At 43.7% G+C, this 279994-nt stretch overlaps 1 protein-coding gene across 2 annotated transcripts; it reads right to left on the reverse strand.

Annotated features, from left to right (window-relative positions):
- Positions 1 to 15364: 15364 nt before the first annotated feature.
- ARHGAP18 (Rho GTPase activating protein 18) lies at positions 15365 to 230076 on the reverse strand. 2 transcript variants are annotated; one of them, XM_073575797.1, is made up of 15 exons: positions 229915 to 230076; positions 93526 to 93722; positions 93096 to 93331; positions 91322 to 91397; positions 67616 to 67764; positions 64949 to 65114; positions 60731 to 60822; positions 56150 to 56227; positions 53089 to 53248; positions 51476 to 51558; positions 48209 to 48415; positions 43548 to 43679; positions 29338 to 29447; positions 21200 to 21261; positions 15365 to 17452 (listed from the first exon to the last, which is right to left on the reverse strand). In XM_073575797.1, the coding sequence occupies exons 1-15, from the start codon at positions 229956 to 229958 to the stop codon at positions 17358 to 17360; spliced, it is 1887 nt and encodes a 628-aa protein (XP_073431898.1). In that variant the 5' UTR covers positions 229959 to 230076; the 3' UTR covers positions 15365 to 17357. The 2 variants fall into 2 exon arrangements, with proteins under 2 accessions (XP_073431898.1, XP_073431897.1); XM_073575796.1 differs by lacking the exon at positions 229915 to 230076 and adding an exon at positions 154796 to 155136.
- Between the last annotated feature and the right edge of the window lie 49918 nt (positions 230077 to 279994).

Here is a 279994-nt window from a genome sequence, read left to right on the forward strand (position 1 = left end):
TTCAAGATGTCTAGCAGTTACTTTGACAACAGCAGCTCACTGCTTTATGCCTTATGCACACAGAGGGGAGAGCGAGAGAGAGAGAGAGAGAGAGAGAGAGAGGGTGGTGGCAGGCGGGAGAGACAGAAGGTAGGGAGAGGGAAAGAGAGAGAGAGGAAAGGGGAGGGGATAGAGAGAGGCAAGGGGAGGCATCACTGACCACAAAATCATACACTCTACAGGGCAGAGTGAGGACCCCACTGTCCATAAGAGCTTAAACTCTGGAAAACTTCTGGGCCATACAAACTGTGCTGAGCTGGGAACTCTTGATCTGTGATGGTCTAGGTACTGACCATTCCTATACAAGGTATGATAATCTGTCAGATGTAATAGCTGCAGGATATCAAAGGGAGGCCTTTGCATCAATGCAAAATGATATAAGCTCATTCTCTGATGTTTCAGCAATATTGGAAATTGTGTCCCTGTAAATCAAATCTCAGAATATTTGAATTTGTGTAAAACTGTGAATTTCAGAAAATTTGACTGAAACCCAATCCACTCATCTCTACTAGCATAGTAATCATCGTTTATACATTACAAAACAAAGAGAAAAAGAAACATGCCATGAACACAGGGTTCACCAAAAATAGTAAATATTTTTATTGAACCATTCAACAAAGACTTGTTAAAAACAACTAAAAAGTCAAAAATGACATATAAATGGCAACATTAATCCACAATAGGGCTAATTAACCCATGCATCTCAATATCCAAATGGAAAATAGTGTGGAACAACTGGTGAAATGATAAAATACCTTTCCTAACAAGAGTGGTATACGATAGCACTACATTCAAAGAGGTGCACCCACTTGTAGTAAAAGCAAAAGATTACAATATATTCATACACATAAAATACATATGATTAAAAAACCGAATTACTAGATGCATTATTGAATATAATATATCCATTATTCAATGCAAATAACATTGCACAGTTAATCATGGATGTCCATAGCCTGAAAAGGAGAAGGGTGAGGGGTGTGAAGTTCTACAGAGTATAGTGTGTGAGACAGAGGTAAATACAAGTGAAGAGAATGCTGGATGATTGAGGATATCTGTCTAAACGAAAAAAGGAAAAAGTAAATAGGCTGAGTGATTACCTGGATGGTCTTCAGTTCAAGTGCGGGGCACACACTGACGCATGTTTTGGGCCTCGCCCACCCCATCAAATGCATCTGCTGCTTCTTCCTCATTCATCACCATGGCAAGTGTTCTCAGACAAGTTTCTGGCCACAGAACCACCACAAATTTACCTGCTACAGTTGGGGCAAGTGACAGCCTATCAACTGTTAAAGAAGTAGACATACCTACTGTTTTTGACAGATCTCAGACACCAAGCATTTCCCATCTTTCTCAACCCACCATAACATCTCCTCCTGCACCTCATTCACAGTCCAGCAGTTTGTCATGTTGACCCTACTCCAGTCTCTCTCAGCCCAGCAGCCAGCCCTCGGTCCCGCAGTTGTGATCACATAAAAGATGGTTTACTCATACACATGCCTTAGCTAATAGCTTGAACTTCACCATCTCAAATCTTTTCATCACAGAAATGCTGATTTTTAATCTGGTGAATACAGACGCTTTCTGAAAGCTGATGCCCGTCACAGTCCCCCAGTGCCAGTTGCCCCGTCACCATTACTTCTTTAAGAAAGCTGTGTCTGCACTACCCTGTTGAAGAAATCATCACCTGTTTCCTGAAAAAATCAATGTCTGCCAGGCTGCATTTCACCACTGACACCTGGATGAGCAAACATGACCAGGGGCATTATATCTTGTTAACTTAGCACAGGGTGACTCTGGTGGCTGTGGAGAAGGGGCTGCTCCACAAGTCTGGAGACTAGAGATGAGCGACTTTGCCTTTTTTCGGGTCGAGTTGGTGTTGGATGAAACCCAACTTTCGCAAAAGTCGGGTCGAACGAAATCGGCCGACTATAGGGAAAAGTCGGAGGCCGACTGAAACACGAAACCCAATGCAAGTCAATCGGGAAGCAAAGTCGGCAGGGAGGTGAAGACAGCAAACACACCTACAGTGCCCATTTCAATTCCAAAAACATCAATTCTTATAACTGAAGCTTGTCAACCTTAATTTACTTCCTAATGATAGTTACGCATTGAAAACTGGTTGTTATTTGGCTAAAGTTGTTGGGGGTTGGGTTGGCTCCAGGTTTTCGTGTGCCCTGGGCCAAAGACTGTCAGTGTGCCCCTTTCACACATACCACAACTCATGATGCTTCGATACGCCACAGAAATATAGGTATAGTACAATGACACATACTTCCCTGCTTACATGACATGACCACAAGGACAGGTGCCAACATGGCTCTCATCATTCTCCCCTGCTCTGCCAGCGATCGGCACAAGCAGGGGAGAAAGAGGAGAGCAGTGTTCAGCACCCGGCGCCGGTGAACAGCGCTTACTGTAATGCTTCTTCCCCGGCGCCGATACGTGTCACATGGATGACATCCATGTGTGTTATGTGTATGCATGTGTGCTGGATGTTTTGTGTTCCGTGCTGACATTAAAAAAGCAGACATCTCAGCATGTTTTGCCCATGGACACACGGTCCATGGAAACACACCGGAATGTGCACAGACACATTCACCTGAACAGGCAAATAGCACTCCGTTCCACCCGAATCTCTCCGCATAGCTGCCCAATCTTATAAAATTTTGTGACTCACCCATGGTGTCAATATGATCACTGCACCTCTAGATAAATTCATTGAGAGTTGTAGTTCATAAAATAGGGTCACTTATGGCAGGTTCTGCTGTTTTGACACCTCATGGACTCTGCCAGCAGGTCATGGAACCAGCAAACCATAACAGTAAAATCTGGCGCTCCTTCCATTCTGAGCTCTGCCATGTGCCCAAATAGTGGTAAGAGGCATCAGCGTACTCAGTACAAATTGCACAATAACTCTTAGGGTCCAATTTCTTCTACTACGCTTGGGAAAATAAAAAAATTGTTGAAAAAAATATGATTTTTTATTTTTACAGCTCTACGTTATAAAATTCTGTGAAGCACTTGGGGGTTCAAAGTGCTCACCACACATCCAGATAAGTTCCTTAGGTGGTCTAGTTTACAAAATGGTGTCACTTGTGGGGGGTTTCCACTGTTTAGGCACATCAGGGGCTCTCCAAACCCAAAATGGCATTCGATCTTAATAGCAGCCAATTTTGCGTTGAAAAAGTCAAACGGCGCTCCTTCCCTTCCAAGCTCTGCCATGTGCCCAAACAGTGGTTTGCCCCCACATATGGGGTATAGGCTTACTCAGGACAAATTGCACAACAACTTTTGGGGTCCAATGTCTCCTGTTACCCTTGGGAAAATAAAAAATTGGAAATGAAGTAAATTTTTTGTGAAAAAGTCAAATATTCATTTTTTTAAAACATTCCAAAAATTCCTGTGAAGCACCTGAAGGGTTAATAAACTTCTTGAATGTGGTTTTGAGCCCCTCCAGGGGTGCAGTTTTTACAATGGTGTCACTTTAGGGTATTTTCTATCATATAGATTCCTTAAAGTGACTTCAAATTTGATGTGGACAATAAAAAAAAATGGTTTTGTGAAAATGAAAAATCGCTGTTTAACTTTTAACTCTTCCTAGCAAAAAAAAATTGGTTCCAAAATAGTGGTGATTTAAAGTAAACATGTGGGAAATGTTACATATTAAGTATTTTATCTATACACATACACACACACACAGCTCTGGCAAAAATTTAAGAGACCACTGAAAAATTTTCAGTTTGTCTCATTTTTCTCTTATAGGTATATTTTTGAGTAAAATGAAAATTGCTCTTTTACTCTATAAGCTACTGACATGTCTTTGAATATCCAAGCAATACATTTTGTATTTCTTTTTCTAAAAATGAGAAATGGTCAATATTAAATGAAAGAACCAGTGCTTTCAGACCTCAAGTAATGCTAAGAAAACAAGTTCATAATCATTTAGAAACAATAATACTAATGCTTTAACTCAGGAAGAGTTTAGAAATCAATATTTTGTGGAATAACCATGAATTTTAATCACAGCTTTCATGTGTCTTGGCATGCTTTCCACCAGTCTTTCACACTGCTCCTGGTGCAAAAATTAAAGCATCTCTTTGTTTGATAGCTTGTGACTATCCATCATCCTCTTGATTACATTCCATAGGTTTTCAATGGGGTTCAGGTTTGGAGATTGGGTTGGCAATGACAGAGTTTTGATGTGGTGGTCTCTTAATTTTTGCCAGAGCTGTATATATATATATATATATATATATATATATATATATATATATATATATATATATATAACCTGTTGAAGCGTATTGAGCGCGAAACAGCTGTTGTCCGTCTTCCAGCACATTGCTCCCGTGCCTATGCCGATGCCTTGTGTATGTGAAATAAAGTGATTTGATTCACATGAACGGTGAGTGCCATCCTATTTTTTCTCTCTCTTCACAATGAAATGTTCTGTTTTTTCAACATGGGATTGAGCACCCATTCCAAGTGGGATTAAGGTGTTTTTTTTTATTAATGTGAAAAATATATGTGCAGACATCCAGGGTATTTTTCCACCACACAACGGTGCCGGATATCTATTTTCTCAATTTGTGGACAATATATATATATATATATATATATATATATATATATATATATACACACACACACACACACACACACACTACCGTTCATAAGTTTAGGGTCACATAGAAATTTCCTTATTTTTGAAAGAAAAGCACTTTTTTTCCAACTAAGCGAACATTAAATGATTAAGAAATGAACTCTATACATTGTTAATATGGTAAATGACTATTCTAGCTGCATACGTCTGGTTTGTGATGCAATATCTTCATAACAACCATCACTCCAGTGTTCTTATGGTACTTTGTGTTTGCTGTGTAAGAAGGCTAATGGATGGTTAGAATACCCTTGAAAACCCTTGTGCAAGTATGTTAGCACAGCTGAAAACAGTTTGGCTGATTAGAGAAGCTATAAACCTGACCTTCCTTTGAGCTAGTTGAGAATCTGGAGCATTACATTTGTTGGTTCCATTAAACTCTCAAAATGGCCAGAAAAAAAGAACTTTCACGTGAAACTCGACAGTCTATTCTTGTTCTTAGAAATGAAGGCTATTCCATGCGAGAAATTGTCAAGAAACTGAAGATTTCCTACAACGGTGTGTACTACTCCCTTCAGAGGAGAGCACAAACAGGTTCTAACCAGAGTAGAAAGAGAAGTGAGAGGCCCCACTGCACAACTGAGCAACAAGGTATGTACATTAGAGTCTGTAGTTCGATAAATAGATGCCTCACAGGTCCTCAACTGGCAGCTTAATTAACTAGTACACACAGAACGCCAGTGTCAATGTCTACAGTGAAGAGGCGACTCCAGGATGCCGACCTTCAGGGCAGAGTAGCAAAGAAAAAGTCATATCTAGGACTGGCTAATAAAAGGAAAATATTAATATGGGCAAAAGAACACAGACACTGGACAGAGGAAGATTGGTAAAAAGTGTTATGGACAGACAAATCCAAGTTTGAGGAGTTTGGATCACACAGAAGAACATTTGTGAGACGCAGAACAACTGAAAAGATGCTGGAAGAGTGCCTGATGCCATCTGTTAAGCATGGAGGAGGTAATGTGATGGTCTGGGGTTGCTTTGGTGCTGGTAAATTTGGAGATTTGTACAAGGTAAAAGGGATTTTGAATTAGGAAGGCTATCACTCCATTTTGCAACTCCATGCCATACCCACCTTTCGTGTCTACCTTTTTCCTCATAGATTGTAAGCTTGCGAGCAGGGCCCTCATTCCTCTTGGTATCTGTTATGATCTATGTGATTATTGTAATGCTGTAATGTTTATCGTCTATACATGTCCCCTCTGAAATGTAAAGTGCTGCGGAATATGTTGGCGCTATAGAAATAAAATTATTATTATTGCCCTGTGGACAGCACTTTATTGGAGCCAATTTCATCCTACAACAGAACAATGACCCAAAGCACACCTCCAAATTATGCAAGAACTATTTAGGGAAGAAGCAAGCAGCTGGTATTCTATCTGTTATGGAGTGGCCAGCGCAGTCACCAGATCTCAACCCCATTGAGCTTTTGTGGGAGCAGCATGATCGTATGGTAAGCAAAAAGTGTCCACCAAGCCAAACCAACTTGTGGGAGGGGCTTTTGAAAGCATGGGGTGAAACTCCTCCACATTACCTCAGCAAATTAACTGCTAGAATGCCAAAGGTCTGCAATGCTGTAATTGCTGCAAAGGGAGCATTCTTTGACGAAAGCAAAGTTTAAAGGAGAAAATTATTATCTAATATATAAAGCTCAATGTGGGTGTGTATGTATGTATGTCCAGGATTGGTGTCCCCACCGTCGCAGCTATAGCCACAAAATGTGTCACAGTCACATGTCTGGACCCCGAGAGCATCATAGGCTATGTTGTGAGGCAAAATTTTAACGCCGCACGTTCCAATTCACCAAACAGTTTTACTCCTAACTACATAATGGGGAAAAAGTGTATGTATGTATTGGCATCTGCACCGTCGTAGCTACAGACACAAAATTTGGCAGTGTCACACATCTGGACCCCAAGAGCGTCATAGGCTATGTTGTGAGGTGAAATTTTATCCCCGCGTGTTCCAATTCACCAAACAATTTTGCCCCTATCTACATAATGGGGAAAAAGTGAAAGGAAAAGTGTTGGAGGCAAATTGACAGCTGCCAGATATGAACAAGAGGGACTTAAAGAGAGATGGCGCCAAAGAGTATATACCGTACAGTTGCTAAGGTGGGGCCCTGACATGGGATAGTCACCACACATGGGATTATGAACACACACACAAAATGCGCCACACACTACCACGTGCTTCAACTCATATACCACCTTCAGCACACATTTCACCACACATACACCAACCTCGCCACATAAAAGTTGAAACACAAAAGTCAGCACTCAAAACTCGCCATGCTGTCCCAGAGCTGTTTAAAAGATGAAAAATGAGCTGTGATTGGTCGCTATCAGCAACAGTTTTCTTTGTAGACAGTTGTGGTAACTGAGGCCTATTATTCTTATCATTTCTATGGCGTTATCGTCCTTCTGTAAAGCTGGAAAAAACACAATTTATTACCGTGCCAACACAGACAACCCTCTGACACAGACTGCAGGGGGAGCCCAGTATCACACAGGATAGGATTATATTCACCGCTCAGCAGTCAGTATCACACAAGATAGGATTAGATACACAGCTCAGCAGTCAGTATCACAGAGGATAGGATTAGATACACGGCTCAGCAGTCAGTATCACACAGGATAGGATTAGATGCACGGTTTTTATGTGCAATATAATCATTATAATTTGTTATAACTAACCACAGTTGGTTACTATGCCCAGGCAACGACGGGCTCTTCAGCTAATTTAAAATATTTTTTTTTTTTTTTTAACCTTGTCAATAAGTGGACTAGATTTTAAATTCATGTGGCAACTCATTTGATTAATAAAAGTCTTACTTTTCATGGAAAATACAAAATTGTCTGGGTGACCCCAAACTTTTGAACAGTAGTGTAGCAGCATGATCTTCTTGCAGGCTGCACACGGGGAAGGTACATGCCTTCTGCTCATGGTGTACCTTCATCATGTTCACATAGGCCTTCCGCCTTCCCCGGACATGGTCCAGAGTGACCAGGCACATGTCATTATGGCATTGAGTTGCTAGTGCACAAGATATGGGCCCTTCCAGGCCGCCTGAAGCTTGTTTTGAGGTAAGAGGATCAGTACTCACACCTTTTGACCCACCTGGTAGATTTTATCACAAGCTTTCTGGTCGTATCATCGATTCTGGTTGGCCGTGGCTTGAGTCATATTATTGTGCACCAGCTGCACCAAGTCCTGTATCTTGTCACGGAAGCACACAACATACTCGATGACCAACACTCCAGAGGTAGCTAATTCTCCTTACCTGACCTCTTTCACCTGAGCCACGGACCCCTGCACACATCACTAGTACAGAAGCTCAAAGGGAGAGAACCCCGTTGAGGCCTGTGGAACCTCCTGGTAGACAATAACAGGTTTGGGGGTACTGCTCCTAGTCGTGCCTGTGATAGTTGACCAACATCTTAAACATCTGCTACAGGGTGCCATTGAACCATTCGCTCAGTCTGTTGGTGGTATTGTCTGGCAACCAGCTGTTGCAGCTGCAATGTAATGGGTCCCACAGTCAGTGATCACTTCCTGAGAAAAACCCACTCAGAAAAAAATCTCCAGCAAGCCGGTGGCCACCTTGTCAGCCTGAATGGACAACAAGGCTACAGCTTCCAGGTTCTGGGTGGCATAGGCTACTACAGCCAGTAGGTAGCATTTCCCAGAGCTGCTGGGAGTGGCCATTGGGCTAACAAAATCCACAGCAACCCTCCTGAAAGGCTCTCCAATAATGGGCAAAGTTACCACTGGAGCTTTAGGGCACCATCCTGCCTTCCCCACCCTCTGACATGTATCACATGAATGGCAGAAGGCAACCACATCAGCCCCATCCTTGGCCAATAGAAATATGGGGCTATCCTGGTTTTTGTCTTACTCATCCTTGGATGTCCGGCCATGAGAATCTCATGCGCAATCCGCAAAAATTCCATCGAATGGATAGGGTACCACCAACTGTCGGTCCCTAGGCCTTACCTCCGATGAACCCTGCTGGACCATTACCCGGTTCAGCCATCATTGGTGCCAGACCACACACTCAAGATCTGAGTCCAATGGAGGCTGTGCTCTCCTTGAGAGCTTTCAGGCTGTAGTCAAATTACAATGTCACTTGAAACCCCTGACTGGATGTGTCCAGAATAAACTAGACTGCAATGTCTTCTGTCAGTTCCCTGGGACCTGTCTACTGGCCTCAGCTTTACCCAGCAGTCACTTGGTCGGAGAGGGGGGAACAGTCAAATCCCTGAGGTTCCCATGTGGTCCATGTGTGTAACAACGGCCATGGCAACTGTGAGTAATGCCTGCTTCTCCTCTGCTTCCAACCAAATCACCTGTCCCGACTAAGTAACCTGTCACACTGACATCCCGGTCATGGAGGAACCCTTCAATGAGGTCTTACCTGGGAGCCCTACATCTCCTGGGACAGCCCTGCCCCCAACTCCATGCTCCCCATCCACATCTGTCTTCCCCTTGTCTTTCCCCTATGTGACAACCTCACAGGACAACTGTTTCCAGCATGCCAGCTTGCCACACTCTAAGTCATTTGTACAGGTTACTTGATTGATTACCCTGGAGATGAGAGGGACACAGTAAATTACCCACCCTCACTTCCCCATCAGTAGGTATGTTAATCACATTGACATGAACAGGGGTGAACATTACGTTGTCTGGAGCATCAGGCCTTGTGGGTTCAGTGGGCACATATTGGAACACTAATTGTCCCAAATCTGTCCCAAGCAAAACACTGGTGGGAATAAACAAACTTACTCCCACCTCCAGCACTCCCCCTCCCAGAGACCTAGTCGACATACATCTTGGCATCAAGCAGTGCAGGTTCAACGCCTCCAATCCTGGAGACAGCAAGGTTTTTCCTGGGTACCAAATCCTTTGGGAACACAAGCTCAGGTCGCACAAGTCATCTCCCATAGTCCCATCACCTTGTTGACAGGCTTAAGGTTGATAAGGGACCTCCCACCACCCTCACACAAAACAGTGGGCGGTTTCTGGGATGGGCCTTTCTGGCACTGGGGAAACTTCACTGACATGTCTCAGCTGTCTACAGAGATGACAGCAAGGGTTCCCAGAGATGACAGTTGGGGACTGGAGAGGGACACATGGGCAAGGTCCCCCTTGGGCTTAGTGGCAAGGATAGCAGGCACTGCATTCGTCTTACTCCCTTTTCCAGCTGGCAGGTTTCTTTGTCTCTGGAGTCCTGTTGTTGGATTACTCACCGGCAAGGGTCACTGTTGAAGAGGCCCCCTTTGGCTTCCAGTCAAGGAGATACTGCTGGAGAGGTCCTCCAGACAGTTCTATAAAAACTGCTAAGTCACAATGAGCTTCTTCAGCTGCTGGATGCTGGTAAGGTACAATCCCATAGTCGATTGGTCGACTGCTCTCAGTAAAGCCCGCATCTGATCAGCCCAGACGTCTGCAGGAGGCTGCTGCATATTCTGAAGCTTCTGGTACATTTCAGGGGTCAAATAGTACAGCCAGACCAGAGCCTGCTTGATTTTCTCATATCTCAGGGTGGTTTCGCTGGACAGGTAGACAAAGATTTCCAAGGCATTACCCCTAAGGTGAGGGGTTAAGAACCAGACTCACTTGTCCTCTGGCAGATGGTACTGATGGCAAATTTTTTCAAATACCAGCAAGAAAGTGTCCAAATTCCCTCCTTTGCCCAGAATGGGAAAGTCCTCCACCGGTAGTTTTGGGACAAGGATTTCAGAGGACTCACGACTGGCTGGGGTCTGCAGCTGTAGTTTGAGCTGAAGCATTTGTCCCTGGTGCTCACGCTCCTGATTAGGTTCTGCTGCTGTAATGAGGGTCTCTTAGGAGGCATTGTCTCCTTCCTTGAGTCTGGCCAGGGCAGCTTGCAGGAGTATATCTGAGCCTGACTGGGTGCGGGACAGGCAGGTAGTGAGCGACCCATTAGGGGACTGACCATGGGCAACTGGCTCCTTGGGGAGCCTGGGCTGTACTCCCCTCTCAGCTTGAGTAACAGTCTTCCACCTCCTCCCCACTGTCTATAGCATTGGCCATCTCCCTGACTCTGCCCCTGATGCCACTGGTCATCCTTGCATTCTTTGGTCACTGACAGAAAGCTGCAATCTGATGCACCCGCACACCTTACAGTATTTGCACATGGACTGTCTAGTGTTGAGCTGTTCTTAAGACCCCAGCAGCTAAAAGCTACTGCTGGTAGTCTTTAGCATCTTGGAGTATGGTTCTCACACTCACACACTTATCTTGATCCCACCGGGCTACCACCAAATGTGATGAACCAGCACTCCACCTGACATCACTATTACAACAACTGGATGGCGTAATGCGGTCTCCCTACTTTCACCAATGTGACTTTCCTCACCCCCTGGGGACATATAAGTTCAGCTTGGTACAGTTTTAAACAGACACCCCCTGTCCACATGGACCACGCAGTCACAGACGTGACACCCCACTTGCTCCTGATATGTCACTTTCATTAGTACCAGTGAAACAGAGCGCTGACAGCCCGTTAGGACAGCCACCAGTTCCTTTTTTAGTGATAAGGCTTGTCCATCAATGGAATTTTATCCCTGGTAGCATAAAAATTTAAGATGAGAAACAGACATGTGGATCAAGATATAAATTTAACCTTGGGCTTCTTTTATATTTAATTGCCAAGGGCACACTATGCATATAGTGGTAGGACAGAAGATATTGACAGAACATGTGGGTCAGTTACAAATAGATGAAATGCCTGGCTTTTGGGTGAGTTGCCACAACAGAGACTTGTGGCCCTCTCTGCTTCTTGACTACTCTCCACATGATATGCGGTCACAACCTGCCACAAAAAATACAATAGGCCCTGCTTTACACAAGCATTTAACCCCTTTGGGTCACTCCCCTCCTGCCCCTCTAGGCTGAACCTAAAATCCTGCCCTTACCTCTGGCAGTTAAAATCTCCATGTACAGCTAGTATGTATAGCATCGCCATAACTCCTTATGGAATTATGTTTCTAGAATGTTCTTTGACAGCTACAGCTTTTGGCAGCTGCAGCTTTTGTCCTGCTCTGTGCTGAGTCAAGGTGTGAGATCTTTCACTCAAAGCCTTTGGAGGCTTGGCCCTCCTGTGAGATGGCTGCTCACTGAAGAGGGTTCTAGGTGTTCCCCTTCAGTGTGCAGCTGTAGCAGGTTTTATAATCCCATTCCACATAGGATACAAATGATTGACATTAAATTATCTCTCTAATATTCTTCACAGCCGCATTTGTAATAAAACAGAAATAAACCAAAAAACTTACACAATTGATATTGTCGCATTTTGAACCACCCGCTCTATAAAACTGGCACATCATTTAAAAAAGATATAAATGAAAATGTCAATCTATTCTGCAAAGAACAAGCTCTAATTTGGCAGACTCCGCAACAAAAGAAAAAAAGATACAGCTGTCAGAATATGACAATGCAAAAACAAATTCGTTTTTGTAAAATATTGTTTGTAGTATGTAAAAATAGCAAGGCATAAAAAATATAAATCTGTTATTGCTGTAATTGTACTGACTTGTGAGACAAATCATTTGTGTCACTTTTACAGAACGGTGAATGACACAAAAATGTTTAAAAAAAAAAACACGGAATTGCTGGTTTTTGTGCATTGTGTGTTCGAAAAGTCTGAGTAAAATCAATCAAAAACGTTACATACCCCAAAAGAGTACAACAAAAATCTGCAACTCGTCCAGCAAAAAATAAGCCCTCATACAGCTTTGTTCAGCAAAGAGTAAAAAAGTTACAGCTTTCAGAATATGGCGCCGAAAAAAATAACTTTTTATAAACAAGCATTTTTATTGAGTGATAGCAGCAGAAAAAGAAACAAATCTGATATCGCTGTAATTGCAATGACCTGAAGAATAAAAGTCATTAAATTACGCAGCAAATACAAAAATTACATTTTTAACACTAAAATATAATATTCACCTTGTCTCAATCTTATAAAATTCTGTGAGGCACCTATGGGTCCAAAATACACACTACACCCCCTAGATGTGTTACTTATGCATTTAAGTTTCCAATATGTGGTCACCTGGTTGGGTTTCTGCTGTTCTAGCACCTCAGGGGTTAAGCTAATGGCGTGTACAATCTATTCAAACAGAATCTGTATTTTAAAAGCCATGAAGGGCTTCTTCCCATTTGATCCCTGTGGCATCCTCAAACAGTAGTGTACAATCACAAATGGGGTACTGCCACATTTTGAAAAAAATTCATAAAAAAGCATGTGGTCTAATTTCTCCCATTACTCCTAGTGTAAATTACACATTTGTTGCTACAACAGTATTTTAGTGGAAAAAAAAAAAAAATTCAGGAGGAATTGTGTGTCAAATTATGGAGTAAAAAATTATGGGGCTAAAAGTGAATTTTTGTAGGGAAAATTGAATTTTTTCACAGCTCTACATTTTAAACTTATGTGAAGCATCTGGGGGTTCAAGGTGCTCATGAAACATCCAGTTACATTCCTTGAGGGGTCTAGTTTCCAAAATCGGGTCATTGTGGGGGGTTTCCACTGTTTAGGCACATCAGGGGCTCGCCAAATGCGACATATCATCAGTCCTCAATTCCTGCTATTTTTGCATTGAAAAAGTCAAACAGTGCTCCTTCTCCTCTGAGTCCAGCCAAACAAAAGGTTTTATATATATTTTATATATGGGGTGCTCAGGAGAAATTACACAACAAATTTTGGGGTCCATTTTCTACTGTTAGCCTTGTGAAAAAAAAAAAAAGTAAAAATGTTCATTTTTTCCTTCCACGTTGCTTTAGTTTCTGTGAAGCACCTGAAGGTTTAATAAACTTCTTGAATGTGGATTTGAGGACTTTGAAAGGTACAGTTTTTAGAATGGTGTCACTTCAAAAGTGATGTGGTGCCTAAAAAAATGGTTTTGTAAATTTTGCTGGAAAAATGAGAAATTGCTGAATATTTAACCCTTCTAACTTCCTAACAAAAAAAATGATGCTTCAAAAATTTTGCAGATGTAAAGTAGACATATTAGAAATATTTATTAACTATTTTATGCTACATAACTCTCTGGTTTAAGGTCATAAGAATAAAAGTTTGAAAATTGTGAAATTTTCAAAATATTCCCATAGTTTCACAAATAAATGCAAATTATATTGAAAAATTTTTTCTACTATCATGAAGTTCAATATGTCATGGAAAAAACAATATCAGAATCACTGGGATGTGTTAAAGTGTATCAGAGCTATTAACACCTAAAATGGCAATGGTTAGATTTAAAAAATTTGGCCTGGTCATTAATGTTAAAATTGTCTATTATTTAACCCCTCAGTTATTTAGTCGCTCCCCCATAAAAAGAAGAAAAGAAGCGCAATGGGAAGAGTAAGGCCTGTTTCACACTTCCGTTTTCAGGCGTCAGTCACAATCTGTCAAAGTGTTGAAAAAACGGATCTGTTGCAGATTTCGAACAACTGATGCACCGGATCCTTTTTTTTTTTTTTTGGACGGATCCGTTGAAGCAGTAGTTGGTGGAATTTTAAAGCGATAGATTCTGGAGAGATAGATAGAAAGATAGACACAGACGGGGACGGATCCGTCGCCCATAGGAGTCCATTCTACCAGACAACGGACGCCGAAGGATCCGACCCCGTCCGCCATTTTGACACAGACAAAAAACCTTCCTAAGGACTTATTTTTTTTTTACAGACGGACCCAAATTTTATGATGGATCCGCCGCACAACGGATGGCCATCCATCCCAATCCGCCGCCAATACAAGTCTATGGGAAAAAACGGATCTGCCAGGCAAATGTCAGATCCGTTTTTTTACCCAAACGGCGGATTGTGACTGACGCCTGCAAACGGAAGTGTGAAACAGGCCTAAGGATTCTTTTACACTTGCCGTGGTTTTGCGGCCCGTTTTTGCGTCCAATAGATTTCTATGGGGCCGCAAAAACGGGCCGCAAAAAATCATAGGAGCGTCGTACGGCTGTGAGGGCCATATTTATGGCCATGAAAAAATATCAAGCCGCAAAAACAATGGAAGCTTGCCCAGTGTGTTGATTTTCTGGTACACTGTGAACACCGTATTTACGGAAAGTCGTATTTTTACTAGGACACTCCCATGTATTTCATGTTTAATCACTTTGCTGAAGTTTATCACTCCATACCTGCAGAGACACAAGACAACTTTATTTTTCTACCAACTTTTCAAAAGCTATTCCAAATCAGAAAAACGGCGATCCGAGAATATTTTTGAGGCCCGTTTTTGCGGAATACGGTGAAAATTACGGCAATATGGACCACAACAGCAAGTGTAAAAGAAGCCTTACTGCTACAAACGAAAGTCTTTCACCTGACAATTCCGGTGTTTCAAATTTATGAAAAGGAAAGGCAAGGACTGAATTTTAGTATTTTGGGGCTGGAGTTTCAAGATTCAACTACAACACATTATTGCAACGTCTTGTCAAAATCCTTGAAAGACTACAATTCACATCACAGTCACTGGGGTGGTCACAAATGTTTATGCAGTAAGCCGATCATCTCAAGCCATTCATCTATGGATTTGTCAAGCCAAACGTAAAGAGAAGAAAGAATACATCGTAGACTGAAATACGGGACAGGACAGAAATTTAAAAAAAAAAAAATACGACCATCCTGTGTTGTGATAGCTTTTTTATTTTTCATATTTACACTGTTCCTGTAAATTCCAGTACCGCATCATGTTAGCAGATTTTAACAAAGTTGCTCATTTCATATAGCAATATTACGGAAACACTTAAAATGCCAGTGTAGAAACAAATACAGAAAACATTTCTTTAGATACTGTATTTGTATATGGTATGATAAAATAATAAATATAATGTAACACAATTTACCCGTTCTTACTTTTTTCCACTGTTGGATAGTGGTTTAGTTTGATTACATTCAATCATACTATCCGCAGAATAGCTTCACTTTGCTTTTCTATATTCACACATAATTATATGAACATAACCATTGATGCATCTGCATGTTCAGATTTTTGGTACAGACCGAACGAATACATGTTATACAGGTTTGTAGTTTACTTTACGATAAAAGTTTTAATCTAGACAACACAATCATTAACTACATATATGGACAAATCGTAAGGATGTCCTCGGAGATTAGGCTGCCCTTACAGTGGGCAGTTTTGGAGATTAGTCTGCCAATTATGATTAGTAATTCCTAACTCTAATGTGCTGCTACATTTTAGAAAAAAATAGCTTAAATGATGGGTCATGGTCTTAATGTGTGGGAATTGAGAAAAGATGTTTCTTGTGCAACTCCACTATCTTTTTCTTAGACCATTTCCCTATAAATTAACAGGTTTCTCCATATTTATATGATTTTGGACTGAGTCCGAAGCATAACCATATCCATATTCGAGTGTCAAAGGGTTATTCCTATTAAGAAGTTATATAGCCAAAGTATAATTAATAACTAGCTGACACTCTGGGTTTCTCCTTTGGGTTTGCCTACTTTTTCCGAAAATATGGCTCAGAAATGCCTAGTCAGAATGGAGAAGTCTACGAAACTGCCAGAGATAACCAAGCGTTGTTCTCTGTTCTGATGGGGGATTTTAGAGTCCCATATTCTAATCTTTGTGGGTTTCCACAGTGGAACACCTATAATTCTTCAGATGGAAATAACCCTTTAAGACTGTTGATATTGATGGTTGGAGTTATAACTAAATCATGCTGTGCACAGTTAGACGTGACATATGACAGTATACTATACAGTAGATACTCTTAGAAGAATATTTGCATCATACAAAATAAACGCTAAAGCTATGCTATTGCTATTAAAAGTGTTCTCCACTCTTTAGACATTGTTAGACATTGATGGCCTACCCTAAGGAAAGTTCATCAATATCATTCCAGCAAAAAACTGATTTAAGATTACATTTATTGCATCAAGGAGAAGAATATTTATGTAATCATTTTACAAATTTTATTGCTGTTGGGGCCAAAATCAATGATAAAGTCAGATTTCTTAACCCTCCTAAATTAGTCTAGTACAGCTTCCAGTCATGGTCCTCCTAAGAAGACCCGTCAAAGAATTTAGCAGTGCATGAATAATGTGTATACATACATTTACATATAGGTCAGGGCTTATGTGAAAAGAAATGAAGTTAAAAATCTATTTGAAAAAAGTTACATTAACTATGCAGAAGTTCACAAAGTCAACTCACACAGTTTCTTCATGGTCCTTTTAAAAATACTGTATATAATTATATGTACAGGTATAACAAAAATATCATCTATACAAAAAAGAAAAATATAGTCCTGCTACAATAATTCCTTCATGAACTTATACAAAGGCAAAAAGAGTTCTGGGAAACTGGACCTTCAAAACAATGGAGTTTTGCATTGATAAAATACTTTTAACACAATGGCTTTCATGAGTAATAGGGCATCATTACTCCTGAAAGATGACTGTCTACCAGAAAATGAGGAGCCAAGCTAACGTAATGATCTGCATTACTGTTAAATGAACAGAACAGGTCATTACTGGTGGCGAAGTGTCTCTCAGCCATAAATATTGTGGCTGCTGTAGCCCAGCAATGAATCTTTTCATATATACCATTTCACGCTTGTTTTGTATATTATGCCATTTTATGCCTGGAAGGTCATTCTTTGGGTTTTAGTTTTATAACCCATTCAGCATGCGGATTGAGTACTAACAGATCTTTCATGGACGTTGCATCTTCAAGGCATCGCTCCCCTATAATGATAAACAGAATTGGTTATAACATTTTTAGAAAACTAGAAGTGGCATATCAAAAGGTTAAATTTTAGAAAGAAGACTGTCCAGTTCTATAGTTTCTTTGAATATGATGCTGGTCAGATATATGCAGCTCTGATATCCTTTTCCCAAAAGGGTTATGATTATACTGGTAAATGGAGGTAGACACTCCTCAACATTAAATTTACAACATCAAGAAGGAAAAGGCATAGAAGTATGAAAATCACAGGATTGATAGACATGTTAATATAAATTATGAAAAAAATGGAAACAAATTTTTCAAAACCTCAATTTATTCAGTATAAGCATCAAGCACTAATAAACAGGCAATCTCTGCACGTGTTGCGGCTGATAAACCGCTGCGAGAAGTGCAGCTAAGCATAGTATTTGAGCACACTAACGTGCTCGGATAATACCTTATCCAGGTATACTTGCTCATCAACACGAAGCACATGAATTTCTGTGCTTGCCAGCTTGGCATACTATCAATGAGTTTAATAATGGCCACACTGTACATAATTGAGCATGCAGATCATCAAGGTCCACTGCTGGCAGCTCCCTTAACATTTGCTGACCAATGACATCCCAGATGTGATCATCGGTAGTGATTGGCGAACTCCTGGTGGGTTCAGCCAAACAGTTAAAAAGAAGTTCTGTTATGATACTAGAGCAGTAAACAAACCTGAACACGGACCCCCTTCACTTGAATGGGGGGCCTGAACATCAGTAACATAGCGGCAAACAATGCCTCTGATCAGCGGTAAAATCATTACCTCTTGTCAGAGAGCAGTTCCCACACCGTCAAATGACAAGTTGAGCCCGCAGCTGGAGTCTACTAATCCGATCAGCCTACACCAACTGCCATTAATAACAGTGAGAGCAGGTGGTGGCTGATGGGTGTAGTCATCAACTGGTGCCTGCACTCTAAAAAAAATTAAAAAAAAAAAAACATGGCGTGGATTTCCCTGTATTTTTTGATAACCAGCCAGGAACTCCCAGCTGTCAGCTTTAGCAAGGTCGATCAAAAACATAGGGATCCTCATGCTGTTTTAATTATTTAAATATATAAAAAATGGTGTGGGGACCCCCCATTTTTTGACAGCCAGCTAAGCTAAAACATACACTTAGGGGCTGGTATTCTCAGGCTGGAAAGGGGCCATGAATATTGCCTACCTTTAGCCAATATTAGCAGCCCACAGCTGCCCAGAAAAAGCACATCTAATAGATGTGCCAATTCTGGCATGTTTTCTGGCTCTTCCTACTTGCTCTGTGGCGGTTGCTAGTGGGATTCATATTTGTGGGATTGATAATACTGTACCTTTGTATTGTCCAGTGACATAAAGCCCACGGTTTAGTAATGGCGAGGCATTTATAAGACAACTCTAAATTACTAATCCTATAGTTGTATTGTATAGTTGTATTGGAAATAAACACACTGCCAGAATAAAATCTTTTATTTGAAATGAAAAAAAACAAACACCGTTATACTCAAACGCTCATTCCACTGAAGCCATGGTCTCCTTTACTTTGATGCTTGTATTTTTTCCCTCCGTTGCAGTGCATTATGGTAGGTTTTGCAAAGCATTGTGGTTAGTTCAGCCTCCATTTCCCTCCAGTTCTCCATCTTCCTTCTGCCTGCATTCAGGAAGCATCTCATTTCTCTTCTCCCCTTGTGATAGTATCGATGGTATGTATTTATGCTTCCAGTATCTAATTCCTGTCTCATGTTAGCCTGGTTAATTAGTTCTTCCCCTGGTTAGCTATTAGTGCAGATGTTGATTTATAATGTATTATGTATATATGAATTCCTGATGTACCCTGCATTGACTAAGTGTATATATATGTTCTGCTTGTAGTTTCACCGCGCATCAATATACCATCACATTCAATAAAGCACAGATTCAACTACAGTCTCTTTATTGGACCCTGGTATAGCGGTTTAGCTGCCTGTATAGCTACATGAATTCTGCTTCATTTAGTGAGGACAGAACATCACTCACATGTTCGTTATTCTGTCCCATGCTGTAATCCATGACTAGGAAAAACAGTTTTCATCCTGGACGGTGCAAAGATGTGACCATTCAGCCTGAGAGCCACTGAGGAATGATCTCAGCTTCTGTGACTAGCGGTGACATCATCAACTTTACTGCAGGTTAGGCTGCATTCCCTGCCAGGCCCCTAAACAATGGTGACCTCTGTGAGATCACCGCTAGCACATAAAGAAAAAGTATCAGGGTGCAGCTTTGAGTTCAACGAAGTTCACTGGGAGAAGGTGAACTCACTGCTACCTCATGAGACTTTTTCCTCACTGTGCTAGCGGGGATCTCACCAAGGTTACAGTTGTTCAGGTGCCCGGTTAGGAATGCAGCCTCAGTAACCTGCAAGAATGTCAATGACATCACCACTTGTCACTGATGCTGCGTTCACAGCAGCTCATTGCTCAGTGATTCTAATTCTGGACAGTCGCATCTTGGCACCGTCCAGGTTGCAAGTTGTTTATCCCCAGACATGGATTACGGCGTGGGACAGAACGATGAACAGGTGAGTACAACTGTTTGCTATTTTTAAACAGAAAAGTCAAAAAGTTTGTTTTGCCCATTTTAAATAAAAAAATGTATTCTGGCTGTGTGTTTAATTACAATACAACTATAGGGTTAATAATGGACAGGCGTCTACCAAGGTGACATTAGCCCCGCAAATATGAACTCCCCTTGCCACCGCCAAAGGGCAAGTGAGAACAGCTGGGCAAAGCACCTAAACTGGAACATCTAATAGATGCACCTTTTCTGGGTGGCTGTGGGCTGCAATTTTTAGGCTGAGGGAAGCCAATATACATGGTCCTTTACGAGCCTGACAATTCCAGCCCCCAGTTGTCTGCTTTAGCTTGGCTGGTTGTTATAAATGGGGGAACCACACACTTTTTAGTTATTTATTTGAAAAATTAAAAAAAAAATGCATGGAAACCCCTGTATTTTTGATAACCACCCTTGCTAAAACTGACAACTGAGAGTTGCGACACTGCAGCTATCAGTTTTGCCTTACTGGTTATCAAAAATGCAGGGGAATGCATGCAGTTTTCTTAAAATTAGTTATTTAGAGCGCAGGCCCCGGTTGATAAATAATCCCATCAATTGCCGCCTGCTCTCACTGTTATTAGCGGCAGCAGGCATAGGCTGATGGGAGTAGTAATCCCATCAGCTGACCCCAGTGACCAGAGGTAAACTTTTTACCTCCAATCACAGCTGTGGACTCATGCTGTTATCTGACAGTGTGGGAACCGTGGTACTCTGACAAGTGGTATTAATCTTATGGATTAGAGCCGCCATCTACATGACAGCGCGAAAAACACCTGGTGTTTGGGGTGCCTAATCCAAACAGTAACATGGACTTCCTTTCATGTTTGGGGTCTGTGCCCAAACAGTATGTGTTCGGCATCTATACTCATTGGGAGACAAGTTTGGAGATGCTACAGTGCATCGTAGCACATTTAGACCACACAGGCTACTCACAGTAATACAAGCTACACGTGGCTTCATGTTATGTTGAAAAATGGGGAAATGGTGATACGTATAGAACAACAAAACTATGGCAGGTATTACCACATATAGCCACCAAATATAGATTGGTATGCAATAATTATGCACAACATCATCATAACATACTTCATTATGAACAGAAGTCTTGCGGAGGAAAGAGGGAGATTGGGCACGATGAACACTCACTTACCGATATTTCCTCCAATTTCATATAAACTAACTTCTTCTTTCCTTATATTTGTTGATGTGCCACTGTCAATATAAAGAGTACAATTCACATCTTAACAAAATTGCAGAACAAATCTACATTTAAAATATTGCTTATATTTTGTGTTCAATATCTTAAGAGTATTTCACCAGAAATTAAAGAAAACAATTAAAGAAGCACTCCGATCACAATTTTTATCCCATTAATATATTGTAGTCATCATGTTATATAGCACTGTGTACTTACAATTGCTCATTTTGCCTTTATACCCAGCTAATTCTATGGTTTTCTCTGATCTATGAAGAAACAGGAAGAATCTGGACCTAGCATTTTTCATTCCTCTCTCTAACTCCTGACCTATCTCCCTTCTCCTCCCTCCTGCCATAGATTTTTGCAGTGACTCATGTGTCATACAGGGAAAATTGACCTCCTGTTTCTACATAGAGCTTAGAAAGATTCAGCTAGCCAGTTTTTAATCACATAATGTCACAGAACTAATGGAAATGAGAATAATTAGGTGAGTAGAAGGGTAAAATGAGCAATTGTAAGTACACAGTGCTATATAATATGATGATATATTGCAATATATTGAAACGATCAAAATTTTGATGGAGTGCACCTTTAACAAAGGATCAAAATCTTGCCGTGTTTAGTGATCGACAATCACAGTGTTTTAATATACACCATGCATAAAGTGCAGTCAAAAATGAATTTTAAGCTTTACTAAATCTAAATAAAAGGTTTCAAACCCTATCTTTTTATATAGCTGACTTTATGGTTGTATATTAGCATTTATTATATTATTTGGCATTGGAGTCCACATAGTTCAAGTTATACAACTGATTGTGCCACTTGCTTGGCTGCTTGGAGTAGTTTTGATAAAGTCAGTTTTATTTGCTGCAGCTCTACTGGTCCCCTCAGTGATGAGCTCTGCATAACCCCACCCATACCAATGAATGACAGCTTGCTGTCTACACTTTGCATAGCCAGATGGCGGTCAATCATTGGTGGGGTTGAGAACAACAGAGCTCATGAATATTGAGGACTACATGGCAGGCTTTCATCACTGAGAGGACCAGTACAACTGCAGCAGATAAAACGTGTTTTTTTTCTAGGTTTTCAAAACTACCATAAGAAGACCACTAATATAAACAGAATTGCAGCCCATACTTTATGCTGATGATATATGGGCAGTATACACCATGTATAACATCAGGATTAAATTTGGCCACATCCAAACCACATCTCTCCAAAACAGGAAAGAGCTGTGTTGAAAGAAATCTGTAGCTTGGAAACCAATTAGAAGAATTGACAAAACAGTAAAGGGACATTTTTGGCAACTATACAATTAGTTACTATAGTCAAAATGATATTCTAATGACTCCTCTCAGATATAAGGATATAATTTGAATTCCATACAAGGACAATCCAGTGATTAAATTTTATTTATTTTTTTATATTCCTCTAAAAGCGCTATATAGGGCACATTTTGTTATAGACAACATGACTGGTCCTCTATCATGGATACAGAGCAATTAAAAAGTTATAGGTGAAAGGGCTCCATGATGACCCAAGGGGACTTTTGGTATGAAAGAATGACAAAATGGTAAAAGGATAGAAAAAAAATATTAGAGCAGCACTCTGCCAGAATCAGAGACCACACGCAGCTGTTGGCAAGTTAAATGTCGCTGTCAATCTCTGACACTGGCATTTAACACGCACTGGCCGGAAGCGCATCATAAGACCCATAAATCAGCGGCCACGTCACATGATCATGGGGCGCCTATGGACTGTCATGACATCCGGGTGGCTGGTGTTCATGATTTATGCTACACATAGCAGGGCTGAAGCCCTACTTTGTCCAGCAGAGGCGATTGAATGAGCGCCTCTCATGTCTCCAGTAAACAGTGGGAAAAAAAATACATTTTAAAAAACATTAAAAAATCATAAAAGTTTAAAATCACCCCCCTTTGGCTAAATTCAAAAGAAAGCAAAAAAAAAAAAAAAAACACATTTTGTAACATTGAGTTCAAAAATGTCCAATTTATCAAAATATAAAGTAAATTAATCTGATTGTAAATGGGTAGCGAAAAAAAAAATAAACGCCAGAATTACATTTTTTTTGGTCACCGCAACATTGCAATAAAATGCAAAAACAAGAGGTCAAAACATCGTATCTACCCCAAAATGGTATCAGTGAAAATGTCTGCTCAGGGTGGAAAAATAAGCCCTCACCAACCTCAGGTCAGTTGTTAACAAATAAAAAAAAAAAAAAAAAAACATTTGTGGAATTGCACTTTATTTTTGCAATTTCCTTGAACTTGAACCCCCCCCCCCCGGGTTCAAGTACACTATATGGTAAAATCAGTGATGTCATTCAAAAGTACAACTTGTCCTGAAAAAAACACGCCCTAATATGGCTGTATTGGTGGAACAGTAAAAAAGTTATGGCTCTGGAAAGAGATTAAAAAAAATAAATAAAACGCAAAAGCGGAAAATCGCTAGGAGCTGAAGTGGTTAAAATTACAGGCTCAAGTCTGCAGTGGCACTTCTCCTAGGTTGTTAAGTCAACACTATGAGAATTTATATTTTTGTTCTCAAGGAACTTAACTACAATGATCAAGTATGGTCAATATGTGATGATCTGAAGGTTTTCTTTGATCCTTTGGCAGCAAGGAGGATACACGAAATGCCAATGCTTTTTGTTTGAATGGGAAAGGTGGGATAAGACTCATCACTGGATCCAAAAAAGTTGTCCAACGAGAACATCTTTGCAACTTGAATTTATGAACATAGTTATGGAAAGTTTATTTAATCCCACTAAAGTTCTCCTGCCACTACTCCACATTAACCCCTTCACGACCTTTGACGCCACGTAGGCGTCATGAAAAGTCATGCCAGAACGACCCATGACGCCTATGTGGCGTCATGACTTTAAAGACCCCCTGCAGGTCGGGTGACCGGGGTCACTGAAAGGTCACCCGACCCGCAGATACAGGGGGCTTTGTTCTTCACCACAGGGGGCATGGCTTCGCCCCCACGTGGCTACGATCGCTCTGATTGGCTGTTTCACTTTTAACAGCCAATCAGAGCGATAGTAATATTTCATCAATGAAAATTGATGAAATATTACAATCCAGCCATGGCCGATGCTGCTGTAGCATCGGACATGGCTGGAAACACCGATTCCACCCCCCCACCGGCGATCGCCCCCCCCCCGCAACTGAATGACAGCGGCGATCTGCCGCCGCTGTCATCATCTGCCCCCCTCCCATTCCCTCTGCTTCCCGCCAGCTTCTGATAACCCCCTCACCCCATCTCACCTCCCCCGGCACCTTCTAAGTCCCCCTGTCGCTCCCGGTGTCCGGCTGGTCCGGTTCATGGGCGCCGCCATCTTGAAAATGGCAGGCGCATGCGCAGTGCGCCCGCCCGAATCTGCCGGCTGCAGATTCCATTCTTTCATTTTGATCACTCTCACAGTGATCAAAATGAAAGAAAAAGTAAATAAACCTCCCGATTATCACCCCCATAGGTAGGCACAACTAATAAAGTAAAGAAAATATTTTTATTTTTCCATTAGGGTTAGGGTTAGGGTTGAAAAGAGGGTTAGGGTTAGGGTTGAAAAGAGGGTTATGGTTAGGGTTGAAAAGAGGGTTAGGGTTGGAATTAGGGTTAGGGTTGGAATTAGGGTTAGGGTTGGAATTAGGGTTAGGGTTGGAATTAGGGTTAGGGTTGGAATTAGGGTTAGGGTTGGAATTAGGGTTAGGGTTGGAATTAGGGTTAGGGTTGGAATTAGGGTTAGGGTTGGAATTAGGGTTAGGGTTGGAATTAGGGTTAGGCTTGTGGTTAGGGATGTGTTAGGGTTAGGGCTGTGGTTAGGGGTGTGTTGGGGTTAGGGTTGGAGTTAGAATTGAGGGGTTTCCACTGTTTAGGCACATTAGGGGGTCTCCAAACGCGACATGGTGCAACCATTGATTCCAGCCAATTTTGCATTCAAAAAGTCAAACGGTGCACCCTCCCTTCCAAGCCCTGACATGTGCCCAAACAGTGGTTTACCCCAACATATGGGGTATCAGCGTACTCAGGAAAAATTGCACAACAACTTTTGGGGACTAATTTCCCGTGTTACCCTTGGGAAAATAAAAAATTGGGGGCTAAAAAATTATTTGTGGAAAAAAATTATTTTTTCATTTTCACGTCTCTGCATTATAAACTTCTGTGAAGCACTTGGGGGTTCAAAGTGCTCACAACACATCTTACATACGTTCCTTGGAAGGTCTAGTTTCCAAAATGGGGTCACTTGTGGGGGGTTTCCACTGTTTAGGCACATCAGGGGCTCTGCAAACGTAATTACGACCGCAGACTATTCCATCAAAGTCTGCATTTCAAAACGTCACTACTTCCATTCCGAGCCCTGACGTGTGCCCAAACAATGGTTCCCCCCCACATATGGGGTACCAGCATACTCAGGACAAACTGGACAACAACCTTTGGGGTCCAATTTCTCCTGTTACCCTTGGGAAAATAAAAAAATTGCGAGCTAAAAAATCATTTTTTTGAGGAAATTTTTTTTTTTTTTTTTTCATGGCTCTGCGTTATAATCTTCTGTGAAGCACTTGGGGGTTCAGTGTGCTCACTACACATCTAGGCAACTTCCTTATGGGGTATAGTTTCCAAAATGGGGTCACTTGTGGGGGGTTTCAACAGTTTAGGTACATCAAGGGCTCTGCAAATGTAACATGACGCCCGCAGACCATTCCATCAAAGTCAGCATTTCAAAATGTCACTACTTCCCTTCCGAGCCCTGACGTGTGCCCAAACAGTGGTTCACCCCCACATATGGGGTATCAGCGTACTCAGGACAAATTGTACAACAACGTTTGGGGTCCAATTCATCCTGTTACTGTTGTGAAAAAAAATTTCGGGCTAAAAATCTTTTTTTTTTTGAGGAAAAAAAATGATTTTTTATTTTCACGGCTCTGCGTTATAAACTTCTGTGAAGCACTTGGGGGTTCAAGGTGCTCACCACACATCTAGATAAGTTCCTTGGGGGGTCTAGTTTCCAAAATGAGGTCACATGCCGGGGGTTTCTACTGTTTAGGCACACAGGGGCTCTGCAAATGTAACATGACACCCTCAGACCATGCCATCAAAGTCAGCATTTCAAAATGTCACTACTTCCCTGCTGAGCCCCGACGTGTGCCCAAACAGTGGTTCCCCCCACATATGGGGTACCAGTGTACTCAGGACTAACTGTACAACAACTTTTGGGGTCCAATTTATCCTGGTACCCCTGTGAAAATAAAAAATTGCGGACTAAAAATATTTTTTTTAAGAAAAAAAAATATTTTTTATTTTCACGGCTCTGCGTTATAAACTTCTGTGAAGCACCTGGGGGTTCAAAGTGCTCACTATGCATCTAGATAAGTTCCTTAGGGGGTCTAGTTTCCATACTGGGGTCATTTGTGGGGGGAGTTCCAAAGTTTAGGCACACAGGGGCTCTCCAAACACGACATGGTGTCTGCTAACGATTGGAGCTAATTTTCATTTCAAAAAGTCAAATGGCACTCCTTCCCTTCTGAGCCCTGCCGTGCGCCCAAACAGTGGTTCCCCCCCACATATGGGGTACCAGCGTACTCAGGACAAACTGGACAACAACTTTTGTGGTCCAATATCTCCTGTTACCCTTGTGAAAATAAAAAAATAGCGTGCTAAAAAATCTTTTTTGAGGAAAAAAAATGATTTTTTATTTTCACTGCTCTACGTTATAAACTTTTGTGAAGCACTTGGGAGTTCAAAGTGCTCCCTACACATCTAGATAAGTTCCTTAAGGGGTCTAGTTTCCAAAATGGTGTCACTTGTGGGGGAGCTCCAATGTTTAGGTACACAGGGGCTCTCCAAACGCGACATGGTGTCCGATAACGATTGGAGCGAATTTTCCATTCAAAAAGTCAAATAGCGCTCCTTCACTTACGGACGCTGCCATGCGCCCAAAGAGTGGTTTATGACCACATATAAGGTATCTGTGCACTCAGGAGAAATTGCCCAACACATTTTAGGATCCATTTTATCCTGTTGCCCATGTGAAAATGAAAAAACTGAGACCAAAAGAAAATTTTTGTGAAAAAAAAGTAGTTTTTTTTTTACCGATCAATTTGTGAAGCACTTGGGGGGTTCAAAGTGATCACTATGCATGTAGATAAGTTCCTTGGGGGGTCTAGTTTCCAAAATGGGGTCACTTGGGGGGAATCTCCAGTGCTTAGGCGCACAGGGACTCGCCAAACGCAACATGGCAAGCGCTAAATATTCCAGCATATTTTCCATTCAAAAAGTCAAATGTGCTCCTTCCCTTCCGAGCCCTGCCGTGCGCCCAAACAGTGGTTTATGACCACATATGAGGTATCAGTGTACTCAGGAGAAATTGCCCAACAAATTTTAGGATCCATTTTATCCTGTAGCCCATGTGAAAATGAAAAAAATTAATGATAAAAGAAAATTTGTGGTGCAAAAAATAAAATGTCCATTTTTTCCTTCCACGTTGCTTTAGTTCCTGTGAAGCACCTGAAGGGTTAATAATCTCCTAGAATATAGTTTTGAGTAGCTTGAGGGGTGCAGTTTTTAGAATGGTGTCACTTTTGGGTATTTTCTGCCATATAGACCCCTCAAAGTGACTTCAAATGTGAGGTGGTCCCTAAAAAAAATGGTTTTGTAAATATTGTTGTAAAAATGAGAAATCGCTGGTCAACTTTTAACCCTTATAACTTCCTAACAAAAAAAAAAATGTTTCCAAAATTGTGCTGATGTAAAGTAGACATGTGGGAAATGTTATTTAGTAACTATTTTGTGTCACATCGCTCTCTGGTTTAACAGAATAAAAATTCAAAATTTGAAAATTGCGAAATTTTCAAAATTTTCGCCAAATTTCTGTTTTTTTCACAAATAAACGCAAAAATTATCGACCTAAGTTTACCACTAACATGAAGCCCAATATGTCACGAAAAAACAATCTCAGAATCACTAAGATGCGTTGAAGTGTTCCAGAGTTATTACCTCATAAAGGGACACTGGTCAGAATTGCAAAAAATGGCTAGGTCATTAAGGTCAAAATAGGCTGGGTCATGAAGGGGTTAAGCTTGGACTGCAGCAGTTTGTGAAAGCTCTCCTGATAGAAGGACAGACTTTTAAGTACCTGTGTACAAAGTTTAAGGGACTGTCAGAGGAAAAACTGAAAGAAAGAATTTTTGTGGGTACGGATATTTGAAAACTCATGAAGGACGATGAAAGCTGTTGAAAAAAGGGCTTTGGATTCTTTTAAAGAAGTCATGAAAAAATATCTAGATAATGACAAAGATCCAAAATTTAAGTCCATCGTGCAGAACATGCTGAAATGTTTAAAAGCTTTGGGTTGTCATTTTTTACATTTCATTTGGACTACCTTCCTGAAAACCTAGGTGCTGTTTACAAAGAGCAAGGAGAAAGATTTCATCAGGGTATCAAGGAGTTGGAACGTCGATAGATGGATCGTCAACATTATGGGAAACTACTGCTGGATGCTTCACAGAGAAGATCCTTAAGCCTTTTATAAAAGAAAAGGTCTCAACAGAAGATTTGAAGAGAAAAGGAAAAGGCGCATTTATTAATTAATTTCCAATAAGGTTGCGGAATGAATTCTCAATAAAGTTTTATATATAATATTGTGTACATTTTTGGCTACAATATTTTTCTTGTTCATCTCACTTGTGTGTAAATTTACTCCCGTTTTATACAAAATTCATACATGATTATAAAAATAATGTTTTTTAAATCAGGGGATAAGAAAACCTAAGAATCAGTCATAAGATTTCAAACAATTTTCATAAACCCAAATTTTGCATATCTGTACTATTCATAAAAGATGATATTTTACTTGACATTTCTATGCACGCGAATAGTCTTCTACAACAGGACGCTAAAGATTTTAAACATATACACTACCATTACTGTTACAGGAACGCAACGTCTTGGCATTCATGCTGAGTTTTAAGGGATCAGTAATTAAGAAGGGAGACTTGCTGGAAGTTGTAATCCATTTAAGTTATTTATTTCAATAATATAAAAGTAGTAAAAAAAACACAACATACCTTTCCTGATTAAGAAACCGGGCTAGGATGTCGCCAGCTTTTAAGTCTTCTGTTAGCTGTATCGCCATTGAAACCTTGGAAAACTGAGGTGCTTGTACTCGTATGAATCCCTGGGGATTAGTCATTTATAATTAGAGAAATAAAAAGGAATAAAAGTCTAGATTTATTCATACAGCAGTACATCACTAAGACAAAACAATTTCTGGGAACCCAAGCAGCTGGTTGGATTTACTACATTAACTTAAAAAGAACCTGTAAGGCCTAAAAACTATTTAAAACCAGTAATATGAAAGCACATTTCACATATTCTGTATTTCAATCAAGCATTTAAACTGAAAGAGCAATGCTGCCATTGCTTAAAATGAAGTGTCTATCTGAAGCGTCACAAATGCTAATATGGGGGACTAGTTCCAAATGCTGACTCTTCCCGTAGACTAGATCTACCAATGATCTTCAAATCGTGCCTCATTAGGAGTGATTGGCATCCTAACCAATTCAGGCACATTGTGCACTTGCAAGATATCTGGCATTCATACCCAGATGGGGACTGCATCGATGATGTTAGTCATGCTCAGGGAAGAACAAAGCTAGACCAGTCCGGGGAAAGAAACCAGTCCGGGGAAAGAAACCAGTCCGGGGAAAGAAACCAGTCCGGGGAAAGAAACCAGTCCGGGGAAAGAAACCAGTCCGGGGAAAGAAACCAGTCCGGGGAAAGAAACCAGTCCGGGGAAAGAAACCAGTCCGGGGAAAGAAACCAGTCCGGGGAAAGAAACCAGTCCGGGGAAAGAAACCAGTCCGGGGAAAGAAACCAGTCCGGGGAAAGAAACCAGTCCGGGGAAAGAAACCAGTCCGGGGAAAGAAACCAGTCCGGGGAAAGAAACCAAATAGTCCTGCCTCATTAGCATAAGTGAAACCTCACATTAAAATGTCATTTTAAATAATATCAGCATTATTGTGCCACTTCAAAAGACTTCCTCAGAATAAAGGATTTCTCCTATATACACCGATGAAAGTGGTTTTCAATAGTTTTGTGACCAGACAAGTTTTTAATTCAGAATACCTATTAAAGGAGATCTGTCAGGAGGTTTTTGCCATTTAATCTGAGAGCAGCATAATGTGGAGCCAGAGAAACAGATTGATTACACGGATGTGTCACTCGCTCAGCAGATTTTAGTAGTTTCCATATAATCAGTGTTTTATCAGCTGGAGATTGTCACTAGAGTACCACGTGTCACATACAAGACCTTCAGGCTAATCTGTGTTAGCCCGCCTCACCACTGATTAGTAGCATGCTGGCAATGAACAGTTTACACAGTAAGCTGCCAAACATTGGTGTCGGTGAGGTTATAAACTGCTATGTATTATGACCACTGCTGCATCTACAGCAGTGAAAACAGTGATTCTAGCAAAACTGCACCAAACAGTCCTGTAAGTGATATATTGCTGGAATCAAGCTCTCTGTCCCTATATCATGCTGCTCTTAGTTTCTATAGCAAAAAACTGGTGACAAATTCCCTTTAACAAGCACAGATTGATTATATACACTGGATACAAAAAGCCTTCACACCCCTGTTAAAAATGCCAGATTTTTGTCAAGGTACATTATTATATCAGAACTTTTTCCAACTTTAATGTCACCTACAATCTGTACAATTCTATTTAAAAGAAAATCTTTTTTGGAGGAAAAAGAACTAAGAATTTGGTTGCAGAACTTTGCACACCCTTAAACTGATACTTTGTTGGGGTACCCTTTGAATTTATGACAACATTTAGTCTTCTTGGATAGTAGCCTATCAGCATGGCACATCTATAATTGGCAATCTTTGTCCACTCTGTTTTGCAGTAGCGCTCCAAATCAGTCAGATTACCAATATCTGTATTTTTCATTTTATAAAAGACGCACCCCCAAATTTGGTGAAGAAAAAGAGAATTTTTATTTTATGTTAAATGGAAGTGTGTTTTATAATGCCAGTGTCCGTCTTTCAAATCATATATATGTCCCTCATCTTGGTATCTATATAACCCCCATCCTGGCACATGGCCCCCCTGTGCTTCTGGTATATTACCTCCTTGTGCTGGCACATAGACCCCCAATCCCATCCTCGATATGGCCCCTCGGTCACTATATGCCCCCCTGCTGGCACTCACATGCCCCCCTCTCTATATGCCCCCCTGCTGGCATGCACATGGCCCCCCATCCCTATATTCCCCCTGCTGGCATGCACACAGGCCCCCCTTCCCTATATTGCCCCCTGCTGGCATGCACACGCCCCCCCGCCCCTGTATTCCCCCCTTGCTGGCAAGCACATGATAAAATAAACACTTGCCTCAACTTCCGATGATGGCTCCATGCTCCCAGCTCCCCCGCAGCTCTTCCTTTGTCTGTGCAGACATCCTCACCAGACCGCATTCATCTTTTCACTATTGCCATTTCCTCTCTGCGAGGGCATGCGCCAAGAGCTGCTCATACAGGCACTTCATCGTAGCTTCAGGACCTTCCGTCACGTGACTGCAGTGCACACTGGGAGTCATGTGACCGCAGGTCCTAGTGGTCACGCGATGGAAGGTCCTGAAGCTACAGTACGATGAAGTGCCTGTATGAGCAGCTCTTGGCGCGTGCCCTCGCAGAGGGGGAATGGGAATAGTGAAAGAATGAATGTGGTCTGGTGAGGATGTTGGCACAGACACGAAGAGCCACGGGGGAGCTGGGAGCATGGAGCCATCATCTGAAGGTGAGTATAGTGACAGAGCGGGGGGGAGAGTGCAGGCACATGCAATATGCGCAGCTCCCCTGTCTACCAGCTCAGCGTGGCTTCAGCACAGAGGTGATGGACAGCGGGTGCAGTGAATATTACATGAGCCTAATGAGCGGAAGCATGTGACCTCCCACTGTCTCTGCAGCATGCAGCCAGCCCACTGACGCCATGCCAGAGCCGCCCCCTAATCTACAGCACACAGACTCAGATTATAAGACAAACCCCCCACTTTCCCTAAAAATTTGGGGGAACAAAAGTGCGTCTTATAATCCGAAAAATACAGTAACTATTCTATGCAGCCATATTTAGGCCACCAACAGATTTTTAATTCTATTCTGGTCTGGGTTCTGTTTGGCCCATTTCAAAACTTGGATCTTGTTCTGGAAATGCCATTCTTTTATCAATTTGGAGGTATGCTTAAAGTCATTGTCACAACATTCCTCTTCAAATTCAGCATTTTAGCAGAGGCCTGAAGGTTTTCTTAAAAAATTTACTTATACAGCTCTGGCAAAAATTAAGATACCTCTGCAAAATTTTCAGTTTGTCTGATTTTTCTCTTTATAGATATACTGTATTTTTGAGTAAAATGTAAATTGCTTTTATTCTTTAAACTACTGACAACAGGTCTTTGAATTTCCAAGGACTAAATTTTGTATTTAGAAAATGAGAAATGGTCAAAATAACAAAAAAATGCAGTACGTGCAGACCTCAAATGCTAAGAAAACAAGTTCATAATTATTTAGAAACAACAATACTAATGTTTTAACTCAAGGAGAGTTCAGAAATCAATATTTTGTGGAATAACCATGATTTTTAATCACAGCTTTCATGTGTCTTGGCATGCTTTCCACCAGTCTTTCACACTGCTTCTGGGTGACCTTATGCCACTCCTGGTACAAAAATGTAAGTAGGTCGTCTTTGTTTGATGGCTTGTGACTATCCATCTTCCTCTTGATTACATTCCAGAGGTTTTCAATGGGGTTCAGGTCTGGAGATTGGGCTGGCCATGACAACGATTTGATGTGGTGGTACTTCATGCACAGATTGATTGACCAAGCTGTGTGTCCTGGCACATTGTCCTGCTGGAAAAATCAGTCCTCAGAGTTGTGGAAAATTGCCTGAGCAGAAGGAATCAACTGTTTTCCAGGAAAACCTTGTATGCGGCTTGATTCATGCATCCGTCATAAAGATTAAACTGCCAAATTCCAGCCTTGCTGAAGCATCCCCAGATCATAACCGGTCCTCCACTAAATTTCACAGTGGGTGCAAGACACTGTGGCTTGTATGCCTCTCCAGGTCTCTGTCTAACCATTAGATGACCAGGTGTTGGGCAAAGCTGAAAATTAGACACATCAGAGAAGGTTACCTTACTCCACTCCTCTATGGTCCAATCCTTATGGTCTTTGGCAAACTTCAACATGGCTCTCCTTTGCTTTTCATCGATCAAAGGCTTTTTTCTAGCTTTACAAGACTTGAGCCCTGCCTCTAGGAGCCTGTTACGAACTGTTCTTGCTGTGCACTTCACCCCAGCTGCTATTTGCCATTCCTTTTGTAGGTCACTTGATGTCATTCTGTGGTTGCTGAATGACATTCCAATAAAATGACGGTGATCCCGGTCAGTGGAGAGTTGTTTTCGCCCTCTGCCGATCTGTAGCTTTGTTGTCCACAATGTCTGCTGCTTGACCTTGTTGTAATGGACTATCATCTTAGAAATTTTAAGGATTGTGACAACATGACACTCCCTGTATCACTCTGCTAGTAGAGCCAGAATTGAGCCCTTCTTTTCTTCACTCAAAACTTTTCTTTTCAACTTCTTTGGCATGGTTAAAAGTTATTTTTTCATTCATATTACTTTTGGGATATTACTAACGCTTGCTTTGCCATCCAGCTTGTCCTATTGCAAGAGGACTATGAAAACCACAGCAGGGTTTTTTTTATACTTTCCTTCGTTAAATAATATTTGCAGAGAAGCTGATTTTTATAAACCTGTGCAGTGGTCTCTTAATTTTTGCCAGAGCTGTATATGGAAATGTTCATAATTCCCTCTTCCTTGACCTAAAGCCCCAGTTCATATTGCTGAAAAACAGCTCCAAAGAATAATGCGGCCTTCACTATGCTTTACTGTGGGAATGGTGTTCTTTTGGCAATGTGCAGTGTTGGCTTTGTGTCAAACATACTGTACATTTTGAAATTATGGCCAAAAAGTTCAACCTTCGTCTCAGACCGGAACAAATTTTCTGGCATGCTTTGGCAGACATGATGCATGTGTTGACAAAACATAGCGGGCTTGAATAATTTTCTTTTTAAGAAAAGGCTTTTATCTTGTCACTCTACCCCACAGGACAGACATATTAAGAATATGGGAGATTGTTGTTACATGCAGTATACAATCAGTAACAAAGAAATTCCTGCTGCTCCTTTAATGTTGCTGTAGGCCACTTGGCAGCCTCTCATACTAATTTCGTTATAGTCTTTTCATCAATTTTTAACAATTCTTTATTTTAAATTTTTGTATATATATGAAATAAAGGAAGAGTACAATTATGAGTGGATTTACATAGTTTTGAACACAATGTAACTTTCTGAAGGAAATAACCTAAAAATACACATCAAAACAAAACCAAATAAACAAGAAATGGCAAAATCATGTGATACTAAATCAAATGAGACTCTCTAATTTAAAGACTCAATGCATCATAAGTAGATTGGAAATTAAATTTTATACTTTATAATGGATCTTATATAAAAAAAATTGTGAAATGAAGTGGTCACGGTAGTTTCAAAACTACACCAGGCATGATATCAGGTGATCAAGAGAAACACATAGATAGGTTGGAGGAGATCTCCTAACATTCTACACCCCTCCAAATTTACTTATCCTTGGGGCCCATATCTTTAAAAAAACGAGAATGAGAATGCAGTTCCCAACTGGAGAGTTCCTCAAGTCTACAGATCATACAAATTTCTTCAATCCATTCTCCAACCGAAGGAGGAGTGGATTGCATCTAGTGAACTGCTATTAGGTGTTTAGCTGCCCTGACTAATAATGGTAACAGACCATGTTTTCTTGTTCTATAATTTGCTGAAGGGCAGAACAAAAGCACCTCCAATGCTGTCATGTCTGAAGCCAATATGCCCAATGATTTCAGCATTTATTTACATCTTTCCAAAAGATCGGGACAAAACCAAAATGCTGTATATGAGCCAAGTTTCCTACACGAGTCTTCCATCTCTAATCCTAGGTGGTGCAGGATCTCTGAAGTTCTGTACAATTGGGAAATTATTTTATAGGCGTTTTCCTGCAACAATATACATCTGGAAAAACCATGTGAATTGATAAGGATATTTTGAATATGTTTACTAGAAAGCTTGACATTAAGTTCCTTAATTAAGGCAGGTTTGGAGAGAATACCAAAGGTTATATACATCTACGTAACTAGGGTTTAATAGATAAGGTATCGAACTTATGGGGGCCAACTCAGGGAAACAAGAAGTCGGTGATAAGTTCCGGACTATGTCCCTTCTAGTTTTTAGGGTAGTAAGTATCGTTTCATCTACGTTGGTAAAATTAGGTGGTACACTGCAGGAGCATAGATATCTGTTAGCATCTTTACCCAGTAGAGTTAATTCCAAAATATTATTTTCACCAATCCTATAAATAAAGGTGTACTAATTTCAGCCATCCATGTATGCCTTGTACTAATTTTTAAGATCTGGAATTTTGTGTGCAAGTCTAGCTTTTTTATATTTCCACGTGTTTTGAAAAAATGTCTTTACAAGAAAGAAAGAAAGAAAGAAAGAAAGAAAGAAGGACCTTGGGAGGTTTATTGGAATCATGTTCATTACATAAATACATTTTGGTAGTATGTATGATTTGACTATATTCACTACCTATCCATGAAATATTTGGTAAGTCATAATTTAATACATTTTTTGAAAGACTTGACAAGATGGGGGAAATTTTTGTGAAATAAAGTATTAGGATTATCAGTGATGTATACTCCTAGATATTTGATTTGTCCAATAGGGGAAGGGTGTCATTTCTTTAAGCTTGGAGATATCACTTTGGGGTACAAATTTATCTTAAAGTTGGATAATTCACCAAATTGTCTAAAGATTTCCATTAAACTGGTAAAAGCTTGTAAAGAGTTAGATACCAGTAGCAAATGATTGTCAGCAAATGCTGCCGTCTTGATCTCTAGATGTTCATCTCTGATCCCGTGAATGAATTGATCCTGCCTGATTCTTTGGATAAGTGTTTCCATAACAAAAATAAAGAGAGAAAGGGGAGAGAAGGCAGCCTTGTCTAGTGCCGTTATGTATATCAAACGAGCTCGAGAAAGTCCCAATTACCCTGACCTTAGCTGTAGAAAAGGAATAAAGGGTCATTATATCATCTACTAGGACAGGAGGAAAATCAAATTTTAATAAAATAGCAGCCATAAAGCGCCAACTTATTCTATCAAACGCTTTTTCAGCATCAGTTGATAGAAGGGTGAGCTTCGTGTTGGTTTTAATAGCATATGATATAAATTGTATAATTATTGCAGAGTTATCTTTACATTCCCATCCCTTTACAAGCCAGATTGATCTGGATGAACTAGACTCAGCAGAGCATAGCTTATCCTTCTAGCAAGGAGTTTTGCCCACAGTTTCATATCTGTGTTCAGTAAGGATATAGGGCGATAGTTGCTGCAATGCTTGACATCTTTACCCTCTTTTGTAAATCACTGTGATAAAAGCTTCTAGGGCCTGTTTCGGTGGTGGCTGGCCAGCAAGGAGTTAATTGAATAAGGCCAGCAAGTATGGAAATAGAGTTTTGGTAAATTTTTTTATAATATACTAGCTGAAGAGCCCGGCGCTGCCTGGGCATAGTAACTAACTGTGGTTAGTTATAGCAAAATATAATTATCCTCCATCCCATAGTCCCATGCCCATATACCCATCATACATATTCTCCATCCCATAGTTGAGTGCCCATATACCCATCACACATCCTCCATACCATAGTCCCATGCCCATATACCCATCACACATCCTCCAACCCATAATCCCATGCCCATAAACCCATCATACATATTCGCCATCCCATAGTCCCATGCCCATATACCCATCATACATATCCTTCATCCCATAAACCCGTCATACATATCCTCCATCCCATAGTCCAGTGCCCATATACCCATTATGACATCATCACCATGGCAACCGTTATGACATAACCGTCACCATTGCAACCTATGATGAATCAGCGTCGCCATGGCAACAATTGTGACATCATAATGAAGGGCGGAGCTTGATGCACACACACTTTTTCCCCATTATGTAGATAGGGGCAAAATTGTTTGGTGAATTGGACGGCGCAGGGTTAAAATTTCACCTCACAACATAGCCTAGGATACTCTCCGGGTCCAGACGTGTGACTGTGCCAAATTTTGTGGCTGTAGCTGCGACGGTGCGGATGCCAATCCCGGACATACATACATACATACACGCATACACACACAGACACACACACACACTTGAGCTTTATATATTAGATTATTGGTAGACCATCAGGGCCCAGGGTTCTCCCATTTGGTATTGTCCTCAAGGTATCTAATATGTCTTGAGTGGTAACTTTCAAAGTTAGTTTAATATAAATGTTAGGGTTAAGCTTTGGTAAAGACAAAGAATTAAGGAAATTTATTTATTATTATAGTTTATAAAGTTTGTGGTAATATTGCCTAAAAGCTTCTGCTATCGCTTCTGTACTTGTCATCAATTGTGAGTTGCTTGTTTGTATTTGTTTTATATAATGTTGTCTACATGTTGTTTTTTGTTTTTTTTTTAAAGTAAAGAGGTGAGCTTACTACTTTTTTCATCATGCATGCCTTTGGCGCCATTTTGTGGTAGTAAAAATTGTTTATGCTGTTGCAACAAGGAGCTGGCGGAGGCGCTTGCGCAGTAGCATCTATTGGAATGCAATAGATGCTATTGCTCGGGCGGCGCATTATTTTTGGTGCGGACAGCGCACCAAGCGTTTTTTTTTTTAAACACGGAAATATAAAAGGCACTGACACGTGATAGTGCATAGGCGCCACCATTTTGATGAAGTGAATTTTTTTTTTCAAATGCACACATTAGTATATTCATTATGCAAACTGGGGGCCAGATCACTGAGGGATCAGTGACCTGTCAGTATTCTGCATTATGAATACCTAATCAGAGCAACACATGAATCCCCCCTCCCCACATGCCTCTCCAGAGCACAATCATATCATTAGCTCAAAACTTCAAATAAAGATTAAACAACAACCACAAGACTGACTTCATCAACCAAGGTTTCATTGTAATCAGTATTATGGCGCCGACCTGACACTGTCTGTAGGTTAGACCAGGGTCACACTGCGTTATGGCAGTCTGTTACATGGACTGTGTTTCACCGTGACATAACGTGGTGTAACTCAGTCCGTTAACGCTGCCATTAACCCCCATTATCGGGCACATCACGACACATGCCATACAGCGGCATGTGCCCATGATGTGCCATCATTCAGTGACGGAGCATCGGACGCGGGCTGCAGCGACTGAGGCTCAGTCACCGCTAGCGCAGATGAAGCATCTGCGCTAGCGATATAGCATAACGTGATTGCGTTAAGCTATATAGCGTTAACGCAGCCCGTCAACGCTATGCGTTGAACGGGCTGCCTAACGCAGTATGAACCTGGCCTTACAGGGCACAATCCTGCTGACAGGTTCCCTTTAATCATAATCACTATAAATGTTGGCAGCTGTGCACTGACTACTTTAAGGCTGGTTTCACATTTGCTTTTCAGGGCGCAGCGACGGCCTGCGCACAGCCGCCGCGCCTCCGCCAGTAGCTCCACCTATCGCTGCATGCGTCCCCTATCTTTAACACTGGGGATGCAGGCCGTGCGCAGTATGCGTTTGGCGGCGCATGTCTACTTTTGACGGTGCGCCAAGCGCAACCAAATTGCAACAGGTTGCGTTTGGCGCTGGTCGGTGCACCATCAAAAGAACGCGTGCGCTGCCAAACGCATGCTGCGCACGGCCTGCGTCCCCAGTGATAAAGATAGGGGACGCAGGACGCATGCAGCGTCATGCGCCGATAGGCGGAGCTACCGGCGGAGGCGCGGCATGGGGCGGGGCTTAGCGATGGCCATCGCCGCGTCCTGAAATGCAAATGTGAAACTGGCCTAAAAGTGATTGGCTAATTAACACAACCACATCCCCAATTATATATAAGAGTGTTCACATTTATGCAACCACACTGAGTTTATTTTCATTTCCCCTCTCAAAATGATTTTAGTTTGTTTCTCAATGGATTTGTGCAGATTATGTATGACAGTTCTGAAATGATTTTGAAAGGGGTGGTATTTTAACAGGAGTGTGTAGGTTTTCTATATTCTACTTTACAAGTCAATTGACACTCGTTTACTGGTTTGTGTACATAGGCTGATGAATACTGATGGGAACAGCAGAATGATTAATTCAATCATTCTGTCCCCATCAAGTTATTAACAGCATATTCCCTGTGTACATGGTGTAATGTGCTGCTGATAATATTTTTTTAAAGTAACATAAAAGATCCAATCACCCAACGAACAAGTGTTTTGCATGTTTACAAAGGCCGATAATTGGGGACAAGATTTCTTCCAAAAATTCGTACACGAATCCTCGATCCTTCTAAATGCCCAATACATTACCTATATATATATAAAAATGAATGTATGTGTGTATGTATGTGTATCGGCCACGTCCACTTCACACAGCCCCACCCAATCACTAAGCATCTTTCATTTCACCAGAGCTGTTTATAAGAAGCTGAGCTGTGATTGGTTTCTATGAGCAACAGTTTTCCCACTCCACAACACCTCGGCAGACACTGACCGGGTGGGAGAAATCTAGCATCCCCGGGAACATAAGCTCCCAGCCATTGTCTGGCCCCCAGAAAGGAGCAGAGAGCACATGACAAATGAATCACCCCCTCCCATGCCCATATACCCATCACACATGCTCCATCCCATAATACCATAGGCACAGCTTCCCTCTTAAAGGGATCTCCAATATGGAAGTTAGGGCAAATCTCTCAGGGCTCTGATTCTGAAACCAGACTTCTATTAAAGGGATCCCCAGTATGGAAGTTAGGGCAAATCCTCTCTGCGCTCTCTGGTTCTGACCCCAGGACCTTATTAAAGGGATCCCCGGGATGGAAGTTAGGGCCATTCCACTCTGCGCTCTGGTTCTGACCCCAGGCTTACAGGATTCTGTGGCATATTAGGGGGTAGTAGTCTGGTGGCTCTGACAGGAAGATGTGAGATATTAGTGGTAATAGTCCGGTAGCTCTGGCTCACAGGATGATGTGGGATATTAGGGGTAGTAGTCTGGTGGCTCTGGCTGATGGGATGATGTGGGATATTACGGGTAGTTGTCTGGTGGCTCTCATGGGATGATGTGGGATATTAGGGGTAGTAGTAGGGTGGCTCTGATGGGATGATGTGGGATATTAGGGGTAGTAGTAGGGTGGCTCTGATGGGATGATGTGGGATATTAGGGGTAGTAGTAGGGTGGCTATGGCTGATGGGATGATGTGGGATATTAGGGGTAGTAGTCGGGTGGCTATGGCTGACGGGATGATGTGGGATATTAGGGGTAGTAGTTCGGTAGCTCAGGCTGACGGGATGATGTGGGATATTAGGGGCAGTAGTCGTGTGGCTCTGATGGGATGATGTGGGATATTATAGGTAGTAGTCTGGTGGCTCTGGCTGATGGGATGATGTGGGATATCAGTGAATGTGATTATGCAGAGTGGGTGAGGCTATACCCTCAGGGTGTGTGTATATATATATATATATATATATATATATATATATATACACACATACATACATACCCCCATCAGTATATTGATGAGCTGTCATGTAGATGGAGACATGGAAACCTGGATGATGCTACAGCCGAGAGGATGCATACCTATGCTAGGATTATATAGATGATAGAGATGGGAGAAAAAATTTGCAGGACTCCATCCATCAGCCGGGTCAGTTATCCATCGGCGGCCATGTCAGTAATCTGTGACTGTTGGACAGGATGCCTGTGAATCTCCTTACCTCCCAGCATCCTCTGTTCGTATTTTGATTAGCCGAGCTTTTGTGAGGTCCTTTTGCAGCATGATGCACATGTAGAAGTTGTGGAGCTGATGATCTGCTCCCTAACAATCTAGGGGGTTAAATGTATTTTATATTCATACATGTTGTCAAGAGTAACAACCACTGGGGATGCAGTCTAGCCTAGGCAGGGTTAACTGTAATGGCCGGCCCAATTTAGGGAAGGGGAACAGAGTACCTACCAAGTTCAGGAAATGACAGTACTGTAAAGTGACAGCATCAGTCACATGTATTGGACTGCTAGGGACAATGTGGGTATAATAATAAGGGAAATGGATTGCTAAAAATACCCTTTTGTGTGATTCCGTCTACCTGCTTTGGGAACCTAGAGATGGATGTTGGGGCCCTTGGGCACACTGAGCTTGTGAAGCTACAAGGAGAGCTGGGTGAGACTGGGACTCAGATTCTATGAAACAGGAGGTGTTGCAATTTGGGTGCACGGCTAGTGGTGAAGACTTTGTAGTGATAGTGAAGATAGCAAGAGGGACACTCTACCTGCAGAATATCGAAAACTAGGGCAGAAGTTGTGTCCGGTACCTGTGAGAAAGCCGACAACCCATTGGAACTTATTCTATATGCCTGTTTGTAAAGACTCCCAACTGTCCAGTAACCGTTTGATTGTTTTTATAAAACCTGTGTCCCCTGAATTGATTGCTGCCAAGGTTCCAGAAGAGGAAAGCCTGGAGAGCCAAAGGAGGCCTGCAGGCCAGAAGTAAGTGTGATGCACTCCGGGACAGAGACACATGTTGTCTGTAGAGTGCCAGAGTGAGATTATCAACAAGCCCACGACTACTTGTTTGGGCACGTTACATACTCACGATGTTGCACCTGTCTGCCTAATGAAAAGAAGAGCCCAAGAGGTAAGGAGAGTCTCAAGCCTCACATTCAGCAGTCACAGATAACGGACCTGGCCAATGGATCAGAGCTCTGCAAATTAATTCTCCCATCTTTAGAATCCAGTAGTTTGCTACCTAGTATTTGCTTACAACTATTTGATTTTGTTGTATACTTTATAGCAGCCCCCTTTATTCTTCACTTGGAAGTACTGGACTCTTCTATTTCCAGAATGTACTAATTTACTGTTGTACTTTATCATGAATGTATTAATTTAAGAATAGTAGCCAAAGCAACTACAGATCTATGTAACACTGAATATACATTATCCAATTATTGTACTTATAGCTACTCATGCACTTGTGGTTTACTAAACGATTTCATATACAGTACATAATATCACTTTGGAGATTGAGTGCACGCTACTATTTTGTAGCTTTTTTAGACAAGTAATGTTGTTATTCTATTGAATGGTAGCATGTAAAACCTTTTCCCTTATCACATAAATTAATATGATAATTATCTCCAGGGGCAGACACAGAAAGAACAGGGCTCCTGTGCAAAACCAACATGGGCCCCTTGCAATACAATAGCTCATCATAATGCACAATTCCACCTGCTTTAGAGATGGAAGTGAACCCCTTAACCTCTTGGGTCCTTCTGTGGCTACACAGTTACAACTATGGCATTTCTGCCCTTGTTTATTTCCATTTTTATACGTATTATTGTGCGTTTTATTTGTCTGTGTAATTATAACTAAAGCTGTACTTTTTACTGTTTGAGTACAGTCAATTTGAAGTTTGTCACAAAATTAAAATTGTTAGAAAGATATATTAGAATCTATTACATCGAACAAAGAGTACAGTCTCTGAAAATAAGCAACCCAATAAAAGGCAAGTCAAATTTAAAGTTTCCCACTACAGACATTTTTAAAGCGCAGCATATGTTCGGGTTTAATGCCCTGCATAGAAATTAATTCTCCCATCTTTAAAATAAGTAATCAAACAATTACAGTAATAGAAATTATCATGCTAAAAAACCCAAAAGAACATATAGTTCATAGAATATATAGTTAAAGCCAATGTGTCGTGCAAAGTTCTAAATTCTTCCACTAGAGGGCACATGACTAAAGTAAGTAACAAGATTCCAACAGCAGCCCGCTACAATCTCCAGCTTTTCGAATGCCCAGTCTAAAACATTAGTGTTAAACTGAGACTGATTAAGCCATAGCATACTTTTCATGTGGCATATTGCAGCAATGGAAGTCATACAGCGGGGTCCATTGGTGCAGGACCCATGTCCAAGCCCGAACGAAGACACACTTTGCAGGAATCCGTATTCGCTGGCTAGGACAGCAATTATTAGAAAGTCACTGTATGATAAAGGGTTAATTTTAGCTTGCAGAACAATATATACTGAAAAAAAACCTCCCCGTGCAGTCAAGACTTACATCTGCACTCCTTTCAGTCTTCTCGGGCTTCTCTCTGTCGTATGCCATTCTTTTCAGAAGTCGCTTCATAGCCCTTTCTTTAGTTTTCTTCTGGTTTTGGTGCCTTACTTGTGCAACGAGAAATGTTGGGATCTGCAAAAAAAAAAATAAATAAATAAATAATAAAACTTTAAACCATCATGATCTATATGCGTGTATATTATTTGCACACACATATATTGATATCACTACAGCCAACTCAGAGTCAGTGATCCACTGACCAGTTTATATGGGAAATGCTGCAAAAGCTGTTTAAAAAAAAAAATCAATGAAATGGTACAAATTCTAAAACTGACTGGCACCAAGTGTCACCAAGGTGTAAAATGTCTTTTAAGAAGCCCACATTATCCATTAGGGCTTGTGCACATAACCTATGACATATAGGTCTGTAATACAGCTAATGGATTCTTCATCTCGAAGTGGTGCCACATCTCTAGAATATTCCATTACATTATTATAGGTCTGACCTTTGGGATCCCTGCAAACTCTGAGACTAGAAGGTATCACAGGACCGGTGTGGAGCAGCACCCCCATTACTGTGTTTTGTTACCTTTATACTAGCCCCAGCCAACGAAACTCTGCAGGAAACTGCATCGATGGCCCACTCAATTGGGGGCATGGACCAGTGTGCAAGGAGAAACTTCAGGGTAACAGAGTGCTACACTAGCTTTATGTCCCCTCCATCTTCAGGATTATTGGGGGTCTCAGAAGTCAGACCTCAAGAATCATGAACTAATGGCATCCCCTTAAAAAGTTACATAGTTATATAGGTTGAAAAGAGACTTTCTCCACTAATTGAGCCGTGAAAAAAAAATATATATTTTCCCCACAAAAATGTTATGTCATCTCCAATTTTTTATATTCACAAGGGTAACAGGAGAAATTGCACCATACAGTTTGTTGTGCAATTTCTCCTGAGTATGCAGATACCCCATTTGTAGGGGAATACTACTTTTGAGGCACAGTGCAAAGCTCAGAAGGGAAGGAGCGCCATACTATAGTGCAGATTTTACGGTTATGGTTTGCAGGTGCCGTGACACACTGGGAGAGCCCAAGTTGCCAGAACTATAGAAACACCCATAAGTGAGACCATTGTTACAAACTACATCTCTAAAAATTCATATAGATGTGCAGTGATCATACTGACATCATGGGTGTGTCACAGAATTTTAAAACATCGGGCATTGAAAAAAAATAAACAATTTTACCACAAAAAAATTGTTTTAGCCCCAGATTTTACGTTTTCACACAAGAAGTGGGTAAAAATGGCACCTTAATTTGTTCCACAATTTCTACTGACCGTGGCAATGCTCCATACGTGGCTGTACAGTTCTACTTAGCCATATGGAGAGATTCAGGAGGGACGGAGCGCTATTTGCCTCCTGTAGCGCAGATTTTACTAGAGTAGTCTGTAGACCCCATATACAGAGCTCCTAGGTGCTAGAAGAGTAGAATCCCTTCATCATTTGACTCCATCTTGGAAATTATACCCCTTTGGAAATTTATTTACAGGTGTAGTGATAATTTTGACTACATGGGTGTTTTCCAGAAACAAGCCGCAATGAATGTTGCCAAATGAAAATTGCAAACTGCCCATGTACTGACCGGTTCCTGATGTAGACATGCACCAATAAGTTAGGCAGGATCTCATCACTACAGAAATGCCAAACATGTGGACGCTATATGTGTTTTATGCACACCGGGGATCAGAAGGGAGGGGGGCATTTGGATTTGGGAGCTCAGAATTTGATGAATTTTATTTTGAGGGGCAAGGAGCCATTAAGCTTTTCCGGAACCTTTGTGCTACCAGTAATGTAAAAGCCTCCTATATTTCCGTTAGCAGATGACCAGTGTGCGGACTTGCTTTTTTGGTGGATTGAGTTGAACCTTTTTTAGGAACATTTTACATAATGTTTGGGATCACATATATCCGGCGCTCTATGCTGAGCACTTACTTTGGAGTTTCCATCTAAATCTCTTAGTGACGTGTCAGATGAAACCCCCAAGGGATCCATTCACTATAAATGAGGCAACAGAGTTACTCTGGACTCCATCTGGCCTCTGTTCTGTGGTTTCCTTTCCAGAGGTACAGAAAACTCTGGTTGACCGTGCTTTTACACCCGCTTAAAAAGATGGACACCGCTGGATCACAGGTCAGACTGCATCCACAGTGCCTCCATCTGCCTCATTATAGGGAAATCTTCTGCCAGAGGGTCTCTCTGAATCACGCATTTAAGATATCTACACGAAAACCCTAATGTAAGCGCTCTGCATAGGATAAATATGTGCAGAGCCTTACCGCGATCTTTGGGAAGCAGAATGAACAAATCAACTGCAGTTCTAGAATTGGTTTTATTTATTTTTTACGCCATTTCTCATGCGGTGTAAGTGATTAGACAACTTTGTTCCCTCTATTCCGATTTTTGGGAGGCAAATTTAAAAAAAAAAAAACACAAAAAAAAAAAACCTAAAATGCTTTTTTTATATAATGCCGCTAACTGTGTGGTAAAAGTGAAAAGACAGCTTTAATCTTCTGATCAGTATGATTTTCATAATAACAAGTTTCATAGAAAAAAATTGTTTTTCCATGGCCTTTTTCTGAGAGTTATAGCTTTTTTGTTTCTCTGCTCGCTGACGGAGCTGTACTGTGACTCGTTTTTTGCAGCACAAGATGACATTTTCAGCTATACCATGGTTTACATTCATCCTTTTGATTGCATTTTTATTCCACTTTTTTTTGTAGTGTAGTGCAGCGGTGTTGGTCCAGCATGATAGACAGGCAGTAACCACAGTAAAGTTCCAAAACAAAAGTCCTTAATGTTCAAGAGTACTCAAAAAGTAGAAAACAAAAGAATATCAACCGGATCACAGCCGGGAAACAAGATAGTCCATCAGATTGCAGCCAGACCACCTCTGAGACCGGTTGCCGTGGGTGACTGAACCGTTGTGTACGCCAGACCTTTCAGCTACCTCAGCTGTTTGGCTCCACTGGCCTATGTTGCCTCACACAGGTAGAGGTCTGCAGAGTCTTCTGCTCTGCAAGCTTGCCAGACCAAACTAACACTGACCCTGACACACCCAAACCCTTTACTGCAGGATTTTTAACTGGAATCTGTGGCCGTGGGCCACATAAAAAACCCGGGCCGGGAATAAAATGGACTGCACCACTACCATCGGTAGTCTGTTTCAAAACACAAAAGCCCAGAGCAGGTTTTCCCTAAATCTGCATTGGACAACCAGCATGTCCAAGACCCATACTCACTTTTATTCTGCATTGCAACGACAGCTACGCCTGTGACTGCAATACACTCCCTTGGCCTCAATACGCTTGCGTGCACATCTTGGGGGAACACACAGTGCCCCCTACATGTGACACAGGTCACTGTCTCACAGCAGGTATGATGAAAAAGCATTTTTTGCCACTTTTTATGGTTTTCACTGAATGGGTTAACTGTGTTAATACGTGCACTTTTTTACTTTATTTTTGTCTTTATTGTTTTTTTTGTCTTAATTTTGAGATTTCTTATAAAAAATTTTTACAATTGTTTCAAACTTTTTTTCACTTTGTCACCTCTTTGATGAGAGAACGCTGCTGGCATGGTCTAACAGGCCACCCTAGCTGGCAGATCAGGTAGTTATTATTTGTTCGGACCCCATGATCACATTACGGGAGTGCCGATTGGGCGAGAGAGGAAACTCCCTCTCCTAGCTTTCTAAATACTGCGATCACTACTGAATGTGACATTTAGAAGGTTAAATGGTTGGCGAGCCATGCGGGCACCGCTCTTAGCTGTGCAGCTGGGCCTTGGCTATAATTTAAGTAGTGCTCCAGGCAGCGATCGTGCAGGCAAATATTCTGTGCCCTCACGATCAACAGGACATACTAGTACATCCAATGTCGGGAAGGGGTTAAAGGGAATCAGCTAGTAGATTTTTGCTGCATGGTGTTGTAGAGACCCCGATAACAACAATGTATCACATACAGTACTTTACTGGATGCTGCAGTTTTGATATAAAAGTGTTTTATCTGCTGCAGATTTAGCAGTTCTTTGAACGCTGAGCTCTGTATAACCCCGCCCACACCAATGATTGCCAGTTTTCTGCCTTTGAGCTGTGTATACAGAAAGCTGTTAATCAGAAGTGAGGGTGTGGTTGGACTATCTAGCAGCCTAATAAGTAGTCCTCTAGTGATTATCTCCTGCTGATAAAACAATGATTTTATAAAATCTACACTAAGCAGACCAGTAAATGATATATCGCTGGAATCAGGGTCTCTGCCCCTACATTATGTTGCTCTCAGTTTAAATAGCAAAAACTTGGTGACAGAGTCCCTTCAATATAGTAATTTATTTAATTGATAAATGATGTCTTGCAAAACTAACAAAAGTATCTTTATCTGGAGCTCAGAGCTATAACGCACTAAATTTACATAAACGGTCAAACATCAATACATTTTTAGCTTAACCAACCACAGACGGATGAGATTTTCATAATTTGCAGGATCACTAGGACAGGTCTAAAAGGTCATATTAAGGCAGCCACAATTATGACTGCACAGCCCTCCATAACCAGTTAACCAATATACCGTGTAATACAGCTCGATCCGATCTTCTATTACATACCGTCCACAGTAGCTTTTGGTACTTGATCAAGAAAAGCATAACAGAAGCTGTCTGGGCTGCACTGGTAACAGCGTCTTGATCCGGAGCTTTTAATGGAGAAGTGTGGAGGGTAAAGAGATTTGGTGCCATTATCATAGCTACGTTCTTCAGAGTCATTTTATTTTGTTCTCTGTGATCAACGATCCTTTGAAGGAATTCAAGTAGAACCTGAAACAAAAAGGAAAAATACTTTACATCCAGACAAGGAAAGAAGTGAGGAGACTCTCTGGTCCAAATAAACTGTGCGGGAGGGAATGGCAGGAAGTATTTCCATTTGTTTCAGCAGAATAATCTGAGCAGGTGAGTTGGGGAAGGTAACGTTTGATCAGAAACTTTGTGAGAGTTCCTAAGGGCCTCCAGGAACGGGAAGCGTCAGTCATGTCTTGAGGGCTATGGGTCCGAGAAGATACAAGTCAGTGATGCTGGGGGCACATACAGTAGAAGAGGTAACCACAGGCCCTTCATTTACGTGGTGCCTGAAAAGCGGGCTGAAGTTCCGGAACGCAGAAAGGTGCAGCTACAGTGTTATTTTAAGCTGGCAAGATTGAAAGTCCCTAACTCTGTGAAAAGTCTCATCAACTGTGCCGCTGAGGATGACGGCTGGAAACAGGTCAGTGTTATGTCGCTTAAAGAACAATAATAATTCCTGTTATCTGCTGTGTGATTTTACAACACTTAGTAAAGACGAGTTTGAGTTTATGGACTGGTTCTCCATTCTCTGGGAATCTTGGCCACGCATCGTGTGGAGCTCCAGAGGAGTGGTGGAGTGTCTACAATAACAGCATCAAACACGCCCGAGTCAAGCTACATTTTTCTGTAGCGTGCCGGGGAGCAGAAACAGAGTCCCTTGGCAATGGCTACCACTCTGGGCACGTTTACAATTCATCGCTGGAATCAAGGTCTCTGTCCCTACATAATGCTGCTCTCAGATGGGGCAGCAAAAATCTGGTGCCAAATTACATTTAAACTACAATTTGGTTCTATGTTAAGCTATGTTCTGCTCATTAGATCCACAGTAGGTAAATACATCATTGTAAATACACACCTGTACTTTGTATCTCCCCCACCTCATTGTAGATTATAAGCTCTCACGAGCAGGGTCGCCTTACTTTACTTAAATTACTGTATTGTTAACGTTACTTATGACTTGTGTTTTGAAACTTTTAAACTGTAAAGTGCTGCGGAATATGTTGGCGCTATATAAATATTATTATTATTATTATTATTATTATTAGGTGTTACATCTCTTAAATGAATACTAAGATTCCGTAATAGTAATAATAATTTTATTTCTACAGCTCCAACATATTCCGCAGCACTTTGCATTTTTGAGGGGACTTGTACAGACAATAAAAAAAGCAGGTTGTAAGGTTTCACCTTGTGGAGAGTGAAAAGCCAGGTGTGGCATGCCAGTATGAGGAGACTTAAAACACCTTGCATGCTCCTCTGGAAAATAAAATATGAAAGGCTACTTTCACACTTGTGTTGCTTATAGCTGTGTCGGGCAGCACACGGCCGCCGCTAGGCTCCTCCCATGGTCGCGCCTCCTACTGTTAGCTCCGCCTATGGGTGCATGACGCTGCATGCAACCTGCGTACCCTATCTTTAGCATTGGGTACGCAGGTATACGTTTGCAGGCACATGCGTCCTTTTGATGGTGCGCCGAGTGCACCAAAATGCAACACGGTGCGTTTGGCGCACGTCGGAGCATCGTCAAAAGGACGCATGCGCCGGCAAACGCATACCTACGCACGGCCTGCGTACCCAATGCTAAAGATAGGGTACACAGGTCACATGCAGCATCATGCACCCATAGGAGGAGCTAACAGGAGGTGCGGCCGTGGGCGGAGCTTAGCGGCGGCCTTGCGCTGCCCGACGCAGCTCCAAGCAACACAAGTGTGAAAGTAGCCTAAACTGTCTCTTCAGAGAGAAAAAGGATGTGAACTCTAGTGCCACCTATTGGAAGTAGCGATCCTTCAAGGCTTCTTAACCCCTTCATGACCTGAGGTATTTTCAATTTTGCGGTTTCATTTTATGCTCTCCTTCCCAGAGTCATAACTTTTTCATTTTTCTGTCAATATGGCCATGTGAGGGCTTGTTTTTTGCTGGACAAGTTGTACTTTTGAACACCACCATTGGTTTTAACATGTCATGTAGTGGAAAATGGGGAAAAAAATTGCAAAAAAACTGCAATCCCACTGTTTTTTTTATGTTCTGTTCATTAAATGCTAAAACTGACCTGCCATTATGATTCTACAGGTCATTAAGAGTTCATAAACACCAAAAAAAAATAAATGGTGCCATTATCCAAGACCTGCAGCGTCTCCAGTTTTTGTAATCTCGGGTTGGGTGAGGGCTTATTTCTTGCTAACGTTTTTATTGATACCAAACTGGTGTCGATACGATCTTTTGATCGCCCATCTTTGTATTTTATTGCAATGTAGCGGCGACCAAAAAAATGTGATTCTGAAGTTTCAAATTTTTTTTATCGTTACGCCATTTAGCAATCAGGTTAATCCTTTTTATTTAATGATAGATCGGGAGATTCTGAATGCGGCGATACTAAATATATGTATGTTTGATTTTTTTGTTTTATTTTGAATGGGGAGAAGGGGAGGGTGATTTGAACTTTTATATCTTTTTAAAAACCTTTTTTTTTTTTTTTTTTTTGCACACTTCCATAGGAGACTAGAAAGCTGCAGTTGTCTGGCCGCCTCTGTTACACGCCTGTGTTTAGCAGAAATGCTCACTTGCTATTGCTCATAGCAATCCGGCTATAACAACCATAGAGGTCTGCTGGAGACCTCTGATTGTCAAGCCAGCCCTTTGGTGGCCCACAATCACTTAACAGTGTCACTGATGGCCAGGATTTCTGACACGCTTATGGTAAGGTCGAGTTAAATGCCGCTGTCACATTCACACAGGTTAACAGCTGCGGGTGGATCGCAATACCACCCGCGCCTGTTAGAGGTACATGTCAGCTGTTCAAAACAACTGACGTGCTGAGAAAGATGTGGGCTTAGCGCCTGAGCAAACATCAAAGGGAGGGATTCCGATGTGGGTGTACTATTACGCCCAACGTCGTAAAAGGGATTAAAGGCTCAATATGACTTGTATGGTTGCTAATTCCAATAGGTGGCATTGGAGCTCTAGTCCTCTTCCTCTGAAGAGACAATTTGAACATTCAATTGTGAAATTACTGTGTATATTGCGGAGAAAAAAACTGACCTTTAGAGTATCACGGTGTACATCAGGCAGGAGAATGACCAGGAGATTCAGAGCTTGTAGACGATGTCTTTTACTTCGAAGATCTAAAGTAGAAAACATGTAAAGCTTAAAGTGTAAGTAAACTGTGGTACATCATTCTACTGTCATTACAGATCAGTGGGGGTCTGATTGCCGAGACCCCATCCGATTGCTCAAAAAACTGCTCCAAAGTACACAGCTCAGAGGCCAAAGTGTTTACCGCCTGCCTGAGTGTGCAGACAGAGCACAGAATACAGAGCCACAGACTTTCTATTAAAGTTGTGTCATAATACACTATATTAATATAGTTTTACAAAACTGTTTATTAGTTAAGTATAATCCAAGGAGATCCTTGAACCATAAACAAGCAATTCCAACATGGATACCCTTATCACCCATGTATAATTAGAGAGATATTGCACTTGACTTTTACTAAGCTGCTATCCTTATTCTTGGCTATCAGCAAATTGCCAGTCCAGCTTCAAAGAGATTCGCAGACCTCTGCTTTATAGCCTAGCAATCATTAGTCCATATGGATATTCACATCACCCCAGTATAGGTAAATGCAACATGTCACAAAGTAAAGATCATGTACACGTGTCGATATGCGAGAAGGAATGCTCATTAGAACGCTTGCACATTCATTGGCTTGTATAAACAAGCTTGCAATCACTTAGTTAATAAATGAACTTATTTTTAGAGCATCGTTAATTTCATAGTGGTGTACACGTGAAGGGTACAGACATAAATAATCAACAGACTGGTACAGCGGAGGACCCTTCCCTCACTGGCTTACAGTCTACAAAGCGCCTCTATTCGTTGGGCAAGGTATAACTTCCCAATCAATGCTGTCACTGCTACCAACCCGAGAATTAAGAACCAATGTGCATGGGGCGGTAGTCTATCATGTGCAACGCTGCTCTATTCATTCCTATAGGAGTGCCGAAGACCAGCAAATAACAGCGCTTGGCTATCTAAGAATTAATCGTCCACCACTCCATTCACACAGGTGTCTGGAGAACCCCTGGTTCTCAAGATCACTGGGGGTCCCAATGGCCGGACCCGACTAGTGTTTTGGCATATCTCCTATGATATGGGTAAGGAATAACTGCCGAATTTGAGAATACCCCTTGAAGGTTCTTTTACACCTGCAGACCGTGGCCATTAAGAGATTAAATCACCCAACGAACAAGCATTTTGTAGGTCAAAATCTACTAGACTTGTTTGGCTGACACCAAGGAACTAGAGCACTTAATTCTGATAAAGACTCAATCTGTTATCATATGTTTAATAGTGTAAGTAATCATAAAAGCCCAAGACACAGCGTGTAAATGAACTTATTCTCTAGTAATGATGTAATCAATGTCACCATGTCATGCACAGCAATAAATGGCAAAACTAGCATTCTGGAGGTCAGCGCCAGCGTTCAGTGGCTTCATTATAGTCAGAATAGAAGTCCTTTCATACAATACTTCTATTTAATATGCGGGACATAATTCCTCTACATAAAATGACGACTGCGCCAGCCATGTCATCTCCCAAGCAGCTGAACCGGTCAGGCACCATATTTAGTCAAACTATAAAAATTATCTTACGCTGCACAGAATGGAAAGCTTTCATGTATTCCACCGTCAGCAGTGGCAGAGGGAGCTCTCGGATGAGAAACTTTAGGAGGCTGGCTGCGTCGTGCTGCTTCACTGTATCCCAGTTGAATGTTCCCTCATTAAACTTGGCTTCTAATTCTAAACATAGAGACTGCAAAACAATCATAGGTTATTATTTCAATATTTATAAGTATTCTGCATTTTAGGTTTTTAACTGCAGTGCAAATATTTAGGAAGCTGTGGTTTGCACAATTTCCTGCAGAATATTGTGGGTTTTAAAGAGGAAGCTCCGTTCAGATCTAAAAGATTATACTTAAACCTCTACCCCCTGGGTGATGCTTATCTGCTATTTATAGGTTTGTATTGGCAGCTTTCTTCCTTGCTTTGGGCAAATGTATGATCATTGACTGCAGCTTCCAGCTGTACATGTAATAAAAAATATCCTGAGCCCATCTCCCGCACATGCTCAGGCTGCTGCTTATCGCTGCTGCCTTATTTATCAGATTGCAGCTCTGTTTAATCTGATTAGATTTGATGGACAAGTATGATAAGAATTTATATGTGCTGTATAAATCCCCATCAGTAACCCTTTTATCGGCGTTGTTTCATGTTCTAGTTCATGTTCCCCAGTCCTCAGCCTATCTGTAGGCTGGAGACAGTGCGCTCCCGCTCTATTGATCGTTAAAACCAGTGATATCTTTGTACTAATGGTCCGTAAGGTACAAGTAGAGGAACCTAGGCTGCGACAGCACTGGATTAACGCAGGTGCATTAAAGCTGGTCAGATAAAGAGCTAACGCTGCTCTCCAACATTTGGCCAACTTCAGATCAGTGCTTTTGCCTCTGCTGCTACACATCAGTAGTGGTTAGAAACCTAGGAAACGAGCAGTAACCAAACATCACTCCACTCTTTAGGACGGAGAGAATCTTTAATAAGGACAATGTAAACTTGCTTGCTTTTACAAGCACTTTGCAATTATGCCCATTAAGAAGATGAGAAGAAGACTTCAATGTAAAGAGGCACTCTTCAAATCTAAAGCGGTAGCGCAAATCTTCCAAGTCAATGACCTGTATAAGCGTGCGGCTTATAGATTGTAAGCCTCACTGGGTACAGTGAAGATAATGTTCTGGGAGGTTACATCACACAGCAGTGTAAAGCTTCATGCTGTAACAGCAAGCCTGAGAAGAGGGGCGTGGAGGGGGCATGGCTTTTAGTAGTAACAGCCAGCCCCCTGATAATGTCTCCTTCAGTGCAGGACTACTAGCAGGGATCAGGCCATGCCCCTTACATAGGACTTCAGACATTATTGGGGGCTGGAGTGACAGTAGCTGCTCTGTACTGTTCATCCCTCCTGTCTAGGGCATTACAGCAGTGTGCAGCTACATGATGATAGCCAGTCTACTAACAATAGCCATTTAACTGTAGATTACAGGGTGTGTGGCCACAGCTCCTCTTTTTTGGGACTGATTGCAACTCACAGCAGAGAGCTCTACACACTGTGTGACATTGTCCCAGAGTGGAGGGGTGAGCAGTGAGGAGCAGCTCCTGTCAAACTGAATTACAAATGTTCTAAAGATAATAGAACTGCACCTTCCATCCCATTTTTATAGTTTATAAGGGTAGGGGCAGTACAATTTTATTTCTCTCTCTGGAATACCCCTTTAAATGTGTCAAATTCATCAAGGTACCAGTATCTCCTAATAAATTTGTTGCATACTAATCCAGAAATCTTTCTTGCTACGAAGTAGAAAACCAAAGCTTGATAAATTCTGCCCATAGCTTGAATGTCCAGTTTTTCTGCCAATGTGGCTACTAAGAGTAGGAACCTGAAGCTTTCATATGCTGTCCCATTTAAGGCGCCACACCCGGCTCAATACTTTTTATTATACTGTGAAAAGAGACACATTTCTGAACACGTAGTAACCAACAAAATTACACACATTGTAAAAAAGCAAATAATGGTTTGCTACATCTATACAGGGCTAAATTAAAAAAGTAAAAGTCTATTCAGGTAGTTCAGCAGGTCAGATTTCCTGTTAGTACTGTTCCACAACTATGGTGTATATAATATCCTATAACATGCTTTATCTGTTTAACATTAATGAAAAAGAACTACATAGTATGTAATTACAGCTGAAAATCTACTGTATTCCACAACAAGAAAAAACCCGAGCTGAATACAATAGACATAACATAATGCATAGACACAATAATGTAATAATCTTTGGCAATTGTACATTTTCTGCGCTGCATTTTTTATACTCCTGTCTCATACAAACTGAATGAATCAAACAATTTTGCAAGGTGTCCATATAGTTTTTTGCACACAGTTCCAGTACAGAACTTTGTGTCTCTATGTTTATAGAATGCTTAGGTGCGCTAACATTAAGTAAGCAAGTTGGATACTGTAAAAAAAAAAAGGAACATGTCAGCAGGATTTCACTCCTCAAATTATGCACATGAAGCTCTTCCAAAGACTAGTCCAGATATACCTCGCTATGGCCAGCCCATTCCTTCATTAGTGAGAAACTGACATTTGTATTCATATGCAAATGATCCTTTATATCTGAAGCATCTGTCACTCCAGATCAAGGCCCTTCCTAGAACTGCCTCCTCCAGCTTGATTAACAACCTCTGTGCTGTATGACTTCATGCACAAGAGTTCTCAGTCAAGGAGGAGGCGGCGCAGGGCAGGTAATAGAGCTGGAGTGACAGAAGCTTCAGATCCTCAGCCTCATTAGTATATCAATTCAAGCACCAATTTCACAGTAACGTAGAAACAGATTGGCCATATAAAGGTATTACTGGACTTGTGTTTAAAAGAGCCATAAGAGCATATATGGTAAATAGTTTGGGTATAAAATCCTGCTGACAGATGAGGTTCCCGAAGATTGGACTTTAACCAATCACAAACTGATAGCATTTGCAAAGGTTTGAGAATGAAACCTCCTATTTATGAGGGAGGATCATGTGTGTAACCTACATAAAACTATTTAGTAAAATAAAGAAAAACATATTGGCATATGGAAACATAGGAATATATGAAAGTTACTTTAATCCGCGAAACCACTCCAGGTATCCTTAGAACGCCTTCTGTTTCCAGGCCTCCTTTCTCTATTTGTTCAATCAGCTACAAAAGAAAAAAAAATCATTATAGTTGTGAGAAATGATAAACTTTTATTTTAGCATTAAGCAATTTGATGGCTTATAAACAGGGCCACCATGAGGGAATTACAGCCCTTAGTGGCTTATGGGGTCCCCCTCCTCACCGGACCACAAAGCCAGGATTCGGCAGTTCGCTGAGTAACTAAATGTGCGTTCCCGGACTCGCGTTCATATAAGGAGGTGACCGAGGTCGTCACATGCCTCCCCTCTTTGGAAACTGTTCTCATGGATTATGTGCAGTACCTTGTTGTTTACCAATGTTAATGTGTTCCAGCAATGTTGCTGTATTGTGCATGTACTGTTCATAAGCTTAGGGATAGAATAGAAGGTAGTATAGGACAATAGTGGGATTAGAATAGAAGTGGCATACTAGAGATAAAGAATAGGTGTATTAGCTTAGGTTTAGTCAGCACAGGGGTTTTCCCAGACAAGGAGTTTACAGTGTAGTATAGTGCAGAACAGTGGGGATATAGTGCAGGCAATTCCTGGTTAGTGAGCAGAGCCCGGGCAACCTTGCCCAGGGCAAGAGTGAAAGCAGATATAGGAGTGAGTAGAGACAGTCTGACAGCCATGGGAATAGAGTTGCTTCGGCAAGAAGGGGCCCCAGGCTGAGTGTCGTGCAGGCTGTCACCAGCTTAAACAGAACCGTTCTGAGGAGGATCTGAAGCTTACGGCAGGGACTAGGTGAAGCGGAGATGGCGAGCCTGTTGCCCTTTAGTTCAAAGCCGGACTAGGGGAATGGCAGAGAGCTGGTGGGCCTAAAGGCACAGATGGGACAGAGATTGTTCAACGAGACAGAGATTGCCAGAAACGAGGCAGGGATTGCCAGAAATGAGGCAGGGATTGCCAGAAAGACAGAGGTTGCCGAGAAAGCAGGGAAAGGTTGAGAAATGTCACTCTGTACACACTATGCCGCTTTTGTGATGGATACCCCACTGCTCAGCAAAGATGAACTGTTTAGAAAAGACATGGTCTCTGGAATGGTTTGTGGAGCTTGTGGATACGGAGACGGACTGACAGAAGCTGAGGGGACTGATAGTATATGTGAGAGTACTGTTGCGCACGCTGCACATACAGCAGAAGGGACATTATATTTCATCTGTGGGGCACCAGGGTGTGGGAACTATACAGTCTGTTGCCACAACTACCACCCTGGCTGTCTTATATTCAGTTGAAATCTATTCCCGTGCAGGACCCGCCAGCCAATCAGAGACCGGCAGCTGACGTTGGCGCAAACATTGCCGGTATACGACACACTGTCATGCGCCAGGGCATCCACTCCTAAATTGGTTGAAAAAGAGGAAGACGCTGGACCGCAGCCAGATAAGGATACACGGGGCTGGATGGAAATACATGGGGCCAGGAATGAGACATGTTCCTATAGGAAGGTGCTAGGATGTGGGAGATTATTACTGTTGGGACTAATTAAGGGATATTATGACTGCTGTGATGCATTTTTATTTTTATATTTTGCAGATACTGCTTTCAATGGGGGTCATGGAACTGTTTTTTCTTCATCTGGTGAAGTGTAGAAGTTGTGCTGTTGATAACTTATTTTCTGCAGAAACAAGTCCTGGCTGGAAGAAGTGATGGTGGTCTGCAGTGAATGAAGAAGCAAAGAGAAGATGAATATATTCAACTAGAGATATCACTGGTAAGTCAGTGCGTTACGTATACACTTACACTATATAGTATACACAGAGCTCCTGTGAATATCATCACCGGTGATCACTATTACCAGTACAGTGACACTGTATACTACGTAAAAAGCTCCTGTGTGTAATGTCCCTGGTGGTCACTGTATTTATTACCTAATTGCTGACACTATTTACAGAGCTCCTGTGTATAATGTCACTGGTGAGTCAGTGTGTTACCTGTACACCGACACTATACATGTACAGAGCTTCTGTGTAATATGGCACTTATGGTAATATTAGTTTTGAGGTTTTTTTATCAGTATTATACTATTCAGTTACTATATGGTGGCAATATGTTGTCTGGTCATGGGTGTGGCAGTGTTTGTTCCCTGTATGTGGTATTATTCGCTCACTATGTGGTGGTAATATGTGGTCTGGCCATGGTGTGATGGTATTTGACCTTTGTATCTGGTGGTAATATGTGGTCTGGCCATGGTATGACGGCATTTGTTCCTTGCATGTGGTATTATTGGTCATTTTAAAAAATTTATGCAACACATTCCCTAACTGAAAAATAAATAAAAATATACATAAAAGAGTATTGGGTATTTTAAAGGGAACCTGTTTGTAGGAATTGCACAGAAACCTACAGACACTGTCAGATTGGCGCCATTATACTGATTAAAATGATACCTTAATTTATTAAATCAGTCTTGTGGTTGTTGTTTAACTGAAAACTGCAAATTCAGATTAATGAGATTCTCGTGCTTTGGAGCAACCTGTGGAGAGGTCCTGTGGGCAGGGCTTTATGTGGTGCTCTGCTTACATATGCATCAGTAAAGGGTTATGACAGGTCACTGATCCTTCATTAACCTTCCCCTTATTTTACATATGCATATCATTGTGTGGCTACAAAAAAAATAATCATCAAAATGGCGCCTGCGCTGTAGAATGATACAATGGCTACTATGCATATATACATTTATGATTTATTCGTATAGTATTGTGTGTAAAAAAAGTAATCAAAATGGCGTTGGCGCAGTAGGCATCATTTTGATGAAACCCAATTTTTTTTGTACTCAGCAAAATGATGCTGATGCTTGTGCCGTAGCATCTATCGCAAACATTTTCATGAATATTAATTTTTTTTGTAACTACACAATTTGATATGCAGTATGTAAAATAAGGAGCAGGACACTGAAGGATCAGTGATGGATCAGTGACCTGACATAAGCCAATACAGATGAGCAGAAAGCCACATAAAGTCCCGCTCCAAAGCATGAGAATCTCATTAGCAGATGTCATCAACCAAGGTATTAATTTATTCAGTGTAATGGCATCAACCTGACATGGTCTGTAGTTTACTTAGCAAAATCCTGCTGACAGGTTAGATTAGAGTATGGCCCTGCCAAAAAAAGTCTACTTTGCCATGGTGGCGGCTTAAAGAATCTTTTGGCCAAAACAAAAATTGACAGCTATGCATGTGATATGGTGGTCATTGGGACCTGTTAATGTGTGATTGGTGAGGACATGGTGTAGAAGAGATATTTTTCCAAGAGTGGGCAATGGGACTGTGAAAGGTTCGAGGGGTGGAAGCAGAAATGGAGTGAATCCTGGGCGGAGTCTCAAAGGGGCCTCAACATTTTTCCAATATGGGTTCCAGAAATCCCTGGTGGTAGCCCTGTTTATATATAAGTCCTACAACATCCTCATTGCACCATTATTTAACCAGAAGGCGAAAAGGAGATGAATACTTAATGATTAATTGTAATGTTCAGATTATAATACAATTGAACAGTCAAAGAAGAATTATGAAGAAAATGTGCTGCTGATCAGGCGCTTTTTTTTCTTTTTTTTTTTAATTTTTCCTTGGTCATCTGTCTTCAGGAGCATCTGGCAACCTGGCTGGTCTGATAAAACTTGGTTAAAAAGTCCTCTTTATAATACTGTATGCTGTGTATTCTCTAGATGTCTAATTTATTAATTACCATATATACAGTATTGTCAGGGAAGGAAAGAGCAGATAGATGTTCTAATGTGACTATGTTGACCACTGGCAGACACAGACAGATGTGGGCCCCTGTGCAAGAACAATATATGGGCTCCTTTACAGTCCAATTGCTCCTCATAACGCACAATTCCATCTGCTTTGGATGTGCTAGTTGACACCCTGATCGGCTGCACAGGTTGCTACAATAATATATCCACCCCTTATGTTGATATTAGCCAACCAATAACTGAAATTTTGGGCTCAATTTTAACAGCAATTTGTCATGTTGAAAATGGCATCTGATCCTCAGGTAGAATGTTACAGAGCAGGAGAAATTGATCAAATTGATATACATTTTTATGGCAAGTTTCAGTATAACTTGTACGGGTCCCGTTGAAGCGCAGTTAGTGCAAAACGGCAGTCGTCCGTTCATCCTGCACTCCACACTTCTCTGCGACTCAATGTTTTTAAAGATATGAAATAAGTCTTATTACAAAAACGGTGTTTGCCACCCTTTTCTTTTTATCAACAACTTCAAAGTTGTGTTTTTTCCGGTGAGTATCCTGTCCTTGCTGTACAAAGGTGCGGACCCATTGATTAACACAAGCAACCAGAATAGCAACAGGTTGTGCCAGGTTTCTTGTTCTCAATTCATATGAACAAAAGAAAAGTTGATCTTTTCCAGAAAAGCCATTTATTCTGCTCAGCTGTAAATGTCATTGTGTCTGCACATCAGACTGCATTTACAACATGACAAGTTCCCTGTAACAAAATACATCACCATCTTTTTTTTTTTTTTTTTTTACTACAATGAATTAGCAAGGAGCAAAAGAGAACCTACACTTTGAAAGATGAGTGGGACTTTGGTGCCTGGATTTTTCCTCTGATCTAGCTCCAGCAACACGGACAAGGGAACCTGGAAAATGCCAAAATCTAGTAGAAAAAAAAATAGTAAATATGTAACACTAAAACGTTTCTTATAAAATTTTCTTTATATATATATATATATATATATATATATATATATATATATATATATATATATATATATATATATATATATATATATATATATATATATATATATATATATATATCATACACACACACACACACTTACATACACACACACAATTTGACATAAGCTTCCTATTTTTGTTTCGGATATGATGCATTTATGGAAGTGCCGTTGAATTAAGCCTTTATATTGGTATATATTCCCATTCAATGTGTAGGCACCAGTGGGTGCTCTACTTAATAAGCGAATGATGATGTAAATGAAGGTACAGAAACGCCATATATTCCATGAGTACTGAAATAGGTTCTGAGAAAGTAAAGGGATGTCCCTGATGAAGATACAGAGTAGAAAACCCCAAACACTCACTGGGATCTGCCAGCGATATTTAGGTGCAAAGGGTGAAGTGACAGAGCTATTTACTGTGTGTTACTGGGCGTGTGACAGTATTTCAGGCTATGTGCACACGGTGCGGATTCTGCTGCGGATTTGCAGCGTTTCAGGCTCTGCGGGTCCGCAGCAGTTTCTGCTGCGTCGTACAGTACCGTTGTTTTCAATGGTAATCTGAAAAGCGCTGTGCACATGCTGCAGAATTTTCTGCGCGAATTTGCTGTGGGTTCAAATCCGCAGCATGTCAATTCTTTGTGCGGATTCCGCTGCGGTTTCACACCTTCTCCATTGTAGAGGTGTGAAACCACAGGACTAAACCGCAGGTAAACTGCAGGTCTTTTGACCTGAGATTTTACCTGCGGATTTTTAGAAATCCGCGCAGAAAAATCCACAAGACCAAAATCTACGTGTGCACATAGCCTTAATGTTCACTTGATTTAGATAAAATAGATACATAATTATTTTTGTGGACACTTTTGCATTTCATTTGGGGATACTCTTATTTGAGTAGAACAATATTTTTGGCAGCAGGCAGAAAGCTGGCACAGTAAGCCATAGAACAATGCTACTTTTGTGAAGGACAGCATTTTGGGCCACTTCAGGGCTGTGGAGTTTGTGTCCATTTTGGTGGAGTCAGAGATTTGAGTATAAAATGTCTGTTCTGCTCCTGATCTAAGAATCTGGGCTTTTAGCTGAGATGAATCTGTGGTGCACTTTATGTACATGCTCAGTAGTGACCAGTGCTGTGGAGTCATAGCTGAGATGAATCTGTGCTGCCCTTTATGTACATGCTCAGTAGTGACCAGTGCTGTGGGGTCGTAGATGAGATGAATCTGTGCTGCCCTTTATGTACATGCTCAGTAGTGACCAGTGCTGTGGGGTCAGAAGTGACATGAATCTGTGGTGCACTTTATGTACATGCTCAGTAGTGACCAGTGCTGTGGAGTCATAGCTGAGATGAATCTGTGCTGCACTTTATGTACATGCTCAGTAATGACCAGTGCTGTGGAGTCATAGCTGAGATAAATCTGTGCTGCACTTTATGTACATGCTCAGTAGTGACCAGTGCTGTGGAGTCATAGCTGAGATGAATCTGTGCTGCACTTTATGTACATGCTCAGTAGTGACCAGTGCCGTGGAGTCATAGCTGAGATGAATCTGTGCTGCACTTTATGTACATGCTCAGTAGTGACCAGTGCTGTGGAGTCGTAGTGGAGATGAATCTGTGCTGCACTTTATGTACATGCTCAGTAATGACCAGTGCTGTGGAGTCGTAGCTGAGATGAATCTGTGCTGCACTTTATGTACATGCTCAGTAGTGGCCAGTGCTGTGGAGTCGTAGCTGAGATGAATCTGTGGTGCACTTTATGTACATGCTCAGTAGTGACCAGTGCTGTGGAGTCGTAGTGGAGATGAATCTGTGCTGCACTTTATGTACATGCTCAGTAGTGACCAGTGCTGTGGGGTCGGTGGTGAGATGAATCTGTGCTGCACTTTATGTACATGCTCAGTAGTGACCAGTGCTGTGGGGTCGGTGGTGAGATGAATCTGTGCTGCACTTTATGTACATGCTCAGTAGTGACCAGTGCTGTGGAGTCGTAGCTGAGATGAATCTGTGGTGCACTTTATGTACATGCTCAGTAGTGACCAGTGCTGTGGGGTCGGTGGTGAGATGAATCTGTGCTGCACTTTATGTACATGCTCAGTAGTGACCAGTGCTGTGGGGTTGGTGGTGAGATGAATCTGTGCTGCACTTTATGTACATGCTCAGTAGTGACCAGTGCTGTGGGGTCGGTGGTGAGATGAATCTGTGCTGCACTTTATGTACATGCTCAGTAGTGACCAGTGCTGTGGAGTCGTAGCTGAGATGAATCTGTGGTGCACTTTATGTACATGCTCAGTAGTGACCAGTGCTGTGGGGTCGGTGGTGAGATGAATCTGTGCTGCACTTTATGTACATGCTCAGTAGTGACCAGTGCTGTGGAGTCGTAGCTGAGATGAATCTGTGGTGCACTTTATGTACATGCTCAGTAGTGACCAGTGCTGTGGAGTCGTAGCTGAGATGAATCTGTGCTGCCCTTTATGTACATGCTCAGTAGTGACCAGTGCTGTGGAGTCATAGCAGAGATGAATCTGTGGTGCACTTTATGTACATGCTCAGTAGTGGCCAGTGCTGTGGAGTCGTAGCTGAGATGAATCTGTGGTGCACTTTATGTACATGCTCAGTAGTGACCAGTGCTGTGGGGTCGGAGTTGTTGAGTCCAGAATATGTCAGACTTTTTTAGAGGTTTGGCTTATCGACTCCACAGCCCTGCTTAGCACAACCAGAATAGCAAACATTTTATTTAGCAAAAGTACGGTAGTATTAGTTACTGAATGGATGTGTTACTTCAGTAGCTCCACCGCGGTGTTACATGTTACTATATAGTAACAGTGTCTACAGAACTAATGAAAATCAAAAGGCGATTATAATTTTATTGGTTCTTTTTGATCTTCTGCTTTATTATAACTTCGCAATTATGGTTATGATGACCTGAACTGAGCACATTGTGACATTTATTGGCCAATGTGCGCATTCAGACGTCCGTGCAAATCAATCTGAGATCAGACAGGTGATGTAAGGACTGCCCCCTGGTCTCAATGTTATGTCCTGCTACAGATAAGTTACTGCAGAAAGGCTTCTGCTGCAGCCAGTTGTATTGCAGCCAGGAAGAATAAAGCACAGGATATTTTTTACGTTTTTGTGCAGTTACTTTTCTTAGTATTTCCTGAATACATTTGAATTTCATTTGTAGCATTTTTAGTGCCTTGGGCAGTGAAAGCTGTACACATGGCCCAGTCTGTATTTAGAAGACATTTGGCGGCAGGGTTGTGTGGGTTGTTTCCAATTTACTGTATTGCTAAAAATTTTTAATAAAACTATTGAATAAAAATATATCTGATAAAAAGGCCCTGTCAAGGCCCATTCATCTCCAATTTATGCAACATAGCTAGCAAAAAAAAAACATTTTAGTACAAGTAAAGAAAACAGAAATTTTAAAACAACTAAAATGCACAACTGTGCACAAAATGTATTGGGATGGAACACCGTAAGTCACACAAGATGCCACCTTGCTCCGAACTACCTATTACCTAAATCCTCCTATGCAAGCTACTGGATAATGTAAATCCAGCAATATAAATGCAAGTCTTTGAGGAGTTAAAGCAAATTTGCTTGCAAATGCCAATGAAAAGGCACAAAAGGGCTAGGGGTGACCACAGAGGAGAAGCTTTTAACAAAAATAAGAAGTTGCAGGGTCATAAGACCCCATGTGTTTCATCACACTATGTGGCTTCCTCATGGTTACTAAGGCCAAAAAGTATTGCCATCATTCTAATATTTACTCCATTATCTTCTGACATTAGTACTTTCAGCCTTTTTATACTAATAGTGCAGAAATTATTTGGTGAAAGCTTGAATTCCCTGTGGCGGAGAGAGTGCATTATTTGCATTACTGTTCGAAGCAAAACATTTACAGGCTTTGGGACATTGTCGTCACCTGAAGGCGCTAAAGTGTATTAAAGCTTACTCAATCATTGATGTGTGACTCACAAGGGCACATGGTGCTTGTTTGAGGCCAAAGCGTACTATTTATTCTGTCTTTATGTAATTACCTTTAACTTTCATTTTGGCAGCTCGCTGAAGTTTTAATTCTGTGCCCAGAATGTCATACAAGGCAGTAAGCTCGATAAGTGCTAGAGAAGTCACCTTCTTCATATCTTGAGGAGCCAAATCACCAATCTTTGTGATGCCAGTCTTGGCTTTAGGAAGTCTGTAGTTCTGTAACATTTAAAATTCCATTGCGTCATTGAATGTCGAGCAGAAATCATGCACGCACATTTAAAATAAACTATCTTGTGGGCTATTCCCATCTCCTGGATTATGCTCATCTTCAGTGATAGGTATAGTTAGATAGTGCTTGCAAAAACAATAGCAATTGTGGCCGGAGAAGCACATTACTAACAAGCTCTTTTCTACTGAGTTTGTAAGCACTTCTCTAAAGCTAGCCGGGATTGCTGGATAGAGCTATTAGAACCTAATCCCATCCACCTTCAGTACCGCAGCTCTTCTATGCTGCAGAGGTAAAGCGGGCTTATATAGCAGCATTGAGAGCTCACAGTTTGCAACAGTGGTGCAACGATGCTGGTGGTTCAAGTCCTTCATCAAGCAGAAGTTCCCACCCCCAGAATTCAGGAAATCTAGGAGCTGGGTGGCAATGCACTACTGAACTGAGAATATAGGACTATCCCTTTAATGCACTGTACAATATTGCATTCAAAGAAGCCCCTTCCTGACTTCCACCCTTTTAAGCTGCTATATCCTGAGATAAGGGCTGAAGGGCTACATAACACATTTTTTCCCCTTTATAATGGACATCATTTTTCTGAGATATGAGCGAAAAGTTTTATCTAAACTTTCCCTTCAGCCTGATTGGGGGGGCAACAAATTCTTTTCAGGGGGCATGTACTATTTCCACCTCTACCGCAGGACAGTCATGCAGCAAACAGCGTCAAAAAGAGGGAAAATATAGAACAGACCCAGAAAGAAGATCAGACCAGCAGGACCTTGCCGAACATCTTTGTTCATGCATTCATGCAACAGGTGCGAGAGGAGAAGAGCAACAGCAAATTGTCATGGGCGTAGAACTGGCAAAGTACATTTCTGTATTTGGCCAGAATCACAGAATTGAGTATACATCCTTTGAGAAGAATCTTACATCACCCATGTGGCTCAAGGGAAAATTTTGATAAAAATGTTATAAGCTCATACCTAGGAAAAAATAAGGTTGATTACAAAATGGAAAAAAAAACACGTTAGTGTTTAACTATTTAACTGTTAAACTAGATATAGTGACAGCAAGTTTAATAGTTAAAAAAGTCTTGAAAGATCCTCTTTAAATAGCTGAAACCATTAGGTTTCTCTTTCTGAAGGGCACCAAGTTGTAGTAGGAAGACTTATATGCCATGTAATGCTATTCTAAGCTCTTTAAATCGTTGAGATGACTTTTAGTATTGTTTTTTTTTCCCCAATAGGTGGCAGTACAGACCAGGCTCTCTCCCTTTGTGAAGAGTCAATTTTTGCATATTTAATTTTCCATGCGAACTTTGTATGGCCTATAAGTCTCCCTATACAAACTCAATCATTTCCACGAGGAAAAACTTTACTCCATAATACCCCGTTAAAGAGTTAAAGACCTCTCCCTCAGCCAACCAGTATATCTGCTTTGCACCCTAAGATGCGCAGATATCCTGAAACAAGCATTTGCAGATGGGATATAATGCTAAACCAAAATCTCCAAGTCATGTGTCAAGGATGCTAATATTGACTTTTACGATTGCGACTTTAAAAAAAAGTTGCCCTTGAGACCAGTGATGGGCCATCTGAGTCTTTTTGGTGTTCTGGATCACTTGTTTCAGCTCTCAAAATGGATCCTGATTAAATGTGTGTTCATATAATATTTATGGCAAAATCAGACAGTCCCAATGCAGCAGAAACCCTGCCCACCTGTAGGTGGTAAAGATAGAGGATTTTTCAAGGTTTTGACTTTGATTGCACAGTGAGTTGATAAGGTTTCGGTCACAGCAGTCATAAAGTGCAAGTAGCTTTCAGCTCAATGTTTCGGCTATTTCACATACAACCCTTCACTGCTAGAGACCCTGTGCTCTCTTATTCTGTAAAGAAGCAATTTGCATAATTGGTATCTGACAGAAACATACGTTTCTTTTTTGTCCATTTATTCAAAGGAGTACATATTATAAAATTAATACTTCCTACTGAAAAAAAAGCGTAAGGGGAACATCTCTTGTAGATTGTGAGCCCTCGCTGGCAGGGTCCTTTCTCCTTCTGTATCAGTTGTGACTTGTATGGTTTAAGATTACTGTACTTGTTTTTATTAAATTTACCCCTCCTCATATGTAAAGTGCCATGGAATAAAATGGTGCTAGAATAATAAATATTAACAATCTCTCCTTGTTGAGAGTATCAAGCTGGTGTAAGGAGACTTCTAGGCCATGCCGAATCAGATTTCCTGCTTTCCACAACCTGAAACATGTCTGGAAATGGAGTTTCTAATTGTCGCTTCTTATCCCAAATCATATGGCCACGTTAGGCTTGCTCCATCTAATCCGTGGCACTAGAGTTCCAGTCTTCTTCCTCCCTGAGGAATGTATTTGCATATCATTTCCAAAAAGAAAATGGGATAAAGCAATCTAAAGGCGTTTAATAAACTCAGGGTGGAGTACTCACTCTCAGGAGATTGCAGCATATATGAAAGTACTTACTGGTAATAAGGAGTCATCTTCCTGCTCATTCCTGACATTAGGGAACTCCTTGAGGTTTGAAGCCTGCTCAGCGAATGAAATTTCCAGATTGATGGCAGTTTCAGGAGTATCTTTTTTCTCCGCTACCTCTGTAGTTTCATCTTCTAGCTCTAGATGTACAGAAACAGTTAAGGAGAGTTCAGACAAACATTCTAGATCCGATTTTTTAGTCCCCCCAGCCCCAGGAAAGACCATAAGTTTGCTTATAGTTGCCGTTAACGCAGTTCCTAAAAAATTTGATAGCAACTCAGCATGCAATTATATTCTCCCTGTTAAAACAGTGGAAACCCTATTAGGGGAACCCTAGTGTAAGCCACAATAGGTTAACTGGGTCTTTAAAGGAGACAATCGTGTCTGTTGTGTTATGGACCTGGTACAATGTTAACAGCTCAATATAGAAGAGAGGACATAAAACTGCCTATTTTTTGTCCATTTCTAATGGACATATTCTAAAATATAGGCAAGTGAATCAAAAATAAACTTTCACCAGATTACTTAACCCCTTCCTTACCGATGACGGAATAGTACGTCATCAGTAAGGATCCCCTGCTTTGAGGCGGGCTCCGGCGGTGAGCCCACCTCAAAGCCGCGACATGTCAGCTGTTATGAACAGCTGACATGTGCCCACAATAGGCGCGAGTGGAATTGCCGTCCGCCCGCGCCTATTAACTAGTTAAATCCCGCTGTCAAAGCTGACAGCGGGCATTTAAATAGCACTTCCGGCTGCTGGGACGGAAGTGAGCTCATCACCGACCCCCGTCACATGATCGGGGGTTGGCGACACATTGCCTGGACAGCCACAGGTCTCAGAGACCTCTATGGTTGTTCCAGGCAGATGGCGCTCAAAGCACAGCAGTAAGGTTATGTATCCACGTATGCAGAAAAAAAGGCTCCTTCCCGGGAAAAACGCGTGTTTTTGCGTGATTTTTTATGCGTTTTTTACAGGAGCATCCTCCTGCTCATAGAATAGTTAGAAATGTGGATTTTTCCGCGAAATTAATGAGCATGCTGCATTTTTTACCGCAATGCGTTTTTTTCGCGGAAAAAAAATGCATCAATATGCATAAAAAGTGCGGAATTCACTAAAATGAATGGGATGCTTCTTGTAAGCGTTTTTACCGGTAAAAATGCTTAAAAAAATGCAAAAAAAAACACTTACGTGGGTACACAGGCTAAATCTGCTACATATAGGCGATCTGCTCATATGCCCATATGTAGCAGAGCCAATCGTGTTGTGCATGCTTCTAGCCTCCCATGGAGGCTATTGAAGCATGCCAAAAGTTAAAAAAATGTTTAAAAATAAAAAAAAAAACCTAAAAGTTCAAATCACCTCCGTTTCAGCCGAATCAAAACAAAAAAACAAAAAAAAAAAATCACACATTAGGTATCGCCACATTCAGAATCCCCCGTTCCATCAATAAAAAAAGCATTAACCCGATCGCTAAACAGCGTAGCGAGAAAAAAAATTAAAAAATGCCAGAATTACTTTTTTTGGTTTTTGGTCGCCGCAACATTGCATTAAAATGCAATAACGGGCGATCGAAAGAACGTATTTGCACAAAAGTTGTATCATTGAAAACGTCAGCCCGGCACGCAAAAAATAAGCCCTCACCCCACCCCAGATCACGAAAAATTGAGATGCTACGTGTCTCAGAAAATTGCGCTTTTTTTTAAGGCATAAACTTTGGAACTTTTTTTCACCACTTAAATAAATGAGAACATAGACATGTTTGGTGTCCATGAACTCATAATGACCTGGAGAATCATAATGGCAGGTTAGATTTAGCATCTAATGAACTTAGCAAAAAGCCAAGCAAAAAACAAGTGTGGGATTGCACTTTTTTTGCAATTTCCCCTCAATTGGAATTTTTTTCCCTGTTTTCGAGTACACGACATGGTAAAACCAATGGTGTTGTTTAAAAGTACAACTCGTTCTGCAAAAAAGAAGCTCTCACATGGCCATATTGACAGAAAAATAAATAAGTTATGGCTCTGGAAATGGGAGAGAAAAAACGAAAAGCACTCTGGGAGTGAGGGGGTTTAATAAAAATGGTGACTCCCCATAATAGACACCTCTTTGTATGAACCCCCTTCATAAAGACACAGCATAAAGGCCCTTAGGTTTCTGTCCCCCTTCTTCCTATGCAGGTTCATCTCCCATTCCTTCATGTCAGTGGCCCACCCCCACATGCATGCAGCATAGTTTCCTCATCCCACCCTAACTAAGGCACAGCATACAGACCATTAAACATTGTCTTAAAGAGCCATGTTAATGCCCTCCTGTCCGTGACCTCAATTCCTCAAGCAGAATCAGCCTGAAAAAAAATAGCCTATCAGCTAGGCTATTATTGGCACTTGTGCTCTTCAGGGCACATGAAGTGCACCATTAGGCTCCTCTGGGAGGCAATGCTAATTAAGTTGCCTGTATAAAGAGATCAAAAGATGCCATTCTAGGAAATACTTGCATCTCGTGTTTTATTAATTGAGCTCCATTGTTATTCTGATATTGGCACACATGGTCTCTAGATCTAGTAAATGCACTACAATCCTTACTAGTTCTGCAGATCATGATTGCCAGTATGACAATGACTAAGGATCATATTTACTAAAGCAAAAATAAAAATGAAAGGATTTGCACGAGGAGATCGTATATTGGCATTTCCAAGGAGCAGTTATATAGTAATGGAACGGCGAGAGTTTGAACATTATGGTAACTTGAAAGCAGCTATGAACCTACAGATGGTGGTAGCAGGTCGTCAGTAGAGCAGGATAACTGGAAAGATCAACAGCTTACCCAAACAATGCACATCACCAATTTTGTTATCCTTGCCACAAATGATCGAGCTTATGTTTTCACTCATGACATTAGGTGGCATTTTTCAAGCCAAGTCACAAATTTTAAAGGGAGAAGAATTACGGTATGTAGGAAAAATACTCCTCCTCCTCTTTTCTTTAATCCACTCCTACCTATGGCTTCTAAAACCATAAACTGGCATATGTGAAGACCCCTTAAATGTAATATCTGATTTAGAAAACCGTTTTTCAGATTCTAAAATAACTAATTTTGAGCAAATCATAAAGCTCTGTTCAGAGTAGAAAGTAGCAACAATCTATCACTGGGCCTAAGGAACCAAGACATTACATTTATTCAGAAGGACACAAATGCTTCGTATGGACACTTCATCAGTTCCCCCTATAGATTACAGTGGATCAATAGGGATCACAGGCTAAATTTTCTGTTCTTCTGGCTGAATGGAACTAACAAACATAGATGCACAATAAGAAAATCCAGTTGGAGGATGCCAGTTTCTTTCTACACTGCACAGCAAAGAAATTAACCAAAACAGAGGAAATGGCAAAAATGAGTACAGCAATGCTATATGTGATCATAGTACAGTCAATAATAGACAAAGAAAGCATATTGCTTTTGTGGCACCCCTGAGGGTTCAGTCGCCACAGAGGTACTGCACCTCACCCAGAGGTGTGGTATCTCACGACCAGGTAAGATGGGGACACCTGACCACACTCCACACCTGCATCCCACACACACTTTGAACAGCAGAACACCCTCTATGGCCCCTGCTTGGTTCATAAAGAGTGCTGGGAGGTGGGCGGAGCTTAGGAAAAGAGCGGGAGATTTGTAGTCAGTTGGTGAGTTCCCTCAGAGGGAGGGGAAGTGAAAGGACGTGTTTGGAGCAGCTCCTGTCAGGAGGAGCTGCTGGACGGATTGTCTTTGAAGGAAAGCTCCCTGAAGGAAAGAGTGGTTCTTCTAGAGGCACGGGTGGAGAGTGCTCCCCATGGGGCTCATCCCACGCTGATAGCCATCAGGTCGAGGAAGAATCCAGGTCGCAGAAGGGTCTCAGTCCCTAGACTAGTGGAGTGTACATCGTGACTTAACTAGCAAGCTGACAGTTGTGGCTACTTTATGGGCCACAGCAAATTACCACAGTTATCTTCGCCAGAAAGGCAGCCACATAGGATCAAAGAAACGCATGAGCCATGCTATCTGACAGGATCCGCGGCAGCTGGCCTGGTACACTGACTGTGAGAAGCTGAAAGGAAGGAAAGTGGAAAGCAGCATTGTGGAGACGGTCTGGGAAGGTACATACTGACAGGGAGTGTTGGAAGGGTGTACTCATTTGCCTGGGAGTTGACTGGACCCCTCACCAAAAGAACACAGCACTGAGGCAGGCATCTGTACTCCAGTACAGAACTGGGAGAAAAGTCATTGAAGTACATTCAACTGCGTCATCTGTTTCCTCCCTGCGTCATCAACCCGGCACTGCTTCTATTTTCACTCCACATTACATCACCGCCTCTAAAACTACTCTCAAAGGCCCTGGGACTACTGCTCTACCTGTGGAGAGCCATTTTCACCTCAGCTTCGTCATACCAACGGTCTCAGGGGAACGGCATTGCAGCGCTGGTCGCCTCTGACCAGAATACCACAGGTGGCGTCACGAATCACATATAAACTTTATTCTCATTTAATTAAACACCAAATTTACATGACCGCCCGGGGCCACGGACTGGGTCACTGCCACTGTGACAATTCCTATTGAAGTTAACGGGCCCGGTACCAAGTATCCCACGGCCCCTGGGGAGCGTCAATTTCAGGTTACAACATCTTCATTACGCAAAACTTATAGTATGATAATGCAGAATAGACCATCTGGGAAGATGCAGAACTCAGATATGGTCTGTCTTCCACGGTGACATTTTACAATGAGAGTAGTTTGTTGTTTCCTTCAGCACACTCTACAGAACCTCCCATTGATTTACACTCGGGGAATGTTTCCATTTCTACAAAACATTTTCATCTGCTGAGCAAACAGTCACAGTTCATATCACATGCGACTGAGAAAACAGAAATCAAATGTTGTGTTCCAAACACAGGAATACAATATACAACATTGTTCTGGTTTCCTGCCCAAATTAGAGAAAAGCAAAGTATAAAAGAACCGATATAACATAGTCCAGATGATGCTAAACTAAACGTCTCGTTCATTTTTTCACATCAACTGATAGGAATACAACGCCGATATTTCCAAATGCATTCCAACTATTTTTTTATTTTTGTCCTCAAATTCCTAAAGATAATTGAAACAATACGGGTTATAGCTGATGTTTCTATGATGGAGATAAACGCATTTCATATTGAATTGTGTTTCCCAATGTACAGGTAGGATTGAGCCATAAATATATCTATACTGTAGATGAATTGTTTATTTCTCCCCATCAGTCACGCAGTTGTACATGGGGGCTGTAGATGTTTTCAACCCATACCTCTTATCACAAAAGATGATTTTCAGTTTTTTCATGGTATCTTGGTTGTAAAAGTGAGAAAATCGGTGTTCCTTATCTCAGTGCCTCTACACCCCACTGCCCTTGTATCATCTATATCGTCATGACTGCTAAGCTGAGCAATTGTCTGCAGCGGTCACGAGCTGTAGTTGCGAGGTTACGGTTGCCATGCTAAAAAAGATTGGGGACAGCAGCAGAAAAGCAAGTTAGAGGGGCAATGACTGGAATAAGTAATGGTAATTTTCTTATTTTATTGCAAAGGCGTTCTGTGTGTAAAAGTAATGCACTAAAAGAAAAAAAAAAGAGAAATCGGTGTCTATAACTGTCAGGTTTGGGGTAGACCGAAAAAGGGCTAGCTCACACGAGCGTATAACACAGCCGAGTGCTATCTGATCCTTTATCAGATCGCACTCGGACCAGTGTTATACTATGGGGCTCAAATCTGATTATTTTCTCATGTTGATTCAGCATGAGAAAACTATCACAACATGCGGTGAGTGCACATGAGAATCGGACCACGCACAGGTATACAAGTCTATGGGTGTATTTAACACAAATGTCCAAAAAAAAATCAATGGAAAGGACAAAAATCTCATGAGCTAGATAAGACAGAAATGATGGGTTCTCAACAACCACAGAGTATAATCCTTAAAATGTCTCTTTATTGGAAAACATTAAAACTTCAAAAAACAATAAAACACAAAAGGCTGCTGAGTAGTGTTGAGCATTCCGATACCGCAAGTATCGGGTATCGGCCGATATTAGCTGTATCGGAATTCCGATACTTAGTTCCGATACTTTTTTCATATCGAATACCGGAATCGGAAGTTCCCATAATGCTAGGAGCCCGCTCGTTTTGATTCAGCCAATGGGGATCCTCAGAAGTGTGGGCACATCCTGGTAGGCATGTAGGCATGTTAACTACTGGCATGGCTGTGATTGGCTGCAGAAATGATGTCATGATGCACTATAAAAACCGCAGCAGCCGCCATTTCTGGTCACTCTGCTGTGAATTCAGTTAGGGACAGGCTGCTGTTGAAGACTGTGAGGGACAGTTAGAAATAGCGATCATCAAACATATCTGTTGCTCTACCCAGGCTACATAATCCACCACTGTAGCATTTTTGTCGCCCAGCAGCGCTATTTTAATAGCTGTCTGCAAAGGCTGTGTGAGTGCAGACCCACGCTGTGTAGTGTGTCCTGCAGGCACGTCTGCTTGTAGGCCGCCCAGCGTGTGCCTCTGCCTCATACACATTTTTATTTTATTGCTGCTTTTTTTTTCTCCTCTAAAGTGTGCTTCCATACGTATCCATATACGTTGGTTGCAAACACTAAAGGAGTGGACAGCGGAGCCTTTCAGCAGCCTTTCAGTGCTATAGCCCATTTCTCTGCACTGTTTTTGGCTGTCTGATAGGTCTCTCTGTGTGTGAGTGCAGCTCACGTTGCAGTGTGTTCTACAGCCACCGCTAGCTGTAGTCCGCTCAGCGTGCGTCACTGCCTCATACATAGTCCTTTTTTTGCAGCTAATTTATCCAGATTTTTGTTCCTATATTAGTGTGCTTCCATCCGCATCCATTGTCATTGGTTGGTTGCAAACACTATATAGGATTAGATAGAGGAGCCTTTTTGCTGGCTTGTGCCCTTCAGGGCCAGCCAGACTAGTATCACCCTATGTTTTGAAGCGTCATCAATTGCATTGTAGGTTAGCTTCCTGCATTGTAATCGCTCCAAAAAGTTTGTGATACTATAGCTTTCAAACTTTGGTCACATCCTTTTCTTCCCCCCCACCCAATAAAAAAGGAAATAAAGTTCACCAAACACTCCACTTTACAGTTGTGTAGGCCACATTAGATCATATTAAAGTGTAGTACACACACTCTTAGCCAAACTAGTGTTTCTTATACTGGTTAGCAGGTGTTCAGGAATAAGAACACTAAGCCACCCCTTTTTTACTTTTCTGCCTATCTTTATCAGTCTACCAAGATGAAGAAGGCAGGGAGTAAGGCACGTGGTCGTAGCCGTGGAGTTTCAGCAGGGAGAGGATGGGGGGATTCAGCAGGGAGAGGACATGGGGATTCGGTGTCTGCTGCTGCCACCAGTGACCTGACATCCCCTACTTTTACAAGGCAACAGTCCTTCATGCGCAGCTTTGTAGGACCTCGCCGTACCCCACTGCTGCGTGACGAACAAATTGAAGCCGTTGTCGGATGGATGGCATCTAACGCATCCACTTCAATGACTTCCACTTCATCCTCCCAGGGCCAGAGCACTGAAGAGCAGCCATCTGTCTCTTCACCACCTGCCAAATTGCCCAGGCAGTCTGAGAGCCCTGGACAGGAGCCATCTCAATCTTTACTTCTGTTCTCAGAATCTGTTGGCTTCGAAAGAGGTGGCCAGCCAAGCAGCATTCTAGAGCGTGAAGAAGAGGGAGTATGCAGTGATGCGCAACTGCTTTGTCCCTCTGAATCTGAGGAGGCGGGTGGGCCAGTGCCTATTGTCAGCACACCTCAGTGCTCATCTGATGATGATGAGACACAGTTGCCAATTTCTGGTGCGTACGGTGCTGGGAGACAACCCAGGACCAGCCGGTGCTTGAAGAGGGGAGTGGAGATGATGAGGTCCTTGACCCATCATGGCATCAGCCACAGGAAGGTGGTGGGAGCAGCTCTGAGGAAGAGATTCCCTGAACGGCCAAAAGAGGAGGGAGAGGGCGGGGGCAGACTTGGTTGCCTGTAGCCTCCACTTTGGCACCCGTGAGGAGCAATCCTCTTCCAAAACAGAAAACGGGCGCTCCCAGGACTTGCAGTGCGTGGTCTTTTTTTTGACACAGTTGCAGATGACATTTGCTTTGTCAAATGCAAGCTGTGTCATCAGAAAGTTAAACGAGGGAAAAATGTGAGCAACCTCAATACCACAAATATGTGGAAACATGTGCGTACCAAGCACGAGGTGGAGTTACACAGACACACTAAAGATGTAGGCCGACCTTCAGCAGCACCTACCACTAGAGTTGAGCGACTTTTGGTTTTTTAGGGTCGAGTTTCGTTTCGTGAAACCCGACTTTTCCAAAAGTCGGGTCGAGCAAGATCGGACGACTATAGGGAAAAGTCGGGGTCGTCCCGAAACACGAAACCCAATGCAAGTCAATGGGGAATAAAAGTCGGCAGTGAGAGGAGGACAGGAAACACACCTACAGTGCCCATTTGAATGCCAAAAGCATCAATTCTTCTTACTTAAGCTTGGCAACCTTAATTAACTTCATAACACAAGTTACGCACTGAAAAATGGGGGTTATTGGGTTAAAGTTGTGGGGGGGGAGGGCTGGCTCCAGGTTTTCATGTGCCCTGGGCGAAAGAGCGCCCCTTTAACACATACCACAACTCATCATGCTCCGATACGGCAGAGAAATAGCGGTATAGTACTATGAAAAATACTTCACTTTTTACATCTCATGACAAGGCCCATCTATTTCTCCATACAGAATCATTGGTCCCATATAATGTTTGAAACAGTATATGATGAGCTCCACATAATGCTACAGTATATGTTGGTCCCCATGGATGAAGCTCCACTGTCTTATGGGCCCAAATAATGCTCCAAACATAATGGGCCCCATTTCTAATGCTCTAGTGTATAATGGGCCCTGTAAATGCTGCTCCAGTGTCTGATGTCCACCTTTGGAATGTTCCAGTGTATGGTGGGCCCCATCTATCATTCTCCAGAGTATAGTGCTCCCCAAAAATTGCTGTCCCAACATTGAAAACAATCAAATAAGTCTCCTCGCTAGGGAATCCCTGTACTAGTCTGGACTCCTCGTCGTTCCCATCTTCCATCTCACTGCACAGTATTTCAACCTTGCAAGTGCTGTGATCCTGAGCAAGCAGGGGGGGCCCACTCGTTGGCGACGGCACTGGCACAGGGCCCCTGATAGTACGGTGGTGTGTCTGATGGCGGGTGGGCCGAACCTGCACTTTCATCTGCAGCTTCCTCTTTGTCACCGTGTAAGATGGAACTGTATATGGGAAGGGTAACCTGAGTTTCATCAGGGTCAGATTCAGGCCGTGTAGCGTGCGAGGGGAATGTAGTGGTCTGGGTCAATGTACCAGCAGATTCATCGAGCAGTGGCTGGGCATCAGTGAACTTGTGTCGCCCCCAGGAGTACGGTCGCCACAGTGGCATTACCTTCCTCCTAGGGAGTGTGATGTCATGCTTGGGAGCAACGAAGGATCTCTCTAGCAGGTTAACTGATTGGGCGGCGTTATTCCCACGAGTAATGACCCTACAAACAGCGTTCATCAAGGCAAAGTGTTTGTTTTACGTGGGCAGTATGGTTGCAAAGCTGAACCTTAAAGGAATGTCCAGAAGGGCACCACCAGGAGTGGAGCCTACGGTTTAATTCGACTCCACCTGGGAAACCTCAACCATGCCAGCTACAGAAAAGATGCACACATTGCAAGCTTAATTCCGTTAACGAACGAGACTCCGTCATGCCCCGTGGTCCGAGTCCGGCTTACTAGAGGGACACGTGAGGCTCTGGCACATGAGATTGGCCAATAACTGGTGTGTCATGCCCTTACATGTCCGTGGCTGCATGTGCGCTACACTGAAAAGGCCAGCGTTTGTCGCTTACAGGTGCAGATAACCCGCTGAACAACGTTAGTGATGGGGATCACTGATTACAATTATTACCCGCGAACGATGATTTCCCAGTAAGTGCAGGTCAACCGCAGTTCCGGAATTAGGCCTAACCGTCATTCCTAAAAAAATGAAAAACTTACGTGTGTAAACCACAGGTGCTGTAGCTTGCTTAACAGCTCGCCAGCCGTTCTCAGGCCCAGTATGGATTACACGTGATTGCACAAAGGCGAGAAACGGTACCGTATCCCCGGATAACATGTATGGATAGCATAGTGTACACATTCAAAATATATGTCTATACATCAGGAGGCAGGCTCAAACGGTGTCAGGCACAGTATGGATTTGACGGCCCAGACTACACAGCAGAGGAGCAGGGAGAGGTAAAGATTGCAAATGCTGGGGCCCTGCCCAAGCAAGGGGGGCCCACTCGTGGGCATCGGTACTGGCACTGGGCCCCTCATAGTACGGCGGTGTGTCTGACGGCGGGTGCGCACCACCACCGTCAGAGACACTTGATTGCACTATGAGGGACCCTGTGCCAGTGCCCGCGCCCAAGAGTCGGCACACCCACCTGTCCAGGGCAACGGCACTCGCACGGTGTCGTGTGCTAGGTGGTGACCCCGGCCATGGGGGGGGAGGCAGCACAGTTAGGGAGTTTTACAAAGTGGCATATGTTGATGTTGGACATTCAGCTGATGCAAAAGGCGAAATAGGTCAAGTCCCAGGAAGAGGTGGACCAAAGCAAGACATTTTTCTGTCACCCTATGTGTCATCAGGGGAAGGTGGGACAAAATCCTTGGAAACCCATGCATGGTTCATTTTAACGAAGGTTAGATCATCCACATTTTGGGTTGACAGACGGGTCCTTTTTTCTGTCAGGATTGATCCAACTGCACTGAAGACTCTTTCCGATAGCACACTTGCAGCTGGTCAAGCGAGCTCCTGTAAGGCATATTGTGCCAAGTCAGGCCAGGTGTCCAGTTTAGCGGCCCAATAGTCAAAGGGAATGACCTGTGTGGGAGAACATCGATATGGGAGGAAAAGTAGTTTGTAACCATAGTTGACAACTGCTGTCTCCTGTCACTTTCCATCGATGCAGTATTAACAGTTGTGTGAGCGGTACTTGAAAAATCAGTCCACAACATTGTCATGAAACCCCTGTCTCCAACGCCACTTCTGCTGTGTGCACCACGAACACCTCTGCCAAGCTGCCCCCGGCCCGTACGGCTCTTGTGAGAACCATCACCACTGCTGTGTGCTGGGAATGCCTCAAGCAACCGATTTACCAGAGTTGCTTGTTTATTAGCCAATATTAGGTCAAGGTTCTCCTGTGGCATGATGTTTTGTAATTTGCCTTTATAGCGTGGATCCAGGATGCTGGCCAACCAGTAGTCGTCATCGTTCATCATTTTGGCAATGCGGGGGTCCCTTTTTAGGATCTGCAAGGCATAATCTGACATGTGGGCCAATGTTCCCGGTGTCAATGATGCACTGCAAGTGCTGGTTGGAGGAGCACTTTCTGGCAAATCGACATCCCTCCAGTCACGCACAAACCCTGTACCAGACCTTGCCACGCCAACATTTTCACTTGCCCCACGAGATGCATCCTCCTCCCCTAAGTAATCATCCCCATCATCATCATCCTCCTCCTCTTCTTCCTCCACCTCGTCCAGGAGAGGTCCCTGAGCAGACAATGGCTGAATGTCATCAAGGATTCCCTCCTCCTCGTCAACAATTGCTGCAGACGCCTGCTCCTTAAGGTGCGTCAAAGTTTGCATGAGCAGACGCATAAGTGGGATGCTCATGCTTAGGATGGCGTCGTCTGCGCTTACCAGCCGTGTGCATTCCTCAAAACACTGAAGGACTTTACAGAGGTCTTTCAGCTTCGACCACTGCACACCTGTCAACTCCATGTCTGCTCTCAAAGTGCCTGGCCGTGCATCCTCCCACAAATGCATTATGGCTTGCCTCTGCTCGCACAGCCGCTCAACCATGTGCAGGGTGGAGTTCCACCTTGTTGCAATGTCGATAATGAGGCGGTGGTTGGGAAGGTGGAGCAATCGCTGCAGCTTCTGCATACGAATGGAGTGTACAGGCCACCGGCGGATGTGCGCGCACAGTCTTCGCACCTTCTGGAGCAGGGCTGTTAACTCCGGATAATTATTGAGGAAGCACTGCACCACCAGGTTCAAGGTGTGAGCCAAGCAAGGTATGTGGCTGAGTTTTGAAAGGGCTATGGATGCCACAAAATTACGGTTGTTATCACTAACTACCTTGCCTGCCTCAAGATGTACACTGCCCAGCCATGACTCAGTTTGTCGCTTCAATTACTCGGCCAGCACCTCGGCGGTGTGTCTGTCGCCCAAACACATCATCTGCAACACAGCCTGCTGATGCTTTCCACTAGCTGCTCGATAGGGGGACACCTCATGTGCAACAGTGGCAGCTGCAGATGGAGTGCTCGTACGACTGCGCTCTGTGGACGAGCTTTCGCTTCTGGAGGAGGAGGAGGGTCGAACGCCTACAGCCAACTGTTTCCTATACCGTGGGCTAGGCAGCACTGTCCCACCACCGCTGTCCCCTGTGGACCCTGCATCCACCACATTAACCCAGTGCACAGTGATGGACACGTAATGGCCCCTGGCCATGCCGACTGGACCATGCATCAGTTGTGAGGTGCACCATTACACACTGACTGCTTGAGTGCATGGACAATGCGGTCTTTTACATGATGGTGGAGGGCTGGGATGGCTTTGCGAGAGAAGAAGTGGCGACTGGGTAGGTCATAGCGTGGTACTGCATAGGCCATGAGTTCACGGAAAGCTGCGCTTTCCACCAACCGATAGGGCATCATCTCTAACGAGATTAGTTTGGCAATGTGGGCGTTCAAACCCAGTGTACGCGGATGAGAGACTGAGTACTTTCTTGACCTACTCAGTGTCTGGGAGGGTGAGCTGGACTTGAGAGCTGCATATGGTGGAAGTAGCGGTGGACAGGGCGGACTGAGAGAGGGTTGATGATGGTGATGGAGTTGGTGTTCTTTCTGATGGCCTAGAATCAGTCTTTCGTTGATATAACAGTGGGATTCCCTGACTGCTGTGGCCTTGCAACGACACCTCAACATTTGCTGCTGTGCTAACCGGTGGGCTTACAGTGGGGGAAACAATGTAGCATTGCTGACTACCTTCTTTGTGATCAGTTGCACATGTGGTACTTGAGGTTTGGTGTTGTGTCCACGCTTGCAAGTGCATGGTGGTTAAATGTCTAAGCATGCAACTGGTATTCAAATTTTTCAGATTTTTCCCTCGGCTAAAGGTCTTTGCGCACTTCTTACAGATAACCTTGGCCTGATCATGAGGATTTTGTTCAAATAAGTGCCACACTGCACTCTTCCTACTTTGGAAGACATTTTGCGGCCTAGCACGCTGTGATATTTTGACCCTCTGGACAAGCTGTCCAGCAACTCTTGATTTTTGGAACCCGTCTTTGGAGTGTTCCGTGCCTGCCAGATAAAAGCTGTTGCGATGTCGATGTCTGCTGTGAATGCTCCTCATCTGAGCTATTGGAAGCAGCACCCTCTTCCCCCAATGGATGCCAATCTTGGTCAACAACTGGGTCATCCATCACCTCCTCTTCAATGTCATGTGCACCTTCCTCTGTGTCACCGTGTATGGTGGTATAGTGTGCGGGAAAGGGCACCTGAGTCTCATCAGGGTCAGAATCTGGCTCTGTACACTGCGAGGACAATGTAGTGCTCTGAGTGAATGTACCAGCAGAATTATCTATCAGTGGCTGTGCATCAGTGCACTCCATGTCAGATTCATCTTGGCCTGGGTAATTCACCATTTCACTTGATAATCCAGGCATGGTATGTGAAAACAGCTCCATGGAGTAATCAGTAGTATGGCCTGCGTCATCCTTCAATCTTGGTTGGGGTGAAGGACACAAGGAAAGGTGTGGTTCATGAACATGAGCCTCCAATGATGACTCAGTGCTTTTATTTTTTACAACTTCAGAAGAGGAGTCGATAGAGCTGGAGGCTGAGTCAGCAATGTAAGCCAAAACTTTTTCCTGCAGCTCTGGCTTTAAAAGCGGTTTGCCAACTCCTAGAAAACTAAGCCTTCGAGGCCTTGTGGAGCCAGACAATGACGCAGGCTCAACACCTCCTGCATTTGGTCCTATTTTGCTTTTGCCACTACCATCAGATCCACCACCAACACCATCATTACCAGCTGCCAACCCCCGCCCAATTCCACGGCCTCTTCCACCAGCCTTCCTCATTTTTGGTAGAAATGTAGACAAAATCCAACAAAGTATATATAGTAATGTAAAACAAGGTACAAGGTGTCTATAGGACAGGGGAGATTTTGAATTTCTGCTCACACTTTTGGACACTGGACACTTATGGATTGTGTGAGGCCCACTGAATATCAGAGCGCTATGTCACAGGCTCGATGGCACAGGTGTGAAAAAAGTGACTACAGGATCACGGAGACTTTGAATTTCTGCACACATTAGTGGACACTGGACACTTTTGGATTGTGTGAGGCCCACTGAATATCAGAGCGCTATGTCACAGGCTGGATGGCACAGGTGTGAAAAAAGTGACTACAGGATCACGGAGATTTTGAATTTCTGCACACACTTGTGGACACTGGACACTTATGGATTGTGTGAGGCCCACTGAATATCAGAGCGCTATGTCACAGGCTCGATGGCACAGGTGTGAAAAAAGTGACTACAGGATGCTTCACTGTGGCTGTGATATCAGCCATTACACGGTACTGTGTGAGGAGTGTGCACCGCTCTATGGTGTGAAAAAATGCACGCTCAGTACCTCAGCAGGACAAAAAAAAAAAAAAAAAAAAATTGGGATTGCTTTTAAAAAAGCAGTTTGCAGAGCAGTGGGTAAACAGCAATGCAGCCGTCAGGAAGCCTTAGAAGGCAGCCTAACAACCAACACCGCTGATCCACCAAAATATAGCCTCCCCTTGCACTGCACACACAGTGACTGGTGTGTTGTACAGGCAAAATCGCTAGCAGCAAAAGCAGTTTTTTTTTTCTTCTTCCCTGCCTAACGCTCTCCCTACAGAATCAGCAGCAACCTCTCCCTATGCTAAGATCGGCAGAAGTAAGATGGCGGTTGGCGTGCACGCCTTTTATACCCCCTGTGACGCCCACCAAAGCAAGCCAATCACTTGCATGCCCTTCTGAAAGATGGTGGTGACCCCTGCCTATGTCATCACGTTGCCCACAGTGTCCGTGGATCCTGATTGGCTGAAAAAGAGCGCAAAACAAACTTTTGAAACGCGACTTTGGCGTTTCATGAAACCCGACTTTGCCAAAAGTCGGCGACTTATGAAATTTTTCGACCCGTTTCGCTCAACTCTACCTACCACCTCTTCAGCTCGTGTTGGGGCCTCTTCCTCCAGCTCACACACAGCTGGTTCGGCTTCCTCACTGGAACGCCATGGAAGAACCACTGCCACTGTTGTCCAGAGACCCAGTGAAATTCCACCCACTGAACCACGTTCGCAGTCATCAGCACACTCCCAGGCCACTCACCAGCAATCGGTAGCACAGGCATGGGAGAAAGAGCGGCCATACTCGGCAAACCATCCCCGAGCACTGGCTCTGAATGCTGGCATTGCCAAACTACTGGACTTTGAGATGCTGTCATTCAGGCTGGTGGAGACTGACACCTTCCGGAACTTGATGTCATTGGCAGTTCCACAATACAATGTGCCCAGCCGCTTTGATTTCAGCAGGCAAGCCGTCCCTGCCCTGCAAAAGCATGTGGAGGGAAAAATTAAAAATGCGCTACTAAACGCCATCAGTAGCAAGGTCCACCTGACCACCGATGCATGGACCAGTAGCCATGGACAGGAACAATACCTTTCCCTCACTGCCCATTGGGTCAATGTTGTGGAGCCGGGTACAGATCTGGAGAGTGGCTCTGTACGTATTCTGCCAACTTCAAGGATTGCAGGAATGCAGTCTGTACATATTGAGTCCTCCTCCTACTCTAGTTCCTCAGAATCAGCACTGCATGAGCCTGTTAGGCCAGATATGAGCACAGGTGTGGCCAAACGTCAACAGGCCATCCTTAAATTAATTTCTTTGGGGAATCGGAGCCACACAGCACAGGAGCTCTGGAATGCCATCAAGCAGGAGAGCGATGTGTGGTTTGTGCCAGCGAATCTCCAGCCAGGTTTGGTAGTGAGTGACAATGGCCGAAATATAGTGGCAGCTCTGGGCCTAGGCAACCTCACTCACATACCATGTCTGGCACACATGCTCAATTTGGTCGTGCAGAGCTTTCTGAGGGACTATCCGGATCTTGATGCACTGCTGCACAAGGTTCGCCTAGAGTGTGCTCACTTGCGGCGTTCCAGCATGGCAAGATCGCGCATTGCATCTCTGCAACGCCGATTCCGCCTGCCAGAACATCGCATCATATGTGACCTCCCCACCAGGTCGAATTCAACGTTACATATGTTGGAGCAGTTGTGTGAGCAGCAGGCAGCAGTAATGGAGTACCAGCTGCATCAGGCGCAAACAAGTCACACTGTGCGCCGGACATACTTCACCACGACTGAGTGGGCCACTATGAGGGACATCTGCCAAGTTTTGCGTGCCTTCGATGACTCCACGCAGATGGCCAGTGCAGATGATGCACTAGTCAGCATGACTGTCCCCCTTATCTGTCTGCTTCAAAAAACCTTACAAGCACTAAGTGAGGAGGTTTTTGAAGAGGTCGAGGATGAGGAGTCAGAAATGCCATCTGCTTCTGGCAAGTCTGCGCAACGTGCCTCCACACAAAGGCCCAGGCAGGGGACACAGTGAGGAGGATGACGAGGAGTCAATGGAGGAGGAACACATCTCTCCAGAGGAGGGAGGTACACAAGGCTCTAGTAGTCAGTGTGTACAGCGAGGGTGGGGTGATGCTGAGCAGGCTGAGATGCTGCCTCAAATTGGGGACAGCGTTTCCGGTCCAGTTGGCAGTCTGCAGCACATGGTTGATTTCATGCTGCAGTGCTTGTTAAATGACCGCCGCATCGCCAACATTCTCCACATGGCTGATTATTGGGTGTACACCCTCCTAGATCCTCGCTACCGGGACAACTTACAAAGCCTCATACCACAGTTGAACCGGGAGCGAAAAATGCGGGAGTACCAAGAAACACTTGTGCAGGCCATCATGTTCTCCATTCTCCCCGCAAGTGTTGCTGGTAGTGCTTTTCAAAGCAGCCATGTGGGTAGAGGCAGTGGAGGAAGCTCTGCACAAAGAGGTAGCAGAGGCAGTGCCGCAGGACAAGGCAAGGCCAGTATGGCCCAAATGTGGAAAAGTTTTGTGGGACCGCCGCAAACGGCTACACCATCACAGACGGCTCCAGTTAGCAGGAGGCAATGTTTCCGTCATATGGTGACAGACTACTTGTCTTGCCCTGTTAGTGTACTCCCAGACGGCTCTTCCCCGTTCAAGTATTGGGTCTCTAAGCTGGATACATGGCCAGAGCTTAGCCAGTATGGATTGGAGGTGCTGGCTTGCCCTGCTGCCAGTGTATTATCGGAACGTGTCTTTTGTGCTGCAGGTGGTGTGGTAACAGACCGTCGCACGCGACTATCCACCGATAATGTTGACCGGCTTACTTTTCTGAAAATGAACAAGGCCTGGATCTCACCTGAATTTGCCAGTCCTCTTCCAGAATAAATAATTGGCTGGCAACAGGATCCAGGTCTCCTGTTGTGTTCATGTTTCTATGCCCTGAACTTTATTTCCTGGGCTACAGCAATGCCCGTTGTTGCTCAGAAGTGCTGTCCACACAGACAAAACACTCGCTCATGTGTAAGTGGGGTTCGGTAACGTCAGCTGATCCCCTGCTGTGTGTACGGCAAACTCTACTGCTGCCTACAACTTCTGACTACCTCTGATTTAATATGTTCTCTGATTTACCCTCTGTCTCCACTCTGTTTTGAGTATTTCCTCCGGCCTACAACACCGCCTGTTTCTGCTCTCAAGTGCCGTCTGCACAATCCACACTTGTTCCTGTGTTACCTGGGTCCTGTAACATCTGCTCATCTCCAGAGGAGAGTCCGGCAATGTCTCCTGCTTTGTCTACATTCCCACTACTTGTAGTGGAAAAGTGGACAGAGCAGGAGACATTGCCTGACTCACCTCTAGGGAGAAGCTGCTGTTACAGAACCCCAGTAACACAGGAACAAGTGTGGGCTGTGCAGACGGCATTTCAGAGCAGCAACTGGCGTGGTTGGAAGCCAGAGGAAATACTCGAAACAGAGTGAAGACAGAGGCCTAATTGGAGTACGTTGACAGTTAGTAGTAGTCTAGAAACAATCGAAAACTGCCACCAAGTAGGCCTCGGCCTACTACCTTATTTTCCCTGGGCTCCAACACCGCCAGTTGGTGCTCAGAAGTGCTGTCCGCACAGACAAAACACTCGCTCATGTGTAAGTGGGGTTCGGTAACGTCAGCTGATCCTCTGCTGTGTGTATGGCAAAGTGTCCTGCTCCCTCCACAGTCAAACAACCTCAGATTTACACCTGGCTCCAAGTAGGCCTCGGCCTACTACCTGATATTCCCTGGGCTCCGACACCGCCAGTTGGTGCTCAGAAGTGCTGTCCACACAGAAAAAAACAATCGTTCATGTGAAAGTGGGGGTCGGTAACGTCAGCTGATCCCCTGCTGTGTGGAGGGCAAAGTGCTGCTGCCTCCAAATTGTAACTACTTCAGATTTAAACATTCTCTGATTTGGCCTCTGTCTCCACTCTGTCTCTAGTATTTCCCCTGACCTCGAACACCGCCAGTTCCTGCTCACAGTTGCCGTCCGCGCATTCCACACATGTTCCTGTGTTACTGGGGTTCTGTAATGTCAGCAGATCCCACAATGTGTGTCCGACACTGTCTCCTGTGCTGTCCACCTTCCCACTGCAAGAGGTGGGAATGTGGACAGAGCAGGAGACAGTGGCAGACACACATCAGGGGATCTGCTGACATTACAGAACCCCAGTAACACAGGAACACGTGTGGATTGGGCAGACGGCTGCTGTACGCATAAACTGGCGGTGTTGGTGGTCACATGAAATCCTGGAAACAGAGTGGAGACAGATGCCTAATTGGAGCACGTTGACAGTCTGTTGTAGCCTACAAACAATCTAAAACTGCCACCAAGTAGGCCTCGGCCTGCACCCCGATTGTCCCTGGGCTCCAACAACGCTAGTTGGTGCTCGGAAGTGCTGTCCACACAGAAAAACACACTTGTTCATGTGAAAGTGGGGGTCAGTAACATCAGCTGATCCCCTGCTGTGTGGAGGGCAAAGTGTCCTGCTCCCTCCAAAATCAAAATACCTCCGATTTACACCTGGCTCCTAGTAGGCCTCGGCCTTCACCATGATTGTCCCTGGGTTCCAACAACGCCAGTTGGTGCTCAGAAGTGCTGTCCGCACAGACAAAACACTCGCTCATGTGTAAGTGGGGTTCGGTAACGTCAGCTGATCCCCTGCTGTGGGGAGGGCAAACTGCTGCTGCCTCCAAATTCAAACAGCGTCTTATCTTAAACTGCCTCCAAGTAGGCCTCAGCCTACAAAATGACACGTTGACAGTCTGTTGTAGCCTACAAACAATCTAAAACTGCCACCAAGTAGGCCTCGGCCTGCACCATGATTGTCCCTGGGTTCCAACAATGCCAGTTGGTGCTCGGCAGTGTCTTTGGCACGGGTACTCCCTGTTGCCCAGCCTGGTTCCAGCACGCCAGCTGTTTCCGGGTAGTGTCAAGGTCACTATGCCACCAATCCGTTGTCCTGTCGTCTTGCGGCCGGGTTAGCCGACTCTACGGTGCCTGCAATTTAGGTGACTCCTATGTGGGCTGCGGGAAGTGGCACTGAAGGCTGGATCTGTAGTGCCAATGGGACATGGACCCCCTGTAGGACTGTGGGTTTCGGTAACTGCGGTTGGCTTGCGGCATGGCTACTTTGCTTTGGATGGGTACCTTCTGCTACCCACCCGTGTTCCAGCACTGTCAGCTGGTTCTCGCCAGAGCCTTTGGCCTAGGTGCCTCCATCTCGGTATCTGAGGTCCAGCACCGTCAGCTGGTCCTTGGTAGTGCTTTTTAGCACAGGTACCTTCTGCTTAGTAACCGTGGTCCAGCAACGTCAGCTGTTCCTCGGTAGTGCCATTGGCTCTTGTAGCTTTTGCTACCCATCTGGGTTCCAGCACTGTCAGCTGGTTCTCGGTAGTGTCTTTGGCACGGGTACTCCCTGTTGCCCAGCCTGGTTCCAGCACGCCAGCTGTTTCCGGGTAGTGTCGAGGTCACTATGCCACCAATCCGTTGTCCTGTCGTCTTGCGGCCTGGTTAGCCGACTCTACGGTGCCTGCAGTTTAGGTGACTCCTATGTGGGCTGCGGGAACTGGCACTGAAGGCTGGATCCGTAGTGCCAATGGGACATGGACCCCCTCTAGGACTGTGGGTTTCGGTAACTGCGGCCGGCTTGCGGCATGGCTACTTTGCTTTGGATGGGTACCTTCTGCTACCCACCCGGGTTCCAGCACTGTCAGCTGGTTCTCGCCAGAGCCTTTGGCCTAGGTGCCTCCATCTCGGTATCCGAGGTCCAGCACCGTCAGCTGGTCCTTGGTAGTGGTTTCTAGCACAGGTACCTCCTGCATAGTAACCGGGGTCCAGCACCGTCAGCTGTTCCTCAGTAGTGCCATTGGCTATTGTTCCTTCTGCTGCCACTACGGGTTCCAGTACTGTCAGCCGGTTCTCGCCAGTTTCTCAGCCTTCTTGTACCTTCTGCTACATTTCCAAGATCAAGCTTTTTGAAATTGTCTTTGGTAATCCTTATTGATCTCCATGACGACGACCCTGATGACGACGACCCAGAAGACCACACCAAAGCAGACCAGAAATATTACCCTAAATAATAAGACCAAGAGGACAAAGAACATGAAGACAACCACCAAGATACAGAACAAAAGACAGAAGAACAAGAAGCAGAAAAAGCAAAAGCAGAAGAACAGAAAGCAGAAGAACATTAAGCATAAGACTAAAAATCAGCATAGAAGAAATCAAAATTATAAGCAGAAGAAGACTAAGCAGTAAATGGGGGTGCCCCTGGAAAATGCCTGCTGCTGCAGGCCAAACTGAACGCGGACAAATCCTGTTGTAAATCTTTTGTGACAGGCAGAACGTAAGGTGTAATCTTATAACTTTTATAGATAAGTACTACAGGAATGCCTGTCACCATAAGAAAATGAAGAAAAAGAAGAATAGGAAGAAGATGAAGAAATAGCATATGAAAATTAATAGTAGCTGAATAAGAAGAATATGAAGAATGGAAAAAAAAAATTAATGGGAAGAAGGTGAAGAAGAAGAAGATGAATAAGGAGAAGAAAAAGTTGATGAAAAAAATGCTACTGCTGCGGATCATGAAGGATAAAGTGTGGGAGAAGTACAAAAGAAGGTGAAGAGCATGGAAGTTGTGAAACATACATATCTGACAAAATATAAAAAAGTTAACAGTCAATATCTTTTTAACTCCGAACGTCTTGAAAAAAAAAATTGGAATTAATGCTATGCCATGTGATTTGAATAAACCACTATGCCTTTAATGTCTCCTCCACCTCCCACAATACATTCTACATGATTCTTATTTATTTGTTTTCAATTATGTAGAATTAGCCAACAAGGAAATAAAGGGCTTTTTTAAATTCTGATACCGGAAGTCCCATTGACTTGAATGGGACTTCCGGTATCGGAATCGGCGATACCCGATATTTTTTTCGTATCGGGCGATACCATCCGATACGATATTTTGGGGTATCGAACGGTATCGCTCAACACTACTGCTGAGCACAGATGCAGGAACAGACACTCATCAGATAAAGTGCACAACAAAGGATAGCCTCTATACATGTGCTAAGAGGCCTGAATTTAAATTTAGCGGGGGGGTGGGGATTCCCCTAACTGCTCAAATGTAAGTGGCCAATGTGCGGGTAAGAGTACTTCAAAAGGGTAAATAACTATTGAAGTTGTCCCTACTTATCCAGGTGGAGCATGGATGCAGAGAGAATCACTCATTGAGTAAAAGGTACAAGGTGCGATGATATGATTATAGAGTAGGCCTACATCGAAGGACAGTCTAAATGATGAGCAGTAGGGTAAATTACCCAAACCACCATAGTCATGTAGCCAAGATGTAGGGGAAGTACTCACAGATGTAAAGAAAGTAGTGTGGCATGTCACTGCATCCGATATGTCTCTTCCAGTCCGACACGAGCAGCGCACCCCGGCATAACCGTGGCTCAAAGTGGCCTAGCTGTGCCTAACAGAAAGCTATTACAAATGGTATTTATATCGAACCCACGCCACTGCATCTTCAGCTCCTGAAGAAGCGTGTCTGGTGACACGCATTGGGACAATTTCTGTCCGGCCCTGTTCCTTTCTCCACCGCTCTGATATCAAGGATTTTCGAGTATACAGGTCTCCCTTTCCACCAACAGGCTTGTCTCATATTCCACAGGCTGCATTAATCACCTGTAGTCCTTGCTTAGGTGCATGTTATCCTTGGAATTTCTTTACTCTGTGTCATATGTTTACATTACTTAACTGCCTGTTATTTGTTTAAGGGTCTACTTGGCTATTGATATGCAACCATACTCTCACCAGAGGTGCTGTGTATTAGCATTGCCTCATTAAGTATTTTGTTAAGTCATCATGTATTGAAAGGGTTTTGTGAGGCTATATCTGAGGTTTAGTTGGTATCCTTAGAGAAAGGAGGGGCAGGTCCTTGCCTTGTCATAGGCTTAAGGGTACTTCACACATAGCAAGATCGTTAGCGAGATTGCTGAAACGTCACAGGTTTTGTAATGCGCCAGTGATCTCGCTACGTGTGACACATAGCGGCGACCGTCCCCCCGCTGCGATAATTGTGCTCGAATGTCCTAGGCCATTTTTTGATCGTTGCTGTCCTGCTGGCCAGCATGCATCGCTGTGTTTGACGCCATAACAACGACGAGTGACCTTCTTGAAGCATGGCTATTGAGGTCTGAGTCGTCAGAATAGTTGCTGTGTGACAAGGTCCCAACGACCTCCAAGGTCGTTATACGGATCGCCGTATCTTTGCTGCATCGTTGACTAGATCTGCCTGTTTGGCAGCTTACTAGCGACCATGTAGCTACGTACCAGCGATCCTTACCAGGTCGTATCGGTATCGCTAGGGCATCACTATGTGTAACGGGACCCTTACTGTGTTTTGTAGTTTTTAAATATTTGTCGTGGTTGGGTGTTCAAATAAAATTAAATATATTTTTTGCAATTAATCCATTGTGATCCCTGTGTGTATGCATGTCTCCAATCTTCTTTACTACTTGATACATCAGAAATGCATGGCTTCATCTTAAAGATATTTGTACAATACTCAGACGTGTGGGGTTCGGTCGTGTAAGCAAAGTTTATTCATCATTCCAATTGTCATCATACGTGTTTTGGGGCCTTTAATATTGGATATGTCATATTTTTAAAAGTAGCTCCCTGATGCAAGGATTTTCTTTTTCTTAACTGGATCCTGGTCTCCTACAATTCAAAGAACCTTACAAAATTCCTATCTTCCCATTGTTGGTGTACTGTTGCGGCGGTGATCCAAAAAACTATGAAAATCATTTTATCGGGAATCAGAAATATAGGGACGTAAAAATAATCCATTACATACCCTCAGATTTTTCATGGAGCACTTCACTTGCTTCTTGGCTGTTTTCTGCAGATTGAAATCCATTCAAGTCTTCAGCCTAAAATGCACAGCAGAAAGTTATAAATAGATGGAAAAAGAACTACTTTTTTATTGTCAGCAACAGCCATCACAGATTCTTTATAATTATAGATTATTTATGCATTACAATATTAGACAGTATTGAAATGCTCTGGGTTAAAGTTTATGACTTTTCCTAAATAAACCTCAACAACATCTTGTTTCCCGAAGTCATTCTCATGCAAACTGGGAACAAGTCCTCACAAAACAAACACTGAAAATAGTGTTGTGACATTTCTATTCCACAGAAGTCAATACCATGACGGTCCTGTGACATTTAGAAATTAAAAAGTAATTGAAACCAAAGAATTTGCATTAAACTCGCAGCTTCAGTTATATAACACTTTTATACCCCAAGTCATTGTTTGCTCTGTAGCCCTTCTCTAGTGTTAACCTGGTATACCAAAAATTGTATTGTTTCCCTTTAACAACTTCCAGCAACTGTACTTCCAGATTAAATGCGATTTACCGCAATCGGATGATCAATTAAGTCTGATTGGCACAGGAACAGGAGCTGTGCGCCCGTGCCCTGCGCCGCAGGAGCTGCATTTATGCACAGCTAGCTGAGCTTCTGCTGTGCTTTGTTGGGGTCAAGCCTAGAAATGTAACCCCTTAGGTGCTGCTTTGAGTCGGGACAACAGCAAATGAGATTTTTGACAAAGAAAAATAGCTCCTTTGGTCAGCGTATCAGCACCCCTGGCATAATGATTGTGGGGTGCTGATGATTGCTGTGGCAACAATTAGGCCCAACAACAGCCTCCATGTCTGACATAAACGGCAGCCTATCCCGATCCTGCAGGAGACAGAGCCCGACATGCAGCCAGTCATACATAGGTTGTACAGTGCATAATCAATGCAATCAATACTGTGGGAGGCTAGTAAGTTTTTTTTTTTTTTACAAAAAAGTAAATAAAAAAAATAAATCTTATTTATTGAGCATAGTGAATGACTTGGGGGAAAAAAATGTCAATGAATAAATTATCCAAAACTCTTTTCTTATTGCCTTACAAAATATTAAATATAATCTGTTAAAAATAAATCGTTTATATGCCAACATAGTACCAATAAAAGCTATAGCTTGTAATGTAAAAGACAAGCCCTTATACAGAACTGTATTCAGAAAAATAAAAACGTTATGGCAATCACAAAAATTACAACCAAAACAAAGATTTTTTTTTTAACAAAAAGGTGATTTTCTTGTGCAAGAGTAGTAAAAAGAAGAAACAGTAATTGTATCAACATACAGAATAAAGTTAACAAGTCAGTTATACTGCATACTGCACAGTGAACTCTACAAAAGTCATCACAATGACATCAGTGGTGGTCAGACACGCATCACCTCCACCGATCTAGTGAAAACTGCCCCGGCAGCGGCCGGAACTAAGCGATGTATGTGGTTGAACACAGCAGATCTATATCAATCAGGCTTAGGTCCTGCCACTGCAGGAGTGATTTCAGCTGATGGGTGGGGGTGTTAGGAGTCAGACCTCCACCGATCTCCTATTGGTGAGGCCTGGAAAGCTCCCCCAATTAGGCAGCATTTTTACACCACTTCAATGATATCATCCTTCACCTTTACACCATTATAATACGACATATACTGTCAAATGTTGTAAGCACTCTATTGCTGGGAATCATTTACAGTTATGGATATTCAAGCTCGCTCATTTGTACATACTTTGTCCATTGAGCTTGTTGGTTGCTTGAACACATCCCTGACATCAGGAATCTGATGGTGTTTGTTTTTCATCCTCAAGGTCTGACTGAAAGTATCGATTCGTTTCTGGACAGCTGCTGACTGAGTCTTTGTTAGAGTAGATAGGATCACCATGCTGTCCTGGGAGTCGGCTGCACTCTCTCCAAATAAATTGGACAATCCGGCTTCTTTGAGCCATTCCTCCTCCAGCTCGCCCTCTAGAAATGTCAAATGCAAAATAGTCAATAGCTTAAACCAAACAGTAGATAAGCTCATTTTGTTTCGCTTAAATGTATCTTACAAATACAAGATTTTCGTAAAAGATCCTAAAGAAGAGAGGAAGTAAAAGCATGACGACAGTTTATCGAACGACGAGCATGCTGCCATCTTGTTAGCCTTAATAGGTTCTTACCATCAGGCTCTTTAACCACAACACGCTGTTCCTCTTGAGTATTGTCAGAACTCTTTTTAATGTTTTCTATTTCAGTCCAGTATTCATCAAGTGACTGTTCATCTAACGAGTCTTGTGATCCCGAACGGTTAAAAGTCACTTTATCCAGAGCACCGTGCATGTTTCCGTGGTTCATCGTATAATGCCCAGTTTTGCGACTGAAAAACAAGGTTGGCATGTATTTAATTATTGATAGCCAAACCAGGTTAATACTTTAAGGCCACATTCACAAGTGGAGTGTTCAGTCAGTATTTTACCTCAACATTTGTAAGCCAAAACCAGGAGTGGAACAATCAGAGGAAAGTATAACAGAAACGCATCACCACTTCTGGATTTTTCACCCACTCCTGATTTTGGGTTACAGATACTGATGTGAAAAAAAACTGACCAAATACTCAACGTGTGCACATGGCCTAAATGGTAACAATAATGCTCAGGATGTTAAATCAGTGGACGGACTCCATGATAAAAGTCATAATACAACAGACCCCCAATTCTGGTTAGTAGCCCATTCCATTCTAGGTGTTTTTGCAGCTCTATTTATGCTTTTTCAATGCAAATGTTCAGCTGCGTTTTACAGTAACAGCAAAGTATGAGATTTCAGAAATCTCATGCACACACAGTTTTTTTTGTCATCAGGATTTTGTGGTTTGCATTTTATTTTTTTGTTGCCCAATGGTGCATGTCGCTTCTTTCAGCTTTTTTTACTCATTGAAATTAAAGGGGCTGTGAAAAAACGCTGAAAAAAATACACCAAAAACACAGGAATCACGTATTGCTTAGGTTTTTGGGGGCCAAAAACCTGATTCTATAGAATAGAACTTCTTTTTTCAACAGTAAACTTTATCAGCATGCACAAGAGACAAATCTAGCATGCCAAAACCGCAGAAAAAAAACCGTACAAAAATCACAGCAAAAAACGCAAGAAAAACTAGCTTTTTCTGCAGCTTCTTTCCTGACAAGAGATCAGAATTTGCTGCAGAAAAAAAACTGCAGAAAAAAAAACTGCAGAAACAATGCCTAGTGTGAACTTACCCTTAAGCTGGGTTCACATAGTGTTTAGGTGGTGCGTTTAACGCATCCGTTACATAGCGGCATTAACGCTATGTAACGGATGCGTTAACGCACCCATACACTGCTATAGACGAGCGCATTGCTAGCGCATTTCATAATCGACATGCGTTAGCATGTGACGGACCCTTGGACGCGGTCTGCAGCATCCGAAGGTCCGTCACTAATCGTGCCGATGAAGCATCTGCGCTAGCGGGATCACATAATGCTTATGGGAGTAGCGTTAATGCAGTTCATCGTTATGCGTTGAACGAACTGCATTAACGCTATGTGAATCTGGCCTTAGACAGGTTCTTGGAAAGGTCAGCATGTCCAATGGACATCTTCAATAGGTCTCATTCACACTAGAGTGTAAATCGATTGAGTGCAATACAAGAAAAATGTTGGATTTCACTCAGACTACACATGTTATTCAATGAGAAAATGCAGATCTACGTATGGTATATTTTTTTTCTCTGCAGTTTTGCCATGAGAAATATATTGCAGTGTGCTGTGATTTCATTCCGAAAACAGAGTGCGAGGAAAAAAAAAAAATATTAGATGCCAAACAGACCATCAGTATGGTACAATTCTGTAGAATAGAAACTGTAAATGGTTAATAGCTGCATTAAAAAAAACAAAAACGGATTACATAAGGTCTGCATAAATGAGAAAAAAAACGGTAACACTTTTCAGGATGAGAATGGGACCGATTTTTTTATATGCAATATGAATGAACCCTTTTTGCTTATTACGGTGTTGACTCTTAAGAGACCTTGTCTACATGCAGTACCAAATGTGTGTTTTTTTTTGTTTGTTTTTTTTAAACAAGGCAAAAAGGGAGGGGGTATTTGAACCACTGTGTTTTATTTTTTGTCATGTTTTTAAAAAAACTTTTTTATTGTATTTAATAGTCCCCATAGGGGACTTGAAGCTGCTATCGTCTGATGCACTGCTCTGTATAGAGAAAATAACGATCTATAAATGCCAGCAAAACACGCTTTCACAGGATTGTATTGACAGGGTCTGTCACGGCGACCCATTGGCACCCCGCAATCATGTCACTGGTTCAGCAAAGGGCACGTGGAATGTCACGCCCCCGGCCCGTGTTAAATACCGTTGTAAGAGAATGACAGTGAGATTTAACAGGTTAACAGTCGCAGGCAGAGCTCCACTCCACTTGTGGCTATTAGAGGCTCATGGTGGCTGATTAAATCCGCAGTCATGTGCCAAAAACAATGCAGGCTCGGCGGGTGAGCAATGTCTGGGAGCCAGCATTTGACAAATGGGTTAAAGTGCATTTTTTCCCGGTAGCCGTGCTTTCAGTACAGCGGCCGTACAGCCTTTGGAAAGCCATTAACCTGTAATTTAACTCTATAGCTGCAGGGTAATAGCATTTTGGGAATGACCTGATCTCTTTAATATTTAAAAAAAATTACAACTTTTTCTCACTTGCACTTCCACGTTCTATTAATAGCTTTATTTAAGATTAGACTCGCTGTTTATCACGAAAAAAAAGATCTACAGTATAAACACTTAACTGATTAAACATTGCACGTTAATGCATGTAGGCAAAGTTTACAATCTACTGGAAATTGTGCATCTGATAAAGACGTCAGACATGGTACAAATGGGAACTAGATAAAACCACCACGTGCAATTCTCCAGGACATAACCAAATACTGAACATTAGGCAACGTAAACCACCAAATGAGAGCCTGAAATATCTCCAATCAGCTTAGTTAGGGGTTCTGTCAAGGAAGAGAATCCTCTAACTCTTTGGACCCAGATTCATCAAGACTGGCTATCTGCACTCCATCTTGTTCGTGGATATGCAAAAATAAGATGTGCCCATTTCATTTAGAGGACCATGTGCCTGTCATGAATTTAGCGAATCTTTCACCTTTTGTTAACAAGCTTGAGAATTGTACTCAAAGTCATTGACTGGATCACATTTCTGTCTTAACATACGCAACTTTTGTGGTGTAAATGATGATGGATTTGTCGGCTGCATGGAGTCACCCTCCTCCCACTAAGCGCCTTCTCCTTTTCAAAAAGTTGGCTGGACCAGATGTAAAGACGACACAAGTAGTAAAATGTTTGCACAAATTGCTCAAATATTTTTCCACATTTCATACGGCTTCATACCAGTATTCTGGTGAAAACTGGTAATGGATTGGGTCTAGTATGCTTGGTCTTGTTCATGGAAAACATCTCACCTATCACAACTGTTATTAAAGGGAACCTGTCAGTAGGAATGTGCACAGTAACCTACAGACAGTGTCAGGTCGGCACTGTTATACTGATTACAATGATACCTTGGCTGATAAAATCTGTCTTGTGGCCGTTTAATCTTTATTTGTAGTTTTCAGTTAGAGATTCTTGTGCTTCGGGGGGGAATCTTTATGTGGTGCTCTGATTAGGTCTTCATGCTGATGGCTTCTGACAGGTCACTAATCTCTCACTAACCTGCCCCCTATTTTACATACTGATTATATGCATTGGAAAAAAAAAAAAAAAATCACATTCAGAAGTTTTCAAAATTGTCACCAGATTTCTGATATTTTCATAAACACAAGTTATAGCGAACATATTTTGCCACTATCATGAAGCACAATATGTCACGAAAAAATAGTCTCAATCAGTGGGATCCATTTAAGCATTCCAAAGTTACAACTTCATAAAGTGACACTGGTCAGATTTAAAAAAAAACTGAGGCTGGGCCATTAACCTACAGAAAAAGGCCATTAAAGGGGTTAAAAGTCGCGCCCCCCAAATTATTTTAAACTGCTGTCATGAAATATGTTAACTTTTCAGGGTCTACACAGGAAATAAGGCAAAATGTAATGTAATAATGAAAATTGACACATTTACCACTACATTTTTACGGTGGTTTCAATTTTTTGTTTTCACAAGGGGTATTAGGAAAAAATGGACCCTAAAATGAATTATGCAATTTCTCCCGAGTATGATAATATCCTATATTTGGAGAAAAACTGCTGTTTGGGCACATGGCACGGCTTGGAAGAGAGTGCTATTTGCAATCTATTTCAGTCTACATACACATTTTTAATCCATCACAGATTTGTTTAACATTTGGACAGCGTAAATAGAAATTAAATTTTTGCTCAAAAAATGTTATTTAAGCTGCAATTTTTTTTTTTATTTACCCAAGGGTAGTAATAATTGATAATGGACTATGCAATTTCATTGATTTTTCCTGAACATACCAATTGCAAATATGCCAGTTTAAAGGGAATCTGTCACCCCATTTTTCAACTATCAGCTGCCGACACCTCCATCAGGGGCTTATCTACAACATTCTGCAATCTGGATATTTTATATTTGATACCCCCATTCTGCTCATGCTCATAGTGGTTTGTATCTCTACATGTTCATGGTTTGTCCTGTTTACACATCATTAAGGGGTGTTGGATAGTTACCGTATTAGGCAACATATATGTTTTTGTATGTTCTTAATGTTTTGGTTTTATATATCCTTGGGATTCAATAAAGTTTTTGCATTTCTTCAGGTGTGCACACCATTTTTGGTTTTGGACTTTTCTCCTCTGCATGACAAACAATAGTTTCTGGCAACATATAGGGTATTACTATGTTCAGGAAAAATCAATGAAATTGCATGGTCCATTATCAGTTATTATTACCCTTGGGTAAATAAAAAAATTGCAGCTTAAATAACATTTTTTGAGCAAAAATTTAATTTCTATTTACGCTGTCCAAATGTTATACAAATCTGTGATGGATTAAAAATGTATATGTAGACTGAAATAGATTGCAAATAGCACTTCTCTTCCAAGCCGTGCCATGTGCCCAAACAGCAGTTTTTCTCCAAATATAGGATATTATCATACTCGGGAGAAATTGCATAATTCATTTTAGGGTCCATTTTTTCCTAATACCCCTTGTGAAAAAAATTGAAACCAAAGTAAAAATGTAGTGGTAAATGTGTCAATTTTCATTTTTACATTATATTTTGCCTTATTTCCTGTGTAGAGCCTGAAAAGTTAACATTTCATGACAGCAGTTTAAAATAATTTGAGGGGTGCAGCTTTTAACCCCTTAACGGCCATTTTTTTGTAGGTTAATGACTCAGCCTCAGTTTTTTTAAATTTGACCAGTGTCACTTTATGAGGTTGTAACTTTGGAATGCTTCAATGGATCCCACTGATTATGAGAATATTTTTTCGTGACATATTGTACTTCAGGATAGTGCAAAATATGTTCGCTATAACTTGTGTTTATGACAATATCAGAAATCTGGTGACAAATTTTGAAAGTTTCACAATTTTCAAAATTTAAATTCTTATGCCCTTAAACCAGAGATATATGTCACACAAAATAGTTAACAACATTTACCACCTGTCTACTTTACATCAGCACAATTTTTTAAACATAATTGTTTTTAGTTTTAGAAGGGTTAAAAGTTGATTTTTTTCAAGAAAAAATGCTTTTTCCTTTTTCCCCCCTCCACAAAAAAAAAAAAAAAAAAAAATCTAAATTCGACCCAAATTGTTTATTTTCACAAGTGTAACAGGAGAAAATGAACGTCAAAATTGATTGTGTAATTTCTCCCGAGCACGCAGATATCCCATATTTTGGGAAAAACTACTGTTTGGACGCATGCAAGAGATTGGAAGGGAAGGAGCACCCTCTTGACTTCTTGAGCGCAAAAATGGCTGCAATCAAGAGTGAATGCCATGTCATGTTTGTAGATCCCCTGATGTGCCTAAACAGTGAAAAACCCCCACAAGTGACCTCATTTTGGAAACTAGACCCCTCAAAAGTTTTGTTTTAGCCAAAGATTTTATGTTTTCATAAGGGGAAAAGGGGAAAAATAGCATCAATTTTTTTTCCTCACAATTTCTGCGGAACATGGAAATACCCCATATGTAGCTGTATAGTACTACTTAGCCATACAGAGAGACCCGAAAGAGAGGAAGTGCTCTCTGCCTCCTAGAGCACAGGTTTTCCTAGAATAGTTTGCAGACTTCATATACAGAGGCCCTAAGTGCTAGAAGAGCAGAACCCCCCTCAAGTGACCCCATTTTGGAAATTACACCCTGACAAACATGTGGATGTGGGGCATTTGGATTTGGGAGTGCAGATTACAGCGCTCACTGCTGACCACTTATTTTGGGGTTTTCATCTAAATATCTGAATGACATGATTCAGTTGAAACCCCCAAAGGGATCCATTCATTATAATGAGGCAGCAGAGTTGCTCTGGACCAAGTCTGACCTCTGTTTAGCGTTGTGCTTTTCGGAGATACACAAAACTGTAGTCGACGGCATTTTTATGCACATCTACTATGCACAAGTTTATGGAGCGAGGCCGCTTCCACTAGCTAAGAGTATGTGTAACTCATGCATACCCTCTGTTCCCGGATCGGAAACCGGCAAATTCCCGCAGCACAGAGTGCATGCACTGAGGGGATTCATAAGTCTGCAGTCACACAGAGGGACTGCAGACTTACTGATTTGGACCGGACAACCCCTTTAAAGGTCAAAATTGGCTACATCACTACGGCCACAAACATATCTGTATAATGGGCACTAAGTAAAGGGCCATTTAGCACGGTATAATATACACATACATAACCAGTTTTATTAAATAATTCAAATAGTACAGTACATACAAAGTTAAGACATTAAAAGTATCCAAGCATCACTTATTCTGGCTGACTAAATTATTGATAATATAGGAGCTATATTTAGGTGTATTCTCAAGTGGAAATTTATGCAAAAAAATATATATTCCATTCACTTGTACACTTGCATAAAGATTGTTTCTGCAGTTATATGCAAAGACTTCGGCAATTCCCATTCAAATGGATGATACAGTAACAAAAAAGTCTGCAAAAAAAAAAAAAAAAAAGAAGGCAGCCATTCAGTTGTTAAATAGATTTATATCCTAAAGTTCCTTCCGCTTCAATGTGAAAACTTCTGCTTACTTCTAATGTCTGCTGTCACCAGAGTGACCTGCCTGCATGCAATGCTCATTTCATTGTATACCATACTTCCTAAAAGAAAAAGTGAACACTTGTCACAGCGCAAAAAACATACAAAAAAAAAAAGACAGTGTAATAAGGCCTCTTTCACACATCAGTTTTTTGCCATCAGCCGCAATCCGTCGTTTTAAGAAAAAAACGGATCCAGCGACTGATGATGCTGGGTCCATTTTTTTTTCTCATAGACAGGTATTCGCGACGGATGGCCTCACGTTTCGTCCGTCGTTCACTGGATCCGTTGGACATTTTGTGTCCGTCGGGCGGAGATGACTGACAGCAATGGATCCAACGACGTCCGTCGTTGGCTATAATGGAAGCCTATGGGTGCAGAATCCGTCGCTGTCCATCAAATGACGGAATCCAGTGACGGATTCTGTTTTTTTAAACTGAGGATGCTTTAATTATTATTACCAGGTAGGGCAGTCGGGTCCAGCTAAAAAAAGGATCCGTCGCATCTGTTTTTCACAATCTGCAACTGAATCTGTTTTTTTTACAAAACTGCTGAATTGCGACTGATGCCAAAAAACTGATGTGTGAAAGAGGCCTTAGGGATATAAATACAATACATGTCTTATTGATACTTTGTATTCCACTAGTAATAATAATCTTTATATAGCGCTAACACATTCCGCAGCGCTTTACAGTTTGTACACATTATCATCGCTGTCCCCAATGGGGCTCACAATCTAACTTCCCTATCAGTATGTCTTTGGAATGTGGGAGGAAACCGTAGTATCCGGAGGAAACCCACGCAAACACGGGGAGAACATACAAACTCCTTGCAGATGATGTCCTTGGTGGGATTCAAACCCAGGACCCCAGCGCTGCAAGGCTGCAGTGCTAGTAATGTGTAAGTTGCAATACACAAGTACTCAGGGCTAGTATCGGCTGTTTAAATAGTTATATCAGTTTGCCGGCCACTTAGGTAAATGTTACTTACTGAATGTGTCATTCAAGGACGTTTTATCATTAAGAAAATACAGATAAAATATTTCCATCCAAAAAGCGAATACTTTACACGTTCTTTGATAATGATGGAAATGCATCCTGCACAATCCTACAGCTTAAATAGATGGACATGCTTATTCCAACAGCAGGGGGAATAGAAACCGGCCACTTGTGAAAAGGGAGGATGGCAGTTTGCGGAGATCATGTAACATTTATAGGACACACTTGTAGTATTAAAGTTTTATGTAGCCAAGTCCAGGAATAAGGCGGACATACTATGTATTCATCTGTGTGTGTAAACATTATTCTTCAATGGAGTATGTAAAAGAAGAGGATGGACAAGGAAATGACATCAAAACTCTTTTTTTTTTGCTAAATAATATATCTTTATTTAGCTTACAAAAACGCATACAAATCCGCTTGAAAAAACACATGAAAATCCGCATCAAAATGCGCAATGTTTTTACCTGCGTTTTCTGCCAAGAGATGCAGAATCTGCGCAGAAAATTCCACAGGCAAATCCGCAATGTGTGCACATACCCTAAGACTTGATAACGCAACTCCAAGATATGAGTGCATATCCTATCATATGCAAATTGCCTCTTCAGAGAGGAAGAGGACTTGAACTCTATAGTGCCACCTGTTGGTAGTAGTGATCCTACAAGTCACAATCGACCCTTTAACGAGTCTTGTAATATGACTTAGGATAAAAGACAAATCAGAATCTCAATTTGCAGACACGGTATTTCGGGCTATTGGCCCTTGTCAGTGCAAAGTATGAGAACTGATTTGGCTAGGTGAGAGGCTCTGGACTGAAGTCTAAGGAGTAAAGTTTCTCCAGGTGGAGAGTGACATACCAGCTCTGGCTTGTCAAGGTAAGGAGGCTTATTCGCCGCCGTGCAATGCTCCTCTGGGAAAATATGCAAATTGCCTCTTCTGAGAGGAAGAGGACTTGAACTCTATAGCGCCACATCAGTTCTCATACTTTGCACTGACGAGGGCCAAGAGCCCGAAACACCGTGTCTGCAAATTGAGATTTGATTTGGCTTTTATCCTAAGTCATATTACAAGACTGGTTAAAGGGTTGATTGTGACTTGTAGGATTGCCATTACCAACAGGTGGCGCTATAGAGTTCAGTTTCCTCCAGAAACAGGAGGAATAGAAGTTGTGACCACTTTATTCCCACCTAAGACTAGATGACACAGTAGCTACGTGTGTGAGCCGGGACATGATTGTAAGGAGTCCCTGAAGTAGGCTGCAGCTACCTGTCATGTGAGTGGTGTTCTAAGTAACAGCAAGAAAGAGGAACTTGAGTGTAATTCATAACTGCAAGTACTTCAGATTAGCGCTAGTAAGGAGATGTTCAGAAAAGGCTCATACGGAAGGGAGTTCTGGAAGGGTGTGCTCCATCTGCCTGGGAGTGTGCTGAGCCCCTCATCTGAAGGGTACGGCACTGAAGTGGGCACCTGTGTATGCCAGAAACATGAGTAAAGTTTTGGAACTGCATTCAGCTGTGTCTCTGCCTTCTTCCTGCATCAACCTACTCAGCACTGCTATATCTCTGTGCCTAACACTACACCATCTACCTCAACACCTACTACAACTGTCCTGGGACTACAGCTCTGCCTGTGAAGAACTATTACACCTCTGCTGCATCACACCATCTGTCCCAGAGGGTCTGCACTGCAGCTCTGGTCCCCTTCTGACCAGATACCACAGGTGGCATCACAAACTTATATACACAAACTTTATTCCACCTATTTTACATGGACACACACGGCCACGGACTGGGTCACTGTCACCGCGACACATTCCTTTAAGACACCGTCCCAGTACCGAGTAAGAACCCCACTTGCCCTGGGGGTGCTCCACTAATGCCAGGGGAGGTTTGGACCTCTGCAGCTTTTAAGTCAGTAGAGGGTTGGCGATTTTTATGCATTATACACCTTAGTCTTCAGCGACCCCACACTGAATCTTTACATAGTCTGCCACTTTGTGGCTGAGAAGCTGTGGTTCCTAATCACTTCCATTTTTAAATAAACCATACATAACCGATTGAATAATTAGAAATTTCACAAACTGAGTATTTAAAATAGAGCAATCCAATTGTACTACGACTGCATTTCCAGCCACTCTCTAGAGTCCCAGGCTAAGTGCACCATTTGCCAGTAAAGCTTTACAGAATGGGCTGAGGAGAAACACAAGCAAACAGTACTGAGTGAGCTACAATCAATTTTGAGTTGGTTTTGCAGAATTGATATACTGTTTGCTCCCTGCTGATTTTGTATAACTAGACTAGCTGAAGTCTACTGATTCATGCTCCTATTTGCCTTATACAGCTCTGGCAAAAATTAAGAGACTAGTTTTATAAAAATCAACTTCTCTACATGTCTGACAGCCATTTCATTCCTCTGTCAGTTGAATTCCAAACAGAGGACACCTCATTCTACTTAATGTGCTTCTGATTAGGTAATCACCTGAACCAAATCTTATTTAATGAAGGAAAGTATAAAAAACCCTGCTGTGGCGTTCACAATCCTCTTGCAATAAGACAAGATGGATGGCAAAACAAGAGCTAGTAATATCCCAAAAAGTAATAGGAATGGAAAAATAACTTTTCACCATGCCAAAGGAATTAAAAAGAAAAGTCTTGAGTGAGGAAAAGAAGGGCTCAATTCTGGCTTTACTAGCAGGGATACAGTGAGCATCAGGTTGCCTCCATCCTTAAAATGTTCAAGACGGCAGTCCATTACAAGTTCAAGCAGCAGATATTGAGGACAACAAAGTTACAGACCGGCAGATGGAGAAAATGGAAAACGAATCTCCACTGACCGGGATGACCGTCATCTTATTTGAATGTCACTCAGCAACTGCAGGATGACATCAAATGACCTACGAAAGGAATGGCAAATGGCAGCTGGGGTGAAGTGCATGGCAAGAACAGTTTGTAACAGGCTGCTAGAGGCAGGGCTCAAGTCATGTAAAGATAGAAAAAAGCCTTTCATCAATGAGAAACAAAGGAGAGGCAGGCTGAAGTTTACCAAAGACCATAAAGATTGGACCCTAGAGGACTGGCGCAAGGTAATCCTCTCTGATGAGTCTAATTTTCAGCTTTGCCCAACACCTGGTCATCTAATGGTTAGATGGAGACCTGGAGAGGCATACAAGCCAGTGTCTTGCACCCACTGTGAAATTTGGTGGAGGATTGGTGATGGTCTGGGGATGCTTCAGCAAGGCTGGACTTGGGCAGGTTAATCTTTGCGAAGGACGTATGAATCAAGCTGCATACAAGGTTATCCTGGAAAAACAGTTGATTGCTTCTGCTCAGGCAATGTTCCCCAACTCTGAGGACTGTTTTTTTTCCAGCAGGATAATGTGCTATGCCACACAATTAGGTCAATGTACAGTATGTGTGGATGAAGGACCACCACATCAAATCCCTGTCATGGCCAGCCCAATATCCAGACCTGAACCCCACTGAAAACCTCTGGAATTTAAATCAAGAGGAAGATGGATAGTTACAAGCCATCAAACAAAGAACTGCTTAAATTTTTGTACCAGGAGTGGCATAAGGTCACCCAAAAGCAGTGTGAGACTGGTGGAAAGCATGCCAAGACGCAAATATTGATACGATACGAAATATTGATTTCTGAACTCTTCTTGAGTTAAAACATTGGTATTGTTGTTTCTAAATGATTATGAACTTGTTTTCTTAGCATTATTTGAGGTCTGCAAGCACTGCATTTTTTTGTTATTTTGACCATTTCTCATTTTCTGAAAATACGTATAGTGCTTGGAAATTCGAAGATATGTTGTCAGTAGTTTATAGAATAATAGAGCAATATACATTTTACTCAAAAATATATCTATAAAGAGAAAAATCAGATAAACTGAAAATTTTGCAGAGGTCTCTTAAATTTTTGCCAGAGCTGTATATTCCAGCTACTGGTGGAAAATAGAAAGGGGAGAGGAAGCACTTCTGTTACAGGGGCAGCGCTGGATCAGGGGTTTCTTAGAATTAGAAACAAAAGCATCACCTGAAAACTTAATCAGGATGCACACCCTCAACTCAATTTGATAAGAAATGGAACATATTAAAAATCAAATGGTCATATTTTGGTTTCCCCAGCAGCAAATATCAAAGGATAGTTAGGCAGATGCATACAAATTCGGCTGATCCTGTTGATGGCTAATCTTAGCAGATCCTAACTGGTATAGTGAGCTTAAAGAGAACCTGTCATTAGGAACATGCATACTAACCTAAAGGTATGAGCATAAATACGCTGTTCTGATTTAATTGGTACCTTCAGTGTAGAAATCATCAGCCTTGTTGGTTAATTATCATTACAAGTTTTGGTGTAATAAGCTCTTCATGCATCGGGTCATCAATGTGGGTAGGGTCTTCAGCTCTGCCATAGCTACTAAGAAGCCTCTAGCGACTGTACCTTTGTATCTTTTTACATTTTGCACTGGCGCAGCAGTCCTAACCATGATTAGTGTTTGTGCACACTAATCTCATTGTGGGATTCACAAAGATACTACCGCATCGGCGCATGCGCACATTGACCTCCCAGCGGTTTTCAGGATAAATATCACCTCTAGCGATACAGATTGAGATCTCCGCTCATCATTGAGCAGACATCTATATCTGGGAATGCGCCAATGCTGGCACCATTTTTCACAGCGATATTACTGTTTGCAAGTGCAGTCCGTGGTTAGGAAGGTGCCGATGCAAAGTTTAAAACCATAAAAAGATATGGATACCAGAGACAGCGGAGGGGCTGTGGCAGAGCCTAAGACCTTGCCAACAGTCCCACCCTGATGCACGAAGAGCTAACTGCGCCAAAATTTTGAATGCTAATTAACCAGCCAGGCTGTTGGTACTGAAGGTACCTATTAAATCAAATCAGTATAACAGCGCCATTATGCCCATAGCTATACTTTAACATGTATGAAGCAGTTGACAAGTTCTCTTTAACCTCTTAACGACCAGGGTATTTTTTATTTTGAATTTTCATTTTTAGCTCACCTTTTCACAGAGCCATAACTTTTTTATTTTTTGGTTAAAATGGCCGTTTGAGGGCTTGCTTATTGCAGGATGAGTTGTACTTTTAAACAACACCATTGGTTTTACCATGTCATGTAACAGAGCTGGAAAAAAATTCCAAGTGCGGCGAAATTGTAAAAAAAAAAAAAAAAAAAAAAAAAGGGCAATCGCACAAGTTTTTTGTTTGGCTTTTTTACTAGGTTCACTAAATGCTAAATCTGACCTACCGTTATGATTTTCCAGGTCATTATGAGTTCATAGACACCAAACATGTCTAGGCTCTTTTATATCTAAGTGGTGAAAAAAAATTCCAAAGTTTGTAAAAAAAAAAAAAAAAAAAAGTTCCCATTTTCCTAGACCCGTAGCGTCTCCAGTTCTCGGGATCTGGGGCCGGGTGAGAGCTTATTTTGTGTGCCGATCTGATATTTTATTGATACCATTTTGGTGCAGATACGTTCATTTGATTGCCCGTTATCGCATTTTATTGCAGTGTTGCAGAGACCAAAAAAAACTCAATTCTGGCTTTTTCATTTTTTTTCTCACTATGCCGTTTAACGAATCGATTAATTCTTTCTACATATTAATAGATTGGGCGATTCTGAATGCAGTTATACCAAATATGTGTATATTTGATTTTTCTTTGTTTTATTTTGACTGGGGCAAAATGGGGGTGATTTGAACATTTTTTTTAATTTTTTAAGCCATGCGTTATTTATGAGCCCCCTCTAAATTTTTGGCCCAAGGTAAATCTACCAACTTTGATCCACATCTTCTGGCATTCACGTACAAAACCCATAAATGTGTAATTAGGTACAATAAATGTTTTAGCTTTGTCTAAAAACAACTTGACCACAATCTAGTGTGAAATTTTACTATGCTGATAAAAACCACCAGCAGTAAGTCTGTAAAGTATACTTTTACTTTGACAGAAACTCTGATATCATATTTGGCTAAAGCACAACATAGCCACAAAACAAAAAACGGTTTATGACAACTATAAAATTAGGAATGTAATTGTTTATAAACCTCTGTGGTGCAATGCTGTAAAGGTGAGAGATGAAAGAGAGTTAAAGTATAACTATGTAAATTGAAACTACCGCCTGGACTGGTGCAGATTCAAGTACTACATGCTGCATTCTTGCCAGATCTGGGGGGGGTTAACATCTGGCAGGGGCATCCATCACATTAGCACTGCAAGCCAATCAGTGGCCAAGCGGAAGAAGTACTGAGGACACAGTGTTTAGTATGAAGGACCTGCACTTGATTGGGAGGAGAATACCAATTTTTAAATTTGTTTTCACCATCCTGGGCCCATTAATAAGGGCCATAATAATATCCACTAGTGGGCAACTGCTTTTGTCTGGAGAAAAATCATAGCACAACAGATCCAATTTTTCCACGGGAATCAGTTGTGTCAATTTCAAGAGTCATTTTTAAAAGAGGTTGTCACATATGAAAATTGCAAAGTGCTTGTAAAGACAAGCAACTTTGCAATTTAGCCCTTGAGCTGTAGCATGATATGATGGATAAAATGCATGTATTCATTAGATTTTGTATGGAAAAAAAATTCTTAATCAAAATGGTGCCAGCATCCGCACCTGCACCATATCATCATTCAGAAAGTAATAGATGCTACTGCGCAGTTGCCCTGCAAAGTAGCACCCATCAGATCAAATTTCTGACACATAGGCATCTTAAGGTCACTTCAAATATGATGTGGTCCCTAAAAAATTGGTTTTGTACATTTTGTCGGAAAAAGTGTCTACTTTTAACCCTTCATATGCTCAGTAGGAAGAGAGGATTATCCCCGCGCTGCCGCAATAGATAAATTCCAGGAGTAGTTAAAGGATTCAACGTGGTTTATTCAACGTGTTTGAGGTCAAGTTACCCCCTTTGTCAGGACATACCACATGCAATGTACAGAGACCATAAGCTTACAGGGTTTAAATGCACGCTTACATTCAAAAACGGCGCCAATTGATCAGATGACACACAGTGTCAGAGTTCATGGTTACCGCAGGGCTAACATGTCTAAATCAATAGAGAAATACATTGAAAATATCTTTCCTAATCATTAACTCAATTCATTTCCCAGGTTAACAGATCGAAAATGAAAAATTATTTACAGAAAAAAAAGAAAAAAGGAGAAATTAAGCGGATCCTGACCTCCCTCTAAAAAGAAGAAATGGACGAGAACCCTCAGAGCAGGGGCATTCAAACCCAGAGGCAATCACATTAAGTCTAAGCCACCATGTAAATTGATGGATCACCTCAGAGGCATGAATTCTTAGCATTGAATCATCAAGTGTGGCATTCAATAAAAACTATTTTTATTGATAATAAATATTTAAGACTTGAAATGAATTGTGTTCATTACTAATTAATTGAAAAATGTCATGTTAGCAATGAATAAAAAAAAAAATATATATAAATACTAAGAAGAATTCGTAAATGAAAAAAATGAGATTGTTTCTATTCGGGACTATTGTAGCGGGGACCCGCCAGACAACACAAACAAATAGAGCAGGACCGACACCAGATCGAGGTCTCATACAGGAAAAAACACCCCATTATTTTTTGGCAAAAATTACCGAGGTGGATCTAATAAGAGAAAACATTGTAGTCAGCATATCTATAGCTATGAAATAGTTTTTATTGAATGCCACACGTGATGATTCAACGCTAAGAATTCATGCCTCTGAGGAGATCCATCAATTTACATGGTGGCTTAAACTTAATGTGATTGCCCCTGGGTTTGAATGCCCCTGCTCTGTGGGTTCTCATCCATTTCTTCTTTTTTGGGGGAGGTCGGGATCCGCTTAATTTCTCCTTTCTTTTTTTCTATAAATTTTTCATTTTCAATGTATTTCTCTATTACTCTATCGATTTAGAAATGTTAACCATCCGGTAACCATGAACTCTGACACTGCGCGTCATCTGATCAATTGGTGCCATTTTTGAATGTAAGCGTGCATTTAAAACCCTGTAAGCTTATAATATCCGTACATTGCATGTGGTATGTTCTGACGAAGGGGTCACTTGAACCCCGAAATGCGTTGAATCCTTTAACTACTCCTGGAATTTATCTATTGCGGCAGCGCGGGGATAATCCTCTCTTCCTACTGAGCATATGACTGTATCAGATCGTGGATCTGCAGTAGCCGCCATTAATACATGCTTACACCTCATCATCACTAGGTGAGCAATTCTCTTGGTGTGTCATCCTTGTGTAACGTGGGATAAGACCCTATTGCGCTGTGTCTCCCCTTCTTTCTAAAATTAAAAAGTTTGATCACTGCAAAATTTTGTCCACAAATTTCCGTTTTTTCCACAAATAAACTCAAGTCATATTGAAGAACTTTTACCATTATCACAAAATACAATATGTCATGAAAAGAAAGTCTCAGAATCAGTGGGAACCATTGAAGTGTTCAAGAGTTATTACCTCATAAAATCACAGGTCAGAATTGTAAAATTTGAGAAAAAGGAAACGGTCTTAGGAGCGCAGGAAAGAGACTCAGACAAGAGATGGGGTTAAACCACAACGCGTTTCGTAACTTCCACCTGATGAAGACGGATCCTCCGTCGAAACGCGTTGTGGTTTAACCCCATCTCTTGTCTGAGTCTCTCTCCTGCGCTCCTAAGCCCATTTCCATTTTCTCATTGCTCCTATCCTCCATTGGAGGTTTTTGGCTGGAGCTGTGGTGGAGACCTGACATTTTTGTCTGCCCCTGGGTTGCTTCCTAAGCGCTCCTCTATGACCGCTTATCACTGACTCTTAGAATTGTAAAATTTGGCCTTGTGAAGGTGAAAACAGGCTTGGGGGTAATTTCATAATAGAGCAGCGAGATGGGATAGATGTGTCTTCACGGTCTCAACAAAAATATATCAAATAGTGGAAGATAGGTTTTTACAAGCTGATATATGGATTCATTTTTCCACACTGAGCACAAGCATCATGAGGGTTATTCCAAGCAAGGCACGCTTCTTATTAATCTACTGTATATAGCATTTGATATTACCAGACAATGCTAATACATAAGCTCAAACAAAATGCTTGGTGTTCTTAAGGTTTACAGCTCAGTGTAACCTTGGTGGCTTATTTCATACACTCAAAGGAAGCAAGCTCAGACATGCTTCACTGTAAATCCAAATTAGCTGCTGCTGAGGAATGGAAATTAACAGAATATTTAAATATCAACCAAAACAACTTGGATTTCGAGGCAAAAAATACAAAGCATTGCTCTGCTGAAGAGGTTATTATGCCTCTAAAAAGTTTGTAAAACACACAGAATTCTTTAAAATAGTAAAATATACTGCCCTAACGTTCATATTATAATGATACCTCTATTTCCTACCATCATCCTGTATGATGAGGATATATATATAGTTTTCTATTCCCTTTAATTGGAGCTGTTCTGCAGTGCTCAGCAGTGAGTGCTACACATTGAATGGAGGGGTGCTGTTCTAACTCTGTTCAGTGTTTACATCAAGCCACTGCAGATTACAGCTGATCAGTGCAGGTATTGGGTGTCGGACCCACGCCGTTGGGATATTGATTACCCTTCCAAAGGACAAGCCTTCATTTTCATTTACTTTAAAGTAAATTATACAAAAAATATCCATGATGCTCGATTTTAACTGGTTCAACAGGCATACGACTTGGTTGTGATGCTTTAAGGAAAACATTTCAGCAAATGTCCCATTCAAAAATACAAATAGTTAAAAATCTGATCATGGTTTTGAGTTCCAGCACGAGTATTAGAAGGACCTGGTGTTCATGCCACAAATAGCCTTTCCATGACATTTAGACTAATCCCATCGGCCTTGCTAACAATGGGATTTCTCTGGAAGGAGTTATCCTGCACCTTTTCTTGGTACCTAGTATCTATAGGAAAAAAAGACCAACCGAAGATGGAACCCCCAGCAGCTGCATAGTCTTCTTCTATTGTATGCATAAGCAGGTTTTTCCAATATAAGAAAAATTCTCATAATGTGTCTGCCATCCCTAGAATAAGACAACACCTGACATGTACTATTTGGCTTATGTGTACACTCGTCATCAATTTACAATGTTCATGCAGCTAAGCAGTACAAGTTCTTTGAGCTGAGAAAACATGGCATGAACTGTAGAAGAGTCCTTTTCCGATGTATCATATTCTATGGAATGTATTACTGTTTTAACTAAGGTAGATGTAGCTGATACCCAACAGGTGCACAGCACAAAGTACCAAATAAAAGACATGCAAAGTGACATCTAATCTCTTCCCACACAACCAAGACTAAACCGTGGTATGACACCAATATCCATGCTTCATCTTGATGATCTACAAAACGTATGCAGCAGCGATGTAGATAACATAGTTGTACATCACAAGGTTCTCTTGGCAATAAGGACGTGTTTTAAATAAGTGGTTGGTAAAATAAAGGAAACTTGTAAATGTGCCATATGTTTAGTAAGCATAAGTGAATAGGACACTCTTAAAAAGCGGTTGTCCCAGAATAAGAAAACATGGTTTGTAACCTATTATAAGTGTTCACAGATTTTGTGCTGTATCTGAACTCAGCCCCATTCTGTTTTACGGTGTTGAGCTGGAATAGCAAACAAATCATGGATGTGTGGAGCTTTTCTGGAAAAATAATCAGATGTGTTTTTCTAAGGTCTTATTCACACTATTTGTTAAGTATTTTGCACCATTATTTTAAACCAAAATCAGTTGTGGATCCTACAGACAGAAAAATATAATAGAAGATTCACGGCTCTTCTGGGTTTTTGAGCCACTTTTAATTTTAGCTTACAAATATTGGATGAAATACTGACTAAAAATAAGGCCCAATTCTGCATGGCCCTTTAAATGCAAAGTTAGATATTAATCCTCCACGTCCTATCTGCAAATTTATTGACTTATTTAAAACCATTAGTGGAGACATTGGCGTTATTTGTCAAAGAAACTATGGACTTGCTAAGGAGGGTCGATGGGATCTTCATGGAGTCAGATATGCTACTAGTCACTGCTGACATAGAATCCCATTACACCCGCATAAACCACAAAGATGGTCTTAATGCTGTCCGCTTCTTTCTGGGGACTTCCAGCTGCGACAGACGCATTAGTGATTTGGTCACAGAGGAGAAGTCCCGTTCGTTGCCATGGTGAGTGGATGCCTTCATGGCGACATCCAGGTCACCAGAGCTAGGAAACTTATTGATCATGCGAAGTGCATGATCAGCAAGCCGCTCTGAGTGCAGCACTGATAGCTGATAGAAGGGATCAGCTTGCAAAAAAATTATTGTCCCATAGTGGGAAAAAGTAAAAAAAAGTTAGCAAAAAGTAAAAAAAAAGTTAAAATAATTGTAAAAATATATAAAAAAAATAAAAACAAATAAAAAAATCAATATATTCATCACTAAATACTTGAATGCAAAAAACTCTAAACAATTAAAGTACACATATTTGGTATCACCGCGTCAGCAACGATCCGACCTATAAACGTGTCCCTCTAGTTAACTCCTTTAGTGAACACCATTAAAAAAGCAAAAAACAATGCTTTGTCATCTTTCTGCCAAAAAAAAGTGGAACACTTGACCAAAAAGATGGTTATAAATAAACATGGTACCACTGAAAACATCTTGTCCCGCAAAAAACGAGCCGCCATACAGCTCAATCAGCGGAAAAATAAGAAAAGTTATAGCTCTCAGAATAAAGTGATGCAAAATATTTTTTCTATAAAATAGTTTTTATTACATAAAAAAAATCGCCAAAACATAAAAAAAAAAACATGAGGTACCTCTGTAATCTTACTGACCCAAAGAATAAAACTGCCTTATCAATTTAACCACACATGAACGGTATAAACCCACCCCCAAAAAGAAATTCATGAACTGCGGGTTTTTGCTCATTCTGAATAAAAAGCGATTAAAAATACGTAATGTGCCCGAAAATTGTACCAATAAAAACATCAACTCGTCCTGCAAAAAATAAGACCTCAAATGACTCTGTGGGCCAAAATATGGAAAAATTATAGCTCTCAAGATGTGGCGATGCAAAACCTACTTTTTGCAATAAAAAGCGTCTTTTAGCATGTGACAGCAGCCAAACATAAAATCCCGCTATTTGGCCTCTTTCGCACGTCCTGATATTTCCAGTACCAGAGATGTCAGTGTCCATGTGTGTAATACTTTCGGCACACAATATACCAACCTGTCTGTCGTTGTGTCCCACACAGTAATCCATGTCTGGTGGATAATTAGTTTTCAACCTGGACGGTGCCAAGATGTGACCGTCCCAGCTGAAAACCACTGGTGAATGAGCTGCTGGGAATGCAGCACCAGTGACCGGGGGTGACGTCATAGAGGTTACCTTTGGTCACTGGCCTCCGTTCCCAGCCAGGCTGAGTTGCGATCAGATCCCCGCTAGCACAGTGAGTGGAAATTGCAGGCAAAGCAGGGGAGAATGAGAGCAGTGTTCAGCACCCAGCGCTGGGGAACAGCGCTTACTGTAATGCTTCTTCCCCGGCGCCGATGCGTGCCACATGGATGACATCTATGTGTGTTATGTGTATGCACGTGTGCGGGATGTTTTATGGCTCGTGCTGACATTAAAAAATGGACATGTCAACGTGTTTTGCCTGTGGACACATGGTGCATGGAAACACACTGACATGTGCACAGACCCATTCACTTGAATAGGCAAACAGCGCTCCGTTCCACCCGAGTCTCTCTGCATGCCTAAGAAATACTGTACAGCCACATATAGGGTATTGCCATGTTCAGTAGAAATTGTGGGACAAATTTTGTTGCCATTTGTACCCACTTCTTGTTTGAAAATGTAAAATCTTTGGCTAAAACAAGATTTTAGTGGTAAAAATGTAGTTCTTTTGTGTTTACTGCCCAATGGTACAAAATTCTGTTGCACACTCAAGGTGTCAATATGATCACTGCACCTCTAGATAAATTCATTGAGAGATGTACTTCATAAATGGGATTACTTATGGGGGGTGTTTCTGCTGTTTTGGCACATCATGGGCTCTGCCCAGTGGGTCATGGCACCTGCAAACCATAATAGCAGAATCTGGCACGCCTTCCCTTGAGCTCTGCCATGCCCCCAAACAGTGATTTACCCCCCACATATGGGTTATCAGCGTACTGAGGACAATTTTCACAATAACTTTTGGGGTCCAATTTCTTCTGTTACCCTTCGGAAAATAAAAAAACGGGGGTGAAAAGATCATTTTTTGTGAAAGATATGATTTTTTTATTTTTAGGTCTCTGTTATAAACTTCTTTGAAGCACTTGGGGGTTCAAAGTGCTAATCACACATCTAGATAAGTTCCTTAGGGGGTCTAGTTTTCAAAATTGTGTCACTTGTGGGGGGTTTCCACTGTTTAGGCACATCAGAGGCTCTCCAAACGCGACATGGTGTCCGATCTTAATTCCAGCCAATTTTACATTGAAAAGTCAAACGACGCTCCTTCCTTTCTGAGCACTGCCATGCGTCCAAACAGTGTTTTACCCCGACATTTGGGATATCAGCATACTCAGGACAAATTGCACAACTTTTGGGGTCCAATTTCTCCTGTTACCCTTGGTAAAATTAAAAAAAAAAATTGGATCTGAAGTCAATTTTTTGTGAAAAAAAGTAATTTTTTTTTTTTTAAAAACCATTCCAAAAATTCCTGTGAAGAACCTGAAGGGTTGATAAACTTTTTGACTGTTTTTGAGCACCTTCAGGGGTGCAGTTTTTAGAATGGTGTCACTTTTGGGTATTTTCTATCATATAGACCCCTCAAAGAGACTTCAAATGTGATGTGATACCTAAAAAAATGGTGTTAAAATGAGAAATCACTGGTTAACTTTTAACCCTTATAACTTCCTAACAAAAAAAAAATTGGTTCCAAAATTGTGCTAATGTAAAGTAAACATGTGGCAAATGTTACTTTTTAAGTATTTTTTGTGACATCTCTGATTTAGGGGCATGAAAATTCTAATTTGGAAAATTGCAAAAAACTTTCAAAATTTTCCCCAAATTTCATTTTTTTTTTTTTTCCACAAATAAAACGCAAGTTACATCAAAGAAATTTTACCACTATCATGAAGTACAATATGTCCTGAGAAAACATTCTTAGAATCACTGGGATCCATGGAAGCGTTCCAGGTAAAGGGGTTAAGGACAATTTTTATTTACATAAAGGTGGCACAGCCTGTGCAACTGCATACACAACCTGTTCAAGAGTTACTGGGAGCATGGATAATGGGGGGCGCAGGCCATTGAACATGTGCAATGCCGTCTGAAGTACACTAATTATTAATTGGCAAGGTTCTGTGACTGAACTGGAGCAACTCTTGAACCAACTCAATAAAAGTATACTTTTAACATAAAATGGACTTTCAATTGTAACAATCGTGTGATAGATTTTCTAGATATCACCACTGAGGTGGATGAACTGTGTCATTTACAAACATTTGTGTACAGAAAAACAACAGTGAATGCATTACTACATACGGATTCTGCACACAATTCCTCCATGGTTAGGGCTGTCCCAGTTGGTCAGTTCCTCAGAATGAAGTGTATATGCTCCTCTGACAAAGTTTGAAAATCAAGCTAGGGACCCGACAGCTAGGTTTACAGAGAGAGGTTGTAAAAAAAACGTGCATTATCCTTGCATATAAATGAGGCAAGTTTTTCATTCTGCAATTAAACAAGATGACTGATTGACAGTTGAGGTTTATTTCCACCTACAACCAAAATTGGGGGACTATGAAATCTATTTTGGAAAGACAATGGTCTTTGCCAACTACAGATCCTTTGTTGGAGTTCACATCATCCTACTTAATAGATCTCATCATGCAGTCAAAACCCATACAGCAAAATACCATACATTGTGTGCCCTTTTCTTAAAATACAATGTGCTGCTTATATGTTTTGTTTGGTAGAATAGGGCTACATGTAGTTTTTGATTGTTACGAGTACCTTTAATCTGTTCACATGTCTGAGATTCCATAATATAATAGTCTGTGGTGTGTGCATGTACATCCCGCCTGTCTGTGCTCCCGCACTGCTGCCGGTATCTATATGGGTATCTGTGCATGCCTGGAAATCCCAGCAACGCATCCTTGTCTCCATGCATGGTCCCTATTGATTGCCATTGGTGATGAGATCAGTGCGCACAGTGAGATGCGCATGCACCAGATATTTGTGGCTGTTATTGGTCTAGCAAGACCATGTGACCACAGGTTCTGTTGGTTAAAGGGAATCTGTCACCTTTTTTTCCACTAAGTGTCAGCATTGACATCAGGGGCTTATCTACAACATTCTGTAATGCTGCAGATAAGCCCCCGATGTAACCTGAAAGATAAGAAAAACAAGTTAGATAATACTCACCAGACGGGGCAGTCCGGTCCGATGGGTGTCGTGGTCCGGTGCCTCCCATCTTCATACGATGACGTCCTCTTCTTCCCATCCTGTAGTGGCTCCAGTGCAGGGGCACTGCTATGCCCTGTTGAGAATAGTGCAGTGTGCAGGCGCCAGACCTCTCCCGACGCCTGCGCACTGCAGGACTCTGCTCTGCCCTCAACAGGGCAGAGCAGTGCGCCTGCGCCGGAGCCACTACAGGACGGGAAGAGGATGTCATTGTATGAAGATGGGAGGCGTCGTGTTTTTCTTATCTTTCAGGTTACATCGGGGGCTTATCTACAGCATTACAGAATGCTGTAGATAAGCCCCTGATGTCAATGCTGGCAGCTAATAGTGCAAAAAAGGGTGACAGATTCCCTTTAAATAAAAAAGGTCCTATTTATTATCCCCTGAGGAAGCTGAATACATTACAAGCGAAACACTCTTTGAGGTTGTTTTATTCCCAATATCTGTTATAGACAACTTATATCTTATGAAGCTTTTGGGTAATTTGTTATTTAGGTCTTCATTATGACAATACTTGTCAGTATATACTCACTTACTTATGCTGCACTTTAGAATAATTGGATAGCTATGCTCTGCCGTGATGGGACGCAAACCTGCATAATGTAATTATAGTCGGACGCTTATTACTTGTCACTTGTGAATTTTAATTTTTATCTTCAGTTTGTGGTTATGTCATTATATGTGTTTTTACCTATGCTATGTAATAAAGTGTATTTATATTTATGGCAAAAATACTCCTGTGTCCCTGAATTCACTAGGTACTAACACGCAAGGTGTCCAAACTTTTGCATTGGCTCATTTTCCTTTTTGTAAATTTTAAAATGTACCAAGTAAAACAAGAGGGTACAGTAATGCAAAACGCAAGAACTGTAGCAGGAGACTGTGTAGGGAAGGTGACCGGACGGACGGACTAGTCAGAGTGAAGAAGGAAAGGTTTGCACAGTGTAGGTAGGTGTCAGTTATTACAGTGGGGAAACAGCTAGGAAAGTGTAGTGGGCGTGCAGTACCTTGGGTTGACCATTAGATGGCAGGGAGGAGTGTGAGCAAAGGACTTGACAACAGCTTAGGGCTTTAGAAACCGTTGGTCATGGGGGGTGGGGTTACAGTGACAGGGGACCGGGAGAGCTATAAATACTGAGGGAGGGTTACAGAAAGTTCCAGTCCCCAGGGGGAGCTCCAGTGACAGGAGGACTGCTACAGTCTGTGCGCTGTGAGGTGAATCCAGACCAGGGGGACTGAGGAGAGAGAACGTCAGGGGGGTGGTCCTGACAGGAAGAACCGCAGAAGGGACGAGGCACTGGGTGTGAGACACCGTATTTGACACGACGACTGATTAGTGGAAGCGCTGTTGGTTTACAGGCCTAAGGCGGCCACAGTGACGGACCTGTCAGGAGCATCGACGAGTGAGGAGGGGACGGTGTGTGCAGACACGTCCCCAGCATAAAGTACGGTGTGAGAAGCGGCTCTTGAAACGGAGGGCCGTCAAGGGAAAGTGTATTGCTTGGAAGTGCGGTATACTGTGAAGGCTGTCAAGTGGATGGCCAGAGAATAAACTTGGACCTGTTGCACCCAGAATCTGCCTCATCGTGTCTCTGTTTTTATCTCTGCGCGGTAAGAAGAGGGACCACCCCCCCCAGCTCGGCCCACCGACCCTACATTTGGCGTAGTCGGCAGGATCACCGCCGCTAATACATCATCTTCTGCGGCAGGCCTGCCTTAAAGAATGGAAAAGGACTTGGACTACTCTGTTTGGATTACAATTACCTGTGGAATACAAATGGGGAACGCTGTGGCGGATCTGTGTGGCCAGCAGAGGATCCGGGGCGGTACCAGGTACTGTGCAGTATGGCGGTGTTGCTTCAGCGCAGAGGAGAGGTCCGGGTGTTTGCAGTTGTTCAGAATGGACTGGGACCCCCTCCAACGTACCCCAAAAGGAAGCAGTATGTGCCTGGAGATCGACGCTTCCATATATTGGACCCTGACAGGAGGGTGGAGAGGCCTGCCGACGCCTCACCTCACAAAGGGAGTGGCACAGAAGAAAAACTTGGCTGCGGCTGTCTGATGCCATTCGAGTGCTGCCCAACGGAGACTCTGCAGGTGTCGTGGCCTCGGCCGCCTAGAGTGGAAGTGGCGGCAGGGGATGGAGCTGTGCCAGAAGTCGCCCTCAGAGCCACGGGAGAGCAGCGGGATGTTGAGCTGGGGAGCGGAGCCTGAGCGGAGTCAGCGAGAACGGCCGCCACCAATACCAGCAGAGGACTTCTCAGCGGAGCCCCCGAGTTTGGGGGAAAATCCCGCGGGACAGTGGAGCGAGGGACGGAGGCTGCGGGTGAAGCCACGTATTGATGTGATGGAGGCCGCAGCGCCGGGGAAGGTGAGAGTACCCCCGGCACCACCAGTGCCTCTGCCAGCGGCCCTCATCATTCCGCCGCAGCACGCTGCCCCCTGCGCACCGGAAGGCCTGGGTACATCGGGCCCAGTGGTGTATGCAGAGTTGTGCGAGACCCCTGCTCAAGTCCCTGAGGTACCCCGCCTGGAGCCGCCAGTGCGGAAGTCATCCAAAGAAGATGCTGCTGCGTTCCCCCTGCTGATAGCAGCTGCGTCGTTGGAACCGGCCGTTACTCCGGCTCCATTGGAAGTAGTGGATGCGGCCTGTCCTGAGGCCGCGGTTATGCCGCTGCTGAAGTCGACTGCGGCCGACTTAGTGGGCCCTGTGATTCCAGCCTCCGAGGACCCGGTTGTCCCCATTTGCCACCTGGCCCCAGTGGCTGTTGAGCCGCAAAAATCATCGGCCGCCTCTGATCCACGCCCTTCCTCGGTTAAGTCCCGCCCACCGGACTCCAGGGCTCATGCCGGACCCTCTGTTTGGGTCGCAGGAGTTATAGAGAAGAAGAGGGCCAGGGGGCAAGAAGTCTGGAACCTGCTCCATGAGAGGAGAGAGGCTGGCATGGCGGCTGCACGACCCCCGGGACGGCTCGATTATACTAACTTGCAGAAAGGGACACTTCTTGCATCCTGGGAGCTCCACGGTTGTGGGGTCCCTTACTACTGACCACCGAAAGGAGGATTGAACTGTCAAGAGTTCGTTGCACCGTTGTACAAGTCAAAAGGACAGTTCGCGGTCAGATTTAAAAAAAAAAAAAAAAAAAAATGTTTATCTGTGATTTTTATTTCTGTTTTTCTATGTTCCTCTTACAGGATAGTCCATGTTTACTTGTTAGACTGACAGAGCGGGGATACTTAGAAGAGAGGAGTGTTCAGGTCCAAGGAAGGGGGGAGAAAGAAGACATGCAATGTTATGTTGTTATATGTTGGTTTTAAAATGAGCAAAAGAAAATGGAAAAAAAAATTATAAAAATGGGTACTTGTGCTATTATAAAGTTGTTTAATGTATAATATGCCAAAGTAAAATGCAACAGGTCCGGGTAAGGGAAGGTCTGCGGGACCAAAGGAAAGTGTGAGATCCGGTAGGGATCTAAGTGTTGAGGAGGTCTGGGAGACCGGGACGCCGACCATGACATGTTATTGAAAGAAAGGAAAATGAGTTGGAAGACGTGAGAGAGACAGCCGTCCAAGGTCAGGTCTCCAACACCACGGACACCCCTGAAGGAGGAAGGCGGGCGCTGGTAATGATCTGGAAGGTAAGAGACCTCGATCATGGCGTACCGAATAGTGGAAGGTGACAGTAGGGGAGAGTAGGGGAAGGTACTCGCCATAGAGAGAATATGGGTGTACCTAGCCCAATTTGAAAGATGTTGTCATGTGGCGTGCGCGCTGGTGAGTAGCAGTAGGCTGCTCAGAGCATAGTGCTCCCAGTATGGTTTGGCCCCCCGCAGATAGTGGATTTGGCTCAACAGCTGGTCCGACAACAGAATGTAGGTGTAGCTTCAGAACGACGAAGGCAGGGATGACGATTGTCGAGGACGACAATGGATAAAGGAAGGGGGAGTGTAGGGAAGGTGACCGGACGGACGGACTAGTCAGAGTGAAGACGGAAAGGTTTGCACAGTGTAGGTAGGTGTCAGTTATTACAGTGGGGAAACAGCTAGGAAAGTGTAGTGGACGTGCAGTACCTTGGGTTGACCATTAGATGGCAGGGAGGAGTGTGAGCAAAGGACTTGACAACAGCTTAGGGCTTTAGAAACCGTTGGTCATGGGGGGCGTGGTTACAGTGACAGGGGACCGGGAGAGCTATAAATACTGAGGGTGGGTTACAGAAAGTTCCAGTCCCCAGGGGGAGCTCCAGTGACAGGAGGACTGCTACAGTCTGTGCGCTGTGAGGTGAATCCAGACCAGGGGGACTGAGGAGAGAGAACGTCAGGGGGGTGGTCCTGACAGGAAGAACCGCAGAAGGGACGAGGCACTGGGTGTGAGACACCGTATTTGACACGACGACTGATTAGTGGAAGCGCTGTTGGTTTACAGGCCTAAGGCGGCCACAGTGACGGACCTGTCAGGAGCGTCGACGAGTGAGGAGGGGATGGTGTGTGCAGACACGTCCCCAGCATAAAGTACTGTGTGAGAAGCGGCTCTGGAAACGGAGGGCCGTCAAGGGAAAGTGTATTGCTTAGAAGTGCGGTATACTGTGAAGGCTGTCAAGTGGATGGCCAGAGAATAAACTTGGACCTGTTGCACCCAGAATCTGCCTCATCGTGTCTCTGTTTTTATCTCTGCGCGGTAAGAAGAGGGACCACCCCCCCAGCTCGGCCCACCGACCCTACAACTGCTATAGGGTTTCCGCTTATTTTGGCTCTCAGTTCAAAGTCTGAGAACATGTGGAAGGTGAGTAAATCGGCTTCTTTCACTTAGTGTCTGTGCTGTGTGGCGGCCATTGTTGCTGTGGTTTTGTGCCTGTGGATTGGTGTGACCTGGAGTCATGAGGCCTCTCAGCACGAGTGCTGTTGGGAAACAGGTTGCCCACCCTGTTTGTGTACTGTCACCGGGATAGTGGTTTATGCATGGCTCTGCACATTTTCGGCTAGGGACTCAGTGAGAAGTTCACTCTGATGTGGTGGCTGACTTCATCAGAATGTTAAGCTGAGAAACTTATGTTCACTTTCGTAAATGTTTGCCTGGCGGCATTAGATCAATGTTTAATTTGGATGTGCGGGCCATGTCTCTTTTTCTACAGTTCTAGCACATTAAATTTTATCGTCACATACAATATCTGGAAAAATAATAAAATCGCTCAACGGATGGTACGGTATGTATGGCTAGGTTTTTCTTTATGTTTCATGGGTTCACAGAAGTCAAATGAATCCAAGCAATGATAAAAGTGATCTCTTCAATCCCTCTTCAGACGTCCATTTCTCTATGCATACCATTATAGCTTAAGGTGCGATTCACATGTGTGGTTTACTGAACTGTGTGTCCACCAAAAATAAAGGAGATATTTCAGTTTTTGATTGCATTCATGGATCAAAATCACCCATACAAGTTCATGGGTCCGTAAAGTTCAGGTGGCATCTGTATGTTGTCCGTGATTAACATTGAAATGAATAGGAGAAACTGTCATTTTTCATACGTAAAAACCAATAACAAAACACTGATGGTAAGAAACTGATACAATGATGAAAATCCTATCCAAAACACTGATTTACAGCGATCTGTGTTTTTACAATCAAGATTAATCACAGACATCTGAATGAGACCTTATGGTGGGAAAGTCGTGGAAGAAAATCAAAATTGCATTTTGACCGTAACATGTGAACACAACCTAAAGACACAAAATGAGCAAAAATGGATCATGAAAGTCTCATTTGGCACTAATGAGTCTTGCCTACAACTGAAAATGTGTTCATTTCATTGCTGATCATTTTCATTTCACATATAAGGTATAAATGGCTGTTCATTGTTATTTCCGATTAGAACTGTAGGAGTCAGAAAATGTTAGTTGTTGGTTTGTAAAATCTGAAGCATGTAAATGTGTTAGTTTATTTCTGTTCTGACACATCATAGTATTTATTACACTATAACACTGTGCACCAAATTTTCATGCCGTGCCATTATCGTGCACAATTACCCTTTGCCTCACTTTACGGTGTTCACCATCCATGTACAGGGACATCACTGCTTAATATTCCGGTTTTGTTACACCTAAGGCTCATTCAGACGTCAGCTTTTCACAAATAGATCTCGTGCCTATTAAAAGTCTATGGGGCCGGTCACATGTATGGGGAATTCTTGAGGACTGAGCGGTCCACACAAAATCACGGACACTTGCATGGCAGTATTTTGGTCACCATATTGCATTATTAGACACCAGGAGGAAGGATATATCTTTTCTGCAATAGTAGACATGGATATATGGATAAATCTTCTGTGCGGATGGTCAAGAAGATATCCAATGGAGAAGATGGTGTAGAACAAAGAGCAGTATTATTATTCTACCTGTTTCAGAGTTAACGCCTTCATCAGGAAAAAAAACACAATCAAGTTAAATAAAGGAAGTCACAAATTAAAAAAAGAGATACTATTGGAATATGATCACTCCAACAAAAAGAAAACAAAAAAAAAAGGGTAATGAATTGGGGAAATAATGCACAAAAGAGTGGACACAGTGGTTGATCTACAGTGACATACAGATACTCATTGAAAATTTAAAATATATGTTTAACCTTTAACTTACACCTTGAGGTTCTATAATTAGCCACTCTCTCTGTAGAACTGAGCCAGCTGCTCTTTGCCCTCAGTCATGCTTAGAAGAATTGTGAAAACCTTTCAAAATAAACCCACAATGGCTTTTCAGCTGTCATGCAGTGAGTTTTAAGAGCAAAGATCCAACAACTAGTCTGTAAAACATTATACTTCGAGAACACAGTAGACGAGTGTGTGTAATAGCCCTCATAAAAAGAAGTCCGTAAAACACCCTAGAATTTTTCCATTTGAGATTATCAGTTTCTATTTATAAACAAAAACAGGTCAATCCATTCTCCTTTTGATTATCAAGATGAGACTAAAATAGGCATATTCTATATTCTACCAATGGTGCATGTATTGTAGAACAATTATGTGGGAATATAACATACCTGCTTAATTAACCAAAATGTTCTTCATTTGTATAAATACACTAAATGGCCACTTTACTAGAGATATCGGTCTTTTCACAATTGGCGCTACCCTTTATGGAAATGAGACATAACCCCAAGACCAATAAAAAACAAGTGATCGCTTTCAGCATGAACCGACATTAAAATGAGAAAAACACGAAAATTGAGAGATCTTAATTACCTCTGGATAAGTCATGATCTTAAGGGCTAGACTACCTGGATCTCAAAAAACTGCCAAACTTGTGTGATTTTCTCAAGCAATGGTGTGGGGAGGATCATCAAGAATAGTGTGTGAGAAAAACACCCAGTGAAAGAGAATCCTTTCTGTAAACAAGAACTACTCAAACAAATGGGGTTGGGAGGATGTCAAGAGTCATTCTGAAGACTAGTTGGTGTACAGGCAAGTCGATTACAGCTGAATACAACACTGATGCTTTAAGTAATGTGTCAAATGCACAATTTATTGGTCTTTAGCACGGATGAGGAATACGAGCAGACAACTAGCTCTAGTGTTATTGCTGTCTAAAAAGAAAAAGGCAAGACTACAGTGGGAGAAAAAGGTCAAAATTTGGATCACTGCGTTATAGGAATCTGGTTTTCTGGATAGGAAGCTCAAAATTTGGTGCAAATAGAATGATTCAAGGAACCCTTCAAGCTGGTGAAGGTGAATTAATGGTGTTGGGAATGTTTTCTTGGCATACTCTGGGTCCTCTGATAACTGTGGAGTGACATTTGGATGGTAAGACTTACCCCAGCATCATGGAGGTCAAAGTTCATCCTTTCATAGCAGCTAGTTAAGCTTGTACCTTTTCAGTAGTAAAATGCACCTCTGCCACAAAGACCATATAGTCATTGAGTGGTTCCAAGAAAATTACAGCAAATTTTCCTTGCTTACCTAGACCTACACAGCCTCCAGATCTTAAACCTATAGAGAATCTCTACTACGAGGTAGAAAGGGCTGTTTAGAGGAGGTCAGCCCCTCCATCTAATCTGAGGCAACTGCACAAAGCTATGATGTCCTTATGGTCAAATATTCCTAAAGAACTATTTCAACACCAATTTAAATCAAAGCCACAATGAATTGCTGCAACTCTGATGGTGAAACGAGGTCCATTGCACAAGATGGAAGTCTTTTAAAGCATCTATTCAGTGTAGACTGCATTGAAACTTCTCGTTCTAAGTTAGCCATGTATCCAGCAGACAATATTTGTGTCTTCTACTTCATATGATATCTTCATACTTACTTCAGTCACATGATAAAATTACATGTGCAATACATGTACAAAGCAGTGGATCAGCACATTGATGAAGGAGTTACAAAGTTGCATCTCTTGACACCACGAGCTCTGTTATTTGGATGAAGCCAAGATGGCTTGGCATATTGGCCTCATTCAGACATCAATGATTACTCATGGATGCAAAAAAACGGTTGAGTTTAATCAGTGTGTCATATGGAAAAAAATACAAAGTTTCTCCTTTCCTTTGTAATACTGTAATATTTATCATAGACTCTACACGGATGCCATTTGTGTGCTGGCCGTCATTTTCACATACTCATGGATGTGCAAGGGTAATTTTGATCTATGACTTCGGTCAAAAACGGACAGGTCTCCGACTTTTTTTGCAGATGCAAATTGCCTATTCAGAGAGGAAGAGGACTTCTAGTGCCACCTCTTGGATGTATCCTGAAGAAGTGTGTTGTACCTCGAAACGCGTCAAAAGAAAAAAAAAAAAAAAAAAAAAAAAAAAAAAGAATAAAAATGCAGCTCCTTTTATACTAGATCCTCATTCCTCCAGCAGTGCGGAATAATCCACAATTTTTCCTTCTTTACTAGAATCTGGTCTGGCGACCTGTGATCTGCAGCAGCTCATTGCTTGTAAAATGTTGTGTAGTACATAACTATCAGGTTAAGTCCTCGTTACACATAGCGATATTGCTATGTCTGATACTTACCTCCGACCGGCTCCCCCGCTGGTTATCGCTGGTCGCGCGAGAACGTCCTGGATCATTTTTCGTCGGGCGCTTCCTGTGGCGCCGACGAGCGACGCGTGAATGTGGGCGGGAGGACGTCAGGATCGCCGCGTCTGACAGGTAACGACCCCCGACCGCTGCTACGTCGCTGGTGAGATCTGCCTGTGTGGCAGCTCACTAGCGACCACTTAGCGATGCACCAGTGATCCATATCGTTGTTGGGATCGCTGGTGCATCACTAAGTGTAACGGTACCCTTAGCAAATCCTATTCTAAATAATTGCTTTACTACCGGATTAAACCTTATTGCATTTGTTTACTCCCAGCTCTCGCACAATTACCTGTTGGAAGTAGCATCCTTAAAAATAAATAACCCTGTAACAAACCTTGCCATTTGACTTGGGATAAAAGCCAAACCAGAATCTATATTTGCAGACAATTCTAGTCCTCTTTGTCTCTAGAGAGGTAATTTGCCTATTTAGTTTCCTAGAAAAGCATTGCATGGCTTATAAGCCTCCTTACACTGGCATGCCACTCTTCACAATTAGAAAGACTACCCCCTTTTTTTTTGCAGTCACAGTCCACAAAGCAGCAAGGACAAGTGAATAGCACCCTAGCTGAAATAGGTGGGTTTTCTCTCCATCAAAACTGTTTTAGCTGAAAAAGAACAGCATGTTTAAAATGGCCTGATCCCCTTAAGACAAGGATGCTAAGAGAAAATACTGGGAAGGAAGCTGAACACATTTCACCAATCTAGCGAATGCAATAATGTATATTAATGTGTGTTAATATTTCTATGTAGAGCGTCACTTATACCACCATTACTTCTACCCCTCACCATTCACACCTGTGTGAATAATGAAGAATTGTATCCTGACACCCCCGATGTTAATGTCGATGTTAATGTCGTGCACACTTATTCAGTAATTAGCAAAGACTGCTCATTACTGAAGTGTTGTGTCAACACCTTTTCACACAGAGCTAGTGGTGTGTGCACAGTTTATAACCACCGGAGATGATGCAACCTGGGAGGCCTAATGAGGTCTCATCTGTTTACAGTACAATATGAAGTAAGGAGAGCAATCTAAAAATACAAGGATTTCAAAAACACAAAGCAGTGGAAAAAACAACAAGGTGGATATTCTCAGAACACAATGAGGTACTGGAACAGGAAAATCAAGTCTTCTCCACAGCTTTCCATTGTAGATTCTTTACAAAGGCCATACACACTACTGTATTTTCAGTCCGAGTGCGATCCGCCAAAGCATTGAATTACTCTCGCACCAATGTAATTCTATGGCACTGTGCACATGTCATATGAGCGCAGTCCGAGTACCATGGACTGACACAATGGAGAAGATGGAGAAATGTTTTTCTCCATCTTCTCCTCGACAGAGAGGATCTGAGCACACTAGTTCACACTCTGATAAAACCAGTGCTTTGGAGTCGGTAAGCCAAACCTCCGACTCCAACTCATCAATTTCTATGACACAGACTCCAACTCCACCAAAATGGGCTCCGACTCCACAGCCCTGAATAAAACTATGATCAGAGTTTGATTTTCATAATCGGACCGATTTTCTCAGATGACAGAAAATACGCTTGTGTAATCCTTGTCTAATGGTGATCAATAAGTCACTACCTAAGTGATAACCAACCATTAACATGTTGCAGATTTAACACAAAGCATGATTCACAAAGTTATGCAATAAGTGCTCCATTATTAGCATAACATTTTTACAGTCATGAATTTAGCAGGAAAAAGGGGCCGATTCTTCACTTGCATTTTTTCTTTTTTTTTTTTCTTTTATGTACTGCAGAATTCACTGCTGTTTTTTCCTCCAAACTCTTTAAAGGGAATCTGTCACCCGATTTTCGGCCTATGAGCTGCGGCCACCTCCATCAGGGGCTTATCTACAACATTCTGTAGTGCTGTAGATAAACCCCTGATGTAACCTGAGAGAGAAGAAAAACAAGTTAGATTATACTCACTGGGGGGCGGGGGTGTATGCGGTGGGTGTCACGGTCCGGTGCCTCCCATCTTCTCGAGATGACGTCCCCCTCCTTACTTCTGCTGCGGCTCCTGCGCAGGCGTACTTTATCTTCCCTGTTGAGGGCAGAGTAAAGTACTGCAGTGCACAGGCGCCGGGAACGGTCAGAAGGGTCCGGCACCTGCGCACTGCAGTACTCTACTCTGCCCTCAACAGGGCAGATAAAGTACGCCTGCGCAGGAGCCACGGCAGAAGTAAGAAGGAGGACATCATTGCTAGAAGATGGGAGGCACCGGACCGCGACACCCATCGGACCGCCCCCCGGTGAGTATAATCTAACTCGTTTTTTATTATCTTTCAGGTTACATCAGGGGCTTATTTACAGCATTACAGAATGCTGTAGATAAGCCCCTAATGGCTGTGGCTCCATCTTATAGGCCAAAAATGGGGTGACAGATTCCCTTTAAATATGCCTGTGGGATAATGAATTCTGAACAAATTTAATGATTTTTGTTTTTAGGGTTTTACACCTTTTTAAATTCATACATTAGTCTTTAAATCGTACAAAAAAAAAACAAAAAAAAAAAAACAACTAGACAGATTTTTTTACACCACTAGATTTCTGGAGCAGGAGGCAACATGATGACCTCCTAATCTGTCTGCTACAGAGGCCTACTTAAACCATGCCCAGAGCATGGACCTGGACCTGCGCTGTCCAAAACTCTGTGTTGTACATTAGAAGCATAGTGGATGGGATTTCTAGAAATAACATGCCCACTGTGCTTCTATTTCACCCTGCTGCTGCGTAAACTCATTTGCGGTGTTGGTTTACAAGCCGCAACATGTGTCTCTGCTGCATATATTCACCCATAGCCATTCATTAGATGCGGTAAATCCATACGGTTCAATGAACACATGGATATTTAACTGCCCTATTATAACACAGCATTTTGGATGCAGCAAAAATACACTGTGTCCAAAATGCCATTTCCTGATCATGGGGGACATAGCTTTAAAGTGACACGTGTAATTCTTTATACCATAGTCCAATAGAGAGACTATGTAAAAAAGTGAAAAAAATAAATAAAATGTTTAAAAAGTTTCAAAACCCCAACAAAAAAAATTATACCAATAAATAAATGTGTGTAAAGAAAAAAAAAATACACATCACTGCATCTGGAACAATCTGACCTATAAAATCACCACACTATTTAACCCCTTCAGTGAACACCGTAAAAAAAATAAAAGAAAAATGTGGCAAAAACCTTTGCTTTTTAATTACAAAAATTGGAATAAAATGAGATAAAAAAGATGAATGTAAATAAAACTGGCGTAGCTGAAAACGCCATCTTGTCTCACAAAAAAAAAAAAAAAAAAAAAAAAAAACACACAACACAAGTCACCATACAGCTCTATTGGCGGAGAAATAAAGTTATAGCTCTCAGAGCCTAGTGATGCAAAAAAATTACTTTATCTAAAAAAAATTGTTTTTCTTGTGTAAAAGGAGCAAAACAAAAAAATATATAAACTGTGGTATCACTAATCGGACTGACTCAAAGAATAAAACTGCCTTATCACTTTTACCACATGCAGAATGACAAAACTCAAATTACTGAATTGCTGTTTTTTTTCCCATTCTGACTGCCAAAAATTAGACTAGCAAGTGATCAAAAAAATCTCATGTGCCTAAAATTGGTACCAATAAAAGCATCAACTTATCCCGCAAAAAATCAAAGCGCCCACATGACTCCTTCGGCAAGAACATAGTAAAATGATAATAGCAGGAAAATTGTTCATGATGCAAAGAAAAACCCACAAACATCTGCTGACATACTGGACTCTCTAAAAACTAGCGGTGTGCCTGTTTCAAGATGCACAATAAGGAGGCACTTAAGAAAAATGGGCTTGATTCAAACAGTTTTTGACAGAATTCGGGTGTAAAATTCAAACAGCTTTAGAAAATAGTCGCCCAACGTATAGTTGGGCAGAAATTTAGTGACTTAGCAATTTTGCAACTGTCCCAGCCAGCTTTGCCAAAGTTTTTCAAACGTAGGTGTAGCTTTGATCAAAAAGTAGCATAAATAAAAGAATGGAGTCCATTTCTTGTGGTGGCACACAGCAACTGAAGGATGCACCAGATTTATTAAGAAGCACACACATGCTAATGAATTAACTGTATTGACAACTGTTCCCATACATTAGGACCAACACATGTAAGTGACCCATTACTCAAAAGGCATAGGGAATTGGTAACCTCTCATGTAAATAGCAGAGTTTCCACTTGTAATTAATTACTCAATAGAGATTCTACCAAACTCCCTAATGAATAATTCTTTGACGGCAGCTGGAATATGTTTGGACTGCTGGTTTTCAAAAAGGAATGCTAAATTATGATCTTTAGCTATACAGCACCAACATATCCTGTACCTTGCATGCCGATGTCTAGTGACCATGATTTCACAACATCATCTAAATTGAAAGGTGACATGGTGCACACAAACTATATGGGGAGAAGTATTGGGACACACCTCAATTAGTGAATTCAGGTGTGCTATTTAGGCCTATTGCAACAGGTAAATAAAATCCAACCCCTAGCCACACAGTTGGTCTGCTTTTACCAACATTTGTGAAAGAATGACTCATTCTAAAACCTCATACTCATGGTCCTGTAATAGGATGCCATCATTGCTGTGAGCCAGAACCATCAGAAAGAGACTGCAGATGTGGTTTGAAGTCATTTCTCATGGGTGATGAAGTTATGCCAGTGAGCAATGATCACGAGTAACCTCTGCAGTCTCTTTCTCGCGATGACGAGACCAAGACTGCAGAGGTTATGCAAGTCCATTTCTCACAGGCGATGGCGTTACGCTTGTCGATATATGCTACTGGATCAGTGGCATTCGGCTGAAGGTACTTTTTTTTTTTTCTAAGCCAACAATATTATATGCATTATGTAAACTAAGGGGAAGGTCAGTGAGGGATCAGTGACCTGTCAGAAGCCATGCTGTTGAATACCTAATCAGAACACCACAGGCCCACCCCGAAGCATAAGCATATCATTAACTGAAAACTACAAAGATTAAACAACCACAAGAGGGATTTCATAAACCAAGGTATCATTTTAATCAGTGTAATGGTGCTGACCTGACACTGTCTGCAGTTTACTGAGAAAAATCCTGCTGACAGGTTCACTTTAAAGCACATCTGACACCATATTTCGCCAAACGAAATGCCTACACTATTAAATAGAACTCTTGAACCAGATGACTATTGTACTTACTTTGAAACTCCATGTGAGAACTGCTATATAATTCTCCAATTTAAATGTGTGACAAATCTCATAAGTCCATGTGCATTCAGTCTCCACCTTCCCAGTTTGACTGACTGTTGCACCTTGTATTGAGCAGTGTGAGATCTACGCTGTGATGTCAGTGGCAGCAGCAGAGGTGGGGATGGCACTGAAGCACTGTCGGGCTGAGACTGATTTGAAGTTTAATAAAGGCATATGCACACATTCAGACATGGATTCTAAAAGGAAATGCACCAGTGTTATCAGGTATAAGATTCATTTAACAATGTATGAAGCTTGCCGTAAAAAATCTATTGCCAGACTTAGGGTACCGTTACATTTAGCGATGCACCAGCGATCCCGACAACGATATGGATCACTGGTGCATCGCTAATTGGTCACTTGTGAGCTGCCACACAGGCAGATCTCACCAGCAACATAGCAGGGGTCGGTACTTACCTGTCAGATGTGGCGATCCTGATGTCCTCCCGCCCGCGTCCACGCGTCGCTCGTCGGCGCCACAGGAAGCGCCCGACGAGAAATGATCCAGGACGTTCTCGTGCAACCAGCAATAAGCAGCGGGGGAGCCAGTCGGAGGTAAGTATCAGACATAGCAATATCGCTAGCAATATCGCTGCTACGTCACAAAATCGGTGACGTTACAGCGATATTGCTAGCGATATCGCTATGTGTAACGGGGGCTTTATTGTAAGCCTATTTTCCCTTCATTGTCAGTCACACAATTTCCACAACAAATCCACTTGTCATTTCACACTCTACGGGATGGAAATTGTAGGTTTCTTTAGAGTGCACTATATCAATCACTCACTGTTACTCATCAGGGCATATAGGGTTCCATGACAGTTTAGTCATCATACAGAGGAAATGGCTAAATTATGTATTCTATAAAGGGAAGTACATGAGTGGAATCCATTGCTAATATTCATGAGTGGCCATTAGGTTACTCATCAGTGCAGTGTTATAATAGGCACATTGTATGAATAATGGAGTTGGTCAAATTCTCTATCATTATGGAGCAGGGCTCCCATATACAGACACTTGTAAAACACAGAAATTAAGATCTTGTTTTTCAATACATAAAAAGCCAAATTATGTGCAGAATAATTATATAACTGGAGATTTCTTGGTGGTCCTTACTGATACTAATTTTAAGTTATGCTATACTTTGTAATCCAATGTTCTTCATTATTTATTCTGTTTTTTAACCAACTAATAATCTCAATTATGTTTATTCTTCTGTGTTTCTAATTTAGTAATGTATATTCTATGTAATTCTAGATACTAGCCAATATAAATGATTCATGAGCTTATCTCAGGCATTATATAAAAGCCGGGGTCTTGAGCTAATTGTCATTTAAGAGCCACATTAATGGATAGTTGTTTGCCAAACGTCTATATCATGGAAAAGAAAATGTATATTACTTAGGAAGAAGCCATTGTCATATGTCATGAAGTGAATTAGTAATGGTATTCTAGTTTTACACAAAAAATAAAGCCATTTTCTACAAGATTTTTTTGCACAATTAATGAAAGAAAATCTAAAAAACTTTCAAAAACCCTGTGGCTGCCTGGTGGGTCAAAGTCAAAGCTGCTACAAACAGGGACCTGCATTATGCGGACAGATTTGATGCTAAAATTCTGCCTTATTAACAGAATATCTAGATCATAGGGATATCAGAAATTATTTGAAACCTTCTGGTGACTTCAATTATTACTTTTATTACACCAAATTTGTTATTTTTTATCTTGCCAAGGGCTCATTTGGCTATCAATATGAATTTTTATCATACAATTTCTGTCCATGTGCCACACCCGCTAGGGCCGAGGGTACTCGGTCCAAGCCAGTCAGTTCTTCAGGAGAGTTCACAGCAGCAGTGACTCGGTCCGTGGTCCTGGGCGCGCAATAAAATGCAAGCGCTAAAGTTTATAGGGGATTAAGTCGTGACGCCACCCGTGGTGTTTGTCAATATATGGCCGACGTTGCAGTTGAGGTCCTCTGGGGCGGTTGGGGACGCAGCAGAGATGTTACAGCTCTCCATGGGTAAAGTGGGCCCCAGGGCAGTTATAGGATTACTTTGATGATGGTAACTGTTGTAGTGCAGGGCAGGTGATGCAGTAAATAAATCTGAGGACACAGCAGGGTGCAGTCTTAACACTTTACTCACAGTCTTTAGGTTACCATCACCAGCCAGGTGCTGTGTCCTCCAGGTCAGTGGTCCAGCCAGCTCTCAGGTAGTTTGGGTGCACTCCCTTCTTGTGTACCTTCCCAGTCATCTCTCTGTGCTGCCTAACACACAGTGTCCCAAGCCAGCAGTCTCAGGTCCTGTCGGGCAACATCTCCTGGTCCCCTTGACACTATGTGGCTGCCTTTTTAGCAATTGTGTGTGGATTTGGCTGTCGCACATACAGATACTACAGCCTCCGGTTTTCTAGCTTGAGTCCAACAGTCTCTCCACTAGTCTAGGGCCGGTCCCCACTGCGACTTGGCCCCTCCACCCGACTACGGTTGGCATGGATTCGGGTGCCACAGGTGGATTCCTCCCTTCCCATCCTCTAGGACCCCTTCTTTTCACTGGAGCCCCTCTCCGTCACTCCTCTCTTGACACCTGCTCCAACTCACTCCTGCTACCATGACAAAACGCTCCACTACCAACTGTCAGCTTTCTCTCCAGCTGTCCTGCCCTTATCTACTTCCTCCACCCACACCCTCTTCATAGCTCCCCCCCTGGCCTGAAGAGGTGTGGTGTTGGGTGCTAGTGTGTGGGTACCGGGTAGTTCCTCCTCATTACCTGAGAGCGAGGTAACACCTCTGGCTGAGGTGCAGTACCTCTGTGGTGACTGGACCCTCAGGGGTGCCACATACCCCCCTCATTAAAAAAACAGCACATCTGGGGGCTGGAACAGAGTAAAACAGATGTTTAAACATGCAAAAATTTTCTGAAATGCATTTCAACAACTAAAACAGTTAAACAGGTAACTTTTTCTTCCATTTATGGGAGGTACCTTTTACTTGAACGTTGCATATAACTACTAGAAATATAAAATATAGCTTTAATATAAATAAAAAACTTCAAGTTCAACAGGTTTCAGTGAGATCCCGAATCGGGGTGTTGCTCTTATTGTCCTAAGTGCAATATGGGGGAACCCGGCTTAAAACCCCAACAATAGCCCTGGGCGTGGCTACAGGGCACAACTGGTCAACTTGTTGGGCCACTTTTCGGCCATGCCAGACGGTTTTTCTTCTTTGGTCAATTGTAAGGTTTAGGGTGCTAACTATTTACAAGAAAAGTTCTGGCCATTCACTGTCCATGACCACATTGTCTTTAAATTAACGAGACCTAACCATGTTAACTATTTACATTCACATTCTGCCACGTCTCATTTTTTCTTCCAAGGCAGTTCTTTGGACCTGCAATCTCCTGATTGGGGGAAGTTCTTTTTCTTGTATCAGTCTGGGTGACACAAACTGAGCATGTCCGGCAGCCAGAGTTTGAGTTGCCTGCGTCCGTACTGCAACTTTAGTTGAAGCTGGAGGGACTGGTGCAGTGAGCAGGATTGAAGCTGCTGGTCATCTTGCAACCTCTGTATCTACTAGCATTGGGGTAACATGTACTTTTCTCACATTCAGGGTATCCCACCCCCGTTCACCCACATGCTGGGTGAAGGTCACAAAATCCCCCGGATACAGGTCACACTCAGGGTGCCCCTCAAGTAGGTTTGACTCCACTTCTCGACGAGTCACAAACAGTTCTGAGGCCACCCCGGGCTCTGTAATAAACTCCCCAGCCCCTTTTCAAGTCAAAGGAGACTACAGTGCCTTGCCTCTGCGGACCCCGGTCAGTTGGTCTAGCTTTACAGACATGGGCCTTGGCCTTTATATTTCTAGCCTCCATTGCTCTCCACAGGGCTTCACACTCTTGCTCTTCCGCTTCCAGCTTGGTTTCCTGCTGTCGGCAATAGTCCTCCAAACTGAGGGTATCCACCCAGACTTCTCCCACCTGGGCCTCCTCAGGAAACCCCATCAGCTCCATTCCCATGTGTCCCCAATGAAAGACCACCCTCCCATTGTGCACCTTCTGGAGCATGGGTACAAGCTGTAGTGGGACCGCCAGTTTATCCCGGGTGTCTGAGGACAAGTCCCAGGCTAAAACCCTAAACACCTGGCCAGGTTTGATGGCTGGTTTGGGTTTAAAGGGCCCAGCCAGGGTTTCTTCAGCCACCAGAGCAATGTCAGTACCTGCATCTTTTGCCTCTCCAGTGCCGGATTCCTCTTCCTCCTCCTCTGGTTCAGGGATGCTGATCGCGAGGTCGCCCACCGCTCAGACACCTTTTCCAGCAGGGCCTCCCTCCATTTTGATATTGTTGTTATCTGTGTCTTCTGCAGCTGGCAGCTTAGCTCCTTCATCTCCGCTCTAAGGAACTCTGGGTCTACCGCAGGCAGCTGGTCTGGATCCGCCTCCGGTCGGCTGAGGGAGCCCACAGCTTTCACCTCACACCCCAAGTCTCTCCCACCACCGCTCGCCATGATGCTCACCGGGTTCCTTGTCACACACTCACTAATGCTCCTTCCGCCTTCTCTCTTTTGCTGTCGTACACACCAGGAGGTGGAGTCCCCTGGCCGACGCACAAGTCCTTTTTCATTGAAGCCTTTACAATTAGCAGGCATGATTTTCAAACCTTTCGGCAACCCAGCCCACAATGGGAAGCTACACCACTCCCTTTTGCATAGTCTCTGGGCGCAGGAGACCCAGTTTAATGGGTTGGTAGATCCTGTTCATGACACCAAGTTTGCCGGACCAGCTAGGACTAGGGGTATCCAGTAAGGGCCGGTCAGTTCTTCAGGGGAGGTCACAGCAGCAGTGACTCAGTCCGTGGCCCTTGGAGTGCAATAAAATACTAGGGGGAAAGTTTCTAGGGGATTAAGTTGTGACGCCACCTATTGTGTTTGGCGATTCAGGTCCTCTTGGACGGTTGGTGATGCAGCAGAGATGTTACAGCTCTCCATGGGTAGAGCGGGCTCCAGGGCGGTTACAGGGTTAATTTGATGATGGTAACTGTTGTAGTGCAAGGCAGGTGACGCAGTAAATAGATCTGAGGACACAGCAGGGTGCAGTCTTCACACTTTACTCACAGTCTTTAGGTTACAATCACCAGCCGAGTGCTGTGTCCTCCAGGTCAGTGGTCCAGACAGCTCTCACTTTTCCAGGACCCCCTTCTTGTGTCCCCTTCCTATTGCAGGGAACAGGGGCAGGATTCTGGGGCCACCACTACACAACAGAGGGCGCTGTGACACTGATGAAAAGGGGATGATACAGTAATGAAGACCAGAAGATGAGTTTTCTTCCAGACATCACATGCCCCAGAGACTGGAAAAACTCATTAATGTTAATAAAAGAGTATGACAATTTTAACCATTCTATAAACTAGTATGACCATATTAATAGGTTAAATATGTTCAAGGGGTAACAGATTCCTATTAATAGCCTGGGAAGATCCATGATTATGGTCCTCTTCCCAGACTATTAAGACCAGCCCCCAGCTGTTATCTTTTTCTCAGCTGGTTAACAAAAATAAGAGGACTTCAAGCCATGTTTTTCTTATACTTGCAGGTGCTGCTGTAGAAGGGAGGACCAAGCTGCCTAAGTACCGGGTCCAGAACTGCAAGGGTCCCACCTCCTGTTGCTGGAGAGAATGCTATTGCAGCCAGAGCGAGACAGTAACCTGGCTTGAAGGGGGCATGGCCAGGGAAGTAAGCAAAAAGGTGATCTGCGGGAACGGAGAGGGTCTCCCCGCCAGAACGTCGAGTAGGTACGGTTTGCAGCCAAAGCGAGGGGTACGTTAGGTCACAGTGTTCATAGAAGGGGCGGCTGTGTGAAACACTTACTGATATCGGTGGGCGAGCAGGGTAACGTGCGCCAGGCAGAGCATTGCAGCGCGGACATCCGGGTATCAGCTGACACACAGATGAGCACACGCCGAGCAGAGCAGCCATTCAAGTGACGACGGCTGCTCAAAGAGAGACGCGCCGAGAGGAATCTTGTTAAGAGCTCTATCCTTTCGCTCTGCAGTTACATGGACAATGGGCTCAGTGGGCAAAACTGGAGACCGCCCGCTGCCGTCAGAAACAGGACCATGTGTTGGGTAGGGAAGCCTGAAGATGTTAAACCAACCGCCGCCAGCATTCTACTACCCACGGGATCTTCAGAGAGTGACGGGCTGAGGAGCCACGATAAATGAAATGTTTTAAAAAACCTGTCTAGATAAACAACACTTATTCAGTTTAGTTTTTGTACCCCTTTTCCCTATCTCCCTGCAAGGAGTCTATTACTGTTGAATTAAATATAGTTAATCTCTGCTCTGCCGCATTTGTGTTACTGCATCCCAGTACCTGCTTATTACATTGCTCACAAAATTAGAATATGAAAAGTTAATTTATTCCAGTTCTTCAATACAAAAAGTGAAACTCATTATATAGAGTTATTACAAACCGAGTGATCTATTTCAAGTGTTTATTTCTGTTAATTTTGATGATTATGGCTTACAGCCAAAGAAAACCCAAAAGTCATTATCTCAGTAAATTAAAATACTTTATAATGCCTACTGAAATGTATGATCAGTAAACAGACTCAATACTTGGTTGGGGCTTCTTTGTGATCAATTACTGCACCAATGCAGCGTGGCATGGAGGCGATCAACCTGTGGCACTGCTGAGGTGTTACGGAAGGCCAGTTTGCTTTAATAGCAGCCTTCAGCTCATCTGCATTGTTGGGTCTGGCGTCTCATCTTCCTCTTGACAATACCCATAGATTCTCTATGGGGTTAAGGTCAGGCAAGTTTACTGGCCAATCAAGCACAGTGATACTGTTTTGTAAACCAGGTATTGGTACTTTTGACAGTGTGGACAGGTGCCAAGTCCTGCTGGAGAGTTAAATCTCCATCCCCAAAATGCTTGTTGGCAGAAATAAATGAACTTTTTGATGATATTCCAATTTGATGAGAAGTACCTGTACAATTATGGCCTTTTTTCTCAATTTCCTCTAGGCCCTACAAACATTTGTTATACTCTGTCAGGAGAGATTTATGTTATATGGAGCCACTCGATGTTTGCGATTTGTATTAGAGCCGGTCAAGGGTTTTCTAGCACGTTGTGTTAAAGTACAGAATTTGTACAGTAAAAACTGGAAGTCCTTAAAGGGATTGTCCATTACTTTCATATTAATAATCCATCCTTAGAATAGGTAACCAATATCAGATTAGTGGGGAGTGTTGGATGTTGCACCCAAACCCATCAGCTAGAAGCTCCTATCCAATCGAATAGGATTTGAACTGCAGTCCTAATCAAAGGCCAGAAACACAAACAAATACTAGCTTGCTGATGGGTTGCTTGGTGTCAGACCTCCAATGATCAAATATCGATGACCTATTGATAGGTTATCAATATCAAAGTAGTGGACAACACTGACAAATGAGTAAACGTAAGGCAGATACAGCCACGTATTGACACATACACATGGCTTTATATGAAATTCTCTGTGCACTGGTTTGCTCCGCAGCTAAATGCAGCATAGGATTATCATTTACTAAAGATTTTTCCAGTATAAATTTCCGCAGTGACGCTATATGACTGCAGATTGCGGAATATATGCAGGCCAGAAATCCTTTGGACCCAAAGCAGGCGAGTTTGCATAATATGGTTAAGGAGATTTGTAAATCTGCAGCAGCCATTCCGTAGCGGATTAAATATATCCGTAAATAGCAAATTCAATTATCATCTCTATTTTATTCTGCCCTTCCCTAAACAGGTATAAATAGGGCTGTAAAACCACAGATAAATATAAGAGCCATTAATTACTGTTATAGTAATGATTAGGTTTGTTTGGAAAGATAACACTATGCAGAAATACTGGCACAAAGCATACACTTCTGAGGAATAAAAAGTACAGGTTTCCTAGGCCAAAACAGACATTGCATCACTGGGTACCAGCACAGCATACTCTACTGAAGTGCTATATAACTTAAGGGGCCTTTACACATAGCGATATCGCTAAAGCGTCACTGATTTTGTGACGTAGCAGCGATATTGCTAGCGATATCGCTATGTGTGATACTTACCTCCGACCGGCTCCCCTGCTGTCTGTCGCTGATCACGTGAGATTGTGCAGCTCCATTCCTCGTTGGGCGCTTCCTGCTGGCGCCGACAAGCAAGCCATGGAAGCAGGCGGGAGGACGCCAGGATCGCCGCATCTGAAAGGTAAGTAACGACCGCTGCTGCGTCGCTACATCGCTGTGAGATCTGCCTGTTTGGCAGCTCACTAGCGACAATTTAACGATGCACCAGCGATCCTGACTGGGTCGTATCGTTGTCGGGATCACTGGTGCATCGCTAAATGTAAAAGGGCCTTAACTGATTTATCAAGAACCCCATTTACACTGATCTGTCAGATTTTACAATAGGAACTGCAGATATTATCAGATAGATCTATTAGATCTGACAAGGGTGGTGGAATTACTTTGATAACGTGTCAAAATGTCTGTATAATCCACAAATGAGTATTTCAATTTCAGAATAATATAGCCATGCCCATGGAGACATGCATTGCTAAATTAAACCCAGTCACAAATACCCTTAAAATGCTAAACATGAACGAAATCTCATTACGGTGTGTGCTTGCAAAAAGACTAGCAATTATCAAAAAAAGTTATTACTTTTTTTTTTTGCATTTACATTGGTTACTTAAATTATGAACCACAGCCCTTTAACTACCTACATATCCCCTTAGGCCTCATTCATACAAGTATTTTTGATCAGTATTTGTATGCCAAAACCAGGAGTGACTCCAAAACACAGAAGAGGTGTCAAATTTTTAACTGTAGTTTCTCTCTCTAAGGCCGGGATCACACATGCGAGAAACACGGACGAGTCTTGCATGTTAATACCCGGCACTGCCGCAGGCACTCAGGAACGGAGAGTGCGGCTGCAAGCTCCAATCCGATTGCCGGCGGCAGTGCCAGTTATTAACATACGAGACTCGTCCATGTTTCTTGCATATATAATCCCGGTCTAAGTTCCAGTCCTGGCTTTGGCATACAAAGACAGATACAAAATACTGACCAATTACTTATGTGTGAATAAGGGCCCTGTCACACATAGCAATCTCGCTAGCGAGATCGCTGCTGAGTCACAACTTTTGTGACACAACAGCGATCTCACCAGCGAGATCGCTTTGTGTGACAGCGATCAGCGACCGGCCCCCCTGCCGGTATCGCTGATCGCTGCAAAAAACCTCTGGACATTTTTTTCGTCGCTGATCTCCCGCTGGCCAGCACGCATTGCTGCTTGTGACAGGCGGGAGACCAGCGATCAGCTGTAAAATAAAAAAAAAAAAAAAAAAAAATATTGTTTTTATTCTCACCTTCCGGCGTCCCGCGCAGTCTTCCCGCCTCTCTCCATGCTCCTGGTCCCAGTAATCCTTTGCAAGAATGACCGCGAGACTTCATGATCCCGCGAGAATGGACGTCATTGCGGTAATCGCAAAGGATTACTGGGACCGGAGCGTGGAGAGACGCGGGAAGACTTCACGGGATGTCGGAAGGGGAGAATAGCAATATTTTTTATTTTAATTCTATTTTTGACATGAATATGGCATCAGTGCTAACGAACACAGCGATGCCGCGTGCGGCGTTGCTGTGCTAATCGCTGGTGAAGCTGCCTGTTTGACAGCTCACCAGCGATCCCGACACGTTGATATCGTTGTCGGGATCGCTGGTAAGTCGCTATGTGTGACTCCAGCTTTAGGCTTTAGACTCGGCATTTGTTACAAAAATTCAGAAGGTCTAAATCAGCAACTATATCTGAGGTTCTACAGACAAAGGGGTAGGGTAGATTTCCATGATCTATAGTGATTGAAATAAGACAACACTGTATAACCAATTCCCCCACAAGAGTTTAGAAATAAATACCAGTAACTAATTAAAAGGAGTTGTCCACTATTAAACAATGCATACCTTTATTTTTGGGTCCCAGACTACAGCCATCAAGAATAGGTTGGCTAGTAGTGGACAATCACATTTAAGACCTTTAATCCATGTATTATTCCAGCATGACATTTCATGATACAGTGGTAGCCACACATGTCGATTAACCCATATAAGCAAACACCAGGCAAATTCAAGAATATCCAAGCTCCAAAGCAGATGTTGTCATTGGTCCGATTTCAATGCAGGACACCAGTATCAATATGTAGACACAAGAGCAACGTAAGACAATATTGTAATATTTTTCCTTCTCTATTATAGAATTGCCAAAGAACCATTTTAAAAAAAAGGTAATACATCTTTTTAAAGAGAATTGAATGAGACTTGGGGCCAGACTGAGTGTTCACCTAGGATTTCTGGTATAAAACATCTGGTATTGCTGCAATATTTTTTATTAAGTGGAAGGGCTGAAAAAATTTTGAGAACTGGCGTTTTTGCAGTTTTGCATAACTTGGCCAAATTGGGCAAAGCTAGGGTAGGATTGGGAGTAGCAAAGCCCTCCCAGAAAATTCATCAACATTTATACCACTTTGATGGCATAAATTAAACCAGAAATGTATGCCATCCTGACTGGTATACATCTTTGGTGGAGGTGCACATTGAGGGCCGGCAGACCAGGCAGCTGTCTAGGTCCCCCGTGTCTCCAGGGGTCTCCAGCAAGCCCATGAGTAAAAGGGGCCTGGCGCCGCCCCCGCCACATTCAACTTATACGCGTGTGTGGTTGGGGGGGGGGGAGGCTGCATTACACTGCGCATTATCCTTTAGTCTGCTGTTTCAACTGACCCTGGCCAGTTTCACAACGATATACTGTGGGGAAGGTGACTGGACAAACGGACTTGTCAGAAGAAAGAAGGAATAGTTTGTGCACTTTAGACAGACGTTAGTTATGACAGAAGGGAGACATCTGGGAAAAGTGTAGAATGGGTGCAGTACCCTGGTATGATCACAAGATGGCAGGGGGTACTATGAGTACAGGACTTGACAACAGCTTATGGCTCTAGAAACCGTTAGTCATGGGGGCGGGGTTACAGGGAACCGGGAAGGTTATAAATAGGACAGGAGGGTTCCAGAAAGTTCCAGTCCCGGGAGGAGCTCAGAAGGAGAGGAGTCAGTGAGGGAGTACGAACAGTGTGGAGAGCTCAACTAGGGGACTGAGGAGAAAAGGAGTCAGGGGGGTGGCCCCGACACGAAAAACCGCAGAACAGACGAGGACCCAGGGGTACCAAATTGACGACGACCTCTGACCGGTGAAGTGCTGGAGGTAGATAGGCCTGGGGCGGCCCCAGTGACAGAGCCGTGAGAAACGTCACCATGACAGAAGAAAGGTGTGTGTACCCGGGTCTGAATACGAAGAGCTGTGGAAGTGCTGCGATGTATTGCTGAGATCGTCAGGAGGACAGCCAATAAACTTGCACCTGTTGTACCCGAAATCTGCTTCCGTCTCGTGTCTGTGACCTCTGTTCGCGGTAAATAGGGGATCACCCCCCAAGCTGGGCCACCTTCCTACAATACTATGGCCAGATTTTAGCTTCTGCTGGACCACCTGCAGTTCTCTTGAGCAGAGATTACAATAGTGATCAGCCTAGGGCTCCTTTCACATCATGTTTGTGCCCACATTGATTGGTCTTATCAGGGCTTGCTTTCAAACTCTCTGCTGAACAGGATTCAGGCGTATGTGCCGACAGGGCCATTGACAATAATGGTGATAAGAGTCAACTAGTGCTCTGAAAATGCATAATTTTCAGGTGTAAATGCCTACTCAAGGTTGACACTCAAACCTACTAGACTGCATCTGAGTGTCAGTCTAAATTAGGCACATACGCCAGAAAATAATGCATGTCAGAGCATATGTTGAATCTGTCAGCACCATTATGGTCAATAGCCCGGACGGCACATATGCCCGAGTTCCGTTTTGTGGGGGTGGGAGGCGGGTGGTGGGGTTGGATGCAAACCTCGATGGAACCAATGAATATAGGCAAAAAACACAATGCGAAGGGAGCCTACAGGCCAGTTTTACAGACGTGTGAAACAAAGACTATTCTCGGATCCCAGAAACTGGACCAAGTGTCTGGTCTCCTGACTTGAACTAACTTCCCCATTTACATTCTATTCACAAGGCTATTAGCTTAGGAAAATCGGTGGTCACAGCAGGATATTGCAACCTGAATACGGATGTTTGAAACCAGCTTATTAACATAGGGCAAAATTTAAACTTTGGGTGAAAATATTCTTCAGGTGATGTAAGATTAGAATATCTTTAGATAATAAAAGCCTTAACAAACATGGAATAAAAATCACAGAAAAAGCATTCAACATTTTTCCTATCCAGACACAAATGCGAGAAGGTATACGTCTCCCTTTTACCTTGTTGCTAAAAACAAAAAAATGGTTTGAATAAGGCAAATTGGTCGCTAAACTAAGTAAGGATATTCGGTCACTTCCCTCTTTTCATGTTCACAGCTAAATAGTTCTATAAAAAGAAGTACACATGGTTTAGGTGGAAGATACTAGACAAAGGAAGTGTTAGAACATATTCCACTATTTACTTGTTATCACTATACACACGCGAGGCATCACACAACAGGATGAAAGAGATAATGTAACCTAAAAACAATAGCTGAGGCAGCTGGTCATCAGGAATGCTTCGTAGTTTAAAGATAGTTTTAAAGTCTATGGCTTTATATGTGTCAATTGAAAACAAAACTGTTTTCCTACACTCTGTTGTGTTGTTCTGCTATATAATAAACTTGCGCCAAAATAAAATGTAGAATTCTAATGTTCCCCAAAGGACTTGTCATGACACAGCTGTCAGGTGACCCAGGACCAGCAGCTCCTTATCACTAGGGTGCACCCTAGCTCACCCTGTTCCCCAGGATACTACAGATGGAGAAGATGCCGAGGCCTCTGCCCTTGCCTTATCTTCTAAGTTAGCCCTCTGTTAATTCTCTCCCCCCACCCAGGCAAGAGTGGCGCTACTGTGCACAGTAGTACACCAACCCAACAAACAAAGCAACACAGACAAGGGTTAACAGAAAATGCCAGGCATACAAAATATTCACTCACACATAACAGAGGAATGCACCAGGGTGTGAAGGTAGGGGAATAAACCAAAGAATGATAAGGAATTACCATGCATACAAACCAAGCAACAGTCACTAATAACTCTTCTAACTCTCCTTCTCATATGAACTCCTCTCCCACCATTAGCCATGCAGCAAATGCTAGCTCTGACAAGGATTAGTAACAGAGCCAAGATTAATAAAGGGGAAAGGAGTGGCAAACTGAACACAGCTGTGAGTACTGGAATCTCCAACATGGCCGATAATCCCTTGCTCTGCCAGAAGAAATAAACACATTTAAAAAAAAGGAGAAGTGCTTCTTCTCAGTGCTGGAGTAGAAGCAAACAGACCCTGTGGCCTTCTGGCTCCACACTGTCGCAGTAACCCCGAGACAGGACTACTGTGCCCTTTATGAAGAAGACAAAGTGCTAACTAGCCTTTTTTTTTGTTTCTATCGAGTTCAAGAAGGGTCAGACCTCAACCTCTATAAAGACCCATATATATTATATATAGGTTTCTCATGTTATGCTACATCCATACATAAAATTAATATTGATATGACAATATGTAGGGAGATCAGAAAAATGTTGGTTTACACAACTGTATCTAATAACCTGCCCATGGAGAAGTACCATAAACATACGTGTGATATCTGACGTGCTTTAGGAGTATATTCCAGATTGTGTTAGTACTGAGACCTCTTCCTGATCTTCTGCTTCTGGCAAGGTTACCGCTGGAAAATAAAATACTGGTGGATATTGTGCAAATAGAACTTCATACACACAACCATATTTTCAGTCCGAGTACTGGCAGTAGTACAAAAAAAAAAAAAAAAAAGACAGCACTCAGACCAGTGTTGTTCAGGTGACAGTTTTTTTTTTAAATGGACTGAATAAGCGAAAATAAAATGCAGCATGCCCTATTCTCTCGTATTTCCGATGAGACTCGTTAATCAAGTCTTTAGTTGCGCAGAAAAAAATAAAAATTTGATTTCATACAGATCGACCAAATAGCAATCGCCTTTTATTGATACGTTGCGATTATTAACATAGGAAGCAGTTTTTGGTCTTGTAAAATGTATTCCCTACTGGTGTATAAATACAGGTGCATTCGGGTAACAATACATATTAAAAATCATCTATTTTTTTTCTGGATGAAAACAGAACAACGTTTTAGATGCTCATGTGAACTTAGCCTAGGACTCACATCTCCATTCAGAGCATCCACTGCAGGTCCTATCTAAATACTGAAAAAATAAAACAGCACAAAAGCCTCAATTCATCATTTTCTTTACTCCAGTAAAAAGGAATTCAAGACTTTTTTTTTTTTTTTTTTTAAATTGGCACATTTTTTGTTTCATTAGATTCTTTTTGATGATTAATTTTCAACTTTTGAAAACGTTGCAAAAATGTTTTACACAAATTTGTTCTAGTATGCTACAACATCTGGATAGTTTTTTTTTTATCTCAGTTGAAGAATAATGTGTGACGGTTTAAAGGATAACGCAACTTTCTTCTAAAAGCTGTCAAGATATATAGAAAATGGGCACATCCCTTAAATCGGGATCACCTCATGCATATAATAACAATAGAACCAAAACAAAGTAAAAGCATATGCTACGTAGGTACTAGGAACCATACTCTAATGTCTGTCCAAATTGGGACTTTTTAATGGTCTTAATGTATTTGTCTGTGGTGTTTACAATAGAAAATCTTTTTGCATTGTACTATATTGTGGTGATCCCTTGCTTTTGGCGCATATGCTTTTTCTTTGTTTTGATACTTTCTTCTAAAAAGGCACAAAAATGATAGGCAAAAAAAAGCTAAAATTTTTTTAGCAAAATTCATCAGCTTGTGTGCACTATTTTGAAGAACTGAAAAATGTAAATTAGTAACACAAGAAAAAAAAAAAGGTAATTGATGATGAATCGGGATCAAACACTGATGGAGACTGGATGGACGCAGTTTTAGTTAGTAGTGTCTACTAGTGATGAGCGAGCTTGCTCGGATAACGTGTTATCCGAGCATGCTCATGCGCTAATGGAGAGTTTCTTTGGCGTGTTCAAATACCATGTTCGAGTCACCATGGTTGCATGTCCCGCTGCTGTTCGACAGCCGCAATACATGCAGGGATTGACTGTTTGTTAGGACATGCAGCCACGGGGATTCGAACATGGTATTAGAGCATGCCGAAGATACTCTATTAGCACATGAGCATACTTGGATAACACCTTATCCGAGCATGCTCAGTCATCACTAGTGTCAACTAGAGGCTGATGGTCTCCAGTATATGACTGAACCCGAACTTCTCTTTATGGTCTCTTCTCAGTATGGTTGTAGTCATGTGCAACTACAGGGCACTGGAGGCTTTGGACAAATTTCTAGCTGTATGAGGCCGGGTGTTTTTGAAAGAGTCGTTATACTTTTATGTAGGTACAATTTCATTTTTTATATACATTGGCAACTAAAGTGGAATATCAGACGGAAGCACTTATGATCTATCTAGGTAATGATAAATGCAAGATTGGTGGAGGTTTGACCACTGAGCCCCCACTGAATCATCAAAATGTGTGAATAAAAGGAGTAGGAAGGCTTGCAATCTCCCCTTCCTCCCCAGCCATAAAGTCTCAGGTAGGAGAAATTTGATTTGAGTGGCATTTCACTCCATTCATAAGCCCCGATTCATCAACACTGGTGTCATTCATGCAGGACTTGATGATAAAGTGTGCTGGAGTCAGATGATTTCAGTTCATAAAGACACTAAACCATCTTCCTGAATCAGGAGCTTCGAACAAGCTGCATGCACCTCTAAGTTTGCCTTTTCCTAAATCCTACTCCAGACCATGCTCTGGTAAGATTTGTGGGGTAGCTAATGCCATCGCTCACCATGCCGCCGTCCTGCCCCAGCTCCGACCACTTTGCTGGAGTTGGGCAAAAATGGAGGGAACACTAAAAGTCGCAAGATCTTAGTGGGTCGCCCTCACACACCCAGGGCAGCGGGGTACTCTGTACCGGGCCGGTGTCAAGGCGGGAACGTGTCACAGCAGCGGTGACCCGGGCCATGGCCCTGGGCACCCAATATCAATGGCGGTGATGTTGTTAATGGTGTTAAAGTTTGTTAGAATAGTTCGTGACGCCACCCGTGGTGTTTGGCAAGTAAGGTGTTGAGCCAATGCTGCGTGCAGATCCGCTGGGACTGATGGTGTGGTGCAGCAAAGATGGTGTAGCTCCCCACAGGTGGAACTGTAGTCCCAGGGCAGTGTAGGTGCAATGGATGAGGAGAGGCGCAGAATGGTATGGATGCTGGTTCTCAGGTTTAACGGTGCAGGAATAACTGGAGGACACCAGAGTATGCGGTTCCAAAGCTTTACTCACTGTTTGCAGTTCACACAACTGCCTGCCTCCGCACTGTGTTCTCCAGGTCAGGGCTCCAGCCAACCTCCAGGCAGGATAGGAGTCTCCCTTCCACACTCCGCCAACATGTACCTTACTGAATGACTCCTCCAATGCGCCTTTAGGTGCGAAGCACTCCAGTACTTAGTTACCCTGGAATGCCTCTCTAGGTGTTCCTAGTCTTTACTTGTATGATAGACAGCTGTAGCCTGCTTCGGGGACTCCACTCTGCGTCCCGGCTCTCTATTCAGTTGCTGTTGTGTCCCAAGTCTATGATGTGAGCAAGGCGTTAGCGGCTCACAACTCCTCCGGTGTCTGTTGCCGGACATAAAGATCCAATCAACCTCGGGGACCGGGCCCCGGCCTTTGCGCTCTCTGGACTGGAAGGATTCTCTATCTTTCTTCAACCAGCTTCCCACCGTCCTTCTATTCTCCTTCGTTCCGATCTGTTCTCTCTCTTATGGAAGGTTAGGTTATCAATCTTATCAGTCTCTTTCTCTGGTCTTTCTCGTGCCAGCAGTCCAGATCACTGGGACCTGCTGCAGCACGTCCCTCAGACACCCATCTTCTCCCTTCTCTCTCCTCTAACCAACTAACCAAAACCCACTAACTTTCACTCTTCCCACTCTTTTATATCAACTCACTCCACCCGCCTCCCAGCACATCTCGTGTTACGAAGCAGGGTTCCACGAGGGGTGCTCTGCTAACCCCCAGCCTGAAGCTGTTAGGGGGCCCCACTGAACTATCCGGTGTGTGGAATGCAGGTGTGGAGCGTGGTCAGGAGTTCCCACGTTACCTGGATGGTGGGGCACTACACCTTAGGAGAAGGCACAGTACCTCTGTGGCGACTGAAGCCTCAGGGGCACCACATTAGCATAGCATCAAGTTGCGCCAAAGTGGTGTAACTTTTAAAAAGCTTTGATCGAGCCCATAGTCTATGACACTGATTAAACTAACTAAGCAGTAGGTCCAAAGCATCTTATAGACCTACCTAAAGGAGTTCTTTTTCTGGCGACGTAAAAGAAAACAGAGTCCGTTTTGTGGTACATCTGACCACCAATAAGCAAATGCTTGCTTTCTACATTCAGAAAAAAAACAACAAACCTTTGTGCTTATAAAGGCCCCATATCACACAGCGAGATCGCTGAGACGTCACAGATTTTGTGACGCAACAGCGACCTTGCCAGTGATCTTGCTACATGTGACACATAGCGGCGCTCGGGCCCCGTCTGAGATCTCGCTGATCGTGCTTGACTGTTCTGGGCCTTTTTTAATTGCTGGTGTCCCGCTGGCCAGCATGCATTTTTGTGTTTGACGCCGACGAGCAACCTCGTTGGCGACGCAGAACTCAGGGACCCAGGCGGGAGTCGTCAGAATAGCTGCTGTGTGACAAGGTACCAACGACCACCGAGGTCGTTATACGGATCGTTGCTGCGTCGCTGAGTAGATCTGTCTGTTTGACAGCTTACTAGCGACCATTTTGTGACGTACCAGCGATCCTTATCAGGTCATATCGTTGTCGGGATCGCTGGTGCGTCGCATAGTGTAACGGTACCCTAAGTCACACCACACACTTTTGTCACTCGCATATGTGAATTTCCAGCTACTTACGACTATGTCATGTGACTGTTTGAACATAATGAAAAGAAACAAGAATTTCAAAAAAGTGATATGGATATACTGTACAGCAGAGGATTTGATTTTAGTTTTTTTTTGCTTTGCTCAAGTCCAAAGGCTTGGTTTCCTTTTCATGATTATTACTTCACATTGTTACCAATGTGCATTATAACACTGTGTACTCTTACATAGAGTGCTGTACATCTGACATCTATGTTATAACTGCAGTAAGCTTACTCTTAAGGGTGCAAAGTACAGACAGCCAACTTACACATAGGAGTTATGTAATGAAAAGTCCACACCTCCCACATGAAACCTTTGTCCTTGGAGTGAATGCATTAAACAATAAACAGATAGCCTGTTGTAGGCCGCTCATCACTGATGCACACTGCTGTTATCTTCCCGGAAGACATACTGTAAGCAGACATCCAATTACACTCACTATACTTAATTACTCAGACATTTGAGGAATGTCATTTCCGTAATGTAGATTCATAAAAAAAAATAAAAACATCCCAAAACGAGACTGCTATGCTATTTATTCATGCAAGTTTACTTGTTGGATTGGATCTATCAGCTCTCTTTATCAGAGATGGACATACCTTCTGTGGGACCTGCACAGTTAGGGTTAGCTCACATCTGAATATAACATACTCTCTCCATTACTAACCTCTGGGCTTCAAGTCAGCTGACCAACCCCAAAACCATTAGCCTGCTTGCCAACGCACCAGAGCAAGTGGGAAGAGCAGAGGATGTGTCATTTCTGGGGCAGGAGAGGGCTGGTGTTAGTCTGGGGAGGGGGCCAATATCCATGGCCCCTTCTCACGCTGTAAGGCTATGTGCACACGGTGCAGATTCTGTGCAGTTCTGCAGCAGATTTGGCCCTGTAGAACTGCAAGTGATGCACAGTACCATTTAAGGATATGTAAAGGCTATGTAAAACAAAAAACGCTGTGCACATGCAGCAGATTTTTCCGTGCAGATCTAAAACTGCAGCATGTCACTTCTTTTGTGCAGTTCTGCAGCAGTTTTTCATCTGTTCCATTATAGAAATCTGCAGGTGAAAACTGCAGGGGAAATCCGCACTAAATCTGCAGGTCATTTTACCTGCAGATTTAGCAAAATCTGTACGGAAAATTCCACAGCAAAATCTGCACCGTGTGCACATAGCCTTAATATCAGCTCACGTTTGTTTAGCCTAGGCTGGCTATTAAAAATAGGAGGGAACTACACTTTTTTTTTTTGGGGGGGTCCCCCCCTTTTTAATTACCAGTAAAGGCCAAGTAGACAGCTGTAAGCTGATATTCAAGGTGTGTGCACACACTGCGGATTACCCTGCGGATTTTGCTAAATCCGCAGGTAAAATGACCTGCATTTTACCTGCGGATTTATTGCAGATTATTTGTGGATTTTCTTCAGATTTTGTAAGGATTTCACCTGCGTTTTTTACACCTGCGGATTCCTATAATGGAGCAGGTGTAAAACGCAATGGAATCCGCACAAAGAATTGACATGCTGCGGAAATGAACCCTCAGTGTTTCTGCTGTGGATTTTTCCGCAGCATGCACACAGCGTTTTTTGTTTTACATTGGATAGCATGGTACTGTACAATGCAGGAGATTCTGCTGCGGATCTGCAGGGCCAAATCCGCAACGTGTGCACATATCCTTAAGGTAATTTTTCACCCCTTTGGATATATGTAACCTATTAATATAGGCATACAGGTTATAGAATGGTTAAAATAGTCATATCTGTATGCCCATATATGCGGTTTTGTTGTGGAGAAATCCTTTTTAATTATTTTATGATAATTCTTCCAGGCTCTGGGGCATGTGGTGTCAGGAAGAGAACTCTGCCTCTGCTCTTCATTAGCATACCAGCCACATCCTATCAGTGTGGTGGCCCCAGAATCCCACCCCTGCAATAGTGCCAATATACTTGTTGGTTCCACCCTTTTATAATCATTGGCTTCATCTTTCTTCTGAAAAGGTAAGTCACCACTACTTCCACTCCAGTGACATCCAGCGTGCACGGTGATAAGGTGCTCCCCATTTACAGTGACTCGATAGCTCCCGAGCTGAAGAAAGAAGAAGCAAATTCCCATAGAAGCCAGGAAACATCAAGTGTAATTGCGGTATTGCTGGGCACAGGGGCAGGATTCCGATGCCACCACTACACGACACAGGGTACTGTGATGCTGATGGAAAGGTGCAGATTTGGTAATGAAGACCGGCAGACGAGTTTTCTTCCAGACATTGCACACCCCGTGGAAGGGAAGAACGCATTAACTTCAACAAATAAAACAGAATGATTATTTTAACCATTCTATAATTAGTATGCCCATATTAATAGGTTAAATACGTTCAAGGGGGTGACAGATTCCTATTAATAGCCTGGGAAGATGCATGTTTATTGCCCTCTTCAATGTCTATTAAGCTCAGCCCCCAGCTGTTTGCTTTCTCTCAGCTGGTTAATAAAAATAAGAGGACCTCAAACCATGTTTTTCTTTTATTGATTAGCTAAATGCAAGCACGGAGAACTACACACAAAGTACTCACTAACATTTCTTTCTATGATGTCATAAGCCATACACATGAATATGGTAACTAATCAGAGCACCACATGAAGACCCCCACACACACAGGCCCGCCTCGGAGTGCAAGCATATAATTAACTCAAAATATAGATTAACCAGCAACCACAAGACGATTTCATCAACTAGGGTATCATTTTAGTCAGTATAACGGCGCCAACCTGACACTGTCTCTAGGTTACTTAGTACAATCCTGCTGACAGGTTCCCTTTAATTGTAAAGTGCTGCGGTATATGTTAGGGTTATATAAAGAAAATTCTTATTGAAAGGGAGTCCAACCATTGATGAGCAGCACTTACAATGCAATTAGAATGTGTCCTATTATGTTAACCCTATGTAATATAAGCCAAACACAAGGCTCTCACTCTGCCCAATCAGTCTCACTTTTGTATTATATAGTCAGCCCTTTTTTAACAAAAAAAAATAAAAAAAGACTATTTCAAGCACAGAACACATGGCAATTATAGTCTATTAGACTAGTTTCACATTAGCGTTTCAGGGCGCAGTGACTGCCTGTGCACGGCCGCCGCTAATCCCCGCCCCCTGCCGTGCCTCCTCCGGCAGCTCCGCCTACCGGCGCATGACGCTGCATGCGTCCCCTATCTTTATCACTGGGGGCGCAGGCCGTGCGCAGTATGCGTTTGGCGGTGCTTGGGTCCTTTTGACGGTGCGCCGACCAGAGCCAAACGCAACCTGTTGCAATTTGGTTGTGCTCGGCGCACCGTCAAAATGACGCATGCGCCGCCAAACACATACTGCGCACGGCCTGCGTCCCCAGTGATAAAGATAGGGGACGCAGGATGCATGCAGCATCATGCGCCGGTAGGCGGAGCTACCGGAGGCACGGCAGGGTGCGGGGCTTAGAGGCGGCCGTGCACAGGCCGTCGCTGCGCCCTGAAACGCAAATGTGAAACTAGCCTTAGATCATTCTCATGCCCGATGCTTTGCAGATGAGAATCCGAAAAAGAAAGGACTGTCATGATCCGAATTCTCGCTCAAACTCTCCAACACAAGTCTTTAGGTTTATGAAATATTCGGACAGTTCGCTGATGGCATCCTAGTCCTTTTTTTTTTTTTTTTATTCACTTACCGTTTCCTAGCAGAACCGTGAGAAACCTGCATCAGCTATTATCTTTTTTGCGTAAGAGAAAAACAGATGGAACTCTGTTGGTCAAAATGGACACTGATCAAACACTGATGGAATTTTTTTTTTTTTTTTTTAAAACAAGGTGTCAGCAATATTTTCCCCTGTTCTGTACATATTCGGCTCCCAGCGATGACATACTGTACTAGTCCAGCGGCCCTGTGCTGACATGGCATGTCATTATTGGAGAAATGGTGCAGACAGACTATCGGGGAACCAGAAAAGCATTGCTTTGTAAACACTAGGAGGCAACTTTATTTTATACCGATCTAGACTTGAGAGATTCTGCAGAACCTGCAGTATAATTTGCTTACATTTTTTTTTCTTCCCAGTTGACTTTTATGCAAAAAATCTGCAACAAATGTGTGTTTTCAACAGCAGAATTCTACTTGCTGGAAAAAAAAAATAAAATAAAATCTTATCCATATGGCTGATATCATCCACAACTGATTTTTTCTACTTGTACATGTTGATGCCCTTAAGGGTTCATGCAAACATAGAAAATGTTATGCAGATTTTCCAAACCATAATCTGCACATGAAACGTAGATTTTGACATGAATTGAAAAAAGTGCATCAGCAATGAAAACTCAGCTCAAAAATAGCCGTGTGAATGAGCCCTAAGGATAGGTTCCCCTCGATGAGCTTTTCAAGTAGCAGATTTTTTGCACCCATTAAGCAAGCTATGTTACTTGCATTCTTTTGAAAATAAACAGCATTAAAAAATAACCCACCAAATTGTGCGAATGTAGCCTTAGGGCAAGTTCACACTGGGTGTTTTTTCAGTGTTTTTTTCTACAGCAAAATCTGATCTCTTGGTAGGAAAGAACTACAGAAAAAAGCAGGTTTTTCTTGTTTTTCTTTTTTTTTTTGGCATGCTAGATTTGTTTCTTGGGCATGCTGATGAAGTTTAGTGTTGAAAAAAAAAGTCCTATTCTATAGAATCAGGATTTGGCACTAAAAAAAAAACGCAACAAAACCTGATACCTGAGGTTTTTTCAGTGCTTTCCACCACCCAGTCATTTCAATGGGTGAAAAACACTGAAAGAAGTGACATGTTCCATTGTGCAAAAAAAAAAAACCTTGCAAAGCACAAAATGCTGAGGACAAAAAAAAGAAAAAAAATTTGTGTACATGAGACTTCTGAAATCTCAGACTTCGATGGTACTGTAGAACGCAGCTGAAATTTTGCATTAAAAAGCGCTGCCAAAAAGCGTAGTGTGAACTTAGCCCAATGGTGCAAAAATGTAACTAGAATCATAGAACTAGTGCTAGTATTATACGCAGGTGAGACTCTGATGTGTGAATGGGTCCTTATACGACTTGCGATTATTTATTAGTTTCTTTATTTTAAAATGCAAAAGTTATTTAATGTTTTGATAGAGACGTAATAACACAAAGCATGCACAGCCATGAGTTACATATGTTATCTAATCACAGGAGCCGATACAATATTGATACAAGTAGCACTCGGGGACATTTCCTTTAGAATAGATACTTCTGCCTCCCACAGACTGACATTTCCTAGGAACACCTTTCCCTGTCCTGACAGGAGCGCAGCCATCACAGCAGCAGCTCTTACCTTCTGGGGGACACCTGGGCATTGCCGCCTGAGGCAGCCGCCTTCTTGTTGCCAGCATGGTAGGCTGTCAGGACCACCCTCTGGTTGCTGTTAGGCCTCCAGCTCATGGTGTGTCCAGCATAATTCCTCCAGCTTCTTCAATAGATAATGCTTGTTCCTGTCTTGCCTCCTGGCAACTCTACTCATGCACCTCCTCCACCCTCCCATCATGGTAGGTAATGAGACAAGGGAGGAGCCCTGCCATTCTGCTTCCTCATGCACAACAATGACTCAGTCCAGATCCTACTATTCCTTCTGCCAGGCTTTGTCTTTCTATCCTCTACCAGCTGAGGAGACACAATGCAGAATCAATATGGCCTTTGTGCTCCCATGATGGGTTATTTATGTGCGCCTTCAGTGTGGGTTTGTGGAGAATGGAGCTAAATTAAAGTGAGCGGTGGCATATCACACAGAAACAGCTGCTGCTTTACCTTAGTAGCTTTATGCCTCTATCCACCTTCTTACCAGATTACACTACAAGTCAGCGATAAGTTTAGATCAGAAGTTTCCATGCGCCATCTAGTGTCCGAACAGGGGAACATCACTTTAGGCCAAGGCTCAGCAACTTCCAGTCTTGTAGCATTTGTGACCCTAGAAATTCCAGGGTTCCCATGTTAGGCGTCATCATTTCACAGCTGGAATTTGACAATATTCCCATCCGCATTAGGACTTTCTTTTTTGTTATAAGAACAGATAATTCCAGGACCTGTTCTTAGGCTGGGGTCACACTACCGTGTCTGAAAAACTTGCACAAGTCTCTTGCATCAACACCCGGCGTCATGTATTTTTATGCAGCCGCAGCTCCGGTCCTGAGTGACGGCGGCAGCGCCGGGTGTTGATGCGAGAGACTCGTGCGAGTTTCTCGCATCACACACGGTAGTGTGATCCTGACCTTACTCTCATGCTCAGAAACTTGCCATCTACTCCTCTTTAGCTGGTGATTCTGCCAGTACTATAAGTCTCAGCATTAGAGATGAGCGGATCAACTCCAGCCAGCATAGAAGTCAGTGGTACCTGGTGACTGGACGGGGCACCCGTGATTCTCTTACCTTCCAGCGTCCCCAGCGCAGAATTTGTCATGGCTGGTGCAGTGTTATCTGAGACGCACAGATTACATGCACACCGGAAGGTAAGAGATTCACGGGTGCCCCGTCTAGCCGCCAGGTACCACTGTCTGGGACGCAGGACTGGAATCCTGGAATGTGCTCATCTCTACTCAGCATGCATTGCACAATAAGACTATGTTCACTCATTGCTTTTTTTCCGTGTTTTTTAATGCAAATTTTCAGCTGCGTTTTACAGTACCAGCAAAGTCAATGAGATTTCAGAAATCTCGTGTACACAGCTTGATTTTTTGTTCCTGACTCTTTTGTCGTAAGTGCTTGGTTTTTGCAAAATGCAGCATGTCACTTCTTTCAGCATTTTTTACCCATTAAAAGCAATGGGTAATGATGAAACTCAAGCAGATTTTATTTTTCTGCACTAAACTTTATCAGCATGCAGAAGAGATAAATGTACCCTGACAAAAAGACAGAAAAAAACGCACCAAAAACTAAGCAAAACCTGGTTTTTGTAAGAAGCTTAAATGCAGCTTAAACTTGGCATAAAAAAAATGCAACATCTGAACATGCGCTAACTTGCCTGCCCGTCTGTTACTCCTGTATGCTATTTCACACATAGCAGCACAGAACAAAATCATTTCTAAAGTGCTTAGGCTGGTTTCACATTTGGGGCTGTGTCCACAGCGTTTCATCCGCATCCATCCGCATGTGTCATGCGTACCTATCTTTATCATGGTGTACGCAAGGACATGAGTTTGCATGCGTTCGTCTGCAGATGCGTAAGCATGCGTCGCTTCCAGGGGTGCGGAGTGGTGCGGAAAACGCAACATGTTGCAATTTTGGGGGTGTCAAATATCCGCAGCCATACGCATGCGGATGCTTGCGAATGGAGCGCATCAAAGTAATGCATTACAGTCTATGGGAACTCAGGCGTACGCAAGCATATGCGTTCGCTTTGCGTTTGCATAAGCAATAATTTACATAGACACGCCCATTGGGCGTGGCTTGTGTACATTCAAAAATTCACCGGGAAAATAGCACTTGCCAATCGTCTGCAACCACAAATGCATGCATTTGCGTGCGTTTTTGCATGCGTTTGCGGCTGCGGACGATACGCTGCATACTCAACCGCACATGTGAACCTAGCCTTAGCAGATTATTTAGCACATTACTACATTAAATGAGAACAAGTTGCTTGTCATCATCCATCCTGTTTTTTTTTTTAAAGAAAACCATGCAGCCTATACTAAGAAACATAGAAACAATCATAATTCCCTTGAAATCCTTTATGCTCCTTTTCTAACACTGCGCAGGTCCCTGCTCTTTGTCTCTATGCTTTCCCTCCTGATCAAGTCAGGCATGTGACCACTACAGCCTGTCACGGGGTACATTGGTGACCAACATGTCACTGCTGCAGCTAGTGGTTGGCTGCAGTGGTCACCTGTCCTTACAGTTAAACTATGTTCACACAAGTGTAGTTTCAGGCTGAGGGCTGTCCGCGTAGAAACTGACAGCAGTAGGACCAATGTTATTCTGTAGAGCTGTTAGATAACCTTTTTTTCTGCAACCAAATGTCCGGTGAGGGCTCATTCACACCTCAGTTTTCACATACGAGTGCTATCCTTTATTTTCATTGATAGTGCTCATACCTGTGCCAATCAATGGGGCTGTTCACATGTCAATTTTTTCCCCCAGACCAAGTGGTCCATGCACAATCACGGAGACAAGTCCGATATTGTTCTATGGGTCAGTGAAAAGACTGGACAGCATTCAGATACCATCCAAGTGCTGTCCATTTTTCACTGACTGATAGAAGGTGAAGAAACTTTTTTTTCTCATCAGTGAAAAAACTGATCAAACTCTGATGAAAATCATCAGTGTAAGGCCGGGGTCACACTTGCAACTGCAACGCGAGAAACTCGCCCATGAATACCCGGCATTGCCACTGGCACTCGAGACCGGAGTGCTCAGCTGCATAGAAATATATGCAGCGGCACACTCCAGTCCTGAGTGCTGGCGGCAGTGCGGGTTATTCAGTCGAGAGACTCACGTGAGTTTCTCGCATTGCAGTTGCAAGTGTGACCCCGGCCTTAGGCCTCTTTCACACATCAGGTTTTCGCCGTCAGGCGCGATCCGGCGCTTTTGACAGAAACCGGATCCGGCGAAATGCAATGCCGGATCCGGTTTCCCCCCCATTGACTTGCATTTGCGCCGTATCGCGCCGGATGGCCATGCGTTTCATCCGGTTTTCGCCGGATCCGGCAATGTGTCGCGATCCGGCGTCTGGAAAAAACGGCTACTGTAACGTTTTTTGTCTCCGGCGAAAAAGCCTATGAGCGCCGCAATGCGCCGGATCCGGTTTTTTGGTCTGAGCATGCTCAGTAGCTCTGCCCACAAGACATATATAAAAGCAAGACAGTGGGACCCTCAGCCACACCCAACATGCCACCCAAGACAGCAACCAGGCGCAGGAGAAGGCAGGAGACATCTGCAGCAGCACCATCAGCACCACCCCGATTGGAGCAGCATGCTGAACAACGGGAGGGGAGTCCAGCAGCAGATGAGAGACGGTAATTATCAAATCCCCCATTCCTCCAAACTAGGGCTATTGAATATCAAGATATTCATTGGCCCTTTGTTTCTCTTTATTCAACAGCCGCACAATAGATGCAGCAGCAGCAGCAGCAATGGCAGCAGCTGGAACACCACCCACAGGCATGGAGTGTGGCCACCAGGAAGACAGCACATCTTCTTCTGGGAGCCCTCCCTCGCATCGTCAGCGTTTGACGGTAAGTTTTTATTTCCAAAATCCATCATCTCTGTAATATATGTCTATTCATTGCCTTTTATTTCAAAACAGGAATCACAAGATGAAGAGGAGCTCCCAGAAGAAGAAGGAAGGGGTGGACAGACACCTGGAGTGGGCTCACAATTGGTAAGTTTTTTGCATCAAACGCAGAAACACAACATCACACTACACACAACACATAGAAAACAATGTTCTGCAGACCACACACAGCAAACAAATGCCTACATCCAAAGACATAACATTTTTTGTTTTCTTCTCTAGTCTTCCCAATCTGGTGCTCGGCCAAGAGGTCCTCGCAGTGCCTCCCAGGGTCGTCGGCGACAGCAACGCGGCGGTCACCAGCGTGTAAGTATAAATATTTTTGCTTTGTTTTTTTGCACTTTTTATTTCATTTCTTATGTGGAGGCTAATTATGTTATTTTTGTCTTTTTCTTTAACAGCCTTCACAGCATGCTCCCGACTGACGGTGAGGATGGAGGGATTGATGTGGACCACCTCATCGATCTCGTCAGAGAAAGGGAGCCGCTCTGGAATATGGCTGACCGCCGCCACGCTGACCTGATCGTTACCCGACGACTCTGGGAGGAAATCTGTTCGCTCCTTGTGGGCCGCTGGGAGGACCTCGATGTTCGGGCCCAGATTACAGAGCGTAAGTATATACAGTACCGGTTGCTTGATGTAAACCAGTGTTTCCCGAACTCCAGTCCTCGTGGTCCCCACGGATCATGTGTTCAGGATTTCTATTTACTATGGAAATCCTGAAAACATGACCCCTGGGGACCATGAGGACTGGAGTTTGGGAAACACTGATGTTGTATACTAACCACTCCTTTCTCGTTTCAGGGAACAGAATTGTGAATCGGTGGAGGTCTGTGAGGGATAGTTTCAAGAAGGAGTTCAATAAAGAGATGCGGGCCCCGAGTGGATCTGGAGGACGCAGGAGCAAGTACAAGTACTCAGAAGCCCTGTCGTTCCTCCGGGAAAGAATGGTCACCAGAAGGTAAATATTACACACCACATGTGAAAAAAAATGTTAGATGTAAATTTTTTTTTCAGCCAGGGCCATACCATGTCAGTATTTTAATTGTTTTTTTTTCTCTTTATTACACAGCACGGTGAGCAGCACTCGGGAGCCTGCACGATTGGACCCTTCTGAGGCGATCCCTGAGGAGACCGGCACCGAGGGACACTTCGACCGCCCCGGTAGATCTGCACCTTCCCAGCCTTCCCACACATTCGACCCATCTGTCCCATCCACCAGCACAGGAGCATCGTGGCCGCCTACATTACATGAAACTGCTGCTGGTGAGGAGATCGCTTTCCCTTTACCCCACCCTTCTGCCCCTGCCACCTCTAGTACACCTGCGGGTACTGGGCGGCAGCGGCAGAGGGGTCAGGAAAAGACTTATGCGCCAGAGTTCTTGCATCTGAATGCATCTTTCCAGAACTGTCTAAAAGTCTTGTCAGAGCAAATCTCCGCAGGCTATCAGCAGATCAACTCCAGCATTCTGGAGGTGAAGACACTTCTGCAAACCATGCATTCAGAAGCAAGATCTTCGCCAAACCACACCTTTTTCAGGTCTGTTGTGGAGCGCATGGAAACGCTCTCTCCTGCCCAGCAGATGCATGTAATACATTCATGCCACGCTGCTCTCCAGCAAGTTACCTCCCAACCTCCTCCTCCCACCACAGTAGTTCCTCCACCTGCACCCCCTCCAGCCACTTTCCATCCTCCCCCTCCTATTACATCTACACCCCCTCCAGCCACTTTCCATCCTCCCCCTCCTATTACATCTACACCCCCTCCAGCCACTTTCCATCCTCCCCCTCCTATTACATCTACACCCCCTCCAGCCACTTTCCATCCTCCCCCTCCTATTACATACCATCCACCTCCAGCCACTTTCCATCCTCCCCCTCCTATTACATACCATCCTCCTCCCCAGCACCATCCACCTCCCCAGCAACCTCCCCAGCACCAGCAACCTCCCCAGCACCAGCAACCTCCCCAGCACCAGCAACCTCCCCAGTACCAGCAACCTCCACAGTACCAGACATCTCCCCACTTCCAGCAACCTGCCCCGTACCAGACATCTCCCCACTTCCAGCAACCTGCCCCGTACCAGACATCTCCCCACTTCCAGCAACCTGCCCCGTACCAGACATCTCCCCACTTCCAGCAACCTGCCCCGTACCAAACTCCTTCCCCATACAACTTGCCATCAACATCATCTGCTCCTACAGTCCCTGCCCAACCCTCCACTCCACCACACACCACCTCTTCTGCTTCCCACATGTCCACCCATTCTGTAGTTTTTTCCACACCTTCACCTCTAACTGTTCCTTCCCCACCACGATCCCAGTCCTCTCTCCACACTCCCAGTGTCGAAGTGTCCCGCAGCCCCTACAGCAGTATTTCCACCACACACTACACAGATTTATAATGTGTGTATTTAAATAAAAATGACCAGTTTTATGGTTTCAGTTTTATAGTTTCAAAGTTTTATTAAACAAGTTTATTAAAATTTTAAAAAAGTTTACTAAAAAAAACATTTTTCAATAAAAGTTAAATTATTTTACACTGGTTGTCTGTCATTTCTTTCTGCGGCGAAAAAGGTTAAATACAGGGTATTTAAAAGGTGAAATGGTATTCAAAACTAGGTATATAACTGTGGGTAAATTTTAGCTTTTTGCCACAGTTGTGTTCCTGGTTGTGTTTGAAGCAAAGTATTTCACCTAAAAAGTTTTGTTTATTGTTGGTGATTTCATAACAATGTACACAACTTTTGTTAAAAGGTGAAATACTTTGCATAAAACACAACCAGGTACACACCTGTGGCCTAAAGCTAAAAATAGAGACCATGACAAGATAGCCAACTTTGGTTGGCAAAGGTATATACTGTTGGTACAGAAGGTACACAAGTTTGGTTGGGCACAAATCTTTCACACTCTGTCATCCTGCCAGTGTACTCTGCCTTGAGGTGACATAAAGTATAGTGCAAAATTGTCCCTCATTACTGAAACCGTCACAGAACTTCTAGTGGTAATGTCATGGTAATCTTGCAAGGTGGTTTCTTCAGAGGTGTCCTCAATGGAAATGGGTTCCTTGCAGATAACAAAATTGTGGAGTACCACGCACGCTTTGATCACCTCGTCCACAGTTTCTGTCTTGAGGTTGATCGCAGTCAATAGGACCCGCCATTTGGCTGTCAGAATACCAAAGGTACATTCAACCATTCTTCTTGTTCTTGTGAGGCGGTAATTAAAAATGCGTTTTGGTCTTGTCAATCCTCTGCTAGAGTACGGTTTCAAAAGGTGTTCTGACAGCTGGAAGGCTTCATCCCCTACACAGACAAATGGCATAGGTGGACCAGATGTTTGCGGCAGCGGTCTAGGTGGTGGGAACTGGAAGGTGTTTCCATACAGTTTACGCCCCATGGCAGACAGTTTGAAAACTTGAGAGTCATTGGAGCGGCCATAGGCCCCAATATCAACCGCAATAAATTTGTATTCCGCGTCAGCGATGGCCATGAGGACAATTGAAAAATATTTCTTGTAATTGAAATATTCCGATCCCGATCCAGCTGGCTTTACAATGCGGATATGTTTCCCGTCCACAGCGCCCAAGCAGTTTGGAAACTGACATATCTGTTGAAACTTGTCAGCAATTTCAATCCACCTCTCTGTTGTGGGCTCTGGTAAAAACTCTTCAGCTAAGGAGTCCCACAGTGCACGGCATGTGTACTTCACAATTCCAGATATGGTGGAAATCCCGAGTCTGTACTGGAAATGCAGTGACGAAAGGGATTCTCCAGTTGCAAGAAATCTGTGGGGAATTAAAAAACAATAAATTAGTTTAAAATCACAGCATTACATACCAAAACTGACCTATAACACTTGGAGATACAAACTACCACCAACAAGATTGCAGTGAAAGTGTGCTCTGATGCGAGCATATCCAATAAATGTGGCTTACCTTAAAGTCACCATCAGACGCTCTGCGGGTGAAACAGAGAAGCGGCAATAGGTGTCCGCTTTTCTTATGAGGTGTGCAATGCGCTCCACCAAGTAATCAAAATTCTCCATTTTCATCCTAACATATCCAAAAAATTTATCCGGGTTTCGTCAAAGGTCCATGCATAGTGTAGAATAGACCCCACGCGTCATTCTCTTGGCTGTGATGGGGTGGATCCACAAACGTTGTCTACGATGCCTGATGCGCTGCTGTCTCGCTCTCTCCTTCTCCAGAACAATCACCCTCAAACGATTCGCCTCCGCTGTAAAATCCGCCAAATTCTTCAAAATATTTCCAATGACAACATCCATCTTCGCCAGTAACTTGCTCTTCTCTCCAACCTGCACTTTCTCCTCTACAACCTGTCAAAGAAGGGCTGTAGGAACATGCTATATATAGTTTTCCAGTAGCCAATCCCGTTCGGAAGGCCACAAGGGTCAATTTTAAAAACCGGATCCGGCGTAATCCGTCGAAAAACGGATAGAAAAACGGATGAACCGGATGAGACGGATCCGGTTTTGTCTGTCAAGGAAAAGACGGATCCGGCAAAAAACCGGATCCGTCACATCCGGTTTTACGAAACATTTGCCGGATGCGGCGTCCCGGCACGACGCCGGATCGCGCCTGACGCCGAAAACCTGATGTGTGAAAGTAGCCTTACTCTGTCCGTCTTCCTAGTACGTAAAATAAACCTGACGTCTGAATGAGCCCTTAAAAGAAATGGATGCATTGACTAGTCTTCTCTGCTTTTCAGATGAGACTCGCAAATTGAAGTCTGTGTGTGTTAAAAAAAAAAAAAAAAATGGGATCCTGTTGTGAGTTCATTTTTCCCTTCACCATTGAGGTCTGATGAACTCCCTCCTCTGGTGAAGGAAGGTAGTGAGACTGATTACCAAACACCTGGGCAGCTAGATGATGACTGGGTGGTTGGAATTGAGGACTGGATATAAGGCTGCCGACGCCCTTCTTCCTGGCTGGTGACTTTCCTGCTGGATTTTTGGAGACCAGTCTGATTCCTGCATCTCAAAGCTAAGTTTTTCTGCTCTGCTTTGTACTCTTCAGTTTTGTTTTTGTTTTGCCTTGTTTTTTGGGAGTTCTGCCATCCCCAGCTGGGGGTGAGCTGAATTCCATTTTTGTCTCTGATCTGTTGATATTTTGCTCTGTCTTCAGAAATATACCTGAGTGCTGATATAGTCTTTTGAAGCCTAGCTGTCATGATCTGAAGTGGATCTGACAGTTTTAAAAGCACAGAGTGAACTTTTTTTTCCTTTTGGCAAGTTGCCAAAGTGACTTGACTGTCCCCGGTGGTGGTTAGTGGTATCGCACTTTAGGTTTAATGCGCAGGTAATTGTGAATCAGGTGTGGGGCTCTATAAATGAGTCTCAGGGTGTGCAATCACTGCTGGTGATATTCATTCATTGATTCTGAGTTTGTGAGAGCCTGGTGGAAGGATGGAGCTGAAGAGGAGTCCTGCGCAGTCAGCCAGAGGAGACGAGTGGCAGCTAATGGTGTCTGCAGGAATTGCTGGCATGGCATGGAGGAGTCGCAGTTTATGGTGTCGGCGGGAAGTGCGTGCATGGCTTGGTGGAGTGGCGACTATGGAGAGAGTTGCACTCGGCATGCTCGACTTGGTTGCCGAGAGCTGGACTCAAGCATGCTTAGATTCTTGGCAGAGGCTGACTCATCCTTGGGACTCTGTGACTGGACTGCTGCAACTGGTGATGGACTCTGCTCCAAGGCTGCACTATGGTGTAGGATCCAGGATGGTGATGGATCCGGGTGGAGGAGAAGACGCACGCAGGTGGTGGGGCTCTGTTGCAGGAGCGTAAGCACAGAGCATCAAGCTAAGTGGTGCTTCCCCTGTATTGTCTTCTTTCCTTTTGTGTCTCTAGTGCAGTGGTGGGATTAGTCTCCACACCGACCGATTCCCTAGTGAGGGTTTAGGGTCAGGGTGAGCAAGGGTTTAAGGTTCGCGTGCGGCGACAGGTGCGGAGCCTGTATAGGGAATGTGAGGAGTGCAGTGACACTGGCTCAGGGGAGTGCAGGAGGTCTCCATGTCCCCATTCCCTATTGCAGGGCCCACCATTGTTAATGTTTCCCAGGTTCCCCCTTATTTAAATTCGCCACTGGAGGTGCTGTATCCAGGGTCACGTGTGTTATGGGTTCGCCTTGTGGTAACCGCTGCGTCCAGACACACGTTGACCGTGACACTAGCGACTTCAGGGCCTGTTTTTCCCATCAGTCGGTTGGCTCATTTTGATAGGGTTTTTGCGGATGGCAGACAGCAGCTTTCCTATCCTGTCCTATGTAGTTAGCTTGGGCCCCATCATTTGCTCAACCTATCTTTCTACCTGTGTTGGTGTTTTCATCTTGCTTCACCGTCATTATATGTTGGGGGCTGACTATTGCTTTGGGGTCTGCTCTGGGGCAGTTTAGTTTTTCCCCTTTCTGTCTTTAGGCTATATAGTTCTCCGGCTGTGATCGAGGGGTCTAGGGCACCATAGGAACCCCCCACGGCTACTGCTAGTTGTTGTGGATAGGTTCAGGGGTCTGCAATCCGATAGCTGCCAACCTCTCTGGTTTTTCTGGACTTAGCTGGTAATTTGTTTTTTCCTCCTTCGGTGACTCATCATAACAGGATCCCATAGGGCTGAACCGTCTAGCATTACATTTTTACACATACAGTGGGGAAAAAAAGTATTTAGTCAGTCAGCAATAGTGCAAGTTCCACCACTTAAAAAGATGAGAGGCTTCTGTAATTTACATCATAGGTAGACCTCAACTATGGGAGACAAACTGAGAAAAAACAATCCAGAAAATCACATTGTCTGGTTTTTTTTTCATTTTATTTGCATATTATGGTGGAAAATAAGTATTTGGTCAGAAACAAAATTTCATCTCAATACTTTGTGATATATCCTTTGTTGGCAATGATAGAGGTCAAACGTTTTCTGTAAGTCTTCACAAGGTTGCCACACACTGTTGTTGGTATGTTGGCCCATTCCTCCATGCAGATCTCCTCTAGAGCAGTGATGTTTTTGGCTTTTCGCTTGGCAACACGGACTTTCAACTCCCTCCAAAGGTTTTCTATAGGGTTGAGATCTGGAGACTGGCTAGGCCACTCCAGGACCTTGAAATGCTTCTTACGAAGCCACTCCTTCGTTGCCCTGGCGGTGTGCTTTGGATCATTGTCATGTTGAAAGACCCAGCCACGTTTCATCTTCAATGCCCTTGCTGATGGAAGGAGGTTTGCACTCAAAATCTCACGATACATGGCCCCATTCATTCTTTCATGTACCCGGATCAGTCGTCCTGGCCCCTTTGCAGAGAAACAGCCCCAAAGCATGATGTTTCCACCACCATGCTTTACAGTAGGTATGGTGTTTGATGGATGCAACTCAGTATTCTTTTTCCTCCAAACACGACAAGTTGTGTTTCTACCAAACAGTTCCAGTTTGGTTTCATCAGACCATAGGACATTCTCCCAAAACTCCTCTGGATCATCCAAATGCTCTCTAGCAAACTTCAGACGGGCCCGGACATGTACAGGCTTAAGCAGTGGGACACGTCTGGCACTGCAGGATCTGAGTCCATGGTGGCGTAGTGTGTTACTTATGGTAGGCCTTGTTACATTGGTCCCAGCTCTCTGCAGTTCATTCACTAGGTCCCCCCGCGTGGTTCTGGGATTTTTGCTCACCGTTCTTGTGATCATTCTGACCCCACGGGGTGGGATTTTGCGTGGAGCACCAGATCGAGGGAGATTATCAGTGGTCTTGTATGTCTTCCATTTTCTAATTATTGCTCCCACAGTTGATTTCTTCACTCCAAGCTGGTTGGCTATTGCAGATTCAGTCTTCCCAGCCTGGTGCAGGGCTACAATTTTGTTTCTGGTGTCCTTTGACAGCTCTTTGGTCTTCACCATAGTGGAGTTTGGAGTCAGACTGTTTGAGGGTGTGCACAGGTGTCTTTTTATACTGATAACAAGTTTAAACAGGTGCCATTACTACAGGTAATGAGTGGAGGAAAGAGGAGACTCTTAAAGAAGAAGTTACAGGTCTGTGAGAGCCAGAAATCTTGATTGCTTGTTTCTGACCAAATACTTATTTTCCACCATAATATGCAAATAAAATGAAAAAAAAACAGACAATGTGATTCTCTGGATTTTTTTTCTCAGTTTGTCTCCCATAGTTGAGGTCTACCTATGATGTAAATTACAGACGCCTCTCATCTTTTTAAGTGGTGGAACTTGCACTATTGCTGACTGACTAAATACTTTTTTTCCCCACTGTACAATGCAATTATTTAACTAAGGAAACTACATTTAGGGTGTGTGCACACGCTGCGGATTCTGCTGCGGATCCGCCGCAGTTTTGGCCCTTTGGGTCCGCAGCAATTTCTGCTGCGTTGTACAGTACCCTTTTAGCCTATGGAAAATGAAATCCGCAGTGCACACTGTGCGGATTTTTCCGCGCGGATTTGCTGCAGTTTCAAATCCGCTGAAAGAATTGACATGTCAATTCTTTCTGCGGATTCCGCTGCGGTTTGCCACCTGCTCTTTTGTAGAGGTGTGAAACCACAGGGAAAAACCGCAGGCTAATCGGCAAATAAACTGCAGGTCATTTGACCTGCGGATTTATCTGCGGATTTTGCTAAATCTGCGAGGAAAAATCTGCAGATCATTGCGCAGCGTGTGCACATACCCTTAATCTTGTCAATGCTATTAATTGCTGATTTATAAAGCAGAAGCCATATACAGGGGTGAACATAGCTTTGGTGCAACCGCACAGCGGCCAAGAGGTAAGGGACCCACTTCCTACTCCAAAATAGGTGGAATTGTGCATTGTTGTGAGCTATTGGCCTGCAAAGGGCCCATATACTCTTTTTGCACAGAGGCCTCTTCTGTCTGTTTCCGCTAGTGGCCAAATCGATGCCTTTTTTATGGATGAAAATCGGACTCTTTCATATTCTCGTGTACTTAGCCTTAGATCAGGATGAACAGACTCCTTTTTCTGGCATATGGACATATGGCTGCTGGTTGCCTGTGCATGCTGTGTCTTAGGCCGGGATCACACTTGCGAGAAACTCGCACGAGTCTCGCACCTCAATATCCGGCACTGCCACCAGCACTCGGGACCGGAGCGTTCGGCTGCATAGAAATACATTTTGGATTTTAAAATCATTTTTCAAGTGTTCTATTTTACTGAGATAATGACTTTTGGGTTTTCATTGGCTGTAAGTCATGATCATCAACATTAACGGAAATAAACACTTGAAATAGATCACTCTGTTTGTAATGACTCTATATATGAGTTTCACTTTTTGTATTGAAGAACTGATATAAATTAGCTTTTTGATGATATTCTAATTTTGTGAGAAGCACTTGTATGTGATCCAAGAAAGAAACTATACTGCTCCAAATAGATGATGTGGAATTATTTAAAATTCCTACAGTGCATGCTGGAGCGCTAATCCTTGTGACTACTAAAGATGGTTAATTATATAGAGCTTGTGTATATTAAGCTCTATTCACTCTTGAGTTCTGAGTCCCTGTTCTGTCATCACAGATGTGAATGTAGCCATAGCAAGGTATGTATAAAGATTCTCCCAGAATACGTTGCTTAATTATTTCCAGTAAGGCCTGAATTGCACATTCGGATTTTCATCCAAACATATACTATTTCTATATTTTTATGCATATTTATATAGTGCCATCTTATTCCACAGCACTTTACAGACATTGTCATCATTGTCCCCATTGGGGATCACAATCTAAATTTCCCTACTACTATGTCCTTGGAAACACGGGGAGAATATACAAACTCATTGTAGGCATGATCGGACTGGCCTACAGGGTAACAGGGGAATCCCCCGGTGGGCCCATGTGCTGATCTAGACCTCCAACCCCTCTATATGGATAGTACTAGGCATAATTCGCTTGATTTACTCTGTACAGAAAAGAAGCAGCATCTCATCATTCATTATTTAGACATATAGGTACATTTGTGAATGAGGGGCGTGTAATATTTGTATGCAGGTGAAAAATGGGCCCCTCAAAGTCAATGTTACTGGTGGGCCCTCGGCATCCCAGTCCGACACTGTGTAGGTATTGTTCTTGGTGGGATTTGAACGCAGGACCTCAGCGCTGCACAGCAGCAGTGCTAACCACTGAGCCACTGCACTGTCCAATATAGTTATTGTACAAGTTTGGAGGAGAGGAACTGTGCTGTATAACTATGTCCTTACATTTATATCCACTCTTTTCTTCACCTGAAAATAACTAGCAAAGCTGCATATGTAAATGCAGGAGTAGCTGGTAAAACAAATCTCTTACAGAACATGAATCATAGCAGTACAAGCTCTTTAATTCTACTATTTGGATTTCTACTTAGCAGAGCTAATGCTGCTCAGTATAGTGTTTACTTTGTAATTACATATTGTGCAGCTGGGAAACCTAGGTAAATGGAATATTTCAGAAATGGATCAAACTAACCTTCGCAAACAAGCTTAAATAACATATTTTCCTTAGTGGAAAAGTATCTTTTCCCTCATACTGTAAGATTACCCTTGGAATAAACCCCTAATAAAATCCAGCTTACCTTTAAACATATGTTTTATTGCTATTTATGCAATATATTTGCATACTAATATCATGTTATTCATATTTTGGCACCACACTGCTTATATACACAAGTATATTTACCCTGGGATTATTGTATTGACCAATACCAAAGCTGATCCTGAATCGAGGATTTGATAATCTGGTAAGGTGATGCATCTCAGCATAGCTAGTAAGCAAGGGGAATACACAGGGTACATTCACTTGACTGTCTCTTTCATCGGAATGAGGTTCGCAGTAATTGACGATTGTGATGACTCCTGGAGTGGACCCTCTAGGTCGTGGTACCAACCCTCCCAGGGCGAGCTGGACTAGTGAGGACCACCCCCTATACAGGGAGTGTCAGGGGCAAGCCCTAGGGGGTAAGGTACCACGACTGCAGGCACCAGGTGGCCTGCTCACAGGAGACACGAGTGAGTGTGTCTGCAGGAACGTGCAAAGCGTGGACACAGGGACACGCAAGGTACAGGACGTACAGTACGAGTGGAGAATACAGGACAATACAAGGCATGTACAAGGGAGTGCGCTAATGTACAAGAGAGTGCGCTAGATACAGGATAGTGCAAGGCGAATACATGAGAGCAAGTATTGCGTGCACAGACGAGCACGCCCGGTGCGAGCAAAGCTGGGCACGTGCAAAGGAGCACATCGAATTACTGAGTTAGACAGAGCGTGCACAGAGAAGCACACCAGAGTGCAAGAGCAGGAACAGAGCGCCGGGCAGAATACAGAAACAGAGCGTGTGCCAGGAGGCACAACAGAGCACAAGGCAGAATACAGGCACTGAGCACGTGCCAGGAGGCACAACAGAGCATAAGGCAGAGGACACGAATACAGTGCACAGCCAGGCAAGGACAAGGCAGACCAAGCCAGGAAGCACAACAATAATCAGGCACCTCCCATAGGAAGAGACAGTCTGATATTGCACATGATCACTAGGACTTCTGTGTCAGGTCCTCCTATACCATAGAGAGGACAGGCCCGGAGGCAGAGCTGAGGAGAGCACTTCATGCGCACAAAGAACATGGTGTAAACATGTAACTAGGTACGAGAGGTGCACGTGCGCACCCGTCGGGACCCCCGGAGAAGCCTCGGCTCCAGAAGAAGTGACATCGGGACTGAGGTCCCACCCCTAAGTGAGAGCAGCGTGACAGGCAGCGTGACAAAGATAAAAAAAATCAGTTACAGAAACGTCTGCCACAAGTGTTCCAAGTGTAAGTTTACCATGAAATGTTAGTAAACTCTCCACTTTAGAGCCAAATGGACCACAGTAAGCTTGAACATTCACACCTAGTTCATATTTATCCATGGTTGCAAACGGCATTCATATGTATATGCATGTGTATGTGTGCAGTGAGGTCCAGAAATATTTGCACAATGACACAAGTTTTGGCATTTTAGCTGTTTGTTAAAGCATATTCAAGGTACAGCAATATATTCAATATGGGTATAAAGTGCAGAATCTCGGCTTTAATTTGAGGGTACATCCTAATTGAAGTAAGGATTTGAGAATTACAGCTCATCAATACACTTTTTAAAGAGACCAAAAGTATTGGGTCATTTATCTCAAAAGCTTTGTAATGGGCTGCACTGGCTATTCCCTCCTTAATCTATTATCAATTAAACAGGTAAAATGTCTAGAGCTGATTCTAGATGTGGTATTTGAACTTGGAAGCTGTTGCTGTGAACCCACAGCATGCAGTGTTAAAAGAGGTCTCAATGGAAAATAAACCATCATATGGCTGAAAAAAAATCCATCACAAGGATAGCAAACATGACCAAATCAACAGTTTGGTTCATTCTCCAAAAAAAAAATGAGCTTGGGAACCGAAAAAGGTCTGGCTGTGCACCAAAGGCAACCATAGCGAATGACATCCGAATCGTTTCCATAGAAAAACTCTCACAACATCCAACCAAATGAAAAACACTTTTCAGGAAGTAGGTGTTTCAGTTTCTAAGTCTACCATAAAGAGAACGCTTCATGAGAGCAAATACAGAGGGTTCATCAAAAGGTGCAAACCATTAATTCGCCTTAAAACTAGAGAGGCCAGAATAGGCTTTGCCAAAAAAAAATTCTAAAGGAGCCAGCCCAATTCTGTAAAATAATTATTTGGACGGATGAAACTAAGAACAACCTGTACTAGAATGATGGGTCAAAAAAAGTATGGAGAAGGCTTGTAATGGCTAATGATCCAAAGCACACTACATCCTCTGTAACACATGGTGAAGGCAGTTTGATGACATGGGCATGTATGGCAATACATCCCAATACAACTGGGTCACTAGTTTTTATTGATGATGTGACTAAAGACAGAAAAAGTCTGCTTATACTTTCTGCTTAGATACATACAAATACAGCAAGGTTGTTTGGATGGCACTTCACAGTACAGATGGACAATGACCTAAAACATACTGCAAAAGCAGCACAAGAGTTTTGTAAAGACAAATAAGTGGCATATTTTTCAATGGCCTAATCAATCATCAGATCTAAACCATATCAAGCATGTATTTCACATGCTTAAGACAAAACTTAAGGCAAAAAGACTCACAAACAAGCAACAACTGAAGTCAACTGGCAAAGTATCACAAATGAGGAAACCCAGCATATGGTGACAACCATGGCTTCTAAACTTCAGGCAGTCACTGCCTGCATAGGATTCTCTACAAAGTATTAAAAATAAATATTTTATTTATGGTAAAGTTAATTTGCCCAATTACTTTTGAGCCCCTGAAATAAGGAGGCTTTCCAAAAAAAATGGTAGCAATTCCTAAACATTTCACAGGATATTTTTGTTCAACTTGTTCATCTAGATATTTTTGTTTAAATAGTGGCATGCAGAGCCCAAATCACGAAGATTTGGTCACGGTCCAAAAATTTCTGGACCTATCTGTATATTTTCCTCATTATTTTTTAGGTACTTGCGTGTTTTAGTTAGAAATACTGATCATCTTCTATAAAGAAATCTAGTACTATTAAAATATATGGCACTACTTTTTTGTGAGCCAAGAAAATATTAAGGATTAAATTGCTTTTTTGATGGGGCTATGGGCTTGCACTTTTTCAGCATGGTATCCTCTTCCAAGATTTCCATCAATGACAGCACTCCTAGTCATCCACTCTGCAGGAAACTGCAGCACAATGCTCCCAGAGCAATGAGAATCAGACAACAGAAAAGAAGAGACTGGTTTTGGAAAGGACTAGCCCAGTCAGGGCTAAAGACCACAATATCATCTAGGTGTGCTGTGGCATACTAATGTGAAGCCAGGATCTGATCCATCCACCTCTGGAAGTTGGCTGGGGCCCCCTGCAGACTGAAGGGCATCCTGGTGTATTGAAAACACACATCAGGCGTCGAGAAGGCTGTCTTCTCTTTGACACTCTGGGACATCAGGATCTGCCAATAGCCCTTCGTTAGGTCCAGGGTTGTAATGTACCTCACAGGTCCAAGTCTCTCAATGAGTTTGTCAACACCTCGGCTTCACTGTATGCATCAAACACTGGTAAGCATCAAAACTTGAGACTTCATTCAGATTGCTGTAGTCATTACAAAACTGACACTCACCGTTGGGCTTCGGCACAAGGACAATGGGACTTGACCATCCACTTTTCGACTCTTCTATCACCCCAAGGTCTAGCTTCCTCTTCACCTCATTTGATATCACCTCTCTTCATGCTTCCAGAATTCTGTAGGGCTTGAGGTTCACCATTACATGTGGTTCTGTCAACATGTCATGCTCCACCACCTGCGTATGACCCGGCAACTCTGAGAATAGGTCACGGTTCTGCTGCAACAGCTCCCGACACTGTTGCCTCTGGGCCGGCGTCAGAGTCTCTGGAATGGTGACATCATCCACTGTAACTTTGGGACTGGGTCGCAGGCAAGTAGTGTCCAGCAATTTATTAATTTATTTTACTCCCTTATACAGAGACATTAATTCTACAGCACTTTACAGACATTATCTGAACTGTCCCCATTGGGGCTCACAATCTAGATTCCCTATCAGTATGTCTTTGGAGTGTGGGAGGAAATCCGAGAACCCATGAAAACACAGAGAGAACATACAAACTCCTTGTAGATGTTGTCCTTGGTGGGATTTGAACCCAGGACCCCAGCGCTGCAAGGCAGCAGTGCTAACCACTGAGTCACGTTCTTGCCAGTTTGAGAAATTTCACTTGACAGACCTGGTGCAGCTTCCTTCTCCCCAACTGGTGTACCTTGTAATAAACTTCACCCAGTTTTTCCACCACTTCGTATGGGCCTTGCCACTTAGCTAGGAACTTGCTCTCCATTGTGGGGATAAGCACTAGCATGCTGTCCCTGGGCTGCTAGGCTGGAACTGCCTCAGCCTCGCTGATCAGTTGCCTCCTGTGCTTGGGCCTCCTGTGCCTGGAAAAGATGCTCCTTCACGATAGGCATCACTTTTCCCATTCTCTTCTGTAGCTGGGCAACATGCTCTATGATGCTTCGGTATGGTGTGACCTCAGCTTCAAACTTTTCCTTGGCGATGTCCAGGAGCCATTGCAAATGTCGAGATTGAACAGCAAGAAGCCAGTAAAGGCCTAGGGAACTTCCCTGATGGAAAAGAGCAAAAATGGAAGCAGGTAATCTCAGTCTCGACCGTCCTTCTCAATGACATTTTTGAGTATGGCTTTCAAGGTTTTTTAAAGCATTCTACTAGGCTGTCGGTCTGTGGATGGTACACTGAGGTTCAGAGTTGGGCAATCTGGAGGACCCTACACAGTTCTTTCATTGCCTTGCCTATGAAGGGGGTTCCCTGGTCTGTCAAAATCTCCTTCGGGAGGCTTGTCCTAGTAAAGACGTGGACAAGTTCCCGGGTGATACTCTTAACCAAAGAGTTCCATAGGGCTACTGCTTCAGGGTACCGGAACGCATAGTCCATGACCACAAAAATATATTGTTGCCCTCGTGCAGATTTAACTATTGGACCTACTAGGTCCATGGCAATTTATTCGAATGGGACCTCTATTACTGGTAACGGGACTAGAGGACTTCGGAAGTGAGAAGAGGGAGCGGTTATCTGGCAAGTGGGGCAGGACCTGCAATAATTCAGGATCTCCCGGTAACATCCCAGCCAATAGAAACTCTGCAATATTCTCTACTGTGTTTTCTCCACCTCCAGATGTGCCCCGAAAACATGCAAATGGGCCATGTCTAAAACCCACTCCCCTCAGTGTAGTCACTCGATACAACAATTCGCTATTGACTGCAAAGTGTGTGTGCCTGGTGTTAGCCCCTGGCTCTTGAGCAACCCCATCAATCACAGATGCATTTTCAAAGGCCCCTTTAAGGTAAGATCCCACATTTGAGCAGTCCAGAAATTCTCCCCAAACACCCCCAGCTTAGGCACCTCGGCCTCACTGGTAACCAGTTCATCTTCATCACCTGCTAGGATATACAAGGGGAACTCTTCCACCTCTGACTGTGACAGTGATTCATCAGAATTGCAATGGCTCCTGCCTGAGTCACTGGGCACCCTTGCCTTTCCCCACAAGTCCCAGAACAGGCTGAAGTCTTGCCCGATTATCACTGGGTGCTGCAAGTTTCTGACTACCCCAACTTCATGAAACTCCATACCACGGCTCATTGTAATCAACCCTCTGACAACAGAATAGTCTTTGACATCCCTGTGGATAAGAATTATTGAAGAATTATTGAAAGTTTTAATGTGAAGTATTTGATGATGTGTCTTACGATAGCTTTTATATAAGATGTAGGAATGTTTTAATAAAGAGATGAGAGATTTGAATAAAGAATGAAGATTTGGAAAATGTAGGTGATGAACCAGGTATCAGCGGTTAACAGTTTAAGCTAATGACAGAAAGGTAGAAAATGTGATAAAGGAAAGATGATGAAGAAATAGGTTGATGATGAAACTTGCACTTTTGAATTAAGATTTTAGATAGTTAACTAAGAATTGTTTGCAACGTTCAAGAATGAGTGCCTCTCATATTGAGAAGAGTAGATAAGGACTGTTTATTAGCATTACAAAAAATTTTGTATGTTCCTGTATTGTCAACTTTCCTTGCAGCCCGCGGAAGTGCTGTGTTTAACGGGGGGTATGTGGTGCCCCTGAGGCTCAGTCGCCACAGAGGTACTGCACCTCCTCCTGAGGTGTGGTGCCCCACCATCCAGGTAAGGTGGGAACTCCTGACCACGCTCCGACACCTGCACCCCACACCACAAAGTAGTGTAGCAAAGCATCTTCGGCGGCTCCCTGCTTGGAGTATAGCAAAGCACCCATTGGTGGCTCCCTGCTTGGAACACGAAACGTGCTGGGAAGTGGGTGGAGTTAGTTTACATGACAAGGAGCGCGAAGAGCTTAAGTTAAGGAGTCTGTAGTTGGAGGGAGAGAGGAGAAGATCCCTAGAGAGAGGGATAGATGGATGGAAGTGCTGCAGCAGATCCCAGTGATCTGGGTCTGCTGGCACGGGAAAGGGAGAACGAGAGAGCAACATAGACTGAAAACTTGACTCTCCATAGAAGGAAAGGATTAGTATGGAACGTGAGGAGCAAAAGAGAACAGAGGACATGGGTGAGAAGAGAACCCTTCCTAGAAGTTCTAAGCGCAAGGTCGGGGCCCGGTCCCCGAGGTTGTGCGGATACTAATGGTCCTGCAGCAGACACCAGAGGAATAGAAGTAGTGACCACTTTATTCCCACACAAGACTTTGGTGTTATGATTGAGTCACCGAGGAGGAAAAAACAAAACACAAGCTCAGCCCAGAAAATCAGAGAGGTTGGAAACTAGCGGATTGCAGACCCCTAATCCTATCACACAACTCGCAGTAGCCGTGGAGTGTTCCTACGGTGATCCTAGACACCTCGTCACAGCCGGAGATCTACATAAGCCTAAAGAAAGAAAAGGGAAAAACTGACTGCCCCAGAGCAGACCCCAAAGCAATTGGCAGCCCCCAACATATAATGACGGTGAAGCAAGGTGAAAACACTAACACAGATAGAAAGATAGGTTGAGCAAACGATGGGGCCCAAGCTAACTAAAAAGGACAGGATAGAAAAGCTGCTGTCTGCAATTCGAGAAAACCCTGCTAAAAATATTACCAACACAACTGATAAGCAAAAAGGACCCTGAAGTCACTAGACTTCAAACCCTATATCATCACTCAGAATATTCTGGAAGCAGAGCAAAAGAGAACACTGATCAAGGAAAAAGAATCCAGCACACCCCCGGCCGGGGATGGCTGAACTCCAAAATACAAGGTAAACAAAACCAAAACTAATAAGTTCAATAGCAGAGCAAAAACTTATCTTTGGGAAGCAGGAATCAAACTGGTCTCCAAGAATCCAGCAGAGAAATCACCAGCGACTCAGAAGGGCCTCGGCTGCCTTATATCCAGTCAGAAGTTCCCGTTACCCAGTCACCATCCACCTGATCAGGTGTTTGGTAATCAGCCTCACTACCTTCCTTCACCAGAAGAGGGAGATCCTCGGACACAAAAGATGAATGAGCAGATGAGCTCACAACACTTGGGGGTACAACAGCAACTGGATAGTGAGCCGGGACCTAGTAGCAAGGAGTACCCGAAGCAGGCTACAGCTGTCTGCCATACAAGTAGAGTTCATAGGAACATCAGACAGGAGGAACTCCAGTGTAACTCAGTACTAGGAGTATTTCATCTAAAGGCTCTATAGGAGGAGACGTTCAGACAGGCACAAGTTGGCGGAGTGTTGCAAAGGAGTATTCCATCTGGCCTGGGGGGTTGACTGAGTCCCAGACCCGGAGGACACGGCACAGAAGCAGGCACCTGTTTGTGCAACAGACTGAGTAAAGCTTTGGAACTACATGCCCTGGTGTCCTCCACTTATTCCAGAGTCAACCTGCCTGGCACCGCTACACCCCCTGCGCCTGACACTACACCACTTAAGTGTCACCATATCTACTCTGCCCTGGGACAACAGCCCTGCCGGTGGAGGGCTATACCATCACTGCTACACCACACCATCTTTCCCAGAGGATCTGTCTGCAGCGTCGGCCTAACATCTACATTGCCGAACACCACAGGTGGCGTCATGACTTATTCATTCACACTGAACATTTACCATGGGCGCCCAGGGCCACAGGCTGGGTCACAGCTACCGTGACAACTCCCATTGAGATCCACCGGGCCCGGTACCGAGTACCCCACAGCCCTGGGTGTGGGGGCGTCCCAGCAACTGCATAGAAATACATCATTTTTCATGCTCAGATCAGAAGAGGTGCCAGTACAGTCCCTGCAGTGCAATGCGATCATCGCACGATTTAGATGGATTCCTATGCTGGTAATATTGTAATACTTGTCTGTCTTTCTTTTTCTTTCTGAAGGTCCTTTCTATTACAGCACTGTTACCATACATAGGATTGTGATTGTGCTTCTTGCTTAACCTTAGTCACAATGCTGGTTTCTCTCCTATATACCTCGGGTCCCCTTCACCTGACTGCTTAATATTAAAAAGGCTTCTTTACCAGCTAATGCTTTTCCATTGCAGAATTTCATTCACTTGACTGAATAACCAACTGTTTGGAAACTCTAGAACAACTCTTATTAAGCTAGATGTATATTCAACAGTGCCGATAAGATAAACTGTCATTTCTTTATGTATTATTTATTTACTAGCTGAAGAGCCCCAGAGCTGCCTGGGCATAGTAACTAACTACGGTTAGTTATAACAAATTATAATGATTATATCTATGTATATATAAAGCTGAGTGTAGAGCCCCGCTCACTCCGCAAAGCCACATTCACTATAATATCCCACATCATCCCGTCAGCCAGAGCTACCGGACTATTACCCCTAATATCCCACATCATCCCGTCAGCCAGAGCCACCGGACTACTACCCCTAATATCCCACATCATCCCATCAGCCAGAGCCACCGGACTACTACCCCTAATATCCCACAGCATCCCATCAACCAGAGCCACCGGACTGCTACCCCTAATATTTCTCATCATCCCGTCAGCCAAAGCCACCGGACTGCTCCACCTTATATCCCACATTATCCCGTCAGCCAAAGACGGACTACTACCCCTAATATCCCACATCATCCCATCAGCCTGGGGTCAGAACCAGAGTGCTGAGTGGAATGGTCCTAACTTCCATAGCAGGGATCCCTTTAAGAGAAGCCTGGCATAAGAACCAGAGCACTGAGTGGATTTGCCCTGACTTCCATACCAATGATCCCTTTAATAGAAGCCTGGGGTGAGAATCAGAGCGCTGAGGGATTTACCCTAACTTTCATGCCAATGATCCCTTTAAGAGGGGCCTTGGGTCAGAACCAGAGCTCTGAGTGGATTTGCCCTGACTTGCTTACCAATGATACCTTTAATAGAACCCTGGGGCAGAATCAAAGCGCTGAGGGATTTGCCCTAACTTCCATGCAGAAGATCCTTTTAAGAGAGCCTGGGGTCAGTACCAGAGTGCAGAGTGGATTTGTCCTAACTTCCATACCAATGATCCCTTTAAGAGACCGTGGGGTCAGAACCACAGAGCAAAGTGGAACGGTCCTAACTTCCATACCGGGGATCCCTTTAAGAGAGGCATGGGGGTCAAAACCAAAGCGCTGGATGGATATGCTCTGATTTCCATACCAATGATCCCTTTAAGAGGGAAAATGTGCCTATAGGATGGAGGATGTTTGATGTGTATATGGGCACGGGAGGGGGGATTAATTTCTGTCATGTGCTCTCTGCTCCTCTTTGGGGGGCAGACAATGGCTGGGAGATTATGTTCCCAGGGATGCTAGATTTTTCCCACCATGTCAGTGTCTGCTGAGGTGTTGTCAAGTGGGAAAACTTGCTCATAGCAACCAATCACAGCTCAGCTTCTTTTGAACAGCTCTGGTGAAATGAAAGATGCTTTGTGATTGGTTGGTGATACACACATACAGTTATATATATATATATATATATATATATATATATACACATACACAGACTATTGTCTTTTAACCCCTTCACCCCGAAGCCTGTTTTCACCTTTCTGACCAGGCCAATTTGTTCGATTTTGTGTCACTTTGTCACTTTATGTGGTAATAACACTGGAACACTTCAATGGATCCCAGTAATTCTGAAACTGTTTTTTTTTGCGACTTATTGCAGTTCATGATAGTGGTAAAATTTCTTTGAAATGACTATCGCTTACTTGTGGAAAAACTCGGAAATTTGACGAAAATTTTGAATGTTTTGCAATTTTCAAACTATTAATTTTTATGTCCTTAAATCAGGGAGTCATATCACACAAAACAATTTTTGAAAAAATATTTCCCACATGTCTAATGTCTACTTTACATCAGCACAATTTAAGCATTTTTTTTGTTAGGAAGTTATAAGGGTTAAAATTTGACCAGTGATTTCTCATTTTTACAACAAAACTTGCAAAACCTTTTTTATTGACCACCTCACATTTGAAGTGACTTTGAGGGGCCTATATGACAGAAAATACCCAAAAGTGACAAAAATTCTAAAAACTGCACTCCTCAAGGTGCTCAAAACTGCAGTCAATAAGTTCATTAACCCTACAGATGCTTCACAGGAAGGGTAACATGAGAAAATAGACCATAAAATTTGATTTGCAATTTCTCCTGAGTCTGCCGATACCCAATATGTGGAGAAAAACTACTGTTTGGGCACATGGCAGGGCTTGAAAAGGAAGGAGCGCCATTTGACTTTTTGAGTACACAATTTACTGGAATAATTAGCAGATGACATTTCACGTTTGGAGAGCCCCTGATGTGCCTAAACTGTGAAACCACCCCCATATCGGACATCATTTTGGAAACTATACCCCTCAGCAAACTTATCTAAATTTGCATTGAGCCTCTTGAACCTTCGGGTGCTTCACAGAAGTTTATAACGTTGAGCCGTGAAAATAACAAAATTACATTATTCCCACAAAAATATTTTTAGCCCTAAATTTTGCATTTTTGTAAGGGTAACAGGAGAAATTGTAGCATACAATTTGTTCTGTAATTTCTCCTAATGCCCAATATGTGAAGGAAAACTACTGTTTGGGTGCACAGCAGGGCTAGGAAGAGAAGGAGCACCCGGGTGCTTCACAGAAGTTAAAACGTTGAGCCGTGAAATTTAAAAAAAAATCAAATTTTTCCCACAAAAAATTTTTTTTCAGTCCCAAATTTAGCATTTTTACAAGGTGCCAGACCAGCGGAACCTCACTTTACAAACTACACCTCTCAATTAATTAATAATACATTTTTATATATATAGCGCTAACATATTCCGCAGCGCTTTACAGATTTTGCACACACCATCACAATCTAAATTCCCTATCAGTATGTCTTTGGAATGTGGGAGGAAACCAGAATAGCTGGAGACTGGAGCTGCAAGGCTGCAGTGCTAACCACTAAGCCACCGTGCTGCCCATGCAGCTCTCATATTGAACTGTCACCCATATCCACTTATGGCGGCGCTAAGCGCGCACCCACGCAATCGCACCTCTGAATATATATGGCAGTTTGCGGGAATGCAGCTCCCATGGCGCCATATATATACAGTATATATATACACGCTAATGGTCGGGAAGATGCTAAGCGCGCACCCATGCGATCACAGCTCTGAATATATATGGCAGTTTGTGGGAATGCAGCTCCCACGGCGCCGTATATATAAACAATACGGGTCGGGAAGGGGTTAATTATTTTCCTGGATTTTTATATTTGCTCCTTATGTTGCATTTTATTTATATATCCTTGATAAAGACTGGACAGGCCAAAACAGCATAATTTCTGTCTCTCATTGGTTGGTCCAATAAATATAAGGTTTTGAAAAGAATTTCATTCTGCTTTCACTTTTGCGCCATAGGTTTTTTCACATTCTAATGGCTCGCCGGCCAGGGCAGTGGGGTACTCGGTACCGGGCCGGTATTTCACTGGGAAGTGTCACAGTAGCGGTGACCCGGTCCATGGCCCTTGGTGTCCATGTAAGGGAGTGAAGTGATGGAATAAAGTTTATGAATAGATGATTCATGACGCCACCTGTGGTGTTCGGCAAATGTTAAGCCGATGCTGCAGACAAATCCTCTGGGACAGATGGTGTAGTGCAGCAATGATGTTATAGCCCTCCACAGGCAGGGCTGTAGTCCCAGGGCAGTGTAGGTGGGTGTTGGGAAGGAAGGTGCAGTGTCAGGCACAGAGATGTAGCAGTGCCGGGGAGGTTGCAGCAAGAAGGCAAGGACACAATAGGTTGCAGTTTCTTTACCTTTACTTGGCAAATGCAGTCCAGGGTCCTGAGTACAGATGGCACAGGAGCTGGTTAGCCTGGAAGAAAATCAGGAATCACTCTGGCAGATGGGTTCTGCAGTCTCCTTACTAGCGCTCTCTATAAAGTACTCCCAGTACTGAGTTACACTGGAGTTCCTCCTTTCTGATGTTATCCACACTCCACTCGCATGGCAGACAGCCGTAGCCTTTTATCTCTCTTGGCTCACCCGTCGCTGTTGTGCCTCCGAGGATTATGTGGGAATAGGGCATTTACAGCTTCCTATTCCTCTGGTTTCTGGTGCAGGACCGTTAGTATCCATACACCCTTGGAGACCAGGCTCCAGATCATGTGCTATCACTGGGACTGAGCTCTCCACTTTCCTCAGCCTCCCCAGCTCTTCTCCTCCATGTCTGCACACGACGCCCTCCTCACACTAACTGACTCACTCCTTCCTGGCCCCCAGAGACAGCTCCTCCCCTCAGTTCTGGGTTCAAAGCTCCCTCTGATGACCCAGAGTGGGAACTGTGTTGCATGCAGTGATTAACTGCCAGAGAGACCCTTCACTGCTTCCAGGCATGACATCACTCTCCCTGGAGGAAGGCAATGCCACTGTGGCAATCATACTCCTGGGGGCGCCACACTATGCACAATTATCCTTCTGAGCAATATTTCTTGGCTGTGTGGGCTCTGTACTTATATACCACCCTAGTAGTAATCAGGGTTACCTGATTAGGGGCCAGCTCAGATGTTTGCTTACCCCTGAGCTGAACCCCTAGCTATGCCTCTGTTATTTGTCTGTTTCCCCTGCACTATACACAGGGTTAAATGACCTCTGGATGTCAACATGCTTTCAAGTGAGCAGTCACTTAAAACTGCTCATTGATTCATATTCAAACAGTTCCTCCTGATGCAGAGAAATTGTCTTTTAGGTGTTGCCTTCTTTGGGGCACTCATAAGGGAACTGGCTCAACTCTGGAAGCTGGCAATTGCAGTTCATTTTCAGAAGATATTTGTCCTCATCTGCACCGCCTCCAGCAGGGCGAATTTACAGAGTAAAGGGGAACACCGGGGGAAGCAGTTACAATGGTGGGCCCTGCACTAGGGAACGGGGACAATGAGACCTCCTGCACTCCTCTGAGCCAGTGTCCCTGCACTCCACACATTCCCTATACAGGCTCCTCACCTGTCGCCGAGCTGGATACCTTAGTCCCTAGCTAAACCTGCATCCAATCCCTTACCAGTGAGCTGGATGGTGCAGAGACTAATCCCACTGCTGCACTAATACACACACAAGGAAAAATATACAAACAGGGAAAACACCACTTAGCTTTTCTCTGTTGCTATTGCTCCCAGCAACAGAGTCCGGCACCCAAATACAGCTTTCCTCCTGAATAGCTGCTACTTCACCAAAGCTTTGTCAGAGCTGCAAGGAAATCCTCTCTGTAGCTCCTTCCACACCAAGACTCTGACTAAGCTGCAAGGAACTCTTCTCTAGCTCCTTCCTTCACCAAGGAAGGTTGGAAATGACCAATATCACCAACAGTGATTGCAACCACCTGACACTCCTTTATAGGCAAGAGCCAGAGCAATCACACCTGCTAGTGATTCACATGTAATAATGCTAGCCACCACTGGGGGCCAAAGTAGAACTAAAGACACCACAGTGTAATGACCCTAACGGCCACTGGGGGCAAAACTAACTTTAAGCCAAAAACTTATTGGAAAAAAAAAGGTTACTTGTACTAAATCTGTCACAATCCAGCATGGAACGTGACACTTAGTTTGCTGGCTGCAGTAGTTCTGACACAAAATTTTTAGATTTAGCAATGCAGCAGAGCTGAGAAAGTTAACCCCGCACACACCAGGCACCTGGAATTTACATTGTCTATAAACAGTGAGATGCTTATCACAGGAGAGGGTGGAGTTGGGCGAGTGTCCGTGCTGCAGCTAGTCACAGCAATGATAATATCCTGGTGATAAAACCTCCAGTGTAAGTAAACAACAGCACCCAGCTTGTGACACATCAATGAAGTCAGTGTTTTAACTCCTACCTCATGCTGTCCTCAGATTACATAGCAAAAACCTACTGACAGATTGTCTTTAATCTGTTGACCATTACCTTTTTGGGAAACACCAACAACAGCTTCCCAGGCACTGTTCAGAGAGATGGACTATTTTTCTGCATCATAAATCTCCCATTTTAGAAGGGCCCACAAGCTCTCAGTACAGTTTAGGTTAGGCGAGAAATAGGCCATGTCATTATTTTTTCAGCTTTTAGTCCTTTACTGGCTAACGAAGCAGTGGAGTACTTCAATGCATGTGATGGAGCATTGTCCTGCATAAAATCAATAAATAAAACAATATCCATACATATGTTGTAAACTGATGGTTATATATAAAATAAGTAAAGTGTTAGCAATAGAGGATCTGACTGATCCCAAAATAAAGGAACATAAAAAACAAATTTTATAATAATAATAAATACAATTTATAATTTAGTATATAATATTAAATAAATATTTTATACATAAAGAAACCAGAAATGTCCCACCTTTAGTGCTGAAAAGTAGTATTTCTGATGATTTGGATTAGAGGTTATATTAAATGCATGTTATAGCTTTTCTTTTAAAAAAAGGACACATGGACTGCATCCTACAGAATGTGCAGTCAGTGTAGAAACTGAGGAACTACCTCTGAACTGTCATGTTGTGATTGATGTCTTTAAAAATATTTCGCATTTATTGTACAACATTAAAATAAAAATCCTAGTTCCACAAGTGTAATATAAGAACGTACATAGGGAACTGCTTGGAAAGAGCTCCTACAATAGTATAATATCCAGCATGTATCCTTACTCTGCCATCTAGTGGCTGAAAGGCAAATTTCTGTACCCTCAGCAGTCACTGGAATTTCTTTCACAAAGTCATAGCTTTACCTAATAAGTGTCAATTTTTTTAATAAACACTATATTTGAAAGTAAAGTTTTAATTGAAATTCTTTGTATCTAGACAGATGAGGTCTTTTGGTAGGACTAGGTTCTGTTGTAGATGCAAATTTAACACTGAATTCAACCTACATATTTGGTGACCTTGCCCTTTAATCAACACATTCTTAATTTCATTCTTTGCCTTAAATAAGCACTTATTCTGTTACTATTGATATATTATACTTATTGCACACTGACACAAAATAGAGCTTCTGGGTCACATAGCCACAGCAGCTCGATGCCTCCTGATTGTGACACACTCAGTGGCGGACATATCACTAGTGCAACCTGTGCAGCCGCACCGTGGACCAAGAGGAAAGAGGAGCTTAAGAGGTAAGAGGAGCCCACTTACACCAACAAAGCAGATGGAATTGTTCATTATGATGAACTTTTGGACTGAAAAGGGCCCATATACTGTTCATACACATTGGGCCCTTTTCTGTCTGTATCCGCCAGTGGCTCCATTCAAAACCCAAATTTTTTAATACTTCACATTATTTGCCTGAAGGAACTAATTGCCCTAGATCATAACTTATAGAATACCATCACTAAGGCATTTTTGATGAATTCAAATTAATTCTGACGCAGAATAACGACCCCAAATATACAACCAATGTCATTAAGAACTGTCTTCAGTGTAAAGATGACCAAGGAGTACTGAAAGTGATTATATGGCACCCACACAGCTCTGATCTCATCATCATCGAGTCTGACTGGGATAACTTGAAGAGCAGAAGGATTTGTGCAAGCCTATATCTACAGAAGATTTGTGGTTATTTCTCCAAGATGTTTGGAACAATGTACATGTCAAGTACCATCAAAAATTGTGTGCAAGTATACTTAAAGGAACTGATGCTGTTTTGGAGGCAAAGGGAGGTCACAACAAATATGGATTTCACTTTTGTTCATTCAATTTGCAATTTGTTAATTGATAAAAATAAACTTTTAAAACTTCTATTTTAGAAATCATTCTTATTTAGCAGCATTTTTATCCACACGTACCTAAAACTTTTGCACAGTATGGTATTTAGTGGAGACGCTACTTCATATCCACCCCTGAGTCAACCCATCCCCTCTCAGATGCATTCTTCAGTTTTACTCTAAAAAGAACAAAATACAGTATACACCTATATTTAATTATTCAGTCACATTCAAGCATATTATTTCATACGTTACTGAAGTTGTTCAGTTGCTGGATGCTTTGTTTCAACATCTAACTTGCACACGTACCAGTTGCATAATATTGGCTGCCATTTATAATAACTTTTTGGACTTATGTTTAACCCCTTCACCCCCAAGGGTGGTTTGCACGTTCATGACCGGGCCAATTTTTACAATTCTGACCACTGTACCTTTATGAGGTCATAACTCTGGAACGCTTCCATGGATCCCGGTGATTCTGACATTGTTTTCTCGTGACATATTGTACTTCATGTTAGTGGTAAAATTTCATTCAAATAACTTGCGTTTATTTGTGAGAAAAACGGAAATTTGGTGAAAATTTTGAAAATTTCGCGATTTTCCAACTTTGAATTTTTATGCCCTTAAATCACAGAGATACGGCACACAAAACACTTGATAACTAACATTTCCCACATGTTTACTTTACATCAGCACAATTTTGGAACCAAAATTTTTTTTTGTTAGGAAGTTATAAGGGTTAAAAGTTGACCAGCGATTTCTCATTTTTACAACACCATTTTATTTTTAGGACCACATCACATTTGAAGCCACTTTGTGGGGTCTATATGATAGAAAATACCCAAAAGTGACACCATTCTAAAAACTGCACCCCTTAAGGTGCTCAAAACCACATTCAAGAAGTTTATTAACCCTTTAGGTGCGTCACAGGAATTTTTTTGAATATTTAAAAAAAAATGAACATCAACTTTTTTTCATAAAAAAAATACTTCAGGTTCAATTTTTTTTATTTTACCAAGGGTAACAGGAGAAATTGAACTGCAAAAGTTATTGTGCAATTTGTCCTGAGTACGCAGATACCTGATATGTGGGGGGGAACGACTGTTTCGGCGCATGGCAGAGCTCAGAATGGAAGGAGCGCCTTTTGACTTTTTCAATGCAAAATTGGCTGGAATTCAGATTGGACGCCATGTCACGTTTGGAGAGTCCCTGATGTACCTAAACAGTGGAAACCCCCTACAAGTGACCCCATTTTGGAAACTAGACCCCCCAAGGAACTTATCTAGATATGTGGTGAGAACTTTGAACCCACAAGGGCTTTACAGAAGTTTATAACGTACAGCGGTACAATTAAAAAATCATATTTTTTCCACAAAAATGATCTTTTCACCCCAATTTTTATTTTCCCAAGGGTAACAGGACCCTAAAAGTTATTGTGCAATTTGTCCTGAGTACGCTGATACCCCACATGTGGGGGTAAACCACTATTTGGGCGCATGGCAGAGCTCGGAAGGGAAGCAGCGCCATTTGACGTTTTGGGCTGGAATTGAGATCGGACACCATGTCACGTTTGGAAAACTCCTGATGTACCAAAACAGTGGAACCCCCCCACAAATGAAACCATTTTGGAAACTAGACCCCCTAAGGAACTTATCTAGATGTGTGGTGAGCACTTTGACCCCCCCAGTGCTTCACAGAAGTTTATAACACCCGGGCGTGAAAATAAAAAATTCGTATTTTTTCCACAAACATGATCTTTTAATCACCATTTTTTTATTTTCCCAAGGGTACCAGGAGAAATTGGACCCCAAACGTTGTTGTCCAATTTGTCCTGAGTATGCTGATACCCCATATGTGGGAGAAAACTACTGTATGGGCACACGTCGGGGCTCGGAAGGGAAGTAGTGACGTTTTGGAATGCAGACTTTGATGGAATGGTCTGCCGGTGTCATGTTGCCTTTGGAGAGCCCCTAATGTACCTAAACAGTGGAAACCCCCCACAAATGACACCATTTTGTATACTAGACCCCCCAAGGAACTTATCTAGATGTGTGGTGAGCACTTTGAACCCCCCAGTGCTTCACAGAAGTTTACAACGCCCGGGCATGAAAATAAAAAATTCGTATTTTTTCCACAAACATGATCTTTTAGTCACCATTTTTTTATTTTCCCAAGGGTACCAGGAGAAATTGGACCCCAAAAGTTGTTGTCCAATTTGTCCTGAGTATGCTGATACCCCATATGTGGGAGAAAACTACTGTATGGACACACGTCGGGGCTCGGAAGGGAAGCAGTGACGTTTTGGAATGCAGACTTTGATGGAATGGTCTGCGGGTGTCATGTGCGTTTGGAGAGCCCCTGATGTACCTAAACTATTGAAACTCCCCACAAGTGACCCCATTTTGGACACTAGACCCCCCACGGAACTTATCTAGATGTGTGGTGAGCACTTTGAACCCCCAAGTGCTTCACAGAAGTTTATAACACTCGGACGTGAAAATAAAAAAATCATTTTTTTCCACAAAAATGATATTTTTGCCCCCATTTTTTTATTTTCCTAAGGGTAACAGGAGAAATTGGACCCCAAAAATTGTTTTGCAATTTGTCCTGAGTAGGCTGATACCCTACATGTGGGGTTAAAACACTGTTTGGGCGCATAGCAGAGCTTGGTAGGGAAGGAGCACCATTTGACTTTTTCAACTCAGAATTGGCTGGAATTGAGATCAGACACCATGTTGCATTTGGAGAGCCCCTGATGTGCCCAAACAGTGGAAACCCCCAATTCTAACTCCAACCCGAACCCCAACACGCCCCTAACCCTAACCCTAGCCCTAACCCTAGCCCTAACCCTAACCCTAACCCTAACCCTAACCCTAACCCTAACCCTACCCCAACACACCCCTAGCCCTAACCCTAATGGAAAAATGGAAATAAATACATTTTTTTAATTTTATTATTTTTCCCTAACTAAGGGGGTGATAACGGGGGGTTTGATTTACTATTTATGGCGGTTTTTATGTTTGGCGGCTGTCGCACGCTAAAAGACGCTTTTTATTGTAAAAATAGTTTTTGCATCACCACATATTGAGAGCAATAATTTTTCCGTATTTTGACCCACCGAGTCATGTGAGGTCTTATTTTTTGCGGGACAAGTTGACGTTTTTATTGGTACCATTTTCGGGCACGTGAAATTTTTTGATCGCTTTTTATTCCGATTTTTGGGACGCAGAATGAACAAAAAACAGCGTTTCATGAATTTCTTTTGGGGGGGTGCGTTTACACCGTTCCGCGTGCGGTAAAATTGATAAAGCGGTTTTATTCTTTGGGTCAGTACGGTTACAGCGATACCTCATTTAGGTTGTTTTTTATGTTTTTGTCGGTTTTATGCAATGAAAACTATTTTATATAAAAAATAATTATTTTTGCATCGCTTTATTCAGCGAGCTATAACTTTTATATTTTTTCGCTGATGATGCTGTGTGGTGGCTCGTTTTTTGCGGGACAAGATGACGTTTTCAGTGGTACCATGGCTATTTATATGCGTCTTTTTGATCGCGCGTTATTACACTTTTTGTTTGGCGGTATGATAATAAATTATTATTTTTTGCTTCGTTTTTTATTTTTATTTTTTAAGGGGTTCGCTAAAGGGGTTAAATAATGGGACAGTTTTATAGGGCGGGTCGTTACGGACGCGGCGATACCTAATATGTGTACTTTTATTGTTTTTTTTTTTTTATTATTTCCAAAAAATGGATTTATTGGGGGAATATTTTTTTTTTTTTTTCTAATTTATTTGGCGATTTTTTTTTAATTATTTTTACACTTTTTTTTATTTTTTTTTTTACTTTATTAAATAGTCCCAGGTGGGACATCACTGTCCTGTGACAGATCTCTGATCTGTCACATCACAGATCACTGACAGATCAGCGATCTGACACAGGCACTGCAGAAGGCTTCCTCATGCCTGCGCTTTGCAGGCACTGAGGAAGCCAGCTTCCGCAGGCCCCCGAAGGCCCCCGTCGCCATCTTGGATTCGGGGGCCTGGAGGAAAGGAGCCCCCCGCAGCAGCGCTGCACATTGCGCTGCCGTGAGGGGCTCAGGGAAGCAAGGAGGGAGCCCCCTCCCTGCCGATGCTTCCCTTTAACCCCCGGTACACCGGAACTTCAGCTCCCATCAGCTGACACCTGCTGCCGGTAGTAACAGTGAGAGCAGGAGCGGCGGATGGGAGATTTCATCAGCTGTAAATAAATAATTAAAAAAACAACCTGCGCAGATTCCCCTGTGTTTTTGATAACTAGCCAGGCAAAACTCACAGCTGGGGGCTGCAACCCTCAGCTGTCAGCTTCAGCAAGGTTGTGTCACGTGCCCCGTCCTGCGTGACGCGACCCGCAGGCCGGTAACTAATACAACAAGACATAGGGGAAAAGGGGAGACAGTTACAACGGTGGGACCTGCGATAGGGAACGGGGACTGGGAGACCTCCTGCATTCCCCTGAGTCAGCGTCCCTAACGCTCCTAGCGTTCCCTATGCCGGTTCCGCAACGGGCGACGATCAGGAACCTGTGACCCTAGCACACCCTACCCCTATCCCTTGCTAGGGAGCTGGGTGGTGCAGGGACTGGCCCCACCACTGCACTAATACACAACAAGGAAAAACACAAACAGGGAACACAACTTAGCTGTACTCTGTTGCTCTTGCTCCTGGCAACAGAGTCCACCATCAGAATGCAGCTTTCCTCCTGAATAGCTGCCACCCCTCTGTCAGAGCGACATGGAAATCCCATCTGACCGTGTCCAACACCTGGGTGCCACTTTAGCAACAGCGTCCAGCACTAGACTGCCACCTTGGAGCCACAGAGTCCAGCACCCAAGTGCAACTGTCCAGCAACTGAGCCTGGCACCTGAGTGCAGCTTTCCATCGACAGAGTCCAGCAAACTGAGTGCAGCTCTACACCATAGCTGCCACTCCACCAAGCTATGCAGGCATTCTTCACTGGCACCATAACTGCCACTCCACCATGCCTTCCAAGAACTCCTTGCTGACACCATAGCTGCCACTCTAGGACTCTCCTCCAGCTCCTTCCTTCACCCAGGCTGCTTGGAAAACACTAATAATATCACCAACGTGAGTGAGCACTACTGACACGCCTTTATTGAGGGAACACACTTGTTTGTGATTCCCGTGCAGTTACACTCACCATCAGGGGGCAAACTAGAATCAAAAACACCAGTGCAATGACCATACTGGCCACCGGGGGCAAAAACTATCAAAAACACCAGTGCAATGACCATACTGTCCAACAGGGGGCAAAAACTATCTCCAAGCACAGAGAAAAAAAAAAAGGTTAACAGTGCTTTTAACTGACATGATCCAGCAACGATCATGACAGGTTGGTTATCAAGAATATAGGTGTCCCCATGCCATTTTTAATTATGTAAATAAATCATTTAAAAAATGGCGTGGGGTTTCCCCCATTTTTGACAACCAGCCTTGCTAAAACAGACAGCTCGGGGCTGGTATTCTCAGGCTGGTAAGGGGTCATGGATATTGCCCCCAGCCTAAAAACAGCAGCCCACATCTGCCCAGAAAAGGCACATCTATTAAATGCGCCAATTCTGTTGCTTTGCCTGGCTCTTCCCACTTGCCCTGTAGTGGTGGCAAGTGGGGTACATATTTGTGGGGTTGATGTCACCTTTGTTTTGTCAGGTGACAATAAACCGACAGATTAGTAATGAGGAGGCATCTGTAAGATACCTATCCATTGCTAATCCTATAGTTGTATGGTAAATAAAGACACAGCCAGAATAAAGTTCTTTATTAGAAATAAGACTAACAATAGACAGCAACTAAAAGAGGACTAAAATCCTCCAAAAATTCAAAAGACAGTAGAAAAAAAAGCAGCAATGTTTATACCTGCCTAGGCCTCCAGCCAAATGCACTTCAGGGTGCAGCAGGCCCATGTGGTTAAGATGGTAGTAACACAGATGCAAAGATACTGATAAGACAGCCACTCAATGCTTACCACTCCATGGAGGGGGTGGCTGCTTAGTATATGATTGCACAATGAGGACTTGTATGTAGCACTGTTCACACAGTGGAAATGCACAGCATTCAGGTTACCAGCCTGTTAGTGACGCCCTTCTATGAGATCAGGCGGGCTGCCCAGCATTATCAAGATGCATTCCTTGTGAACAGGCACCACAGATTACAAGACAAAATGGGCCTTGCTGCACCCTGATATTAAAGTGCAAAAAAAAACATGCATATAAAATATGTGAAGTATTAGTCGATATTTTGGCCAAAGTATACAAGCCCGCAACCCAGCGTCAAGGGTCCTCACACTTGCGAGTCCCTAGCACTAATCCATAACAATAGACAGCAACTAAAAGAGGGCTAAAATCCTCCAAAAATTTAAAAGACAGCAGAAAAAAAGGTAGCAATGTTTTTACCTGCCTAGGCCTCCAGCCAAATGCACTTCAGGGCGCAGCAGGCCCATGTGGTTAAGATGGCAGTAACACAGGTGCAAAGATACTGATGAGACAGCCGCTCACTACCTACCAATCCATGGACGGGGTGGCTGCTTAGTATATGATTGCACAATGAGGACTTGTATGTTGACGCTGATTTGCGGGCTTGTTTACTTTGGCCAAAATATCAACTAATACCTCACATATTTTATATTTGTATGCATTTTTTTTGCACTTTAATATCAGGATGCAGCTAGGCCCATTTTGTCTTGTAAACTGTGGTGCATGTTCACATGGAATGCATCTTGATAGTGCTGGGCAGCCCGCCTGATCTGAAAAGAAGGGCGTTGTAATGTCCGTCTGCGGTTCTGGGCTGCAGCCAGGCAACACCCCGAGAAACACTGATACCCTTTACCCCTATACAGGGATCTGGATTTACAACAGAGCCCAGGAGGTAGCTGTCTGAATATGAGCAGCGGCCAGAGCAGGACGGTCGTCAGAGGGAAGTAGGAAAAACGGCAGGCAATAGAAGAGTCAAATTCAGGCCAAGGTCAGAGTCAAAAACCAGGAGGGCGGCAGAGGTACAGAATCGTTAGGAAGTAGCAGAGTCAGAATATCCAAGCCAAGGTCACAAACCAGGAGAGTAGTAGAGGTACAAAGTCATCAGGCAATAGAAGGATCAGAAATCCAGGCTGAGGTCAGTCAAACAGAAGTCAATCACTAAGTAGCACACAGGGGAACCAAGAATATATCCAGCGGCTTGCAAGCCCAGTCCCAAGGTATTTGAGGGATCAGGTCATCCCTCACAGGCTCCCGGGCTGATGATGTCATCAGGACCGCCCCCAGGACCAGACCTGATGATGATGCACCAACCCCTTCATGACTGACAGAGGAGCGGAGTCTGTGTCCACTAGATGTCTGCGCAGAAGCCCTTTCACTGTTGCCGCCATCACTCAGGCGCGAGCCACGGCGCCTCCTAGTAGCTGAGGGCGGAACAGCAGGCCCCGAGTTCGACGGTGACATGTCAGTCCGGTGCCTCCTGGTGGCCGAGGCCTGGAGAGCAGGCCCCGAGCCCGAGGGTGGCGTGACAGTCCGTCACCTCCTAGTGGCTGAGGGCGGAACAGCAGGCCCCGAGTTCGACGGCAACATGTCAGTCCGGCGCCTCCTGGTGGCCGAGGCCCGGACAGCAGGCCCTGTGCCCGAGGGCGGCGTGACAGTCCGTTGCCTCCTAGTGGCTGAGGGCGGAACAGCAGGCCCCGAGTCTGACGGCGACGTGACAGGCGTCACTAATAGGCTGGTAACCATGATGCTGTGCATTTCCACTGTGTGAACAGCGCTACATACAAGTCCTCATTGTGCAATCATATACTAAGCAGCCACCCCCTCCATGGATGGGTAGGTAGAGAGTGGCTGTCTCATGACTATTTTCTGGGTATCTGTGCTTTCTTACAATGTGACTATCAGGTTAGTAATGGGGGCGTCTTATTGTCGCCTTTCCATTACTAACTTCGGGGCTTGATGTCACCTGACAATGCAAAGGTGACATCAAACCCCACCAGCCATCACCCCACTTGCCACCACTACAGGGCAAGTGGGAAGAGCGAGGCTAAGTGCCAGAATTGGTGCATCTTAGAGATGTGCATTTTCTGGGGCGGCTGAGAGCTGATGTTTTTAGCCTGGGCAGCAGTATCTATGGCCCCTTCCTAGGCTATTAATATCAGCACAAAGCTGTTTACTGCATAACCTTTGCTGGTTATTAATTATAGGGGGACCCTGCATCATTTCTTTTGGGTCTTCCATTTTAATAGCCAGTTAAGGATAAGTATACTGTTGTTGGGTGATATTAATAGCTTGAGAAGCTCCATGGTTATTACCCCCTTCCCAGGCTATAAACATCGGCCCCCAGCCATCGGCTTTCCCTCTGCTGGTTACAAAAATTATGCGGAAGCCCATGCCATTTTTTTTAGAAAAACAATCTTTTATTAATAAAATCCATGTACAGTAAACTGCACATACACTGTACTAATTGTATTTGTTACTGACTTCTGTATATCTAGATATTCTTTGTGTATTTACTGTATGTAATCCATCTCTTCTATCCTGTCGGCTCCTGCAGTGATTTTACTGTACATGGCAGATGAATTGCTGGCTTTTCTTCAATGTAACATATATACCTATATATGTGTGTCACTGACATCTACATATCTATGTATTCAATATATAGCACATTTGTAGCACATATATTGCATAGCACAACTCTGCCAAGACTTTAGTCTGCAATGTGTATCCAATAAGTGTGTATCATACAAGTGTGAGATATGAATTAATCAAGAATTGAACCAGAAGGGAAATGAAGGTAACTGGATAGTCACTGTAAACAATGTTTCTGTTTGTTTCACTCTCACCCCTATAATCCTTCACTTTCTGCTATCTCCCATGATCCCTACACCAAGTAAGGAACTGTTCATCTCTCCTTCAATCCTCCCCATCCATCTCAACTCCTCCTCAGAACTGTTCCTCCACATACAATCCTCTGTCTCCAAACACAGACAGCCCCCTCATGCCCTCTCCTGCTCCCACCTGCTAACACTTTCTCTGCTCCTCCTCACTGCTGGTGATATCTCTCCAAATCCTGGTCCTCCTCACCACATCCCCACAGTAATTTCTACCTCCCATCCATGCTCTAGGCGAATTCAACATCCCCATTGACACTTCCCTCTCAGCTGCTACTAAGCTTCTATCTCTCACTTTCTCCCTCTCCTCTCTAGGTCCACAATCCCCACCGCACAAACTTGCACACCCTCACAGAAATCTTAAACACCTCAATCTACACTCACTGTCTGAATCCCTTCTCCCTCTTACAGACATAAGTCTTACAGATTTTTTCCCCTCAAGCCTTAAACATGCCTTAGTCACACCTATCCTCAAAAAGCACTTGACCCATCCTCTGTATCTAGCTATCTCCTCTATGCCTCAAAACTACTGGAACAACACATCCATCTTGAACTGTCCTCTCACCTCTCTTCTTGCACCCTCTTTGACCACCTACAATCTGGCTTCCGGCCACACCACTCCACAGAAACTGCCCTAACTTAGGTCACCAATGACCTATTAACTGCCTAGGTCAAGCAACACTACTCTGTCCTCTTCCTCCTGGACCTGTCCTCTGCCTTTGATACAGTGGACCATTCCCTATTACAACAGACACTCTCATCTCTTGGCATCACAGACTTGGCCCTATCTTGGATCGAGTCATACCTAACAGACCGGACATTCAGCGTCTCCCACTCACACACCACCTCCTCACCACGCCCCCTATTTGTCGGAGTCCCACAAGTTTCAGTCCTGGGGCCCCTGATCTTCTCCATTTACACCTTTGGCCAGGGACAGCTCATAGAATCTCACAGCTTTCTGTATCACCTATATGTGGATGACACACAGATCTACATCTCTGGACCAGATATCACCACCCTACTAAACAGAAACCCTCAATGTCTGTCCCCTTTTTCATCCTCTAGATTTCTAGAACTTAATATGGACAAAGCAGAACTCATCATCTTTCCCCCATCTCATTCGACCCCCCCAATGGACTTATTCATTAAAGTAAATGGCTGCCCCCTCTCCCCAGTCCCACAAGCTCACTGCCTTGGGGTTATCCTTGACACTAATCTCTCCTTCAAACCACACATACAAGCCCTTTCCACTTCCTGCCGGCTTCAACTCAAAAATATTTCCTGGATCCGTACATTTCTCAACCAAGAATCTGCAAAAATCCTAGTCCATGCACTGATCATCTCCTGCCTTGACTACTGTAACCTCCTGCTATGTGGCCTCCCCTCTAACACTCTCTCACCCCTCCAATCTATTCTAAACTCTGCTACCTGACTCATCCACCTGTCCCCCACTATTCCCTGGCCTCTCCCCTCTGTCAATCCCTGCACTGGCTCCCCATTACCCAAAGACACCCATTCAAAACTCTAACCATGACATACAAAGCCATTCACAACCTGTGTCCTCCTTACATCTGTGACCTCATCTGCCGGTATTTACCTGCACGCAACCTTCGATCCTCACAAGATCTCATTCTTTACTCACCTCTTATCTCCTCTTCCCACAATCACATACAAGATTTCTCCTGCACATCCCCCCCTACTCTGGAACTCTCTACCACAACATATCAGACTCTCGCCTACCATGGAAACCTTCAAAAAGAACCTGAAGACCTACCTCTTCTAACAAGCCTACAACCTGCAGTAACCACAGTTTGACCAAGCCACTGAATGACCAACTCTACCCTCATCTACTGTATCCTCACCCATCCCTTGTAGATTGTGATCCCTCGCGGGCAGGATCCTCTCTCCTCCTGTACCAGTCGTGACTTGTACTTTTTAAAAATACTGTTCTTGTTTTTATTATGTTTACCCCTCCTCACATGTAAAGCGCCATGGAATAAATGGCGCTATAATAATAAATAATAATTATGTGTATATATCTATTCTATCTGTTCTATTCCAACCTTTCACTCTGTGATTTTACTGAATGCGGCACATGAATTGCCAGCTTTTATTCTATCTTTTACCAAATGTTACCAACTTTTTCTGATTTTAAAAGAAAAATGCTCATGTTACTCATCACTAATCTAAATGTACCATATTCGTGCCGAATTTATGTTTGACAATTGTTTTCTGAACTTATTCACTCATCTCTAGTGCAGAGGAGGCATGGGCACAGTTGCCGGTCATTATAGGTATTTCAAAAGATGCAAGGGCAACTCCCAGCATGTTATGAACTGCAGAAATAATGTGTATTAGTAAAGAATAGTGCCCAAAGGTTAAGTTATGTGTAAAACTATGTGGACCTAGTCTCAGTTATAAACTGTGTGATAATGAAGAGATGGCTGGTTATACACTAACTAATCATTACCATTGATGGAACAGAAATAGAGGTCAATTACCTTTGCTTCACTGTAGTGGTAAAGCAATAAAGGTACAGTATGAAATAAGTTGTACGACACAAGTCTTTTATTTTCTTAAAACACTAATATTAGACCATAGAATAATGGCAACAAAAACATAGCCTGAGATTATAAGGCCTCAGCATTATCCCTAAAGAGAGCCATCTTTTAAATCTCTGCACTTTCTGGAATTTTGGGCTCAATTGGCGATCTCTTTAGTGACTGACAACTTTCATTGTTTAAGTGTGCATATAGAGATAGCTTTTGGTCACTGATTGGACCACCCACTGGAGTGGAAATCCCAGAAATAGCAAATGTTTATATTATTAAAATAAAAGTTAGGCTAGTTTCACACTAGCGTTTATGAGCGCAGCGACGGCCTGCGCACGGCCGCTGCTAAGCCCCACCCCCCTGCCGCGCCTCCGCCCGTAGCTCCGCCCACCGGTGCATGACGCTGCATGCGCCCTGCGTCCCCTATCTTTATCACAGGGGGCGCAGGCCGTGCGCAGTATGCGTTTGGCGGCGCATGCGTCCTTTTGACGGTGCGCCGACCTGCGCCAAACACAACCTGCCGCAGTTTGGTTGTGTCGGCGCACCATCAAAAAGGCGCATGCGCCGCCAAACGCATACTGCGCACGGCCTGCGCCCCCTGTGATAAAGATAGGGGATGCAGGGCGCATGCAGCGTCATGCGCCGGTGGGCGGAGCTACCTGCGGAGGCGCAGCAGGGGGCGGGGCTTAGCGGCGGCCGTGCGCAGGCCGTCGCTGCGCTCATAAACGCTAGTGTGAAACTAGCCTTATACTGAATCCTATCTCACAAAACTATACAGTATATAAATCTACTCCACTCTTCCTGCTCATGATGCCTGCAGATTTGACTGTATTTTGCTTCTTTCTCCGCTTATGAGCCACTTCTTTCCTCTTTCTACCTCCTGAACTCATCATTCAATTAATTCTATATTATTCAATACATAGTGGCAGCACAGTGAAGTGTCAGTTTACACTTTATATTATAATACATGGAGAGAGAATGGGGAGGAGGGAGAGTGACCAGCACAGTGATAAATCAAAAGAAGAGGGACGCAAAATGCACTGAGCTTTCTATCAAGTCTTTTACCTCACCACATTGCTAGATTTAGATCTACAATGCTCATTAATACTGTATAATGTCTTCTATACTGTTGTTGCTTGTGTCTGTGTACTGTGCTTTGTGTGGGAGACATAATAACAGCTAGTCTCCTCTGACCAGCTCAGAGTTAATTGCAAATTCAGACATAGAAAATGCAGAGGGGTGAAGCTGGATAAAATGCAGGATACAAGTCATATAATGGCCAGAGATAGTGTTATTCCTCATGTCAACACAGAAGAGCTTGTATTGAAAAGTTATTTATATACAGTATATTAACCCTATAATTTATGTATTATTGATAATATAGATCAAACAGATCAAAGCATGACCCAGAATGTGGCAGATTGTAGAAATCATTTATACATACAGTATATGATTTGGATTTTTTTTGTAATTTCTGCTAGTTCTGTTAGGTGAAATCCATATGTGAACATACCTGTCTTCATCTGACACTATTAATGTCCAGTTATCAACTTAAGCCAATATATTGACATTGTATAAGTCACAGGTTTATTGCGATAGAGAGGAGCCACAAGACTTCAAAGTCAGATTTCTCCTCCTTCTTCACAGATTTGAAGCACTTCACCTTCTTATTCAACGGTGTAAATTTCTTTGGGCAGTCCAGGGGTTAATCTGCTCTGTTGAGCGCTCCAGGAGCTAAGGCTCTCAGCTGTGCACTTTTAGCCACTTCCATCTCCTATATAAACTGAGTCCTGACTAGCACTCATTGTCAGAGTAGCTTTGCTACATAGCTGGAGGTTGTTGCTGGTACTTATTGGAGAAAGGTGTTTTTTGGATTTATCTGTGACTGTCCCTAGGTTTTGAGTGTGTGATAATTACCTTTCTTCTCCTACTTTGGTTTAACCCCATCCTCCATTCTGGTGCATACCTCTGTTGTTTGTGTGTATATTGTATGTTTCATATTTTTCATTACCCCTGTTTGTATTACCTTGTTAGTCTGGTTGGTGTATTACGGTATACCAGGGCTGCCACCAGGAATTTCGGGGCCCCATACTGGCAAAAGTTTTGGGCTCCCTTGAGGCTCCACACAGGCTCCACCTCAGCTCTGCCTCCAACCTGCAAACCTTCCACAGTCCTACCGCCAACTCACATAAAAACTTCACTTCTGCACCACATCCTCACCAATCACACATTATCAGTTACCATCTAACATCAGATCACATACACTCACTGGCCACTTTATTAGGTACACCATGCTAGTAAGGGGTTGGACCCCCTTTTGCCTTCAGAACTGCCTCAATTCTTCGTGGCAGAGATTCAACAAGGTGCTGGAAGCATTCCTCAGAGATTTTGGACCATATTGACATGATGGCATCACACAGTTGGCGCAGATTTGTCGGCTGCACATCCCTGATGCGAATCTCCCGTTCCACCACATCCCAAAGATGCTCTACTGGATTGAGATCTGGTGACTGAGGAGGCCATTTGAGTACAGTAAACTCATTGTCATGTTCAAGAAACCAATCTGAGATGATTCGAGCTTTATGACATGGCGCATTATCCTGCTGAAAGTAGCCATCAGATGTTGGGTACATTGTGGTCATAAAGGGATGGACATGGTCAGCAACAATACTCAGGTAGGCTGTGGCGTTGCAACGATGCTCAATTGGTACCAAGGGGCCCAAAGAGTGCCCAGAAAAAATTCCCCACACCATGACACCACCACCACCAGCCTGAACCGTTGATACAAGGCAGGATGGATCCATGCTTTCATGTTGTTTACGTCAAATTCTGACCCTACCATCCGAATGTCGCAGCAGAAATCGAGACTCATCAGACCAGGCAACGTTTTTCCAATCTTCTACTGTCCAATTTCGATGAGCTTGTGCAAATTGTAGCCTCAGTTTCCTGTTCTTAGCTGAGAGGAGTGGTACCCAGTGTGGTCTTCTGCTGCTGTAGCCCATCTGCCTCAAAGTTCGACGCACTGTGCGTTCAGAGATGCTCTTCTGCCTACCTTGGTTGTAACGGGTGGCAATTTGAGTCACTGTTGCCTTTCTATCAGCTCGAACCAGTCTGCCCATTCTCCTCTGACCTCTGGCATCAACATGGCATTTCCGGCCACAGAACTGCCGCTCACTGGATTTTTTTTCTTTTTCGGACCATTCTCTGTAAACCCTAGAGATGGTTGTGCGTGAAAATCCCAGTAGATCAGCAGTTTCTGAAATTCTCAGACCAGCCCTTCTGGCACCAACAATCATGCCACGTTCAAAGGCACTCAAATCACCTTTCTTCCCCATACTGATGCTCGGTTTGAACTGCAGGAGATTGTCTTGACCATGTCTACATGCCTAAATGCACTGAGTTGCCGCCATGTGATTGGCTGATTAGAAATTAAGTCTTAACACACAGTTGGACAGGTGTACCTAATAAAGTGGCCAGTGAGTGTACATAGCCAGCAGCTTTTGTTTTGGCTAAAAGTTTTTTTTTAAGTAGCCACCATGACTAAATAGACTATTTTGGCCAGGCCCTACTCTATTCTAACCTATTAAATATTTGTTGAAATATCCAATACTCTTTTTAAGTATATTTGTATTTATGTGTAATTTACTGTAACGTGTCACTTCACATGCAATTTTTAAAGTGAACAATAATACCATATACGATGGACTAATAGCATCACACCATGACCAGACCACATATTAATACCACATAGTTTCTGAATAATACCACAGTAACTGAATACAAGGGACAAATACCATCACACCAAGGCCGCACCACATATTACTGCCACATAGTTACTGAATAATACCACATATTAGGGACAAATGCAGCCACACCATGGCCGGACCTCATATTACAACCACTTAGTAATCGAATACTACAATATTGATCATTAATAAAAAGAATAATAATTTTACCATATATGCCATTATACACAGGAGCTTTGAATATAGTACACATTGTTTAGTGTCAGTGTACACGTAATACACTGATCACCAGTGGCATACACAGGAGCACTGTATATAGCATCAGTGTACAGATAATACAGGGATCAGTGGTGACATTATACACAGGAGCTCTTTATATAGTGTCAGTGTACAGGTAATACAGTGATCACCAGTGACACTATACAGGACCTCTGTATATAGTATACTGTATATCGTGTAAGTGTACAGATAAAACACTGACTCACCGATGATGTCTCTAGTTGAAATCCTTCATCTTCATCTTTCATCTTCATCCAGCGCACACCACCATCACTTCTTACAGCCAGGACTCTTCTCTGCAAAAATAACACAGTTATCTAGAGCTTATTCCCAAATTTTTCCCCATCCTCTACACTATGCCAGATGAAGAAAAAAAGCGACCATGTCGCCCTGCACAGTAACAGGACCTCTCCTCCCCCACACTGAAAACAGTATCCTCAAAAATAATATCCTTTAATTAGCCCCTACAGCAATAATAGCCCACATTCTGGACCCGATGTGTCCTCCCATTCTGAACCCCATGTGTCCTCCTATTCTGCCTCATGTCTCTCCGTACTTTCCCCATGTCTCTCCATATTGCCCCATAGTCATCCATAGTAGTATAATGCACCCCATACTCATATATAGCAGTATAATGTATCCTCATAGTAGTATAATGTACCCCATAGTCATATATTGTATAATGCACCCCCATAGCAGTAAAATGCACCCCCAGTCACATATAGTATAATGCAGCCCCATAGCGGTATAATGCACCCCAATAGTGGTATAATGCACCCCCAGTCATATATAGTATAATGCAGCCCCAGTCATATATAGCAGAATGCACCCCCATAGCGGTATAATGCACCCCCAGTCATATATAGTATAATGCAGCCCCAGTCATATATAGTATAATGCACCCCCATACCAGTATAATGCTCCCCCATACCAGCGTAATGCACCTCCATAGTATAATGCACCCCCATAGCGGTATAATGCAGCCACATTACTGAAATCATCCTTAGATTTTTTATACAGGGGCATATTTAAATTGTTGTCAGTGCATGTCATAAAGCCTAGTAGTGGTTAAGGTCACCTTTAACTTGTATATGAAAACATCTTTTTAAGTGCAAATGCATGCATCAAGTAGTAAGAGGATCAGAGCTGATCAGTTACAGATATTTAAATATACAAAGTTAATTTTTATATTAGGGCTACAACAATGGTATATATGAACATAAACACCAAAATCACTTAGAACAAATGGGTATACTTAGCTAGAACACCACAGAGAAAACCCATAAGAATGTCTTTTTATTGCCAGTATATTAAAAAATAGATAAATCACAAAACAATTAAATCACCACTAACACCAAAAAAGATGGGTAGGTTTTTAGGAGGTGAGGAAAATTTTCCCCACAAAGGGATTATATGAATTTTCTCCCAATTAATCCTTTTATAAATATAGGATTACACAATACATATCAATAAATCCCTTTTAACTAACCCCATCATGAATCAGGCCAAACAAAAAAACGCAGCCAAGAACAAAAAAGACTGATACACAAATATCGCTGAGTATCTAACAAAAAATAATCAATTGCACAATTCTCAGAAGGAAAAAGTAGCTAGGGTGTCTTAGGATAATAGGTGATTTTTTCTTACTTAGGAACCAAAATACATCCAAATATTATACGGGCCCTAATACCCAATTGTATTTTTGAGCTAGTCAGTTATCCCGTAAACTGGACCATACAAAATACTGGCTAGTCACAAAAGTACCACTACCTAAATGACCTATGCATAATGCCAAATACCTAGTCTAGAAACTTTCCCTACAATATGAGCAAATAAAATACACCTATAATAAAGTGCAATTGTGCTCAGACTAATTGAATATGCTAATCTTATATTTCATATGCTAAGCGAAAACAAAATGTATAAACACAGGCATGCTCTATGACCAGTGGTCTCTTACATATAAACAGACAATGCCGCAATTCCATAAAGCATGCCAAAAAAAACCATTATGCCAATATGGCGTGCTCCTATCTGTGGTCCCCTTGTAAAGAGGGCCCAGGTGCCAGCTGTGATGAGGGGCTTTAACTCTTCAGCACCCGAGCGCCCGAAACTACAATGGTAGAGTGTTTGCTGGTGTTGGAGTGGTATGTGTTTGATCCTTCACCCACCTGCAGGATCGGAGCCTGAACAGGATACAGTGTCCCTGTGGAATGTGAGCTCACACAAACGTCCTCCGACTCCTTGATCTTTGAAAGAGAGTTTTTATTATGAGCAAGTTCTTGCAGCACAGTAACAGTCCATCCATTTCCAAAAAGCGTTATCATTCCATCTTCTACACAATTCCTGGCCTGATCCTGACACTTCCCTTCCTGCAGCTTCTCTGAACCCAAGGCCCGCAGAATCCTCCCGTTGGCCGTCATTTATATTGCCCATCCTGGCAAGGTACCTGACTGCCGCTTGCAGTCTCGACTGGACCATAGGTCCCAGTCAATTCCAGACGGTGTCCCCAGACGCTGTTCAGAGGTTCGCTTCCTGGCCTCTCCCCGAGATCGCTCCCCAGAAGTTCAGCTTTCAACTTTCCTTTTTTCCGGACCAGCACACTGACTGTCTCTTCCCGCTTGTTCCAAGCTATATCTGCCACTCCACACTAGTTCTGCTCTGTATCAACTCTCTCCACACTCTGACTAACTTTTCGAGAGCATTTCTGTCCCCACTTGGCAACTCCTCCACCAATAATCCTATTGGCACAGCTACTTGACTGTTTCTATACTGGCTAAAACCAGCTAACTATGGCTATCTTATCTAGTATCTGATCCTCCTATACTACACATATATAGCAACCCCTTTACACCCTGATGAGCCCTTACAGTAGGAGGGGGAGAAACGCGTAGGGATGATGTTACTGGGACAATATTCAGATAAGTGACCTATTATGGTTTTTATTGGCATACTTTATGGAATTGCGGCATTGTCTGTTTATATGTAAGAGACCACTGGTCATAGAACATGCATGTGTTTATACATTTTGTTTTCGCTTAGCATATGAAATATAAGATCAGCATATTCAATTAGTCTGAGCACAATTGCACTTTATTATAGGTGTATTTTATTTGTTCATATTTTAAGGAAAGTTTCTAGACTAGGTATTCGGCATTATGCATATGTCATTTAGGTAGTTGTACTTTTGTGACTAGCCAGTATTTTGTATGGTCCAGTTTACGGGATAACTGACAAGCTCAAAAATACAATTGTGTATTAGGGCCAGTATAGTATTTGGATGTATTTTGGTTCCTAAGTAAGAAAAAAACACCTCTTATCCTAAGACACCCTAGCTACTTTTTCCTTCTGAGAATTGTGCAATTGATTATTTTTTTGTTAGATACTCAGCGATATTTGTGTATCAGTCTTTTTAATCCCTTTGTGGGGAAAATTTTTCTCACCTCCTAAAAACCTACCCATCTTTTTTGGTGTTAGTAGTGATTTATTTGTTTTGTGATTTATGTATGTTTTAATATTCTGGTTATAAAAAGACATTTTTATGAGTTTTTTAAGAACATACCCATATTATGGGCACATTAAATACTTTTATTCCTACTGTATATTATCAGCCACCAATTGTGCAAGTTCTCCCACTTAAAAAAAGAGAGAGAGGCCTGTAATTGACATCATAGGTAGACCACAACTATGAGAGTCAAAATGAGAAAGCAAATCCAGAAAATCGCCTTGTCTGATTTGGCAAGATTTATTTTGCAAATTATGGTGGAAAATAAGTATTTGGTCACCTAAAAACATGCAAGATTTCAGGCTCTCACAGAAATGTAATTTCTTCTTTAAGAGGCTTCTCTGTCCTCAGAAACAGAATTGAATAATTTGAGAAGAAAAGCATAGCTTATCTTTTATATACTTACCTAAAATTGTCTGTCATCCACTTCCGTCTGGATGTCCTCGAATCCCACAATCCACTACGCTGCATCGGAAGTATGCCAACCGCCATACTGGAATACCCAAGTGATGGGTATTCCAATATGGGACCCGCTAATGGTACCAGGCCCTTCCGCAGTACCACCAGCAGGACACCGCCGGGACACCCACGCCGGACCTCCCTGCCACTGGACACGGTGCCGGACCCGCCGCTAGGACCCACCGCTGGACCCACTGCCAGGACCCGCCACCGGATCTGCCGCCAGGACCTGCCGCCGGACCCGCCACCGAGCCAACCGCCAGGACCCGCTGCCGCCTGACTACGCATGCCAGATCCCACCGCTGCCTGCCCACCCACCTCTGTGCAGTCACAGCTGGCAGGAAAGACCGCAGCTTGTGGTCAGTGATGGAGATGGGGTGCGGGCACCCTCTGGTGGCGCTGCACCCCATCTCCAGCACAGGCCGCAAACCACTGTCTTTCCTGCTGGCTGTGACTGCAAGGAGGTGGATGGGCAGGCAGCAGCGGGACACCCCCCCACACACACACTGCCCTCCTGATGCGTTAGCATCGGGCCCATCTCTAGCATGATACATATCTGTAAAGATGTGTATTCACAGCTCAGTGTCCTCTCTCACAAAATTGAAAGAGAAATGACTGGATGAGTACTTGCTCACTGATAGGTACAATGAAACCTCCACCCTTTTGAATAATGAGATGAAGTACACATAAATTTTGCAGGCAGAAATAATTAGAGACCTGTTGAACAGTATAAAATGTTATCGGGTCATATTGACCCGAACAGTACAAGTGTAACAGTCAGAGTGTAGCAAAAAGTAAACAAAGAAACAAACAAAAAAAAAACAACACTAATAGAAAGAACCCCTCAAATAAGGAAAAGTCAATTAATTACAAGTTTCAGATCCGCATAATAAAAAGATCTGCAGGGTCTCAAATTTCATTTCGGGTCATATTGACCTGAACAGAACAGCAGGGTTAAGTGGGAGAACTTGCACAATTGGTGGCTGACAAAATACTTTTTTTCCCCACTGTACAACATATTTGCTGACCATTGAGATGGGAATACAGGAAGATTTTATTATATACAGTTGTGGCCAAAAGTATTGACACCCCTGCAATTCTGTCAGATAATACTCAGTTTTTTCCTGAAAATGATTACAAACACAAATTCTTTGGTATTATTATCTTCATTTAATTTGCCTTAAATGATAAAGCACAAAATGAATTGTCCTAAAGCCAAATTGGATATAATTCCACACCAAACATAAAAAAGAGGATGGACAAAAGTATTGGCACTGTTCGAAAAATCATGTGATGCTTCTCTAATTTGTGTAATTAACAGCACCTGTAACTTACCTGTGGCACCTAACAGGTGTTGGCAATAACTAAATCACACTTGCAGCCAGTTGACATGGATTAAAGTTGACTCAACCTCTGTCCTGTGTCCTTGTGTGTACCACATTGAGCATGGAGAAAAGAAAGAAGACCAAAGAACTGTCTGAGGACTTGAGAAACCAAATTGTGAGGAAGCATGAGCAATCTCAAGGCTACAAGTCCATCTCCAAAGACCTGAATGTTCCTGTGTCTACCGTGCGCAGTGTCATCAAGAAGTTTAAAGCACATGGCACTGTGGCTAACTTCCCTAGATGTGGACGGAAAATAAAAATTGACAAGAGATTTAAACGCAAGATTGTGCGGATGTTGGATAAAGAACCTCGACTAACATCCAAACAAGTTCAAGCTGCCCTGCAGTCCCAGGGTACAACAGTGTCAACCCATACTATCCGTCGGCGTCTGAATGAAAAGGGACTGTATGGTAGGAGACCCAGGAAGACCCCACTTCTTACCCCGAGACATAAAAAAGTCAGGCTGGAGTTTGCCAAAACTTACCTGAAAAAGCCTAAAACGTTTTGGAAGAATGTTCTCTGGTCAGATGAGACAAAAGTTGAGCTTTTTGGGCAAAGGCATCAACATAGAGTTTACAGGAGAAAAAAGAGGCATTCAAAGAAAAGATCACAGTCCTTACAGTCAAACATGGCGGAGGTTCCCTGATGTTTTGGGGTTGCTTTGGTGCCTCTGGCACTGGACTGCTTGACCGTGTGCATGGCATTATAAAGTCAGACTACCAACAAATTTTGCAGCATAATGTAGGGCCCAGTTTGAGAAAGCTGGCTCTCCCTCAGAGGTCATGGGTCTTCCAGCAGGACAATGACCCAAAACACACTTCAAAAAGCACTAGAAAATGGTTTGAGAGAAAGCACTGGAGACTTCTAAGGTGGCCAACAATGAGTCCAGACCTGAATCCCATAAAACACCTGTGGAGAGATCCAAAAATGGCAGTTTGGAGAAGGCACCCTTCAAATATCCGGAACCTGGAGCAGTTTACCAAAGAAGAATGGTCTAAAATTCCAGCAGAGCATTGTAAGAAACTTATTGATGGTTACCGGAAGTGGTTGGTCGCAGTTATTTTGGCTAAAGGTTGTGCAACCAAGTATTAGGCTGAGGGTGCCAATACTTTTGTCTGGCCCATTTTTGGAGTTTTGTGTGAAATGATCAATGTTTTGCTTTTTGCTTCATTCTCTTTTGTGTTTTTTCATTTAAGACAAATTAAATGAAGATAATAATACCAAAGAATTTGTGTTTGCAATCATTTTCAGGAAGAAACTGAGTATTATCTGATAGAATTGCAGGGGTGTCATTACTATTGGCCACAACTGTATAAACTATGGCACAAAATCCTTCTATCAAAATGTTTACCTTATGACCCAACCTTTTATGTATTTCATTCCCCTATGTAATTTGCATGATTCCCTGATTCCCCAAATAAATACGTACCCCAAGCCAGATCCTCAAAACTAATAATGACCCCAGACCCTAAATTAATACAGAGCCATTTCCAATTGCTCCAGATACCAGAATAAATACAGACCACAGGCTTACCACTGAAATACAGACCACAGAAATATTCCCTGAAAGTAATGCAAACCCCAGACAGGATCAGAGAAATACAATCTATAGACCAGTAATTTTTAAACATCAAATTGTGACCTAAATGAATCCCCCAGAGCAGACCTCATAATATATCATAACTTGCCAGATCAAGCTCTGGGAAACTTTCTTGATCTTCCAAAAGGCTGAAGGATTTTGCACATTTTTGTGATGGTCACGTGTGACTGGACATACCGCCTCCAGCAGGGCGAATTTATATGACACATGCGACCCTGGATACACCACCTCCAGTAGGGCGAATTTAAATAATATAACATGCAGCCAGATACACCGCCTCCAGCAGGCGTATTTCCGAATTACTCGTGTATCTGGATACACCACCTCCAGCAGGGCGAAATTAAATAATAAAGGGAAACACCAGGGAAACCGATACAATGGAGGGCCCTGCAATAGGGAACGGGGATGTGGAGACCTCCTTCACTCCCCTGAGTCAGTGTCTCTACACTCCTAACAGTCCCTATACAGGCTCCACACCTGTCGCCGAGCAGGAACCTAAAAACCCTAGCTCGCCCTGCACCTAGCCCTTTCTAGTGAAATGGACGGTGCAGAAACTAATCCCACCACTGCACTGAAACACACAAAAGGAAAGGTACAAACAGGGATAACACCACTTAGCTCTGCTCTGTTGCTCTTGCTCCCAGCAACAGAGTCCAGCACCAGAATGCAGCTTTCCTCCTGAATAGCTGCTACTCCACCAAGCTTTGTCAGAGCTGCAAGGAACACCTCTCTGTAATTCCTTCCTTCACCAGACTTTACACCAGAGCTCTCCTGAGCTGCAAGGAACTCCTCTCTGTAGTTCCTTCCTTCACCAGTCTTGATTGGAAATGAGCAATATCACTGTCATGTCGGACGCTGTTCACACCACAGCGTCCGGCAGGCAGAGGTAGTTCCACCTCCAGCCACTATAGCCTCAGTGGCGCCGGCTTGATCTTCAGGCTCTCGGGGGTTAATCCTGCTGGAGACCAGGTTGGAAGGTTAGTCACGCCCACGGTCTTTAAATAGTCATTCTGGCATATGGGCGTCGCCGATTATAGCTTGTGTTTTCATACCAAGTGGTTCCGGTCTGGAGTGGAGGTGTTGCAGAGAGAGAGATTCGTATCTGGTGTCGTATGATCCGTCGTTATCCTTTCTCCTTCCCATATATGTGTTTAGTTGTGCCCTGTTCACATTACTGTATATTCCTGTGTGTGTGCGGCGCAGTGCAGTTTAAGTTCTCCCTGTCTGTCTTATTTGTGTGGGAGCTTTGGTGGTGTGTCTCCTCACTGGGTGGAGGGTGGAGGGTTAAGTGCAGGACTGAGCAGGAGATAAGGAAAGGGTGGAGGCTCAGGCATTTGCACCTTCAGCAAAAACCCTGGGTTGAGGGTCAGACAGGGTTTCCCCTAGTGAAAGGGACACCACAGGGGCCCCGGGTATTTCTGCCTTAGTTGTCCTAAGCCCCGCGTGACATTATAATCGGCCCACATTTTTTCAGGAGTCCATGGATCCCATGGATTCCATAACCCGCCAGTTGGCGGCGCTGTCCTTACAGGTCTCCGAGTTGAAAGGGGCAGTTCAGCAGCAGGGCCTGGTAGTAGCAAAGGTGCAAACGGCATCTGCAGGTATCGGTGCAGAGCCGAAGTTTCCGCTGCCAGAACGATTTTCAGGCGATCGCAGCAAATTTGTCGTATTTCGGGAGGCCTGCAAATTATACTTCCGCATGCGGCCAATCTCCTCAGGTAATGAGGCCCAGCGAGTAGGGCTGGTGTTGTCATTACTGAGTGGTGACCCTCAAGCATGGGCATTTTCCTTACCAGCTGACTCTGCTACATTTTATTCGGTCGATAATGTTTTTTCTGCCCTCGGGCTCATTTACGATGACCCTGACCGACTGGCTCTAGCGGAATCTAAAATCTGCGCCCTCCGCCAGGGGGAGCGCTTGGCAGAGGACTATTGTTCGGAATTTCGCCGCTGGGCTGTAGACACACAGTGGAATGACCCAGCACTGCGGAGCCAGTTTATTCATGGGGTATCAGGGAGGGTGAAACAAGCCCTCCTGATGTATGAGACTCCGGCATCATTGGAGTCTGCCATGAGTTTGGTGATACGTATTGATCGCCGTTTTCGCCAGGGGGCACAGGAGACGCTACCTCTGGGGGAAAGCAGAGGTGCAGGTGTGGTTGAAGTAGATGAGTCCCCTGAACCTATGCAGATTGCTGGTGTGGCACAGGTTCAGCCTCGCGCTCCGGGATTCCGGAAGCCCGGAGCATGTTTCTACTGTGGTAAAAGAGGTCATTATGTTAACGTTTGCCCGGTACTACCTAAGAGGGTCACATCGGCGGAAAACTGTTAAGCTCAGAGGGTATGGAGGAGACCCAACTGAGCGTATGCATATCCTCCATGATGGTATCTCAATGTATGCTCCCTGCCAAGGTTATTATCGCCGGCAGAGAGCTACCTATATCAGTGTTTGTGGATAGCGGTTCCGCTACCAATCTCATAGATGAGGAGTTTGCACACACCGCCGGGTTTAAGATCGAAAAACTTCCTCACCCCATACAGGTGGTGACCATTAATGCTGTTCCCCTCCCTCAAGGGGAGATTACTGAGTTTGTGGCAGAGGTGAAACTCCACATTGGGGTCCTACATTCTGAGTCGGTTACATGTAGGGTCCTCCGTAATCTCCCAGCTCAAATGGTCCTGGGTTTTCCATGACTGTCCAGGCACAACCCGGTAATTGATTGGAAAACTCAGGACATAGTGCAATGGAGTGGTTTCTGCCAAGACAATTGCTTGGCCACATGTGTGTCCGCCGTGACGCCCAGCCTGCCGGAGGCTTTGCAGGATTTCGCGGATGTTTTCTCTGAGAAGGGTTGCTCAGAACTGCCTCCACATAGAGCCTATGACTATGCGATTAGGTTAAAACCCGGGGCCAAATTACCTAAGGCCAGGATGTTTAATATTTCTGGTCCTGAGAGGCAAGCTCTGAAAGACTACATCGCGGAGAGTCTGAGCAAAGGACACATCCGGCCTTCGTCCTCGCCTGTAGCCGCGGGGTTTTTCTTCATTAAGAAGAAAGATGGGGGGTTACGCCCGTGTCTGGATTTCCGAGAGTTAAACCAGATTACTATCCGTGATCCCTACCCAATGCCGTTGATCCCGGATTTGTTCAACCAGGTAGCGGGGGCGAAATGGTTTTCCAAGCTGGACCTCAGGGGGGCGTATAACCTCATAAGGGTCCGTCAGGGGGATGAGTGGAAGACGGCGTTTAACACTCCTGAGGGTCATTTTGAGAGTCTGGTTATGCCGTTTGGGTTGACCACCGCGCCTGCCGTTTTCCAACATTTTATTAATGATGTACTTGCTCATGTCCTGGGGAGATTTGTGATTGTATACCTGGATGATATCCTCATTTATTCTAGCGATCGGGACACTCATTTGGAGCATGTTAGGCAGGTGTTACAGTTGCTCCGGGAGAACCAGCTCTATGCTAAGCTGGAAAAATGTTTATTTTTTGTCCAGGAGTTGCCCTTTTTGGGATATATTGTGTCCGCAGCCGGTTTTAAAATGGACACCGCTAAGGTGCAAGCGGTGCTGCAATGGGAGAGGCCGGAGAGTCTGAAAGCACTCCAGCGGTTCCTTGGGTTTGCGAATTATTATAGGAAATTTATAAAACACTTTTCGACTGTCGCCAAACCGCTCACGGACATGACAAAAAAGGGTGCCGATCTGGCGAACTGGCCTGAGGTGGCTATACGTGCATTTGAGCATCTGAAGAATAGTTTTGCTTCAGCCCCCATTCTGGTGCAACCAGACGTGTCTAAACCTTTTGTGGTAGAGGTTGATGCGTCGGAGGTGGGAGTGGGGGCAGTACTGTCTCAAGGCTCGTCCTTGAGCGAGATGCATCCATGCGCCTACTTCTCCAAGAAGCTGTCGCCAGCCGAACGGAATTATGATATCGGCAACAGGGAGTTGTTGGACATCGAACTGGCTTTTGAGGAATGGCGACACTTCTTGGAGGGGGCGGCTCACCAGGTCACAGTTATCACTGACCATAAGAATCTGCTCTATCTGGAGTCGGCCAAGCATCTGTCTCCTAGGCAGGCTCGCTGGGCATTGTTTTTTACTCGTTTCAATTTTCTTGTGACGTACCGTCCCGGGGCTAAAAACACCAAGGCGGATGCTTTGTCTAGGGGTTTTCAGGGGGGAGAACCTCGGGAAGAGCCGGTACCCATCCTCCAGAAAGGGGTAGTGGTCTCGACTCTCACGACGGAGGTAGAGGCGGAGATTGCCGAGGCCCAAGAGGAGGTACCACCAGGACTTCCCGCCAACAAATCATTTGTACCCCTGCATCTTCGGCTTAAGGTGTTGAAGGAACACCACGATTCGGTACTGGCTGGTCATCCAGGGGTGAAGGGCACCTTAGAGCTGGTATCGCATAGTTTCTGGTGGCCCAAAATCCGGCAGGACGTGGTCTCGTACGTGGCAGCTTGCATCACGTGCGCTAGGGCTAAGTCACCCCGAACCCGTCCTGCTGGCACGCTACAGCCTCTGGGGGTACCCAATAGGCCATGGACAGAAATCTCCATGGATTTTATCACTGACTTGCCAGCCTCGGCAGGGAACACGGTCATCCTGGTGGTGGTTGACCGTTTTTCAAAGATGGCGCATTTTGTGGCGTTGTCTTCTTTGCCCAATGCTAAGACGTTGGCTCAGGTATTTGTGAAGCAGGTGGTCAGACTCCACGGAGTACCATCTGACATAATATCTGATAGGGGTACGCAATTTGTGGCGAGGTTTTGGAAAGCTTTTTGCTCAAGGTTGGGGATCAAGTTGTCACATTCATCGGCGTTTCATCCACAGTCTAATGGACAAACTGAGCGCATGAACCAAAATCTAGAACAGTATTTACGATGTTTTGTGTCCGACAACCAGGAGGAGTGGTCTACTTTCCTTCCTCTGGCCGAATTTGCGTTAAATAATCACCGCCAAGAGTCATCAGGAGAGTCTCCATTCTTTTGTGTGTACGGTCAACATCCTCAGTTTTGTACCTTACGTCAGGGTGACTCCGGGGGTGTCCCGGAGGAGGATCAGCTAGGAGCCCAATTGTCATCAGTCTGGAGGCGGGTGAAACAGCGTTTGTTGAGCATGAGTGCCAGGTACAAACGGGTGGCTGACAGTAGACGCGTGCCAGGTCCGGACCTGTGTGTGGGTGAATGGGTGTGGTTAGCTACGAAGAACATAAAACTCAAAATCCCATCTTTAAAACTGGGTCCAAGGTTTATTGGGCCTTTTAGGATTTCTGCCATCATTAACCCAGTGGCTTATCGGTTGGAACTTCCTGCGGTGTACAAAATACATAACGTTTTTCACAGGGCTTTATTGAAAAAGGTGGTAGGCTTGGTGGACACGACGCCGATGCCACCTCCAGTCATGGTGGATGGCGATTTAGAGTTCGAGGTCGCCAAGGTAGTGGACTCTCGAGTAGTACGCCGTACTCTTCAGTATTTGGTGCACTGGGGGGTATGGTCCGGAGGAGAGGTCTTGGGTTCCAGCCTCAGACATACATGCGGATCGGCTGGTCAGTTCTTTTCACCGTCGTCATCCGGACAAGCCGGGTCCTATGAGTCTTGAGGGCCCTGGGGTCCCTCGTAGAAGACGGGGTACTGTCATGTCGGACGCTGTTCACACCACAGCGTCCGGCAGGCAGAGGTAGTTCCACCTCCAGCCACTATAGCCTCAGTGGCGCCGGCTTGATCTTCAGGCTCTTGGGGGTTAATCCTGCTGGAGACCAGGTTGGAAGGTTAGTCACGCCCACGGTCTTTAAATAGTCATACTGGCATATGGGCGTCGCCGATTATAGCTTGTGTTTTCATACCAAGTGGTTCCGGTCTGGAGTGAAGGTGTTGCAGAGAGAGAGATTCATATCTGGTGTCGTATGATCCGTCGTTATCCTTTCTCCTTCCCATATTTGTGTTTAGTTGTGCCCTGTTCACATTACTGTATATTCCTGTGTGTGTGCGGCACAGTGCAGTTTAAGTTCTCCCTGTCTGTCTTATTTGTGTGGGAGCTTTGGTGGTGTGTCTCCTCACTGGGTGGAGGGTGGAGGGTTAAGTGCAGGGCTGAGCAGGAGATAAGGAAAGGGTGGAGGCTCAGGCATTTGCACCTTCAGCAAAAACCCTGGGTTGAGGGTCAGACAGGGTTTCCCCTAGTGAAATGGACACCACAGGGGCCCCGGGTATTTCTGCCTTAGTTGTCCTAAGCCCCGCGTGACAATCACCAACACCTGCTCAATGACCATGTGACCCTATGTAAAAGCTGCTATAATCCCAGTGACCATCGGGGGCAAAAGGCAAAGCAAAGAAGACATCAAATGCAATGACCCTAACGGCCACCGGGGCAAAACTAGAACTGAAACCACCAGCTTAAGAAGAAAAAAAGGTTACTAGTGCTTTTATCTGTCATAATCCAGCATGGATCATGACAATTTTATTCTGGGAGAGTAGTCAAATTTGATTTACAATTTCCATTCAGAATGATCCAAAATACAAAATTATCCTAAATATTTCAAATCTGATCTAAAACAATTTGAACTGTCTCAAAAATGTTGTACAAAAATGTTGCTGTTTTTTACACTAGTCCTGACCAGTGGTCGGAGCTTCAGAGAAAAATACATGGCCAGGCACAGCCAATAAATTCACTATATTTTACACTAACGGTAGACATGTACTCCAGACTTGAGCACATTTCTTACAGCGGCCCAGGCTTCTTAATGAATTTGACGTATCTTACTCCACTGTATCCTTTATTAAAACTGATGTGCAAAACAGCAGTTTTGAGGAATCGGGGCCGTACTGTTTATGTGAGTGATAGTGTCTTCTCGTTGTGTAAGCTTTAGTTCTCAGGAAAAATACAGTTTGAAAACCTACAGGATGTTGTTCCAGGATTGCTAGCTTCCAGCCTGTTTTATTCATTTAACAACCAACACTAAGCTTTTTATAACCTCTGTGGAAGGCTAAGTGCATACCTGATAGTGAAAAGAGCAGGCAGAAACATTTTCAATTCATTTTATTTCTATTTCTGCCTTTCATTCATAACATGCAGTTGGATCACTGATTTTTGTGTATATAACAGAAAAAGCTACAGACCTATTGTAGAGCAGTCAACAGCCACTTCTAGTGTTGACAGCTACATTTCATAAAGGGTTATCACATTAATTGTCGCAAAGCCCAGTATGTGCATACCTATAGTTAATATACAGACTAAGCCCAACATAATGTTTATTTCTTGTACCTTTACATCTCTATCTGCCCCTCTGTGCATTCAGCATCACATAACTGAGTGAGCGATCCTATTCTTATCTGATACAGGAAAGATGTATATCTTTGTACTGTGTTAGCCAGTAGATAGAAGAATATTCAGAACTGATAGTCAACCACTGAGGACTCTCAATTCTGAAAATTCTTATCTGCTAAGCTACAGTTCCCAGCAGCACTGTTTCATCTTAGTGCTGCATACCCCTCCCCCTCTTCTGTATGCTCCTGACTAAAGTTGAGCGAAACGGGTCAGCCAAATTCAGAAGTCGCCGACTTTGGCTAAAGTCGTGTTTCCCACAATGCTTCCAGCGCCTTTTCTCAGCCAAATTCAGAAGTCGCCGACTTTGGCCAAAGTCGTGTTTCCCACAATGCTTCCAGCCCCTTTTCTCAGCCAATCATCAAGGACGCACACTGTGGGCAACGCGATTACATAGGCAGCAGCCCCCACCATCTTAGAGAAGGGCATTGCAGTGATTGGCTGGCTTTGTGTGGCGTCACAGTGCCTATAAAAGGCCGTGACCGCCGACTGCCTTCTTACTTCTGCCAATCTTAGCATAGGGAGAGGTTGCTGCTGCTCGTTCTCAATAGGGAGAGTGTTTAGGCAGGAAAAAAAGTGTTTCTGCTGATAGCGATTTTCACTGTACAACACAACAGTATAGTGTGCAGTGACGGGGAGGTTATATTTGTGTGCAGCAGCTCTGTTGGTGATTAGGCTGCCTTATGAGGCTCCCTGATAGCTGCATTGCTGTTTGCACACTGCTGTGCAGAGTGCTTTTTTAAAAGCAAAAATATTTTTCCTTTTCTCTGCACAGTTAGTAAGCGTTCATTTTTTCACGCTTTTGTGTGCAGCAGTGCTGGTGGTTATTAGGCTGCCTTATAAGGCTCCCTGATAGCTGCACTGCTGTGTGCACACTGCTGTGCAGACTGCTTTTTTCAAAGCAAAAATAATTTTATTCCTTTTTTCTGCACAGTAGTTACTGAGCGTAAATTTTTGCACACACCGTATAGAGGTGTACGCTCCTCACACACTACCATGTACTGGCTGGTATCACGGTCAATTACATGCTATATGTGTGTGACTCTGTAAAAAATACACGGAGATTAACATTTTTCCATACATACACTGTATATAGGTGTCCGATTCTCAAACAGTATCGGATATCTGCTGTTCTTATTACGGTCACATCTACACAGAGTCAGCGTGTGTCTGTGAGACTCCGTAAATACATATAAGGACATTTCCATTTCTCCATACACCGTATTGAGCTGTCCAATTCTCAAACAGTATCGGATATCTGGTGTTCTTATTACGGTCACATCTACACAGAGTCAACGTGTGTGTGTGACATTCCGTAAATACATATACGGACATTTCCATTTCTCCATACACCATATTGAGCTGTCCGATTCTCAAACAGTATCGGATATCTGGTGTTCTAAGTATAAGGGAGAGAATATGGGAAGCAAGATGTGCCACAGTCCGCGCTGCTGAATCCACAAAATCACCTGGGATGCAAGATGTAGTAACAAAGTACTTCTTTATTCCTTCCTACGCGTTTCGGATATCCCTGAGGAAGGTGCCAGGAAGGGCGCCGAAATGCGTAGGAAGGAATAAAGAAGTACTTTGTTACTACATCTTGCATCCCAGGTGATTTTGTGGATTCAGCAGCGCGGACTGTGGCACATCTTGCTTCCCATATTCTCTGGCAGTTTTTCCACTTTGGAGTGGTCGGTGGAGGTCCTGCAGCAGCTGATACTGTGTTATGTCTTCAAGCCAGTTGTGGGTCACACAACTGGAATAGGTGAGTGGAACTGCATTACACCACTCACATCGTAATGTCACTAGTGATAGGGCACTATTGCGCCTCTTGTTCCCCCACCCTTTAAGTATAAGGGAGAAGTCTTCAGGTAACTAGAGAGATGGGCGGGTTCTGGTTACCTACAAATCCACCCAGGGGTGTGTCTGATAACACCTATAGTAAAAGGCTATGTGAGTATGTGAAGGACCTGTGATGAGGTCATAGCCATGTGACCTGGTGGGCGTGGCTATGGACCATATATGGTGGCCAGGGTAGGTCTCATGGGTGAATGCTGGGACCTGATTGGTCCAGTTTGGAAGGTCCTGTGAGGAGAAGGAACTCCTGGCTAACAGCCTGTGGAGCGGCTGTGTGTGTAATGGCGGCCAGTGTCTGAGAGTCCCTGAGGAGTGAGTGGATGTCTGCAGCCTGGAGAAACAGCCATGTGGGAACCCTGACATGGGTTAGATAAGGATGAGGCTGAATAGCCTGCATAATGGATGCTATGCTGTAATGCTGTTTATATTGATGTGGTTTATGCTGCATAATAAACCTCATGGACTATGTTATGGCTTATGAAGACCCGTGCTGGATTTGTTTTGTGGCTGCTGAGCGAGTATCCCCTACTTAAATGACAGCGCTACCTCACAGTATACAGCTGTACACTTCTGATACAGTACCGTATATCTGCTTGTTGGATTACAGTGAAATACATACTGGGTGAGCGTCTGTGACTCACACAATATATACGGAGATTTCACTTTTTACATACACCTTACACAGCTGTACGCTCCTCATACAGTACCATTTCTCTGCTGGTATTTTTGGTACATTTTCCCAAACATGAGGAAGTATGGTGGAAGAAGCTGTGGACATGGGCGGGGGGGCACAGCTGGTACTGATGGTGGTGGTGGTGGTGCATCAGCTAGTTCTGGCAAAAGCACAATAGCAGCTAAGGCAGGAGGTGTTGAGCCTGCATCATCATCTGGCATAAGAACGCCTTTAAGGTTCCCTTTTCTGGGAATAGGTAAACCGCTTTTAAAGCCGGTGCATCAGGAACAGGTTTTGGCTTACATTGCCAAAACAGCCTCCAGCTCTATTGCCTTCTCTTCTGAAGTGACAAAAACTGCAAGCACAGAGTTGTCAGTGCAGGCTTCTGGTCAGGAACAACACCTTTCCTTGTGTCCTTCACCCACACCAAAAGTGAAGGATACCGCAGCGCACAATTCAGATTACTCCATGGAGCTCTTTTCACATACCATTCCTGGGTTATCAAGTCAAATCCTGAATTCCCCAGTCCAAGATGAATCTGACATGGAGGGCACTAATGCACAGCCACTGCTAGATGATTCTGCTGGTACATTCACCCACAGCACTACATTCCCCTCGCACTCTACAGAGCCAGAATGTGACACTGATGAAACTCAGGTGCCCCTTGCCGCATACTATACCACCTTACACGGAGACATAGAGGAAGGTGCAGATGAAAGTGCTGGTTCCCTGAGCAGGTGGGGGGGTCCTACTTGTGGGCGATGGCAGTGTCACAGGGCACCTCATAGTGCGTAAAAGTGTCTCTGCCAGTGGGAGGGCCCACTCGCCTTCAGAGATACCGTCATACTATGAGGGGCCCTGTGCCAGTGCCGACACCCACGAGTGGGCCCCTCATGCTTGCTCATCATACACTGGAGCATCATCCATTTGGCCCATCATATACTGGAGCATTCCAAATGGGGACATCAGACACTGGAGCAGCATTTATGGGGCCCATTATACACTGGAGCATTAGAAATGGGGCCCATTATATATGGAGCATTATTTGGGCCCATAACACACTGGAGCATCGTCCATGGGGACTAACATATACTGGAGCATTTGAAATGGGGGACATCAGACACTGCAGCAGCATTTATGGGGCCCATTATACACTGGAGCATTAGAAATGGGGCCCATTATATATGGAGCATTATTTGGGCCCATAAGACAGTGGAGCATCATCCATGGGGACCAACATATACTGTAGCATTATGTGGAGCTCATTATATACTGTATGGAGCATTATATGGGACCAATTATTCTGTATGGAGAAATATATGGGGCTCATTATTCTGTATGGCGCACTAGGTGGTGGCCATAATACTGTATGGAGTAATATACTGTCCATTTTTTGAGCTATTGTAGAATTTAAAATAGATATCAGTCATGTCATGTAAGTAGTGAAGTATTTTTCATTGTACTATACCTATATTTCTGTGCCGTATCGGAGCATTATGATTTGTGGTATTTGTTAAAAGGGCGCACTGACACTCTTTGGCCCAGGGCACACGAAAACCTGGCGCCAGCCCTACTTCCCACAACTTTAGCCAAATTACCCCCAGTTTTCAATGCGTAACTATTATTAGAAAGCAAATCACCACATCTTGAAAAAGAGCAGCGAAACGAGCGTCGGTGGCGGGCGGCTCTGGTCCTGACATCACTGCTCATGGGTAAGCACACAGCATGTAATTTCATGGACGATAAGTAGGTCTTTTCTGACCAGTTCCAAACTTTTGGGAGAATCTATAGAGGTCTATACTGGCAGATATCTATGCACTCTATTTCCATGGCAGTATTTTTATTGTCCTTTTGCACTTTAGCACTTTATGTGTGATTAATCAGTGACCGAGTCTTCATTGCCTGATCCTTTATTGTAACATTGTGTGTACTATTTACATTGGCATATATGTTTAATAAAAATATACTTTTTATATACTAATTGGACTTTATACTCCTTGTTAATCAATGGTTTTTAGGCTCTAGTTTTGGAGTGTCCTTCAGGGAACCTTTTTATGACTGAATATAGTTGCTGGTCATGTGGGTGTCCCCTATATTACTATTGTGCCTTGGTTGGTCTGTATTTATAAAGTAAATTAAGGTTGACAGTCTTAAGTAATAAGAATTGATGTCGTTGGCATTGAAATGGGCACTGTAGGTGTGCTTACTGTCCTCCACTCCCTGCCGACTTTGCTTCCCCATTGACTTGCATTGGGTTTCGTATTTCAGTCGGACCCCAACTTTTCCCTATAGTCGGCCGATTTTGTTCGACCCGACTTTTAAGAAAGTCGGGTTTCATGTAACCCGACTCGACCCTAAAAAAGGCAAAGTCGCTCATCTCTACTCCTGACCTCTCTGAGTTTTCATCAAGCTAATCTAACTATAGATCTCACTTTATACTTCTGTGCACTCTCTGCTTTTGTACACTACCCTGACTGTCCTATTTTATCTTCTGCCATCTACATCAGCATCATATCTCTCAACTTTAGAAGAACAGAAAGAGTGACAAATTATGCGATGCAAGTAGCAGGAAATTTTGGCCATGCCTCTGGCCACACCCTAATCCATGCCCGATTGCCATTTCTCTCTACCCTCTCAGGAGGAGATGTCAGAAGAGCAGAGTGGAGCGCCCACCATGGCCTTGGGGATACTCACTTCCAGGCTGGTTCTTAAGGGGATATGTCACGGCAGCAGTGACCTGGTCTGTGGCCCTGGGCGTCCAATGGAAATGATGATAAAAGGGAATAAAGTTTATAAGATATAGCTCATGACGCCACCTGTGGTATTTGGCAAGGGATAGCCGACGCTGCTTAAAAGACCGCTCGGGCTGATGGTGATGCAGCAGAGTTGGTACAGCTCTCCACAGGTAGAGCTAAGTCCCAGGGCACTTATGATGTTAAAGATAGTGGTGATGGTTGTAGTGCAGAGTGATGGTTGTAGTGCAGAGGGGATGGTGCAGTAAATAACCAGGAGGCCTGCTGCCTCCTGCTCTCCGGATTTGGCTGCTGGGACTGTTGTACCCGTGCAGCCACGGACTCCGGAATCCGGTGTCAAGCACGCTTCCCTGGGGTGAACTTGGTCATAGCTCTAATCCCCAAGCTTACCTAAACTTCCACTTTCCTCTCTCTTCACTCTGCTCTTGGGATGAGCTCCTCACAGCTCCTGTCCCTTGTACAGACTCTCACAGAATATATACAAACTAACTCCACCTCCAGCCCAGAACTTCTAAGAAAGCTCCCCTGAAACTGGGTTTAGAGCTCCCCTCTGGTCTGGAGTAGGAAAAGTGTTGGATGTTGGTATTACCTGGCTAAGGGACCCCTCCTTGCTTCCAGGCATGTCATCACCCCCCTGTGAGGGAGGCAATGCCACTGTGGCAACCGGACTCCTAGGGTGCCACAGAGGCAGTGAGGGACATTTATCAGATGCCTAACATTGCAGGGTGTAGACCCAAATCCGGGACTGTCTGCTGTATCTGAAACAGTTGTGACTAGAGATCAGTGAATCTATTCACAGGACTCCAGTCCTTGTTTAAGTCAGTGATACCTAGCAGCTGGACTGGAGGCCGCGAATCTCTTACCATTTGGCGTTCCAGCGTGACTTTTGATTACCCAGATGTGGCGCTATGTCATCTGTGTGTTCTGCTCATCTTTAGTTGGGACCTGTGGGTTTATTTTTTTGTTCATTCATTCACAGTTGGAGCAGCCAGAACGTTCACATCTTTATGTAACTTTACTATAGGACATTTTGTTTTCTGTGTCTGTAAGGCCGTGTCCACATGTTGCATAAGTTCTGTTTTTTGTTTTCTGCAGGTGTAAGCACCAAACTGAGCGATAACAATCTTCTCTGATTATTGCTGCATTTTTTATATCTTTTCTCCTTTACTTGCTGCATTTCTAGTGCAGATGTAAAGCCGTGTTTTTAATGTGTTTTTTTTTATAGTATAGAAAAGCTTTGATTTTGAACTTAAAAATGTAACTGCAGTTATTTACATGCAGTTTTTTAGGCTCCACATAGAAGCCTCTAGAGAAAACAAAGCACCAAAACCGTAGAGTTAAGCAGCGTCTTTATACACCCAGGGGGCACAGCTCTTATGAAATTACATCTACCTTGCTTGGACAGTTAGACAGCAGAATTTCTGCGCAGAAAAGGCAGCAAAAAATACGCAGCATTTATGTCATATGTGAACATGATCTAAATTGGATGTGATTCCATGAAATCTCCTACCTCTGTGCGTCTAAAGATGCTGCTCCTCAGTGTTACATTTTCATATTACTTTTTTTTATGGGTTTTATAGAGAGAAAATATCAATGACGCCATTTATTTACATAATTTACCGTAAATAATCTGATCGCTGTGTTATGCGAGCCGTTACGGTAACAGTAAATACCAAATATGCCTGTAATTTGCTGATTTGTGATGTTTATTATTTTAAAATAAAGCATAAAAAAATGAGATTATTTTTTTCATTATCAAGTGTTTTTCATTATTTTTTTATATTTTCTCATCCTATAAAATTATCTATTAGTCTCACTCTAGAAAACATACATTTGAATACACTGCTGTGTCCAATTTATCAGTACATGATGGTGTCTCCGCAGTGTCGGATGTTGATCTCCATGAGTTCATTCATCCTCCTCTTCATAGTCTTTTTACTAGGCATTGCTCCTACCAGCCAGTTTCCTACTCCACACTGATGAGGGGCAATACCCCGAAACAGCTGTATGTGGATGGATACCATGTTTTGGCATAGGTGGTTTCCTTCATTGGAGACTGCCCTTCCCGTGGTTGTTCCTTCCCGGACAAAGACCTGGCTGGTCATTGCTTGCGTTGAGAAACATGTGATGGTGTCTCCGCAGCTTCTGTTTTGCATGTTTTACATATTTCCCATAAGGGATGGGGGCAGTGCTCTAGAATCACTGCATTGAGAAACACGTGATGGTGTCTCCGCAGTGTCGGATGTTGATCTCCATGAGTTCATTCATCCTCCTTTTCATATTCAATTTATCAGTACAATCTGCCTGTGGAGTCAGAGGTTGCAATTCAGATCAAGGGCACAAAATTCTCCATTGTGCATCCCCAAGCCTGAGGCTCAGTAGCTTTAACTCCTGCCTGTGATGTTGAAGGTTGTGGGTTCAAACACCAGGCAGGCTCAAAAAAAGACATTTTTGTACATGTGCACATGATCAGTAAACTCTGCGGGTTGGACGCTGTGTACTTCCGTGGCGTCCATATGTTGCAGCATAGTGGATGAGATTTCAAGAAATCCCATGCCCACCATTCGTGCACTCACACCCACGGGTGGAGATGGACATGTGGCGTGTCTTTCCAGACTGCAGCGTGTCTCTCCATCTTGTGAAGACGTGAGTCTCCGCAAGATAAATTTCACCCATACAATGTATAGGATGCGGCGATTCCACACGGTTCAAAGAACGCATGCGGAAACACCTACATTTAAAAGCTGGGTTCACTGCCTGCAATACAGGTCAACATTATCAAATTCTCCTGTCTACATCGTTGTGGGCTGTGGCTCATAGGCAGATCTGATCACAGGAGAGGAGTGGGTGATATAATTTAATTTAGGCACAAACCAGTGAGATGCAGCCTCAGAGAAGGAGGAACAATGGAGTGATGGCGACATCAGAGAGATGACTATTAAAAACCCTGACGTACTGGGACAGTCCTGTTGAACTCAGGATGATTCGGAGCCTTGCAGTAGCTGTATGTGTGGCTTTACATAATTAGCTTAACCCCCTTGCACTCCTCCACAACGACAGTGCAGTGCCCATCCTGCAGTGTATCTCTTCTTTCTGCTCTCTAAATACAGCCCTATCCGTCAGAACATTGTTTATCTAAAGGCCCCGTTACACATAACGATGTCCCAACGATCCGACATGGATGGGATCGCTGGGACATCGTTAGGCTGATCGTTGGTGAGCTGTCACATAGACAGCCCCTCCAGCAATCAGGACCAGCGAGCAAGCTGGTTTCCAATGAAAACACTGTGTAACTAAGAGCCGCGCGGCTCTTGGACACCCGCTGTTTACCTTAGAAACCAGCATGCACGCTGGTATCTAAGGTAAACAGTGGGTTTCTAAGAGCCGCGCAGCTCTTAGATACCCGATGTTTACATTGGAAACCAGCGTCGCTGATTGCTGGTCTCTCGCTGCCACACGCAGCGATGCGCGCTGGCCAGCGGGAGACCAGTGATCAAAAAACGGCCCAGGACGATCGAGCACGATCATCAATACCTGGCGGGGGGGCAGTCGCTGATCCCCGTCACACACAGCGATCTCGCTGGCGAGATCGCTGTCGCGTCACAAAATCAGTGATCTCGCTAGCGAGATTGCTGTGTTTGACGGGGCCTTTAGTTACCAGCTGATAGGCACACAGCTGCTTTTTTCTATTAATCTTCCTTTTGTTTGATATCATCCTTTACAGTAGAAGATCGGTTTTAGACAAGCTAGAGCACAGCTCTACTGGCTGGAAGCCAACTGAGATTGAGTCCACATTGCGCAGGACTGACCAGGACTCATGAACTACAGTGTGGTCAGAATAGCAACTGAAGGGTAAATAGGGCCTGGAAGGGCATATTTAGGGGTATATATGTGCTAAATTGTGCAAAAATGGTTTATATTGACACAAATGAATATAGATAGATAGATAGATAGATAGATAGATAGATAGATAGATAACCCCTTCATCACCTTGGAATTTTCCATTTTTTTAGTTTTTTGCTCCCCTTAGTCCCAGAGCCATAACTTTTCTATTTTTCTAATCAATATAGCTATGTGGGGCTTGTTTTTTGTGGAACCAGTTGTACTGTTGAACTACACCATTGGTTTTATCACATCGTGTACTGGAAAATGGGAAAAAAATTCTAAGTGCGTTGAAAATGCAAAATAAAATGCAATTTAACATTTTTTGTTACCATTTTCACTAAATGATAAAACTGACCTGCCATTATGATTCCCCAGGTCATTAGAAATTCACAGATACCAAGTACAGGGTGGGCCATTATAAAGTTGGATCCAAAATAGCCGACTTCAAAATGGCCACCATGGTCACCACCCATCTTGAAAGGTTTTCCCCCTCCCATATACTAATGTGCCACAAACAGGAAGTTGATATCACCAACCATTCCCATTTTATTTAGGTGTATATACATGGCCCACCCAGGTATATCCATATACATGGCCCACCCAGGTAAATCCGCATAAATGGCCCACCCTGTATGTATAGGTTCTTTTTATTTACGTGGTGAAAAAAATCCACAGTCTGCAAAAAAAATTTTTTTAAAAAAGCAACATTTTCCGAGACTCGTCGCTTATCCATTTTTCAGGATCTGGGACTGGGTGATGGCTTATTTTTTGCACACCAAGCTAACGCTTTTATTGAAACCATTTTGGGCTAGATATGATCCTATGATTGCCTGTTGTTGCATTTTTGTTGCAATGTGCGGCGACCAAAAAAATGTAATTCTGGATTTTTTTTTGTTACAATGTTTTTGTATATTTTGATAGATTGGGTATTTCTGAATGCAGTGATACCAAATGGGGCAAAAGGAGGGTGATTTTAACTTTTATATTTTTTTATACTTTTACAATATTTTTTTAACTTTTTATTTCCTTCAGTATTCCCCTTAGGAGACTTGAAGCTGCAGTCATCTGATTGCTTGTGCTACACATAGCAGGGATTCAGCTATGTGTAGCAGAAATGATCATCTGCTATGAACACAAGCCACGGTACGGCGCTCATAGCAGATCTGGAATGACAAGCAAGGGGGTGTCCAATAGGCTCCTGGTCGTCTGCCAACCCATTAGTGCCCAGCAATCATGTGACAGGCAAACTATTGGGCAGGGTTAGTGACATCAGAGATTTACAGCAGCATTTAACATGTTAACAACCACGGGTGGATTGCTATCCCACCTGCAGCTGTTAGGGGTACATGACAGCTGATCAAATCAGCTGTAGTGTGCATGAAAAGATGCGGCCTATGCGCCGGAGTCCGTATCAGAGAGGAGGAGGCGACCTATGACATAGGTCATAGGTCATAGAGGTTAGAAAAACATTGTGATTTTCAGAATATCCCTTTAATATATCAAATGTAACAACAATATGAAACAGTTTCCCTTCATTATGTGTATTTCTGAAACAATGCTTTCATAGTGTTTGATGGATTATGAATTCATCAATGAAACCTCATAATCAATATGAATCGTAGTTGTGGTAAAGCATGACAACCGAAGTTTCATCTTTAGTACAGGTATTTCTAAGCTCACTTAACCGACCTGTGAAGTTCTGATATCAGATTTCAAATTAAACGGATTATTAGGTTTTAACAGAGAGACCTTGTACAAATATAATGGCTCATTGTCTGTAACCTCTGTTTTACTAAGGTACAATAGTCCATTTGCTAAGTGAAACAATGGCAATCTGAACCAAAATGAATGATGAAACTTGCTGGCAGTAGTCCCAAATTCATCTGGTATGTTTCTCTGCAGGTCATATGGTGCATGTCCTTAGAATGAATCACAGGTCAGTGTGCGCAAGCCAGTGCTGGAATGAAGTTGCCACATAGGTGACTCATATACAGTCATGACTGAAAGTGTTGGCACCCTTGAAATTGTTCCCGAAAATGAAGTACTTCTGCCACAAAATTATGGCAATTACAGATATTTTGTTTTTCACATTTTTATATAATCTCTCTATATAAAAGTGTATGTATGTATGTGTGTGTGTGTGTATCACCAACCAATCACGAAGCATCTTTCATTTCACCAAAGCTGTTCAAAGGAAGCTGAGCTGTGATTGGTTGCTATGAGCAACAGTTTTCCTTGTAACCAATCGCTAAGCATCTCTCATTTCACCAGAGCTGGTTAAAAGAAGCTGAGCTGTGATTGGTTGCTATGAGCAAATTTTCCCACTTGACAACACATCAGCAGACATTGACATGGTGGGAGAAATCTAGCATCCCTGGGAACATAAGCTCCCAGCTATTGTCTGCCCCCCAGACAGGAGCAGAGAGCACATGACAGAAATGAACCCCCCCATCCCGTGCCTATATACCCATGACACATCCTCTATCTCATAGTCACATCTTCCCTCTTAAAGGGATCATTGGTATGGAAGTCAGAGCAAATCCATCCAGCACTTTAGTTTTGACCCCATGCCTCTCTTAAAGTGATCCCCAGTATGGAAGTTAGGACCGTTCCACTCAGCTCTGTGGTTCTGACCACAGGGTCTCTTAAAGGGATCATTGGTATGGAAGTTAGGGCAAATCCACTCTGTGCTTTGGTACTGACCCCAGGCCTTTCTTAAAGGGATCTCCGGTATGGAAGTCAGGGCAAATCCATGCAGTGCTTTGGTTCCGACCCCAGGCCTCTCTTAAAGGGATCCCCGGTATGGAAGTCAGGGCAATTGCCTTCAAATGCTCTGGTACTGACCCCAGGCTCTCTTAAAGGGATCTCCTGTATGGAATTTAGGGCAAATCCCTCAGCACTCTGATTCTGACCCCAGGGTTCTGTTAAAGGGATCATTGGTATGCAAGTCAGGGCAAATACATTCAGCGCTCTGGTTCTGACCTCAGGCCCCTCTTAAATGGATCCTCGGTATGGAAGTGAGGGCAAATCCACTCTGTGCTTTGGTACTGACCCCAGGCCTCTCTAAAAGAGATCTCCGGTATGGGAGTTAGGGTAAATCCCTCAGCCCTCTGATTCTCATCCCAGGCTTCTATTAAAGGGATCATTGGTATGGAAGTCAGGGCAAATCCACTCAGCGCTCTGGTTCTGACGCCAGGCGTCTCTTAAAGGGATTCCTGGTATGGAAGTTAGGACCGTTCCACTCAGTGCTCTGGTTCTGACCCCAGGCTGACAGGATGATGTTGGATATTAGAGGTAGTAGTCCGGTGGCTCTGGCTGACGGAATGATGTGGGATATTAGGGGGAGTAGTCATGTGGCTCTGGCTGATGGGATGATGTGGGATATTAGGGGTAGTAGTCCAGTGGCTCTGGCTGACGGGATGATATGGGATATTAGAGGTTGTAGCCGGGTGGCTCTGACTGATGGGATGATTTGAGATATTATGGGTAGTAGTCCGGCAGCTGTGACGGGATGATGTGGGATATCAGTGGTAGTCGTCCGGTGGCTCAGGCTGATGGGATGATGTGAGATATTTGGGGTAGTAGTCCGGCGGCTGTGACGGGATGAAGTGGGATATTAGGGGTAGTAGTCCGGTGGCTCTGGCAGACGGGATGATGTGTGATATTAGGGGTAGTAGTCCCGTGGCTCTGGCTGACGGGATGATGTGGGATATTAGGGGTAGTAGTCCGGTGGCTCTGGCTCATGGGATGATGTGGGATATTAGCGGTAATAGTCCAGTGGCTCTGGCTGACGGGATGATGTGTGATATTAGGGGTAGTAGTCCCATGGCTCTGGCTGACGGGATAATGTGGGATATTAGGGGTAGTAGTCCGGTGGCTCTGGCTGATGGAACGATGTGGGATATTATGGGTAGTAGTCTGGTGGCTCTGGCTGACGGGATAATGTGGGATATTAGGGCTAGTAGTCCGGTAGCTCTGGCTGACGGGATGATGTGGGATATTATAGTGAATGTGGCTATGCGGAGTGGGCGGGGCTCCACACTCATTTTTATATATATAGATATAATCGTTATAATTTGTTATAACTAACCGTAGTTAGTTACTATGCCTGGGCAGTGCCAGGCTCTTCAGCTAGTATTATATAAACTAGATTATGGCCCGATGCTATCGCATCGGGAGGATGCGATAGCATCACACCTCTTGCCATGTTAACCCTCAACACACACACTCCTCAACACATACTCCTTTCACCATCTCCACTCACTTTTTCACTCCACATACGACCCCTTCTCTCACTCCGTCTCTCATACTCACGCCGTCATCGCCGCTGCTCCACGATCCCCGACATCTTCTTTCGCCGGCGCCATCCTGGATCCAGACGTTGTCCACGCCGGCGACATGTTCTTGCGGCGACGCCATCTTGAGTATCGTGAAATCCCGCGATAGTCAAGATAGCGTCGCCGGAAGAACATGTCGCCGGCGTGGACGACGTCGGGATCCAAAATGGCGTCGGCGAAATCTCGCGAGTTTTCGCCGACGCCATTTTGGATCCCGACGTCGTCCTCGCCGGCGACATGTTCTTGCGGCGACGCCATCTTGACTATCACGGGATTTCGCCGATCCAAAATGGCGTCGCCGCAAGAACATGTCGCCGGCGTGGACGACATCGGGATCCAAAATGGCGTCAGCGTAATCTCGCGAGATTTCGCCGACGCCATCTTTTTGGATCCCGAGTCGTCCACGCCAGCGACGTGTTCTTGCGGCGACGCCATCTTGAATCTCGCGGGATTTCACGAAATCCAAGATGGCGTCGCCGCAAGAACATGTCGGCGGCCTGGAGAACGTCTGGATCCAGGATCGCGGCGGCGGAGGAAGATGTCGGGGCAGCGACGATGACGGTGTGAGTATGAGAAACGGAGTGAGAGAAAGGAACGTATGTGGAGTGAAAGAGTGAGTGGACGTGAGTGGAGGTGAAAGGTGAGAGGAGTGTGTGTTGAGGCGGTGTGGTGTGTTGAGGGTTAACATGTGCGTGTGTGTGGTGACGTCACCGGTTACAACTGGACGGAAGTTGTTACAACCGGAAGCTGCTTAGGGCATTTATTATTATAGATATGGAATATTAGGTTGCGCACCCTTGGGAATAAATAACTGCACAAATAGCTTCCTATTTTTCTGGAACAATTTCAAGGGTGCCAACACTTTCATCCATGACTGCATAAGAGGATTATTTCCTATTCAGCCTATAATCTTAGGCTACTCCATTATATGTTATATGCCACCAGATAAATTGTATTCCTATTGAGCCCATTTGTAGACTATAGACGACAGATTTCCATAGAGTTATAGATTTTATACGGTGCAGCTTTCAGACTGTAATGATCCTAAGAAAGGAAACGACACAGATTGGAGTTCTGGACATTGTAACACCATAGTATGTTTCTGGAAAAATAACTGTCATTTAGATTATCATTTACATAAGGTGACTTACCTAAGCTGTATGTTGAGCACAAATTTATTCACCACGGCATCCATTTGACGCACAACAGTCTGCTTAGTTCAAGTCAAGAGAGGAAACTTTTGTAGAAAATCATCTTTGTATCCATTGGAGTGGGCTATTGACTGCTTACTTTTTCGTGGAGGCAGTCATGTAATGATATGTCTTCTTTCTCTCCGATCTTGACTTCTAGTGTCAGACGTCTACAAGCATCCAAGCAAACAGAAAGCAAAGTTAACATTTTGCTACAGATACTCATTAACAAAAGTTTACCTTTGTTCTGATCTTTGCCCAGCGGATCAATATAATCGTAGCATTACTCTACAAAATGTTATTGGAAAATGAAAAGGAACATTTCTATGGTGAGTGCAGGGAATGTAGTTGCACCCAGGAATTAAAAACCCATGAAGTTGGGGGACTTTGTTGGAAATTTTGCATTGAGGTCCAAAAGGATCAAGTTGCGCCACTCATTTGTTACCTACATTCATGTAACAGGGTTACTAATTTATTTATGTGCATATCTGTAAAAAATAAGTTAATGAATTACTTGGCTGCTGTTCATTTATTGCTAAACTTGGATTTATAGTGTCATGTATTATTTTATGTGTTTATTTGTATAGCCTCCGTATGTGAGACTCTGTGATACTTATATAATCCTGGTAATGAAATATTGAATTTGAAAAGTTTAGAGACATATTCATATGCTGATATTCCTCAGAAAGAATCATAAGAAAAGTGTGGGAATTTCCTTTCTTTAACATCCCTGCACAAATATGCACAACAATGTCCTTTAGAAAGAGGCAAACAGTCTCTAAACTGCAGTTTCCATTAAATAAAAGCTATATACAGTACATGACTGTGTAGGGTGATCATACACTCTTCAATAGCATGGACTATGCTTCCTCAATGCAAGGGACATAACTGGTACAAAACCAGGCAGCACAGCTGTGCAGCTTTTTCTCAGTCAGGAAAGTGACCTTTAATTTTCCCTCCCATTTGTCCATACGTGTAACATACAGTCTTGTTGCTACAACGGCATATGTTGGTTGCAAGCATAGCAGAAAAAAACTCTTCTCGCCATAATGCCCAGGTGTGAACTCTTCCAGGGGCATTTTGGAGTACACATCACAACTTTTAAACTGCTAGATCTTCAAGATCCAAGTAATTCAAAACAACAAGCTAAACATTAAAAGTAAATAATACATATAGAAACATGCCATTCTCAACAACAGTGCAGTGAAAAAGACCTACTCTATTTCATTTACTACGACTTACGACTCACCAGTTAGTCCAGATTTCATGCTGCAGCGATGCAGGTAACTGCAACCTCCACTAGATGGCAATAGAGTAGAAGGATAGTAACAAGACAGCAATAGAAGACCTGCAGCGCTGCAGTGAAGTTACCATCAGGTGGCAGCAGAATAGTCAAACAAGCTGAGTCAAAACCTAGACCGTCACACAGTACAAAGGGAAAAACAAGCACAAAATCAGTGGCGATCCAAAGGGTCAATACCAGACAAAAGGCAGAAGTTCCAGGGACCAGAGGCAATGTCAAGTCAGAGTCAAGGCTGAGTCAAATACTGGAAAATCCAAAAGTAGTCACGAAACACCAAGACGGTACAGGCAGAGAGGGAGGGCCACCGCTATCTCCATCTGCGCACGTGCTGCCTCCTGTGGCCATTTTCCTGAAGCCTCGGGAAGCAGAGTACTCAATCTGCGCACGCACGGCCTCAGGAAGATGGCCGCCACCACGAGAAACCCGTGATTAACCCCGCTCTGCTGCTCGCCTTAGACACTGGGCTCTGGCGTCACCACACCTGAGGAAGGGACCCTGCTCAGGTGCACGCCATACCGCCCACCACGCCTCAGCATCACCGCACCTCTGCCGCCACCACACCACTGCTGCAATCCCCGTGGACACCAGGCTGTGGCATTGCGCACCGTAGCAGGAAGGGACCCTGCTAAGGTGCACTCCCCACAGCCCACACCGAACATCAGCACCACCGACACCGGACCGGACATTTCCTGAGGAAGAGACCATGCCTCCTGTGACCCTGCTGACCACCGCCAGCTCTCAGGTAAGATATCTTAATTTTGGAAAATAAGACGGACCCCTGTCTTATAAAAACCTTTTTTCTGCTATTTTCACCCCAAAATTTGGGGTGCATCTTATGGTCCGGTGCGTCTTATAGTCCGAAAAATACGGTATATGTTGTCTTTTGATATTGTGTTTACAGATGAGCGAGTATACTCGTTAGGATTCGGTACTCGGCGAGTAATGCGGTACTGGCGGTATTCGAATCCTGGCGAGTATTGCACTACTCGCCTCGCAATATTCGGCACAGCCCGCACAGTCCCTGCACAGCCCAACACAGTCCTGGACAGCCCAGCACAGTCCCGCACAGGCCAGCACAGAACCGCACAGCCCGGTACAGTCTTCGCACAGGCCAGCACAGTCCCGCACAGCCCTGCACAGTCTTCGCACAGCCCGCCACAGTTTTTGCACAGTCCCCGCCCAGCCCAGCACACACAGCCCATTAATTGCATTTCCCATAGACTTACATTAGACTCGCTACTCGTTGCGAGTACCCGCGTATTAGGAGGTACTTGTAACGAGTACAGCGAGTCCGAATACTACACTACTCGCTCATCCCTAATTGTGTTTCTATCTGATTGGTCAAAAAAACATTCTTTTGTTAATGTAAGCCTGTAATATTGACTTGTAAGTTGACAATTTATTCTAACATATTGTGCTCTTATCTGGGATGACTAGTAATACAGGGTCATGGAACAATTATGTCTGATGATATGTTGATCACATATTGTCCAGGCCAGCCAGTTTGTTGACTTGCAAAATAGAGGAGAAAAATCTATACAAGTAGATTACATAATATAACAATGTAAGTTGGTCTTATCACCATTATTCCCCTTTATCTGTGAATACTGAATGAAGGGCAGTTGTTAACTGTAAAAAGAGGTTATATGCCTCTGTAACACAAGACAGATATTCAGCCAAGACATCCAAACATCCAAAGAACCGGAGACTCTCTACAGGACAGCAGCCAAGACAACATGTCTCCATCACTAGGGATGCAGATTGTCATATTACAGGATGCCAGCCTGGGGGATCACAGTCATGGATGGAAGAATGCAGATCTGCTACATTGACTAGCCCCTGAACATTTGGGGTAGTCAAGGTTTGGATCCACCTGTCACCTGAGCCCCATGGATACATTTCTGGTGGCCAAGAATGGGATCCGCCAGTTGCTCAAATCCATGGAGATGTTCGGAAAAAACAGGTTGTGACTCTCTGGTCAACTGGCCATGTACCTCAATGGACTGTCATCTTCCTAAGCTTGTCGTTTTTTCCTCTCTGTGTGCATGCCACAGGTGGGGTAGTCAGCCTTGGAAGCTCTGAGGTAACAGCTGATCTTATCCCAGTGAGTCAGCAGAAGTGTGACATGCTTTAATTTTCAACATCTTGGATGTTTTGCTGGGATTGTTGTATGTATTATATGCCTGTTTTGTGGATCATGTTTTGTAGTTCAAGAAACCATTGCCACAGTTTTAACTTCACCTTGTGTTGTCTGAGTAGTGTTATGCCCACGTTAAAAGGAGAGCGGGCATTCGGTGGGATGATCCCTGGTCCATGCATTTTTTGGCTAGCCGATTAGGGCACCTGCTGACCCCTCATGTCTCCACAGTGTGTGTTTACAAAATAAATATAGGATTATTAATAGAGAGGCATTGTCACGGAGTGACTGACCAGTGTGACATGACCCAATGGTTGGTCGGTCACCAAACGGCAGAACAACACAATGCCAATGGAATAGGGGAGAGGAAGGCCATGACAATAGGGAATCAGGGATGATCACCTCCTAAGCTCCACCCTAATCCTGTCCCTGTTCTCACCTAACACCCTATGCAGGTCCTTCCCCCTGCCGACATCAGTTTACCTCATCCCTATTTGTCACCTAGATCTGCCCTAGCTAGTGCACTGGCCAGCAAGGTGCGTTAGCCTCACCTCTGCAGATAAAACACACAGGGGGAAGTGACAGACACCAAAAGGACAAGGTAGCAAAAATACAACACTTAGCTTGTGCACACTGCTGCTTAACTCCACACCACAGACAGCACAGCAAGAGGACTCCAAACACCAGACTTGGCTGAACACCAGAGAGCTTCTTCTAAAAGGGTTGTTCTCCAAAGAGGAACTATATCACCAACAGTCAGCTGATGCCTCAAGTGACCTTTTAAAGGGTGTGGGAGTGGTCACCAACAACATCAGCTGACCCAGCAGCACTGCAGTAACACTAGCTTGCCAGCGGGGGCAAACTGCATTGGCTGGATATCAAAAATACAGGAGAAAATACGCCAATTTTTATAAAAATTATTTGTTGATGGGTCAATTGATGTCACTTTTCCTGGTGTCTGCCCATTATATTAGCTGTTTTGGCAGCTTTTTAGCTCCCCTGAAAGTGTTGTCTATCAGTTTGATTTTGCTTCCCATTGAATTCAATGGGGTTTGGGTATGTTTGGCAAACAAGTTCGTCGAACATCGGAATGTTTGCATATCCGAGTCGAACCTTGAAAGGATCGCTCATCTCTAGTCGAGACCTTATGCATGGCCCATGACTGACTTAAGCTGTGCCATTATAAAATTTGTATTGTGGGTGGAATTGATCATCAGTCAAGTAGCTATGTTACTATCCTTAATTTTTTCTACCAATAGTAGTCTACGAAACTGATATTTTGGCACCTGAGTGTGACTAATCAGAAAATCACTTTGTGCTGTGGCATGAGGTATCAGGGATCCCAGCACAGAAAGTATACATTGGTCCATCACCCTCCTCATCTTAATTTAAACTTAAATTCAAAGCCGTAATTGCTGTCCCTGACCCTGATACCTAATGCATGAGCCATGGCTGACTGCTGCTGTGCCATTATCAAATTTCTACTGTGGGTCAATTTATGCTACTTTTCCTGGTGTTTGCCCCTAATTTTTGGAAATGTTTGGTCTCCAAGTTGGGTCTCCTTCATATGCGTTGCCTGACTTTTGCAGGGCACCAGGCCTACACCTGTCACTCATCTACCTGTTACTGATCAATGTTTAAGCTAGAAATGCTGGTCCAAGCCCTGTCTCATGTCCTGTCCCATACAATCGTGCTGTGAAATTACACTATTTATGCTCTGGGTCAATTGATGCCACTTTTTCTTGTGTCTGCCCCTAATTTGAGCTGTTTTGGCAGAGTTTTGGCAGACATGAAGGGGTTGTCTATGAGTTTGGTTTTGCCTCATATGTTCGGATATGTTTGTCGACTGTTCCGTGAACTGTTGGGCAAACTGGATGTTGGCCAATCCACACCAAACCTAGGAAAAGTTCGCTCATCTCTACTGATTTATTAACATATGTCCCAAGGATAGGTATAGCGTACTAGACACTTTAAATTAAATAATTACCAAATTATAAGTTGAGGATCCAAGAAAAGCACTTCTGAGCATCCGCGCTGCTTTAGTGATAAGAATTCTTCAGAAATCCATATAAATCTTTCAAGTTCTTTATTATATGTACTACAGAAACTATGCGTTTCGAGGTGACAAACCGCACCTCTTCTTCAGGTTACAGTACAGAGTTGTGATCGGTCTATACAAATGACAGCCTTATATGCTGTGTGGGCGTAACCCCCCGTTGTGAGAGAAGGGCGTCAACCTGCACATGCTGCACATAAAGATATTTGGAAAAGACAAGCAAAGTGACATAAATATATAGAAAAACATATATTCGGGATCGTGATAGTATTGTGTATCCTATTCAGACAATCAATGCAATAATATGGACTTTTATAATTAAATAAAAAGAAATATATAGAACACAAAAAAAAGGGAACAAGAGAGGATAAGAACCAGTTTCATTGTGGTGAGTTTGAGACAAATGTCTGGCGGTTTCACCACTGAGCTATCATGAGTGATGAGCTACCAGTGATGAGGAGTAGTGGAGAGTAATTACTCATTTGATATAACTAGTGAAGATAGAGAGTGCAAAAAGTTTCCTTTCACCAATAGTAGTGATAAATGGGAGTGTATAAAAGGAGCTATATTTGGAGAAATTGTGTATTTTAAACCGATGTTTTTTCCTTTTTTTTTTTTTTTTCTATGTTGTCATTCACATGGCAGATCTATGAAAGAACTAGAAGCATTTTGCCACAATTACCAGTGTGCAAATATGCGAGAGAAAAATATAAAACCAAAGTGTTTAATTTAAAGATGTGTTTTAAAATTATTTAAAAAATTATTTAAAAATAATTTTGTGGGGAAGTTTTTAAATCCCAAAAACCAACTTAATAAAAGGACTGATACGAATTAAAAACAAATGTATTTAAAAATGAGAATTAGCGGTGAACCCAACTATAATATAATTATGTTCACCAGAGAGAGTAGTGCTGAGTGAACTAGAATGACCCAAGGGATCCCTGAGGTATATCCCGGCCAAGAGCGTAGTAGGGAAAAAAAAAAAAACCATTAAGAAATGTATCTCACGTAACATATATTATTTTCTCATAAAACTTCTTCTCAATTCACCAGATAAAATGTGAGGATAATTTAGTACACTTTAAAAAATTTTTACAAATAAATTGATATTTTAAATATACAGAAAAATATGAAAAACATTCCTCAAGGTAAGACTTATATAAAAATATCGCATATTTCATTTAAACCTTTTGGATTAATAGTATCGAGTCGATAAATCCAATAAATTTCTTTTCTACTAAGTTGTAGAAATCTATTCGGAAAATATGCAATATTTTTATATAAGTCTTACCTTGAGGAATGTTTTTCATATTTTTCTGTATATTTAATATATCAATTTATTTGTAAAAATTTTTTAAAGTTTACTAAATTATCCTCACATTTTATCTGGTGAATTGAGAAGAAGTTTTATGAGAAAATAATATATGTTACGTGAGATACATTTCTTAATGGGTTTTTTTTTTTTTTTTTTTCCCCCCCCTACTACGCTCTTGGCCGGGATATACCTCAGGGATCCCTTGGGTCATTCTAGTTCACTCAGCACTACTCTCTCTGGTGGACATAATTATATTATAGTTGGGTTCACCGCTAATTCTCATTTTTAAATACATTTGTTTTTAATTCGTATCAGTCCTTTTATTAAGTTGGTTTTTGGGATTTAAAAACTTCCCCACAAAATTATTTTTAAATAATTTTTTAAATAATTTTAAAACACATCTTTAAATTAAACACTTTGGTTTTATATTTTTCTCTCACATATTTGCACACTGGGAATTGTGGCAAAATGCTTCTAGTTCTTTCATAGATCTGCCATGTGAATGACAACATAGAAAAAAAAAAAAAAAGGAAAAAACATCGGTTTAAAATACACAATTTCTCCAAATATAGCTCCTTTTATACACTCCCATTTATCACTACTATTGGTGAAAGGAAACTTTTTGCACTCTCTATCTTCACTAGTTATATCAAATGAGTAATTACTCTCCACTACTCCTCACCACTGGTAGCTCATCACTCATGATAGCTCAGTGGTGAAACCGCCAGACATTTGTCTCAAACTCACCACAATGAAACTGGTTCTTATCCTCTCTTGTTCCCTTTTTTTTGTGTTCTATATATTTCTTTTTATTTAATTATAAAAGTCCATATTATTGCATTGATTGTCTGAATAGGATACACAATACTATCACGATCCCGAATATATGTTTTTCTATATATTTATGTCACTTTGCTTGTCTTTTCCAAATATCTTTATGTGCAGCATGTGCAGGTTGACGCCCTTCTCTCACAACGGGGGGTTACGCCCACACAGCATATAAGGCTGTCATTTGTATAGACCGATCACAACTCTGTACTGTAACCTGAAGAAGAGGTGCGGTTTGTCACCTCGAAACGCGTAGTTTCTGTAGTACATATAATAAAGAACTTGAAAGATTTATATGGATTTCTGAAGAATTCTTATCACTAAAGCAGCGCGGATGCTCAGAAGTGCTTTTCTTGGATCCTCAACTTATGATACCTAGTAGACGCTGTCCACCTGCACGAGCTCTGCAGCAGCTATATGACTGCAACAAACGTTGAGAGTGGTTGTGTCTGAACACAACCCATAAAGGGTGAGTACTCCAGAGTACTTTTATATTTTAATTGATTTATACCAGGTGAAGCCCTATGTCTGCGCCCCCGCCCTTGTTTTCTCTTATAATTACCAAATTGAAAGCAGCTAGATTTTTTGCTGCCAACAATAAAAGAAATTCTAGCAATATTAAAACATACAAGATATTTTTATTAACATAAATGTGTAAAATCAGTAAAAGCAACAATTAATAGACAGGGCGGGGGAAAAACCTCCTAGTGGGGAAGTGCAAGTAGGCTGGATATATCTACTCTACAGTAACTACAAAAGTAAGGAGTCCTATATACGCCACAATAGATAATAATATTTACAACTCGGTAATAAATAAGCTAGCAATAAATTGCCAGATGATAAAGTACTAGGTGCTGCAGTAAACAATGTTACCATGATATCTAATGGAAAGATTCTGTAACGCTATATATAGAACATGGGCATGGCAATGCATTCAACCATAGGCAGTATAAATAATTGGTAAAAATAAGTGTGGCGCCCCTGAGGCTCAGTCGCCACAGAGGTACTGCACCTTCTCCTAAGATGTAGTGCCCCACCAACTAGGTAAGTTGGGAACTCCTTTCCACACTCCAACACTCACATCCCACACAACAGGGTAGTTCAGCACAACCACATTGCGGCTCAGTGCTTAGAGAGTAGCAGAGCACCTCTGGTGGTTCCCTGCATGGAACACTGGATGTGCTGGGAGGTGGGTGGAGTTGATATCCATATAAAAGGTTGGGAAGGTTTAGAATTACAGGTTCAGTCTGGGAGGTCAGTCTGACGGGAGGTCAGGCGAGAGAAGGACAGTCAGTCAGGAGAGTCTGAGGACGGGTCCGAGGAGAAGGAGTGCTGCAGCTGCCTCAGTGATCTGATCCAGCTGGCACGGGAAAGGAACAGAAGGAGAAAGACGTAGAACTGCAACCTAAGCTTCCACAAGAGAGAGAGAGAACAGTGTGGAACGAAGGAGTAGGAGAACAGAGAGGAGACATGGGTTGGAAGAGGAACCCTGCCTATAGGTTCTCAGTGCAAGGCCGGGGCCCGGTCCCCGAGGTTGTATGGACACTTATGGTTCTGCAGCAGACACCGGTGGAGTAGCTGGCTGTAAATGCACTACTCCATCTAAGACTTGGGGCACAACAGCAACTGAATAGAGAGCCAGGACTCTGGAGTAGGGAGTCCCCGAGAGAGGCTACAGCTGTCTGCCATACGAGTAGAGTTGTTAGGAACATCTGACAGGAGGAACTCCAGAGTACCACGGTACTGGAGCTCTTCACACCTTAAGGCGCAATAGAGGAGTCGTTAAGGAAAGGTACATGTTGGCGGAGTGTTGGAGAGGAGAATCCTGACTTGCCCAGGGGGTTGATTGAGTCTCTGCCCCGGAGGACACAGCACGGAGGCATGTTATGAATGAGTCACCGTAGGAGGCAAAAACAGAAATGCTAGCTAAGTCCAGAAAACCATAGAAGTTGGCAGCTATCGGATTGCAGACCCCTGAACCTATCAACAACAACCAGCAGTAGCCGTGGGGTGTTCCTACAATGCCCTAGACCCCTCGATCACAGCCAGAGAACTGCCTAGCCTAAAGACAGAAAGGGAAATCTAAACTGCCCCAGAGCAGACCCCAAAGCAATAGGCAGCCCCCAACATATAATGACGGTGAAGCAAGAAGAAAAAACACTAACACAGATAGAAAGATAGACTGAGCAAATGATGGGGCCAAAGCTAACTAGATAGGACAGGATAGGAAGGCTGCTGTCTGCAATCTGCGAAAAACCCTATCAAAATAAGAGCCAACAGACTGACAGGGAAAAAGGCCCTGAAGACGCTAGGCTTCAAAAAGACTATGTCAGTACTCGGGTATTTTCTGAAGACAGAGCAAACCGTCAAAGAGGAATTCAGCTCACCCCAGCAGGGAATGGCAGAATCCAGAAAAGCAAGGCAAACTAAAACCAAAACACAAATGCAAAAAGGCAAAGCAGAAAACTTAGCTTTTGAGGAGCAGGAATCAGACTGGTCTCCTAGAATTCCACAGAGAAATCACCAGCGAGGCAGAAAGGCATCGGCTGCCTTATATCCATTCAGAGATCCCCGTCGCCCAGTCATCCTCTCCCAGCTCAGGTGCTTGGTAATCAGCCTCACTACCTTCCTTCACCGGAAGAGGGAGTTCATCAGACCTCAATGGTGAAGGGGAAAATGAACTCATAACAGAGGCAGGCACCATTGTGTATCACAGACTGTGAGTAAAGCTTTGGAACTGCAAGCCCTAGTGTCTTCCATTCATTTGTGCGCTAACACCGTCAGCACCGCTACATCTGGGTACCAGCATTCCTCACACCGCCTGCGCCTATCCTGATCTATTGCAATTACACTGCCCTGGGGTTACAGCTTCACCTGTGGGGAGCTACACCATCTTTGCTGCAACACACCATCAGCCCCAGAGGATCTGCATACAGCATTGGCTTAACATCTTGCTTGCCAAACACCACAGGTGGTGTCACGAACTGTTCACATAAACTATATCACAAACTACCATTGATTTGGGCGCCCAGGGCCATGGACCGGGTCACCGCTGCTGTGACACCTTTCCCCCTGACACCAGCCCGGTACCGAGTACCCCACAGCCCTGGAAGGGCGACCCATAAGCACCTCCGGAAGAAGCGTAATGTAAAACGGCATAGGGGTTGGGGAAGTACAGCTATACTGTATCTAAGCTCGGACTCCATCGCCCTTCTATTTATTCAGGTGATGTACCTGAATAAAGTTTACTGGACATATTTTGAAAACCGGCCACAATGGATTAAGGGTCAGAGAAGAAGTCTCAGCTTTGGTGTTCCAGTAGTTTGGTGAGAGCCTAAAATCATGATGATTTCTGCTATTTCTTCATGGTAGATATTACAGGCATGAACACAAACACAAAATCTTTCATCCAGAACCCAAATCTCCCTTCCGCTCTAAGACCAGTTGATCACTGCGACAAAGTTCCTGTGCCTATCTACACTACTTTGGAAATTTCCGACCACGATGAATTTTGTGAGTCCAATTTTCCAAAAGACATCGATGACAAAGGTTTTGTGGCCTCAGAAGTTGATACCAGAATTTGCCAGCCATTCACTCGAACTAAGTTGACTGACCTGGTACGAGATCTTGATTTGCCAAAGTCTCCAGTAGAGTTACTTGGTTCAAAGCTAAAGGAATAAAACATGCTGGTTCCTGGTACCATGCTTATGGATCATAGGAGAGAAAAAGATCTTCTGAAAATTTTCCATATGGACGATTAGTTTGTATGCTGCATCAACAACAAACAACTTATTGAATCAATGGGATGTGATACTTATCTAACTGAAGAATGGAAGCTTATTATTAACAGTTCAATGAGAAGTCTAAAATGTGTGTAGTTTCACAATGGCAATAAACTAGCTTTCATTCCTATTGTTCACTTGGTAAATATGAAATAAACTTATGAATGCACAAGAATCATTCTCCGAAAAATGAAATATAAATATCATTGGTAGATTTGTGACGACCTGAAGGTTATATCAGTTTTTCTAGGACATCCTTTGGGATATCTGAGTAAATGCAGGACATTAAAGGAAAAAAATAACCCACCAGAGAGAAATTTATGATCGGTAAATAGAATGTCATGGGTTTACTGCGACAGAGAGGAACCAGAAGACCATAGAGTATGATTTCTCCTACTCATGCACTGACTAGAAGCACTTCACCTTCATATTAAATGGTCTAAATGTATTTTTGCAGTGCAGAGGTTAATCTGCTCAAGTGCTAAGTGTAAAGGCTCTCAGCTGATCACTGTTAGCCACTCCTATCTCCTATATAAACTGGGTCCTGGCTAGTACTCATTGTCAGAGTTGGCTCATATGCTGCATGGCTCGAGGTTGGTGTTGCTTATTATTGGAGAAAGTGTTTGGTGGATTTATCTGTGACTGTTGCTTGGTTTTCAGTGTGTGATAATTCCCTTTCTTCTCCAACTTTAGTTTAACCCCATCCTCCATTTCCCAGTGTACTCCTATGTATTTGTGGGTATATTTGTATGTTTGGTATTTTTTGTTACCATTGTTCGTATTACCTTTTTAGCCTGGTTGGTGTATTATGGTACACCACTACTCCCCTCTTCCCTGGGTGGAGGAAGGGTGCAGACTGAGGGTGGATTCAGGAGCAAAGGCAAGGTACATGGCCCTGGCATTGTCACCATCAGAAGTAATCTGTGGAGCAGGGTGAGCACCCCATAGCGTTAGGGACAGGGAAGGAGCCCCCTGGTCCCCGGCCACCTGAAAACAGAGTCGTGACATGTGCAATGCATAGGCTGTGAAGATTCAGGAGTCTGCAGTCACATAGTCACTGTAGACTTTTATCAGAAACATGGACAACCCCTTTAATGCTAGTAACATATGTAGTAACTCTTAACTTGACTTTATTAGCATAGCCATGTAATCTTATAAGACATGAATTGCTACATGTGTACAGAATCAGAAACAATAATAGTGCAACACTGCTTGTTCTCTGCTTGGAAGAATCTTGACAGTGGACAAACTGTGAGGATTCAGAAGTCTGCAGTCACATAGTTACTACAGACTTTCATCATAATAATAAACCCTGTATCATTAACGCGCCAGCATATACAAGATCACCAGAAGCAGAGCTGCGTATGCAGGGGATCATCAGTGAGTAAGGCTAGTTTCACACTTGCTTTTTTTTGCAGCGCGTTTTTCCCGCAAAAAAACGCATTGAAAAAACGCATACATAAGCATACAACTGCTGCGTTTTTTTCAAGCATTTTTATGAGCATGCATGAAAAAAACGCAGCGTTTTTATGTGTTTGTATGCGTTTTTAGCGCGTTTTTACCGCGTTTGCGTTTTTTTCCAACATTTTTAGGTGGCCCCTCACACTACCCAAACCATGACTTTACTAACCCTAACCCTGACCCTAACCCTAACCCTAACCCTGACCCTAACCCTAACCCTAACCCTGACCCTAACCCTTAACCAAATCATACTTAACCCTAACCCAAACCCTAAACCCTAACTAACCCTAACCCTAACCCTAACCCTGACCCTAACCCTAACCCTAACCCTGACCCTAACCCTAACCCTAACCCTAACCCTGACCCTAACCCTAACCCTAACCCTGACCCTAACCCTTAAAAAAACCATACTTAACCCTAACCCTGACCCTAACCCTAACCCTAACCCTAACCCTGACCCTAACCCTGACCCTAACCCTAACCCTAACCCTAACCCTGACCCTAACCCTTAACAAAACCATACTTAACCCTAATCCTGACCCTAACCCTGACCCTAATCCTTAACAAAACCATACTTAACCCTAATCCTGACCCTAACCCTGACCCTAACCCTAACCCTAACCCTAACCCTAACCCTGACCCTAACCCTTAACAAAACCATACTTAACCCTAATCCTGACCCTAACCCTGACCCTAATCCTTAACAAAACCATACTTAACCCTAATCCTGACCCTAACCCTGACCCTAACCCTAACCCTAACCCTGACCCTAACCCTAACCCTAACCCTAACCCTGACCCTAACCCTTAACAAAACCATACTTAACCCTAATCCTGACCCTAACCATGACCCTAATCCTTAACAAAACCATACTTAACCCTAACCCTGACCCTAACCCTAACCCTAACCCTGACCCTGACCATAACCCTAACCCTAAACCCCCTTAACTAACCCTAACTCTAACCCAAACCCCTAAATTCCATGGTTTAAAAAAAAAAACGCTAATTGTGTTTCTATCTGATTGGTCAAAAAAACATTCTTTTGTTAATGTAAGCCTGTAATATTGACTTGTAAGTTGACAATTTATTCTAACATATTGTGCTCTTATCTGGGATGACTAGTAATACAGGGTCATGGAACAATTATGTCTGCTGATATGTTGATCACATATTGTCCAGGCCAGCCAGTTTGTTGACTTGCAAAATAGAGGAGAAAAATCTATACAAGTAGATTACATAATATAACAATGTAAGTTGGTCTTATCACCATTATTCCCCTTTATCTGTGAATACTGAATGAAGGGCAGTTGTTAACTGTAAAAAGAGGTTATATGCCTCTGTAACACAAGACAGATATTCAGCCAAGACATCCAAACATCCAAAGAACCGGAGACTCTCTACAGGACAGCAGCCAAGACAACATGTCTCCATCACTAGGGATGCAGATTGTCATATTACAGGATGCCAGCCTGGGGGATCACAGTCATGGATGGAAGAATGCAGATCTGCTACATTGACTAGCCCCTGAACATTTGGGGTAGTCAAAGTTTGGATCCACCTGTCACCTGAGCCCCATGGATACATTTCTGGTGGCCAAGAATGGGATCCGCCAGTTGCTCAAATCCATGGAGATGTTCGGAAAAAACAGGTTGTGACTCTCTGGTCAACTGGCCATGTACCTCAATGGACTGTCATCTTCCTAAGCTTGTCGTTTTTTCCTCTCTGTGTGCATGCCACAGGTGGGGTAGTCAGCCTTGGAAGCTCTGAGGTAACAGCTGATCTTATCCCAGTGAGTCAGCAGAAGTGTGACATGCTTTAATTTTCAACATCTTGGATGTTTTGCTGGGATTGTTGTATGTATTATATGCCTGTTTTGTGGATCATGTTTTGTAGTTCAAGAAACCATTGCCACAGTTTTAACTTCACCTTGTGTTGTCTGAGTAGTGTTATGCCCACGTTAAAAGGAGAGCGGGCATTCGGTGGGATGATCCCTGGTCCATGCATTTTTTGGCTAGCCGATTAGGGCACCTGCTGACCCCTCATGTCTCCACAGTGTGTGTTTACAAAATAAATATAGGATTATTAATAGAGAGGCATTGTCACGGAGTGACTGACCAGTGTGACATGACCCAATGGTTGGTCGGTCACCAAACGGCAGAACAACACAATGCCAATGGAATAGGGGAGAGGAAGGCCATGACAATAGGGAATCAGGGATGATCACCTCCTAAGCTCCACCCTAATCCTGTCCCTGTTCTCACCTAACACCCTATGCAGGTCCTTCCCCCTGCCGACATCAGTTTACCTCATCCCTATTTGTCACCTAGATCTGCCCTAGCTAGTGCACTGGCCAGCAAGGTGCGTTAGCCTCACCTCTGCAGATAAAACACACAGGGGGAAGTGACAGACACCAAAAGGACAAGGTAGCAAAAATACAACACTTAGCTTGTGCACACTGCTGCTTAACTCCACACCACAGACAGCACAGCAAGAGGACTCCAAACACCAGACTTGGCTGAACACCAGAGAGCTTCTTCTAAAAGGGTTGTTCTCCAAAGAGGAACTATATCACCAACAGTCAGCTGATGCCTCAAGTGACCTTTTAAAGGGTGTGGGAGTGGTCACCAACAACATCAGCTGACCCAGCAGCACTGCAGTAACACTAGCTTGCCAGCGGGGGCAAACTGCATTGGCTGGATATCAAAAATACAGGAGAAAATACGCCAATTTTTATAAAAATTATTTGTTGATGGGTCAATTGATGTCACTTTTCCTGGTGTCTGCCCATTATATTAGCTGTTTTGGCAGCTTTTTAGCTCCCCTGAAAGTGTTGTCTATCAGTTTGATTTTGCTTCCCATTGAATTCAATGGGGTTTGGGTATGTTTGGCAAACAAGTTCGTCGAACATCGGAATGTTTGCATATCCGAGTCGAACCTTGAAAGGATCGCTCATCTCTAGTCGAGACCTTATGCATGGCCCATGACTGACTTAAGCTGTGCCATTATAAAATTTGTATTGTGGGTGGAATTGATCATCAGTCAAGTAGCTATGTTACTATCCTTAATTTTTTCTACCAATAGTAGTCTACGAAACTGATATTTTGGCACCTGAGTGTGACTAATCAGAAAATCACTTTGTGCTGTGGCATGAGGTATCAGGGATCCCAGCACAGAAAGTATACATTGGTCCATCACCCTCCTCATCTTAATTTAAACTTAAATTCAAAGCCGTAATTGCTGTCCCTGACCCTGATACCTAATGCATGAGCCATGGCTGACTGCTGCTGTGCCATTATCAAATTTCTACTGTGGGTCAATTTATGCTACTTTTCCTGGTGTTTGCCCCTAATTTTTGGAAATGTTTGGTCTCCAAGTTGGGTCTCCTTCATATGCGTTGCCTGACTTTTGCAGGGCACCAGGCCTACACCTGTCACTCATCTACCTGTTACTGATCAATGTTTAAGCTAGAAATGCTGGTCCAAGCCCTGTCTCATGTCCTGTCCCATACAATCGTGCTGTGAAATTACACTATTTATGCTCTGGGTCAATTGATGCCACTTTTTCTTGTGTCTGCCCCTAATTTGAGCTGTTTTGGCAGAGTTTTGGCAGACATGAAGGGGTTGTCTATGAGTTTGGTTTTGCCTCATATGTTCGGATATGTTTGTCGACTGTTCCGTGAACTGTTGGGCAAACTGGATGTTGGCCAATCCACACCAAACCTAGGAAAAGTTCGCTCATCTCTACTGATTTATTAACATATGTCCCAAGGATAGGTATAGCGTACTAGACACTTTAAATTAAATAATTACCAAATTATAAGTTGAGGATCCAAGAAAAGCACTTCTGAGCATCCGCGCTGCTTTAGTGATAAGAATTCTTCAGAAATCCATATAAATCTTTCAAGTTCTTTATTATATGTACTACAGAAACTATGCGTTTCGAGGTGACAAACCGCACCTCTTCTTCAGGTTACAGTACAGAGTTGTGATCGGTCTATACAAATGACAGCCTTATATGCTGTGTGGGCGTAACCCCCCGTTGTGAGAGAAGGGCGTCAACCTGCACATGCTGCACATAAAGATATTTGGAAAAGACAAGCAAAGTGACATAAATATATAGAAAAACATATATTCGGGATCGTGATAGTATTGTGTATCCTATTCAGACAATCAATGCAATAATATGGACTTTTATAATTAAATAAAAAGAAATATATAGAACACAAAAAAAAGGGAACAAGAGAGGATAAGAACCAGTTTCATTGTGGTGAGTTTGAGACAAATGTCTGGCGGTTTCACCACTGAGCTATCATGAGTGATGAGCTACCAGTGATGAGGAGTAGTGGAGAGTAATTACTCATTTGATATAACTAGTGAAGATAGAGAGTGCAAAAAGTTTCCTTTCACCAATAGTAGTGATAAATGGGAGTGTATAAAAGGAGCTATATTTGGAGAAATTGTGTATTTTAAACCGATGTTTTTTCCTTTTTTTTTTTTTTTTCTATGTTGTCATTCACATGGCAGATCTATGAAAGAACTAGAAGCATTTTGCCACAATTACCAGTGTGCAAATATGCGAGAGAAAAATATAAAACCAAAGTGTTTAATTTAAAGATGTGTTTTAAAATTATTTAAAAAATTATTTAAAAATAATTTTGTGGGGAAGTTTTTAAATCCCAAAAACCAACTTAATAAAAGGACTGATACGAATTAAAAACAAATGTATTTAAAAATGAGAATTAGCGGTGAACCCAACTATAATATAATTATGTTCACCAGAGAGAGTAGTGCTGAGTGAACTAGAATGACCCAAGGGATCCCTGAGGTATATCCCGGCCAAGAGCGTAGTAGGGAAAAAAAAAAAAACCCATTAAGAAATGTATCTCACGTAACATATATTATTTTCTCATAAAACTTCTTCTCAATTCACCAGATAAAATGTGAGGATAATTTAGTACACTTTAAAAAATTTTTACAAATAAATTGATATTTTAAATATACAGAAAAATATGAAAAACATTCCTCAAGGTAAGACTTATATAAAAATATCGCATATTTCATTTAAACCTTTTGGATTAATAGTATCGAGTCGATAAATCCAATAAATTTCTTTTCTACTAAGTTGTAGAAATCTATTCGGAAAATATGCAATATTTTTATATAAGTCTTACCTTGAGGAATGTTTTTCATATTTTTCTGTATATTTAATATATCAATTTATTTGTAAAAAATTTTTAAAGTTTACTAAATTATCCTCACATTTTATCTGGTGAATTGAGAAGAAGTTTTATGAGAAAATAATATATGTTACGTGAGATACATTTCTTAATGGGTTTTTTTTTTTTTTTTTTTTCCCCCCCTACTACGCTCTTGGCCGGGATATACCTCAGGGATCCCTTGGGTCATTCTAGTTCACTCAGCACTACTCTCTCTGGTGGACATAATTATATTATAGTTGGGTTCACCGCTAATTCTCATTTTTAAATACATTTGTTTTTAATTCGTATCAGTCCTTTTATTAAGTTGGTTTTTGGGATTTAAAAACTTCCCCACAAAATTATTTTTAAATAATTTTTTAAATAATTTTAAAACACATCTTTAAATTAAACACTTTGGTTTTATATTTTTCTCTCGCATATTTGCACACTGGGAATTGTGGCAAAATGCTTCTAGTTCTTTCATAGATCTGCCATGTGAATGACAACATAGAAAAAAAAAAAAAAAGGAAAAAACATCGGTTTAAAATACACAATTTCTCCAAATATAGCTCCTTTTATACACTCCCATTTATCACTACTATTGGTGAAAGGAAACTTTTTGCACTCTCTATCTTCACTAGTTATATCAAATGAGTAATTACTCTCCACTACTCCTCACCACTGGTAGCTCATCACTCATGATAGCTCAGTGGTGAAACCGCCAGACATTTGTCTCAAACTCACCACAATGAAACTGGTTCTTATCCTCTCTTGTTCCCTTTTTTTTTGTGTTCTATATATTTCTTTTTATTTAATTATAAAAGTCCATATTATTGCATTGATTGTCTGAATAGGATACACAATACTATCACGATCCCGAATATATGTTTTTCTATATATTTATGTCACTTTGCTTGTCTTTTCCAAATATCTTTATGTGCAGCATGTGCAGGTTGACGCCCTTCTCTCACAACGGGGGGTTACGCCCACACAGCATATAAGGCTGTCATTTGTATAGACCGATCACAACTCTGTACTGTAACCTGAAGAAGAGGTGCGGTTTGTCACCTCGAAACGCGTAGTTTCTGTAGTACATATAATAAAGAACTTGAAAGATTTATATGGATTTCTGAAGAATTCTTATCACTAAAGCAGCGCGGATGCTCAGAAGTGCTTTTCTTGGATCCTCAACTTATGATACCTAGTAGACGCTGTCCACCTGCACGAGCTCTGCAGCAGCTATATGACTGCAACAAACGTTGAGAGTGGTTGTGTCTGAACACAACCCATAAAGGGTGAGTACTCCAGAGTACTTTTATATTTTAATTGATTTATACCAGGTGAAGCCCTATGTCTGCGCCCCCGCCCTTGTTTTCTCTTATAATTACCAAATTGAAAGCAGCTAGATTTTTTGCTGCCAACAATAAAAGAAATTCTAGCAATATTAAAACATACAAGATATTTTTATTAACATAAATGTGTAAAATCAGTAAAAGCAACAATTAATAGACAGGGCGGGGGAAAAACCTCCTAGTGGGGAAGTGCAAGTAGGCTGGATATATCTACTCTACAGTAACTACAAAAGTAAGGAGTCCTATATACGCCACAATAGATAATAATATTTACAACTCGGTAATAAATAAGCTAGCAATAAATTGCCAGATGATAAAGTACTAGGTGCTGCAGTAAACAATGTTACCATGATATCTAATGGAAAGATTCTGTAACGCTATATATAGAACATGGGCATGGCAATGCATTCAACCATAGGCAGTATAAATAATTGGTAAAAATAAGTGTGGCGCCCCTGAGGCTCAGTCGCCACAGAGGTACTGCACCTTCTCCTAAGATGTAGTGCCCCACCAACTAGGTAAGTTGGGAACTCCTTTCCACACTCCAACACTCACATCCCACACAACAGGGTAGTTCAGCACAACCACATTGCGGCTCAGTGCTTAGAGAGTAGCAGAGCACCTCTGGTGGTTCCCTGCATGGAACACTGGATGTGCTGGGAGGTGGGTGGAGTTGATATCCATATAAAAGGTTGGGAAGGTTTAGAATTACAGGTTCAGTCTGGGAGGTCAGTCTGACGGGAGGTCAGGCGAGAGAAGGACAGTCAGTCAGGAGAGTCTGAGGACGGGTCCGAGGAGAAGGAGTGCTGCAGCTGCCTCAGTGATCTGATCCAGCTGGCACGGGAAAGGAACAGAAGGAGAAAGACGTAGAACTGCAACCTAAGCTTCCACAAGAGAGAGAGAGAACAGTGTGGAACGAAGGAGTAGGAGAACAGAGAGGAGACATGGGTTGGAAGAGGAACCCTGCCTATAGGTTCTCAGTGCAAGGCCGGGGCCCGGTCCCCGAGGTTGTATGGACACTTATGGTTCTGCAGCAGACACCGGTGGAGTAGCTGGCTGTAAATGCACTACTCCATCTAAGACTTGGGGCACAACAGCAACTGAATAGAGAGCCAGGACTCTGGAGTAGGGAGTCCCCGAGAGAGGCTACAGCTGTCTGCCATACGAGTAGAGTTGTTAGGAACATCTGACAGGAGGAACTCCAGAGTACCACGGTACTGGAGCTCTTCACACCTTAAGGCACAATAGAGGAGTCGTTAAGGAAAGGTACATGTTGGCGGAGTGTTGGAGAGGAGAATCCTGACTTGCCCAGGGGGTTGATTGAGTCTCTGCCCCGGAGGACACAGCACGGAGGCATGTTATGAATGAGTCACCGTAGGAGGCAAAAACAGAAATGCTAGCTAAGTCCAGAAAACCATAGAAGTTGGCAGCTATCGGATTGCAGACCCCTGAACCTATCAACAACAACCAGCAGTAGCCGTGGGGTGTTCCTACAATGCCCTAGACCCCTCGATCACAGCCAGAGAACTGCCTAGCCTAAAGACAGAAAGGGAAATCTAAACTGCCCCAGAGCAGACCCCAAAGCAATAGGCAGCCCCCAACATATAATGACGGTGAAGCAAGAAGAAAAAACACTAACACAGATAGAAAGATAGACTGAGCAAATGATGGGGCCAAAGCTAACTAGATAGGACAGGATAGGAAGGCTGCTGTCTGCAATCTGCGAAAAACCCTATCAAAATAAGAGCCAACAGACTGACAGGGAAAAAGGCCCTGAAGACGCTAGGCTTCAAAAAGACTATGTCAGTACTCGGGTATTTTCTGAAGACAGAGCAAACCGTCAAAGAGGAATTCAGCTCACCCCAGCAGGGAATGGCAGAATCCAGAAAAGCAAGGCAAACTAAAACCAAAACACAAATGCAAAAAGGCAAAGCAGAAAACTTAGCTTTTGAGGAGCAGGAATCAGACTGGTCTCCTAGAATTCCACAGAGAAATCACCAGCGAGGCAGAAAGGCATCGGCTGCCTTATATCCATTCAGAGATCCCCGTCGCCCAGTCATCCTCTCCCAGCTCAGGTGCTTGGTAATCAGCCTCACTACCTTCCTTCACCGGAAGAGGGAGTTCATCAGACCTCAATGGTGAAGGGGAAAATGAACTCATAACAGAGGCAGGCACCATTGTGTATCACAGACTGTGAGTAAAGCTTTGGAACTGCAAGCCCTAGTGTCTTCCATTCATTTGTGCGCTAACACCGTCAGCACCGCTACATCTGGGTACCAGCATTCCTCACACCGCCTGCGCCTATCCTGATCTATTGCAATTACACTGCCCTGGGGTTACAGCTTCACCTGTGGGGAGCTACACCATCTTTGCTGCAACACACCATCAGCCCCAGAGGATCTGCATACAGCATTGGCTTAACATCTTGCTTGCCAAACACCACAGGTGGTGTCACGAACTGTTCACATAAACTATATCACAAACTACCATTGATTTGGGCGCCCAGGGCCATGGACCGGGTCACCGCTGCTGTGACACCTTTCCCCCTGACACCAGCCCGGTACCGAGTACCCCACAGCCCTGGAAGGGCGACCCATAAGCACCTCCGGAAGAAGCGTAATGTAAAACGGCATAGGGGTTGGGGAAGTACAGCTATACTGTATCTAAGCTCGGACTCCATCGCCCTTCTATTTATTCAGGTGATGTACCTGAATAAAGTTTACTGGACATATTTTGAAAACCGGCCACAATGGATTAAGGGTCAGAGAAGAAGTCTCAGCTTTGGTGTTCCAGTAGTTTGGTGAGAGCCTAAAATCATGATGATTTCTGCTATTTCTTCATGGTAGATATAACAGGCATGAACACAAACACAAAATCTTTCATCCAGAACCCAAATCTCCCTTCCGCTCTAAGACCAGTTGATCACTGCGACAAAGTTCCTGTGCCTATCTACACTACTTTGGAAATTTCCGACCACGATGAATTTTGTGAGTCCAATTTTCCAAAAGACATCGATGACAAAGGTTTTGTGGCCTCAGAAGTTGATACCAGAATTTGCCAGCCATTCACTCGAACTAAGTTGACTGACCTGGTACGAGATCTTGATTTGCCAAAGTCTCCAGTAGAGTTACTTGGTTCAAAGCTAAAGGAATAAAACATGCTGGTTCCTGGTACCATGCTTATGGATCATAGGAGAGAAAAAGATCTTCTGAAAATTTTCCATATGGACGATTAGTTTGTATGCTGCATCAACAACAAACAACTTATTGAATCAATGGGATGTGATACTTATCTAACTGAAGAATGGAAGCTTATTATTAACAGTTCAATGAGAAGTCTAAAATGTGTGTAGTTTCACAATGGCAATAAACTAGCTTTCATTCCTATTGTTCACTTGGTAAATATGAAATAAACTTATGAATGCACAAGAATCATTCTCCGAAAAATGAAATATAAATATCATTGGTAGATTTGTGACGACCTGAAGGTTATATCAGTTTTTCTAGGACATCCTTTGGGATATCTGAGTAAATGCAGGACATTAAAGGAAAAAAATAACCCACCAGAGAGAAATTTATGATCGGTAAATAGAATGTCATGGGTTTACTGCGACAGAGAGGAACCAGAAGACCATAGAGTATGATTTCTCCTACTCATGCACTGACTAGAAGCACTTCACCTTCATATTAAATGGTCTAAATGTATTTTTGCAGTGCAGAGGTTAATCTGCTCAAGTGCTAAGTGTAAAGGCTCTCAGCTGATCACTGTTAGCCACTCCTATCTCCTATATAAACTGGGTCCTGGCTAGTACTCATTGTCAGAGTTGGCTCATATGCTGCATGGCTCGAGGTTGGTGTTGCTTATTATTGGAGAAAGTGTTTGGTGGATTTATCTGTGACTGTTGCTTGGTTTTCAGTGTGTGATAATTCCCTTTCTTCTCCAACTTTAGTTTAACCCCATCCTCCATTTCCCAGTGTACTCCTATGTATTTGTGGGTATATTTGTATGTTTGGTATTTTTTGTTACCATTGTTCGTATTACCTTTTTAGCCTGGTTGGTGTATTATGGTACACCACTACTCCCCTCTTCCCTGGGTGGAGGAAGGGTGCAGACTGAGGGTGGATTCAGGAGCAAAGGCAAGGTACATGGCCCTGGCATTGTCACCATCAGAAGTAATCTGTGGAGCAGGGTGAGCACCCCATAGCGTTAGGGACAGGGAAGGAGCCCCCTGGTCCCCGGCCACCTGAAAACAGAGTCGTGACATGTGCAATGCATAGGCTGTGAAGATTCAGGAGTCTGCAGTCACATAGTCACTGTAGACTTTTATCAGAAACATGGACAACCCCTTTAATGCTAGTAACATATGTAGTAACTCTTAACTTGACTTTATTAGCATAGCCATGTAATCTTATAAGACATGAATTGCTACATGTGTACAGAATCAGAAACAATAATAGTGCAACACTGCTTGTTCTCTGCTTGGAAGAATCTTGACAGTGGACAAACTGTGAGGATTCAGAAGTCTGCAGTCACATAGTTACTACAGACTTTCATCATAATAATAAACCCTGTATCATTAACGCGCCAGCATATACAAGATCACCAGAAGCAGAGCTGCGTATGCAGGGGATCATCAGTGAGTAAGGCTAGTTTCACACTTGCTTTTTTTTGCAGCGCGTTTTTCCCGCAAAAAAACGCATTGAAAAAACGCATACATAAGCATACAACTGCTGCGTTTTTTTCAAGCATTTTTATGAGCATGCATGAAAAAAACGCAGCGTTTTTATGCGTTTGTATGCGTTTTTAGCGCGTTTTTACCGCGTTTGCGTTTTTTTCCAACATTTTTAGGTGGCCCCTCACACTACCCAAACCATGACTTTACTAACCCTAACCCTGACCCTAACCCTAACCCTAACCCTGACCCTAACCCTTAACCAAATCATACTTAACCCTAACCCAAACCCTAAACCCTAACTAACCCTAACCCTAACCCTAACCCTGACCCTAACCCTAACCCTAACCCTGACCCTAACCCTAACCCTAACCCTAACCCTGACCCTAACCCTAACCCTGACCCTAACCCTTAACAAAACCATACTTAACCCTAACCCTGACCCTAACCCTAACCCTAACCCTAACCCTGACCCTAACCCTGACCCTAACCCTAACCCTAACCCTGACCCTAACCCTTAACAAAACCATACTTAACCCTAATCCTGACCCTAACCCTGACCCTAATCCTTAACAAAACCATACTTAACCCTAATCCTGACCCTAACCCTGACCCTAACCCTAACCCTAACCCTAACCCTGACCCTAACCCTTAACAAAACCATACTTAACCCTAATCCTGACCCTAACCCTGACCCTAATCCTTAACAAAACAATACTTAACCCTAATCCTGACCCTAACCCTGACCCTAACCCTAACCCTAACCCTGACCCTAACCCTAACCCTAACCCTAACCCTGACCCTAACCCTTAACAAAACCATACTTAACCCTAATCCTGACCCTAACCATGACCCTAATCCTTAACAAAACCATACTTAACCCTAACCCTGACCCTGACCCTAACCCTAACCCTGACCCTGACCATAACCCTAACCCTAAACCCCCTTAACTAACCCTAACTCTAACCCAAACCCCTAAATTCCATGGTTTAAAAAAAAAACGCATATGCAAAAAAACGCATACATGAGCATGCCAGTGCGCACATATGCGCATCCATAGGCTATAATGGCCATTTTTAGCGCAAAACGTGCGCATATGTGCGCATGCGCTTTTTTGCAGGGCCAAAAAATGCAACATGCTGCGTCTGGAAAATCCAATCGCACACCCCAAAAAAACACAGCGCATGAAAATCGCATACATGCGCTGACCAGTGCGCAGGTATGCGCACCCATGTTAAATATAGGGGAAAAAACGCATGCGCAGGTGTGCGTTTTTTTCCAGCGCTAAAAAACGCAAATGTGAAACCAGCCTAAGTATGAAAAACATTTTTTCTTTTCTTTAAAAAATGAATTAAATAGGTGATGGGGAGGTGGAGGGAGACTGCAAGTGATGGAGGGGGAACTGTAAATGATGAAGTGGGAGGGAGAGGGACTGCACATTATGAAGTGAGCGTGGGACTGTAAATGATGAAGTGAGTGGGGGGAGGGGGACTGAAAATAATGAACTTGGGAGGGGGACTGCATATGAGGTGAGGGGGACTGTAAATGATGAAGTGAGTGGGGGAGGGGACTGCAAATCAAGTGAGTGGGGGAGGAAGACTGCAAATGATGAAGTGAGCAGGTGAGGGGGACTGCACATAATGAAGTGAGGGGGATGGGAACTGCACATGATGAAGTGAGGGGGGCTGCAAATGATGAAGTGAGGGGTAGAGACAGGGCAACCATCACCGCAATGGAGGGCAGATGTACTATAATTAGTATATGAGCATCGACCCTACTTATGAATAAGGAATATGTACAGTTGTGGCCAAAAGTATTGACACCCCTGCAATTCTGTCAGATAATACTCAGTTTCTTCCTGAAAATGATTGCAAACACAAATTCTTTGGTATTATCTTCATTTAATTTGTCTTAAATGAAAAAACACAAAAAGAATTGTCCTAAAGCCAAATTGGATATAATTCCACACCAAACATAAAAAAGAGGGTGGACAAAAGTATTGGCACTGTTCAAAAAATCATGTGATGCTTCTCTAATTTGTGTAATTAACAGCACCTGTAACTTACCTGTGGCACCTAACAGGTGTTGGCAATAACTAAATCACACTTGCAGCCAGTTGACATAGATTAAAGTTAGAATCATAGAATGGTAGAGTTGGAAGGGACCTCCTGGGCCATCTGGTCCAACCCCCTGCTCAAAGCAGGATTCGCTAAAAAGAAGTTAACTCAACCTCTCTCCTGTGTCCTTGTGTGTACCACATTGAGCATGGAGAAAAGAAAGAAGACCAAAGAACTGTCTGAGGACTTGAGAAACCAAATTGTGAGGAAGCATGAGCAATCTCAAGGCTACAAGTGTCCACCTCCAAAGACCTGAATGTTCCTGTGTCTACCGTGCGCAGTGTCATCAAGAAGTTTAAAGCACATGGCACTGTGGCTAACCTCCCTAGATGTGGACGGAAAAGAAAAATTGACAAGAGATTTCAACGCAAGATTGTGCGGATGTTGGATAAAGAACCTCGACTAACATCCAAGCAAGTTCAAGCTGCCCTGCAGTCCTAGGGTACAACAGTGTCAACCCGTACTATCTGTCCGCGTCTGAATGAAAAGGGACTGTATGGTAGGAGACCCAGGAAGACCCCACTTCTTACCCCGAGACATAAAAAAGCCAGGCTGGAGTTTGCCAAAACTTACCTGAAAAAGCCTAAAATGTTTTGGAAGAATGTTCTCTGGTCAGATGAGACAAAAGTAGAGCTTTTTGGGCAAAGGCATCAACATAGAGTTTACAGGAGAAAAAAAGAGGCATTCAAAGAAAAGAACACGGTCCCTACAGTCAAACATGGGGGAGGTACCCTGATGTTTTGGGGTTGCTTTGCTGCCTCTGGCACTGGACCGCTTGACCATGTGCATGGCTTTACGAAGTCAGAAGACTACCAACATATTTTGCAGCATAACGTAGGGCCCAGTGTGAGAAAGCTGGGTGTCCCTCACAGGTCTTCCAGCCGGACAATGACCCAAAACACACTTCAAAAAGCACTAGGAAATGGTTTGAGAGAAAGCACTGGAGACTTCTAAGGTGGCCAGCAATGAGTCCAGACCTGAATCCCATAGAACACCTGTGGAGAGATCTAAAAATGGCAGTTTGGAGAAGGCACCCTTCAAATATCAGGGACCTGGAGCAGTTTGCCAAAGAAGAATGGTCTAAAATTCCAGCAGAGTATTGTAAGAAACTCATTGATGGTTACCGGAAGTGGTTGGTCGCAGTTATTTTGGCTAAAGGTTGCGCAAACCAAGTATTAGGCTGAGGGTGCCAATACTTTTTGTCTGGCCCATTTTTGGAGTTTTGTGCGAAATGATCAATGTTTTGCTTTTTGCTTCTTTCTCTTTTGTGTTTTTTCATTTAAGACAAATTAAATGAAGATAATAATACCAAAGAATTTGTGTTTACAATCATTTTCAGGAAGAAACTGAGTATTATCTGACAGAATTGCAGGGGTGTCAATACTTTTGGCCACAACTGTATATTAGTGTCTGTTGCTGCATAAGGCATCTAGGCAAAGGAAAACTGTATCTTTTGACACTCCCCGTACACTGCAAATATCGATAAGACTGAGCGTTCCTGCAAATGATGAATTGAGGGTGGAGGACGAATTGCGGGTGGGGATCAAATGATGACTTGGGCACTCGGGGGTGGAAATAATGATGGATTTAGAGGGTAGGGGTAGTAAATGATGATCTATTGAGACTGGGGGATGGGGACAGTAAATGACGAATTGAGGATGGGGACAACAAATGATGAATTGGGGGTGGGGCAGCAAATAATGATAAATTGAGGGTGGTGGAGAGTAAATGTTGTATTGAATGTGGGAGAGAGAAGTTGGTAATGAATAGAGGGTGGGGGTGTGAGAGAGACGACATGACATAATGAATTTTGGTGGAAGGGGCAAGTAAATATAAAAAATTGAGTGAGCGGGAGAGACAGTGGGCGGTGTTAAGGATGTAATGACAGGTATTGAATTGGGGGAAAGGGTATAGGTACTAATTGATTTATATACTTATTAGGTGGGTAAAGTGGCTATGTATAATTATTGGCGGCACAGTTGTGGATTATAATTTATATTTGGAATGGCGGATTGCATACTAACTAATTATGTATTCATGGTGGGTGCATGTCTGTATTCAGCAGTGTAGTGAAAAAGAAAGGGAAAAAGTGGGAAATGTGGTCTGAAAGCGGTGCTTTTGATGATTGTGTAATTTTATGCAGAGACAAGTTCTGTCTGGAAGAAATGATGGCAATCTGTGCTGGATGAAAAAGAAAAGATGGATGTAGAAAAGAAAGATGAAGAACTTCAACTAGAGATGCCAGTGGTAAGTCAATGAATTACCTGTGCACTTACACTCTACACTGTATACTATGTACAGAGCTCCTGTGTACAGTATAATGTCACTGGTAATCACTGTATTACCTGTAGACTGATACTATATACAGAGCTCCTGTGTATAATATCACCAGTGATCACTGTATTTCCTGTACACTGACAATCTATACAGAGCTCTTGGGTATAATGTCACTGGTGATCCCTGTATTATCTGTACACTGACATTACATACAGAGCTCCTGTGTATAATGTAACTGATGATCACTGTATTACCTGTACACTGACAGTATATACAGAGCTCCTGTGTGTAATGGCACTTGTGTTTTTTTATTACTTTTTTTAAATTAATGATCAGTATTGACGTATTTGCTCATTATGTGATGGTAATATATTTGTTAGGGACGGCGGAACGCACTAAATATAAAATAATAGAAAGTGCGTTCGCCGCCCGGGGTCCACCGTGCAGAGGTGTTAAACTGCTGCTATATAATGGCAGACGCACAATATGGCGGTATATCGCACACGGGTTGAACGTCACCCGGTGTGCACTGGGTGTACTGTTAGCTTGACAGAGACGCCTTAGACATAAACATAAGTACTGTGCCTGTTGGACTCACAGGTCTCAGAGAAATGCATGCACGGTATATGGTCACAGGAGCTAGGCCCAAGGCAGAGGGATAGTCCGTCTAGACCTACCGTGCATGCGGCGTCGCTACTGAGGACGCCCACTGGTGCTGCAGACTGCAGCGCGGATACTGACACAGCTGCTATGCGACAGTACCCAGGAGGGGCGCACTGTCGGACGCTAGTTAGGTGATGATATGCACTGTGGCCTGTAGCGTGCCACTGACTGTCGCTGACTCTATGACTAAGTCCCTATCCACACACGTAATATCAGAGGGAGGGGAGTCTTAATGAGTCATTCGCAGGTTCATGTATCCGTCATCATTCAGACATGTAGCAAGTAGAGTCTATACTAATGCATGGCCGAGCGGCCATGTGAACCTTTTATAGCCAGGACCTTCCGGAACATTCCTGATCCCTGAGATGGACCAATCAGATCACGAGAAGGACCTGAGCATGTGATTCCCGATCTCCAATGGGAGATTGTCTCGTGAGCATGCCCAGTAGCGCGAGTTGAGGACTTAGCCTCTGAAGTAGCTTGCTGCTGAGCAGCCTGCGCTGCCATTGCTGGCCCAGAGGTGGCAGCAACAGCCAGACCCACAGAGCTGTTCTGAGCAGGGCGTCTGGAACGTTGGGATTGCTGTGCAGGCTCCTGAGTGGTTGGTGGAGAATGGGAGACCGCTGAATGCAAGGCTCTGGATTCCTGCTGTGCAGTTGCAGGAACCCGACACCTAACATTACCCCCCCTCCCAGGGCCCCCTCCCCTCTGAGCCTCGCTATGCTCAAATGCCATGATCAGGAGTGTGGTGTGGATGTTCTCCACTGGTTCCCAGGACCATGACCCTTCCAGTCCACCAAATAAAATTTTTTGCCATGGACAATCCTGCGTCCCACAATGGCATTGACCTCAAACTCGTCCGAAGACAAGTCTGATGTCCCGGCAGATGACTCGGAAAACCGGGCCATGTGAACAGGCTTGAGAAGGGACATGTGGAAGACGTCAGAGATGGCCAAGTGTGGTGGAAGAGCCAGACGGTAGACCACTGAGCTGATCCGCTCGAGGACTTTGAAGGGACCAATGTTTTGTGGAGCAAACTTGAAGGACTCAGCCCGCAGCCTGATATTTTGGACAGAGAGCCACACCAAGTCACCAGTGGCAAAAGTTGGAGCGGGGCGCTGATGTGTGTCGGCGGACACTCTCATTCTCTCTTTAGAGGCTCAAATGGCATACTCCAAATGTCGCGAGCATCCACAGCCCAGTCTGCCACCCTGGAATCAGTGGAAGACACTGGCATCGGGACGGGGACACGGGGATGCTGGCCATAATTAAGAAGGAACGGCGTCTGACCAGTGGAATCAGCCACTGCGTTATTTAAAGCAAATTCAGCCCAGGGTAGTAAGGATACCCAGTCATCCTGCCTGGCAGAGACAAAATGTCACAGGTACATGACTAGGGTTTGATTGGCTCTCTCAACCAACCCGTTAATCTCGGGATGATATGCGAAGGACAAATTGAGCTCGATACTGAGTAGACTGCAGAGCTTCCTCCAAAATCGAGACGCAAACTGAGGACCTCGGTCACTGACTATTTTGTCTGGCATACCGTGCAAACGAAATACGTGCTTTTTGAATAGTGCGGCGAGACCACTAGCGGAAGGTAGCCGCGCGAGTGGCACCAGATGCACCATTTTAGAAAAATGTCGGTGACCACCCAAATGACCGTGCTGCCACCAGATTTGGGCAGGCCGACCACAAAATCCATGCCGATCATCTCCCAGGGTCTATCTGCCACCATCAAGGGATACAGTAACCCAGCCGGCCTCTGTCTAGATGACCTGTTCCGAGCACAAGAGACGCATGCCTGAATGTACTCTTTAGTGTCCCAAACCATGTGTGGCCACCAATAATACCTTGACAGGAGTTCAGTGGTACGCTTATTGCCAAAGTGACCACCCACCCTGGACGCAGGCAAGGAGGGACAAAGGTCTTGCCCGGCGTTACTGCCTCAAGAGCGACCGGGGCCACGGTCCTCAGGCTCTCAGTGGGGACAATTAGCCTAGATTCAGCATTCTCTTCCTCTGCTGAGACCACCGAGCGAGAGAAAGCATCCGCACGGACATTCTTCTCTCCAGACAGTGCAAGGTGAAGCGGAAGCGGGAAAAAAAACGACCATCTAGCTTGACGAGAGTTCAAGCACTGGGCCGTTTGTAAATAGACCAGGTTTTTATGATCAGTGTACACCTAGAAGGGAAACCGGGCTCCCTCCAGGAGATGCCTCCACTCGGAAAAGGCCAATTTCATGGCCAGCAACTCCCTGTCCCCGATGGAGTAGTTTCTCTCCACCGGTGAGAAGGTCTTTGAGAAGAAAAAGCAGGGATGCTTCCGACCTTGAGCATCCTTCTGGAAAAGGACTGCAGCGACGGACGAGGCATCTACCTCTAGGATAAAGGGTTTATCCACATCGGGACGGTGGAGGATGGAAGCGCCAGCAAAATGGGTTTTCAGAGACGAAAAGGCCGTGAAGACCTTCTCTGACCAAACCTTAGGATTGGCTCCTTTCTTGGTGAGAGCGACCAAAGGAGCTACCAGTGTGGAGAAGTGAGGAATGAATTGGCGGTAATAGTTAACGAACCCCAAAAGCGCTGCACCGCTTTCAGAGAATGGGGCTCCTGCCAGTCCATTACTGCTTGCAATTTGGCAGGATCCATGGCCAACCCCTGGGCCGAGATGATATAACCAAGGAACAGCAAGGACTCCTGCTCAAACTGGCACTTCTCCAGCTTGGCGAAGAGAGAATTCGCCCGCAAACGGTCGAAAACCTTGGTCAAACCTGGAGAAAAGATGAGGATGTCATCCAGATAGACCACCACCGAGGTAGAGAGCATATCGCGAAAGATGTCATTTACAAAGTCCTGGAAGACAGCAGGCGCATTACAGAGGCCGAAGGGCATGACCAGATACTCATAGTGGCCATCCCTGGTATTAAAGGCTGTCTTGCACTCGTCTCCTTCGCGTATACGGATCAGGTTGTACGCCCCCCGTAGATCCAATTTCGTAAAGATCCGAGCCCCTCGCAACCTGTCGAACAACTCAGAGATCAAAGGGAGACGGTATTTGTTTTTCACTGTAATGGCGTTGAGACCTCTGTAGTCAATGCATGAAGAAGAACTCTGCACCAGCCGGTGACACTGATTTTCTGATAAACCCTCTTGCCAGGTTCTCCCGAATATATTGTGACATAGCCTCCATCTCCGGGAGAGACAGAGGATAGATGCGGCCTCTAGGAGGTTCCGCGCCTGGCAATAGGTCTATCGGACAATCGTAAGGACGGTGCGGCGGAAGCGTCTCCGCAGATTTTTTGGAGAAGACGTCCGCGTATTGCCGGTAGTGTCTAGGAAGTATGGAAAGATCCACAGGCACTTCCGTGGAGGCTACTTGAACACTGCCCCTCATGCACCTTCCCTCACAGTCCTTGCTCCAACCCAATATACTCCCCGAAGACAAATCTATATGAGTGGAATGGCAACGGAGCCACGGAACTCCGAGAAGCACCTGGTCGATGCCATCTGGTAAAATGAACAAGGACAAGATCTCGTGGTGAGATGGTGCGATTGAGAGACCAAGATGTGCTGTCTGGTGGGTAACCTGATACGGTAAAGGCGCACCATTAACCACCCTGATGGTTATGGGATGGGGCAGTAGTACCAGCGGAATAGCGTGCTTTTGGGTGAAGGACGAGGACATGAAATTTCCTTCTGCCCCAGAATCCACCATGACCTCTACCTCCCAGGTGGAAGCACCGCTATCTAACGTCCCTTGGAATACTGGTTTGGGGGAAAACGGTTTCATATCAGGTAGACCCCCACCTACTACCTTGGTACGTGCTCGCTTTTTCGAGCGCTGCGGGCACCTGTTAGCCGGGTAGCAAAACTGTCGACACTGGTAAAAGCGTGTGCGAAGACACCTTGGGACCGGTGCGAGACACCTCCATGGGTACAAGAGGTACAGAGAAGATTGGAGCCAACCTAACCTTCTGTCTGGATTGAGCTCGCTCCAACCCGCGCTCAGTATAACAGAGATCAATGCGGGTGGAGATGGCAATCAGCTCCTCCAGAGTTACAGGAACCTCCCTGGTAGCTAAAGCATCTTTGACATGCTCCGCCAAACCCCTCCAGAACACAGGGACGAGTGCCTTATCAGGCCACTCCAACTCAGAAGCCAGTGTCCAAAAACGGATGGCGTAATGGCTGACCGAGAGGGAGCCCTGTGTTAAAGCTAATAGCTGGAGAGAGGTGTCGAGAGTGACCTGTGGTCCCAAAAAGACCTGTTTTAGAGAGGTTAGAAACTGAGTGATGCTCAGAACCATGGGGTCACCACGCTCCCACAGCGGCGTGGCCCATTCTAACGCCCTGCCCGACAAGAGGGAGAAGATAAACCCCACCTTAGCCCGCTCTGTAGGAAATCGCGTTGCCAGTAGCTACATCTGAATAGAGCACTGGCTCACGAAACCCCTGTAGGAGACACTGTCACCAGAAAATTTATCGGGCAACGGGAGGCAAGACAATGTCGGCACAGGCGTGGGTGTGGGTACACACGAGACAGCCTCTGCAACTGCCTGGACAGCAGCCACTGTAGCATTCGCAGTTGAGGTGGAGCTCTCGATAGCCGCCAACCTGCCCTCCAGCTGCCAGATGTACTGCTGCAGGTCCGCCATTACTAGCCAGACCCTGGCGCTAGTATAATGTTAGGGACAGCGGAACGCACTAAATATAAAATAATAGAAAGTGTGTTTGCCGCCCGGGGTCCACTGTGCAGAGGTGTTAAACTGCTGCTATATAATGGCAGGTGCAAAATATGGCAGTATATCACACACGGGTTGAACGTCACCCGGTGTGCACTGGGCATACTCTGTTAGCTTCACAGAGATGCCGTAGACATAAACATAAGTACTGAGGCTGTTGTACTAACAGGTCTCAGAGAAATTCATGCACGGTATATGGTCACAGGAGCTGGGCTCAAGGCAGAGGGATAGAGTCCGTCTAGACCTACCGTGCATGTGGCGTCGCTACCGTGGATGCCCACAGGTGCTGCAGACTGCAGCGCGGCTACTGACGCAGCTGCTATGCGACAGTACCCAGGAGGGGCGCACTGTCGGACGCTAGTTAGGTGATGATATGCACTGTGGCCTGTAGCGTGCCACTGACTGGTGCTGACTCTATGACTAAGTCCTTATCCACACACGTAATATCAGAAGGAGGGGAGTCTTAATGAGTCATTCGCAGGTTCATGCATCCGTCATCATTCACACATGTAGCAAGTAGAGTCTATACTATAGCAGGGACCTTCCGGAAGATTCCAGCTCCCTGAGATGGACCAATCAGATCACAAGAAGGACCTGAGCATGTGACTCCCTATATCCAATGGGAGATCGTCTCGTGAGCATGCCCAGTAGCGCGAGTTGAGGAATTAGCCTCTGAAGTAGCTTGCTGCTGAGCAGCCTGTGCTGCTATTGCTGGCCCAGAGGTAGCAGCAACAGCCAGACCCACAGAGCTGGTCTGAGCAGGGCATCTGGAATGCCGGGATTGCTGTGCAGGCTCCTGAGTGGTCGGTGGAGAATGGGAGAGCGCTGAATGCAAAGCTCTGGTTTCCTGCTGTGCATTTGCAGGAACCCAACGCCTAACGATATGGTGTGGCAGTATTTGTTTTTTGTATGTTGTATTACTCAGTCATTGTGTGGTAGTAATATGTGGTCTGGTAATGGTGTGATGGTATTTGTCCCTTGTATGTGGTATTATTCGGTCATTGTTAGTTTAATATGTGGTCTGGTCATGGTGTGGTGGTATTTGTGCCTTGTATGTGGTATTAATCAGTCACTATGTGGTGGTAATATGTGGTCTGGTCATGGTGTGACAGTATTTGTCCCTTGTATGTGGTATTAACAGTCCTTTTAAAAAATGTATGTGACTCATTCAATTAAAGAAAAATAAAAAAAAATACCTAAAACGAGTTGGATATTTTAAGAAATGTTTAATAGGTTAGAGTAGAGTAGGGCCCTGCCAAAAGAGTCTACCTCGTCGTGGTGGTGGCTTAAAAAAATCTTTTGACCAAGACAAAAGCTGATGGCTATGTTTGTGATATGGTGTTCGATTAGAACTGTTAATGTGTGATTGGTGAGGATGTGCATAAGTGTAGTTTTTCGAAGAGTGGGCGGTGGGACTATGGAAAGTTAGAGGGGTGGAGGTGGAGCTGGGGTGGAGCCTCAGAATCTCAAAAAATGGCCAGTATGGAAACCTGAAATTCATAGTGGCAGCCCTGTACTGATGTAATGTCTGATGTCAGTCGTCATAGTGTAGTATATACAAATTGCATATTATGACATATACGGGATTAAATATATTATATGCACAGACATCCCATAGTTTGTGCAGGATAATCTGTGACCAGCATATCATACACTATGTGCACAGACATCAGATGTCATATATAGGATAATATGTGCTATGTATATATTCTACTATGACTGTAGATTATCAGCTATTATACATTAACCTGTACGTAATAACTGGTCTGTTCACACAGTATACCACACACAGTAGCAGAGGTGGATCTAGGTTTTCATGCACCCGGGGCAAGAATTGAGCTTGGCGCCTTCTTGTTTACACAGCACAAGCAGTTTGAATGGTTGGCATGTGACCACTCATACGCGAGGGGAGGGGAGGGGAGGGGGGTGGAGAGAGAGAGACATGGGGGGTTAACACTTAGTGTCCAGGCAAGAGAATCTCTCTCTCTTGCCGGGCACTTGTGGGGTTAACCCCACAGAGAGATCTCTCTCTCTCACCCAGACACTGTGAGTGTTAACCCCACAAGTGCCCGGCGAGAGAGATCTCTCACAAGTGTCCGGGTGACAGAGAGAGATCTCTCTCTCTCTCGCCGGGCACTTGTGGGGTTAACATTCACAGAGTCCGGGCATGCGCTGTGGAAAAAGCCGGTCTGGCGCTGCAAAAAAACGTTACATGGAACGTTTTTTCCAGACGCCGGACAGGCTGTTTTTGCCGGATCAGGCAAAAACCGGATACGCCGCATAGGTATCCGGCGCGATGCGGCAATAATGAAACTGAATGGGGGAAAAACCGGATCCGGTGGCAACCGGCGCCGGATCCGGTTTTTACACTTTTCGCCGCATCGCGCCTGATGCTGTAAACCGGATGTGTGAAAGAGGCCTAAGAAGCAATAATAATGTCTTGTGAGACACTGTGGAGCAAAAAAAAGAAAGCTTACCTGTGTGGGCTGAAGCGCGGTATACGGAGTTGGTGTGGAGCCGGATGTGCAGTGTCAGGCCGGAGTCACACACAACAGTAAAGAAAATCGGTCCGATTTTTACGGCCCGAAATCGCACAAAGGTTTCTTGACCAGGGATCTGTCTGTCATCCGAATTTTCTGCGATGATCCGATTTTATTCGCATCTAAGCATCCGTTTGACATCCTTCTGGCGAAATTTTCTCGGAGGCTTGCAAAATGGACAAATAACGGTTTTTAGGCCTGAAACTAATTTAAATCATCATTCTGCCCTATATTTATGGGTCTCCAACATGTGGGAGCCTGCTACCTTTGCCATAGAGTCAGTGCTTGGATTTTGTTATCTCTGCTTTGTGCTAAGCATGACAGACAGGCTGAATTTTAACACCACTGAGCGTTTTCTTTTCTATTGGGTTATATCCCGATGTTTTTGTGAGCCATACCCTGTGATTGTCGATCCGAGGAGGCGTAGACGAATGTGGGTCCATCCGCTTTTGTTGCGCAGGATATTTAAAGGCCATTTCCACCGTCTCTATACATCTCTGTGTAGCCATCCGGAGAAGTTCTTTCAATATTGTCGAATGAGCCTTGCTACATTTGATCTTTTGCTGGAGATTGTGTGCCCTGGGATCACGTTTCAGGACACGAAGATGCGCAAAGCTATTCATGCAGAGGAGCGGTGATTGTGTTGTGTTGTCATAAATATTTTTTGCTTGCCTTTTTGTGTGTTTTTGTGACCAGTTTATTAGTGTTTTAGATGTATCTAACACATTACAGAACATATCCGAACATGAACAAGCACACATTGTGAATTAACAAGTTTATTACATGGTTTTTTTTTTTGGCAATGCCAAAAGAAAATAACCATATAAGTAACATATGGCATAATGTTAGCAGCACATTATGATGTCAAAATCTGAGCAAATAATATACATACTGTATAAAAAACAAAAAACAATGAGTACCAAAGGCAAACCTACAAGTCATGGTAGGTTGGGGGTGGTGAAGGTGGGGGTCCTGCTTGGACATTTGGCCTTGGTTGCTGGGCCAAATCACTGTCCCCCTGTGCGCTGCCAGTTGGCTCTGGCATCTGTTGCATCCTGGCAGGATCAATTTGGGGGTTTGGGTATGGGTGATTAGCAAATTGCTGGGGGTAGTCCTGATGCTAGGGATGCCCAAATTGCCCATATCCCCCAATATGGCCATGTCTAACATAACCAGGTTGGGGCCACCCTCCAACATTGGGTAAGTTAAAGTGGCCATATTGTGCATGTGCGCCCTTGCCCATATATTGAACCTGTGGAGCGACATTCTGTATGTGTGCAGGCGGAGGTGTTGGCACCCATGGCGGAGGAGGAGGAAGAGGTTCCAAGGATGGTTGACTTGCCACTTTAAGTCCAACCAGCCTATCTATTTGATTTTCTTCCAGCAGCTGCCACCTCTCCAAAAATTGAAACACAGTGCGGGGATTATTGGGTGGTGTGCTGGCATCCAGAACTATTTGTTGAGCCCCTGTGGTATGCAGCCTGTACCTACGGGGAATTGCCCTCAAGTTCTGTGCCAGACTGCACCCATAAGCCTCCTCCCCATCATCATGAGCAGCTGTGGACAAGTAGTCCAAGACACCTCGGTCAACCTGCCTCCTTGTTCCCGAAGCTGCTCCTTCTCTCCTGTGCTGGCCTCGTCATGGTAGGGCAGAAGGCTGTGTAGAGGTATCCAGTGGCATGGTGGGGCTGCTACTGTTGCCCTGGTCCTCATGTGCTGGCCGGTGTCGTAGCTGCTTTTTGTTCTGACCAAGTGTCAGCTATGCCAGATCACCAGTGAGTCCGGATTATGAGGTTTTTTGCCCTTCTGATGACAAGCGCTTGGAGACAAGAGACTCAACACACAAGCAGTGGTTGAATCACTTTATCTGACGTAATGAAATACAAGGAAACTTTTATACCATTTACAACAATATGTGACTCTATGGAGCTCATTTGGCCCCCTACCATCACCTCAGGGTCGTAGCTTGTTTACAATGTACCCAGAACATGTTGTTGAGAACAAATATGATAACAAGTATAGTTTCCTTGAAGACAGAGACTAATAGTCTACATAAGAATAACATATAGCAATAATAGGCAAAAGGCATTTGAAGTCTTAAAGGTAATTAAAGGGATATAAAGCAAACCATTAACTCTTCTATATCAATTTCCCCAATTTGTAAATGGTATAACTTTTGCCACAGGGTCAGCTGATGTCCACAAAGGAGCTACTGTCTCTTGGGTCTAGTACCCATAAGGGGGCTTCCTACCTGCTTCACCCATCCACCCTCAGTGTGGACACTCACTTTCCCCATCGGCAATGGCCACCTGGGGTCTATGATAAACTACAGAAGGTTCAGCCTTAGGTTCTTTTTTTATGCATACATTATCCAGTAGCTTAAGTAATACATATATTAGCGCTTTTACGGCTACATAAAGCAATAAGCAAAACAACAAAATTTGCATACAAAAAACCATCCTGCAAGGCCATTAAACCAATTTGCTGGATTTAGAAAAGATAATGTGTTACCCCACCAGGAGTCTCTGTTTGCACTGTGTTGTTTTAACCATTGGTCTCTAAGTTCACCTATTTTGTCCATACTGGGCCTGATCTGGAGATTGCCAGCAGGGTCGATATAATTACAACAGGTGGGACCTGACACATTCCTCCTTCTTTTGCTGTCAGGTAATCTAGTGCTACGATTAATTGTCTCTGTATTGTATTAGTTTCATTAAGAACTTCAAGAATCTGGAAAATCTGACTGTCCAGGTAGTCGTTGGCTTCCACTAATTTATCCCACAGTTGTGTTATGAAGGGGTATATTAGCATACTACTGAATATTTTATTTGTTATCCCCATTTCTACTAGATGCGGCCTACCATTTGGCCGGGGCTTTTTGTCTGCAGCCCTTCTATACAAAGTATGAATTGGAACTGCTGCTGTGTCTATTTTACTATGAGGAACTATGAAAGTGGCTGGTGTCAGTTTAGTAAGAGTGCAAACCCCTCTTATGTCTGGGCTCACCCACCTGTAGGCACGATGTCCGCAAACCAAGAATACTCCTTTTGGGAGAACACAAATGTGACCAGGGGTCTGTATACATTGGTATAAACTCAAAAAGTCCTGACATAGGCTTATGAGCACACCAAGTATTATTCATTTGTTTTCCACTTATACCAGATGTACATTTACCCCTTTCTTTCCTTATTATTTTACAACACCATCGAGGTACACCATATCATTAAGCTGTGTTTGATCGCCAGTGTATCTGCGGAAGCAATTATTGTCCTCACCACAGGTATTTGCTCCAGTGTGTTGAAGACAGAACCACAGTCCATCATTGGGAATAGGGTCTGAGTGAGGGATTTCAGTGCTCCTCCTGGCGACCATATTTCCGAAATTTGCATCATATTCCCGCCACTAGAGTTGAGCGACTTTTGGTTTTTTAGGGTCGAGTTTCGTTTCGTGAAACCCGACTTTTCCAAAAGTCGGTTCGAGCAAGATCGTCCGATTATAGGGAAAAGTTGGGGTCGTCCCGAAACACGAAACCCAATGTAAGTCAATGGGGAATAAAAGTCGGCAGTGAGAGGAGGACAGGAAACACACCTACAGTGCCCATTTGAATGCCAAAAGCATCAATTCTTCTTACTTAAGTTTGTCAACCTTAATTAACTTCATAATACAAGTTACGCACTGAAAAATGGGGGTTATTTGGCTAAAGTTGTGGGGGGGAGGGCTGGCTGCAGGTTTTCATGTGCCCTGGGCGAAAGAGCGCCCCTTTAACACATACCACAACTCATCATGCTCCGATACGGCAGAGAAATAGCGGTATAGTACAATGAAAAATACTTCACTTTTTACATCTCATGACGAGGCCCATCTATTTCTCCATACAGAATCATTGGTCCCATATAATGTTTGAAACAGTATATGATGCGCTCCACATAATGCTACAGTATATGTTGGTCCCCATGGATGAAGCTCCACTGTCTTATGGGCCCAAATAATTCTCCAAACATAATGGGCCCCATTTCTAATGCTCTAGTGTATAATGGGCCCTGTAAATGCTGCTCCAGTGTCTGATGTCCACCTTTGGAATGTTCCAGTGTATGGTGGGCCCCATCTATCATTCTCCAGAGTATAGTGCTCCCCAAAAATTGCTGTCCCAACATTGAAAACAATCAAATAAGTCTCCTCGCTAGGGAATCCCTGTACTTGTCTGGACTCCTCGTCGTCCCCATCTTCCATCTCACTGCACAGTATTTCAACTTTGCAAGTGCTGTGATCCTGAGCAAGCAGGGGGGGCCCACTCGTTGGCGACGGCACTGGCACAGGGCCCCTGATAGTACGGTGGTGTGTCTGATGGCGGGTGGGCCGAACCTGCACTTTCATCTGCAGCTTCCTCTTTGTCACCGTGTAAGATGGAACTGTATATGGGAAGGGTAACCTGAGTTTCATCAGGGTCAGATTCAGGTCGTGTAGCGTGCGAGGGAAATGTAGTGGTCTGGGTCAAGGTACCAGCAGATTCATCGAGCAGTGGCTGGGCATCAGTGCACTTGTGTCGCCCCCAGGAGTACGGTCGCCACAGTGGCATTACCTTTTTCCTAGGGAGTGTGATGTCATGCTTGGGAGCAACGAAGGATCTCTCTAGCAGGTTAACTGATTGGGCGGCGTTATTCCCACGAGTCATGACCCTCCAAACAGCGTTCATGAAGGCAAAGTGTTTGTTTTACGTGGGCAGTATGGTTGCAAAGCTGAACCTTAAAGGAATGTCCAGAAGGGCACCACCAGGAGTGGAGCCTATGGTTAAATTCGACTCCACCTGGGAAACCTCAACCATGCCGGCTACAGAACAGATGCACACATTGCAAGCTTAATTCCGTTAGCGAACGAGACTCCGTCATGCCCCGCGGTCCGAGTCCGGCTTACTAGAGGGACACGTGAGGCTCTGGCACATGAGATTGGCCAATAACTGGTGTGTCATGCCCTTACATGTCCATGGCTGCATGTGCGCTACACTGAAAAGGCCAGCGTTTGTCGCTTACAGGTGCAGATAACCCGCTGAACAACGTTAGTGATGGGGATCACTGATTACAATTATTACCCGCGAACAATGATTTCCCAGTAAGTGCAGGTCAACCGCAGTTCCAGAATTAGGCCTAACCGTCATTCCTGAAAAAATGAAAAACTTACGTGTGCAAACCACAGGTGCTGTAGCTTGCTTAACAGCTCGCCAGCCGTTCTCACGCCCAGTATGGATTACACGTGATTGCACAAAGGTGAGAAAGGGTACCGTATCCCCGGATAACATGTATGGATAGCGTACACATTCAAAATATATGTCTATACATCAGGAGGCAGGCTCAGATGGTGTTAGGCCCAGTATGGATTGCACGTGATTGCACAAAGGTTAGAAAGGGTACCGTATCCCCGGATAACATGTATGGATAGCGTACACATTCAAGATATATGTCTATACATCAGGAGGCAGGCTCAGACGGTGTTAGGCCCAGTATGGATTGCACGTGATTGCACAAAGGTTAGAAAGGGTACCGTATCCCCGGATAACATGTATGGATAGCGTACACATTCAAAATATATGTCTATACATCAGGAGGCAGGCTCAGATGGTGTTAGGCCCAGTATGGATTGCACGTGATTGCACAAAAGTTAGAAAGGGTACCATTTCCCCAGATAACATGTATGGATAGCGTACACATTCAAAATATATGTCTATACATCAGGAGGCAGGCTCAGACGGTGTCAGGCACAGTATGGATTTGACGGCCCAGACTACACAGCGGAGGAGCAGGGAGAGGTAAAGATTGCAAATGCTGGGGCCCTGCCCAAGCAAGGGGGGCCCACTCGTGGGCGTCGGTACTGGCACTGGGCCCCTCATAGTACGGCGGTGTGTCTGACGGCGGGTGTGCACCACCACCGTCAGAGACACTTGATTGCACTATGAAGGACCCTGTGCCAGTGCCCGCGCCCAAGAGTCGGCCTACCCACCTGTCCAGGGCAACGGCACTCGCACGGTGTCGGGCGCTAGGTGGTGACCCCGGCCATGGGGGGGGGGAGGCAGCACAGTTAAGGAGTTTTAGAAAGTGGCATATGTTGATGTTGGACATTCAGCTGATGCAAAAGGTGAAATAGGTCAAGTCCCAGGAAGAGGTGGACCAAAGCAAGCCATTTTTCTGTCACCCTATGTGTCATCAGGGGAAGGTGGGACAAAATCCTTGGAAACCCATGCGTGGTTCATTTTAATGAAGGTTAGATCATCCACATTTTGGGTTGACAGACGGGTCCTTTTTTCTGTCAGGATTGATCCAGCTGCACTGAAGACTCTTTCCGATAGCACACTTGCAGCTGGGCAAGCAAGCTCCTGTAAGGCATATTGTGCCAATTCAGGCCAGGTGTCCAGTTTAGCGGCCCAATAGTCAAAGGGGAATGACCTGTGTGGGAGAACATCGATATGGGAGGAAAAGTAGTTTGTAACCATAGTTGACAACTGCTGTCTCCTGTCACTTTCCATCGATGCAGTATTACCAGTTGTGTGAGCGGTACTTGAAAAATCAGTCCACAACATTGTCATGAAACCCCTGTCTCCAACGCCACTTCTGCTGTGTGCACCACGAACACCTCTGCCAAGCTTCCCCCGGCCCGTACGGCTCGTGTGAGAACCATCACCGCTGCTGTGTGCTGGGAATGCCTCAAGCAACCGATTTACCAGAGTTGCTTGTTTATTAGCCAATATTAGGTCAAGGTTCTCCTGTGGCATGATGTTTTGTAATTTGCCTTTATAGCGTGGATCCAGGATGCTGGCCAACCAGTATTCGTCATCGTTCATCATTTTGGCAATGCGGGGGTCCCTTTTTAGGATCTGCAAGGCATAATCTGACATGTGGGCCAATGTTCCCGGTGTCAATGATGCACTGCGAGTGCTGGTTGGAGGAGCACTTTCTGGCAAATCCACATCCCTCCAGTCACGCACAAACCCTGTACCAGACCTTGCCACGCCAACATTTTCACTTGCCCCACGAGATGCATCCTCCTCCCCTAAGTAATCATCCCCATCATCCTCCTCCTCCTCCTCTTCTTCCTCCACCTCGTCCAGGAGAGGTCCCTGAGCAGACAATGGCTGAATGTCATCAAGGATTCCCTCCTCCTCTTCCTCCTCATCAACATTGGCTGCAGAAGCCTGCTCCTTAAGGTGCGTCAAAGTTTGCATGAGCAGACGCATAAGTGGGATGCTCATGCTTAGGATGGCGTCGTCTGCACTTACCAGCCGTGTGCATTCCTCAAAACACTGAAGGACTTTACAGAGGTCTTTCAGCTTCGACCACTGCACACCGGTCAACTCCATGTCTGCTCTCAAAGTGCCTGGCCGTGTATCCTCCCACAAATGCATTATGGCCTGCCTCTGCTCGCACAGCCGCTCCACCATGTGCAGGGTGGAGTTCCATCTTGTTGCAATGTCGATAATGAGGCGGTGGTTGGTAAGGTGGAGCAATCGCTGCAGCTTCTGCATACGAATGGAGCGTACAGGCGACTGGCGGATGTGCGCGCACAGTCTTCGCACCTTCTGGAGCAGGGCTGTTAACTCCGGATAATTTTTGAGGAAGCACTGCACCACCAGGTTCAAGGTGTGAGCCAAGCAAGGTATGTGGCTGAGTTTTGAAAGGGCTATGGCTGCCACAAAATTACGCCCGTTATCACTAACTACCTTGCCTGCCTCAAGATGTACACTGCCCAGCCATGACTCAGTTTGTCGCTTCAAGTACTCGGCCAGCACCTCGGCGGTGTGTCTGTCGCCCAAACACATCATCTGCAACACTGCCTGCTGACGCTTTCCACTAGCTGCTCGATAGGGGGACACCTCGTGTGCTACAGTGGCAGCTGCAGATGGAGTGCTCGTACGACTGCGCTCTGTGGACGAGCTTTCGCTTCTGGAGGAGGAGGAGGAGGGTCGAACACCTACAGCCAACTGTTTCCTATACCGTGGGCTAGGCAGCACTGTCCCACCACCGCTATCCCCTGTGGACCCTGCATCCACCACATTAACCCAGTGCGCAGTCATGGACACGTAACGGCCCTGGCCATGCCGACTGGACCATGCATCAGTTGTGAGGTGCACCTTTCCGCTCACTGACTGCTTGAGTGCATGGACAATGCGGTCTTTCACATGATGGTGGAGGGCTGGGATGGCTTTGCGAGAGAAGAAGTGGTGACTGGGTAGGTCATAGCGTGGTACTGCATAGGCCATGAGTTCGCGGAAAGCTGAGCTTTCCACCAACCGAAAGGGCATCATCTCAAACGAGATTAGTTTGGCAATGTGGGCGTTCAAACCCAGTGTACGCGGATGAGAGACTGAGTCCTTTCTTGACCTACTCATAGTGTCTGGGAGGGTGAGCTGGACTTGAGAGCTGCATATGGTGGAAGTAGCGGTGGACAGGGCGGACTGAGAGAGGGTTGATGATAGGTGATGGAGTTGGTGTTCTTTCTGATGGCCTAGAATCAGTCTTTTGTTGATATAACAGTGGGATTCCCTGACTGCTGTGGCCTTGCAACGACACCTCAACATTTGCTGCTGTGCTATCCGGTGGGCTTACAGTGGGGGAAACAATGTAGCGTTGCTGACTACCTTCGTTGTGATCAGTTGCACATGTGGCACTTGAGGTTTGGTGTTGTGTCCACGCTTGCAAGTGCATGCTGGTTAAATGTCTAAGCATGCAACTGGTATTCAAATTTTTCAGATTTTTCCCTCGGCTAAAGGTCTTTGCGCACTTCTTACAGATAACCTTGGCCTGATCTTGAGGATTTTGTTCAAAAAAGTGCCACACTGCACTCTTCCTACTTTGGCAGACATTTTGCGGCCTAGCACACTGTGATCTTTTGACCCTCTGGACAAGCTGTCCAGCAACTCTTTTGATTTTTGGAACCTGTCTTTGGAGTGCTCCGGGCCTGCCAGATAACAGCTGTTGCGATGTCGATGTCTGCTGTGGATGCTCCTCATCTGAGCTATTGGAAGCAGCACCCTCTTCCCCCAATGGATGCCAATCTGGGTCAACAACTGGGTCATCCATCACCTCCTCTTCTATGTCATGTGCACCTTCCTCTGTGTCACCGTGTATGGTGGTATAGTGTGCGGGATGGGGCACCTGAGTCTCATCAGGGTCAGAATCTGGCTCTGTACACTGCGAGGACAATGTAGTGCTCTGAGTGAATGTACCAGCAGAATCATCCATCAGCGGCTGTGCATCAGTGCACTCCATGTCAGATTCATCTTGGCCTGGGTAATTCACCATTTCACTTGATAATCCAGGCATGGTATGTGAAAACAGCTCCATGGAGTAATCAGTAGTATGGCCTGCGTCATGCTTCAATCTTGGTTGGGGTGAAGGACACAAGGAAAGGTGTGGTTCATGAACATGAGCCTCCAATGACGACTCAGTGCTTTTACTTTTTACAACTGAAGAAGAGGAGGCGATAGAGCTGGAGGCTGAGTCAGCAATGTAAGACAAAACTTTTTCCTAATGCTCTGGCTTTAAAAGCGGTTTGACAACTCCTAGAAAACTAAGCGTTCGAGGCCTTATGTAGCCAGATGATGACGCAGGCTCAACACCTCCTGCATTCGGTCCTATTTTGCTCTTGCCACTACCATCAGATCCACCACCAACACCATCATTACCAGCTGCCAACCCCCGCCCAATTCCACGGCCTCTTCCACCAGCCTTCCTCATTTTTGGTAGAAATGTAGACAAAATCCAACAAACTATATAGTAATGTAAAACAAGGTACAAGGTGTCTATAGGACAGGGAAGATTTTGAATTTTTGCAGACACTTGTGGACACTGGACACTTTTGGATTGTGTGAGGCCCACTGAATATCTGAGCGCTCTGTCACAGGCTCGATGGCACAGCTGTGACCAAAGTGACTAGAGGATAAGGGAGATTTTGAATTTCTGCACACACTTGTGGACACTGGACACTTTTGGATTGTGTGAGGCCCACTGAATATCTGAGCGCTCTGTCACAGGCTCAATGGCACAGCTGTGACCAAAGTGACTAGAGGATAAGGGAGATTTTGAATTTCTGCACACACTTGTGGACACTGGACACTTTTGGATTGTGTGAGGCCCACTGAATATCTGAGCGCTCTGTCACAGGCTCGATGACACAGCTGTGACCAAAGTGACTAGAGGATAAGGGAGATTTTGAATTTCTGCACACACTTGTGGACACTGGACACTTTTGGATTGTGTGAGGCCCACTGATATCTGAGCGCTATGTGACAGGCTCGATGGCACAGCTGTGAAAAAAGTGACTAGAGGATAAGGGAGATTTTGAATTTCAGCAGTCACTTGTGGACACTGGACACTTTTGGATTGTGTGAGGCCCACTGATATCTGAGCGCTATGTCACAGGCTCGATGGCACAGCTGTGACAAAAGTGACTAGAGGATAAGTGAGATTTTGAATTTCAGTAGACACTTGTGGACACTGGACACTTTTGGATTGTGTGAGGCCCACTGATATCTGAGCGCTATGTCACAGGCTCGATGGCACAGCTGTGACAAAAGTGACTAGAGGATAAGGGAGATTTTGAATTTCAGCAGACACTTGTGGACACTGGACACTTTTGGATTGTGTGAGGCCCACTGATATCTGAGCGCTATGTCACAGGCTCGATGGCACAGCTGTGACAAAAGTGACGAGAGGATAATGGAGATTTTGAATCTCTGCGCACACTTTTGGACACTGGACACTTGTGGATTGTGTGAGGCCCACTGATATCTGAGCGCTATGTGACACGCTCGATGGCACAGCTGCCTGTGACCAAAGTGACGAGAGGATAAGGGAGATTTTGAATTTCTGCAGACACTTGTGGACACTGGACACTTTTGGATTGTGTGAGGCCCACTGATATCTGAGCGCTATGTCACAGGCTCGATGGCACAGCTGTGATAAAAGTGACTAGAGGATAAGGGAGATTTTGAATTTCAGCAGACACTTGTGGACACTGGACACTTTTGGATTGTGTGAGGCTCAATGAATATCTGAGTGATATGTGACAGGCTCGATGGCACAGCTGTGACCAAAGTGACTAGAGGATAAGTGAGATTTTGAATTTCAGCAGACACTTGTGGACACTGGACACTTTTGGATTGTGTGAGGCCCAATGAATACCTGAGCGCTATGTGACAGGCTCGATGGCACAGCTGTGACAAAAGTGACGAGAGGATAAGGGAGATTTTGAATTTCTGCAGACACTTGTGGACACTGGACACTTTCGGATTGTGTGAGGCCCACTGATATCTGAGCGCTATGTCACAGGCTCGATGGCACAGCTGTGACAAAAGTGACTAGAGGATAAGGGAGATTTTGAATTTCAGCAGACATTTGTGGACTCTGGACACTTTTGGATTGTGTGAGGCCCACTGATATCTGAGCGCTCTGTCACAGGCTCGATGGCACAGCTGTGACCAAAGTGACTAGAGGATAAGGGAGATTTTGAATTTCTGCACACACTTGTGGACACTGGACACTTATGGATTGTGTGAGGCCCACTGAATTTCACAGCGCTATGTCACAGGCAGAAATTGGCTAGTGTATCACAAACTACAAGGTGTATGTAGAATTGGGCAGAATAGGAATCTCCCTAGAGTGCAGGTCTCTAAGAACAGAACATGTCCTCGTTTTATTCTCACAGAGTGACACACTGATAGCTTCACTGTGGCTGTGATAACAGCCGTTACACGGTACTGTGTGAGGAGCGTACACCGCTGTATGGTGTGAAAAAATGCACGCTCAGTACCTCAGCAGGACAAAAAAAAAAAATTGAGATTGCTTTTAAAAAAGCAGTTTGCGGAGCAGTGGGTAAACAGCAATGCAGGAATGTCAGGAAGCCTTAGAAGGCAGCCCAACAACCAACACCACTGATACACCACTATATAGCCTCCCCTTGCACTGCACACACAGTGACTGATGTGTTGTACAGGCAAAATCGCTAGCAGCAGAAGCAGTTTTTTTTCTTCTCAGCAGGACAAAAAAAAAAATTGGGATTGCTTTTAAAAAAGCAGTTTGCGGAGCAGTGGGTAAACAGCAATGCAGGAATGTCAGGAAGCCTTAGAAGGCAGCCCAACAACCAACACCACTGATACACCACTATATAGCCTCCCCTTGCACTGCACACACAGTGACTGGTGTGTTGTACAGGCAAAATCGCTAGCAGCAGAAGCAGTTTTTGGTGTCTTCTTCCCTGCCTAACGCTCTCCCTACAAAATCAGCAGCAGCAGCAGCTCTCCCTATTCTGAGATCAGCATGAGTAACATGGCGGTTGGCGTGCATGCCCTTTTATACCCCCTGTGACGCCCCCCAAAGCAAGCCAATCACTTGCATGCCCTTCTGAAAGATGGTGGTGACCCGTGCCTATGTCATCACGTTGCCCACAGTGTCCGTGGATTCTGATTGGCTGAAAAAGAGTGCAAAACAAACTTTTGAAACGCGACTTTGGCGCGTAAGTCGCCGACCTCGTGGCCGACCTCATCCTAAGGTCGGGTTTCTTTTCATGAAACCTGACTTTGCCAAAAGTCGGCGACTTTTGAAATTTTTTGACCCGTTTCGCTCAACTCTACCCGCCACCACATTTGTACCTTTAGGCCGCGTTATATTAAACTGAAACCAGGGATTAGCGGCCCATCCGATTATAGCCAATGAGGCAGATATATCACGGGGCACATCTTTTCCCCAAAACCTAGATTGAGTCCAAGTCTCATTGTGTATGCAGTGTGGGGTTAATACCGCCCATGGCTCCAGAGGTAAGGCTAAGTACGGCATAGTCCTCGCAGATACAGGGCTGTGTGTACAGATGCAACAGTCCTTCAGTTTCTGTCCTTCCATGTCCTTTATAAGAAGATCATGCTGCCGAATAAGTTTGTTGTCCCAGTCAGCATTTAAGAGTTTATCCTGTGTCTCTGTAGAGTGCAGTAACCCTGTCACTGCCAGCAAGGTGATGAGGAGTACAGTCATTCTACTGGTGAAAGGACCTTCTTGCAGTGACTGGCGTGGATCCAGGTGGGTTTTCTCTCAAGTTTTACTGAAGTGGATGTGGTCAGCTGGACTTGGAAGGGGCCGTCAAATCGTGGGTCCAGGCTCCTTCTCACATGTCTGCGTATAACCACCCAATCACCTGGATTCTGCTGATGCACATCTGCACTGGCATTAGGATCTGGAATGTATGAGAACACATGTTTATGCACCACATTAAGTCTTTCCTGCAAGGCCTGGACATAGGCTGTCATAGAACCGTGTTGCATTTGTAGCACCTGTGGGAAGTACAGACCAGTCTTTGGTGCACTACCAAACAGGACTTCAAAGGGAGACAAGCCTGTTTTTCTATTTGGAGTGTGTCTGGAAAGAGTGCAAGAGGCAAGCACTCTACCCAGCTCTTTCTTGTGTCTGCCATGGCCTTTTGAATTTTCCATTTAAGTGTCCCATTTAGTCTTTCCACTTTCCCACTACTTTGTGGCCTATATGGTGTATGAAATGCTTGCTGTACACCTGGGGCCTGCAGGACTACCCCATTATTTCTCCCGTGAAGTGTGCACCTCTTCCTGTT

Source organism: Dendrobates tinctorius, unplaced genomic scaffold, assembly GCF_039654945.1.
Source record: "Dendrobates tinctorius isolate UK_male_01 unplaced genomic scaffold, ASM3965494v1 ptg000046l, whole genome shotgun sequence".
In the NCBI taxonomy this organism is placed as follows: domain Eukaryota; kingdom Metazoa; phylum Chordata; class Amphibia; order Anura; family Dendrobatidae; genus Dendrobates; species Dendrobates tinctorius.

What these genes read in the sequence shown, in the direction of transcription:
- ARHGAP18 (XM_073575796.1), bottom strand. Translation starts at nt 154,902, where the DNA reads ATGAGCTGGAGGCCTAACAGCAACCAGAGGGTGGTCCTGACAGCCTAC. An exon ending in AGCTTTCCATTCTGTGCAGC is followed by an intron (nt 51,559 to 53,088) that starts GTAAGATAATTT and finishes TTTCTACTTTAG; the next exon opens with ATCTTCGAAGTAAAAGACAT. An exon ending in ACCAAAAGCTACTGTGGACG is followed by an intron (nt 43,680 to 48,208) that starts GTATGTAATAGA and finishes TTTTTTTTGCAG; the next exon opens with ATCCCAACATTTCTCGTTGC.